The sequence below is a fragment of the Oreochromis aureus genome, linkage group 5 (assembly GCF_013358895.1).
Source record: "Oreochromis aureus strain Israel breed Guangdong linkage group 5, ZZ_aureus, whole genome shotgun sequence".
In the NCBI taxonomy this organism is placed as follows: domain Eukaryota; kingdom Metazoa; phylum Chordata; class Actinopteri; order Cichliformes; family Cichlidae; genus Oreochromis; species Oreochromis aureus.
The window spans coordinates 6,073,312-6,361,669 of NC_052946.1; the positions used below are offsets into that span (position 1 = coordinate 6,073,312).

Sequence of the window (288,358 nt, forward strand, 5' to 3'; positions counted from 1 at the left end):
AATGTATCATATGACATAACGACTTTGATACCTCTACATCGTCAGTGTAAGTTTTTTATTTTGAAAAACCTGACGTGTAGAGTCGCACACAGCTTTGCTGTTGGGAGTAATAAGCTGCGCAAAAATGATGGATGTAGCAAAAATGATACAAATTAGTACTCACATGTGCAAAATGATATTTAATTTCTTTTTTTTTAAATGTGTCAGATTATTCAATAAACACTCCACTTTCAAAAAAGCTGAATTTTCTGGCAATTATTTCATGGTTCAGGCTTTAAATCAAGTGCCATCACATCTCGCAGGTCTCATAATTAACTTTGATCTTTGCTTTCATAGCTTTCAATAGCCATAGATCAGCAGTGGACTTGAACTCAGGCCCCTTCAGCAGTAGATATGATGACCTGCACAACTAGGTGAGCCATAATACAAGTTTAACCTCTTAAGCCCCACGCCCCCGGCATTGGGGGCAAAAAGGAGGAGATCATGTTTAATCGGTTATAACGCCGGTTGAGAAATATAAATCCAGACATGTGTGGTATCCACAGAAACCTCAGAATCTCAGCTAAAATGTCATATAAACCATTTCTACAACCACCAAACACACCGAAAACAAGCCGCGATTAAACGAGCAGTTAGGTAAATGCGCAGAAGTCCGCTAAACACACAAAACCGAACCAGAAATTCTTCAGACTTCATGTAACCAGTTAAAAATAGGCTGGTTAGCTTCCAGGGCTATCACTGACTCCACACACCAAGTTTCACCACGATCAGACCAAAATTCACTGAATTAGCCGCAAAAGAAGACCACAAAAACACACAGCGGTGCAAATGCGCTAAGACAGAAATTGGCTTACCATCCCGATTTCCTCCGTTATTTTCGCCGGTAGCCGGTAGCCATGTGATAGCCGGTAGTTACCATGCCAACCTAGCCGCATCAGAGCCGTTTTCCGTCAACAACCTCCATTTTAGACCCACCTACAGACACGTGACTGGACAGACGCCACATGCAATAAATTTGGACACACATGGGTTTTGGCATTACAACGTCTGATTGGTTGAAGTGACGTGAACGTGGCATCGTTACTTTGAATCTATTGGCTAAAACGATTAAAAAGAGGTGTCAATCATGCAAATTGACCAAAAGAAACCAAAGTTACAGCCCCTCAGAATTTAAAGGGCCAGAGGCCAATGAAGCGCTCTATGCGCACGGCAGAAAAGGGCCATTAGCATGTAAATGTGTGGTTAATTCTTCAAAAATATATTTTTAAAAAAAGCATTTTTAGGCCTGTTAATAAAATTTATTAATTTCTGCTCTTTAATACCTAAAAAAATAAACTGGCATGGTGTCCAATTGTGTGCCAAAATTGGACATTTTTGTACAACGTCTGGATATTCATGTATTGACAGGGCTGTAGTTTTTCACTGTTTTACTTTAGAAACACAAATCTTTGCACAGATTATGCTTATATGTTGGTTACTGGATTTCTGGAACCAAATATGAGCTGAGGCATATTTTTAAAAGGGTTATATGCTAAAAATTACAAAAAAAAAATTAAGCGAGAATAAAATCTACTTACTTTTTCTGTGTTCCAGTCTCAGTAACTTTGACACAGTAATATCTGCTTTAATATTTACACCTCTGATTAAATGTCCCAAGTGTTAGCTTCATTTTGATACCAAGATTGTAAGGACAGAGTTTGTAATTGCAGAGAAATAATCAATTTAATTTAGGCATTGCATTTTCGAGCAGGAAGCTCAGAAACCCCCTTGGGAGAAGCTGTTTCTTTAAAAACTAACTGTTTCTCCATGCCAAAGGACCTTTTCTATGCTTGCCTCATTCAGGCTTCAGCTCTGTGAGGCTGATCCTCTCACTCTCAGATACAGCTCCCTAAAAGTTATTTATGTATTTGATGAAAAGGTGATAGAAAGACCTTTGTGTCATGAAATGTAAGTTTAGATTGATATTATTTGACAGCTCCCATTTTTTTTTCTCTCTTCCTGATTTAAGCTACAACAAGCAATGTGTCGCATGCACACTGTCTCTGACCCTCACGAGCACACACACATAGGAAGGACAGAACAGAAACACACTCACAGTGTCTGACAGGGTCTCAGTGGAGACATCCCCTGTCAGTCTGTCAACTCTCGGGGTTTCCAAACAAGCCAAGACAAGCTTTCTTGAAGACAAGATACAAGACAACTCATCACTTTTGGCTAGTCGACTTTTGGGATGCCAGTCTTATGCAGAAATGTCACGTTCACAAAGAACACAAAGGTGAAAAAAATAAAGACTGGGGGTCATCATGTTGTCTTAGGACTAATTCATGTTTTCATGAAAATTGATTGATAGGAACTGGTGTGTATTGTGAGATTGCACATGAGGCTTACAGGCAGCCGGCTAATTAGGACTAAACTGTATTAACGCAACAAGAACCGTGACCCCTGCTGAGCGTTGTTCTTAAATGCACACACACACAGAGTATGACCTCATTATTGATGCTCTTCTTGGTTAAGATACTCTCACGGTCTCTGCTACTCTGGACTTCACTGAATAAAAAACCCACACAGATATAGTGGCCAATTATTGTTAAAAACTCAACACCCTGTTATTTCTGCTTCAAGGGCTCAGTAATCATGGGCAGTCATGTTGATTTTTTTCCCTGACACTAATCACTGCTGTTTTTAATGGGATGAAATATAGAGATTTTCTAAAGATGGGTATTTGAGAATTGCAACAATGTATCACCAACACAAAGTTCCACATACTGTGGGAGTCAGTTCCTTAAATGATAAAATACTGTCTATGATAATTATTTACCTCAAACATAAAGCTAGCCAATAGAGTCACTTGAAAAAGACACTTTATGTATATTTCAATTAAAATGGGTAAAGGTGGGATTATTTTATCCATCAATCTGCTCTCAGTACACAATAATAATAAGTAAACGTAATATGGGAATATACAGTACATGGAGAAAAATACTGTACCACAACTCAATCTTTCATTTTAGGTGTGTATATTTGCTTTGTCTCAAGAATATAATATCAAGCACCTAGCCATGTAATCTGCCATTACAAACATTTGTGGAGGAACTGGTCATTCTAAAGAGCTCATGGTACTAAAATACAATGCTATATTTACAAAAAGCCAATTTGTGAAATTTATATCCCCCCTATATATTCCATGATCAATTTTAAGTAGTATTATTGCATGCTGGAAGTGGCAGTTCACATAAAGTTACAGAGCAGTGTTGCAGAGTGCTGAGGCGCATAAGATTCAACAACACTGCTGACTCTCTGACATTAACATCAGCACAAATGTGTGCCGGGAGCATCGTAGCATTGGTTTTCATGGCCGAACAGCTCCTGTTGGTGCATTGTGTTGTTTGTCCAATACTTTTGTCCATTTCATGTATGGCAGAAAATAAAGGAAGCAGAAAAGATAACTTTAATGAAAATTACTGAAACTAGTATTAACAATTTGGAGAATACAATAAGCATATATTTTAATAGCAATAATCCACCACTGTCAGGTTTCTTTTTTTTTTTTTTAAACACAATTAGTTTGTAAATATATTTCACTACTTCCTGCAAAGATGTTTCCCATTAAAAGCCTTCTAGGGTTTTTTTTTATTCATAAAGAAGATACATCTCAATCATTTAAACTACATCCAAATGACACCTCTAGTACAGCTAGAGTAATTCAAAGGAAAGAACATGGATCAAATGTAAAAGCGCCTTGAGGCGACTTTTGTTGTGATTTGGCGCTATATAAATAAAATTGAATTGAATTGAATTAAAAGGTTGAGCAAAGATGAAATGGATGAAGTGTTTAGTATTTAATAAGTAGGTTAAAATAAAATGTATCTGTTAAATGCACAACATCAGCAGTAGGTTAGTAGACATGATAATGTGATAGTATTATGATTATTGGATAAAGAACTGAGGAAATGTATAGCATCCTTATGAGGTATGTTTTACAATTATTTGATCACCTTCATGTTTTTTTGTAACCTTGTTGATGCTGAACTAACTGAGCAGGCCACAAACTCAATCTCAGCAACCATTCCAGCAGTTCGACAGATCTCTGTGACAGTAATCTGATTACTGATGACTTACAATTATACTAAGAAGAAAAAAACTTATATTACGATGGTAAACAGGAGAGAACCAACTTACAGTCTTTTGTGTTTCATTCAGTTATATAAGAGACATTAAAAAGGTGAGATGTCATGATTGCTTTGTGTTCTTTGAATAGTTCCTTAAAAAGAAAGCTGGAAAAAGTTTAAATAACTTGCTAGCACCAAATTACAAAATTATCACTCAATATTTTTTTGGGAAGATGATTTCATAAAGAAGGACATGCAGAGGGTTGTTGTGACAAAAGAGGATGCTAGAGATAGGGGAAGTTGGAGGCAGACAAATAAATGCACACTTCTTCATGATAGATGAGACATAAAAGTAAAATTACTTTTAACTAATAACACATCAAATCATGTCTGTAAAGGGAAATGTCTTTGGAGAGCTGCACATGCCAGCTGTGGTTAGTATAATGTAATGAGCCTGTGGCAAAAGGCTCTGAAAGAAATGCCAAAAACTGCATATTAGTGCAAAACACCTATAATTCCATTTGCACTCAATTCTTGTTTTTTAAAATCACTAAAGATGTATGCAGTACAATCATTCCATTCACCCCAAATTACCTTGGCATGCATGTCCAAGATGAGTGCATATGAACTTCTCAAAACTGCTCAAACTCTATTTTTTTTTAGCGAGGTAATCGTAACAAAACATTTTAAACCTCTGATATGATGAAGCCAGCAGCAACAGACTTCTAAGCATTTCATATTGAAAAGGAACAGAACAAAAACATAAACAGTCAAAAGGTTGTTTTTTTTTTCACAATACCTGTAAAACTTATATGAGTTACTCAATAAAGAGGGCCTCTTCACATTTGTCTCATACATAAATAAATAAAGAATATCATGAGACTTACGATGTATATATAAAATAAATATTTCATATGTTTAGATTATGTTTATTTATTTATTTTATCATAGGGGCGCGAGATGCTCCACAAGAAAATACTGACACAAATCTGCAAAGTAGCAATCAGTAAAATATGTTGGTAAATTAGAACGAATAATCAAAGAAGAATTAATCAAAGTATAACATACTAATTAAAATGAGACGTCTGTCTCTGTCTTGTCTGAGCGAACTGATTTCAGAGCAGATTACGTCACCTCAGAGAAATGTAATCTCACTGCACATCAAGCTTGGCTCGACAGACACGTCTGACAGTTGGATTCTGTTTGGCTGCTCAAAGGAGCATCGCAGATTAACAGAAGAAGTCTGCAGAACAGTGCAATGTTAGCTCATTAGGTCCAGCAGACCTGAATGCTTTTATAGGTGTTGCAGGGTTACATGAAGTTACATTAGCTGCCCATAAAAAGATTCAGTCGGAGGAAGCAAATTTGTAGAGACAATTTAAATCCAGCAATGAATTTAGTGATTAGAATTACCTTTAATGAAAGTTGGTGAAAGGCTTTATTGGCCAGCTCAGTATCTCCACATGGACTTCTATAAACCACTTTCTTTTGGATGTAAAATCTGGGTCACTTATAGTCCTGTGTTTCTCTGAGCACAGTAAAGAGGGGGACTAATTAGTGTGAATGCTTGTAAAAGCATTCACAGTATTGTTCTTCTATTCTTTATTAGTGTGAATGCTTGTAAAAGCATTCACAGTATTGTTCTTCTGTTTCTTTATTATTATTTTTCACTATCTATTCCGTACGTTTTTTGGACGCTAACTCCTTCAAAACCGTTCAACTTAGAAAAACCATTCAAACACCGTTAGATTCCTCTTCTTTTGGAATGGTGTGCTTCTATTTTTTCATTTTAACATTTATATTTTTAATTTTATTCAACTTTTTTCAACAAAAATTTCCCATGTATTTCAATGGGGAGACCCTTCAAATTCTCCTTCAACTTACTCCTCTTTACACTGTATCTACTTCCACATACATTGACGTAGAGCCACCATTCAAACGTTAAAACGAAGCCAAGACATTCAACTATTCAACTTGTATTTATCTTTTCAATATCTATTATACTTTTTCTTCAGTTCCAGTTTAAGTTTCATGATGTCTTTTCAGCCGTTTCAGAGTTTATAATGGGTGTGTATGGGACGGAATGTTGGGGCTAGAGTGAGACAGCTGAACTGCTAGAGTGAGAGGAGCAAAAAAATTAATCTTAAAATCTTTTTTAAAACTGCTGCTGTGTCCACGGTGTTTGGTCTACAGGTATGATTTTACCCTCAAAACGTAGCCATCGCTGTCCTCTTTCATCCAATGTGTTTACTATTGTACTAGGTGTTATGGTTCTTTCATAAATGTCACCAATGCACAGCGTCCTCCCTCCAACTCCACCATAGACTCTAATGTTAAAATGGCTCAGAAGGTTCGTTTGAAAATCAGAAGAGCATGGTGTCTTTCCACTGTCACCACGTCCATATAATAAAATCCACAGGCATGAAAACTGAGAATTCAGTAGACTAGACATTGCTGTCGCTCACGGTGAAAGAATTTTGTCAATACGACCTGTACTTTTCATTTGGGAAGGATTTGTTTGGGCCTGACTTTTCTGTTCATTTTAAGCAGCAAAAGTGAGGTGCATGTCTGTGCGTGTGTATGGAGCCATTGGGTGCAGTCACTATAGCAACCAGGCTCACACCTGCCTGCCTAACGAGCTCTGTCTCTCACTGTGCCAAGAATCATCTTAAACACTTCTCTTTCAACTGCTGCTGTGTCCACAGTGTTTGGTCTACAGCAATGATTTTACCCTCAAAACGAAGCCATCGTTGTTCTCTTTCCAACACCGTGTCTTTCAAAGCTCAGAGATTTAAACTTTTTAAACTGTGTGGATCGAAGTGGAGGGATCACATTCTAGTCATTCAGTGATTCAAAGAATATGAACTTTTAATATTCATTCAGATGTTTTCTGACTCTAAATTTTCTTTTCTCATTACTTAGGTTTTTCTAATTTACATTTAAAACATTTTCAGCTATTTTCCAACTTCTTCTTCTTTTAGCAGTCAGCTTTTAGCAGTTCAGCACTTTTGTTTTCAGGTGCAAATTTCTGTATTTTTCATTTCATTCAACATTTTTGACTTAAAATTCAGCAATTAATTCATTTCAGTGCATACATTCAGATTCAAGCATTCACACTGCAGTTTCTTCAGAAAATGCACTTTCTAGTTATTATTTTTTCACATTCCGTACGTTTTTTGGACGCTATCTCCTTCAAAACCGTTCAACTTAGAAAAACCATTCAAACACCGTTATATTCCTCTTCTTTTGGAATGGTGTGCTTCTATTTTTTTCATTTTTAACTTTTATATTTTTAAAATTATTCAACTTTTTCCAACAAAAATTTCCCATGTATTTCAATGGGGAGACCCTTCAAATTCTCCTTCAACTTAATCATTTTCAAACTGTATCTACTTCCATATACATTGACATAGAGCTTCCATTCAAACTTTAAAACGAAGACAAGACATTCAACTATTCAACTTGTATTTATCTTTTCAATATCTATTATACTTTTTCTTCAGTTCCAGTTTCAGTTTCATGATGTTTTTTCACCCGTTTCAGAGTTTATAATGGGTGTGTATGGGACGGAATGTTGGGGCTAGAGTGAGACAGCTGAACTGCTAGAGTGAGAGGAGCAAAAAAATTAATCTGAAAATATTTTTTAAAACTGCTGCTGTGTCCACGGTGTTTGGTCTACAGGTATGATTTTACCCTCAAAACGTAGCCATCGCTGTCCTCTTTCATCCAATTTTTTTACTATTGTACTAGGCGTTATGGTTCTTTCATAAATGTTACCAATGCACAGCCTCCTCCCTCCAACTCCTCCATAGACTCTAATGTTAAAATGGCTCAGAAGGTTCGTTTGAAAACCAGAAGTACAGGCTGTCTTTACACTGTCACCACGTCCATATAATAAACTCCACAAGCATGAAAACTGAGAATTAGGTAGACTGGACATTGCTGTCGCTCACGGTGAAAGAATTTTGTCAATAGGAGCTGTACTTTTCATTTGGGAGCAATTTGTTTCGACCTGACTTTTCTGTTCATTTTAAGCAGCAAAAGTGAGGTGCATGTCTGTGTGCGTGTGTATGGAGCCATTGGGTGCAGTCACTATAGCAACCAGGCTCACACCTGCCTGCCTAACGAGCTCTGTCTCTCACTCTGCCAAGATTCATCTTAAACACTTCTCTTTCAACTGCTGCTGTTTCCACAGTGTTTGCTCTACAGCCATCATTTTACCCTCAAAACGAAGCCATCGTTGTTCTCTTTACAACACAGTGTCTTTCAAAGCTCAGAGATTTAAACTTTTTAAACTGTGTGGATCGAAGTGGAGGGATCACATTCTAGTCATTCAGTGATTCAAAGAATATGAACTTTTAATATTCATTCAGATGTTTTCTGACTAAATTTTCTTTTCTCATTACTTAGGTTTTTCTAATTTACATTTAAAACACTTTCAGCTCTTTTCCAACTTCTTCTGTGTGGATGTTAGCTTTTAGCAGTTCAGCACTTTTGTTTTCAGGTGAAAATTTCTGTATTTTTCATCTCATTCAACATTTTAACTTAAAATTCAGCAATTAATTCATTTCAGTGCATACATTCAGAGTCAAGCATTCACACTGCAGTTTCTTCAGAAAATGCACTTTCTAGTTATTATCTATAACACATTCCGTGACGTTTTTTGGCATCTAACTCCTTCAAAACCGTTCAACTTAGAAAACCATTCAAACACCATTAAATTCCTCTTCTTTTGGACATTAATGCTTCTTTTTTTCATTTATAACATTTATATTTTTAAAATTATTCAAATTTATTTAACAAAAATTTCCCATGTATTTCAATGGGGAGACCCTTCAAATCCTCATTCAACTTACTCCTCTTTAAACTGTATCTACTTCCACATACATTGACATAGAACCACCATTCAAACTTTAAAACGAAGACAAGACATTCAATTATTCAACTTGTATTTATCTTTTCAATATCTGTTATACTTTTCTTCAGTTCCAGTTTAAGTTTCATGATGTTTTTCAGCCATTTCAGAGTTTATAATGGGTGTGTATGGGACGGAATGTTGGGGCTAGAGTGAGACAGCTGAACTGCTAGAGTGAGAGGAGCAAAAAGGAATCTTAAAATCTTTTTAAAACTGCTGCTGTGTCCACGGCGTTTGCTCTACAGGTATGATTTTACCCTCAAAACGTAGCCACCGCTGTCCTCTTTCATCCAATGTGTTTACTATTGTACTAGGTGTTATGGTTCTTTCATAAATGTCACCAATGCACAGCCTCCTCCCTCCAACTCCTCCATAGACTCTAATGTTAAAATGGCTCAGAAGGTTCGTTTGAAAACCAGAAGTACAGGCTGTCTTTACACTGTCACCACGTCCATATAATAAACTCCACAAGCATGAAAACTGAGAATTAGGTAGACTGGACATTGCTGTCGCTCACGGTGAAAGAATTTTGTCAATAGGAGCTGTACTTTTCATTTGGGAGCAATTTGTTTCGACCTGACTTTTCTGTTCATTTTAAGCAGCAAAAGTGAGGTGCATGTCTGTGTGCGTGTGTATGGAGCCATTGGGTGCAGTCACTATAGCAACCAGGCTCACACCTGCCTGCCTAACGAGCTCTGTCTCTCACTCTGCCAAGATTCATCTTAAACACTTCTCTTTCAACTGCTGCTGTTTCCACAGTGTTTGCTCTACAGCCATCATTTTACCCTCAAAACGAAGCCATCGTTGTTCTCTTTACAACACAGTGTCTTTCAAAGCTCAGAGATTTAAACTTTTTAAACTGTGTGGATCAAGTGGAGGGATCACATTCTAGTCATTCAGTGATTCAAAGAATATGAACTTTTAATATTCATTCAGATGTTTTCTGACTAAATTTTCTTTTCTCATTACTTAGGTTTTTCTAATTTACATTTAAAACACTTTCAGCTCTTTTCCAACTTCTTCTGTGTGGATGTTAGCTTTTAGCAGTTCAGCACTTTTGTTTTCAGGTGAAAATTTCTGTATTTTTCATCTCATTCAACATTTTTAACTTAAAATTCAGCAATTAATTCATTTCAGTGCATACATTCAGAGTCAAGCATTCACACTGCAGTTTCTTCAGAAAATGCACTTTCTAGTTGTGTGGATGCTTTATGCATCCACACTATTGAGTTCCTGTTTCTCTTTTCTTTATTTTATTATTCCAGTTGCCACTTTTTCTTTATTATTCGTTGCCACTTTTTGCGTTTTTGGCACTTAACTACTTTCACAATTTTCAGCCGATTTTCACCGCTCAAATTTTAAACTATTCTGCTATTTCTGCTAATGTGTGCTATGACTTTTGGTATTTTTGCTGTTATACTTTTTAAAATATTAAGCTTTTTCCTTTAATTTGTCCCATTGAAATGAATGGGAAACTTCCACAATTCTGCTAAATCTTGCTTGTTTTTGAAACTTATCTACTTTGTCATACTTTCACGTAGAACAACCATTCAAATTTTAAAATGTTCACAAATTATTGGGCTATTCATGAATGATTCAGCTTTTTCATATTTGTTACCGTTTTCATCTTATCCCTCTTTAAGTTTTGAGTTTCATCTTTGTGATTTTTCACAAAATACATGCGTTGTTATGGTTGCTATGCAGTTGGTTCTAAGTGAGCCACTGTACCTTTGGCAATTTTCTCTTCATGTCCGAACAACTTCTTGCTACTTGATTAATTTTCACTCAACTCCCACAAATTATACATCAAAACGTAGGTATTTTTGCTGGCTTTCAGAAAATGTCACTATCATTGTTGTGGGATTTATAGAATTTTGGTAAATCTCCTCAGACCAACACAAAGTCGAAAAACTCTCCATAGAAAGTCAATGGAGAGTTTGATCAAAATCACCGCTTAATTTCTGTAATGAGAGGCATTTTCGAATCATATATCTCCTTAACGAAGCGAAGTTAAGACATGAGGCTTGTCCCGTATATCTTCAGACACTCATGACGCTCACAATTCAAGAATTATTTTCTCACCTATTACTGTTCTGAGATGAGTTAGACTTGTTTGAGGGTAGGAAATTCGTCCCTCGCTCAGATTTCTTCAGATTTCAAACTCTGGAAATGAGGCACTTTTTTCTCTCGTCATATCTTTTTGATGGATTTCCACACAGACCTGAAAATTTCCATGACTCTTCACCAAAGCCTGCTGTCTCTTACGGTGAAAGAATGATATCGATACTCCAAATAGATTTAGAGTTAGAAAGCGTTGTTTGAGGGCAAGCCAAGACAGTTTTCGCTTGCCTCTACTCAGTTATGGTGCATTAGAAGTCAAATATCTTTAATAATTCATATTTTAATGATAAATTGTAAACACTTTAAGATTCCCCCATCTCTTCTGAACAAAACGGTGTAAGAATGACCGTTCTAGCCCCTACGGTTAGGAAATTATGGCCATTTGTTTGAGAGGAATCCTCACTATGAGAAATACACTGCAGAAATCCTGTCTCTCTCTGTGCTGAGTGTGTAAAAACGGCTGCACCTGTTTTGGCGGGAAAAAGTACACAGGCTCTCTGATTGGTGGATTCAAATTTAGCAGCTCCCAGGCTGCTTGACTGACCTAGAAACTTGCTTGTCTCTCCCTATATGTGTGTGTGTGTGTGTGTGTGTGTGTGTGTGTGTGTGTGTGTGTGTGTGTGTGTGTGACATGCTTTATGGGAGCATCTTATTGTATGATTTAAATTCAATATATTTAGACTGGTTGACTGAATTTGATCCTGTGTGTGTCTCTCTGTGCTTGTGTGTTTCCATATGTGTCCATATTTGTGATTGTGTGACTGTTATACTTTTTTTTGCTGATTTTTTTTTTTTTTAATTTAACAATTACATTTGAGGGACCCTTAGCATGTTCAGCATTTTTTCAGCTGTTCATTTTGCTTTTCCAATTTTTCTGTTTAAGTTATTACTATTGTGCTGAATCATACTAATTCTGCTATTTTATAAGATTTGTGCTAAATATAGTATTTCTGCCAAATATAGTATTTCTGATTAATTATAGTTTTTCTACCAAATCATAGTACAGTATTTTTGCTTTTTATAGGATTTGTGCTTAATACAGTATTTCTGCTAAATGTAGTATTTATGCTTAATCATACTATTACTATATATTTCTGCCAGGTCCCCAGGCAGCCAATCCTCTGAGGACTGAGACATTCAAATTTACATATCAGGGCCTGCACGGCTTCCCAGCCAGCCAATCATATCTGAGGTCTGCCCTTTCTTCTCTCGTCATATCTCAGCGACGGATGTACAAAGAGCAATGAAAATCACAGTCAAAGTACACCAAAGTCCGCTGATTCACCCAGTACAAGAATTATGCTTCTAGTCCACCTAGTTTTTGAGTTACATGATGTTTTGTAACTCCAAAAAAGCAGCGCTCTTTGCCTCTCACCGCAATCTAATTCTGACTACTCATCACCCTGTTTTCCAGGCACTCGTTCTCTTTCCCAGTGGCACAGTTTGTAATGACACAGGTCTGCAACCCAAAGGTCGTGGGTTCAATTCCACCTTGGTCAACATGTTTTTTTCCTACAAATTAATACACTGTCACTGACCACTAATTCATATTGATCATTTATTACAATTCTGCAAACTTTTATGATTTTAGCAGCTTTTCTAATATTGACCTCAGATCCTTGTTAACACTCCATGGCACAAATACTGTTCCCTTTAGGCTCTGTGTATGTGTGTGTGTATCAATATTTCTCCCATTTTAAAGTATTACTCCTCTATAATTGTATTTCTGTTAAATCAAAGTACTTTTACTACATCTTAGTACTTCTGCTCAATCATAGTATTTTGCCAAATCATGGTTTTGTGCCAAATCATAATATTTGTGTTATGTTATAGTATTACTACTAAGTGGAGGAATTTCTGTCATGTTACAGTATATGTGCTGATTACAGTATTTCTGTATAATAGAATTTTGGCAAATCTCCTCAGACCAACACAAAGTCTGAATACTGCATAGAAAGTCAATGGAGAGCTTGTTCACAATCACCGCTGGATTTCTCTAATGAGAGGCATTTTCAAATCGTCATATCTCCTTAACGCAGCGAAGTTAAGACATGAGGCTTGTGCCAATATATCTTCAGACACTCCTGACGCTCACAATTCAAGAATTTCTTTCTCACCTATTACCATTTGGCCATGAATTGGGTTTGTTTGAGGGTAGGAAATTAGTCCCTCGCTCAGATTTCTTCAGCTTTCAAACTCTGGAAATGAACCACTTTTTCTCTCTCGTCATATCTTTTGATGGATTTCCACACAGACCTGAAAATTTCCATGACTGTTCACCAAAGCCTGCTGTCTCTTACGGTGAAAGAATGATATCGATACTCCAAATAGATTTAGAGTTAGAAAGCATTACTTGAGGGCAAGTCAAGACAGTTTTCGCTTTGCCTCTACTCAGTTATGGTGCATTAGAAGTCAAATATCTTCAATAATTCATATTTTCAAGATAAATTGTCAACACCTTAAGATTCCCCCATCTCTTCTGAACAAAACGGTGTAAGAATGACTGTTCTAGCCCCTACGGTTAGGAAATTATAGCCATTTGTTTGAGGGGAATCCTCACTATGAAAAATAGACAGCACAAATCCTGTCTCTGTGCTGCATGTGTGTAAAAACAGGTGCACCTGTTTTGGCGGGAAAAAGTACACAGGCTCTCTGATTGGTGGATTTAAATTCAGCAGCTCCCAGGCTGTTTGGCTGACCTAGAAACTTGCTTGTCTCTCCCTGTGTGTGTGTGTGTGTGTGTGTGTGTGTGTGTGTGTGTGTGTGTGTGTGTGACAGAGAGAGAGAAAGGAGGCGAGAGAGAGTTTTTATGGGAGCATCTTATTGTATGATTTAAATTCAATATATTTAGACTGGTTGACTGAATTTGATCCTGTGTGTCTCTCTGTGCTTGTGTGTTTCCATATGTGTCCATATTTGTGATTGTGTGACTGTTATACTTTTTTTTGCTGATTTTTTTTTCATTTAACAATTACATTTGAGGGACCCTAAGCATGTTCAGCATTTTTTCAGCTGTTCATTTTGCTTTTCCAATTTTTCTATTTAAATTATTACTATTGTGCTAAGTCATAGCATTTCTGCTGCTTTTCAGTATTTGTGCTAAATACAGCATTTCTGCTAAATCATACTATTTCTGCTATTTTATAAGATTTGTGCTAAATACAGCATTTCTGCTAAATCATACTATTTCTGCTATTTTATAAGATTTGTGCTAAATACAGCATTTGTGCTAAATCATACTATTTCTGCTATTTTATAGGATTTGTACTTAATATAATATTTCTGCTTAATTATAGTATTTCTGCCATTTTATAGTATTTGTGCTAAAACATAGTATTTCTACTAAATGCAGTATTTCTGGGTAATCACTGTATTTCTATATATTTCTGCCAGGTCCCCAGGGAGTCAGTCCTCTGTAAGGACTGTAATATTCAAATTACATATCAGGACCTGGGCGGCTTCCCAGCCAGCCAATCATAAATGAGGCCTGGCACATTCAAATTTGCATATTGGGACGTTCGTGGCTTCTAAGCCAACCAATCATCTATGTCATATATCTCTAATATTTCATATTTTTATTTTAAATGGTCAACATTTCAAGATTCCCCATCTCTTCTGAACAAAACGGTTGTAAGAATGACCGTTCTAGCCCCTACGGTTAGGAAATTATGGCTGTTTGTTTGAGGGGAGTCCTCACTATGGAAAATAGACAGCACAATTCCTGTCTCTCTCTGTGCTGTGTGTGTGTAAGCAGGTGCACCAGTTTTGGTGGGAAAAAGTACACAGCCTCTCTGATTGGTGGATTTAAATTTAGCAGCTCCCAGGCTGCTTGACTGACCTAGAAACTTGATTTTCTCTCCTCTCTGTGTGTGTTTGTGTGTGTGTGAGTGACAGAGAGAGAGAGAGCGAGAGAGACACATACATACACACACAAAGACCTTTTTAGGGCAGCATCTCATTGGTGGATAAAATATAATATATTCAGACTGGTTGACTGGCATAGACCCTGTGTGTTTGTCTCTCTCTGTACATTTGTGTATCCATATTTGATTTTCTGTGTATTTGGTGATTTGTGTATCCATATTTGATTTTGTGTATCTGTTGGCTGTTCTTATCTTTTTTTTCTAAATGTATTTTTTATTTTATTTTTTCACAGGTGAACAAAAATTAGTTTTGAGCGAACTTAACCATGTTCCTTTTATTCAGCTTATCATTTTACCGTTCAATATTTTCACTTAAGTTATTACTATTCTACTCAATCATATTATCTGTTCTAAATCATTGTTATTAAGCTATATTGTAGGATTTCTGCTAAATCATAGTATTTCTACTATATTATATTTTTCTTTCTAAATATAGCATTTCTGCTATAGAATAGTGTTTCTGCTATATTATAATATTTGTGCTAAACTGGAGTATTTTGCTAAAACATAGTATTTATATAAAATTACAATATTCATAGTATATTACAGTGTCTCTGGTAAATCACAGCATTTCTTCTATGTTGTACTGTTTTTCTAAATCATAGTATTTCTGTAATGTTCAAGAATGTTTGGCTAAATATATTCTTTCTGTTATCTTATACTATTTCTCCTGAATTCTTGTATTTTTGAGAAGTTATCGTGTTTCTGCTAAGTTACAATATTTCTGCTAAGTTCTGCTATGCTATTGTATTTCTGCCAAGTATTATGTTTCCTCTAAGATATTACAGTTCTGCTAAGTTACTACATTTTAGCAAAGTTCCTTTGCTTCTGCAAAGTTTTTACAATTTCTGCAACTTTTCAACTTTTTCAGCTAGTTTCAGCAGACAGCTTCAGCGTTCCAGCATCCACACTGCATTTTCGCAGGAAATGCAAATTTTTCTAGTTATTATCTATAACACATTCCGTACGTTTTTTGGCATCTAACTCCTTCAAAACCATTCAACTTAGAAAAACCATTCAAACACCATTAAATTCCTCTTCTTTTGGACATTAATGCTTCTTTTTTTCTCATTTATAACATTTATATTTTTAAAATTATTCAAATTTATTTAACAAAAATTTCCCATGTATTTCAATGGGGAGACCCTTCAAATCCTCATTCAACTTACTCCTCTTTAAACTGTATCTACTTCCACATACATTGACATAGAACCACCATTCAAACTTTAAAACGAAGACAAGACATTCAATTATTCAACTTGTATTTATCTTTTCAATATCTGTTATACTTTTTCTTCAGTTCCAGTTTAAGTTTCATGATGTTTTTTCAGCCATTTCAGAGTTTATAATGGGTGTGTATGGGACGGAATGTTGGGGCTAGAGTGAGACAGCTGAACTGCTAGAGTGAGAGGAGCAAAAAAAGGAATCTTAAAATCTTTTTTAAAACTGCTGCTGTGTCCACGGCGTTTGCTCTACAGGTATGATTTTACCCTCAAAATGTAGTAGCCACCGCTGTCCTCTTTCATCCAATGTGTTTACTATTGTACTAGGTGTTATGGTTCTTTCATAAATGTCACCAATGCACAGCCTCCTCCCTCCAACTCCTCCATAGACTCTAATGTTAAAATGGCTCAGAAGGTTCGTTTGAAAACCAGAAGTACAGGCTGTCTTTACACTGTCACCACGTCCATATAATAAACTCCACAAGCATGAAAACTGAGAATTAGGTAGACTGGACATTGCTGTCGCTCACGGTGAAAGAATTTTGTCAATAGGAGCTGTACTTTTCATTTGGGAGCAATTTGTTTCGACCTGACTTTTCTGTTCATTTTAAGCAGCAAAAGTGAGGTGCATGTCTGTGTGCGTGTGTATGGAGCCATTGGGTGCAGTCACTATAGCAACCAGGCTCACACCTGCCTGCCTAACGAGCTCTGTCTCTCACTCTGCCAAGATTCATCTTAAACACTTCTCTTTCAACTGCTGCTGTTTCCACAGTGTTTGCTCTACAGCCATCATTTTACCCTCAAAACGAAGCCATCGTTGTTCTCTTTACAACACAGTGTCTTTCAAAGCTCAGAGATTTAAACTTTTTAAACTGTGTGGATCGAAGTGGAGGGATCACATTCTAGTCATTCAGTGATTCAAAGAATATGAACTTTTAATATTCATTCAGATGTTTTCTGACTAAATTTTCTTTTCTCATTACTTAGGTTTTCTAATTTACATTTAAAACACTTTCAGCTCTTTTCCAACTTCTTCTGTGTGGATGTTAGCTTTTAGCAGTTCAGCACTTTTGTTTTCAGGTGAAAATTTCTGTATTTTTCATCTCATTCAACATTTTTAACTTAAAATTCAGCAATTAATTCATTTCAGTGCATACATTCAGAGTCAAGCATTCACACTGCAGTTTCTTCAGAAAATGCACTTTCTAGTTATTATCTATAACACATTCCGTACGTTTTTGGCATCTAACTCCTTCAAAACCATTCAACTTAGAAAAACCATTCAAACACCATTAAATTCCTCTTCTTTTGGACATTAATGCTTCTTTTTTTCTCATTTATAACATTTATATTTTTAAAATTATTCAAATTTATTTAACAAAATTTCCCATGTATTTCAATGGGGAGACCCTTCAAATCCTCATTCAACTTACTCCTCTTTAAACTGTATCTACTTCCACATACATTGACATAGAACCACCATTCAAACTTTAAAACGAAGACAAGACATTCAATTATTCAACTTGTATTTATCTTTTCAATATCTGTTATACTTTTCTTCAGTTCCAGTTTAAGTTTCATGATGTTTTTCAGCCATTTCAGAGTTTATAATGGGTGTGTATGGGACGGAATGTTGGGGCTAGAGTGAGACAGCTGAACTGCTAGAGTGAGAGGAGCAAAAAAGGAATCTTAAAATCTTTTTAAAACTGCTGCTGTGTCCACGGCGTTTGCTCTACAGGTATGATTTTACCCTCAAAACGTAGCCACCGCTGTCCTCTTTCATCCAATGTGTTTACTATTGTACTAGGTGTTATGGTTCTTTCATAAATGTCACCAATGCACAGCCTCCTCCCTCCAACTCCTCCATAGACTCTAATGTTAAAATGGCTCAGAAGGTTCGTTTGAAAACCAGAAGTACAGGCTGTCTTTACACTGTCACCACGTCCATATAATAAACTCCACAAGCATGAAAACTGAGAATTAGGTAGACTGGACATTGCTGTCGCTCACGGTGAAAAGAATTTTGTCAATAGGAGCTGTACTTTTCATTTGGGAGCAATTTGTTTCGACCTGACTTTTCTGTTCATTTTAAGCAGCAAAAGTGAGGTGCATGTCTGTGTGCGTGTGTATGGAGCCATTGGGTGCAGTCACTATAGCAACCAGGCTCACACCTGCCTGCCTAACGAGCTCTGTCTCTCACTCTGCCAAGATTCATCTTAAACACTTCTCTTTCAACTGCTGCTGTTTCCACAGTGTTTGCTCTACAGCCATCATTTTACCCTCAAAACGAAGCCATCGTTGTTCTCTTTACAACACAGTGTCTTTCAAAGCTCAGAGATTTAAACTTTTTAAACTGTGTGGATCGAAGTGGAGGATCACATTCTAGTCATTCAGTGATTCAAAGAATATGAACTTTTAATATTCATTCAGATGTTTTCTGACTAAATTTTCTTTTCTCATTACTTAGGTTTTTCTAATTTACATTTAAAACACTTTCAGCTCTTTTCCAACTTCTTCTGTGTGGATGTTAGCTTTTAGCAGTTCAGCACTTTTGTTTTCAGGTGAAAATTTCTGTATTTTTCATCTCATTCAACATTTTTAACTTAAAATTCAGCAATTAATTCATTTCAGTGCATACATTCAGAGTCAAGCATTCACACTGCAGTTTCTTCAGAAAATGCACTTTCTAGTTATTATCTATAACACATTCCGTCGTTTTTGGCATCTAACTCCTTCAAAACCGTTCAACTTAGAAAAACCATTCAAACACCATTAAATTCCTCTTCTTTTGGACATTAATGCTTCTTTTTTTCTCATTTATAACATTTATATTTTTAAAATTATTCAAATTTATTTAACAAAATTTCCCATGTATTTCAATGGGGAGACCCTTCAAATCCTCATTCAACTTACTCCTCTTTAAACTGTATCTACTTCCACATACATTGACATAGAACCACCATTCAAACTTTAAAACGAAGACAAGACATTCAATTATTCAACTTGTATTTATCTTTTCAATATCTGTTATACTTTTCTTCAGTTCCAGTTTAAGTTTCATGATGTTTTTTCAGCCATTTCAGAGTTTATAATGGGTGTGTATGGGACGGAATGTTGGGGCTAGAGTGAGACAGCTGAACTGCTAGAGTGAGAGGAGCAAAAAAAGGAATCTTAAAATCTTTTTTAAAACTGCTGCTGTGTCCACGGCGTTTGCTCTACAGGTATGATTTTACCCTCAAAACGTAGCCACCGCTGTCCTCTTTCATCCAATGTGTTTACTATTGTACTAGGTGTTATGGTTCTTTCATAAATGTCACCAATGCACAGCCTCCTCCCTCCAACTCCTCCATAGACTCTAATGTTAAAATGGCTCAGAAGGTTCGTTTGAAAACCAGAAGTACAGGCTGTCTTTACACTGTCACCACGTCCATATAATAAACTCCACAAGCATGAAAACTGAGAATTAGGTAGACTGGACATTGCTGTCGCTCACGGTGAAAGAATTTTGTCAATAGGAGCTGTACTTTTCATTTGGGAGCAATTTGTTTCGACCTGACTTTTCTGTTCATTTTAAGCAGCAAAGTGAGGTGCATGTCTGTGTGCGTGTGTATGGAGCCATTGGGTGCAGTCACTATAGCAACCAGGCTCACACCTGCCTGCCTAACGAGCTCTGTCTCTCACTCTGCCAAGATTCATCTTAAACACTTCTCTTTCAACTGCTGCTGTTTCCACAGTGTTTGCTCTACAGCCATCATTTTACCCTCAAAACGAAAGCCATCGTTGTTCTCTTTACAACACAGTGTCTTTCAAAGCTCAGAGATTTAAACTTTTTAAACTGTGTGGATCGAAGTGGAGGGATCACATTCTAGTCATTCAGTGATTCAAAGAATATGAACTTTTAATATTCATTCAGATGTTTTCTGACTAAATTTTCTTTTCTCATTACTTAGGTTTTTCTAATTTACATTTAAAACACTTTCAGCTCTTTTCCAACTTCTTCTGTGTGGATGTTAGCTTTTAGCAGTTCAGCACTTTTGTTTTCAGGTGAAAATTTCTGTATTTTTCATCTCATTCAACATTTTAACTTAAAATTCAGCAATTAATTCATTTCAGTGCATACATTCAGAGTCAAGCATTCACACTGCAGTTTCTTCAGAAAATGCACTTTCTAGTTATTATCTATAACACATTCCGTACGTTTTTTGGCATCTAACTCCTTCAAAACCATTCAACTTAGAAAAACCATTCAAACACCATTAAATTCCTCTTCTTTTGGACATTAATGCTTCTTTTTTTCTCATTTATAACATTTATATTTTTAAAATTATTCAAATTTATTTAACAAAAATTTCCCATGTATTTCAATGGGGAGACCCTTCAAATCCTCATTCAACTTACTCCTCTTTAAACTGTATCTACTTCCACATACATTGACATAGAACCACCATTCAAACTTTAAAACGAAGACAAGACATTCAATTATTCAACTTGTATTTGTCTTTTCAATATCTGTTATACTTTTTCTTCAGTTCCAGTTTAAGTTTCATGATGTTTTTTCAGCCATTTCAGAGTTTATAATGGGTGTGTATGGGACGGAATGTTGGGGCTAGAGTGAGACAGCTGAACTGCTAGAGTGAGAGGAGCAAAAAGGAATCTTAAAATCTTTTTAAAACTGCTGCTGTGTCCACGGCGTTTGCTCTACAGGTATGATTTTACCCTCAAAACGTAGCCACCGCTGTCCTCTTTCATCCAATGTGTTTACTATTGTACTAGGTGTTATGGTTCTTTCATAAATGTCACCAATGCACAGCCTCCTCCTCCAACTCCTCCATAGACTCTAATGTTAAAATGGCTCAGAAGGTTCGTTTGAAAACCAGAAGTACAGGCTGTCTTTACACTGTCACCACGTCCATATAATAAACTCCACAAGCATGAAAACTGAGAATTAGGTAGACTGGACATTGCTGTCGCTCACGGTGAAAGAATTTTGTCAATAGGACCTGTACTTTTCATTTGGGAACGATTTGTTTCGACCTGACTTTTCTGTTCATTTTAAGCAGCAAAAGTGAGGTGCATGTCTGTGCGCGTGTGTATGGAGCCAGTGGGTGCCGTCACTATAGCAACCAGGCTCACACCTGCCTGCCTAATGAGCTCTCTCTCACTCTGCCAAGATTCATCTTAAACACTTCTCTTTAAACTGCTGCTGTGTCCACAGTGTTTGCTCTACAGCCATCTTTTTACCCTCAAAACGTCGCCATCGTTGTTCTCTTTCCAACACCGTGTCTTTCAAAGTTCAGACATTTAAAATTTTTAAACTGTGTGGATCCAAGTGGAGGGATCACATTTTAGTCATTCAGTGATTCAAAGAATATGAACTTTTAATATTCATTCAGATGTTTTCTGACTCTAAATTTTCTTTTCTCATTACTTAGGTTTTTCTAATTTACATTTAAAACATTTTCAGCTATTTTCCAACTTCTTCTCTGTGCTTGTCAGCTTTTAGCAGTTCAGCACTTTTGTTTTCATGTGAAAATTTCTGTATTTTTCATCTCATTCAACATTTTTAACTTAAAATTCAGCAATTAATTCTTTTCAGTGCATATATTCAGATTCAAGCATTCACACTGCAGTTTCTTCAGAAAATGCACTTTCTAGTTATCTATTATTCCATATTCCGTACGTTTTTTGGCATCTAACTCCTTCAAAACTGTTCAACTTAGAAAAACCATTCAAACACCGTTAGATTCCTCTTCTTTAGGACATGACTGCTTCTATTTTTCTCATTTTTAACATTTATATTTTTAATTTTATTCAACTTTTTTCAACAAAAATTTCCCATGTATTTCAATGGGGAGACCCTTCAAATCCTCATTCAACTTCCTCATTTTCAAACTGTATCTACTTCCACATACGTTGACATAGAGCCACCATTCAAACTTTAAAAGGAAGACAAGTCATTCAACTATTCAACTTGTATTTATCTTTTCAATACCTATTATACTTTTTCTTCAGTTCCACTTTAAGTTTCATGATGTTTTTTCACCCGTTTCAGAGTTTATAATGGGTGTGTATGGGACGGAATGTTGGGGCTAGAGTGAGACAGCTGAACTGCTAGAGTGAGAGGAGCAAAAAAATTAATCTGAAAATATTTTTTAAAACTGCTGCTGTGTCCACGGTGTTTGTTCTACAGGTATGATTTTACCCTCAAAACGTAGCCATCGCTGTCCTCTTTCATCCAATGTGTTTACTATTGTACTAGGTGTTATGGTTCTTTCATAAATGTCACCAATGCACAGCCTCCTCCCTCCAACTCTTCCATAGACTCTAATGTTAAAATGGCTCAGAAGGTTCGTTTGAAAATCAGAAGAGCATGGTGTCTTTACACTGTCACCACGTCCATATAATAAACTCCACAGGCATGAAAACTGAGAATTCGGTAGACTGGACATTGCTGCCGCTCACGGTGAAAGAATTTCGTCAATAGGACCTGTACTTTTCATTTGGGAGCGATTTGTTTCGGCCTGACTTTTCTGTTCATTTTAAGCAGCAAAAGTGAGGTGCATGTCTGTGCGTGTGTATGGAGCCATTGGGTGCAGTCACTATAGCAACCAGGCTCACACCTGCCTGCCTAACGAGCTCTCTCTCTCACTCTGCCAAGATTCATCTTAAACACTTCTCTTTAAACTGCTGCTGTGTCCACAGTGTTTGCTCTAGAGCCATCATTTTACCCTCAAAACGACGCCATCGTTCTTCTCTTTCCAACACTGTGTCTTTCAAAGCTCAGAGATGTAAACCTTTAAAACTGTGTGCATCCAAGTGGAGGGATCACATTTTAGTCATTCAGTGATTCAAAGAATATGAACTTTTAATATTCATTCAGATGTTTTCTGACTCTAAATTTTCTTTTCTCATTACTTAGGTTTTTCTAATTTACATTTAAAACATTTTCAGCTATTTTCCAACTTCTTCTCTGTGCTTGTCAGCTTTTAGCAGTTCAGCACTTTTGTTTTCAGGTGAAAATTTCTGTATTTTTCATCTCATTCAACATTTTTAACTTAAAATTCAGCAATTAATTCTTTTCAGTGCATATATTCAGATTCAAGCATTCACACTGCAGTTTCTTCAGAAAATGCACTTTCTAGTTAAATTATATAAATCTGACTTCCTTAGAAGTTGCTTTTACTGTAAAACACAGTGTTTTCTATAATCACATTACATTTTTTTCTTTAACATAGTAACACATTACTGAACTAAATCCTGTTATCACATTGCAGTTACAATTATGGTTTTACTTGTGTCAAAAAATTTCTTCAATTATCTGCATGATGGGTGAATAGAAAAGAAAAAAATCAGCAAATCTGCCATGTTTGTGTGCACTTCGGCAAGAGTCAGCTGACTTCGGTTTGTAGGGAGGAGGAAAGTGGCAGAACTGTGTGCACCTTTTGAAGAGTGGTTATATGTGCGTTCTTTTTATTTCTATTGTATAAAGAGAGAATAATGTGATGGTAAAGTACAACTGTTGTTCAGGCAAGAAACAACTACTGCAAACACAGACACTTTGCAACTATCTGCAAAGAGACATAGAAACACATACTAACACAGAACTGTCAGTGAACAATACAACTACAGAAGTGTAAAGAATTCTCCATGAAATAATTAGGTAACATGAGGTATAACCCTGACAGTATGACACTACCTTAAAGTGGACATGAATCACTACAAATGTAAAGGCTAATTTACACTATGGAGCCCTGCTCTTAAACTCAGTGTAGCTGGATAGTCCGAACTGAGGGGATCGAACTACCACAATGCAACATTGCAGACATAGAGGACAGCTACAAGTAGCTGGGAATCCCAAAGGCAAATAGGAACCACAAAGAAGCTGCTAGGAAAGCTGTAACCACCAAGTACCTCCAGAGGGTCAGGCAAGTCCTGAGAAGTCAGCTGAAAGTTAAGAACAAGATCTGGGCTATCAACACCTAAGTCCTGCCTGTGATCTGGTACCCTGCTGGGATAATAAGGTGGCCAAAGGAGGACATAGACGCCACTGACATCAAGGCTAAGGCAGGTTATTGGTCGGTTGTTGGATGGGACCGGTCCCTTCTGGGGGTCCTTGAGGATTAGGACTGTCCGGCCTTTGGTTAGCCATTCTGGGTTTATCTCATCGAGTACGTTTGTGCTGCCAGGCGCTCGTGGAGTGCAGTCAGCTTCTTCAGTCAGTAGACGTGAACCATATCGGGGCCTGGTGCTGTCCAACTCTTTATACTGGAGATCCTTTCTTGGATATCTGCCACCATGATGGTTACTGGACCCTGTTCAGCGAGGTTGCTATGGTCTGCCCTCAGATCCACTAGCCACTGAGCATTGCCGTTATGGGTTGTGTCCTTCTCCCATATGCTCTTCCAGTATTGTTCCATCTCCAACCTTGGTGGTGCTGTTCTCATATTGTTCCCCTACCACTTAGAGTACACCTTGGCTGGTTCCGTGGAGAACAGCTGGTTTATTCTCCTGCCTTCTATCTCTCCTTCTATCTCTCTGGTGTACCTGTTCAAGTGGCTGGCCAAGGCTGTGAGTCTTTGCTTGGCAGTTTCCATATGCCAAGCAATATATATATGTACATATACATATATATATATATATATATATACATATATATATATATATATATACATAACATAACATAACATAAATGCTACGGCAAGGAGGAGTCAGGACGCCAGGTCAGGGGAGAGATCATCACCCCACCCGAGATTGGGTACACAGCCCCAAGTGCGATAGGAGAAGGATCGTTGAGTGCGAGAGGAACTGACCTGAAAAATAGGATCATGGCCAAGCTTGAAACCTGGATCCCCCATAGCCGGTTACCAAGATTACGTGAAGTACCCTCAGAAGGTCTGCTAGATGATGTTAATGCAGCACTACAGACGATACCTACAACCACGATTACCGACACTAACAAGCTGATCTACAATATGGCAGCAGTGATCAGTGAGATGCTTGGCTACAAGTTGAACAGCCACAAGGGGCAGTACCCTCCATGGAGAAGGAGGTTAGAGGGCAAGATCAAAGTAGCACGGAGGGAGGTTAGCCAACTAACGGAGTTGCAGAAAGGTGCGACAAAGAAGGTGCATAAGAAATACAGCAAGCTGTCCATAACTGAGGCCTTGGAAACTGCCAAGCAAAGACTCACAGCCTTGGCCAGCCGCTTGAGGAGGTACATCAGAGAGATAGAAGGCAGGAGAATAAACCAGCTGTTCTCCACAGAACCAGCAAAGGTGTACTCTCAGTGGCAAGGGAACAATAAGAGAATAGCACCACCAAGGCTGGAGACGGAGCAATACTGGAAGAGCATATGGGAGAAGGACGCAACCCATAACGGCAATGCTCAGTGGCTAGTGGATCTGAGGGCAGACCATAGTGACCTCCCTGAACAGGGTCCAGTAACCATCACAGTGGCAGATATCCAAGAAAGGGTCTCCAGTATGAAGAGTTGGACAGCACCAGGGCCCGACATGGTTAACGGCTACTGGCTGAAGAAGCTGACTGCACTCCACGAGCGTCTGGCAGCACAAATGAACCAGCTGCTAGTTAACGAGAGACACCCGGAATGGCTAACCGAAGGTCGGACGGTCCTGATCTCCAAGGACCCCAAGAAGGGACCGGTCCCATCCAACTACCGACCAATTACCTGCCTCAGTACTACATGGAAGCTCCTGTCAGGCATCATATCGGCTAAGATGAACAGGCACATGGGTCAATACATGAGTGGGGCACAGAAAGGGATTGGCAAGAATTCCAGAAGCGCAAAACACCAGCTACTGGTAGACAGAACAGTCAGCCGAGACTGCAAGACCAGACTGACCAACCTGTGCACTGCCTGGATTGATTACAAGAAGGCCTATGACTCAATGCCCCACAGCTGGATACTGGAATGCCTAGAATTGTACAAGATCAACAGGACCCTAAGAGCCTTCATCAGGAACTCAATGGGGATGTGGCGCACAACACTAGAGGCCAACTCCAAGCCCATAGCACAAGTCACCATCAAGTGCGGGATCTACCAAGGAGATGCTCTGTCCCCACTGCTGTTCTGCATAGGCCTGAACCCCCTCAGTGAGATCATTAACAAGACTGGCTACGGATACCGACTACGGAACGGAGCAGTTGTCAGCCACCTCCTGTACATGGATGACATCAAGCTGTATGCCAAGAGTGAGCGAGACATCGATTCACTGATCCACACTACCAGGCTATACAGCAATGACATTGGAATGTCGTTCGGACTGGAGAAGTGTAGTCGGATGGTAACAAAGAGAGGGAAGGTAGTCAGAACTGAGGGGATTGAACTACCAGAAGGCAACATTGCAGACATAGAGGACAGTTACAAGTACCTGGGGATCCCGCAGGCGAATGGGAATCATGAAGAGGCCGCTAGAAAGGCTGCAACCACCAAATACCTGCAGAGGGTCAGGCAAGTCCTGAGGAGTCAGCTGAGCGGTAAGAACAAGATCCGGGCCATCAACACCTCGCGCCCTGCCCGTGATCAGGTACCCTGCTGGGGTAATAGGCTGGCCAAAGGAGGAGCTAGAAGCCACTGACATAAAGACAAGAAAGCTCCTTACCATGCATGGAGGGTTTCACCCCAATTCCAGCACCCTGAGGCTGTACGCTAAGCGTAAGGAAGGGGGCCGGGGACTGGTGAGTGTCAGCACCACAGTCCAGGATGAGACAACGAACATCCAAGAATACATTGGGAAGATGGCCCCAACTGACCGAGTGCTCAGTGAATACCTCAGGCAGCAGAAACCCAAGAAAGAGGAGGGAGACGAGGAACCATCATGGAAGGACAGGCCCCTTCACGGTATGTACCACCGGCAGATAGAGGAGGTGGCTGATATCCAGAAATCCTACCAGTGGCTGGACAAAGCTGGACTGAAAGACAGCACAGAGGCACTAATCATGGCAGCACAAGAACAAGCTCTGAGTACAAGATCCATAGAGGCTGGGGTCTATCACATCAGGCAAGACCCCAGGTGCAGGCTGTGTAAAGATGCCCCAGAGACAATCCAGCACATAACAGCAGGGTGCAAGATGCTAGCAGGCAAGGCATACATGGAACGCCATAACCAAGTGGCGGCATAGTGTACAGGAATATCTGTGCCGAGTATAACCTGGAAGTCCCGAGGTCAAAATGGGAGATGCCCCCAAGGGTGGTGGAGAATGACCGAGCTAAGATCCTGTGGGACTTCCAGATACAGACGGACAAAATGGTGGTGGTTAACAACCGGACATAGTGGTGGTAGACAAACAGAAGAAGACGGCTGTAGTGATCGATGTAGCGGTTCGAATGACAGCAATATCAGGAAGAAGGAACACGAGAGCTGGAGAAATACCAAGGGCTCAGAGAAGAGCTTGAGAGGATGTGGAGGGTGAAGGTAACGGTGGTCCCCGTGGTAATCGGAGCACTAGGTGCGGTGACTCCCAAGCTAGGCGAGTGGCTCCAGCAGATCCCGGGAACAACATCGAACATCTCTGTCCAGAAGAGCGCAGTCCTGGGAACAGCTAAGATACTGCGCAGGACCCTCAAGCTCCCAGGCCTCTGGTAGAGGACCCGAGCTTGAAGGATAAAACCGCCTGCACGGGCGTGCTGGGTGTTTTTTGTTTTTTTTTATGTATGACCTCTGGAGGTGGAGCAAGGCAGAAAGTTGGTGCCTTAGTCCCTGGCTGCTCCAGTCTGTGTGCCACTTTGTATAAAATGCTTAGGGCTCAAATTGAGTAGAAGAGCGATATATGACAAACAGTCCATTTACCATTTACATAACTCCAGTGTTATTCTAGATTGTACAAAACTGAAAATATTGTCTGGAACAACAGACTACATAAAAGCTGAATTTGAATTTGAACCACATCACTGTTATATTATTGCAGTGCTAACCAAGCAATGTTACTTGTTCAGTTAAGTAGTAGTTTTATGAATTTTCAATCATGGCAGCATGACTGAGGATGTATATGCATATCACCTTTTGGAACAAACTGTCATATTTATTTAGAATGAAAAAAGGTCATTCACTAGCTCGTGAGGCTAATTTTAAGGCAATGACATTCAATCAGGCCAGGCAAGGCAAGCCAGTGCTTGTCTAGTGAAATCTAAAAATAGAGTAAATGGACTGGTTCCTATTAGAGATGGACCGATCCGATATTACGTATCGGTATCGGTCCGATACTGACCTAAATTACTGGATCGGATATCGGTGAGAAATTAAAAATGTAATCCGATCCATTAAATACATTAAAAAAACACCTCACAAAACTTGCGATACGGCGTAACTCGCCTCATAACCGTAGCACGTCGGAGCAGTGCGCTCACATGATAGAGCGGCTGTGTGTATTTGTAGCCTCGCTACCAAACCAGCATTTCATCTCCGAAGAAGTTATCCCAGAGAGAAGTAAAGCAAGTGTGTAAGTTCATCTCTGAATGTTTGTAAAGCATTCCCACGTTAAGCTTAACAACCGATATAGGGAGCGACTGCCTCTCATTCTCTCTCCCTCTCCTGCCGCTACTTCGTGAAACTGCTTAATGATCAGCTGATCGGCTTTTCTGTCGCGAGTCCGTCTCTCTTCTTTGTTTTTGGCCCACTTCGCGCCAGAAAGAGGAAACCAGCGGCTGAACAACAGCAGCACGTTTAAGCTTGATAAGCTGTTGTTAGAATTTATTTAATATTACTTTCTACACCAGGATCCTTTTCTACGCAGCTGACGGCTGGTAACTGTGCAGGGGCGGATCTAGCAAAGTTTAGCCAGGGGGCCGATAGGGGCATGAACAGGGAAAAGGGGCACAAAGACATACTTTTCTTTCTTATTCTCATTTAAAATGTCTCGCTTTTAATAAATAATTATCTGAATCTTACACCCAAAGTTTTAATCTGATGTAAAATGTATAGAAGTCCATTACTGTATATAGTAACTGTTAAGTCTAATATACCCTAGTAAGCTATAGTACTTTTTCCTTTGGGAAGATACCATCTGTGCAGTTTGCAATTCTGTTGAAGAAAGATGTTGAATCTATTTAATTATTCTTGAAAAATAATTTAATTCTGTGCATTTTTTTTCACCCTGCATCAAATTAAAGTTGATTACATCGATTGAGCATCTTGAGGCGGAGGGTGGGGGGTGGTTCCCTATTTTTTTTTGCTGGGAGTTTGCAACCCTATTAGTTAGGTTGCTTAATATTTCTGCTAAGTACTCTTTAAAATACCAGAATAGGAAGGATGGAGTAGGTTTAAGTTTATTAGATTGATCAGTGTTGCTGAACTATAAAATATTTTGGGTGCAGTGTATTTTTTTACATACAGGTATAACAGAATAGCTTTAGTGTTGTTGTTTATTTAAACTTGAGGATGAACTTATACAAAATGCAGCAAGATATTAAAAAACAGTTTTATTGATTAAAAAACACACAATATCGGATTCATATCGGTATCGGCAGATATCCAAATTTATGATATCGGTATCGGTATCGGACATAAAAAAGTGGTATCGTGCCATCTCTAGTTCCTATATAGTGCTTCCCTACTCTACCTGGGCACTCAAATTGCTTTATATGACATGCCTTTTTCACCTATTCAAACAAGATTTTTTTCTAAGCATAAGTGCTTTCTATTTAATTTCACACTTCACACTTTCACACTTTGATAGATGCATTGGAGAGCAACTAGATCGAACCAGCAACATCCATCCTTTAAATCATTGTCATCTTGTGGCTATAGCTGGCTATTGTTTCTGGAAGCAGAATTAATGCCTCTTAATTAATGCCCTTCGATTGAAACTGGTACCAGTACAGATTGGTACTGATAGGTGTTCTCATGGGCATGTCCGTGTCCTAGTAACAATGACTGAAACTCGTCAAACTGATATAGAAAAACTTTAATAACTTGTTTAACATGATAGCAATAAGAAGCTTTAATGATGGACAGGGGAACTCAAACCATGGCCAGTTTAATTAAACACAGGCTCCATCAACGCTTACAGATTAGACTCTTTGAGAAATCACTTGGTTGATCAAATGAATAAAGTTTAAATGTGTTTAAAAGTTGTTTTGGTAATACACCACCTTCGTTTTCATTAATTTTTAATCATTTTGTGTGGGGGGGGGGTACATTGTCTCTATTTGCCTTCTGTACATTCTGTAATTTACTGCATGGTACTGGGCACTGCTTTAAAGAATAACTCCACTAAAAACTGCAAAGGAAATGGGAATTTTTTTTATGATTTATTTTGTTTTGAGGTAATATATATATAGAGAGAGAGAGAGAGGTCCAAAGGTGCATGTGATGGATGTGGAACATGAGATCAGACAAATTTAAATAAGCTACAGTTTTTGATTTACACTAAACTGCTTTAAAAAAAATTATCTTGGGTGTATCTTTAAAAATGATTTATAGCTATCATTAATTATTATTTCCCTTCTCTTTTTTGATAGAACTATTTTTGTATCAAGTTTAGTCATATGCAGAATGTTTTACCCTCGGGTTTTTTCAGCATGTTATGACTAAACTTGTCTTTCTGAGCCTACCTGGTAAGTGCAGCACCTCTGCCCCTCAGCTGTGTAAGCCACAGCACCCTGATAAGAGTTCACTGACCTTTGTGTCAGAGTGGGAAGCAGAGAATTGGGAGATGACAAGCAAAACAGACTATGAGATGCAAAAAAACAGAAGAAGAAAAGAAGTAAGCAGTATCTTTACAGTCAGATGTTTCAGATACCCACTGTTGCCAGAGAGGGGAATTGAAAACGATTATCTTGAAGAAGCTGAATATGTCAGGGCACTGGAGTGGACTGTAGGGTGGGAGATTCTCACTAGTGCTGAGTCTGATCAAACAAGCTATCCAGATGAGAGGAAGATTAGATGAGACGATGGTCTCGGCGGATTCAACTGGCTGACTCTATGATTGCAAACATGTACTGTGGTTACTTTTGTCTAGGGGTATAGTGCAGACTGAATCCATCTCAACTTAATTTAAACACTTTTCTGTAGGGACAGTGTGTGCCGCCTTTAACCCTGTGCCATAAAGTCTTAATAAAAACTGGTGTTCACATAATAGCCAGGAACATCCCCAGCATGAACAAATACAGATCTGGTCTTGGTTGAAAAATTCGGTTGGTTTAGAGGACCTGTGTATACCATAATGGCATGGCAACAAAATATAAATATTGCTCTCACTTATCATGACATTAAAATTTAGCAAGAGGAAGCAGTTTGCAGACATGACAAGCAAAAGTCAGGACTATAGCTAATATTTAACATAGCCAAATGTTCTTCGATTGATTGGTTGTGACCTTTCTGTGGGAAGTGTGCATGTTCCTTCTGTATCTCTGTGGGTTTCCTATCCAAGTCCAAAGACATCCTTGTTAGGTTAATAAGTATGTAGTTGTCTGTTTTTCTATGTTGGCCCTGTTATGGAGCAGCAACCATTTGCCATATGTCAGCTGGAATACGCTTTAATTAAGACACTGAAATGATTATAAAGTATACTTAAAATAACTTAAATAAAATAACTTAAAATAAGTACTGCTTATTGTTCACATAATGGATCACTCTCCTGTTTACCATAAAACTAAATTTAATTTAGTAATGTTTGCTTGTTAAAGGAAAATTAGTTTTCATTCAGGAATATTAAATGGTAAATGACTGGCCATCATTTCCATCAACTTTTTCAAAGGGCATTTCAAAAAAGCCATTTAGAGAAGGAGGAAATTAATGATTGGCTGAACTATGAACATTGTTTGCTTTTTCACTTACTTTAAGTTCAGTCTTTATATAATAAGTCTGCTCCACTGGTGGAATGACTCTTTATATCATAAGGCTGCGTACTCAATGAGTACCTGTTGAAGCACCCTGTTTGCTCTAAGAGTGGTAAGAGTGTTGAGAAGGTTGCAGAGGTGGGACCAAGTCATTGTTTTGCAAGTCTCAAGTAAGTCCCAAGTCTTTATCCTCAAGTCACAAGTCAAGTCTCAAGTAAAGTCAAGCAAGTCAGAGTCAAGTCGCAAGTCAAGACAGACAACTTTCAAGTCAAGTCCCAAGTCCGAAACTTTGAATTTCAAGTCCTTTCAAGTCTTTTTTTTTAACCCTCTGGGGTCCCGGGTATAATTGGCGTTCTTGACTACTTTTGATTTTACTTCTATATTTCACTTTTAAAATATGTTTTTCTTGCCTTGTTTGGTATCATTATTTACAGCACAACCTCAAATATCTGAAATTTGAGTTATTTTTTCATTTTGGTATACTATATTAGCACAGTTGATCTAAATTCAGACAAAAAATTCAGAATCCGAGTAGAAAAAAGTTATATTTTTTTACATGTTTAACGAATCATTTTCATAACTTGAAATGCAAATAGAAATTGTACATTTCTAAAAATTATGCACAAGTTTTGCAAACAACAAAGTTATATGGTACTATTTACCTAAAAATGCAGCCAAGGCCTCAGGCGTTTTTTATATAACCATTTAAATCTATTTACAGAACAATCAGGTGTGCTGCATCAAATAAGAAGGCACACAAATTATTTGTGCCAGTCCAAAAAATGTAGTTTGTGTTCAGTATAAGACAGAGGAGAACACCACAGGCCTAAACCCTGCAGGTCTGACAACTGGAGGTGCAACAGTCCAGTTTTCTATGTGGAGACAGCGTTTACACTGGAATCTGCCTTTGACAGCTTTTTAGATCAAATATGAAATTCAGCAGTCTAACCGACACACAATACAAAACAATAACTACACAACAAACTAACTACAGCCTCCAAACACGCTAAACGTCACTAATGTCTCACATATGAAAACTCTCTCTCTCTCTCTTTCTTTCGCTCGCCCGCTTTCCGTCGCGGGTGTCACTCCTAAAAACTTCCCCTTCTCCCTAAACAACCAAATGTCACATGTTGCCTTATCATTTTTTTGATTGGCTGACATGGTAAACTCTAACACCAATAGGGAAGGGGTGTTTTTCTTTTTTCACTCGCAAGTGGAGAGCGTATGCTAGGCTGTCTGTAGAAAACGCCGTTTTTGTCTAGCATCCCTGTTGAGAATAACCTTTGCAAATAAACAACAGCTAATAACATAAGATCAAAGTATTTTATTTCATGTATTGACATAAATGACAGAAGAAAAGGGCCATGTATAGCAGGACTACTCAATTACACACTAAGGTGGGCCAGATTTTCTAACCAAAAAAAAATTTCCCTGGCTCAGACATGCAAAAGTTAAACACGACCATACACTAATTGCAAATTAAACACAGTGATTTTGAATTGTGATGTGATGGTAAAATAAATATTTGTCAGTCTAAACTGGGTTAAATCTACGGGGTTAATGATGGGGAGGAGACGGAGAGAGACTGAGTACAGCTACAGAACCCACTTTCTGAAACGGACCCTGCTCACCATTCACCGACAATTCTGAGCTAACAAGTTGCATGTTATTCTTGGATGCGCTTGCAGGACCGGATTTAAAATAGCATGACAAACATATCATACCTGTTAAAGCCAAACAGTATCATCAACGTAGCCCGAAGAACATTTGCTAATAAGATGAAGTTAGCTAAGTCAGCTGTCTCATCGTAGCAAAAAAAAAAAAAAAAAAAAAGCACCACCTACCGTTCTTTATGCAACTTCAAATGTCGGACAAAGTTGGAAGTTGTTCCATCTCCGTCTGTGATTCTCTTCTTGCATGTTTTGCATATTGCATTTCGTTTTTTGTTGACTACTTCGTAGTTTATGTACCCGAAAGAAATTACTCTTGGGAGCATTTTTGGCTCGAGCGTTTTTGTTCTTGTTTTTTTAAAATCTGGTTAATTTGATTGGCTGTGCTACAGCCCACGCTCACATACATACGGAGTGTGGTAAGAATGAATGAATGAATAAAGTGAATTAATGGTCCGCACTTTTTATATAATATGTATGTTAAATTTTAGATTTGGGTAAAATATCAAGTCTTTTCAAGTAAACAGGTTCAAGTCCAATTCAAGTCCCAAGTCACTGGTGTAAAAGTCCAAGTCAAGTCCAAGTCTTACAACCTTTTTTCAAGTCAAGTCTAAAGTCATAAAATTAATGACTCGAGTCTGACTCGAGTCCAAGTCATGTGACTCGAGTCCACACCTCTGGAAGGTTGATCGTTTTTACTTTACAGCTGGACCAACAGTCATTAAGTTTAAACTTTTGAACTCACTTTGCACCTAAAATTGTCAAAAGGATGATGAGGAGAGGTTTTGGACTCCTTTAAAGGAGGGTCAGATATGCCCCCACCAGCTTTTTCTGTATGTGTCTTTGTGGGTCTCTGCTGTATGTGCTTAAAGGCTCTACACAATGAGGTTTTGCTTTCTTTTTTTGCTCCATGTTGTCTTGCTGTTCTGTGTATTGTGATGTACTATTTTCCTGTTCATATGACATATAACTATGCTTCAAGAATTTCACTCTTTTCCAGAGGATCTTTTTGAGTGATTTAATTTTAATTGGATCTAAAAAGCTGGATCTCCAAAACATCATTGGCTAGATAAAGTTATCGTGTTGTCTTTAAAATTTGTGACCCAACAAACCATTCAACACAAACCTGTGAATTCAAGCATAAAAAACGGACCTAATTCGTGGAACGAACTGGTGTTATGTCTACATATAACAGACAACTTAGCAATGAACCAGTTTTACAATGGTGTGAAAAAGTGTTTGCCCTCTTCTTTATTTTTGTATGTTTGCCACACTTATGATCTTTCAAATCATCCATCCATCCATCCATCCATCCATCTTCTTCTGCTTATCTGGGGCCAGGTCTCGAGGGCAGCAGCCTAAGCAGAGGAGCCCAGACTTCCCTTTCTCTAGCTGCCTCCTTTAGCTTGTCCGGGTGAACACCAAGCCATTCCCAGGTAAGCCGAGAGATATAATCCCTCCAGCGTGTCCTGGGTTAGCCCTGGGGCCTCCTCCCAGTGGGACATGCCCAGGACACCTGACAGGAGGCGCCCAGGAGGCATCCTTGTCAGATGCCCGAATCACCTCAACTGGCTCCTTTCGATGTGGAGGAACAGCAACTCTACTCTGAGCCCCATTCTGAATGGCCAAACTCCTCATCCTATCTCTAAGGGAGAAGCCAGCCACCCTTTGCAGATACAAGCAGCGGAAATGTGTTTCCTCCAAACTCGTTCTTTCGGTCACTACCCACAGCTCGTGACCATAGGTGATAGATCGACCGGTAAATTGAGAGCTTCACCTTTACACTCAGCTCTCTCTTCACCACAATGGACTGGTACAGTGTCCGCATCACTGCAGCCACTGCACCACGATTACTCTCATCACTTGTGAATAAGACCCCAAGATACTTAAACTCCTCCACTTGGGGCAGAAACTCGTCCCTGACCATGAGTGGGCACTCCACCCTTTTCCTGATTCTCATTCCCACCACTTCACACTCGGCTGCCAACCGCTCCAATGTGAGCTGGAGGCCATCACCCGATGAAACCAACAGAAGTTATGAACAGAATCGATGACAGCTCCATGTTTGCTCCATGCAGCCCTGGCGGAGCCCATCACCCACCAGAAACGAGTGCAACTTATTGCCGGCTATGCAGACCAAGCTTCTGCAACGGTTGTTTTGCTTCAGCCACTGCCCGAGCCGCTTTCCAGCTGGCTTGTTAGTACCTATCAGCTGCTTCCAAACTGGCACAGGCTAACCAAACCCGATAGGACTCCTTCAGCCGATGGCTCCATTCACCAGGGTTACCACCACGACAGTCACGAACCACCTTGCAGCTGCAGCTCAGTGCAGCATCAATGGAGGTGCTGAACATGTCCCCAGTCTCCCTCGGAATAATGGTGAAGCTCTGCTGGAGGTGTGAGTTGAAGTTCTCATGGACCTGGGCCTCTGTCAGGTTTTCCCATCGCACCCTCAGTATACATTTAGGTGCACTTCAGCATTCTTCCACCGCCACCTGATCCAACTCGCCACCAGGTTGTGATCTTCACCCAAGTGCCCAGAACATATGGTCTGGTGATCAACGACCTGCGACCTAGTGCCACGTGCACTTATGGACCTTTTGTTCGAACATGTGGTTTGCACAGAAGTCCGGTAAGCAAACACCGCTCAGGTTCAGTTGCGGTAGGCTGTTCCTCCCAGTCAAGTCCCTCCAGGTCTCACTGTCATTGCCCACATGAGCACTGAAGTCTCACAGTAGGACAACAGAGTCCAGCATCCCACACAGGGACTCTATACAACATAGCACATTCATCCATTCACACAAGTACTGTCTTTGAAGTGCTTTTTAACTACCATTCACACTTTGATGGATGCATGGAGAGGAACTTGGGGTTAATATCTTGCCCAAGGCATGCTAGGGGGAGCCAGGGATCGAATCACCAACCTTCCGATCAGTAGATGACCTGCTCTACCTACTGAGCTATAGCCACATAAATTATCCGTGGTGTATCACATCTTTGGAAACCTAAGTTCAGTTTCTCTAGCCCAGGCCAGTCAGTTTAACTAATTGTGTGTCTGTGTCATCTAAGATAAGATAAGATAAGATAAGTTAAGATAAAACTTTATTAATCCCTCGGGTGGGTTCCTCTGGGAAATTTGGTATAATCGGTATATCTAGCATAATTGATAAATAAAGCTTGGTATCATTGGCATAGCAATAAAAATGTATGCTACAGCTTCAATCAGTGCCTCTCTATTAAAGTGAACTAGAAGAAAAAAAGCTAAAAAAAAAACCTAGAATAAAAAATAGAGACTTTTCTGATATTGCAAAGATGTATTTATTTTTGCTTGGGGACATGCACTCACTGGCTACTTTTGTTACATCTTGTTATTACTTGATTGGACCCTCTTTTGCATTTGGAATGACCTTAATTCTTTGAGACATGGATTAAACAAGGTGCTGGAAATATTTCTCAAAGATTTGGTCCATATTGATGTGATAGCATCACACAGTGGAGATTTGTCTGGTTTCCAGCCATGATGCAAATCTACTATTCCACCACATTCCAAAGGTTTTCTGTTGGATTGAGGTCTGGTGACCAGTTTAAGATAATAAATTGCAGAGTCCCGCTGCTGCACAGATGGACTAGTAAACTGACAACTTTGCCTTTTTGCTGCTAATGCACCAATTGCAGAAAATATATTTGAGGATAATCTAAAAATTAAATTCAGTTATATAAACAAAAAACAGAAAAGAAAAAGTCATATGAGCTCTTCTTTATGCAGGAAATTATGATGCTCATTTACACTACAACAAATCACTTGAGTACAATGTAAGAATAACAATTGAACAAGAAGAATGTTTGTTATGAATAAAACTTTTTTGAGCAGAAATACAATTTGAAACTTTTTTTTGGTGTCATGACACGACAGTTTTGCATTGCACACATTCACGTGTGTAATGTGTTCCTGCAGCTAAAGTAAATAAAGGCTTCTTGTGCTATTTTGGCTCACAGTATAGAATGGTGACATCTATTAAACTAACACAAAATAAAGTAAGACACTGATGTTTTTCTGTTTTTAAACAACATCTGTTCTGCTTTTAGTGTCATTCTCTGACTTGTTAATTTTTGCTCCAGATGAATTTACCTGAACTGACCCGTATTGGTTTAAATCCGTTTGATTACACTGAGATGAAATAAAAGGAGCTGAACTGATCAAAAAATTAAAGTGAGAGTGGCCACAGAGTCAGGGACTGTGCTCTGAGCCGCTCTGTCACTATTGCGCTATATTTAGCCAACACACACCAACAAGCCCCAAAACAGTAAGCGCGCGCTGACCCCCACCATCTGCTCACTCTCTCTCTTTCACACACACACACATGTATACAGACACACACCTTATGGTTTTACCGCCAACTGCTGCCCACAGACCCCCCAGGTAAACCCAGGTGGACTTATTAAGATTCGCGTCATGAGGTGTTGTTACACACACATACACACACACACATACACACACACATACACGGGAGGGGGACTCCAGCAATAGAGTTGTTAGTGAATTTGCTCATTATGGTGGATACATATACTGTATATAACAACAAGGCTTTTCAAAGACTTACTGTGAGAGCAGAGAGCTATGGGAAGCCATTTTAATGAGCTTGGATGTGAAATTCTGTGGGTGTGTGTGTGTGTGTGTGTGTGTGTGTGTGTGTGTGTGTGTGTGTGTGTGTGTGTGTGTGTGTGTGTGTGTGTGTGTGTGTGTGTGTGGGGGGGGGGCATCGAAGTGAGTGTGTATATAACACATCTATCATGCATTTCTCTCCCTCACGCCTTCAATTATGGTAAAAGGACAAAATGACCCGACAACATTTGTATTACTCCTGTTTGGGCTCACATTTATATTCATATTCTGAGTCACACTTTTATACGTGTAATACCTGGCCCCTTAGAGTGCTGTGTTTCACACACTGTGGGACGTTTTTTTGTTGTTGTTGTTGTTTTGGGTTTTTTTTTATCCTACCACCTCCTTTAGCCAGAAGTGATAGAACACTTTACACAGGTGCACAACTGCTTGAAAATTAACTGCCAAAGATGCAAAAGGTGACCGAGACAGCAACTCGTGGGATTTTTCTGGATCTGTTTTCTGCTTACTCATATTCGAACATAGTGTTAGCCCAGGCACCAAGTCAAGCTCAATGCCACAATCCTGGCAGGTCAGCCAATCTAAGTGTCAGCCCACATCAGCTTATGGCTCAGCTGACACCCTCCCACATAATCATCTTGTGAACACTTTATATTAACTATCTGTAACAAATGATAAATTGATAGTTAAATCACCTTTAGTTAGTTACCATTAGCATGAAAAATAAAAATTAATATGTTTTCTTTTTTGCTATACAGACCTGCTCTTGGTTTCTATGAACCTACAAGCTGTTTCTCTCACTAGTTAGTTTCGATCCCACTTTTTAATTTTGATAGCTATTTATTTCTTTTTAGTCAGTAGGGTTGGGTTAAAAAATGACCCAAGAGTGAGACCCATCTCACTCTTGGACACAGAAGTCTGATAGACAATGGTTTTGGGTTCAAATAAAATTGTTTTTGTTTTTTTTACACAAATTAATGACATACATATAAATATAATTTTACTATTGATTAGACACTAAAATAACTAATCATCACTTTATCATTTATTATCAATTGCTATCATAAAGTTATACCAGGTGACCCTTTAGGAAGGACTACTTAATCTGCTTTAGTCTTCCCACAGGTACTGCAAATCTGCAAACCACTCAGCAGTCCACCTTAACCTCAGCTCATGTTATCATGCTGGAGTCAAAGTCACAGCTTTTGTCGATATGACAGTATATGAGTATATGACAGCATATAGGATATGAGTGTTTTTCTGCTGCTCTACCTGTATATATGTAAATTCATGTAGATGCGCTCTACCTGAATTTGCATATGCGCAGATGGTTCCAGAACAGTACCACAGAGCCTTGCATAAATTTCTGCTGTAAATTCAATTCAATTCAATTTAATTCAAGTCAAGTCAATTCTATTCAGTATTATTTATATAGTGCCAAATCACAACAACAGTTGCCTCAAGGTGCTTTATATTGTAAGGTTAAGATCCTATAATACTGTATTTTTTGTACTTTTTAACTGGTAATAAAAAAGTGTGGATTGAAATTTGAACTTATTTGGTCAGTTATCTGGTTACAATGCAGACTTTTATTCTCCAAATCCCTGGAGAATCTGACAGAAATCAGTGATTTGTTTTGGTGTTTTTGGCATGTTGATGGTGTTTAAAGGTTCAGAGAGCACTCTTTGCTCTGCTTTGGAAGATTGGAGCATCCGGGTGAAGATGACAGTGTTGTCATCGCAAGCGTGCAAGCCTATTAGACAGGCAGACTGACAGTGCAGCCTAGTGGTAAAGAAACGAAGCCTCACACATGAACACATACACACACAAACGCTGCAGACGAGGGACAACTCAGCTATAGAGCATAACAGCATCTGAAATATGATGCACATCCATCCGCATCTGTGTGTTTGTGTTTATGTGTGTCTCACTCCAGCCAGACATTGCACGTAGGCACAAAGCTCCCCTATACATGCTGTGGAAGAACCATTATGAACTCACACAGACACCCCTGTGTCTCCAGGCCTGAGGAGGGTGGAGGCAGGCGTTTGGCAGGTGCAGCACTGCCTCAGTTTGGCCTTGACACTCATGTCAACTAACCTCCATCTTCTTTGCTTAGTAGGCCAGCTGTCTGTATGTTCACACTCAACATTCACGGACAGGCCTCACTTAAAGCCTTAAATATTTTGTAGGATGAGTAATAGTTTACTTCTGTATGTGTGTGTGTGTGTGTGTGTGTGTGTGTGCACATGTGTGCATGTGCAAGGCCAATCAAGCAGCAGCAGAAGAAGCAGCCCTGTCGTGATGGCAGCCAAGCTGTGACAGTGTTGTGCTGCCATGTCCCAGGGCTCACGGGGCGTACAGTTCTGTTTGGAAACTCAGCACGCAGCAGGGCTGGCAGACCCCTGAGCAGACCTCTGTGACACACAACACAGCTACAGCAGGAGGATGAGTGGCTGGCCCTGTGCAAAGGGGGACTGTGGAAGGAATGCATTCTTTACTTACATTAATTTATTTCATAATTTAAAAATAATACATATTTGGACTGAGAAGCACTATTATTAACTGAAGTAATGTCTTTAAAAACATTCCAATAATTATTTTTAAGGTTTTTAATGTCACAGTATATTTATTTATTGATGAAAGTCATGTTATTGTTATTATTACTAACAACTGTAAAATAATAATAATGATAATAATTATAATAATCATCACCATAATGTGTGCAAATTATATCTAACAAAAATGTCTATTATAATCTCTTTTGGATTTATCAGTGGAACAATTACCTAATGGTAGTATTAGTTATTAGTAATATTTGTATATTAGTGTTTTTATTAGTACAAATAAATCTGTTAACATTATTTGTATTATCTCCATTAATAGGAATGACAGTTATGATATATCATTATTTTCAGTGATGCAAATAATAGAAATGAGATAATTAGTGACGGCAGTAGTAGTACAGGTAAAAATAACTGTACATTGTTTAAACTGGCATAATACTCTACTACAAGTAATTGAACCTGGAGTAGTAGCTAGAAAACCCAACCAAGTACAAGTAATTTTAACACTGACAATAGTTGACACATAACATGATTTGTTATGATTTATTGCTACTATTATTATTATTAGAAGAAGAAGTAGTACAGATGTAATAGTAACAATAACAGTAGAATGAGTAATCAAGTAAAAATAATAATATAATTTTTATTATTAAAAAATCTGTGTGGAAAAAAAAGAGGATCATCAGTTACTGCTGTAGACTTTCTCTCGTCTTAATTTAAAACATAAATTTTCACTTTTATAATATAATGTAGATTTTGCACTATTTGTATTCCATGTGCTACGAGTGGCATGCTAGTTTGGAGCAAAGGCGTCTGTTATTATGCCCGTCCATTTCATTTTTTTTTTGTCTGTTTTTGTTTTTTTTAATCAGCTGCAATTTTTTATGTGGAAAAAAGTAAAGTAGTAGAGTAAGCAGTATTATTATTATATTATTAGAGGAAATGGAAACTAAGAACAAAACTCTAATTATCCATAATTAATAAAAAGAAAACAGGTTTGATGTCATTTGTCATTACCAGTAGACACACAGCGAATGAAAGTGCACCAAAGACTGTATAGAAAAAAGTTTTCACTACTGATTATTTATTTATTCATTTTTTAGTGGAGTCGGAGCAAACCTTATTTGGACAAAAGTGCACAGTACTAAGCTAGCAGCTAAGATTAGCTATTTTAGTTAGCGAGCTGTTAATAAGTGCTAAGTAGCACACTAATAAAGTACAAGAATTTCACTTTGCATGAACCCCTTGAGTGGGCTGGCAAAGTACAATATTTATGAGGTAAGTCCATTAAAATCCTTCACAAGGCACCGAAAGCCCAGACATGGCAGTGAGGACTAGTTAGCGGAGGTGAGAGCTAACAGACAGCCACTGGCTACAGCCTGGTCTCTAATTTTAAGCCTGAACAAAATACAACTTTTAACACACTTCACCCATTCTAGAGTTGTCCGGAAGGGAGGAAAGTATACGCACCAGGGTGTAAACATGCTCTTTAATGCTGCGAGGTTGGAGGACCTGCAATTTTTGGAACTTCCTGTGTTGGCTTCAATTTTAAGCTCCAGAGGTTGGTGCTTGGTGTTAACATTGAAACAATAGCTGAGCAAACACTCTCACCTCAAGGTCTGTTCAGCAGCTTGTCTCTAGTTTTCAAAACATGCGACATGAGCGGACCCAGAACTGCTAAGGATGTTTTGTCAGCTGTATATTGTTAGTTTTACATCAGTTCACCGCGTTCACACCTCATGAATGCAAATGTAGTTAAAGTGAGATTTGGCAGACTGACTAATAAAATCTATTTTTCTGTCAGCCTTCTAAACCAGTATTTGCATGCACATGTGTCTCTGCATGTGCAGCAATTTTACTTTACTGTGGCTCAGGTCACTGTAACGCAAGCTTATCAAGAGTGCAGGAAGAAAAAAGATCATTGATCTGGACAGGTGCCGTGATCTTGCACATTTCCCACCATTGCATGAATCGATGCTTGATCACAGTGCTAGAATAACAGTGCTTCTCACACACACAGACACACATATGTGAAGTTGCGCTGTGCTGCACCTGATCATAGTGAAGGTAATAGCTTTATGAATGCAATATGGATGATCGATAACCGATCATTGTCCTTGGGCCTCGCAGACATGCTACTGTTTTCAGTTTATCCCATCAGTCAGATATTTGCCACTGGGTAGGTGAGAGTGTGTGTTTGTTGGGGAGGGGCGCGCCAATGACAAATGAGGGTAAATAGAGGTAGAGAGAGAGAGGGAAAAAGAGAGGGAGAGAGGGAGGATTGGGGTGTAGCACTGTGCCAGCTCATGACCCAGAGAGATAAACAGAAAGTGAGAGTTGGCCAGGCAGGTAGGACAGGGAGGGTGTGGCGTTCTGAGAGAGCGTTTACTCCCGATGCCGCGCTCTAATTGGCTGCCACCGTTCTGACAGACGCGGCCGTCCCTCCCTCCCTCCTTCTGCCTGCCGAAACTCTATCTATGTATGTGTGTGTGCATGAGGGAGCTGGCAGATTGAAGAGAGCCACAGAGGCAGCCTCTAACTCCAACCCAATGAGCTCACAGCCTCCACACACACACACACACACACACACAAAATCTCTCCTCAGCGCTCTGCTCTCACTCTCTCTTCAACCCTGGGACACAAGAAGAAGAAGGAGGAGAGAGCACAGAGAGAGAGAGAGGAAGAGGCAGTGAGATCCAGAGAGGGAGAGTGAGGGTGAGGGAGTAAGAGAGGAGAGAGGGAGAGAGAGGCAGAGGGAGACTGGCGGGGTGTGAGGGAGAACACCATGGCTTCAGATCCGGGGCTGGCTGCGATGCTGCTATGGACTATATCACTACAGGCTGTGGGCACCTCGGGAACTAACAGCAATGAAGGTAAGAAAGAGAGAGAGAGTCTTTGTGTGTGTGTGTTAATTTGAACAGACAGAATTAAATAATGCATATAGTCAGACAGCGGGGATTAACTTCATATGTACATGTGGAGAGCCAGTGTGGAGAACACAGCGACAATGAGTCAACGCATGACACGCACGCACACAAACACATTAACAAATGTAAACACACACTTCAGAGAGGATGTCTCAACCCAGGGGCAAGACATCAAAGTTTGCTTCGCGGAGCAACTCAAGGAAATCCGCCTGATGTCTGCATGTGTACGTATGAACTCGTCTTGACATTGCTCATATTTGTCCGGGTTGCGTGTCAGCTGCAGTAACAGCGCATGTGTCTGCTGAGGGCTTAGGTGGTGACGTGAAAGTGTGTGTGTCTGCGCTCTTTTTCTTCGTGTTATCTGAGCCGAACATTTTCATGAATCCTCACTTGTGTGATCTTCTTGAAAAAGTGTGTGTGTGTGTCCCCTATACTCTTGTTCCACACACTTTGCTCCCCAAAGCCCAGCCTGGGTTTGTTTTCTTCCATCCTCTTGTCCTTCATCTTTCCACCATGAGACGGAAAACTGTTGTTATCACTTGTTCAACTAATGCTGCGCGCACACGCCACAGAGTCCCCCGACACCTTCCTTTATATTAGTTTGTGAGTGTGACACGGTCCTTGACATAGGTCTGATCTCAGGAGGCTGAGTGACAGCAGCGGCTCAACTGTTAGGGCCTCTTCTTCACCCCTCGTGACAACACTGAGCTTTATCTGCTGCAGGAAGACAAGAAAAAAGCAGCACACACAGTCGTGTGTGTGTGAGAGTGTGTGGGGTGGAATTGCCTCAGTGGTGAAGAAGTATCCAGTATGAAGTCAAGAAGGGTGAGGTGAGACACGTTCAGTCCTGCGATATCTGCATGTCACATTTTATTTACCTCTCCATCCTTCGGCGGTCCCGTCCTGATTGGTGCTGATTGGACCACAGTGTTCGCTCATATCCACTTCCATGTAAAGCGCTCCCATTCTTCCTATGCCTTTGCTCTTAACATTCAGCCCACGATGACTGGCGCCCATTGCTGAGACATACATGCTAACTGAATTTAAGAACTTGTCGGTCTCACTCCAAATCTAAATGTAAAAGCAAAACAAACAAATAAAAAAAAAACCCAAACCACACTCCCCCCAAATTGGTAGAAATTCACAAAAGTTTCACTGACCATCATTTTAGGTCCAAAAGTGTCTCGATCCACCTTAATAAAAAAAACTGGTGAGAATACTGGTGCAGTGCAAACCCATTTAAATCAACATGGTTTCATATTCTAATATTCTAATACTTTGAGGTAAGAGTTAATATTACAGTTTTATTAGAAGATTTGTCTTAATTTGACAGGAAATGTGGGAAAAATAAAAAATGATACAATTGCATCCCTTTGGTATTTTTTGCCTAACAATGAAGACGATCACGTTTGGAAATCCCCCTTAAAATGCTTTAAAGTAAATGTTATTCCTCTTATTCCCACTGCTTCTAACAAATACAATTTATAGGTCCCATTCAGATGGTGCAGAAGCTTAGAAAACACAGAAACAGATGTTATGATAGACAGTAAGTGTTTTTTTCTGGTTCTCCCTTTAGTACACTTAGTGTCTTTGTTCTGTCACAGCAAAGTTTGAAAAGCTCATAATAAAGCTGCTTTTACTGAGCTATTCAAGAGCTCAGTGAGAGGACAACTGATTCCTGCTCACAGCAGTTCACCTACAAAGAAGTTCTCACTCTATTTAAGAGAACCTCTGAGTGATGATAATATATATATATCTATATATATATATATATATATATATATATATATATATACATATATATATATAAAAACCATCCCTCGAAAACATCCTATGGTCTTATCATCATTTATCGAAATAAAGACATGCAATTAAGCTCAAGTCAGAAGTCGATGCAAAAAAGATAAAAAAAAATTTATTTCGGTAGTTTTGTCTGTATCCCATTGAATTAAAAAAAAAAAAAAAAACGAATTTGAAAGAATTAAAACGATGAAATGTTAATTCTCTCCTTTGCTTTTCTACAGTCTGACCCGAGGGCAATTCAAGATATTACATGTACATGGAACAGATAGCTAGAAATATAGATGCAGATAAAGCGCTAGGAATTACATTGTTGAAAGAGCAGGCACTGCAACCGTGCAGAGCTCTGACTGACTTGAGTACGTATATCAGAGCAGGAGCCAGGGCCAGCCATTTTGTTTTTGTTCATCGTATTCATCCTGTGCAGATCCATACAAATGGCCAGAGGTGTGTATGTTAGGCTGCGTGCGCTTTCACACGCAGTGAGACTTTGAATTGTATATATTCAGCTCATCAAACCTTAAGTGTCCTTCAAACATTGTCATTTAGTTACTTGGAGCAACTCTGTTTGTGTGTGTTCGTGGATCTGTGGTTAGGAGGGGTCAGACCTCGAGGAACAAAGAGACAAAGGGAAAGCAAATGATATTTTGACATCTCATAATGTGTCTGGGTGTTCTTCAGCTGGAGATGTGCAATATTGAATCTTGCACCGAATCTATTGTGTGCCCGACAGCCACAGTAATCATTACAGAATCCGATTGCTGCTGTTTTCTAGGCAGAAAAAAAGAGGAGCTCTAGGCTGTGGCAAACCTGCCACAATGTACGGCTTGTATGCTTAGCAACATATTTCATTTGCAGAGATGGAATTTAGAATATCACGAGTCACATAAAGCAAGGAAGTAAAGTGTGAAAAGGGTGTGCAGCTTGTACAACTTTGTGCCTATGAAAACAACATGGCATTATGGCATTGTGAGAATAGTTTTGGTACACAGGCAACGCTAAACTGAATTGGTTAAAAAGTAATTAACGTAAAAAGAAATCTTCAATATTAAACAACTTTGGAGACGTGATTTTCTTTTGACACAATTTAGATGCAATCTAGCAGGTGAGCGCTGTTTTTGATTTTCCTTTTAATCTTGAATATGACCTATAAAAAAGGAAATTTAAGAAAAAAATTAAGCTAATTATTCAAACTATTGTAATGAAGCAATCATTAAAAATAGCTTAGATATAGAAATAGATATATCTTTATCTGTAATGTTGCGTGCTTTATCCTTAATGCTTGAGATTTTAATATTTCTGTGTAATATACAGAAGCCCGAGTTAAAAAAACAAAACACTTTAAGTAGAACAATTATTTTTAAATTACATTAAATACAGAGAATCTATATGATTTTGAAATGTTCCAGTGAATTATTAAACCCACCAGCTCCTCTCATGATGAAATGTTGTGAAACATAAAGTCGTTTGTTTTCTATTCCATTCTTGTATTTTTTTTTCCATGAAGTGTTTTTTTAATTTCCAGATTCTGATTGTGTTTCGGAATAACACTTCTTCATGCTTATCATGTTCATCACTTTTTTTCTGTTGACCAAGAAAAGCAAGCTAGACACTAGAGTCAGGTATGTGATTGGTCACTGGTCTGTATGAACGAGCAACCAGAAAAACGAGGAAAAATATCCGTCTTTAAAATTCAAATTGAATTCATTTGCAATTGTCTGGTTACACTAAGTTTTTCAGTGCTTACAGGTTCAGTATGTGTTTTTTAAATCATTTTGTTTTTCAAGTCTCTTGAAGCTGTAAGTTGTAAACATCAACACCAGCAGCAGACGCTCCTCTAACTTTGAGCTATTTGCTGCAGAAATAATGCTTTCTAAGAATCCGTTCACAGAGGAAACACTGACCTATTTTTGACAGATTTTTGAGGGATGAAAATGACCGCATTAAAGTTATTGGCACAAAATACTTATCATCTGTATTTATATCTGCCTCCAGAAAAGTCATTATAGGCCAAACAGACACACTCGCACAGGAAGCAACACATTTTGCTGCATCTCCCACATATTATTGCAACTTTTGCCTGTACGGGGGTGGTGGTTTTCCCTTAGCAGCTTATCCTGTCTGTGAGTACTGTCCCCTTCTACTCCAGCACACTGTTTTACACTGTCGCATTCCCATCGAGGACACAGAGCGTTCCTTCAGGTAGTTGTCAGTACTGAGGAACATGAAAAGACCCATGCAGAGAGCAGGACTCACTGCTAATGAGCAAACTGTAGGTAGATGATTATTACAACATACCTCTGCTGCAGGAAGACCAGCTAGGGAAATGAGACCCAGAGGCAGAAAACAATGAGTCGCAGCCAGGATTATTTTTGCTTTACTTTTGAAAAATTTGAGCACATAATTTAAAAAAGAAAATGAAGAAGAAGAAGTTGAAAGCAGCTGAAGTGTTGGGAGTTGCAGTTTTTGCTTCTCTTTGTGCGATAGAAGGCAAAGACAAATTTTTGCTTGTGTGAAAAGAAAAGCCTTTGAATTTGATCACTGCTAGAGTCAGCTCTGCTGTTTATATTGATCTCTCCTCAGTCAATAGAGAATGTAGCGCTTTTTAATTTTTTGCCAACATCACACGGAAATAAAACGTAGCAGGACTTGACATAATTAATAGCTTAGAGAGGAAACCTTTCTATAACACATTACAGAGTTAAGAAAAAGCATTGTTGCTATTATATTAAGCACTGAAGCTACTTCAGCACCAGGTTGCTGGAGAACAGTTTAAAGGCAGGGTTAGGGTTAAGTTCTTTTCTATGCCTTTATTTTCACATAGCCAAATGGATGTTTTCTATCAGAGGCCCAAATATGTTCAAGAGACCCAATTCAAGGTAGCAGCATACAGTTCCTGAAACTATGCTTCTTAGCATGTGGCTAAAATGTACCGCTAACCGTAAGTGGGTTCTGATCTTTTGGATTTAGAGGGAGGAAAAAAGAAACCAATAAAACATTGTTGCATTGTTGCTTTTAAAAGTGCTAGGAATGTTCATATCAATTCATTTATATGTTTATTTACTTTTTATTATTTGGGATGCCCAAAAAATAAATCTCATATTAGAACAACTTTAAGGCCAAAATAAATCCCAGAGACTTGAATTAAATTACTTCTAGTTTTGTATTCCAGTGTTTGCCCCTTCCTGATTTCTAAGTTGTTTTATTTTATTTTATTTATTTATTATTTTATAATTTTTATTTATTTATTTATTTATTTATTTATTTATTTATTTATTATTATATTTATCTCACTTGAATATTTCAGGTCATCAAACAAATTTTGATATTAAGGTAAAATAATAAATAATAAAACACAAACTGCTGTTTTAAATTATGATTAAGGGGGAAAAAACTCTCTGCACCTACCCGGGACTATGTGAAAAAGTAATTCCCCCACTTCTTAAATCATGAACTGTGACTGTGTTTAACAGTTTTGAGAAAATGAGATCAGTTTTACTCCACACACCCTGATACTGCCAGAAGCGTTAAATATAGAAATCACTTAAAGACAGCCTGACAAAGTAAAATTAAAGCTAAAAGAGCTCAAAATTCAACACACCTTGATATAAGGAAACAGACGAGTAACAATGTCACTGAGTCTAGGCTTTAAAAGGTTACAAAGATATGTCGAAGGATTTGTGATTCCGGTGAATCACACTGAGAGTTATCCACAAACTGAGAAATTTTGGAACAGTGGTGAATCTTCACAGGACCCAAAATGATCAAAATTAGACCAAGAGTGCACTGATGACTCATCCAGGAGGTCACAAAGGAATCCTGAACAACACCCCCAAAAAAATGCAGCCACCACTTGCCTCAGCTTAGATTAGTGTTCATTATTCAATAATAAGAAAGAGACTGGGAAAAAATGGATCGAAAATCACTGGCTAGCAAAAATAACACAAATTTGCTAGAAAAAAAAACCCCACTGTGATGGCCAAGACTTTTGGGAAAACAGTCTGTGGACAGACGAGATAAAGGTTGAAATTTCTGGAAGGTTTGAGTGCCGCTACATCTCACGTAAAACTAATTCATCCATTCATCTCGTTCTACTTATTTTGGGTCGACTCGCAGAGGGAGGAGTCTAAGGCTCAGACCTCCCTCCTCCAGTTTATCTGAGGGCCACAGAGGCATTCACAGGCCTGCCAAGAGATGTAATCTCTCCAGCATGTCTTGGGTCTGCATTTCATTAAAAGAACATCATATCAAAAGTCAAACATGGTGGTAGTGTGATGAGCTAAGGCTGTTTTGGTGCTTCAGTACATGGATGACTTTTAATTGTAATTGTTAAACCTGAATTCTACTTTCCACCAGAAAATCCTAAAGGAGCACATCCTGCCTTCAGTTTTTGTACCCTGAAGCTCAAAGGCACTTGGGTTATAGAGCAGGACAATGATCACAAACAAACCAACGAGTCCACCTCTGAATGGGTTAAAAAACAAATCTAAGGCTTAGAGTGTCCCAGTGAAAGTCAACGTTTTAAGAAGACTTTCCACAAGGTTTAGAAATGTGTTTATGGTCATTTTTGACCATTATTGCAAAATCACACTTGTGAGGTCAGACGTCTCGCAGTCTCCACTCTAATTCCTGCCAAAGGTGTTCTGTCGGGGTGAGGTCAGGACTTGTTTGTTGGCCAGTCAAGTTCTTCAACACCAAACTTACTCATCCATGTCTTTATGGACCTTGCTTAGTACAAGTAACAAGTAACCCGTTGCTGTAATCTGATTACTTGTTGCAAGTAATGTAAGGGATTACTATTGCAAAAAAGTAATTAGATTACTATTACTTTCACATAAGCAGGCTGCGTTACTGCGTTACTAAAACATGATTTTGTTTGTGAGAGTGTCTCATGACAATGGCGTACAAGTGTTCGACGTCCGTGGCAGCAACAGACGTGTGCAGATCAACAATGGATAATATGGAGTGATGGAGAGACAACGACCATGCAGCGTTTAAAGCTTGGACGTACTGACATTAATTTAAGCTTTATTCTGTAAAAAGTGACAAAAACATTAGCGTCTGCTGTGCATGGGAAGAAAACGTCTTTCCACAGCGAAATATTAAACTTCATATCTGAGCAAGTACCGAGCACGCTGCCACGGGAATGTCACATTCACAGAGAAACCCCCAGATCCCGGGCACCGGGCAAACCTCCACCGGCCCCACTCCTGCTAAACAGGTGACAATAGATTTAAGAGCGACAGGACTCAGTGCTGCTGAATCTTTGATTTTATTTATTTTTTGCTGTGTTTTACTTGCATCTATTTGAAAGAGTAAGTGTAAACACGCTTATCCGCTTATTATTTTCAGGGTCACGGACTGCTGGTAACCTATTCCCATGTTTATTTCCCTTTACTGTCAGCACAGTTTGTCCAAATAGTGCCCTTTGAGCTACCTCACAGTCCCCTCTAGTGGTGGTCCTTGTGCCAACCGCACAGTCCATTTTTCAATTAATCAATTAATTCCCAGGATATGGTGCAAGTCTATTCAAAACCTCATACATAAAACAGGTAAACTTGAACACAACATGACAGACTGATTGATTGATGAGGCAGACAGTATTTCAGACAATATTTTAGCTTGTAAGCCTTTTTATTGATATTTCCTTCCAGCCCTTTGCCACACAAAGCGGCCAAACTATATCCTGAAGTCTCATGCATCAAAAATACATGCCCGGCCTCACCAATCAATCAGTCTGTCATGTTGTGTTTCTTTCTCGCCAACATTCTTCTTTTGTTTGTTTTGCTCTATCACTTAAAGCTGTCTGGTCCCGATCAATAATGGAGTGGGGAGTATTAAGAGATATATAACACAGCTCTGTTTTAGTTAGTCACGATTTTACCTTGAAAACGAGGAATAAAACAGTGTTTGAAGTCAGAGTTTTATTAATTATGCTTTAACAGCAAATGACTGCACTTTACTTTAATGTATTGCATTAGAAGTGAGCATAAAATGTTCTTCTCCTTTTCTTCTGAGTTTGAGCTCAGTACAAGTTTACAGGGAGTGCAGAATTATTAGACAAATGAGTATTTTGTCCACATCATCCTCTTCATGCATGTTGTCTTACTCCAAGCTGTATAGGCTCGAAAGCCTACTACCAATTAAGCATATTAGGTGATGTGCATCTCTGTAATGAGAAGGGGTGTGGTCTAATGACATCAACACCCTATATCAGGTGTGCATAATTATTAGGCAACTTCCTTTCCTTTGGCAAAATGGGTCAAAAGAAGGACTTGACAGGCTCAGAAAAGTCAAAAATAGTGAGATATCTTGCAGAGGGATGCAGCAGTCTTAAAATTGCAAAGCTTCTGAAGCGTGATCATCGAACAATCAAGCGTTTCATTCAAAATAGTCAACAGGGTCGCAAGAATGGTAAATGGCCTGTATTTATATAGCGCCTTTATGGTCCCTAAGGACCCCAAAGCGCTTTACATACCCAGTCATTCACCCATTCACGCACTGGTGATGGCAAGCTATGTTGTAGCCACAGCCACCCTGGGGCGCACTGACAGAGGCGAGGCTGCCGGACACTGGCGCCACCGGGCCCTCTGACCACCACCAGTAGGCAACGGGTGAAGTGTCTTGCCCAAGGACACAATGACTGAGACTGTCCGAGCCGGGGCTCGAACCGGCAACCTTCCGATTACAAGGCGAACTCCAAACTCTTGAGCCACAATCGCCCCGAAGAAGCGTGTGGAAAAACCAAGGCGCAAAATAACTGCCCATGAACTGAGAAAAGTCAAGCGTGCAGCTGCCAAGATGCCACTTGCCACCAGTTTGGCCATATTTCAGAGCTGCAACATCACTGGGTGCCCAAAAGCACAAGGTGTGCAATACTCAGAGACATGGCCAAGGTAAGAAAGGCTGAAAGACGACCACCACTGAACAAGACACACAAGCTGAAACGTCAAGACTGGGCCAAGAAATATCTCAAGACTGATTTTTCTAAGGTTTTATGGACTGATGAAATGAGAGTGAGTCTTGATGGGCCAGATGGATGGGCCCGTGGCTGGATTGGTAAAGGGCAGAGAGCTCCAGTCCGACTCAGGCGCCAGCAAGGTGGAGGTGGAGTACTGGTTTGGGCTGGTATCATCAAAGATGAGCTTGTGGGGCCTTTTCGGGTTGAGGATGGAGTCAAGCTCAACTCCCAGTCCTACTGCCAGTTTCTGGAAGACACCTTCTTCAAGCAGTGGTACAGGAAGAAGTCTGCATCCTTCAAGAAAAACATGATTTTCATGCAGGACAATGCTCCATCACACGCGTCCAAGTACTCCACAGCGTGGCTGGCAAGAAAGGGTATAAAAGAAGAAAAACTAATGACATGGCCTCCTTGTTCACCTGATCTGAACCCCATTGAGAACCTGTGGTCCATCATCAAATGTGAGATTTACAAGGAGGGAAAACGGTACACCTCTCTGAACAGTGTCTGGGAAGCTGTGGTTGCTGCTGCACGCAATGTTGATGGTGAACAGATGAAAACACTGACAGAATCCATGGATGGCAGGCTTTTGAGTGTCCTTGCAAAGAAAGGTGGCTATATTGGTCGCTGATTTGTTTTTGTTTTTTTTTGAATGTCAGAAATGTATATTTGTGAATGTGGAGATGTTATATTGGTTTCACTGGTAAAAATAAATAATTGAAATGGGTATATATTTGTTTTTGTTAAGTTGCCTAATAATTATGCACAGTAATAGTCACCTGCACACACAGATATCCCCTAAAATAGCTAAAACTAAAAACAAACTAAAACTACTTCCAAAACATTCAGCTTTGATATTAATGAATTTTTGGGTTCATTGAGAACATGGTTGTTGTTCAATAATAAAATTATTCCTCAAAAATACAACTTGCCTAATAATTCTGCACTCCCTGTACAGTGTCATCCTGAGCAGGCGAGTGCTGTCAGAGTGCATTTAAAAACAGAGAGGGCACAAACTGCTCCATTCCTTTGTCTGTTGGTGTGTCTTCAAACAGGTTGCTGTTGGTTGACCCAGCAGCCCCCCCCAAACACACATATCGTTTCTCCCCCAGGCACCAGTCTTTATTGAGACATCAGCCTTGTTAGCCAGCTGTCGGCAGAAATACAGGAGCTTTCAGATCAATACAGCTGGCTCTGGTAGCCCTCCTGGAGCTGAAGCCGACTAGGCCTCACAAAACAGGGGGCTCTCTAGAGCCCTTTCCACCCATTAAAAGGAGCTGATGCTGGGCTGACCAGAGTTCAGCAGCCTCTGCGGGCTCTGCTGCTCTTTCTGATTGGAGGCGTGTTGCTGGGTAATTCACATTTCTGTGCTCTGCTAGCATGTGTGCTCAAAGATTCCTCACTAGGATGGCTGAAGATAAGCAAAAGAGTGAGAGACGGTTGTAGGTGATGCTTGACAGCTCTGTAATGGGCTGCTGTTGTGGCTGTGTTAGCACATCCCTCCTGGAGAGAGACTTCTATGATGTTCCCTTCATGGGGACTGATGAATGACGAAGATCTGGCTCTGCAGCATCAGCTTTGTCTCCTCTGTTATAGACTGGAAGAGGCATACAGGTTGTGTTAGAGACAAAAGAGAGACTGTGTGATAAAGGAATAAGGGGGGAAGAGACAATGTTAAAGGAGAGAAAGGAGGAGGGATGGAAAGAGTCACAGTGAGAGAACAAAGTGAGACGAAGAAGGGAAAAGAGAGGGAGGCTTGCTGTCTAAAATGTGTCTCTTCAAGTTCCACCGGTGAGTGTCTTTATCAACACCAGTGGAGAGCGTCTAGCTGATAATTTGCCGCTCTCAATTCCCTTCAATCCATTAAAGGATTTAAATGTTCATTAAGTTTAATAGAAGCCCAGTGAAGGTCTAATATGCTCTGATAAACGCTGGCAAACCTGCCAACCTGTTCAAATTGCTGCTGCAACAAAGAGCCATCCAACTAATAAGGTCAAACTCAAAGTTTGTGCTAGGCTCACTTTGTGAAGAGAATTTTCTCTGAGTCACAGCAGCTCAAACTGCAACAAGCTGAGAGAGAGTAAATCCATGTCCTCTAAAGTAGAAAGTAAAAATAGATTATTATCAGTGCTGTTCAGAATGACCCATGAAATACACACACTTGTCAATTTTTGGATCTGATGCCACTTCAGGCGGGAAGACATCGTCTGTCACTGCACTCTGAACGTGACGCTTAGAGAAGGAGTAACACTGTCACTGCTTTGCTGCCTTTGTTAAGAAGAAGGAAAGTCAAGAAGAGGAAATTACCACTATAGCCCTCAACACACTGTCACATTGGTCTGAACCATCAATCACAAGGTGATATTTTACTTCTACCAAGGGGGTTTGTCTTGTTATCTGTTCATTAGCAGTACTATTAAAATGTTAAACTAATGTCAAAACTAATTAGGAATCAGCCTAAGACTTTTAAAATAGAGAGGCACTCTTTTGATGATTGTTAAAAGACACATTTTTACTAATTTAAAGCAAAAAAAATGGAAGAAAAAAGTAACAGTGCAAAACTACAGTTTTACTATTAGAGCTTTATTTGGTTCACTGATATCGGTGTGCTCATTTAAATATTATTCTGTTTGCTTGACTGCTGCTCCAAATCAAGGTAAAACACTTTTAAAGCATGACTTTAGTCAAACTGAAATGCAGATTATTCTATGGGAACTTTTTTCTCCTTTTGCCTGTGTGCTCCTGTTCCTCCTGCTGTCTAAAGTGATGCATGCTCAATTATTATTAAATGCTTACCTAGTTGAATAACCAGTTAAGGCAATGCTAACGTGGAAGTACATCTAAATGTTTTCCTGCTTATCATCCCATTCAAACTGTTCTGTTAATTCACCAAGAGATGAATACTTAAAGCAACACTAAAGAAAGGTTAAAGACAAAAACATAAATGACAGTTTCTGTTGCCACTATTTCATCAAAGTGACACTGTCTTACCATGATAAGGGTATTACAAATACCTTCATCTAGCAATGATTATATGAAAGAAACGCCCACATGACTCGTAAATGTGTATTTGCAATTTGAGGCCCAGAGCTCATTGAGCAGTTGCTGTTGTGTGGGTGAGTAAATGAAAGAGTCGGTGACCCAAAACCTACTGACTGTTTACCCTGGTCACTGGCCAGCCACCTAAGTGGAAACAGTTTGCTCAGCCACTGCTGCTATGTCAAAGTAATTTCCTTTGTTGCACCTTCCAGAGACAACTGGCTTTGGATGAGAGTCAAAATAGGTCCCATCTAGACAATCCTAAACCTTTGTTTCCACAGATTGTATAAAGTGTGTAAAGAAGCCTGGAGCTTCACCACACAATCTTGGTGCTTTTTAGCCAGATATGATGAATATTCAACAGAAGTGAATGAGAACCGTATGCACAATAAAACTAGTGACTTATCAGTTGGCACGGTAAAGCACACCTTGCTTTAACCTCCAGTTTGACTCTAGCGGGAACCATAATATACAAAATGACTATCATTGCAGCATGAGAATATGAACTGAAACTGGAGACTGAGACCATAATTTCATCAGAAATCTCTGTACTGGGGTCTCAGATCAGTGGAGCTGGAGATTGTTTGACGATAAACTTCATCTTCAAATTCACACTTACAGTTGTGGTCAGAGGTTCACATTCAGTCATCATGGGCATGAATGTCATAGTAATTTTGGGCTATTAATGGTTTCTTTAAATGTTTTTTTTTTCAGAGTAGGATGATTTTAAAGCTTACACTTTAAAAGTTTTCCAGTTATTTATTTCAATTAAAGTCATTCATGTCCAATGAATTGCTTGAAATGGTACAAAGGTAAGTGGTGAACTGCCAGAGGTGAAACAAAAGATGCAGCAATAGAGGTTGATCAAGCCTTGAAAACTAGTGCTGCTAATTCCTACAAGTGTTCCAACTTTTCTGGATTACTTACAGCCCCCTCTGTCTGCATAAAAGCATTGTTGGAACACACTGTGGTACCATACCCTCGTAAGCATCGGTTGAACAGTATTGTACTGCAGAAGGTAGTGTGTTGCTACAAAAATGGTGAGAAAAAGGCAATTAACAATGAAAGAGAGACAGATCATCATAAAAATGTAGGTCTTTCCTACAGAGAAATTGCAAAGAAAGTCAAGTGTCAGTGAGCACTCAGAAACTGGGGCAAACTGATAGGCGGCTCACAGGACAACAGCTTCAAGCACAGCTTAATAGTGGTCGTAGTAAGCAAGTCTCAGTTTCAACTGTGAAGAGAAGACTTCGAGCTGCAAGAGGCTTGCTGGACCATGGAACACCACCACTGGACTACTAACAACTTGAAGAAGGTGTTATGGACTGATGAATCAAACTCTTAAATCTTTGGTCCATGAGGCAGGATTTCTGTATGCCGTCAAGTAGGCGAAAGGATGATTCCAGTGTGTGGCATCATCACCATCAGGAAGTGTGATGGCCTGGGGCTGTTTTGCTGGATCCAGGGTCGGTGACTTGTACAGAGTGAGAGGTACCCTGAACCAAAACTGCTACCACAGCATTCTGCAGCATCATGCAATACCCTCTGGTATGCGCCTAGTTGGTCAGGCGGTTCATCCTACAGCAAGATAATGAGCCAAAACTGTATACTGTACAATCATTCCATCCTGGAAAAAGAATAGTTCAAAGAAATCATTAAAAGCCCAAACCTCTGACTGCGACTGTAGGTAGAATTTAGAATCACTAACTGACTTAACTAGAAAGATAGAAGACCTGCATTTACTTCTCTTTTTAGACATGAAAGTGACTTCTTTTATAAAGAGTTTGAAAAATGATCCAGTCTTGATTTCATATTGAGTGCGGGAGAGTGCATTCCATCGGTGACTACGGCAGGTAAGCCAAGTGCTCATGTATGATGCAGTAAGCCCCAATGCAACCATGAAACAGGCTGATGGATCTCTCCCAGGGCCTGTTTCCATAAGGAAATAATGCGTTTTACACCCAGTAATCTGTTCATATATCACAGCCCTGATGAAATTAATACCTGGCAAGGAGAATGATGAAAATCCAGACACACATGTACTCTGCACGCGGGGCTACACATATGTACATGTGCATGCTCCCACACACATATCTAACTGAGTTATCTCAGTGGGGATGATATTAATGTCTGGCAAATGTGAAGCGTTAGTCTAAAGGAAACAGTTCAAGATATTTTACTTTTATACACAGATAGGGGAGAAAGATAAAAGGAGGAGGAAGTGAATAAATTAAATGAAGAGTATTTTGGCAAAAGGTTTGTAAAAGTCTATTTCAATGTCTTGCATCAGCATCTAGCCTATGAGTTACCTTCTCCTGAAGTAACCTTAGCATTTAGAGTAAAAAAAAAAAATCTATATATAAAATATATATATATATATATATATATATATGAAAACACCCAGCACGCCCCTGCGGGCGGTTTATCCTTCAAGCTCGGGTCCTCTACCAGAGGCCTGGGAGCTTGAGGGTCCCTTGCAGTATCTTAGCTGTTCCCAGGACTGCGCTCTTCTGGACAGAGATCTCCGATGTTGTTCCCGGGATCTGCTGGAGCCACTCGCCTAGCTTGGGAGTCACCGCACCTAGTGCTCCGATTACCACGGGGACCACCGTTACCTTCACCCTCCACATCCTCTCGAGCTCTTCTCTGAGCCCTTGGTATTTCTCCAGCTTCTCGTGTTCCTTCTTCCTGATATTGCTGTCATTCGAACCGCTACATCGATCACTACAGCCGTCTTCTTCTGTTTGTCTACCACCACTATGTCCGGTTGGTTAGCCACCACCATTTTGTCCGTCTGCACCTGGAAGTCCCACGGGATCTTAGCTCGGTCATTCTCCATCACTCCCATTTTGACCTCGGGACTTCCAGGTTATACTCGGCGCAGATGTTCCTGTACACTATGCCGGCCACTTGGTTATGGCGTTCCATGTATGCCTTGCCTGCTAGCATCTTGCACCCTGCTGTTATGTGCTGGATTGTCTCTGGGGCATCTTTACACAGCCTGCACCTGGGGTCTTGCCTGGTGTGGTAGACCCCAGCCTCTATGGATCTTGTACTCAGAGCTTGTTCTTGTGCTGCCATGATTAGTGCCTCTGTGCTGTCTTTCAGTCCAGCTTTGTCCAGCCACTGGTAGGATTTCTGGATATCAGCCACCTCCTCTATCTGCCGGTGGTACATACCGTGCAGGGGCCTGTCCTTCCATGATGGTTCCTCGCCTTCCTCCTCTTTCTTGGGTTTCTGCTGCCTGAGGTTGTCTTCGTGATGTATTCGTGGATGTTTCTTGTCTCATCCTGGACTGTGGTGCTGACACTCACCAGTCCCCGGCCCCCTTCCTTCCGCTTAGCGTACAGCCTCAGGGTGCTGGACTTGGGGTGAAACCCTCCATGCATGGTAAGGAGCTTTCTTGTCTTTATGTCAGTTCCTCTCGCACTCAACGATCCTTCTCCTATCGCACTTGGGGCTATGTACCCAATCTTGGGTGGGAGTGATGATATCTCCCCCCTGACCTGGTCTAGCCTTAGGACCCTTACTGGATACAGACGCCCCAGGCAGGAATCGAACTTGCGATCTTCTGCTCCAAAGGCGTGTAGTTCAACCACTACGCTACCCAGCTGAGAGAGAGAGATAGATATATATATATATATATATATATATATATATATATATATATATATATATATATATATATATATATATATATGTATATATATATATATATATATATATATATATATATATATATATATATATATATATATATATATATATATATATATATATATATATATATATATATATATATATATATATATATATATATATATATATATATATATATATATATCGCCTGTGTATGACATCGCTCAGATCAGTAGCACAGAAGCAGCATAGATCCTGGGCTCTTACACTGAAAAGTCTAAAAGAAGTTAGTCTGAATCCTCTAACTTGCAAGAGGAAGGGCCAGTAGAGAGCTGTGTTGCTGTGTTGTTTTTTCTCCTCTTGATCCATGTTCTTCCAGTACAACTACCCCTGTGTGATATGAGTGTGTAATCAGTGCAGTGATATCTGGTATAAATGTAGGAAGATCAAAGATTTCTAAGGTGAATGTATGAGGAAAAAAAAAGAAAAGAAAGAAAGTAGAAGAGCCAAAATGCACAGCTGTTTCAGTGATGTGCAGTGGCTAACTCTTTCAAAACAGGGAGTCCAAACACTCTTTTATTCCCCTCTCTGTTCTCTGACATCATCTGTCTTCTGTTCACAAACAGCCCTTTTCAAATGCATAAACTCATTCATCTACTTGTGCTCAAACTAGATTAACAACAAAGCTGGTGTATCCCTGTGAGTCCCTGAGCAGAGGGCGTGCTGCAGACTTTTGCGAGCTCCAGTTAGCTCTCTGCATTGGAACTCTCTGCACTTCGACTCCATGGGGAAAACAAACACATTAACACAGCAGCATGTCATTGTGTTGAGCACTAGAAATTATGGTTTGATACTGATTTGCACACCTTACTTCCTGCTACTGACGTTTCCATGCTCAGGCTGCTTTTTTTTGGTGCTGGCTCATGATGCAGAGAGTCACTGCTCTGTAATGCGTCCATTCAAATCTACAGCTCTCATTGGGCTGCACAGACAGTTAGGTCCACCAGCTCTGGAGCAGTTTTCACTATTCTGCTACAGATTTCCAAAGAAATAATCTTTTTAATGATTGTGCAAATTTATTGCACGTTTTACATGTTGTCTTAACATTTAAGATTTTCAATTGACTTTGCTTAGTAGGTTACTCTTGGCTACTGATAGCTTAGAACATATAAATAATTATTTTGTGATTGTGCTATACTGAAAAGATGGAGCCCATTTTACAGCAAAATATTAATTTTAAATTTGGTTTTGTCATTTTGATTTTATCCTTTTGACAGAGTTTTGAAATTTTCTGCTCACTATTGCCTACAATATATTGAGTTAGTAGAATAGAAAAAGCTACATTTGTAAAAAAAAATACCCTTGAACATCTTACCATTTCACATATATCGTGATACTTTACTTAGGCAGATCCTTTGAAGTGTTATATAAACCTTGCCATATGAGCAGTGTTTGTCTCTTTATTCCATATTTAATGGCGACTTGAACAAAATTCTGTCACAAATACAAATTTTAAATAAATAACTAATAATACATAATAAATAAATAAATAAATAAATAAATCATGGCTCTGCAGGCTGTCAAATACTGACATTGTGATGTTGTGGGGTGGCTGTAGCTCAGGAGGAAGAGCAGGTCATCTGCTAATAAAAAGGTTGGTCATTCGATCCCTGGCTGCTCCAGACTGTGTGCCTAATATCCTCGGGTAAGATACCAACCCCAAATAACTCTCTGATATATTAATAAGAGTCTGAATGTGTGTGTACATTAGAGAGAAAGCACTTAAGCATAGAAAATGTACTTGTGTGAATGAGGCAAGTTGTACAAAGTGCTTTGAGTATTTTAGGTATAGTAGAAAAGATATTTAAGAACCAAATCTTTTAATTGTTTTTAGGCATTTTTTGCAGACTTAATAATAAGGTTTTTTCCCTCCCTGCATTTTCTGTTATGAAATTCTCTCCACATTCTTTGAGTGCCACATATCTCCTTATGTCCCTGGTGTCCGTATTTCATTCCATGTCTTCCCTAAAGCTTTTGGTTCTATTGAAAAAGTGTTTTTTAATTTCCTTTACTAATAGGAACTAACAAGAATGCAGTTCAGCCAGCACTGATGGACAGGTTGCCACAATTACAGATACCTACTGTAAGTCTAGACAAGAAACATAGCCCGCACCCAAAGGGAACACCTGGTCAATGGTTGCATAAGTGTAGCATAAAAAGTCATAGTTGTGTTCTTATTGCCTGGCTCCAAAATGTTCCTAAGGCTCTCAGCCTGGAGGCAGAAAACGAGAGAGAAAACTTTGGGTTATACATAAAGATTTTCATGAAACTAAGTCATGAACACATACGGTACAGTGCATGTGTGCCCCAATTCCTTTCTTCTTCTTTTTTTCAATGTTATCTTGCTCCTGATACTGCAGTCTCTTTTCCCTCTTCAAGCATGGGCCCTCCAGAGCAGACATAGTGAAGTGACCATGGCATGTTAGACACACTGACTGACAGTAATTATCACCATTCATCATTAAGCGTAAGCTAGGGATGATAAGAGCTCTTTATGTAAAATGTCAGCCCGCTGAAATGATGAAAATGATTAAAGGGCATTGGTTTGAAATAGAGACATACATGCTGCACTAGGGCTGAACTGAGCTGACAGCGCAGGGGCTTGTGGATAGAGCAGCCAGCGTGCAGGAAAATAAATAAAGAAGAAGTGTAATTTTACTTATTAACGAGAAAGGCATGGTGAGAACGGAGCTGGTATAGAAACATCACAGGGATCTCTGGGCTGGGCTGCAAGTCGAGTCCGTATTGATAAAATATCACCGTCATCTTGACTTAACTATTCTCTCTGCTCTGTCTCGCTGCTCTTCAGTTCAACACAGCTAACCTCTGCATGAACTCTCTCTGCCATAAATCAATAAGTTGAGCATACTTGGTCAGCTTTTTCAGCAGCATGAGCTACAAGTCAGGAGATCTGTTCTGTTCAGCAGGTGCTGCAGACAACTTCCGCCCAGATCTCTGTGGACACCGTGGGCCACAGATATCATACTCTGTCATCTGCTTTCAGACTTTTCTGTCTCTTCTCTTCTTGTCTTCTGCCCCTCCTCTCATTTTGCCCCACCACTCCTCTTTACCTGCTCTATAAATAGCTTGCCATGTCTCTCCTCTGGATGTTTTCCCTGGGGAAGCCAGGCAGGCCCAGGCAGCAGTATAGCCTGCTATTCACTCCTCTCTCCTCTGGGAATGGATGAGTCTCGCTGGCCCTGAGCATCCTCCACCCTTCATCATGCTTGCTGCATGATGCCTTACAGGGATATATATACAAAGCAGGGTCTCACGCTCAAGCATGGAAGCACCTGGTAAAGTAAGATGTGAGAGATTGTGCTGGGTGGGGTTTGCCAGAGTAAACTGCATCATCTCGTCACGCATCCAGCAGAGGAGCAGGTACTGTAGTGCCTGCTCTTTCTGACCCAATCTTGTGGTTGTGGATAGAGGTAAACTGGGCCGTGTTTACGGTGTATTCTGCTGTTTCCTTGTTGAAAAAGCGCTGTCCCCAGTGCATTTTGTGCTGATATTATGGAAAAAGTTGTGCAGTGCACACTTCTATGCTTCATTTCCATAACAATTTTGAAAGCTCTGGCAGTGGTGACGACGAGAGCATTCTTGTGTCTCCAGTGTTACCAAAAAAAGAATACCCATCATCGTATCACATCACATATAGCATATTTAGTAGTTATTTAAAGTCTCCTCTTCTGTTATATACATACTGTTAAAGCGGCAGATGCTCAAGTTAAACATGGCAGTAATAATTCTTGTGAGCCAAAAGCTCTGACTTGAAAAAGCTCAAAACATTCAGTTTCAGATAGTTTTTTTTACTCTTATATCTTCATATTAATGAGAGGTGATATCTTTAATATGCTAATATAAGACTTACAGCCCTAACAGTGAACACAGAATCCTCAATCACCTTTTTTTTCCACTTAGAAAACAGATGCCTCAAAGGCAACATCCAGGGCTTAAAGTTAGGGTGAGTGTGGAAGCAATATAAACTGCAATTCCTGTAGTGGCCACTAGAGGCTGGCCTTAACTGGAATCCATTCCCATAGATTAAAAATGCCCAACTAAAAAGATGAAAAAGCATTATTAACTGCCTATCAAATGGTTTTTTAATGGTTTTTGTATTTATTTTTTATTTTTGGCCTGTAGGTGGAGTTTTCCCCTTCACAACAACTGTTATGATTTCATCAATCATGTAATAAATATCTGTCTTAAGAGCCTTCTTATTCATTCTTGCCAGTGTTAGGATGATAGTAAGACCTTAGTGAAAAAACACATTTTTGTGCTGTTAAACTTGACACCTATAGCGCTGAGCTGGAAAAATCAACAAATCAAAAATGCATGAACCAGGTAACGATTGCATTAAAAAAGTATAAACCATGCGGGGGAATCCTATTACTCTGGGATAATGCTAAAAATCACTTTAGTACACCTAACAGATTGAGTTTTCAGTCCACACTCTCTGTCTGCTGGAGTCCCGTGGGGTCCCTGCTGCTGTACATGGTGGCAGGGATCCGTTTATTTTCATGGATATTAAATGTTAAAAATGAGCTTTGTTAGGCATATTGACCTTCTGTTTGACTGTAGAATTATTGCACAGCTGCTGGACTCTGTATTGTGCACCAATTTCTGACCAAGTAATGGCTGGCTCAGTTTTAATTAGATTTTTATTTACTTATTCATTTACTTTAAACTTAACAAAGTCAGTCATGTCCTCAATATGGCAGCACTGAACTGATATTTTTAATTTAGCATTTTTTGGTGCTCTATTCAGACCCGTTACCTGCGTATTAACACAGTAAAGTTATAATAGTAGATTCTAAGCAGAAACCCTTCATTCAAACTTCTACGTGCCTTAAAAAGTATTGTCAGGGGCATTTTCTATAGTAAAAACCATCAGTCCACCATCCTGTGACTAACTCGAAATATTAGTAGATCTTAAAAAATAGAACTTCAAAAGGTACATTTTTTATATATTGTATAGTCAATATAGTAAAATATTTAATCTTTTTTGTTTTAATTTTGATGATTTTGCTGGGTATTTTACAAAAGAATCCAGTGTTTTAAATCGTTAAAACATTGACAGTACAGTTTCTTGGTTAGGATTCCTTTAACAAACTGCATCAGTGCAGCATGACATGGAGGCAGTCAACTTCTGGCACTGCTGATGAAGCCTAGGTTAGTTTGATACTGGCCTTCAGTTTGTCTGTTTTTGAGTTCACTACCAATTAGTCAGCATGAGCCACTGTTACAGCCCAGGTAAGATGCTTAGCTGTTGTCTCTGTTTAAGGAGTAGCTTGATATGAGGAAGTTGATAATCAGCCTCAGTCCACTTCTCAATCTTGGATCTACTTTGTTGACTATCCCATGAAGGAAAACAAAAACAACAGAGATGACTGCCACACTTTTCCTTTCCAGTTAACTTTCTGTTAATGTGCTCGTTCCACTTTCATTAGTTCCGCTCTTCATTTCCACAGGGAACTAATAAGAATACGTTTTTTTATTTTTTTCTCACTCACTATGTGTTAATAGACCTCTCTGCATTGAATCATACTTGTTATTAATCTCTACTGATCTCTTCCACATCATATCTTTTATCCTGTCTTCCTTCTCTCACCCCAACCGGTCACAGCAGATGGCCCCGCCCCTCCCTGAGCCTGGTTCTGTTGGAGGTTTCTTCCTGTTAAAAGGGAGTTTTTCCTTCCAACACCAAAGTCACCAAAGTGCTTGCTCAAAGGGGGTCATATGATTGTTGGCTTTTACTCGTAATGTATTATTGTAGGGTCCACCTTACAATATGCAGTGCCTTGAGGTGACTGTTGTTGTAATTTGGTGCTGTATAAATAAAATTGAATTGAATTGAATTGAATAACGATGTCAGAAATAAAGAAAAAAGAGATTACACATTTTTGTGTATACCACACAAAATAAGCAGGTGGGGAAAGGACTAGATTTAAATGCCATTTAAATGTGGTAATTGTTTCTGTAAACTCAGAGCATATGTCCAAAGAAAACTTGCAATGCAAGTAACACAGAAACAATAAACTAAAATCTATCAAAATTCAAGAAAAGTTCACAAGAAATTAAACAGTTGTTTCCTGACTAAACGCTGAACTTCAGACCAAAAAATTAAATAACGATTCAAAAAATTAAAAAGTCGGGTTCAGGATTCAGTTTTTGACAAAATACTCAAAAATAATTTTTTGTATAATTATGTCAATTTAATGTGAATAAAAATATTTATTGTGAATAAAAAAAGCAACTGTATAGAATTTTTTTAATTTTTAATTTATTTATTTTTTAATCCAAAAAGTGTGTGTGTGTGTGTGTGTGTGTGTGTGTGTGTGTGTGTGTGTGTTTGTCCACACTGTTTCATACCATTTCCACTTGTTTGTTCTGTCTACCACTTTAAAACCTATTGGTGGCACTTATCACATGAGTTCAGAAGCAGAGGGTGAAAAGTTGAAACAAAGTCTTTTCTAAAGGGAACATCTGCATCTGCGTGTCATTATAAGTCTCTCAGCATTCTTCTCCCGCCATCGGTTGTACTGCTTTCTTGGTACCAAGGACAAAAGGCTTACACCACAATGGAGACATTCGGAGGAAAGAAGAGCCTCTGGGGAGAAAAACTTCAGGGAGAGTCTGAAGAAAGATGAGACGAGGAAGAAGAGGGAGGAAGGTTAGTGTAGGTGTGGAGGTAACGAGATGAAGCTTTAATGATCCCTGTGGGGAAAATGGGCCACTGCAACAAATGCTAAGAAGACACAGCAAGAAACACAGAAAGAAAATGGAAAAAAGAGTTGAACACCATTGAACAAAGCACCGTTTTTACAGCAAGTTAGACAAATGGAAAACTGCCACAAAGGACAGTGAGTATTTATTCCAACGGGGAGATGTGAGGATATGTAGAAAAACATGCTGAGAGTAAATTTAGAAAAGACAAGGACAATGAAGGCATAAATGTGTAAAATATTCATTTTCTCTTAAAGAAAAATGTAGCCCATATATTTCTGTTACATCATTGTTTCTGTATTGTGGCTCTACTAAGCAGGGCTCCTCTGTAGTACAAGTAGGCTGGCAGTGTTCTCTGCTATTGATGGTTTCTTACTGTTTACAGTTTTAAAAATAGAGGTAAAGCCTATAGTCATGTATCTACAGGTCCAAGTGATTGGACTCTCCACACTGAAGAAAATATTTACACTCGTAAATTATTTAAGTGATTTGATGTAAATTCTTCAAGTAATTTTTTTTGCATAAGTACAAAGGAAAACATTAAATTTAAATGAAATGTACTGGATTGATATGCATTCAATTTATACTAAACATATTTTCCCCAATTTTGCATTTATACATTTCAGTTACATTTTACTCAAAATTATTATAATCAGTTTGTTAGGTGAGGGGGTGATTATTGAAATTATTCATGGCCAAAAAGGTACCAGAAAGTATGTTCACTGGCATCAGCTTTTACAATGCAGTACAAAGTAGCATAAATAAATTAAAATGCGCTTAGATTAATTAAAAAAAAAATGTACCATTATAATAAGGAATTAGCTGATGTACTCAGGTTTGTAATCTAATCCAATCCACATTTTAAAGGCAAACTTCATCAAGAAAAGATGCAGTCACTGCATTGTCATTCCTTCCCTTAATGGCTGCTCCACTCTGTCACAGATCACTACCTTCTTATCAGTGATGAGCATTCAGTGTTGAACTGTGTGTGTGTGTGTGTGTGTGTGTGTGTGTGTGTGTGTGTGTGTGTGTGTGTGTGTGTGTGTGTGTGTGTGTGTGTGTGTGTGTGTGTGTGTGTCTGAGGGAGGGAGAGAGAGAGAGAGAGAGAGAGAGTGAGAGAGAGAGCATCTCTAGTCTTTAGTTTATTACACAGTGGATAAGAGCCAGCATGGAGGTTGTACACATGCAAACATTCTTGGAGCCTGCTTGAAAATTCTTATAGCCTGAAAATAAAAGTTGGTTTTCTCCAACAGTTTTATTTTAAAAAAAGGAAACAAACAAACAACAACAAAAAACTCTATGGGGGTTTTTTAAAATGCATTACACATAATATTTACTAATACTAGTAACTCAGTAATTATAAAAATAGTATTAAGCAAGATGGTAGGAAAAGAAGAAAAATGACCACTAAGAATGCTGGCATAATGTGTAGTGACATATGTTGTGGGTAAGCAGTTGCAGCAACACAAACATGTTATATATTGGGTGTGATCCCAGCCTGGAGTTCTGCTCTCATGTGTTGTGGTTTATTTACAGCTCATTTGTCATCCAGGAAGCCACATGATTTTGTTCCCTTCTCTATAAAATGAACAAACTTTACAGAACTCAGTTTAGAAAGTTTTTTTCTTCTTCTTCTTCTGATGCACTCTTTAAATCTTGTCAAACAAAACTAGACTCTTTAGGGAAATTTAGTGAAGCAGCCCAGATAACTTCAGTTGAGTGACAATGAAGAATCTAATGTTGACACACATTCATCAGACTCATTTTACTTTAAGATAAGTCTAGGGATAGTAACCACGGTGATACGCAAAGAAAAAGCTGCTTTGTTATGAAGAAAATCTTTAAAGAGGGCCATGATTCAAACCAATTCTGATAAGGTTATATTCTGTGAATCTGGGTCTTGACATGACAACTGAAAGTTGAACTGCCCTTTGAAGTTTACCAACATGTGCTAACCCTAACCATTACACTTTACACTCATTTTTCCCTCTGATCTGTTTTCATGGCCTAAAGTCAACTATTATTTTGCACTAGTACCTATTCAGCTACACTTGAGGCGGCTCCACTCAACTTGGTTTTGTTCGTTTTCCATTACAATCAAGTACCACCTGATTTGTGTGGGGTCGTTACAGTAACCTAAAGTCCTGTGATGTCATTTGTATGCAATATGAACGCCACAACAATGGAGGATGTTAAGGCAAATATGGTGTATGGCTTTGTGTCAGACTTGGGAACCGCGGTCGTGTTTTTTTGTGTAGCCATTTCCCTTGTTGCCTGGTTTCAAAAATGGTGGTTTTGATTTTTGTGACGGAGACATTCTCATGAGCAGTGTTGGGACTAACGCGTTATTAAGTAACGCGTTACAGTAACTACGTTATTATTGTGGTAACGAGCACGGTAACTAGTTATTATGCCAAAACCAGGAACGCGTTACTCGTTACTGGGATTTAGATAGGCTCGTTATTCGTTACTTCGTGTGGTGGCTATCGCGGTGCTTCCACAGATTCAGTAACATTAGCAAGTGGTGGAAGCCAGCAGGTGGATGAAAGAAAAGGGAGGCAAGAGGAGAGACCCGAAGCGGCCGCCGGTCCGCGTGTCAGGTGAACTGAACTTCAGGTAAGAAGTTATGACCTGCAGTCTATCTGGGTCAGATATAAACCAAGTTTAGGTGGAGTTTATTTTCGGTATGCTGACATTTTCGTACTGCGTGCTAGCTAGCATGACGGAGTTTCTATACAGCTGGGTGGGTGCTATGTTACTGATGTTGAACTTTATTTTGTTCATACGGTTAATTATTAGAGTTGCCAACCGTCCAGTAAAAAACAGAATCGTCTCATATTCAGAGAAAATATTTCGCGTTTCGTACTGAGGTGAAAAGGAACACAGTTTGTCCCGGACTTCAGCTACAATGAAAAAGACACAAAGCTGGAGCTGCACAGCTGCCTCTTCTTCTCTCATTCTCTCCTGTTTCTACTTCAATCACGAAACTGATCAATGATCAGCTGATCGGCTTTTCTCTCTTGTTTATTTATCGCCCACTTTGCGCCAGAAAGAGGAAACCAGCGGATGTCGCGTTAAACAACAGCAGCACGTTTAAGCTTGATCAGCTGTTGTTAGAATTTATTTAATATTACTTTCTAGTATCAGCTGATGTTTGCTGGAGCCACAGCTGTAAAGCTGCTGGTCATGATATCAGTTTGGTTATCTGGTGAGAGGGAAACATGCAGATGAAACCAGGAGATGTCCTTACTGAATCATCAGAGCTGAACAGGTGATGGAGAAACAGGTTTACCTTTTAGGTGACATGAATGAGTTGAAGGAAGTTATGAACTGTTTCTGAGAGACAAATAACACCAGGATCCTTTTCTAAGTAGCTGACAGCTGGTAACTGTGCAGGGGCGGGTCTAGCAAAGTGTTGCCAGGGGGCAGGTAGGGCATTAACAGGAAAGGGGGACAAGGAAATACTTTTCTTTATTATTCTCATTTAAAATGTCTCGCTTTTAAAAAAAAATAACTATCTGAGTCTTACAACAAACAATTGATAGATTGATACATATATACCATCAGAACAGTGTACATCACTGTCACAACAGTGTTTGTTTTCATTCAAAGGCTTTATGATTTTTCCTATAATGGTGGGCGGTCTCTAGTCAAAATGCCCGGGACGATTTTTTTTTCCCCAGTCCAGCTCTGTATGCAGCTCATCTGCAGTCTGGTGTTACCTACATCTTCCTATTCAGAAGGCAGAATTTCCAAGTTCTGAGTACAATCAAAAGCACCACGACTGCAGTTTTTGTGTTGGATGTAAAAAGCAGGCTAGAATCATGGCGGCGGTCAACGACGGTCCAGGCGTGGGATTTCTCTCGTGGAAATGTGCACATTATTTTTTCCTTTCTATTGGTAGGTGGCACAGTGCACTTGTGGCAAGTAAGCAAGATAGAAGACTGACAATCTTGCTGGGTATCCAGTTACGGAAGCAACACATTAACAAGAGAATTCTGAGTAAAACCAAAGTTACTTTCCCTAGTAACTAGTTACTTTGAAAGTAACGAGTAACTTGAAGTAACTGAGTTACTTTTTTAGAGAAGTAACTAGTAATGTAACTAAGTTACTAATTTAAAGTAACTTACCCAACACTGCTCATGAGTGACCCCACTGTTGACATCGGATCACCTCAGATCGCTTGGAAACCCAAGCAGATACCGAGAGAATACCTGGTACCAGGTACTACCACCTAATGGAAAACTCCAAAACTGAGTTGTAAAGTGCCAAGATGACCCAAGTTGGTCCTGGAGGATATGTTCTCTTTCAGTTGATTCACTCGGTACAACACACACAGTATGGCTGAAGTCTTGGCTGAAGACACCTCTATTCATGCCTTTAAGGTAGTGTTAGTGGATCTGTGTGCTAGGCAGAGTTACGTCCCCAAAATGCAGACTCACAGACAGGACTGTGAGTTTATAGATAAACAACTAAACTGGGAAGGTTAACTGGGAGATACTAAACAGGCAGAATTATACAGGGAATTACTATACAGACAGGAAACACAGCAAGAAGGAGATCACAACACTGGACAGAAGGAGACACAGACATTATATACACAAGAGGGAATCAAGGCAGAAAGGAAACACAGCTGGACATAATCTGACTGACGAAACACGGGAAGCAGAACAGAACATCACGCACACAGGGACTATCACAATAAGACAGGACATACACTGAGACACAGACTATACAAACAATAGCACACACAGGATGTGAGGATACAAACAACACAGTGAATACAGCGGATGAAATACTGAATAACTGGAACAGGTTAATTGATTAATCCAAATTGCCCATAGGTATGAATGTGGGAGTGAATGTGAGCGCGAATGGTTGTCTGTCCCTGTGTGTTAGCCCTGCGAAAGACTGGCGACCTGTCCAGGGTGTACCCTGCCTCTACGCTGCCCTATGACAGCTGGGATAGGCTCCAGAGCCCCCCACGAGCCTGAAAAGGATAAGCGGAAGCGAATGGATGGATGGAACATAAATAACTTCATAAACCAAAACTACACCATGAGCCATACTCAAAACTCAAAACATGATAGGGAGATGAACTGTGATGACTTATGTGCAGCCCTGTAACACAGTTATCCCTCATTTCGATAACCACTGCTCATGGAGCCCAGCTGCACAGGAAGGCAACCTTGTGTTGCACCTTGTTCATTTCCTTCAGGGAACAAATGTTACAGACATAACATTTTTAGTGTATAGCCTGCCAGCACTCCTCCATCCTCGAATGTGGAATTGGTAGATCGCTAAAACGGAAGCCAGTATTTGAATGAAATGTCTTTCAACAGGTAAAAATAAAATGTAAACACATGCACGGTCACGATAAATCTATTTGCACTTCTTCCAGCTCGTAACAGCCTTATTACCCCAAATAAAATCCTATTTTTTTCTTTAGTTTTTGGACTTTTTTTCACTCTGCAGCATAGTTGTCCCTGATAAGCCACGATTGTACGTTTCTTTACTATACAGCAGGGCTGTCAGTTAAAGATTAAAGAGGTCCAGTTCAAGAAAATAACAGTTCCAGAATGTCATAAAGTTCCACGTGCATTAGAATTCAGTGCAAGATATTTCAGTATATTTAATTCTGCTTTCTCATTCTAAGTTAATCAAGGTTTGCGTTCAACAGTTTAAAAGAAGACCTTTAGAAAAATCTATCCTAAAATAAATGCTTAATTTAAAAAAAAGGAAAACTTGTTCTCTGCATTTCCAGTTTTCTTCTTTTTCCTTCACATGTAACCCATCTCAGCTTTAACCCCTCTTTTCTTGCTGCTCCCCTGAGTTACTTCTTCAGGCTTCTCCCAGCTCCTCATGGAGTTTTCTGTTTTCCCACATGCACTCTAAATAAATGATTTGATTGGCTGAGCAGCATCACGTGGAATGAGTCACAAAGCATGTGATTGGGCTGTGTGTTTCCTGTGTACCAGAGCTGTTGAATATATCCATTAACATCTACCTTATTCATGAACCCATTTAGAACAGCTGTGCCAGATTGAAATAACCAGCAAAGAATGGCATCTGGGTCTGGATCTGGACTGCTGTCCAACTTATTGGTGACCGAGGATTCAGAGTTTCAATCTCAAAAATGCCTGAAAACTTTACTTTACTTTAAACACCCACCATCATTGGATACTCAAGTGTCCTGGTGTGGTGCATTAACACGATCTACTAATAATGTGCTTTCTCTTTGCTTGTGAGCACCAAATGAACAATTTGGGAATCAAATCAGTGTCCCTTAATTCATTTCCACCTTTCATTTCTTCATTTCATCTGCCTGACTTAAACCAGCACACCTCCCTGTGACTGTCACCGCTCATCATCAGCATTTATTTAAAAAAAACCAAACAAAACATACACTTGCATCTGTAAAGAGGAGAGGAGGGGAGCGCTGGCGATGAAAAGAATGCTTGTAAATTATTTTATATTGGTTTGAGTTTCTTGAGAGGCAGTAATTTATGTGGACTTGTTCTTATAATTGGAGAGTAGGGAATTGGTGTTGGGACTGCGAAGCAATTCTAAAAACAAAACTAGAAAGGACAGACAATAGCTCTGTGTGTCCCAGTGTGTGTGTTCATGTGAGAGAGAGAGACTAAGAGGAAATAAAAGAGAAAAAGAGAGCGCGAGCGTTCTGTGTTTTGGTGAAGCTCCTCTCATCTCTGTGAAGGCTTTTATCGTCTGTGGTCGCAGCAGCTATGAGGAGCGTTACAGGCGGCTCGAAGAGAGACAAGAGAAGGAGAAGCTTGTTAGAGCAGGGAGGTGTTGATGAGATAATTACACAGCTGTCACAGTGCCTGTCTCACACAAGAGCTGTGCCATCAATGAGTGTGTCTGTACATATGTGTGAGCGTACATATTTGCCTGAAAGGATGTACATTTATGCGTTGGTCTATGCACATTTTTGATTGCCATCAAATGTTGCCTTCTACTTCTCTGCATATATGTGTGTGTGTGCTGATACACTTTGTGTAGAGTGATGGCTGCACTCTCCCTTCTGAAATGTATGACCATGTCTTTTGGGGTGGAAATGAAGTTTTGAGCATCTGCTGTGTTTTGCCATTTCCTATTCCTATACTATCTTTTTGTTTGTGCCTGTGTTTATATATATATATATATGTATATGTATATATATATATATATATATATATATATATATATATATATATATATATATATATATATATATGTATATATATATATATATATATTTTTATAAAGACGACATTGTTGCTATTGGCCATACCCAGCCATCGACAGCGCTGCAGGCAAGCCGTTCTGTGACAGCCCATACTTCTTCCACGTTGACTCCAGCCACACATGCGTCCTCTTTCAGCCGGCCATGACCACTGCTGCCTTTTCAGAGGCATCGGAAGGCCTGGCTGATTTGACACATGCCTGTGACATGAAGTGCCAGGCCGCAGGCGCTCACGCACAAGCCCCGGCGCTAACCTACCGGTCCGATGGAGTTGTGGGTGCGAGAGAGGAGGGAAAAGTAATGGCACCGCGAAAAAGTTGAGCGCCGCCCTGGGAAATATGTGTTGTGTCTCTGAGTGAGTGGGAACAAGCTCCCAAGTTGGGGGACAGCTTTTTCATTTGGCGCTCCCAGAGATGTGGAGGAGAGCAGCACAGAGAGAAAGTGGTGAAGGTGTAGGTGGGGGTGATGGTTTGTGTTCCTGTTATGAAGAGAATGCTGTGAAACAGGAACAAACTCAATTTTAAGCCCGGGGGTCCTCAAGGAGATGCACTCTCGGTCCCTCCGCCCGGCTCCAATGCCAAACAGAGGCTTTTAACCTCTTCACTGCTGCAGAGCTTTTGAGACCGAGCTCTGCTGCTGGAGCTTACTGGAGGTCAGCCTGTTCCCTCAAAAGCCTTGTAAAGCACTGCTTTTAGAACTTTGTGAAAACAGCGCTTGAAGGTGGAGGTGGGAATGCAAAGGAAGAAAGGGAGAAATAAAAAAAGATGATTGAGCTTTTTTCCGCTTTCCTCCATACAAGATGAGACAAAGTGTGTGTGTGTTGGGGGGTGTGTATACAAAGTGCTAATTACTGCCTGTCCTCTCTTTTATTCACACAGTTGCCGTCACATTAAAGCAAAGCAGCAGACAGGCCACTAAACCCTATCACTTGTATACGAGTCGTAATTCAGGCAGCTAGAGCAAATTAGATAAATGACTCCCACCACCTTCAAAGACAGAGGGATTTCTCATTTGAGTGGAAATTAAATTAATACCACTGGGAACGGCTTGTGAATCTTCACACGGTCTGCAGCGGTGATAACATGCCGCCTCACATATTTTCAGATTCAGGGAATGGATTTATTTGTCTTTATTTTTTGTGCTTTAATAATAACAGTATAGTGGAGCAAAATTCCCTCGGTGCACTGAAGAATTATTAAATCCACTTGCGCCGGTACGCTGCTTTCATTATGTCACTTTGGCGGGCCGGCGGAGAGCACTCAGGGGAGTGTAATTGGCGACATCCATTTGTGACCTTGGCTAGAGCGCAAGGGGCTACCGCATCATCGATACGATGCAATGGGATGTCGGCGCCTTGGCGAGGGAGAGGCAGAGAGAAGGCTGGGAGATGGGGGAGGGATGGATGGAGGGATGAGCGAATGGTGGCACTGCCATCTGTCTATGTGTTCTGACCCACTGCCCTCCACAGCGGCCCAATGCCCAAATTAGAAGGAGTGACACACCAGCTAATTGCAACACGTGAGAAAAGCTACAGCCTTTGCTCAGAGAAATTAGAAGATGACGAGCCTCCTCTTGGCAAGATTTTTATGGAAAAATACTCATGTCTTATTACTCTAAATCATGAAGTGGAGCTTCAATAGAGAAGAGTGCTCCATCCCCATTACTTCATTTTGCACTCATCCTAGTTGCCTCTATGAATTGTGGGTGTTCTTGACCCACTGCAAACCACAAATTGACACTTGAGAGCAAAACACACAACTCCCTCTGCAAAACAGCAGTCAGTAAGCACTGTTCAGAGTTGGACTAACCCAGATTAGATCTCTTCATTACTTCTAAGAATGGCTGACTCCTGCTATTTGGAGCCACCAAAGAGCCAGACAGCCCAGAATCATTTTAATAAAGTGAGCTGCAAAATAAGTGATTTTGTGCATGTCCGTGTGTGTGTGTGTATGTGGGTGTATGCACACGCATCATTTGCGTTGAAGGGCTGTCAACCCACACAGGTGTTTTCAATGATTCTGCCTAATTAGAACTTTCTTCAGGCTACACTTAGGAACAACTATGCTAGGAGACTCGATAGTCACTACACTTTGAAAAGCATCTTATTGCTCTTAATTCATTTCGATATTACATAATTAGCGCAAATTACAGTTAATAATAAAAATAAAATAATTGCTTTGCAGTCAGTTGCCATCTTCAGAGTGTTTTTGGTGCATCAAGATGACACTAAAACAGCATTAAAACAGAACAGTCTCCTATTGACAGAGGGGGCAAAGTACAGATATTCTATACTTTTATAGAGTAGTAGAAGTACACATAGTGTTAAAAAATACTTCAGTAAGAGTTGAAGTACTGATTCAAGTTCTATATTCACGTAAAAGTTAAAAAAAAAAAACATAAACAGAGAAAAAGAAGGAATTAAAAAAATATCTCTATTTTCTGTTTCCTACACTGTAGAGAGTGACTTTGCCTCTAACAGGAAAATTAGTAGAGAAGAGGCTAAAATAGGGTCAAGCAGGTGCGAGAACCTTCGAATCATTCATGGTACAGCAAACTAACTTGTTTATCCTGCACTAACCTGCAGAGGATTTTCATACAACCTTTAAAACACAGTTAGTCGACCTCAGCATGTTTCACAATATCAAAAAAACCTAATGTCACATGTACAGACCCAATATCTGATTTAAAAACATGAGGACTTACATGTAAGCTTTACATTTACAGTTTAACTCCACTGAGCAGTCCTTACCTTTAAATCTAAGCTCTCTTCTTCCTCTTCTGTCCTGTCTTTCTTATCTTTCTCCATCTCTGAGTGAAGTTAGCTGTCTTTCTTTTCTCTCCCTGTGAAATACAGCAGCTGGACCTTTAGCAACACACTGTGAGACAAACTTCATACAGTTTGTGCATTTGATGTTTGTTGAGCTGATAGAAACGCTGCACCTGAAATGACCTGCTACTTAAAAAAAGTGCGCTGCTCTTCAGTAGGGCTTGCTAGTTGCTTTAGTACCGCAAGCATAACTTATGGTGACCTGGAGTTGTTAATTAAAAACACCGTCCCACTTTAACCCCTGAATTTGGTAAACGATTTTGCTTCTTTCACCTCTTTTTACTTGGTGATTAATATTGAAACAGGACTGGCTTTCATGTGTCACTGTTCACTCTTAAATTGGTTTGATGTTTGAAGGTTTGCAGTGACATGAAATAATAACTCCCCTCAAAATCCGTTAAAGCAAAAGTAACGAGCCTGTTCTGAAAATATAGGAAGTCGAAAGTACAAATATCTGTTTAAAAATGTAGGGTAAAGTACAGAAACCTGAAAATTCTAGTACGGTAACGAAGTATTTGCACTTTGTTACTTCCCACCTCTGGCGATTGAGTGGAGTCAAGTCAGGAGTTACATGCAATCTGTGATAATACTGTGACTAACTGCCGTAAATATTTAAAAATCAGTTGCTGTCTAACTCAAACCAGAAAAAATCAGTGTAGTCACTGGGCAACCTCTGATAGGACTCTACTGAAAAAAAAGACCACATAAGCTCTTATTGTAATAAATGTGGTGACACCTTTAGATGTGGAGGGAAAAGATTTTCTTTCATGCTAGAAGATGGAGCCTTCTAAGATGTGCAACGCTGTAAAAGTGTGTGGTTTTTTGTTAACCTAACCAAATATTCTTTGTGGCTAAATCAAACTAACTGGTGGGTGAAACAAAAAGGGATATTACTATCTGTGCTTAAGTAAAGGCTAACACAGGCACTTTAATGATTACAGGCACTTCTGCAGACACAATAGATACTTCACTCTTTGTTTTCACCCTTATTTTTGTTCCATGCCACATTTACTATGTGAACCAGTCTCTGCTCTCTCATCAGCCGTGTTTCCAGCAGCGACAAGCAACTGTTTCAGTGAACAAACTCCGATAAACACAAAAAACGCAGCAGGATGCGTCAGATACAGTTTTACTCAGACAGTGTAGACGTTAGTGTTAGAGCTGATACTGGACTAAACAGAGCTAATCTTGGATTTGTTCTTTTGTGTCTGCTGCATTTGAAAGAAAATTCTTTTTTTTACTGTATATTATATATACTGCATATTTATTGCAGTATTATGAAAAGATATGTAGCAGTGTTTGTTGTTAAAGTTATGAAGAAAGTCAGACGTCAGTCAAGCACAAAGTGCTCGCACAGTTCTGAGAGGACATCTAATCAGGCAGAAGAGAAAACACCTGTGTAAGTGTACCGTAGCTGTGCAGACGCTTTAAGTGCTCATTACGCGCATCAGCTTTTTTCCTGTCACTTATCGTCAATCAATGTCTGCGCATCTCTTCCTGTGCATGAAATGTCTCTCTGTGGTGCTTTTCTAGTTTTCAGACATAGTTACTCATGAACTATCGCAGAGGAAGATATGTAAATGTCATCATTTCCTTTTTGCCGGCAGACTGCCATCTACAAAACATGCAAATGCACAAAAGCGCAACTTCTGAACAGTCAGTGTCATCATTTCTGAACTTTCACTTTGCAGCATTTTCCAAGGAAACCACAGAGATCACCTCACGGTTGTTTTCTGAAAAATTATCCGAATGAGTAAAAAGCATGAACTCAGCCAGTTGAGGGGGAGGAGGCCAGGCCTTGGCAGTTCGCTTGCTGCTTTGAGGCAAAACGGTTGCATACGGTAGCAAGAGAGACAGGAAGAGAGCAAGTGTCAAGCAGAGAGGTGAAGATGAGAGACCGAAAGCTAAGAAGTGTGAAGTGTTTTGTTAAACTCATTCTAATATGGGGAACAGCACTTGGCTGCTTGACAAGCAGCCTTGGGGCAGAGATCATATTAGCTGGAAGTGCTGGAGGGGTGAGATACACGCACATACACACACATACCTGCTTGAGCAGACTGTATGGACACTGCTACTGTGTAGAATTAATAGTTCACCAAGATGCATTTTTTCCTCATCTGTCCATCCCATCTTGTAAAGTCCTGTCACTCAGATGTGTTTTGATCGAATGTGGAGTGAATTTTAGATGCAGCTGTGTCGGATAGAGACACAAAACAGACAGAAATTATAGGAAGAAGGACAAGTCTGTGTGAGCTGAAATTACTTTAACTTCCATTTGAAGTGAACATGACTAAAGCGCGTGCAAGGCTCGCAAAATTTCAAAATCTCTGGTAGCCCTTCGGGCAGGCACTCTTCAGTTTTTGGTAGCCCAAAATAAATTTAAGTAGCCCGAATAAAAAGAGAGCAATTTTTAATGTTTTGTTTCCTTTACAATATTATACATTAAAGTATAATATTGTAACGGAAACAAAAATTAATCAGAAAGTTGTTAAAATACAAATCACAACAACTGTATAAAATCACAGTCATCAACTCAAATACTTGTTTCTAATTGAACAGAAATTTCTATGAACTTGTAAGAACTGTGTAGAACATGAATCAGTCTGTGTCAGATCCTGAATCTGAAATTTCCACTGAAGTCAATGGTAAGGGGTGAGTGGAACCAAGATCTAGGCCATTTGCTTTTTGAAGTTTGCAAAGACTGCTAAATTTTGACAATGGTAGTTCACTCTTTGCAACATAGTACGCTTTTGAAAGATTTTTCAGGACTTCTGCTTGTGCTTGGTTTATTTTTAGTATGTTTTTGCAATTGCTGTTTGTTCTGGGAAAGATATTGCAGACTGAGCAATAATGCATTTCTTGCATTTCTCATGGTCTTTCTTAAAATTACTGGTCCCAGTTACAAAGGCGCTTGTCGACTCAAATGAAATGAAACTCACAACACACCTGGCAGAACATCATGTTATTTAGCTTGTCATATTCCAGCCACATAAATTCTTTTGTCCATGAAACCAAAAAGCTGAGCTTTCTTTTTTGCCTCATAGTCTGATTTGTCATAACTTTTCCGTTTTGTGGTAGGCTTTTATTTGGCTGCCCTTCTTCACCCTGACCTGTCTTATTTGGCTCAGCAGAACTAAAATACCGGCGTAAATCCTGCTGCTTTTACACACGTACTTACATAACGGTCAGCGATTCTCTGCGCAATCAACCTCTCACATGTTTAAGCTTGCTGTGGGAGATTTCACTTGTCACGCTTTGAATAGTAGCTAATGAGTGATAAGACGATGTCAGAGGAACTGGTGCGCAATTAATCGTCACTCACCAATCAGTGCCGCCGCTCTCTATACACCGTTCGCGCGATCGCAAAGTGAAAGTGAAAGCAAAAAACAAGCACAAATTCAAACGCGATTTCAATATGTCACATATTGGCAGAGGCTCATCGATGCCAATGACATAATTACTCAGCTACATTTTCGAAAGAATGCAAAAGCACTGACATATATTTTCCCTTCCTATGATAGCCCGACGGGCAGGGCTGAGATAGATTTTGGTAGCCCGACTGGAAAAATCGCTAGCCCCGGGACGTCGGGCTAGCGATTTTGCGAGCCCTGGCGTGGGTCTCCATGAAGATAGGCTGCTACAGGTCATTCACAGTAAATGGAGGTTTTTATTTTCCAATTCTGAAATGTCATAAGTTAGCTGTTTGCACCTTTTAAAAGCTTGATGACCAAATAAGCTCACTGGGTTGGTCCTGGGCTGTATTATATAGTGCTACCAAATTGAATTATTATATAATTATAGTTATTAAATTATGTTTATATTAAATATTTATGAAATATTAATAAAATTATAAAATATTATAAAAAATATTATAAAATATTTATAAAATTGCTGCTATTTCTGTGACATGACTTTCTCTAAAACCTGTTTTTTTTGTAGCTCTGGCTTTCTATTTGAATTTCCTCTCCAGCCCAAAATGGTCGAGGAGTTATGGGAACGTGACGCACACTTGCTAAAAGCAAGGTGGAGCTGATTAAGCTGCCCGTGTTCAGACAGCAGTACTTTGTGAATGCTTTGTGTTACAGTGACACAACGAATATCCCGTACAGCTCGTCTTCTCAACTTTCCAAAACCATGTGAGCATAATGGAGTTACAGTCATTTGAACAACACTTGTAAAATGAGTCTGACTCCAGGCTGATGGTAAAAAAGAGTTAAGCTATGTGTTAGCTATTTCAGGTTGGGCTCATTTAAAAAACAAAAACAATTAAACAAACAAGCAACAGAAAAACAGAAAAAAAACACATGCAGCAAATGCTTAATTACAAGGTAAAAGAAAAAAAACAAAACCTTTTCATTTCTGTTTTTTTGCTGTAACAAAGCTAAAGATACGTTAAGTGTTAGCCAGTCTGACTTACTTGGCTTCAACCAGAACAAATCTGCACTTAAATGCCCAAATAATACTGCAGTACTGGACTGGTATTTCTACTTTTACTGACCCAACAAAGTGGTTTGCACTGTAAGCCAAATTCACGCAGCTTACATCCTTACCTACGGCCAATACTGAAGCACCAGTCAACCTAGCATGTACATGTCTGGACTGTGGGAGGAAACCCACACAGGTGCACAGAAAGGCCCCAGAAAGGTTTGAAACCACAGCCTTGCTATGAGGCATGTTCACACTGCACCACTGTGCTGCCCTTGAAACTTCCAGCCAACAAGCAATAAACAAAAGTACCATGAAAAATAGAGACAGACAAGCAGTGTCTGATTGGTCAGCGTCTGCTTGGAGTGACACTTTGCTGTAATGTCTTGCCAAATTGTTTTGCACCCTTGTTAACCTTCTGTATGTTCGTCCCGTGTGTTACATGCTGGTGTTTGGTACTTTCCTTTTACATGCCACTTCTTTCCTGACTTGAAACGCATATGAAAATGGAGCACTCAGATTGGTGGTTTTCACCCATATAAACAAACAAATTAATGCAGTGTTTCTATTCCACTCTGAAAAGCAGTGTTTCGTGTCCTGTTCTATTCTGAGCTCATACCACTGAGGTTCTGAGGTGCCGTGATGGGTGAAACAGGTCAAGGTGACATCACGGATGTGACACCTGGCTTAGAGTTGCCGTGACGACCGTCCCGGCTCATCAGTCACACCTGTCAGACAGGTGTATGTGTGTATGTGGGGTGCTCTGTCGGGTGCCAGTGCACACAGACGATGGTTATGAAGGACAGGATGGATGGGGCAGGATGACGAAAAACAATCATTTAAAGTTCACCACTTACCTCCTCTGGTGTGTTGTTCTCTTCTCTCTCTTTTGCAGTGAATCTACTGGACACGACTACAATCACAGGAGACTGGGGCTGGCTAACATATCCATCACATGGGGTAAGAATGACTTAACAAAAACATCTGATACCGGCATGTTTGCAGAGCAGTTGCCATTGTGCTGCGTCTCTGCTTAGTCCCAAGTCCACAAATTTAAACCCAAAAAATACCTGTTGGCAAGTTATTTCTATTTTTTTCCCATTTCAAAGCACGTGAGGTGATTTTCCAGGTGGTGGGGAAGCCTGTTCTTATTAAACGCGATCCAGTTGTAACTCTGACACGAAAGGCTAATTACATGTTCGTCATTTGCAGTCAGACAACTACACACAGCACTCACCTAATTCCAACATTGGCTTTGACATCACTCTTAAGCCCCCTGCACATACTGGCAGCAAGGTGCGTATTGCAGAGTGGGATTTGGGGTGGGGGCGGCTCAGCCCCCAGGGAGACAGGGAGGAGAGAAAAAGATGAAAGAGAGAACGAGGTGACAGCGAGGGCACGGCGTCGCGGCATTAGCATATTGTAATGCCACATGATGATGCCTGGGGTGATGAATTAGGACTCCAGCCGCGATCTTTATAGCAGAGAGATGCCACCGTGTCCCTGACTCCCTCGGCTGTCAGCAAAGTGCTAGAAACATTTAACTCACCTCCGGCCCACACAACAGAAGGCGGTGTGATTGAATGGTGGCCAGGAGGAACAGATGGATTGTCTTTCAAGTCCTGAGAAAAGAGCTGGAAGAATTGGATTAGAGCTTTGAGCAAAATCACTCCTCCGGCGTGATACCAGCGTGAGAAGTGAGTCTCCTCCATCCTGACAGGTCCATGTTCTAACATCTAGATTACATAAACTCAGCCTGTAGTGTTTCATTTAATTGGTTCAATATGCAGGAAATATTCACTCATAATTTGATGAGAGAGTTTTTCTTTCCTCAGGGCTCGCAAAATTTCAAAATCTCTGGTAGCCCTTCGGGCAGGGACTCTTCAGTTTTTGGTAGCCCCAAATAAATTTAAGTAGCCCGAATAAAAAATAGAGCAATTTTTGATTGATGTTTTGTTTCCTGTTTTGTTTCCGTTACAATATTATACATTAAAGTATAATATTGTAACGAAACAAAACATTAATCAAAAAATTGTTGAAACACAAATTACAACATTGTATAAAATTACAATCATCAACTCAAATACTTGGTTCTAATTGAACAGAAATTTCTATGAACTTGTAAGAACTGTGTAGAACATGAATCAGTCTGTGTCAGATCCTGAATCTGAAATTTCCACTGAAGTCAAGGGTAAGAGGCAAGTGGTACCAAGATCGAGGCCATTTGCTTTTTGAAGTTTGCAAAGACTGCTAAATTTTGCCAGTGGTAGTTCACTCTGTGCAACATAGTATGCTGTTCTAAACAGATTTTTCAGGTTTATTTTCAGTATGTTATTTGCAATTGGTGTTTGTTCTGGGAAAGATATTGCAGACTGAGCAATAATGCATTTCTTGCATTTCTCATGGGTTCTAATGGGGGTCTTTCTTAAAATTACTGGTCCCAGTAACAAAGGCGCTTGTCGACTCAGAAATCGAGGGAAAAGCAACAACACACCCGGCAGAACATTATGTTATTTACAGGGGTGCACATAAGTGGTCTGCATGTGCACATTCGCTGTCAAAATAAAAGACGCGCACCAGATAAGAAGTTGCAACGCGTGTTTGCGTACATATAAAAGGCACTGTTTTTGTCCGCCAGAGTGGGATTTTCATGGCATATTCTGCACCACATCTCTGTGCGTTCATCATTTGTTTGAAGCCAGCTCACCTCCTGCAACCACTTTTCAGAGAATACGCGCTTCTTTTGCGGTTCGGACTTCTGACATTTCTTTGGAGGTGGAGGAACACCAAAGTAATTGCTTAAAAGAGTTTGCTTCTTCGACATCTTTAAGAGTTCTAAACAAATGTCTGTCCTCCTCCAGAAAATCTTATGTACTCAAACGCGCGTTGCAACTTCTTATCTTGTGCGCGTTTTTTATTTTGACAGCGAATGCGCACCTGTGGACCACTTCTGTGCACCCCTGGTTATTTAGCTTGTCATATTCCAGCCACAGAAATTCTTTTGTCCATGAAACTATAAAGCTGCACTTTCTTTTTGCCTTATAGTCTGATTTGTCATAACTTTTCCGTTTTGTGGTAGGCTTTTCTTTGGCTGTCACTTCTTCACCCTGACTTGTCTTATTTGGCTCAGCAGAACTAAAATATATATCCTGCTGCTTTTACACACGCACTCACATAGCGCTCAGCGATTCTCTGCGCGATCAACCTCTCACATGTTTAAGCTTGCTGCGGGAGATTTCACTTGTCATGTTTGCACAGTAAGCTAACGACTGATAAGACGATGTCAGAGGAATTGGTGCGCAAATGATCGTCACTCACCAATTAGTGCTGCCGCTCTCTACACACCGTTTGCGCGATCGCAAAGTGAAAGCAAAAAACAAGCACAAATTCAAACGCGATTTCAGTATGTCACATATTGGCAGTGGCTCATCGATGCCAATGACATAATTACTCAGCTACATTTCCGAAAGAATGCAAAAGCATTGACATATATTTTTCCTTCCTATGATAGCCCGACGGGCAGGGCTGAGATAGATTTTGGTAGCCCGACTGGAAAAATCGCTAGCCCCGGGACGTCGGGCTAGCGATTTTGCGAGCCCTGTTCCTCGCTGCTCCCGCAGAACAAACACTTGGCAGTGTAGACGTAGAGTAGGAGTTCAGCTTTGTGGTGCTGTAGTCAGGTTACACACACTATGATTATATGATTGTCTATGAAATCACAGATGGTGTGAATTCATTTGAACCTTTTGAGGATTCTTTATTTTAAACAGAAGCTCAGGCCATTTATATCCATTCATGCACAGCAAACCTTGTGTTTAAAAGGTCCTATAGGTTATGAATCGAGATCGATCAACTGCAGACCAGACAACAAACGACGGAGGCACCAGACAAGTGCAATCAAACGATGAGTTTATTAACACCGGAGAGGAAACATCAGCATGTGTCTTCCTCTGACAAAAATACAATGGATGCGGGTTTTATAGCAGTGAGGATCACGCCTCCACGTACGTCAACACAGGTCAAAAATACATTGTGTACAGTCATTGTTTACAGACAAGGGTACATCTTGTACATCTCTAATAACTATAAACAGACATGTAACTTCTTTTTTCTATAACACTTGCCTTTTAAGGTAATAAACTTCAAGCTTCAGGGTCTCTAAGGGCTAATAATTGACCCTCGTCATCAATCACTAAGTAGACAGAATTGGCGCAGGTCTCAAAAAGAAGCAGAAGACACTTGGGCCTTCGCTCAGGCCTGCTGCTAGATTTAATGTGTATTGTAAGCATGCATGCAATTAACCTGCTATGTTCTCATCTTCCCTCAACATGTATCACCTGGACACTCTCACCAGTGAAGCTTAAAACCCTCTTGGATGGAACATCAACTCTAAACAAGCACAGACATGCAATGTGTATAAAATGAACTCTACCTGTGAATAGAATGAATGTGATAACAAACATATTCAATGCAATATGAACCCTGTAAGAAATATTACTGATAAAATAATGCTGTAAAACATGTTCTTAATGCATTTATCATAAGGCAGATTATATGGTAGCAATGAAAGAATCTCTAAATCCCAACAGTTAAGGTTATGAATCATAAATAAAAGAAAACTACTTTGTAAAATCACTGATTACATGCCAGAGAAAGTAATTTGTTACACTGCTAGTTACATTACTTTCTCATTACAAAACACATTGTCTCATAATTACCCTACAGTTCCACACAGTAACACAAATCACATTTTACAAAATGGCGACAGCACAGAGCAAAGCTGAAAACCAGCATAAAGAGACTTTAAAGCGATCACCATGGCGATTCTACTTTAGAAATTAAACAGGTAGAAATGTAGACTGCCGCCTACTGCTTTGTGTTACCTGTTGGTTGTTAGCTTTAACATCTCTCTGGGTTCATGGCTAGCTTTGTATTAACATGCTGTCTGTTCTGTTAACACTATAATGCACATGTAGTCTGGATATACTTTTCACCATCACACTCGTTGCCTTTTGTGCAATAAAAAGTAATGTTCGTATCTCCCCTGCAGACAGATTCTCAAAAAAACAGTGGAAAAACAAAATAATAACAACAATAATAATTATTATTATAATAATAATTGTGGTAACACTTTTTTTTCTTATCTAGACAAATCTTTTTAATAAAAATAGTTTTCTCAGTGGAAATGAAGCAAAAACATAAATACAAACCCTCCCCAAAGATTCACAGACACTAAAATATCACAACATAGTCATTACATGCTGTACTGTTGGCTAGCTGTTATTTTAATATACTGTATTCAGGGATTAAAATGGGATTTGGAAGATGAGGGAATCCGAAGTTATTGGGTAGGTGTGTAGCATAGGGAAAAGACTCATTTAGAAATAGGTCACACAGTACTTTGTATTATGAACTACTTTAATTTGTTTTTTTTCATGGACGGGCTGGATCGGCTGACCTGTGTGGCTGCTGGCTCTGAGGTTCCAGTCTACAATATATAAGCAGATGTTACATCCGTCCTAGCAGCTTCCCAACCTTGCAAGCTAATTTAAAGGTGCAAATGTGCAGCTTTTCTAAAGAGCATCCACAGTTCAAAGTGATGGCTTGTTACTCTCCTACATTTAATCAACTATGATGACTGGACACCACAGCAAACCAGTATCCTTATTATTAATTTTATGTCCTGTCATAACCTTTGAATTGGGTGAAATAGTTGTTGTATTTGTTGTTGTTTCTCCAACTCATCATGAACAGATGTGCCTGACTTTAAAAAAAAATTACAAAGAGTAAGTACATAAGTACATGTAAGCTTTAGATTTCCAGTTTATCAAATATCACTTGCTGAGCAGTCTGTACCTTTAAAAGTTATCTCTCACCTTCCTCTACTGTCTGCAGTTTCTCACATCTTTCTCCATCTCTGAGAGTGAAGTTATCACACATTTTTTTCCCCTTAAATACTGCTACTGCACCTTTAGGCTAGTGAGGCAGTTGGCCAAGTCGCGTAGAAACATCTTGTGTGTTTGATGATATTTGCTGAGCTTTTTTATTGCCACTGAAGAAAAAGTAATTCAGTTTATGCTCGCTGCCCTTCCCCACCTGACGGGGATGAGACGAAGGAAAGGGTGTGTGTGTGTAGAGTGTGCAGTAGGGTGACATCACTTTCAGGCTTGATGAGTAACTTCATGGTATCAGCTGGAAACCGTGCCAGCCTGCAGCTGACGGAGAATGAACTTGCTTGCTATCATTAAGTATTAAACTGCCTATCACATTTAATTACTTGTTAACTGACGGTGTTGGAATTTTGTTCTGGATTGTTCCAGCCCATTTCAGCTGCTCACTCCATTGACTGTACTGACCCATTTGCATGATGATAACAAATTCTTCCGATGTTTTAATTATAATTTAGTGTTTCTGAAAATCATGCTTTCAATCACAAAAAGCCTTATAATACAACAGTAATACTCAACTCAAAAAAATGAAGGAAACACTTGATCAAGTCAGTCAAACCTCTGGGATATTGATGGGGTCAGCTAGGTAGCAGAGGGTGCTCTTTAACAGTTTCAGCTGCTTTGGTGTTAATGACATTAACAACAACAATGAGACAACCCTAAAAACTGGAATGGTTTTACATAACACCGACATTTTTCCCTCTTCAACTTTTCTAGCTGTTTTGCATTTGGCTAGGGTCAGTGTTGCCACTGGTGGTGGGAAGTGATACCTCAAACTTATCGAGGATGCACAGGTTGGAGGATGCAACTTCTCTAGGTTGGCACATGAATACATGTGACTGCAAGAAGGTATGGAAGAGCATAGAGGAGGATCCGGTACATAGGGAGGTACTCTTTGAGAGCTGGACAGGGCTGTAGAAGGTCCAGGACTGGTTGCTATTCTTTTGTGCAAGGAGGAATCCTGTTCCTCCTTTGTGCAAGGAGGAACAGGATTAGCACTGCCAGAGCTACAAAATCACCTCCAGCAGGAGGTGCCCTCATCATTTTCAAAGATGAGGGCAAGTTCATCATATCTGACAGGCTTGAAAGAGTGTGAAGAAGCTGTGGAGAACATTACGCTGACTGGAACATTGTTCATCATAACCGGTTTGGTGGTGGCTCAGTGAGGGAGGCAGGGGAGGCATATCCACAGAAGGACGCACAGACCTTTACAGGCAATGGCACTCGGACTGCCATCAGGATGAAATCCTCAGACCCTGGTGCAGATGGTCCTGGTGGGTCCTGCAGCCCGTCCCGATGTCTGTAGGTTGATATTTCCATCAAACAATTTGGCATCCATTCCTAATGCGTTACCCGGCCCATATCGATACAGATATCCAGCACAAGTTTATTGTTTTCCTACACTTTAAAAACACATCCTACCTGATGTGTTTTTAAAGTACTCAGTTAAATTGTATATATTGCTTAGACTGCAAAGAGGACTCAGTGATTTTGTGTTGCTGTTGTTGTAATTACTACTAAACAAAGTCAAGGTCACAAAGTTATCAAAACTACCTCTGTGCTTCCTGCCACGCCAACAAAAAAAATGACACCTCTTTCCTCATGTTCTGTATCCTCTCAAGAGTAGAGTGTGTATCATGTGCAGTGTTATAAAAAGAGCTGCGCTATATTTAATTTTTAAAATATTTTTACATTTCCTCTTCATTTGTTGACAATGAGAGAAGCACTGCATTTTTCTGATGGCTCATTTTTGTAAGACAAAACTAATGTTTGTAGCTGGATAAATACACATCATGCTGCTGACAAGTTACCTGAGATCAAGAGCGTATCCAGCGCTTGGTATCTCTGACATGCTGACATTAAATATTCAATGCACATATTGCCATACAAATCTCTCAACTATACATTACTGTGCATACATAGAATTAAGGTTGCTTGTATTTTCACCACTGATGGCTCCAACTGTATTTTGTCAGTTGTGTGTTTCTGGGCACAGAAAATGCTAGGCTTGTTTAATGTAAGTAAGGAGCTGCTGTCTTCCGTGTGGGAGGTTTGATATACTCAGAGCAGTAAGTGCTACAGTAGAGTGTGTATGTTTTGAGCTTGATAATGATGCATTCAAAATGATTCCTCAGCAAAGCTATTGAAGCAGCGGCAGTGCTTACTGCTGCTGCGGGTCAGCTTCTGCTTTCAGTTTTTTCAGCCATGGTGAGTGAAAACCAGAAAAGTATCTACGTTTAATGGTTTGAGTCTCCTCGCTAGGACAGCACCCGAATAACTATACAGTATGGCTCAATAAATAATAAAGAATTTAGAGGTCCTGATGCTCAGCTGTTTACAATAGGTGGGCTAGGGTTAACTGTGAGCATGAGTGCAAGTGGTGGTGCGATTTGATCAATTGTACCTCAGCACAGGAATCACATGGTATATGTATTGTATGTTAGGGTTAGGCTAACGCTAACGCTATGGCAGGAGAAGCACCGAAAATGTTAGGTGATTCCTGACACCGGTCGGTGCTCACTGTTGTTCTTCTTGCAAACGGTGGGCTGTGCCACAAGCGATTGCTGGCTCACAGTGCACTTTGATGTCATTCTTGTTAGACAAAATGAGTAGACATGGACACCTGAGTTTTTGTAGGCAATAATGTGAAAGCATGCCACGACTTTATAGGTGTTTCTATGATATATTAATGCAGGAGCATCTCATGCAGTCAGGACACACAGTGGGGGTACTGCTGCAACGGTGAAATAAGAAGACACGTTCTTCAGAAAACTTTGTTCCCTGCTTAAATTTCTTCTTGTCTTGTTCTTGCCAGAAAGCAGTGATTTTATTTCTGATCAGCTACACCTGTGGTGTAGGTGAAGACCTGCCTCAAGTATTAGTATACATCATAATATGGAATACTGTACTCATGTCACAGTTTGGATGAGCAGTGACTTATCGTAATGCTTATCGTGACGATCATAATCCTAGAATAAGGGCTGCTTTGATACAAAACTGTCTTCATTAAATCATCAATACTAACATGTAATTTTTGACTGCATTACTATCATTAGATATAATATCACATTCTTTGATAAACAGTTGAATGCACAAGGCTGCGACATGAGATTTTCAAAGGAAAGCCCACCAAACTTATTTTAGTAAGTGGCAGCCAATCTCAGAGTTCAGTGTTCTTGCATATGAGCTTCCAGTGGTGCCTAGATTGTAAAAATGAGATCAACAGTTTATATCAACTGACTGACTGAGCACTGTAGTGTCATAAACCATAAATGTTTTGCTTAGTGTTGTAGTTTTCTGAACTGATTGTTGCCACCATGAGCTGGTAAATATGGGCTATGTTTGTGGCTAGAAAAAGTTAGCATTTGGCAGGAGTGGGAAGGAAAAACTCTCTTTTAACAGGAAGAAACCTCCGGCAGAACCAGGATCAGGGAGCTGCAGCCAACTGCTGCAGAGGAAGACACAGCAAAAGACATCCTGTGGAAAAGAGCCAGAGATTAATAATAATTAATGATTAAATGCAGAGAGGTGAATAAGCACACAGAGTGAAAAGAGGCGAATGAAGAAGAAATTCTTAGTGCATCATGAGAAGCACAAGACCTTGTGTGTGAGGACAAGGAAGTCTCTGTGAAGTTACTAACATCAGGGTAGAGGTACAGTACTAACTTTTCAAACCTTCAATGACCCTTTAATATATAATATGTTGATAAAATTGCGATGACAACAGATGTGCTTCATTTGTGCATTACTGTGCTTCTTGGCGACGCTGTTGCTGATGTTGTGCAGCACTTCGTTCTTAACATTTGTTTGTAACTGTCACTCCTCTTTGGTGTGGTTGTAGTTATGTGACGACTGCCACAAAGACGTATGGAATTTCGCAAAGGACAACAAACGCTGAGAACAAACTTATGTCTGGTATATTTTCTTCCTCAGTTGTGTTTGGTTGAGGGTTAAATTGACATCAGATGTCATGGCAGCCTTCTCTGTGTAAAGCACTCTTTCAAATGTATTTATTTTTTTGATATTTTACTTTTGGCTTTCTCAGCTTTGTTGTATAGTGCAGTGAGGAGTGACAGGAAAGCAGAGGGAGAGACAGGGGGAAGACATGCGGCAAAGGGCCGGTCGCCAGAACCCGGGCCGGCCGCTCTGCGCCAAGCAGCATGTGGTCGCCTGCTCTTCCCAGTGAGCTAAACCAGAGCCTGCACTCCTTCAAATTTAATACAAACTAAGATATCCAAACCTTCTGCTTTAATATCTGATGATGATAATGTTACGGTAACAGTAATATGTGTATTCATAGTCTGGGTTGACTTTTAACTGAGACACAGTGTAAGAGAGGAAAACATTAGTGAGACCTCGTGGGCTCTTTGATAAGTATATATTGACACTTTCTAACTCTCCCTGTCTCTCTGTCACACTTCCATACACACATTCTCACGCACACACATGCAGCATGCATACAGGATAAGGTCATTTTTTGCCGTCCTGACAGTTTACAGTGTTATGGATGTGCCATGCCAGCAGCATCCGGTTCTGGGCACAGCAGCTTTCTGATGTTCTTAGTTTAGAGAAAATACAAGTGCAGCAGAAGGACTGTGTCACAAAAAGCTGTTGTTACTGCACAGAGCGTGACTCCTACATGAACAGTCGCACTGTGTTTGACTCACAAAGTGGGTGAGAAGTTTGGATTCAGCAGTATTGTGTGAATGTACTGTGACATAACAAATACATTAAGCATGGATCTGCTGATAGTCTGCTGGCTCAATTATGTTATTTTTATCTTGAAGTGTTGTTCAGGAAGGGACACACGTGTCACTAGGAGTGAGTGAAAAAGGCAAAGGTGAGAGGGAGAAATAGAGAGGTTGCCCACAGGGAGCACAGGAGGAATAAGTGTCAAGTCCATGCCAGAGGAAGATGGATTAAAGCTGCCATTGTGCGGTTTTCTGAATGTGGAGTAATTTTTAGGCAGAGAGCTAGAGATCGGATGCTGACATTTGCCATATGCAGTGCCAACAGTCAGATTCATTCCCTTTGATTTGGTGCCTTAAATTATGTACAAATGATGCATGATATCTGCTTAAATGGTATAACTGTTGACATATGAAATATTTTTTCATACTATCTTCACTGAAATTCTTCATCAGCTCAAATTGCCCGTCAACCTCTGTTTCCAGATTTAAAAGGGGGCATCTCAAGCTCTGTCTGAAATGGGCCTTTGGGTCCTCTCTTTCTAACCCTTCCTCCTGGCGCTCTGCTTTAGCCAAGTGCTGGAAAAACTGATCAAACAGTGTTTTACATTACAAATGGATAACGACCCACAGCATGCTCCAAAAGCAACCCAAGAGTTTCTCACTGCAAAAACATGTGCTATTCGTCATTTTCCTTTAAGTCACCTGATGTTAACCTGATAGAGTATGCATCTTTTTATTGGAAGATAAAACTGAATGTAGGAAGACCTCTGCCAGAGGTTTCTTCCTGTTAAAAGGGAGTTTTTCCTCCCCACTTTTGCCAAGTGCTCGCTCACAGGCGGCCGTGTGATTGTTGGAGTTTTCTCTTTATTAATGTAGGGTCTTCAGTTTAAGATGTAAGCTTCAGGCCACTGCTGCTGAATTGGTGCTGTGTGTAAATCAAATTGGATTGAATTTGGTTTAATTAAATCAGATGTTAGGAAGGGAGGTAAAGTTCAAACAGAAACCTACATGTATGTGTACATAACAAGCAGCAGTGGTTGGTGGCTGAAGGTGACCGTTGTAATTCTTTTCTGGTGGTTGCATGGTGGGTGACCTTCAGATAAATAAACCTACAGATAAATACTAATAAAAAATAAACAGTAGTTACTTTAAGGTTTGCCTTGGAATCTGTTTGAACGCGAACATCAAATTGTGTCTCCTGGAACAACTTTAAAAACGAAAATAAAAATAAAATTGTATAAACAAACCATTCAGAAACAAAATTAAAACCACCTGCCAATGATTGTGTTTCTTTTGTGGAGCTAAACAGCCTCTGGGGTATTGACACAGGACCTCTGGGGGTATCCTCCACTGTCTGACAGCAGAGCTCTTGGATCTTGTGAGTTTTATGGCATCTCTGTTCACTGTTTAGCTCAGGTAGAGATCTTGCAAAGGGTTGGTGTATAAGACAGATTGTTCTTACAAATTAGCTTAACTGACACTAAGTTGTTTACAGTCATTTAATGGAGATAGGATTTTTCATAACAAATATTAAATAACCTTATTATATAAGTAAGGCAGTAAATTAGTTAACAAGACTAAAGTTTTTCTTATAGAAGCATGGAGAGATGGAGGGAAATGATGGAGAGAGACTGCAAGAGGTAGATAGAATATTTTAGCACTGTTACAGCCGGATTAAAATGTTCCCAGCAAAATAGCTGGGGAATGTCAGCTCGCACTTACTCTTCAATCGATGTGTCCGTGAGTGTGTGCGTGCATATGTGGTGATGCGTATGCGCACGCACGTGTGTGTTGAGGGGTTACGTCTTTATTAGCACCCTGACCGCTCCCATTGCATGTCTCGTTTAGATGACATCATGACAGATCACGTCTTCAACTCAAGGGGCTTCTTTCCATCCAATTTATTCAGGCAATGTTAGGACGCCCGTGGGCTGTCCCAGGAGCATCTTTCTCTGTTTTGCCTTCTCTCTCCCTCAAACACACACACACACACGCACAGACACACACAAACACACACACGCACGCACACACACACATACAGACATTCGTTCAGTCTCTAACACACTCTCTTGGAGCTTGTCAAATAGGGCAGGAAGACTTCATTATCCTCCAGTCCGGTCTATGTTGGCCATGACAGGTTCATCCGCCGGCCACCCCACAATCGATACAGCTGACAGTACAGTGTCTGTGTGTAGGTGTGTGTGTGTGTGTGTCTGAGAGCGAGGCAGAGAGCGAGTGTGATTAACTTCAGCCAGGAAAGCCATGATGTGTATGAGCAAGTGATGAGCTGAAGTGTCAAAAACCAACACTCTGTTGCCATTACTTATTATTTCTCCTTTTCCTTGTTTTTGTTTTCTTCACGCGCATGCACCACACACGCACACACACACACACACACACGCACACACACACACACACACACACATTGACATTTACATATTTGTTTTTCACAGCAACTTCCACTTGGTGACATGTGGCTGAGTAGAACAGCTGGGCAGTTTACCACCAACTATACATTTCTGTTTCAGAGAAACAGTTTCTGTTTCTAGGACTCAATATTCAAACCCTGGCATAGAGCAGACTCACTGTAGCTGGCTATATAATTGTTGTGGTAGTTGGAAAAAAGTACCCAGTAGGCACTTTTGAACTTTCCATAGTTATAACTTCTGGAGGAAATCCTTCCTACCGTTTACAGTTCAAAAGTCAACACCCTGTGTTTTATGAGGCTGCTCTAGCTCCTACACCAGAGTAGGTGCTCTCCAGCACAAGAAGAAAGCCTGTAGGAACCGATAAACATGCATGCATTGCTGTAGTACATACGAGTGACTTGAAAGACCACTAGAGGTCTTTAAAGGCCCAAATGGGTCAGAGGTGTTATAAAATAAAAAGCTACAAACCCTTAAACAATCTAACAGTGCATTTACAAGAATATTTATATCATATAAAATAAAATGAATATGCACATTATTCTCAGCCTCATGGTTTCCTCTTGCGACCGTGGTGATCCAATGACACGCAATGGTGCAACAGATGAAATGCTTTGTAACATGGCAGATGCAACATGCTACCTCTATTTCACTTAGTGCCATTATTCCAGGGTTGACACCTAACTTTAGTATTTATTATGAAAAATGGATGAGCACAATGAATGGATGGATAATTACCTCTGCCAAAGGGATTATTTTCTTGGTAATGTTTGCATGTCATTAAGTTTTGAATTAATTCTGTTAAAAAAATTTTAACAATCCATTAAAATTTGGGTTACATCTATCAAGTACTTCAAAGTCAGCTAGACAATTTATTGGTCAAAAACTGATAAAAGCCCTACAACTTAGAAAGTATGACTCTTACAAGTGTGGTGTGTATTCTCAACACATAGAAAGCACTGTGTAAAGATTTAAAATATCATTTTGCATTTGACCTCTGATCTCTACTTTGGTAGAAGGTCAAAGTCATAATAATGATGTATAGAAATCATATGGAAAATACAATGCTATTCCCTCAGAAATAAATACTGCCCAGAGACTGAGCTGCCTTGGAGGAGGTTTACTCTTGTTACAAAATACAACCGTCAAAAGAAGATGACCTCACAGAGGTAGATGATGCTCACCCTTCTTTTACAGTAGAAGGAGATGCCCTCTTTTGCTTTCTTAGCCACATGTCTGCAAATCTAGAAGAAAAGGAATGAAGAAACCCTTCTCTGAACCTGCTGAGGAATTTTGATTTAGATGGTCAACATGTGTTTGACACTCAGTAGGGATATTTCTATTTTTTCCGAGGTTTCTTTAAAATCCGACGATCTGTTGCACTGAATCCTTTTAATTTATCTTTTATTTACCTATCAGTGCTTTTCATGTTTAAACGTTGGTACTTGGTGGTACTATAATGTGGTATAATAAAATGTTTTAAACAGAACAGAATCTGGATCATGCCCTCCTCTCCATCCTCATACAGTGTCATCTGTACTGTCACAGAAGTACAAGTGCTAACAATGTCTGTGAAGGTTCTCAGTCATTCAAATCAATTCAGTTTTATTTATAAAGCGCCAAATCACAACAACAGTCACCTCAAAGCTCTTTATATTGTTAGATAGACCCTACAATAATACATTTCGAGAAAAACCCAACAGTCATATGACCCTCTATGAGCAAGCACTCATAGGGGGCGACAGTGGGAAGGAAAAACTCCCTTATAACAGGAAGAAACCTCCAGGCTCAGGGAGGGGCGGCCATCTGCTGCGACCAAATAATTTAGAGGAGCCAGAGACATCCCCTCTGCCAGGTCACACCCTTTACGAATCTTCATGTATACACACCAAATGTACTATAGCATTACCTTTTTCATTGCATTTCTCTGTTTAAGTAGCAGGGAATGCTAGCAGACTCAAAGTGTAGTGTAAACGTGTAATCCAACTATCAGTGCTCTTGCCTTCTCTTGTGAGTTTACAGCTGCTTCATTTGATCAAAAAGTCGACTAAAAGGGAAAACCTTTTCTTAAAATGCTAATTAAACCTTTAATGATTGTAACTCATTTAACCACATTTTAATCATAATAATAAGTAAATCAATTGGTAATTCAAGTTATTAAGCTCCTGCTTATTTATATTGAAACAGGGAAAGGTTTCTCATAAAAAATGTATTTCACTGTACTGTGTTATGACTTAATTGATGATATTACACTTAAATTAGTTTAGAATTGCTTTTCTCAATGAAAAAACTAACCCTCTGGGTGCTTTCTGCTGCTATCAGCAGCACTCCAGGCCTGATTACATACTTCCTTAAGACACCTTTAGCTTGTCTTTGAACTATCTCTGCTACCCTCTCGATGACCATCCGCTACAGTGTAATTGGCTCGACAACCTCCCACGAGACAGTAGCATCCTACAATTCAGCAAAACTGCTGCTGGATGGTGGTGGAGCTAACTCACCTCTGCAGCAGCTCTTTGGAAATATTTCTCTTAATAAAGATGTCAGCTGAAGGCAATGATGTTCCACAGGTGCCGGACCACTGGTGAAGACCCTCTCGTGGTTTGAATGCCCAGGTGTTTGAGTACCTCAGGCTCCCCAGGATGCCAACATTGTGTTGCTGGCTTTAACAGGTGCAGCAGGGATAATTTGTTCAGAGTGAAATGATCTGAGATGCTCTTGAGTCAAAGCATTCTCCCTCTGAAGCTTTTTATTGTCTTAAGATGCCTGTAGACTGTTACACCAGCGGAAGCTTAATTTTTTCTTTCTTTTTGCTTCTACATTTAGTTCGTGTTTTCTAGACAGAAAACACTTTGCTAGCATACCTAAACCCATTTAATGTATTAAAATAACTTAAAAAAAGAAGTTGGGTTTTCTTTCAGCCATAGTTTTTAGAAAGTAGAAGCTGGTACCTTCTTAATGAAGTCTCAAACATTCATTTTTACCTTACCCTAAATGAAAGGTTTTTCCATTTGGGTGTCCTTTTCTATGAAATTAGATGCATGTTAACCTAACCCAAAGCCTGCCCATACCCCTAAGGCTGGCCTTAAATGGAGTGCCAGTGAACCTGGTGGAAGATGAGTTTTGTTGTGCAATGTATTCAGGAAATACCTTTTGGAGTCATATAGACTAACAGTCAATATTTTTATAAGACCCCAATTTTTCCAGTTATTTATTGCAATTCGAGTCTTTCAAGTCCAATGAACAGCATGAAATGGTACAAATGTAAGGGGTGAACTGACAGAGGTTAAAAAAAGGTAAGGTTACTGAAAAATAATGTACATTTCAGAATTATACAAAAATACCTTTTTCAGGAAACACAAACTGGGTTAAAAATTTAAAGCTGTTCTGCAGCAATAGAGGTTGATCAAACCTTGAAAGCTACTAATTCCTACAGGTGTTCCAAATTTTCTGGATTATTTACATCCCCCTCTGTCTGCATAAAAGCAGTGTTGGAACACACTGTGGTACCATACATGAGCATCAGTTGAACAGTACTGTACTGCAGAAGGTAGTGTGTTGTTACAAAAATGGTGAGAAAAAGGCAATTAACAATGAAAGAGACACAGACCATCATAAAAATGTAGGTTTTTCCTACAGAGAAATTGCAAAGAAAGTCAAGGTGTCAGTGAGCACAGTTTCCTTCACCATCAAAAGGCCCTCAGAAACAAACTCTGACAGGAAAAGGTCTGCAGACCCAAAAACCACAGCTGAATCAGAGGACAGGTTTCTGAGAGTTGAGAGGTTGCATGTCAGGCGGCTCACAGGACAACAGCTTCAAGCACAGCTTAATAGTGGTCATAGTAGCAAGTCTCAGTTTCAACTGTGAAGAGAAAACTTTGAGCTGCAGGTTTGACAGGACGAGTTGGAGCAGGAGGGCCATTGCTAAGATGTCAGAATAAGACAAAAAGACTTGCCTGGGCCATGAAACACTGCGATTGGACTACTGAAGACTGGAAGATGGTATTATGGGCTGATGAATCAAAATTTGAAATATTCGGTTCATCACACAGGATCTTTGTAAGGCGTCGAGTAGGCAAAAGGATGGTTCCACAGTGTGTGGCATCAGTGTGATGGTCTGGGGTTGTTTTGCTGGATCCAGGGTCGGTGACTTGTGCGGAGTGAGAGGCACTCTGAACCAAAACGGCTACCACAGCGTTTTGCAGCACCATGCAGTACCCTCTGGTATGTGTGCCTAGTTGGTCAGGGGTCCATCCTACAGCAAGTTAATGACCCAAATATAAGTTCAAGCCAGTCAGATTACCTTTGATGAGTCAAACGTTTAAAATACATTTTGGTCATTAATTTGATTTCATGATTTCTTTTTTAACTCCAATTACTTATTTGTACTCTGCTTTAATTTCAGAGTGCAATCAGGCATTAAACTGCATAATTTTCAGTGAAAAAATGGAAAATTTGGGGTGTTCTAAAGCTTTTGACCGGTCATGTATGTTGCAATGGTTTTTCAAGTCCTTCAGCAGTTTGTGAACATGTATGAGGCATTTTTGATAGCTTTAAAAAATGGTAACTGTTAGAGGAAATCATCTTGACTGCTCTTAGTGAAATTCACTCTCTGACAAGCTACACAAATATGGATTTTCTGTACTGTATTATCTCAGTTTTCGCTTGTGACTTGTGACTGACCAGAACCATAACCCTATCCCTAACCCTGTTTGATTTTCTCTCACATTTTGGCATTAAATAATAATTCTAACTGATACACAACAAAAACTATTCAAATAAAAATATTCTCTTTAGTCTTTCTGTAAAATGTAGGCTTAGACTAAGGCTTAGGGTTAGGGTTACCCTCTGACCTGGAAAACAGAACATATAAAATATTCTTCTCACAAACACATATTGGACTCTTCCCTCATTAGCATAGAAAGAATGAAAATGAGCTAATATAACTGCTCTGTTTTATTTAAGAATTTGTTCATTGTGGTATTCTTTTTCTAAGTTCATTAGCTTTTAAAAAAGGGGTTCTTGAGAAAATGATAATTTTAATACTAACAAAAAATAATAGTTGCTCATTCCAAAATCTAATGTATTTATCCACTTATTGGAGGCCTTTCTAGCCCATAAGTTCCCCTTATTACCCAGGCGCTGTTTGCCAAAACATTATTCTCAGACAGTGTTTTGCTCCTGGTCAGCTGGCTTGAAGATTAATTTTGCTTTATTAACGTTTATTTCTTGTTTGTATGGAACAAACAATAAATGAGTTTGGAAGGATGAGAAACATGAAAATGAATGCTCAGACAAATCCAGATCTCCAGGCATGTCTGGTCTGGCAATCTGGCATTCCCGGCATTTGCCCAGAGGGCTGATGCACTTGTGGGCTGAAGGGTCAACCTAATTACACAGACAGGTTCCATTTAAGAGATTTTTTAATTCAACAGGTCTGGCAGTAACTAGGCCTGGATGTGGCAAATAAAACTGAACTGAATTTTTGACTAATACTAAAATTTGTCTGATCTGAAACATTTAGGTGTGAGAAATATGTAAAAGCACTTTACGAAACAGAAATCATCAAAGATTGAACTGTACTCCTGCTGGCTGCAGTGAACTGAGACTCTGTCATGGACGCTGCCACTGTAGATACTTTTTTTATACATTCTTTGGAAAAACGATTGTGTAAAAAAATTCCAGTTTGTTTGAATGTTTTTGCACACAGCTGCGCAAACAATCCGGTAAAAATTGCATCTCAGAATAGATACCAATTAGACCATTTCCCCTACTGATCCCAGACCAGTGCAATTAACACTCCTATTCCAGAAAGGTTATTGCTGTCAAAGAGCCCACAGACACACACACCCACACACACACACACAGATGCGCACACAGGAGTTATTAAGTCTGTTATGGTTGTGTGGCCGATAGTATGAGAAGCAGAAAGGTGTTGGGCAGAACCTGATATTTCCACTGAGTTAATATTCAGACCTGTTACTTCACATAGAGCCCAGCATTAAGCCTGGAAATGCCACCAATGAGCTTCCACATACACATACACACTCCCGCACACGCAACCAAAAGCACATACACACACAGTATTAGCCAGCCGTCAGACTCCACTTATTCTTAGTCTTCACTGTCTCGTTTTGTTTCCCCTCCCTCTGCCATTCTTTGGCTGCCCACAGCTCCATCAAATATACTAATCCGAAATTAGATCTCTCAAGGAAGACACCATTCATCAGCTGTGTCTCCTTTGACTTTTTTTTTTTTCATCTCTCTTCTGAAAACTTGTGTAGTGTGTCTGCTTTAATGCAGTTTGTGGAGTGGGGTAAAATATTATTAGTATAGTCTGGCCATTAAGTGCAGAAGTCTGACAGATAGTGTGTTAGTATTTTACACAGGGAATGACAATATCCATCCATCCATCCATCCATCCTCATCCGCTTTATCCGAGATCGGGTCGCGGGGGCAGCAGCCTAAGCAGAGAAGCCCAGACCTCCCTCTCCCCAGCCACCTCCTCCAGCTCATCCGGGGGAACACCAAGGCGTTCCCAGGCCAGCCGAGAGATATAATCTCTCCAGCGCGTCCTGGGTCTGCCCAGGGCCTCCTCCCGGTGGGACATGCCCGAACACCTCACCCAGGAGGCGCCCAGGGGCATCCTTGTCAGATGCCCGAACCACCTCAACTGGCTCCTTTCGATGTGGAGGAGCAGCGGCTCTACTCTGAGCCCCTCCCGGATGGCGAACTTCTCACCCTATCTCTAAGGGAGAGGCCAGCCACCCTTCGGGGGAAGCTCATTTCTGCCGCTTGTATCCGCGATCTCGTTCTTTCGGTCACTACCCACAGCTCGTGGCCATAGGTGAGGGTCGGGACGTAGATCGACCGGTAAACTGAGAGCTTCGCTTTTACACTCAGCTCCCTCTTCACCACGACGGACCGGTGCAGCGTCCGCATCACTGCAGCCGCAGCACCAATCCGTCTGTCGATCTCCGGCTCCCTTCTCCCATCACTCGCGAACAAGACCCCGAGATACTTAAACTCCTCCACTTGGGGCAGGAACTCATCCCGACCGGAGTGGGCACTCCACCCTTTTCGGCTGAGAACCATGGCCTCAGATTTGGAGGTGCTGATCCTCATTCCCGCTGCTTCACACTCGGCTGCGAACCGTTCCAGTGCGAGCTGGAGGCCCTCACCGATGAAGCCAACAGAACCACATCATCCGCAAAAAGCAGAGATGAGATTCTGAGGCCACCAAGTGAAAGCCCTCCGCCACTTGGCTGCGCCTAGAAATCCTGTCCATAAAAATTATGAACAGAATCGGTGATAAAGGGCAGCCCTGGCGGAGCCCATCACCCACCGGAAACGAGTCCGACTTATTGCCGGCAATGCGAACCAAACTCTTACAACGGTTGTATAGGGATCGAATGGCCCGTAGCAATGGGCCAGACACCCCATACTCCCATAACACCTCCCACAGGACACCCCGAGGGACACGGTCGAATGCCTTCTCCAAGTCCACAAAACACATGTAGACTGGTTGGGCAAACTCCCATGCACCCTCAAGTATCCTTGAGAGGATAAAGAGCTGGTCCAGTGTTCCGCGACCAGGACGAAAACCGCATTGTTCCTCCTGTATCCGAGGTTCGACTAACGGACGAACTCTCCTTTCCAGCACCCTGGCATAGACTTTCCCAGGGAGGCTGAGGAGTGTGATCCCCTGTGGTTGGAACACACCCTCCGGTCTCCCTTCTTAAAGATGGGGACCACCACCCCGGTCTGCCAGTCCAGGGGTACTGCCCCTGATCTCCACGCAACATTGTAGAGGCGTGTCAACCAGGACAGCCCTACAACGTCCAGAGCCTCATCAACACCAGGGGCTCTGCCACCGAGGAGTTGTTTAACTGCCTCAGTGACCTCGACCCCAGAAATTGGCGGGTCATTCCCCTCATCCCCAGACTCTGCTTCCTCCTCGGAAGACGTGTCAGTGGGATTAAGGAGGTCCTCAAGTATTCCTTCCACCGTCTGACAATTTTCTCAGTCGGCGTCAGCAGCGCACCGCCAGCACTATACACAGTGCAGGTAGAGCACCGCTTTCCCCTCCTGAGACGCCTGACGGTTTGCCAGAATCTCTTGAGGCAGTCCGAAAGTCTTTTTCCATGGCCTCTCGAACTCCTCCCACACCCGAGTTTTTGCTTCAGCCACTGCCCGAGCCGCATTCCGCTTGGCCTGTCGATACCTGTCAGCTGCCTCTGGAGTCCCACAGGCTAACCAAGCCCGATAGGACTCCTTCTTCAGCCTGGTGGCTCCTTCACCTCTGGTGTCCACCATTTGGTTCGGGATTACCACCACGGCAGGCACCAACCACCTTGCGGCGCAGCTCAATGCAGCAGCCCGGCAATGGAGACGCTGAACATGGTCCATTCGGACTCAATGTCCCCAGTCTCCCTCGGAATGTTGTTGAAGCTCTGCCGGAGGTGTGCGTTGAAGATCTCGCGGACTGGGGCCTCTGCTAGACGTTCCCAGCACACCCTCACTTTAGGTGCACCGGGTCTGTCCAGCGTCCTCCCCCGCCACCTGATCCAACTCACCACCAGGTGGTGATCAGTTGACAGCTCAGCCCCTCTCTTTACCCGAGTGTCCAGAACATATGGTCGCAGGTCTGGTGATACGATTACAAAATCGATCATGACAATAATCTGTGAATTTTAGTAGACATGCACATCTTTAGTAAAGATGTGCAATCCAGTTTAGTACAACAAAGCAACATATTGTTCCATTATCCAACTTTTGCAGTAAAAATGGAACAAGCTAAATCAACACCTTGTCTAAATATTGAACACAATTAATAACTGTCACGCAGACATATATATGACACCTCTGAACAGTCATGGCCCACAGGCACAACTGCCAGAGTGCACAGAGCTGCTCACTATTTCCAGCGGTTGCATCACAGGATCTTCATTAGTTACACAGCTCATACTGCTAATTGTACACATTATATTTGTTGCTACTGGCTCCTTTCTTAATGCCCAAATGTTCCCTCATTACTAAACAGATTTATGAATCTATAATTTATGAATCTATACTTTTGACCCTGTGTGGATTAGAGAAAATCCAAAATAAATGAAAACGTGTGCACCCGATTCTTGTTTTCTAAAGTGATTTAAGATGTATGCTGTACAATCAGTCCCCCGGGAGAAAAGAACAGTTTCAAGAAATGATTAAAGCCCCAAATTGAATGTAACCTTCTGACCAAAACTGTATGGTGCTGCCAAAAGAGCTGATTACAGCGGCTGCCAAAAGGTTGGATGTAAAACACCAACTTGCCTGTAAACACTTTCCAACTACTCTCCAAGTCATACTGAAAATGTGAAAAGTCAACTCTTTCTCTTCATCTCGTTACACCTGCTCCCTTTAGGTGTTACCCTAGCGGGTCATCTGCCTTCCAAGCACCCTCCTCTGTCCCACCAGAGGAGGGTGCTTGCATGTCGTCTGTCATGACACCCATGACATTTTTCAGAAAAAATTCCTTTGTCTTTCTCTTTTCCTGCAACATTCAACATCCTTTGTCCAATAATATCCACAATCTCATCTCTGCACATGTCCAAACCATCTTGGCTTTGCTTCTTTAACTTTGTCTCCAAACCTGTGCTGTTCCTCTGATGTACTCATTTCCAAACTTGTCCATGCTGTCACAAATCCCCCCTGAAACTCCTCCCTCTCCACCCCTCTGCACTCTCTTCTTCACTTCTCTTGTGCACATTTGAACTCATCAGCCTTTATTAGCTCTGCTCCTTGCAGCTTCACTGTTACACCTGTCTCTCTCTCTCTCATTCACACACGTTCTGTCTTGCTGCTGCAGACGTTCATTCCTCTCCCTTCCAACTGCAAAAAGTGCAACACAAATTTGAAATGGAGACCAGTGTAAAAGATGAAGCCACAACTTTTACTCTGAAGGCAGATACTCTGTGTTTATGATTCACATTGCACTACAGCTTGGTGAGTGAATTCAAGATTCAGGTTCAAGGTTCAAGGTTCAAGGTTCTTTATTTGTCACATGCATAGTTATACAAGTATAACACACAGTGAAATGTATCCTGACACGCTCCTCAACATGTGCAAAAACAGGGAGAGTGGGAGAGTTTGTAGATATTCATGCAAACTAAGGGGGACTGCAGCAATTTCCTAGTTAATAAAGTTCCATTAGATTTTCTGCTTTTTAACTGATTTGTCTGTTTCATATAATGGGGAAAAATCCAGTTCAGCCACCCACCTACATTAAAAATTCATTCAGTTCATTGTAACAGCTGCCACATTAGTGTCAATCAAGGTGTTCATGATTTGCTATTACTGTTTATTTCGATTATGTTTTTGCAGATTTTACAGGTTTAGTCAAAACTACAAATGGAAATTAAGGGTGAACAGGACATCTGAGCTTATTTCATTGTAACCACATGGATGGAGATCTATGTAAATAAGCATGGGTGCTTGGAGGAAAATACAAATGAGGACAAAAAGAGGGGACATACTGATAGGTTACAGTGAGAAACAGAACTTGTGTCATTTTTGCCTCAGTCTTATTTTTATTTTTCATTAAAAAGTCGATCAGTTCAACAACACTTTTTTTGCTTGTGTGGTCTGAAGCCTGGAGCATACTTGGTTGGAAACTTGTATGAGATGTGGAAACTGAGCAGGACGTATTATTCATCAGCACAGCAGACTCCCTGCGACAGTATGTGTGTTTATGCTACAGCCATGAGCACACAATAACCCCTCCTTTCAACTCCTTTCCTCTCTACATATCTGTGAGTCAGCCTTTGATTCTCTCTGTTATCTTTTTCAGCATCCATTCTCTTTCATATCACACATTATGAATAGACTGATATAGATTTCATGGTACAGGACGTCCAACTTCTGTGAGAATAGACCCCCAAGATGCAGCTTAGAAACGACTGCTTTAACAAACGCTTTTATTCTGCTTAACAACAGCTCTCTGATCTCCGCTGCTTCTTTGGAAACAGTAAATGGATGGAGACAAACAAAAGAAATTGAGATTAAAGAGAGAAAGGGAATGTAAAGAATTAGATAAATCAAAGAATGTGGATCAGAGAAGAAATAATTGCCGCAGAGTTAGCAGAGGCTGAGCTGTTTGACTGCGTGACCCCATGACATCCTGATTGGAAACACAATTAGCAATAAATAAGGAGAAGTTATCACCAGCCTGGATTTTTTTTTTATCACTTTGTCTTTGCTCGTTATTTTTCCTAATGAAGAAGTCATATATCAGTCATGTTATCTGTCCTTTCAGGGCATGTTTTGGAGATGGGTGCACTGAGGTACAGACAGTCGGCGGACTGGTGTGGTTTATCAAGCACTCTGTCTTATCGCTTCTTCTGTTTACTGTTGTACTTGTTTATCAATGTTGGTATAGTTACTCAAGAAAAGTAATGGATTACACATTACTCATTACTTTTTAAAAATAATACAACACATTACTCACCAGAAAAAGTAATTACTTGCACTAGTGGTTACATTCCTTTATTGTTACTCCATTAAATAATATCAAACACATTGTCTCATAATTACCAGTTAACAATATAAACCTGAGGCTACAGTCCAACACGCAGACAACACAGTTCTTTCTGTCCTGGATGCTGTTTGTATTTAATTCTTTTTTTGGCCATAAAAATGAAATTAATGTCCAAATCGCTACTCATGAAAAACTTTAGACCACTCCACCATTTTCCTCCTCCCACACATGTCCTCCCTGCACCTCTGTGGATTCCCCCCATTTGCAGATTCATTCCTCAGTTAACTTACACTTTTTCTGATTTGTTGCAGCGCCAACTTATATTCTCTGGATCAAATCGTCACCACCACCAAGCTAATTTATTGAATTGGCTACTCTTTTGGCAAAGCTTTAACCCATTAGACAAAATTCACAGACCTTAAAGTAATGGGCTGTCAACCCATGAATAAAAACATGTTCTACTGCAGTAGCTCAGTTTCATCTGAAATAACTGTCACTGGGTTTTTTCTTTCTTATCTTAGAATAGAATTAGAATAGAATTCAACTTTATTGTCATTGCACATGTCACAGGTACAGGGCAACGAAATGCAGTTTGCATCCATCCAGAAAGTGCTTTAGTCGTGATATAGATATATTACAATATAAATTAGCAATAATAGAGATGTGTAAGTATATTACAGAAATGGGTCTATTATGGTATGTTATAATGTACACAGTGTGAAGTATGTTATGAATATTCTCTAACTATAAGTATGTACAGGCTGTAGTGAGTACAAGCTATGTACAGGCTATGAACAGGATATAAATATGAAATAAAAACTATACAGAAATCTGAGATATACAGTTATACAGAATGTGAACTATGTAAGTTATAAGCAGTTGTGGGATTAAAATTATCGTATGTACAGAATGATTATCTACACAGAACTATACAGTAGTGGTAAAGTGCTAGTGGTTGTGGGTGTGTGTATGTTCAGTCCATGAGTTTAACGTGGGTCAGATGTCAGGAGGCAGAGTTCAGGAGTCTGACAGCTGTGGGGAAGAAGCTGTTCCGGTACCTGGTGGTCTTAGTCCGGAGGCTCCTGTAGCGCCTCCCAGAGGGCAGGAGGGTGAAGAGTCTATGTGATGGGTGACTGGGGTCTTTGATGATTTTCCCAGCCCTTTTCAGACACCGCTTCCTGTAGATGTCCTTTATGGCAGGAAGTGGTGCTCCGCGATGCGCTGGGCAGTTTTCACGACCCTCTGCAACGCCTTCCGGTCCGAGGCAGAGCAGTTCCGTACCAGACTGTTATACAGTTGGTCAGGATGCTCTCGATGGTGCAGCGATAGAAGTTCACCAGGATGTCTGAGGACAGGTGGTTCTTCCTCAGAGTCCTCAAGAAGAGGAGGCGCTGGTGAGCCTTCTTGACCAGCTTGGAGCAGTTGGTCGTCCAGATGAGATCCTCGGAGATGTGGACTCCTAGGAACTTGAAGCTGCTCACACGCTCCACAGCCATCCCCTTAATGTGGATGGGTGGATGTGGGTCAGCATTCCTCCTGTAGTCCACGATGAGCTCCTTAGTCTTCTCGGTGTTAAGCAGCAGGTTGTTTGTGTCGCACCACTCAGCCAGACGATCCACCTCCTCCCTGTAGGCAGTCTCATCGTTGTCACTGATGAGGCCAATCACCGTGGTGTCATCTGCAAACTTAATGATGGTGTTGGAACCATCAGCAGGTCTGCAGTCGTGGGTGAAGAGGGAGTAGAGGAAAGGGCTCATCACACAGCCTTGTGGTACACCGGTGTTCATTGTGATTGTTGATGAGCAGCGGTTATCCAGTCGGACATGTTGGGGGCGGTTGGTCAGGAAGTCCAGTAACCATTTGCAGATGAGGGAACTGATGCCCAGGTCTGTTAGTTTCCTGATGAGTTGTGAGGGGTGGATTGTGTTGAATGCTGAACTGAAGTCTATAAACAGCATTCTGGCGTAGGTGTTGTTGTTGTCCAGGTGTGAGAGGACAGAGTGCAGTGCGATGGAGACTGCATCCTCTGTGCTCCTGTTCTGGCGGTATGCAAATTGGTGGGGGTCCAGGGTGGGGGGGAGACAGGATTTGAAGTGTGCTAAGACCAGCTGCTCTAAGCACTTAGTGATGATGGGGGTGAGGGCTACTGGGCGGTAGTCATTGAGGCTAGATGGGTTGGAGTTTTTGGGTATCGGGACGATGGAGGTGGATTTGAAGCAGGCCGGTACCACAACGTGGGCCAAGGACAGGTTGAATATGTCTGTGAGCACTCCTGCAAGCATCTTCCTTCCCATCTTCAGCCTTTTACAATTGCAATTATTGATCTTCAGCTGACCCCTGCAGCCAGTGCCAACCTGGCTTTCATGGAATCATTGGCACCAAGTGTGATTACCACTATGCGACTCAAGTGAATAAAACTCAAGGAAAAAAAAAATGTTTTGAATGAGTGAGAATGTGTTTAAAGTTCTATAAAAACATTAAATATTTCAGTGTCTTAACAGGTGGAACTTGTTCAAGGCTTATCTAAAGAGTGACTTATTCAGTAAATGGGTTCAGGACACTGAAAATTTGGTTCAGAAAATGGAAATTTGTCTTCCCGCAGATGAGAGAAATAGTTTTTTTTAATCTTTATCACTTGAACAAACCTGAACAGTTTTGCTTTTTAACCCCAGTTATCGATGCTCATGTTTATTTTGATGTGGTTTTAAAAAAATCCAGTCAAACCATGGCATGACACTTTAAATATTTCCAGCGCACGTTGTCTGGATTTATCAAATAAAGCAAACTATATTGGAGAGGAATTTTGCCACATTTTTCATTTTGATGCATGCTGCAGTCCAGAAGTACTTTGACCTAAAACCTCAGAAAATGCGAGTGGCTTTTTGCTCTCCGTCTGTCACATTTGCTTTCTCCTGATGAGAGATCTGACGATCTGAAAGGCAGGAAACAGATGTGTGATTTACAGCCAATTAATTTTGTTCTCTGCTGCATTTTGTGTCTCTGTTGTACTTCACTCTCATTCTCACTCTGTCTGACACACACAATACCATGCGCACCTACACCACCCTGTCAGCTGGCCGCTCTGTGAAGCACTGCATTTCTGTTGTTGGGGTGATAGAAAACTCCCTTATCGTGCTCTCAGAAAGATAAACATGCCCTGCTGAATCTTTCACTTCTTCTTTTCCCTGTCTGTTTGCTGAGGAAGAGCTGCAAAGATTTCCATTATTCTCAAAACTAAAGTACAAGCAATCTGGTTCAATCTTGTTCCCTCCCTGCTTGCCGAACCGCTCCCAACCTCCTGACAGTCTGCCGTCAGCTGCTGTGATTTTTCACGCTAGAAGAAAATTACCAGGAGCTAAACTCTAAGATTTCCCAAGAAAAGTGTAACCCAAAAAAGGTTGAGAGCACAGTGATGGCAAGACAGGAATAATGAGGGAGATAGAGAGGTATACACCCCGCTAATTAGCTGGGGTCTTTACAAGTTCAAGGAGAGTTTCAATTTAGGCGATAAAGATGAGAGGATGAGGGTGGCAGGGAAGGGTGAGGTTGGTTGAGGTTTTCTACATCTGAATTATCTAGTGGGGTTTTTTTTGGGGGGGGGGGCTGTGTTGAGGAATCTGGGGAAAGGAGGGAGGGCACAGGGTGAGTTCAGGATGAGGAAAGAAGTTGAAGGGCTTCTACGGAAAACCCAGACGTCTTATCCGAGGTTGAGTTCAGCTGGGGGTCGGCCCCAAGCTTCCTGGGGTCAATGATTTCCCTTTCAATTACTTCGCCACTTGCACAAGGATTCTCAGCCCAGGAGGATCATGGATAACCCTGGGGTTAAACTCACGTGCATTACTTAATTCAAACATGCATACAAATTGGCTTCACTCAAGCTTGTGATACTCAGGAATGATCAGTCCTGTATAGTTCTGGGACATCGTGATGACGATTCAAAAGTATCAACTTTACCTCTGATGTATACCCACAACAGCTCATGGGAAGAGTTTCTATTCTCTTGGTGAAGGAGGAAGTCATTACGTTTCAGTACACAGCACCCACCCATCAGTGTTTTGATGCATAGTTGTACATTCATGAGATGCCTTTGGGCATTTGTTTGAGTAGTTATTTAGAAGCATTTTCTAAGTGATTCTAAGTTATCACTATGTAATAAAACACTTTCAAAGTTTGCAACAAAATAATGATTTAAAAAGTTTTCGCTCCTGGAATTATACAAATATTTCTCACATAGTTTAGTTCAGGATTCTTTGATAGTCACATTGTATGCAAAAGGTTTCACAGGTTAGGGTCAGGATAACAAGTGACAAGTAAATACTTCCTGTTGATGCTATTGTGGCACAAAGATTAAAAAGTATATATTTGCAAGCAAAACAAAGAAGCTTGCAATAGCTGCTGAGTTGTCTCAAAGTGTCTTCTGCAATTACAGTGTGAACTGGTATGATTTTTACCCAGGAAGTAGTGCAGGAAATATGGGTGTCAGTTGGGCAACATATAGTCAAGGTAAGCAAATGGACAATCACATTTTGTTGTTGTTTTGTTTTTTTATTGCCTCTGTACAGCTCAAGTGGATTTTAAACTGTATAGTGTTTCATTAACTGCTTTGGAAATACAGATATTTTTACACACATAGTGTCACATTTTCAGAGACACAAAAGTGGAAAAACTGACATCACAACTTAAAGGATTGTTTTGAGTAATGACTGCTTGAAGTGTTGAACCATGGAGATCACCAAATGCTGTGTATCCTCCCTTGAGATGCTTTGCCAGACCTTAACTACACCCACCTTTGGTTGCAGCTTGTTTTTCTCTCCCTTCTCTTTTCTCTTCAGTAAACTAAAAAGTACGCCTCGTTGGGTTTAGATCAGGTGACCGACTTGGCCATTGAAGAATCTCCATTCTCTTTGCCTTGAGAAACTCTTGGGTTGCTTTTGCAGTACGCTTTCGATTATTATCTATTTGTACTGTGAAGTCCTGTCCATTCAGGATTGCATTTTTCAGCATTCGTCTGAATAAGAGCAGTGAGCACAGCCCTGTAACTTCAAAATTTATCATACCATTAGCAGTCACACCATCACCGAACACTAGTGACCTGGTTCTGTTATAATGACAGTGGCTCTGTAATAATGTGTAATTGTGCATTTGGTGGGATAAAGTGGGTCCACTTGTCTCTTCAGAGGGTCTGGTCACTGCAGTCAGCAATGGACAGGAGTTTCCTCCATTCTGCCATCATAGCAAGGGTAGACTGGGGGCCACATCTCAACCTAAAAAACAAAAAAAGACATATGGGAGGTTTTGGACATACATGTTAGAAAGAGCTGCAACATCCATCCATCCATTCTCTGCCGCTTTTCCTTTTCAGGGTCGCGGGGGAGCTGGCGCCTATCCCAGCTGTCTTGGGGCAAGAAAAGCTGCAAAATATCTTTTGCAAATGTGGTGTTCATTCGTTGAGTAATGTTCCAGAGACTTTCATGTTAAAATACAGTTAAAGCAGTATGGCAGCAGTAGACACCAATATGGCACCAATTGTTCCTATAGTTTTGAAGATCGTTTTCTGTCTTTGATATTGTTTGTGTTTTCCAATGGTAGTTATTATGGATATCTATGCCATGGGGAGTTTACATAGTTAATTATCAGTTTGGCTAGTGTTAAATGGCAGATCTCACATAAAAGTTACAATTAAACTGATTTCTCATTTATAAAATGATCCATTTCATTCCATAATGATCCAACAATTCACCCTTTATGAGGACGTCTATTTGCTTTTTGTAACATGCAAAAATATTTTTTTCAACAAAAGCATGAAAGAAAAAGGAAGAAAGGAAGAAAGCTGCTCTGAAAATCACGTTCCCCTACAGTTCTGGTTAAGTTATTTGCATGAAGTTTTGACATCTCACAACTGAGTCTCCATGTTACCATGAATAAACCAGTTGACAGAATATCCCCACTTCCTCAATGAAAGTCCGAGGATGCTTTTACTTCTATTAGAAGAGCAGAGAAGGAGGATATTTACCCTCTCTCATCTTCGTGTACGATGTTTATGAGCAAGTGGATTTGCACATAGAGAAAAATATAAGTAGGAAGAATATATAAAGTCCTTCTATACAGCAGTTTACTCAGTCTAGACTAGATTGTAATCGGTGCCTACATGTAAATTGAACTTCCCATTTCTATAAGCCCATGTGTTTATCTTAAATGACTTTTCCATGATATGATAACATTTATTTCATGCAATTAATACAGTTACACATATAATGCAATAATCTTTGACATGTATAAAGAAACTGGGCCATCAGTGGAACTCACCATCATGTATTCACCATCTTGGAACCATAAATGTCAGTCGGAGGCTATTTTAGATCTGTGAGATAGTCATGTCCAGATCAGTCATTGTGTCACAGAAAGACTGAAACTGCTTTTTCTATCATGATTTGAATTTTTTTGTACCCAAAGAGCAGACTGTAACTACAATTGAGAGTTTTATAATGTTTACTTATAAATGAAGAGAGTTCAGTGACAGGCAGTAGGGAGTACTGGGGCAGTATAGAAAAGGAGAAAGAGAGTATTAGATAAAGTTGGTCTCATTCAGAGAATTGCCAAAATAAAGTGAGTGGACAAGTTGCGGTCTTACTTGATAGAGCAGGAGAACAGTCCTTGGAACAGGGTTCTGGGAAGATCCAAGGTGAGCAGCAGAGTGTCGATGGTGAGTCAGTGGGCAGGTGAGTGCCAGGAATCCACAGAGAGTATTTGGCTGGGAGGGCGACAAAGGCTTGTGACTGGCTGTGAACTCTCGACTCCTTCAGGCTGATTTTCCAATGGAAATGGATCAGACTTCAGGCAAGGAAACAGGAGACAGATAAAGATACTGGGTGGACATAATGAACTGGCAGAGAATGACTGCCACAGTTGGCCCTTAAATACACAGCACAATGAGTTGATGCATTACAGGTGTGAAAGTGGAAGCCTATGTTCCACCCATGGAAACACAAGTTTACACATGGAAATTCAGCTTTTAACATCCAACAGAGTTAGGTTGCATACGTGCTAAAATGCAGAGACTAAATGGTAAAAGGGCTGATTCTTATATAGGGCTTCTCTACTCTCCTGGAGTACTCTATACAACATGCCACATACATCCAATCACTGTCCTTTAAACTTCTTAAGTACCATTCATACACATTTATACTCTTATTTGGGGTTAGTACCTTGCCCAAGGATATTTGGCATGCAGACTGTAGGAGCCAGGGATCAAACCAGCAACCTTCCAGTCAGTAGATAACCTGCTCTACCTCCTGAGCTACAGCCACCTGTAAAATTTAAAAATGTAACTAAATGTTACATTGGTCTTACAGTTCTACTTTTTATAAGAGTTCCCTTTTGGTAAGGCAAAATTTTAAAATTCCATACTGGGGGTAAATGTGAATCTAACCCTTACTATGAACTTGTCGCTAGCTACAGAATCGATGTCCAGAGGTGAATATATGTGTTTTGGGTGTCTCAGTTCTCTTTAGCTGCTTATGAAGTATGCAAAATGTATTTTACCTGTACACTCATCATTATCATAAAATCAGGTGAATTAGACTTTCACTACTTTCACCCTACACTGAAATCTGATTCCAGACCCTCACAATGACTAATTTGGCTAAATATTCGGGATTTGACAGTTAGTGGTGTCAACCAGCTATACAGTTTCAGGAATATCTACATGTGAAATGAAATGCAAATGGATGCTAATTAAAATGCCTCGTTTACATTTGTTGTGTTTGTGAATACAAAAATAGTCTGAGCGGTATGTTTAGTAAGGCTGAGGCCTCTTCTTGGAAAGATGCAGAACAGTGCCCAATGATGCATTTAAATACATGATTCTGAACTTAATATTCCTGTTTATTGTCCTTCATAAAATCTGAACACTTTCTGGGTATCTGTAGATAAACGTTTAGGAGTTCAGCTGACAGGTACTGTATATCTGCCTCCTCCATACAGGAAAGGAGTGAAAGGAGCTTCCTGTGATTGACTTTCTATCTAAGGCTGGATGTAGATGCAAGGAAGTGTAACACACATAAACACTTTTGGAAATACCAAAGCATTGCACTTACTATTCCTCCTGTAATGCTATAATTACCCACCAATGGTATTCAGTAAACAGTGTAAATCAGATCACATACATGTACATGAGGTGCATTACATTAAAGGAAATGCATCCCATCGAAATTCCGTGAAGTGAATTCCAACAATGCTGAAATGTAGATCTTGTGATTGCATATGTGTATCGTGCACCAGCACAATCAGGTGGAATGAATCAGCATGTTTAAGATCTTCTTTAAGTTTAACAGATTAAAAAGGAAAAAAAAAAAAAGCTTTTTGAAGAAAAAGAATGTGAAGGTCAGGTTTTTTCTGACTGGCAAACATTTGTCACTCCAACACGGGCATATGCACTCTAGATAATGAGGTTTGAAATCATCACCAATCATCTGGAAACTGAGACCTTGCTCTTCACATTCTCTGAGATTCATATACAGTACATGACGCATCTGCTGCTTGACTGCCGCCTCTGTGACGGCAGTCGCCTCATGTTTTATTTGATGTCAAAACTAATGATGATCACGAAAGAATGCATGATCATGTGGGAAATAGAAACTATGAATCTGAGAAATGCAGGAACGTCTGACTAACCTGAGAATGTTTGCCTCTCTCTCGTGCTCTCTCTTTCCACAGTGGGATGCCATTAATGAGATGGACGAGTACTTCAGTCCTATCCACACATACCAGGTGTGTAATGTTCTTATTGTACTGTGGGGCTGAGTGCTTTAGGATTAACTGTTATAAGAACTTCACCTTGATCCTGGGGAAACTGGGATTTTTCCATCTAAATTAAGTTAGATTTTAAAACGCAAACTGTGAATTAATTAATCATAAATCAGTTCTTTATTTTATTAGGTTATATAGATGGTGTACTACTAATACTGCAGAAATTACAATTCCTCTTGATGTACCAAAGTTGAAAAATGTTTTCAGTCTGCACCTGAATGACAGATGGAATTTTGACATGTATTTGTCTTAATTCATTGACGAGTCTTTAACTCACAAAAACACCCAATGAAACCCTAGGAAAATATATCAGTAGGACTGATATTCCATGTCCTGACATGTCCTACAAAACAGTTCCCACAGATAAAGCTACTATACTTGAACAATAAGAGAAATCAGCTTATAGAATCATTTATTCAACAAAGATATTGATAAAATTATTTTTTTCTGAGTCGACTTCTTTATATTGGCTAAATCTGAGCAATCTCATCATGACTGCAGGAACAGTCACTTTGAGCCAAACTGTTGCAGCCGTAACTGTAGATGCTGAGATATTTTACATCAAACGGTCTGGTGTTAAGTGACCAGTCCTGGACTTCTAGATGTTGTTAAAAAATATTTTTAAATAATATAGAGACTATTTTTTGTTTTTTGTTTGTTTGTTTTTCTCCATCATTCAACTCACTCGCCCCAAGTGGAGGAGTTCAAGTATCTCGGGGTCTTGTTCGCGAGTGATGGGAGAAGGGAGCCGGAGATCGACAGACGGATTGGTGCTGCGGCTGCAGTGATGCGGACGCTGCACCGGTCCGTCGTGGTGAAGAGGGAGCTGAGTGTAAAAGCGAAGCTCTCAATTTACCGGTCGATCTCGTCCCTACCTCACCTATGGCCACGAGCTGTGGGTAGTGACCGAAAGAACGAGATCGCGGATACAAGCGGCAGAAATGAGCTTCCTCCGAAGGGTGGCTGGCCTCTCCCTTAGAGATAGGGTGAGAAGTTCGGCCATCCGGGAGGGGTTCAGAGTAGAGCCGCTGCTCCTCCACATCGAAAGGAGCCAGTTGAGGTGGTTCGGGCATCTGATAAGGATGCCTCCTGGGTGCCTCCTGGGTGAGGTGTTCCGGGCATGTCCCACCGGGAGGAGGCCCCGGGGCAGACCCAGGACGCGCTGGAGAGATTATATCTCTCGGCTGGCCTGGGAACGCCTTGGTGTTCCCCCGGATAAGCTGGAGGAGGTGGCTGGGGAGAGGGAGGTCTGGGCTTCTCTGCTTAGGCTGCTGCCCCCGCGACCCGGCCGGATAAAGCGGAAGAAGATGGATGGATGGATGGATTCAACTCACATCACAGTCTTTTTTCTGAAAGTCTTACCTGAATGGTATAATGGGGCCAGACGGACGTGGTCCCAGCTAATGAAATTAATTCAAATTGAGAAAAGAATAACAAAATGCAAATATATGTGTCACATTTGTGTAGTTTATAAACACTTTACTTTAGAGTTTACTTATTAAAATGAAAAATTTCAACAATTTGCTTACTTATATACTAATTATGTAAGAATATAAGAAAATCCTGAAAAAATGTGAAAGAAATACTGAGTAGTAGCATCAACCCTGACAATAACCAACTTTAGGAACATGCTTTCTTATTTATTTATTTATTTATTTATTTTTATTTTAAACTAGTGTTAAGGCAAATGACTTCTATGTACGTGTTTATAATAGAAGCCGTGAAATAACAACATATCTTCCTCTGAATTAGGTCTGTAACGTGATGAGCCCGAGCCAGAACAATTGGCTGGTGACGGGCTGGATCCCTCGGGAAGGAGCCAGGAGGATCTACATCGAGGTCAAGTTCACCCTGAGAGACTGTAACAGCATGCCTGGAGTATTGGGCACCTGCAAGGTAACAGACAGACTGGAAGGAAAGGGGGGAAGGGGGTGGGTGGGTGAAGTCCAACATTTGTTGATGAAAGCTGGCAAAGAAAATGCACACAGAGTAACTTCTGTTCACTGTATTGAGTATGCTCATTATTCTGAGTATTATGTCAACTCAGAGTAATGGTATCAAACATTTGCCATCTGGTGGTCTGTCTTATGTGCTAAAATTAAAGCATTTTTCATCACAACACTAATTATGACCATCCAGAACCTGAGAAAATGAGAACCAGCTGCAGCTCTGAGGCTGTGTTGTTACTTCATTGAATGACCTAAATATAGACTTATGAAAGCTTTGCCATAGCTAGGAAACTAACCAAAGGTAACAATGGGATTATTGTGTAGTTTACTCAAAATGATGCTGGTAAATTAAACACTGATAGTCAAATTTTACCAATTAAATCTTAGTTATTTATCAACAATAAATTCTCAACGCTAGCAAGACTTGACAAACTTGTTTATGTACATAAATCCTTAACTTGACTTTTGGACTGGTAATAGAACAAGATAAGAACAACATTTTTGAATCCTGTGGTGGTGATAGCATCTTACATTGGGAGGAAAAATAACTAATTTTGGAGGAACTGAAAAGTCTACATTATTTCTAGAAATTGTTTCCAAATGCCACCTTTGGGAGGGAAAATTACAGACTATGTGAACTTTACATCAGTATTTTGGCTTTTGCAAAGCATGGAGATATGGTTCCAACATACCTCTGATTTTGTAATATGATGAACAAGCGTGCAGTACTTATGACACCGTATTTGTTCTGCAGGAAACTTTCAACCTGTACTACTACGAGTCTGACAGAGCGGTGGGCTCAGCCATACGGGAGAACCAGTTCATTAAGATTGACACCATCGCTGCTGACGAGAGCTTCACAGGGGTGGACCTGGGAGTCAGACGACTTAAACTCAACACAGAGGTACGAGCTTCAACACTGAATAACTCAGTAATACTACAGGTGAATGTCAATCCAGGCTTTCAAAGCAAAATCTCACTTTGGATTGTAAGTTAGCATGCACACCTCTACACAAGTTCAAAACAAGTTGGAAGCATCCACATCCACGGGAGAGCCTCTTCCAGTCACGTCACTCAAACTGTTTTGAGCTCCAGTCTGCACAGCTGTGAGAGAAAACAAATAGCAGCACTTGGCTCAGTGTTTTCAGATGTGATTTGATACTGACAACAGCTTCAAATTTGATATAGGATAGTGGTACTACACTATTATTGATACCTAACAACTCTGTTGCCACTCTTTTTGGAAGCAGAACAATCAGTATTAGGACATTTACTTAGTTATCAGCTAAGGCTAGCAAGCTGGGTTAGCAAGCTTCATGAAACCACTGTATAAATGCAATACAATGTACTAATAGTACTAATACAAACAGAATGTTACTCAGCAATACTGAAGCAAACTCGTGGCTTGTCTGAATTTCATAGAAGGCCATATTAAAACCACATAACACTGAGAGATCCAGTAGTGTGATTTGACTTAGCCTCAAAATTAGCTATCAGAAAGAGCTTTAGCTATAAATTTTGTATGACGGTGAAGCTTATAACAGGCCCAAATGTTTTTTTCTATCTGGCTGTAAACATCTCATTTTCATAACTGAGGTTAGGATTCACAACAGTGGAGTGTGTATCAGGTCTGACTAGTTCCACAACAGGAACTGTAGTCTTTTTATATCTTAGATTTAGAAATTTAAAGCTGAATTTTTGCCTTGTTTTAGGTCATCTCACTATATCACCTTGCAACAGGAAAAAGATTAAAAGAAATATTTAATTAGAGTATTTAAATTCAGTTTCTTTTTTCATGTAGACATTAATTTTTATTTTTACAAATATTGTGGCCAATAATATCATTACTAGATCATTAAAAATAAATTAATTACATTATAATAATTATACTTAATGATATATATTGTAGAGAATCTATGATTTTCACAAATGAATCCAAAGAAATAATGTGCATCTATGTTTAAGTGGGGAGGAGTAGCTCACAGGAAAATGATCATTTTTGCCTCATGACAAATGCTGATTCATGATTGCACAGCATATGTTTAATTCTTACAAGAAAAAGCTACAGAAGCAGCCCCCTGATAACCTGGAAAGAGCAGCAAAACTCATAATTAGCTGACTAATTAGCAAACAGTGTTGATGCATCAGAAGCTTGATGAGTTAGTTTGTTTGATGGTGAAATGCCTATTTAATTCATCAATTAGGTGTGCAAACAAAGCTACTGATTGTGCAGCAGTGATGGTTTTCCAGCATTTAGACATGTCCCTTTTAAAGGTACAATAAGTCAGTTTTGAAGTTGCTTAATAAAAAAATGAAAATTAAGCTGATGCTTTGTCATAAACGTAGAATTAATCCATTAAAAATAATCAAGAGCAAGTGCCGGTTTGTGGAGGCTGCCATGTTTCCCACTGTTAATACAGTGGCTGAGATGGACATCGCCATCGCCAAACATGGCACCATCCACCATGTTTTATGTCTGTAGCTAGAGACCAGCCACATACGTAGTATGGCTTATAATCAATAGCTCTTTCAGTTTATTAGACATGCAACCCTCCTGTCTCTGGACACCTGACAGTGAGCCAGCTAAACAACAACAGCTGGTTATAAGCGAATGCTATGCCAGCCAATTAGGTGGCATAGCTGGGACCTAAAAATCTCACTTTCTCTATGATAAACAATGTGATTGTTCTATCCATTTCCAGCAGTATTCCACTGCAGAACTACTCTCAGCTAACGTCAGCTAACAGTGTTAGCTCGGTGGTGAGTACCCTTCAGTAACAGTAATAAATCACACAGCAATAATACATCGAAGATACTGAAGTGGCACATAACCCAGATAGCTACCAACAACTAAAAACAAGGTAGTTGCAGTAGGCTAATGTTAGCTTTTAAAAAAGAACTTACTTCCTTTCTTTAGGTTGGAGGTGGAGTCTTTTGACGCTGAGAGCAGCTTGGTTGCACGGTCAGATTTCGCCCTTCCCTTTCTTCTTTAAATATGAAGTGGTGTCGGAATTTCCAAGTAAGAAATGCATTCCTGCCCGTACACTGCTGGCTCGGTTGTGCTGGCTCCAGGTCCATTGTGTAACTGACGCTACCATTGCGTGTTTTCTTTGGGTTTCTGGCAATGCGTGGAATTACCAAAATTAGAGAAGTAATACAGAGGGGATAGAGAGGGGATAGTCTAACATATAAAATAGGAAAAGAATGCCATGTAATTAGAGCTGGGCGATATAAGATTTTTTCATATCACGATATGTTTTTTTCATTGCAGGCGATAACGATATATATCACGATATAAGCCAAATAACTATATTTGTAAGATTTAAATGTGCTGTTGCTCACAAGTAAAATGTGAAATAATTAGCAGCTTGTTTTAATTAAAATATTTATTTCCCATAATAAGTTCAACAGGGTAGATGTACTTAAGGAACATGAGACTTCAGTTTCAGATAAATAAAGGCAAATATTGCAAACTACACAAAAGGCAGCCGCTAAAGCGTTTAAGTTTCAAAATAGAACAAACAAAACAGACTACTAAATTGTCAATTCCACTTAGAAACAAAATATTAATTCTAAAAATAAATCTTAGGTCGTTTTACAGAAGAACAGACAAAATTGACTAACTTTTGTCAATATCAAATAAACTGAGAACTAAAAGGAAATTCTCAAGCTCTCCTTGTTGTATAGCTTAGCTTTTCAAACAGTTTTAACAGTTACTTTAGTCTGACAAAAGCCGAATAACGAATTAGCGCTTTCAGTCAGAGATTGAGCATGCACCGCTTTATTGTATTTCCAGACTTGCTTTCGCACAATTTACAGTGCGCCGCTACTCTGTTTTTGTCAGACTTGAAATAGCGAAATATCTTCACACTACGGAACTTCTATGGCCCTTCCGTTCGACAAGCTCTCTGGCATTGGAACCATCATCTGTTTTTTCTTCGGTAACCTTCGCTCACGCTCTCGGTTGATTTTTCTCTAGTCGGCAAACTCATTTCCTTCATTACCCGGGCTGCACGGCTGCAAAAACAAATACACATGTGCGCCTTGGCGCTTGTGCTGTACGTAACAAGTCACGTGACATGACTCTGCGGCTGTGATTGGTTCGGCTCTGCGCTACTTAATTTGGATTGGCTGTTCTTTTTTTTTTTTTAAGAGGACAAGAGAGTTAGTTTAATTTTTCTATCGAGAAAAAGTTATTTCACAATACATGTCGTTATCGTTCTATCGCCCAGCTCTACATGTAATCCATTTATTTCAACAAAGTAACTGTATTCTAATTATCAACTTTTTAAATGCTAACAGAATACAGTTACTCATGTTTTGTATTTTAAATACGTAATGCCGGTAACATGTACTCCGTTACTCCTCAACACTGTCCATTTCAAAGAAAGGTTCACTAACTCCTCCTAACAGCAGCGCTTACTGACAGAGGAGTTCAGGATATCCTCAACAACTTACCTCAGTATCACAGTCACTGGACATAAGTGAGCTTCACTGACTCATACTGGGCTTCATTTGTCCTACAGCAGCAACCGCAGACAGGATTATGTACAAGAATTGGGAGGGATAAGAAAACAGAATTCAGCAGTCTGCAATCTACTGACATCTAAGCATTGAGATTTTTGCTTTCTTTATACCACTGTACTTGTCTCTGTCAGATGAATAATATATAAATAACAAAATATTTCTTATTTATTTTGTCTCCTTTACGAGAAGAAAAAAACCTGTCATCTCAGGCATTAAGCTGTGAGCACAGCCACATGTTGTACAAACCTTATGTTTGTGAGAAGCAACCAATCTAAAAAATAAAAAAAACTCAATGTGGCTTTGAAGGGAAAGGTGCCACCCCAGCTTGTTTCAGAGTATACAAACTGTGGGGGTGGCCAGTCTTCTATCTATCTACTAGTAAGAACAGGTTTTTTGCCTATTTTTAGATGCTTCTCCTGCAAACTTTTAAAATAATGTTGTAAATTAGTTCCTTGGTGTTAACAATAGTCAACTGTGATGTGATATCTTATGAAAAACAAGCATATAAAAATGTAAAATCATCTGTTTCCTCATTGTAGTCGGAAGCGGAGCAGGTGATTAATGACTGCTGCCAAAGCAAAACACCAAACACCGGTCCAGAGATTAAATTACAGCTGCGTTCATACTGTTCCACCAGTTTTGTTAAGAAACCTCTGTATAAACCCCTGTTTATGTTTCACAAAAAAAATAAATAAATAAAACAACTTTCTAAACGCTAGAAAGTTACTACATGCATGCTCATGTGCACTTTGTGCTTTAAATTGTGCACAGGAAAGTTCCTGCAAAATTAAGAGCATTCCTGCCTTTTAAGAAAAATTGCTTTTCCTGTCTTCTTACAGGTGCGCGGTGTGGGCCCTCTCAATAGGCGGGGCTTTTACCTGGCCTTCCAGGACATCGGCGCCTGCATCGCCCTCACCTCGGTGAGGGTGTACTACAAACGCTGTGTGGGTGTGAACCGTAACCTGGCTGTGTTCACTGACGTGGTCACGGGGGCTGACTCATCATCTCTGGTAGAGGTCAGAGGTCAGTGTGTGGATCACGCTGAGGAGAGGGACACACCCAAAATGTACTGCAGTGCAGAGGGGGAATGGCTGGTGCCCATCGGGAGGTGCGTGTGCTCGGCTGGATTTGAGGAGCACAGGGACTCCTGCATAGGTAAGTCTACAATGAGTCCACTAACAATAAGTTTTTATGGTGCATGGTGTGTTTGCACTTTTGGTTTGGTAGTATTTACATTTGGAGCTTTGCAGTGGAGGCAAAGCTGCTGCTCTGAGCAATCATAGTGGGTCATTTTTAAAACATTTTAATCGTTTTTCATGTTTTGAAAATCAGGGAACAAAGAAAATAACCATTCTAAGTGAAATGCATCAGACACTTTTTATATTTTCTTTAAAAAAAAAAAGCCTATTCACCAAATTGATCTGATAGTTTCCAACTCTTAGCCAATTTGGCAAAAGCCCAAAACTCAACCCTAACCTTAGATAAATGGTTAATGGACTGCTGCTTATGTAGAACTCCTTTACTCTATCTGAGGACTCAAAGCACTTTCACAAGTCACAATTCTCATTCACCCATTCACACACACATTCATACATGTACATACAGGCTCACACTCCAGTGAAAGCACTGGGGTACCTTAGGGTTCAGTATTTGGCCTGAGGATAGTTCAACATGTGGAACCCAGGGATCAAACCACCAACTTTCCAATTAGTAGACAGCCTGCCTTATGAGACACAGATAACTGTACCTAGAAGGTTCTGTTAGGCTGCATTTTGCCTCGTGATAAACCGACAAGTTTTCAAACCTGGAAGATATTAGAGTTGAAATATGATTTCTGTATTTTGGCTACACAGTTTCTCTCTGGGTATAAAGGAAGAGATTTGAACCTAACCCTTGATAGGTTTGTAGCTTGAACCTATTCGCTGGAACGTTGAAGACAATGTAATTACACAGCAAGCAAGACACGAGTAGGCAAGTTCTTTATGTTTCACGTGCACAGGAGAGAACTGGACAGGTGCCGTTCCTTCGCTTGACCCCAGTTGCTCTCGTCCGCTCTCCCGTAACACTGCTCTTTTATTGTGGTTACATGAATATGCATAAGTTCATTAACATATGACCTCTTATATAGGTATACATGTGAACAAAGAATACCTTCTGTGTGTGTGTGTGTGTGTGTGTGTGTGTGTGTATGTGTGTATCTGTGTGTGGGGGTCAAACTGTGACCCCAGGAAGACTCCCCAGAGCCGTCTATCTAAACAAAAGGCACTTAGCCTAAAACAGATATAGATACGTTTATCCTACCATAAAACAATAAGACAAGGTACGACCTCTCCCATGCTCCTAAAATGTGGGTGTTAAAGTCAGAGAGCTCTGGAATGCACACAAAGCTTGCAGACTATTGAGGATCAAACCTCTACCAATCTACACCTAATTATAAAACTCTAAGAATATATAAGTAGATATTTCTAAGCATAAATGACAATCACAATACAAATCTAACAACCCTAATCTTAAATAGCGACCTAGGGAGGGTTAACATGCATTCAAGGTTTCAGTTATAGGTCAGCCTTCATGACATGTTCCGACTGTGGAAACCATTAAGGAAGTACTTTACAAAGAGATCTATTTAACTGTGCAGACATAGTATCCATGGTAAGAAATATATTTTTTGTGCTTTCATAAAAAAACAGTCAACTTAAAACCTTTGCTATCGTTCCTGAAGAAAAACTGGACATCCATTTAACAGACCACAGAATGCTCAAATGCTGCAAAAACAGAGAAAGTATTTGAGGGAAAGTGTTGCGTTAGGATGAGATGGTGGACGGCGAGATGAGGGTGACCCACACTGTTAACTCTCCAGAGAGAGCTGGAGGTGAACAAAGTTAATCAGAGAGAGGTGAACTGTTGCTCAGCAGGGGCTGTGCACTTAAGCCTGATGAAGTGGGTTATAAAACATGGCAGTTTGCCATTAGCTCATGGTCTTTACTTTGCTGCTGGTTTCCAGGTGTTTTGCTTTTTATTTGACTTTTATTTCTCGTGCTTGCACATGTGATGTCAACAGGAGAAGAACAGAATCACATCGACTGTTTGGGTGTGTTGAGTAATAATCGATGCTCTGAAAATGCAAAGGCAAACACATTGCATGTTGTGAACGCGCATCACATTTTTTCTTTAAAGTTATGTTTATTTCTGTGCTGAAACCTGTGATAAAATGTCCTATTGCACTGAGTCACAACTGACCAATCTAATCTGTGTATGTCTGAATTTGTGGTAAGTGATTTTAATGGAAAACGACTTTGCTTCAGGTATGAGGGGCCGTACAAGCCAAAATTCATTCTTTCACTCTCACACACATATATTCTTCTTTCACACACATATATTTTCACTCTCACATACATACATTTTAACTCTCACACACATACATTCTTCTTTCACACACATATATATTTTCACTCTCACATACATATATTTTCACTCTCACATACATACATTTTCATTTATGCATTCCTACATTTTGCTCTCATTTACATGCATTCAGTATGCATTTAATTTCACAAATAATATATGTATGTAAGCAGAGAATGCATACATGTCAGAAGAAAATATATGTATGCAAGAGAATAATGTATGTGAATGAAAGAGTATAGTGGAAACGGAAGGAGTTTAATGGAAACGGAAGGCTGGGTGTCTGTACCGCTGTGATTGGCTGAGAAGCACGCGCGGGTCACTTTCAAGTGTCTGACAGCATTGAGGGGGGAGAAGAAACTCGAGTTCTTCAGCAAGCTATCGGGGTTTTAAGAAATATTTTATCATCTCCTGAAACGGTCACATCGTTGTCCTCGTCACTTGATCGAGATGGGACGGGCTCAACTTCTTTTTTTTACGTGCGCTCAGAATAGTGGCACAAAAATAACGCCATAGGTCACAAAATAAACTTTTAAGATATTTTCATGCGAGAATGGTGCTGTGTAAACTTCAAATATCTGCTTGATTCATCAAGACATCACATATTTCCATAAGTGCGCTAACATTTCGGAGATGCCTGTTACCTATGGCCTTATTTTTGTCCCACTATTCTGAGCGCACTAAAAAAATTTGAGCGCACGTAAAAAAAAAAAGTTTGCAGGTGCAAGTGTTGCATTTTGAGGAGAAATTTATTTTGAGCGAAGAAAAGCTGAATTTGAGCGAACAAAATTCATTGCCGCGTGCAAAAAATTTATTTCAGTGTTTGCTATTATCCATACACACACACAATAGCAGCCCCTCTTGCTCAGTTTTTGTATTTGCGCTCACGCTCTCAACATTTCTGCCCGTGCGTCAAACTCTTTAGTATGCGCTGTTATATTGTGCCACAAAACCACAATATAACAGATGGTGATTTTTCATTCTTATGTTTGTTTGTTTTTGTAACGGTATAAACAATGAAAGGTGGTGGATTAGCCAATTGGTCATGATCAACTCTGGGCTGGACCAATTACAATACATCCGTATTGAGAGGAAAAACAACGCGATTAGTCCCATACTTCAGCTAGAATGAAAAAAGACAAAGCTGGAGTTATTCTGTCTTCACGTTGCACAGCTGCCTCTTCTCCCCTCATTCTCTCCCCTCCTCCCTCTCCTGTTGCTACTTCAATCATGAAACCGATCAATGATCAGCTGATCGTCTTTCTTGTTTGTTTATCTCCCACTTTGCGCCAGAAAGAGGAAACCAGCGGATGTCGCGCTAAACAACAGCAGCACGTTCAAGCTTGATAAGCTGTTAGAATTTATTTAAAATTAATTTCTAGTATCAGCTGATGTTTGCTGGAGCCAGAGCTGTAAAACTGCTGCTCATGGTATCGGTTTGGAAACATGAAGGTGATACAAATCATGCATATATACCAACAAGACAGTGTACATCACTGTCACAACAGCGTTGTTTTAGTTCAAAGGCTTTATGGTTTTCCTATAATACCTGGTGGTGTAGTCGGTGATTTTTGTCAGTTGAGCTTTATATATTATGTTTAACCCGAGTGATCACCCGGTCAGCTGGTGGGTAACTATGGCGTTATTTTTGTGCCACTATTCTGAGCGCACGTAAAAAAAAAAAAGTTGAGCCCGTCCCATCTCGATCAAGTGGCGAGGACAACGATGTGACCATTTCAGGAGATGATAAAATATTTCTTAAAACCCGATAGCTTGCTGAAGAACTCGAGTTTCTTCTCCCCCTCAATGCTGTCAGACACTTGAAAGTGACCAGCGTGCTTCTCAGCCAATCACAGCGGTACAGACACCCAGCCTTCCATTTCCATTAAACTCCTTCCGTTTCCACTATACTCTTTCATTCACATACATTATTCTCTTGCATACATATATTTTCTTCTGACATGTATGCATTCTCTGCTTACATACATATATTATTTGTGAGATTAAATGCATATTGAATGCATGTAAATGAGAGCAAAATGTAGGAATGCATAAATGAAAATATATGTATGTGAGTGAAAATATATGTATGTGAGAGTGAAAATATATGTGTGTGAAAGAAGAATGTATGTGTGTGAGAGTGAAAATATATGTATGTGAGAGTGAAAATATATGTGTGTGAGAGTGAAAATATATGTGTGTGAGAGTGAAAATATATGTATGTGAGAGTGAAAATATATGTGTGTGAAAGAAGAATGTATGTGTGTGAGAGTGAAAGAATGAATTTTGGCTTGTACGGCCCCTCATATTCAGGTTTTGCTGTTAAACTAAAGATTAATTAGCATACAGGACATGAGTGCATTACTTTTTATTCAATTTCTGTTCAAGGTTTCATTATCAAAGAATGTAATTTGAACTAAACTTCGCCAGCGTAAAGTTGAAGTGAAAGAAAAATGCCAGTGAGCTACCCAGAACACCACCACTACACTCCACCCTACCTGCCTACTTAGAATGTGCTCTTTAATTGTTGTATATATATTAAAGGTATTATATGTATCCTTTACGATTTTATAAAATTCATTCCAGTTCATTAACTATTTACATAGTTTCATAAACGCTAGTTATACAGCAAGCACAAATATTAATGGTTACCATTAAGAATTATTCTAGTGATTGTGTACAGTAAATGATAGTTAACTGAAATGTAGTAACCTGACAGTTAATTACATATTAATCATTGTTATTATGGGATATGAAGTTTAGAATTATACATTGTAACTATTATCCAATATATCTACTACACATGAGCAAATGAAGAATTGAGTAAAATCTCACTCTACTCGCTACTGTTACTTTCTTTCATGCTCTGACTGCATGTTAACGATAGTCTGACACCTTTTATGCTGAGCTCATTTCAAAACTTTAACCCTTATGGATGAGCTGTTAGAAAACTTTAATCTACAGTTTCTATGAATGTGGAAACTATATCCATAGATAACAAAATATGTTTTGGACCAGGGTGTAAATGTGCTTGTAATGATGTTTAAGCATTTTAACTTGGGCATCTATGGGAACTGACTTTCTTTTGGAATCATCAGAAGCACTGCAGTTTTTGGCTTCATTTGTCAGACTTGGAGCTGGCACTTGGTTCTTTTCTCAGCACCATGTCTGATAAACCAACAACTCATCGTGCACTGCCTCATTTAACTGGAATTGTCACTAGTTTCCCGTCAGCTGGGACAAATCCTACTTCAAGGTCATTAACACTAAACTCCATAAGTGCTGTTTGGGCTCAACGTTGGCAATGCTATGGAGACAAAGTAATTGTGTAAAAAGCAGCTTCAGTTACAAAGTTACTACTAATAGATTTCAGATCGCTTTTTAAATTATCAGTGCCATTCAGTCTTCTGATTAGTAAAATGATTGTGCACGCATTGCAGTTGCACAGTAAATTAGCTATATGAACATTTCCTCGGAGCATCAGCAGCAGCGTGTGTGCAGAATGCAAAAAGCCTTAGAAGCAATGCATGAATTTGGAAAGGTTCTAACCTTTCTAACGAATCAAAAAGTCTCTTTGAAGCTCCGGCTGCAGATCATGTAAAGAAAATTTTAAATGAAATGAAAAAGTTCAAGGTCTGGTCAAAAGCCTTTCAGAGGTCTAACATTTTCCTCAAGGAGGTAAATACTGATGAAAACAGCCGCCTGTCTGCCCGAGCTCGCTTTTCTTCTTTCATTTGCTGATGAAAAAAAAAAAAACAGATGAGAGGTTTGAGATGGAAAGATTTTTGATCTGCTATTGTTTGCCCTCACACTCAGTTTGTTTTGTCCTTTTTGATTTTGTCTTGCCAGGGATTTGATAGGCTGACCTCATTCAGAGACCTGTGCATATTTCAGGTTGCAATTGGGTTACAGTAATTAAAATCTATTAATCATACAGCGCTGGATAATTAAACGCTAAAAGCAGTTTGTCAGCTAAACGAGCCGAACGAGACACGCAACACCGGTTTGCTAGCATCCCCCTCCTTTTAGCCTTCCTCCTCCCATCATCTACGCGCACTCATCCACACACCCACAAATCTCTGTTGTGTCTGAGGCCAGCGGCAAACCCCCTCTCACTTTGACACAGTGAGAGCTACTTGTCAAAATGTGTTTAAAAGCATAGGAAACGGTGTGTGTGTGCGCATGTGTGTGTGAGTGAGTGTGTGTCCGGTTCAGAGGGCCACATACAGACCTTCTATAATTAGTTGCAGGCAATTAGCAGCAGCAGAGAAATGCAAAACAGAGCCCAGTAAAGAAAGCAGAGGAAAGGGGTGGAGGGAAAACCCACCGTGAGTTCATGTTTTGTTTATGGAACAGATTTTATCCACCTTTTAAGGCTGATTTAAATGTAACACACTGCTGTACTTTTTCTGAGGTTGTGGAGATAGGATCTTTTAAAGAGAGGAAATAACATGAAAAGGAAGAGAAATTAGAATTCTTTTACTTTGTGATAATCCTCAGCTGGAGGTGCTCCTTTATACCCTGTATTTTTTTGTGTCAGAGCACAAAGTGAGTTTTTGCAGTGGAAAGGGAGAGTTTGCAGTATATCTTCCCCTGATGTCTTGACTCTTCTGGTACCAAACTGGGTCGCTGTGCTAATTTGCCCTCACCACAGCCAGCCACAGTCACGCACACACGAGACCAGACAAGACCCAGAGAGGAGGGAGGGCACGAGATGGTGAAAGGAAGATGGCTTAAGTTGCTTGTACGTGTGTGTGTGTGTGTGTGTGTGTGTGTGTGTGTGTGTGTGTGCAGAAGGGAAAAGAAATCAGACATGACTGTGTTTGAATATGTGCGTATATGAGCGTGCTTAAGTGGCTCTCCCCAGACAAAGATGCAGAGCTTTGGCAGAGAGCACGACATGGTGTGTGTGTGTGTGTGTGCATGAGCACAGGGTTGCGTGACATGCCGTTAAAAATGTCACAGGGAGGGAGGCAATGAAAGACGAATGGGAAAAGAGAGGAGGGTAGAGGGAGAGACACGGAGGCGGAGCGCTTGACTGGACCCCTCGTCTACTTGCGTTTACATCAAAACACTGAGTGTGTGCGGGTGTAGCTGTACATGCATGTGTGTGTGCAGGTGGGTACTGTGTGTGTCTGCGTGTGTGTGGAGAGGCATGCCTCCCGGTGCCAGCGAAGAATGGGCTAAAGTGCCCCATACAGTGAGAGCGATCAAGGACACACTGATATGAGACACACACACTTAGTCTGGTCACATTTACTCAGCTCAGTCGGGCCATCCAACCCTGACTCACACACAAACACACATATACAAAGGGAGAGTGGGAGAACAAGAGAGATAGAGCAAAGGGGAGGGTTTGTACTCACAGATGTGTATTAGCTCTGCTCAGTCAATGGACCACAACGTGTCCTCCTACTCTGAGAACCCCACTATACCTCTCATACTTTCAGGTGATTTATTGTTCCAGCTGCAACGACGTAAAGTCAAACGTGTAAGACAGGTTTACTCAACATTTCATTAATGTGATGCATATTCATACATTATCACTTTTTTGTGATGTTATGATTATGGCTTTTTCCTTATCTGTCATTCCTCACATATCCCCAACAAATCATTAAAATGTGCAACAACAATAATGTTCTTTATTTGTCATTCCAGATTAAAGAAGTTTTTAAAGATCTTCCTGATATGCTCTCTAAGAATTCACTGACACACATTTGAATAATCGTTGTTTTTATAACTTTAAATATCTTTCATGTTGCTCCAGCCTTCGTTTTCCACCTCCAAATCCCCAGTGGAGCATCTACACCACCAAACTCTACACAGAGATTATTTTTGGAATTTTCCTCCAAATTGTAGCCACATTTTTTTTTCTTTTTTAAAATGCTAAAGCCACTAAAAATAAAACTATTTTTCCTTTACAGACTCAGCAGTGTATAACCTACGTTAATTTCATTTGTGAAAAAAAAAAAGTTTCATTGTCAGAGAGGAAACAGTAAAAACAGACTCACACCTGAAATATCACTTTCCAGACTTTGTCCAACAAAATCGTATTACACTCGATAATCTGTGCAATTTTAATATCCATCAATTGATCTCTCTGTCTGTCTATAGATGTAAAAAAAAAATGTAAACATTTTAGTTTAATAACATTAACAATTCAATTTTTTACACTTTATAAATCCCTTCATGGATTTATTTCATCATTGTGTGTCATTATTAAATGATTATCCAATTTAAACAGAAATGTGGATTTGCAACCTGTTATTTTTGGTTGCATACAGACAAAAGAAATTCAAATATATTTATTAGAAAAATGAAAGATAAAGAAATAACATAAAAAAAGGCTTAAATACTGATGGATTTTATTTTATTTAATTTTTCGCCGCTGTAATGTATGTCTATAATTTTAAAGGGAGCGTTCACAACAACATCAAATGTTGTTTAGATTGTGTTTGATGCCAGTTGCACAGTTTTGCTGATCTGCACTGTGGAAGTGTCTTTTCTACTATTTTTTTTTTTTTTTTACTGAATGACAGCTGCCAGCTGTATCACTCTGCAGAAGAGCTCGTGAATCTCCTCATGACAACAAGGTCACAGTAGTAGCAGTGTGGCAGGATGCAAACATTAGTGGAGCTCTCCTCAGCCGAGCCGGCATGTTAGCTAACAGCCTGGGTGACAGACGTAAACAGGAGAGACAAAACAGCTCATAAATGAAACTAATCACAGCAAGCTTTGTGTTTCTTTCTTTCTTTTGTAAGAAAATACATTACTGCTGTGTCAAATTCTTTATGATTTTTTGTGTAAATCAAAGGAAGTTTTGTTTAATTACGTTGAAGAAAAAGTCTCTAAAGCTGATATCACCTAAACTGTACAGCTGATAGAAGGCCAGAAAAAATAAACAAATACAATAAAATTTTATATATATATGTATATCTTTTGTGGTGAACGGTTCCTTTAAATCATTTTTTGTCCTCCATACTCAGGTCAAATTGATCTCTTTGTAAAGATAAAATCATGACCAGAAGAATAATCAGATTTAGGAAATTGCAATGTCACTCAGAGCCAGCAGAGCAAAAGAAGGGTTATTTCTAGTGTCTGATAACATTTAAATCTGACAGGATTATCTTACACTGCTTTTTACCTCCGTGGTGAGCTGGAGATTAATTAATATCAAGAGATATTAAAAATGTTATCAAGGAATTATGTAAATATATTAATCACAAAAACATGCAGGCATTGGTGCTGAAACTGAGATTGTTTGAAAAACACCAACATTTCTAGTAATGTGACGCATCTTAGTCGTGAGTGATGATGATCAGGAAAATGTGCTGATCTGAAAAAGAAAAGCACCTCCTGACTCAGTTCTCCCGCTTTAGCCTTCAAATGATGTATGTGATTAAACTGTGTGTGTGTTTGACAGTTTGCCACCCTGGCAGCTCTTGAAATTCTTCACCTCTCCCTCTTAAGCAGACAACAATTATTGGCTCCTCCTGTCGCTGAGGGATTGTAGGATTGCTCAGGGCCTTTTTGACTCTTGTGTCAGCAAACCCTTCTCCCTGTGAGTTAAAGGGTGGAGGGCTGGCGGGTGGGGGCTTAAGCAGAGGTTTGACCAGAGAAAGAAAAGAATAAAGGGAAAGGTAAGCAGAATAAAAGGGGGCGAAATAAAATAATCAAACATACAAAGAGTTTGTTCGAGTCACAGAGATTATGAAACAAAGTCGAATGGGAGAAGTAATGTGATCGTTATCTGTCAGTGTGGCACCGTAGAGAAATATCAGAGGATGACAGCAGCGGGCGACGAGGAGGATTTAATATTCTTCTTTATATATTTATTATTTCATCAAACACACACGCAGAGCAGGTGAGGGGCTTTGTCCTTGCTTCTGTCTGTGAGCACCTCCTTCCTCTCTGCTGTCATTCTTCCTCACAGCTTTTATTTTCCACCTCAGAAATACAACATGATGCTCATACACAGAGGTGGACCACACACACACACACACACACACACACACACACACACACACACACACACACACACACGCAAACACACACACGGGGTGAGCACGTTCCAAAGGTTTGTCTGATTACCTGTCATTCAGCATGTGAATAATTGTTGTATAATTGTGTATATCAAATATCAGAGAATATTTCTTATTATAATTAAAACCATTTTTATCTATCAAATAAAAAGCCGGCATAATTTCAGCATGCAATTATTGCTGAAAAATGTTTTTTCCATTGAGATCAGTATATTTGTTCACACAACTTGCAATAAAATTTCACTTTGAATTTTCTCTTTTCGTTTGAATGGTATAATTGGAAACTGAGCAAAAGAAGCAATTTGCAGGAATTTGCACAAATCACTTGGTCTCTGGTGAATATCTTAAAAATGTCTGTCAATTAAGTCAATTCACTGATTTAAAAGCAAATCAGAAAACTACAAAAGTATATTTGGGCTGTTTTTCAGGAAAATGCAAAAAGAAAAAAAACAAATAGTGTTTTTCACACAGGAGTCACAAAACACTTTACAAGGCTTATAATTGTGAAATGAAAAGCAGTGCAAATTAAACGTGGCTACAAGAAAAAGTGCTGGAATTAAAAGGAAAGAGAATAAAAATCATTTTTAAAAAATGCAACAAACTGAAATTAGAAGTAGTGTCAGAATTCTTACATGTAACTTTGCTAATGCTCGCATGTTTCCATGTTAAAAGCTCACAGTGTCTTAAAACAATGTGTTTATGTTTGTAGGATGTGCTGATGGGCTGTGGAAACACTCACAGCTGTTGAAGTTCTGTTAACATTCATGTTAAGTGTTGATTTGACTTTTGATATGAAAAAGACGCGATGTGTCAACTGAGGTGAGGGAGCTCAAAGTACTACTTACACATGGATAAACCATCAAAACCAAGTTTTATTTATTCGATCACTGAGGGAATTTGGTTAAAACTGCTTACACAGCAGTTCTATTCACATTATACACACTCCACTCATTCTTATATCCCGAGCATCCCTCTATGTCCCTGTGTTGTTGCTGGGAATCTTCAGTTGCTGTCTTGTTCTTTTCGTGATAATCAAAAAACAGGAAAATAATAAAGTTTGATTATTTGTCCAAAAAGCCCCACACAGAATCCAACCTTTCAAGTACGGTATGACTCCCACCTTCCCTCAGGCAAGTTTACACACACACTGGTTACATGTGTGCACACATATGAAACAAACAAGAAAAAAAATCACACAAATGACAAAACCTAACACTGTTTAGCAAAACTGATCTCTGTCTGCTTAGGTTCACTAATACTCCAACTCCCTCTCTCTCTCTCTATTCTAGCCTTGACACAGACACACACAGTATGCATCGTGCCTTGTTAAACCCCAGCAGTGCAGCGTGTAACAAGTTTTCTGGTGAAAAGCCAGCTTTGCATTCTGTGCCCCTCAGGAGCCCAAAAGCTGCTGCTAGGACGGCTACGTCGTTAATCTGATGATCTGATGATTTCTTCTACACTGCAGTGTTCTTAATGAAGATGCAGTTAAGTGATTTGGGGAACAGATGATTTGGTGAGAACTTCATTACTCTCCCGCTCACGACCACTTGAGTGGAACACGATATTCATAATTGCTGTCAGAATCAACTTGTGGCAGCCCGCTATCGAGAACATATAAGGAGCTCAAATTGAAATGGTCTCCAGAGCGGGAGAGACGGGGGAATACACAGTGAACAAATTAGTTCCATCCTCCTGGCGGTTTGTAAACAACTGCTGATCAACAACATTGTTACTGTTTGGAGGCAAATGACACCGAGGCTCCAGAAAAACACCCACACTCGTTGCCTGGGGGTGGGAAAGCTGCCCAGTGCGAGCGCACAACTCACTCACTCACAAATATGGCTTTAACGCACGCACAGTCCTGTAATGCCGTTCCACCGGGGATCTGTATCTGTGCAGCTGAAAAACATTTCTTTTTCATCTCCAGAAAGATTGTACACACAAGGCAAACTGCTGAAAGGATGAAATATCAGCTGGCTATGAAACTTGGACTTTGCACATATTTGCGTGGAAGGGATAAAAAAACAAAATATGACCATCATTTTAGTTTGGTTTTAATGTCTGTGGTGATTTAGAGTAATAAAGAGACACAGAACTTTTGCTCCTGAGTTAGGAGCACTTTTTTCTGGAATTACCTTGAACTTGCTGTCTTTCCGTGCTGCTGTCTGTCTTTCATTTGGGATGGAATAAAGAATAATGATTCTGAATCCTCAAGTCGAGCTTTTCAACCAGTCTTTTTTTTAAATATATCAATAATATGGCCAAACTGAAATTAAACACATGCTGAATTAATGGCACTGCTTTCTTCTTTAGTATTATTCTTGCATTTATTAGATGATGGAAAGGGAGGAGGGGAAGACATGCAGCAAAGGGCCTCAGGTCAAACTGGAGCCCAGGCTGGTCCTTTGCAGCCTTGTGGCATATGGTCACCTGCTCACCCCGTGAGCTAAAGTGGCACCGGGTGGTGCACCTTTCTAACCTCCTAACATCCACCAGGTCACTTTTACTTCAGCCGCATGCTAAAGAGGCACATTTTCAGGAGCTAGATGATGCTACCTTCATATGTTAAAGTTTTACACTAATATCTGTTATCTCAAACCCCTCGAAAAAATCAAACCTTTAGCTGATGAAAGTATTTTTTTCATGCTGTAGCTCCACGAAATCTAGTTTCCTGTGAACTGTCATTTCATTTATTTTCATTTATTTTAATTTCTGTCTGATCATAAACAAGTAAAATTAGGAATCCAACAAACAAGAGCGTATATGCACCTCCCCTCATACATACAAGATTTAACTAACCACAAAGTGACAATGTAACAAAGAACAGTATTTCATAATAATAACATTCATTGCAAGTAAATAAAATATCTGTGTATTTCTTAATTGACATGTTTTGGGTTTTTTTACCATAGATTTGAATCATTGTATTCCATATTCTGTAAACTTTTGAAAACCAAATATTCCTCCTAATTCATAATTGGTTGTTCTCAGCTGAGAGAAATCCTGAACACCTGGTGATGATGTCACCAGCGTCCCTTTGAAAAGCAGAGCCCAGAAAGTGGAATATCTTGACTAACATTGCAGCGATGTCTTGGGAATTGTAGTTGTATCCATTGTTTTGCTGATATTCCTCAGTAAATCAGACAAGCACAGAGCTGTGATTGGTGGGGCACGGCAAGAGGCAAAACTGAAACATTTCAATCAGCCAAATTAGGATATTCAACTTCATAATAATGCTGCTACATTTAAATACTCATCATATTCCACACACAATATTATTGTCACAGAGCGACGTCAGCCACACTGATGTTGCCAAACAAAAACCACTTCACAAAAGCACCGAACAACAGCCGTCACAGCTGCAGCGGCCGCATGCTGCGCTTTGGGAAACAAGGCACTGGGACCCTGTGTGTTATTGCACAAATGTGTGTGTGTGTCCAAATGTGTGAGTCTCATTAATGTGTCCAAATGTGTGAGTCCAAACGTGTGAGCAGCCTACATCTGTTTGTTAAGGGGCGGGAGCGTCAGTGGAGAGGGATTTGCTGTTGCTGTGCCAAGACTAATTAGTGTTTTTGTGTTGGTCCGGTTGGTCCTCGCCCGTGGATGTCCAACAAAGTAAGGAAGGATGGGAAGGAGAGGTGCAAAGAGGGGGAAAGTAGATGAAAGGCAGGGAGAAGGAGAAGGAGAGACAAAGGAGAAGAGAAAAGGAGAGGATCTGGAAAAACTGAAAGGGGAAAAAGGAGAGGAGGAGGAGGACAGCAGGGGAAAGACAGAAGAGTAATGAACAGATGGAAATGAGATAAAGGAAAATTGAGTTGGAGGATCGAGGACTTAAGAAAGGAAGACACGAGAATTTAAAAGACGGGCGTAAAGGAAAGAGAGCAGATGGGGAGAAGGAAAGAAATGTGGGAGACGTGAGGAGCAAGCAATTAAAGGAAAGTGGGGCGAAGAAAAATGAAAAAAGGGAAGAGAGCACAGGTGAAAAGAGCAGAGAAGAAGTATAGAAAAATATAGGGAAGAAAAGGAGGTAATGAAGGAGATGGAGTAGAAGAAGTGAGGAGAGATGAGAAAAGAAGATTGAAGAAGGAAAGGGTGAACAGAAAAGATGGGTGAGATGAGAGGAAGGAAAGAAGGGAAAGAGGAGAATCAGTGGAAGAGAATAGCTGGCATTATTAAACATCTAATTCTGTTAAGCCACCATGACTCTTTGTGTGTGTGCATGTGAGAGAGAGAGAGAGAGAGAGAGAGAGAGAGAGAGAACAGAATGAATCGTATCTCAGCCAGCCACAGCACAGTTGTGTCACTCAAACTTCCCTCCAATCTTTGTTGTGATTGGCCGAAGCCCTATCTCCACAGCAGGTGCAGAGGGCTGCACGTCAGCACACAAAGCAACTTTGCAGACACACACACACACACACACACTTGCATACCCATGTTACCGGCAACACAAAGACGCACACTGGCACGAACAAATCCTCTTATGTGCAGCCCATATGAATGCTTAATTCAGGGCTGAAAACATGCACACAAAAGGCCGGGAAGCTGCTGGCTACGTTATTGATTGTGTGTGCCACCCTTGGCCTGCAGTAGCCACCCATGTCCCGGTCCAGTGTCTAAGAGCTATTAGTGGTGACAGTAAAGAGACAGGCAACATGATAGCAGATCACTGAGAAGCTGGCAGCCTCCATCTGAAGGGACTGCGGGACTTCTTCAAATGATTTTCTGCCCTGACTTCTTGTTGAGTTAAACTGATGTGCACACGGGGCGCTGTCATTTACTTCTCGCTCTTTCACGGCCTCCGCTGGAGGGATGAGAGTTTGTATGGATGTGCGTGCTCCAATGTATGTGTATGTGTGTGTGTGTGTGCTGTGAATTGCAATGATGTTGGCATTTCAAGTAGAGGAACCAGCTGCGACATAATTTCACTCTTCCATCAATGTTAGTTGATTGCTTGGATAAATAAAAGTGAGACTATAGAAATACAGAAAGTTTATGTTGTGTAATCTGTCGTTTCTTATTCAAAGTCAAAGAGGCTCTAATGCCGTTGCTTCACCACGTAATTGGCTCTCGTTCCCGAGCCGAACCAAACTTTTTGCTTTTTGTCTGTTTTTGCTCAAATGTGTGGAGATTGAAGTTGGGTCAAAGCTTTATTTGATTTATTTATTTATTTTGGTGCAATAAATAGGTGAAAATCTGAACTTTATTTATGTGTTCATCCTTTTATATTCTTCATTTCTTTTCCCACAAAGTTTCTGAAGCTTTGTTGGTTTTGTTTTCTTTTGTTGGTTTGTTTTTTAATGAGCTGCTTTTTCTCTCATAGTGACAATGATTTTTCAAAGAAAAGCCTGCATTTCAGTGCCAACAGTAAGAGAAATAAAGAAATAGCCACATGTTAAAGTAAAGAAAAAAACAGAATCATCGTCATCATCACTTTTATATTAACTAAACTATAAGATTGTGATGTGTGTTCAAATACGCTCCTTCACAACAGCAACCCGGTTCACTGAACGATGATGACTTGGGAGTGACAGACCTGTCACCTTAATGCTGTAACCTGGTGTGTCAAGTTCCACCATCAAAGGCCACCATGTGCCAAAATGAGCCACATCAGCGGCTTTGAAAAAACGACATTAATTAAAGTCCGGAAACAAGCTCAGCCTGGATATTTCCAGGACGTTGATTGCGCTTGTTAATGTAATAAAATAACCCTGTAATGCTGCTATTAATACTAGGGTAATGTTTTATCCAAAAATCTTAAGAATAATGCCCACGGGGAGCCTTTTAATGATGGAGCAATCCTCTGCAAATGCAAGAACATGAAACTCACTTGTCCTTTTGACGAGCGAACGAAACACCTGGAGCTGCGAAAAACTTCTAATTTAGCAAACATGCTCGTAACAATTGCATTTATTAAAGGGTGACAGTGTTGTTGAATGGTTCCGACCAGCTTAGCACTTAGTGACCTGCATCCTTCATTCCTGACAGGAATTCTGTTTATCCTGTGAGGATTTTTTTTACGATACTTGTGTTCAAACACGCGCATGTTCATCCTGAAACAGCAGTTTGGGAGTTGTTCAGTACATACTTGCTAATCCAAATCCAGATTCTCCTCTTGTTACATGAGCTTCTTGATGAATCACAGAGGGGTCGTACCTTGTTTTGAATGTTAAGTGTGTGAACTTTCGTCTCTTTTTCTTCTTTTTTTCCACCCTTCTGTGACGGATTTGTTTTGACTGGAGCTGCCTGGTAGACCGGCTGTGACCACATTAGCGCAGTGTGACTCCTGCCTCCTCTCAGCTCTCCTCCTCCCGCAAGCTTTGTCCTTTTCAAATATATAAATAATCAAAAACAGTTGATTAATTTCCCCTCTGATGCGTCGCAGCGATCGCTAATGTCGGAAAAAGAGGAAAGTTTAGGCTCCCCGCCCCTCCTCCTCCTCCTCCTCCTCCCTCCCCCCTCCCCACGCCTTTCCCCTCCCCACGCCTTTCCCCTCTCGCTTGCGTTTCCGATACACGCGCTTCACACTGCGTGATCTTCTCAATCTGCTGCTAATATGCCTTTCAGAATGCCTGTCTTTTTTTTCCTTTTTTTAAAGCTACCCTTCTTCTCGACCCCTCCCACCTCTCCTCCTCCCACTCCCTCCATTAGACACAGTTTAATGGTGACAGCCATTCAATCGGATAATTAACATCCGTTTAACGCTCATTAACCGGGATGTATTTGTCTCGTTTGATTTGTAATTACCAGGCCTGTTCCACAGGAAAACACTGTGGTAATGTTCCCTTTGTGATGGCTTCATTGATGAAATTGATTTGAACCCAGCGTGGAGGCCAAAGGGGAGGTGAGGGGAGGCAGGAACGTATAGGGACTGAAGACATCGACGCCATACTTGTTATTTGTCTTAGTTTTTCTAATATCAGTTCTTCTTACAGAAATGTTGAAAACAGAAGAGGAATCAGTTGTATCATTTATCATAATGATACAAAAGTGTAGGGGTCATTACTCACAGAAAGCAATGTATCACACATGATACTTAGTTTTTTAAAAAGCAATCCATCCCTTTACTCATTTGTTGTTTCTAGAAAGGAAAGTTCGTGACGTTACTGCAGTTTCCAGTTGATAATAGGAATTTTTTTTTTATTATTTCCAAAAAGCAAATTGTATAAAAGAACTGACAAGCTTATTTACTACTGTGTTGATGGTGAAAGACAGCCCACAGAGCTGATGGCAGTGGATTTATCAAAGTAAAAATCTTGTAGATCTCTATTTCTTAACATTGTAAAATCAAGCTCGGTTCATCAGGCTCAGGGATCTCCTGCTGCTAGCTTTGTGTTAACATCGTAGAACTGAAGTAAGTGTAACGCCTCAAAAGCTATAGGTTACTCTGACATCTTCATCTTAACAGGTAAAACGTGGGGGGATGCTAACCCCACCAGATCTCTGCTGCTGCCTCCACCCTAAAAGCTAACCACAGATGGGCCACAGAGACCTGGTGATGTTACAAGGTTAGAAACAGAAAGGCTGTTTTCAGTGTCATAAAAGCTTGAGGTCTGAATCATCTTCAGTTTTACAGCCTTCTTACTCAAGATCATTAGTGGAGTTTGATATGGGTGACACTGGGCGGTTGCCCAGGGCAGCATTGTGGTGGGGGCGGCATCGGCAAAAAAAAGTTGCTTGTATCCATGCTGCCCCAACATCATGGCAGTGCATTTTGGGGATTGCATGGGCACCGATTTTCTATTGCCCATTTTCAGGGAGTAAACCTGCACCCTCCATTTGCGAGGTGTGCCTGCTGCTTGCCACACAGGGAGGAGAGGGCGGGGCGGGGCAGCGGGGGATTCTCTGGCTGGCTGGAGCAGCATCAAATAACCAGCTCGCAAAATAGAACAAAATAAAAACAAACCAACAAACTAGGGCGGTCAACGTTAACGCCGTCATCACGATTAATGCGATTAAAAGTTTTAACGCAATTAATCCATTTGGAGCGCAGAATGACTTAAAATCCCTGAAATGTCTCTGTTAACGCATTTCGGGCAGTTTGTCCAAAGTTTGTTCATTCTGCGTGCCAGATGTGTTGAATGCATTAAAAATTTTCATCGCGTTAACGTTGACAGACCTACAAAAACTGAAGACATTATGATACAGACCTATAATTTGTGTTTTTTAAATTATATCACACACATATATAGATATAGTGATCGCAAGGGTCCCCGGTGTGCCTGCTTGCTGCTGATGCTGTGCTGAAGTCTCACACACAACCTGCCGGAAGGGGAGGGGGCGGACTGCTTCCAAATAGTGCACATTTCATTCATAATGTTGTCGATCCAAGCTCATTAGGTATTAATTATTTTTCCTGGGTTGTGTGAAATCACAGAAAAAAACCCTATACAAACCAAATCTGTGCACTAAGGTTTAGGTCTGTTAGTCTATTAGTTTATGTTGTGGGTGTTGATACTGGAGTGCAAAATTACTGATGGAAGATGGACAAGAAAGGGTCAAAGCCATCAGGTCCTCAGTTTAGAAAAAACAGAAAAGAAGAAGAGAAACGAGCAAAAGATACAGGAAAGCAGATGTGTCTTTGTGCATGGGTTTTTATCTAGTTTTTGTTCTCATCGGGAAAAACAAAGGTTGTTGATGAAGACTATGACGAAAAGGATTGGCCAATGAAATTAGCACTGATGTCTGGATAAAGTTCATAACTTCGACATCAGAGATCTAATTTAGTAGCTAAAAGCTGAGAGATTAGCAAACTGGTCCGGTCCCGTACCAGCAGACTGAGAGACAGCTTTTTCCACCAGGCCATCAGACTGCTGAACACGTCATAGACACCTCACCCTCACTACTGGAACTTCAACATTATGCACTCCATACTGTACATTAATGCCACTGTTTTGCACATGTCCAACTACCAACCTCTGTATATTTTATATATCTTATTTTATTGTTTACTCTATTTCATTTGTAAAATATGTATATACACACTCACACACACACACACACACACGTAGAAAAACATATTTAGTATACACATCCAGTAATGCATATACTCTTATATATTGTACATATATTTATTACTTTCAGATTTAGCCATTCTTATATTTTTGCTTGTTTTACGTTATTGTATTTTGCACAACTCTGTTGCTTGAGAAGCTCGCACACAAGAATTTCACTCGCATGTACTGTACCAGTGTACCTGCACATGTGACGTGACAATAAAAGTGATTTGATTTGATTTGATTTGAAACTGTGCAGTTAACAAAGTCCTGGCAAACTTTATTACTCAGTAAAAATGCTGGTAACTCATTTGTGCAGTTACAGCCGATAATCTAAACCAATATCATGAAACTAGTTTGCTTTGATGAGTCCTTTTTTCCCTCTAGCAACAGTTTCTCTCTCAGTAAGGTCAGATAATTACTAGAGATGGACCGATCCGATATTACGTATCGGTATCGGTCCGATACTGACCTAAATTACTGGATCGGATATCGGCGAAAAATAAAAAATGTAATCCGATCCATTAAATATCAAAAAAGCACCTCACAAAACTTGCAACACGGCGTAACTCGGCTCATAACCGTAGCACGTAGGAGCAGTATGCGTCAGGTGATAGAGCGGCTGTGTGTATTTGTAGCCTCGCTACCAAACCAGCATTTCATCTCCGAGGAAGTTATCCCAGAGAGAAGCAAAGCAAGTGTGTAAGTTCATCTCTGAATGTTTGTAAAGCGTTCCCATGTTAAGCTTAACAACCGATATATGGAGCGACTGCCTCTCTCTCCCCCTCACCTTCCTGTTGCTACTTCAATCGTGAAACTGCTTAACGACCATTGATCGGCTTTTCTGTCGTGAGACGTTTTTGGCCCACTTCATGCCAGAAAGAGGAAACCAGCGGCTGAACAACAGCAGCACGTTTAAGCTTGATAAGCTGTTGTTAGAATTTATTTAATATTACTTTCTACACCAGGATCCTTTTCTCGTGTAGCTGACGGCTGGTAACTGTGCAGGGGCGGATCTAGCAAAGTTTAGCCAGGGGGCGATAGGGGCATGAACAGGGAAAAGGGGCACAAAGACATACTTTTCTTTCTTATTCTCATTTAAAATGTCTCGCTTTTAATAAATAATCCTCTGAATCTTACACCCAAAGTTTTAATCTGATGTAAAATGTATAGAAGTCCATTACTATATATAGTAACTCTTAAGTCTATTTACCCTAGTAAGCTATAGTACTTTTTCCTTTGGGAAGGTACCATCTGTGAATTCTGCAATTCTGTTGAAGAAAGATGTTGAATCCATTTAATTATTCTTGAAAAATAATTTATTTCTGTGCATTTTTTTTCACCCTGCATCAAATTAAAGTTGATTACATCGATTAAGCATCATGAGGTGGAGGGTGGGTGGTTCCTTTTTTTTTTTTTTTGGGGGTTTGCAACCCTATTAGTTAGTTTGCTTAATATTTCTGCTAAGTACTCTTTAAAATACCAGAATAGGGAGGATGGAGTAGGTTTAAGTTTATTAGATTGATCAGTGTTGCTGAACTATGAAATATTTTGGGTGCAGTGTATTTTTTACACACAGGTATAACAGAATAGCTTTAGTGTTGTTGTTTATTTAAACTTGAGTATGAACTTATACAAAATGCAGCAAGATATTAAAAAAACAGTTTTATTGATGAAAAAACACACAATATCGGATTCATATCGGTATCGGCAGATATCCAAATTTATGATATCGGTATCGGTATCGGACATAAAAAAGTGGTATCGTGCCATCTCTAATAATTACCAGACAGATGACTTTAAATGTGTGTTTTGATCATATTGCCAGTGGAAGCCAAAGCACTCATTCAGAGAAACAAATGCTCTTAACTTGGAAGCTGTAAAGCTGGCCATTTTTCTCCAGTGGATGTTTTTCCTTTTATTTTGGGCTGTGGTGTTAAATGGCCAGCAGTACTTCAAAACCAGTCCGCAGGTTTAACAGCGTTTGGTCTCATTTGTTCAAGCTCTAATAAATGTTTCCTCACATTTACTGTGACCCTGCTTACTATCTTTTCTCTATCAGATATACTAATGCACCTGTTAATGCAGGGGTTGGTCACAAATCTGTTGTTTTACTAAAAAACGTGCTGTCCTTTGACCTCAACACAGCTCAGCTGAACCCATTCATAACTTAAACGTCCTTAAATGATCCCTAACCAGCCCTATCCATTTTCTGCTCAGGGTTAGAAGTATATCGAGCTTACCTCAAATTGGAAGGTGACGTCCCCGTTTAAAGTGTGCAGTGAGATGTAGTAGTGCAGCTATTCAGCTGTTGGTATCTGGACTATTGATGTAGCAGGAGGGACAGTGTGGATGGTGAGTGTCCCATTTCCACAGCTGATCTTACCAACACATTCATCCATCACTCAGACAACTTCAGGAGCTTGTTAGTGCATTCATTTGCTCCCTAGGGAAGCAGCTTAGAAGCCTTTGGCAAAGTTTATCACTAGATTTTGGAGAATGCGTGCTTTATTATAAGGTCAGTGCTTTGCAAGGTTTAAGAGATCAGCGCTGGATATGTAAGTGTATAAGGAAACACTTACAGAAACTGTAACCCTAAGTTTTTTAAAGCTGTCATCTTTGGGTTTCAGTGGGGGTGCTATGACAGGGATGACACCTGTTTTTGAACAACATGTTTCTTTTGAGATGGGATTTGACCTTTGTAAACTGGAGCCTATAAAATGTGGGGCAACATCTTTAATATGTGGGAAAGGAGGATAAGAGATAAAAAATGCCGTGCAGTCCCACATAAAATGGGACATCTGGTCACCCTGCATCCACACCAATTAATCTAACAAACAGATTTTACGACGCGAGCAAACTGAAGCACCCACAGGCAAAAGGAGAACGATTCAAACAGCAACAAAAGCAAAACAGACAAAAATGACTGTAGCAATAAGCTTAAAATTAGCGCCAATATTTTACAATGGGCACTGCAAGAAAACTTGACGTTTGTACAACACAGCAGTCAGTTAAGTAGGAGAAAAAGCGACCAAACAAAAAGCTCTACTAGAAAACCATTAAGAAATAACAAATGGAGTCAGCATAGCTGAGAATTAATTGAGGGGCATAGTGTGTGACCATCAGTGTACTAATGCATTTCAACTTCAACTGCTTGCTGTGCACATCTCAGTGCTGTAAGGATACTTTAATGTGATTCATCAAGTTTTGACTGTTTTTTCCTGCCTTTAATCATTTTATGGACTTTTAACACAATACCACAATGTTTCTATTTTGCTCCTCCTTCAGAATTGATTTATTGATTTTATTTATTGATTGATTAGATATTTTCCCCAGCATTACAAAATTACATTATTGGAGCAGAGAGGGCTCAGAGCCAGTGCTGCACAAACACTGTGAGCTTTCACCGGCCCGTCCAGGCTGTACTTGAGACTCCCACTCATCCGTGCTCCTCCCTCACAGTCTCCTCACGCATGGGACAGTGATGTGCTTTCTCCAGCTCCCTCTTTTTTCCCCAATGTATTTATTTACCCACTTATACAGGGAATAAATCAAGGTCAGCACACAATGCTGCACATGGCTATTAAGATTCATTGTGATGCAAATTCTGCTGTAGCGTTTGCACTACACTGACAGGTACTGACATGGTGGACAATACGCAAACAGCCACACATGCATACACTCACTGTTATCAAAGTACATGCTCTGTAAACAGTTTGCCTAAAGGATCTGAGCCGCTTCACACCACACCTCTGCCAGCTTCCAGTTCACCAGGAAACTGCATAAAAGCAGATATCCACACAGCTGTTTAATTATGACTGGCTTTCCTTATTGATAAAGGTATAGCTCATTTGAAATTCAGCTCTAAGTTTTGACTGCATTTCTAAGAACTCCTTGTTTCACTGGAACAACTTTCAAAGAAGTGGTTTGGTTAATTGCTCAGTAGTACCTGAGTGCAGAAAATTATACTACATGTATATTTTTAGACTGTTGAACGATATAAACATCAGCTTAAGCAAGATTTAAAAAGTGGGCTCCTTTCATCACGCTTTGTATTTTAGAGCTCCATCGTCCCTCAGGGTTGGCTGACTGACCAACAACAACACAAGCAAGAGTGGCCCACACACAGGTTGTACCACATACTTTCTACATACTTTGACTGACAACAGAGCTCCCTGGAGGCAGATGGGCAGACCCTGGAGTAGAGCACTACCTCTACTCCACCTTAAAATTAGCTTTAGACCTCAGAGGGTTAAAATTGTTCTCTAGATTCTTGGCAATGAGGAGACAATAAATGAACAAAAATGAACTTTTTGTTTTTGGTGGGACTGTAAATAGTTTTTTATGTGTGTCTTACCAAAAACGTTTTATGTACACATACTTTTTTTCCATGTTGCTTTTCTCCAATACATAAGGTTAGGGCAGGGGTCGGCAACCTGCGGCTCCGGAACCGCATGCGGCTCTTTAGTCCGTATAGTGCGGCTCCGCGTGGTTTGGGAAAATAAATTAGAAGTATTTAGCTGAAGTGTATTTTATTTATGTTAGTTCTTTTTTACCTTGTAGTTCTAAATTGGAAGATTATTGTGATATTGAAATATAAAAATAAAATTGTATTCTATTATTTTTTCATCGCTCAAAATAAGAGTCACACTCGGGGAAGCCGGTAACGCCATGCATTTATCGAGACTTTCAACCCCAGGTAGGTCAATTATGGATCTTCGAATCCACATTATGTCAGCAGCTACTCTCCACCGTGAACTATGTTAAAAACACTGCTCACACCTCACAGATGACACCTTACAGTCCTGCGTAAAGATAAAAATGACTTCGTACAGCCCCAATTTGCAGACCCTGTGCGCAGAGGTTCAGGAGCAGAAGTCCCATTGTAAACATACCACAGCAGACCCGACGATGTTTCCATGAACATGCTTTTCAGCATCCCTTTATTGACCACTTTTCACACATGGTTGCTGTACGCATACAGCCGGCTGTAGCTTTTCAGCTCACAGCCCGACATATACCAACAACACAACAGCATAGATAGCACAGACGTTAAGGCGGCGAGGCGTGATTGCGGGTGTCGCTCAGGTGCGTCCGCCTCCCCTGCAGCGGCGCTGCAGACCACGTCCCGCCACACACATTAACCAGATAAAATACATACTTAGGCAGAATTTGCAAATATCTATTTTTCATTTTTCAGCAGCATAGAGCTTTTCTCCAATTATTTTTTAAAAGTCAGGTCAAGGCTCCAAAAGCCCAAAGGCAATATAAGGGTGGCGGCTCACAACAGTTTTTGTTTGCTGGATTATTTTAGTTCAGCTGGGTGTCTTTCCCTTTGTTATATTTCTTTAAGAGTTTAAAATGTGTTAATTACATAAATAAAATGTAATTTTCTCTGTAGCACTTCATGGATTTCATAAGAAACAGACCTTAGTTGTTCACACAAAGCATAAAGGTAAAAAAAACAATATATACAGTGTTATCTTCATTTTAGATGTCAAAAAGTATTTGCGGCTCCCAGTGTTTTCTTTTGTGTGGAAACCGGGTCCAAGTGGCTCTTTGGGTGTTAAAGGTTGCTGACCCCTGGGTTAGGGTTAGGCTTGGGGCTAGGGCTGAGGTGGGGTCAGCTTAGACCTTGTAGTGTTTAAAGGTAAAGCATTGGAATAAAGCTGAAATGAGGTGACAAATCACAGAAGATGGCAGTTTAGGGTCAGTTATGAGGCTTGGGTAAGATTTTAATAATAAAACAACAACTACAGACAAGGAAAATGTCTAAAAACACAAGTTTAATGTACAGGAAAAACAGAGTCACCAGATTTTATCCTTATTAACTAATACTAAAAATTTATTTTTTTTAAAAACTAGACAGTGAGGAGTGATTTATGAGAACAGTGCTTGTTGTGTGTCATGTGGACCAAAAAACGTTGCTTGAACTGATTCTGTCTGAATCTTCTGGCTCCCAGGATGAGCATACATGTTGTTAAACATCAAAACAAGTGTTTGTTATAAAATCAACAAAATTAGCATTTCATGCAGCTACAGCTTGAGTTTTTTTCTTTTCTTGCTATGAAGATGTCTGCCAATCCCTGACGTGACGGGCAAGTCGTCACACAAACACAGTATATAGATTTAGAACTTTCTAGCAAAGCAAACCTAAATATTTCTCATCTTGACATGTTTGGGGAATCGGCCTTTTAATTAATGTTGTTGATGTTAATTAATGTTCTGGAGGCTAAAATCATCTCTGTGTTGGAGGAACAGAAGCAGACGCAGGTGCAGGCGAGGAGGAGCTCCTGAGTGGGCTAATAATTCACATCCACGCTTTATTGAAACAAGAAAACAAACAGACAAATGTCACTTTGAAGAGAAACAACTTTAAGAACACAGTGCTACATAAAATGTTAATAATTCATCTTTATTCAGTCTTTATTTTTAGTAAGCAGTACTGCATGATAGTTGTGGCTGCCATTCTTCTTAATGAGTAATGTTTGACTCCTGGTTCATTCATTCATGGAAACATCCTATGATGCTGTCATTTATTCTCTTTACTGACAGATTTTGTGCATAAGTGCATCAACCACCTCCATCCAGGAGTTCCTTATAGACGAACCAGCCTGGATCGTATATAAAACATAATTGGCACCATTTCTGACGACTGCTGAGCATTGCACGTTCACTAAAGCGCCTGCCTTGTGCTTGACTAAAATAGCACCAGAAGGAGATAAGTATCACATGCAGCTGATCTTTTTAATGAAGATCAACTCCACATTATACTTTTTTGTAAAGGGGTAGCCCTGAAATGTAATATTATAGAAGTATTGGATTTCACACTTAGAGGGATCTTTGATTTTCTTTTCTTAGTCTTTGCAAATCCCCATATTTTTAAACCTTCAGCCTTCACTGTGGGCCTGTGGTACTTTTAACAACTGCAGATTATACCGTTCTTATTCTTTATCACACTGCTGTAATACAGTCATTTCCCCTGTGGGATCAATAAAGTGCCTATCAAACATCTTTCTAGCTAAGAGCCCAGTAAAACAAGCTTCATATTGAAATTTGAAGCTGGAATCATAATGTGACATAAGTGTTGAAATTTGCACATAAAATCAAGAGTTTGAGTTTCTTTAACACAACATATGGAGTTTAATGTCCTATATCTTTGGAGAGAAAAGTTCTTACAGCTGCAAAATGCACTGAAACAATGCCTGAAACTCATTGTGAGAGCAGACAGTATCAGCTACTGGTTGCTATTGTTTAGCTAAAGTAGAAATTGGCAATGCACATTCAGAGATTTAAATAGCTGGAAATGAGAGTGAACAAAAGTGACAATCTCTGGCCGTCAATCAAAACTTTGGGACTGCGAAAGAAACGCTCCAAAACAGTTTCTGTTTTGTGCTGTGAAGTAATCCATCAGACCTTGTGACACAGACAAAAAGCCAAGCAGGCCCTGCAATAGGCTGCTGGTTCTGCTCGTCTTTGCTTGGCACTGATGGGATTTTAACTAGACGGCTTGAGACATTAACATCAGGAAAAAAGAAACATCTTGCTATTCAAAGTTCCTGACGGCAGCCAAGAATTCACTAGTTATTTCCCCCCCAGTTGATCATGTTACTCGTGTTTTGATGACGGCATTAGTTTTTGTAATTCCCAGTTATATCTTAATTTTTCCTCCATCCAGAGCATCAAATGAGCAGCATGTCAGATGTGAAATGAAAGGTTATCACAGCTGGTCCTGCTACAAAGCACCTTCTCTCTGCCTTTGCATATTCACCTGTGGGTTGATAAATTCACGCTGCGTGTGGTTACTGTGGCAGCATCAGACATCACCCTAATGTGTATGTTTGTGTGTTTTTTGCATTACCATAACCTTTCTGTGTGTGTGCGCGAGTGTGTGTGTGCGTGAAACTCCTGGTGAATCTGTCAGAGACTTCAAAGCTCTCGCCGCCTCTCCCATTGATGAACGAGCTGTTCCGATGTTTATCGTGACCTGCTTTTCAACTCAGGGGCTTCACAAAAAAACATCAAGGGATGGAGGGATTAACGGGATAAAAAAGGAGGAAGAGAAAACAGTCTGAGATAAATATTGTAAATACAAATAGTTTCTGGCTCCTGTTAGGGAGTGAAAGAGCAGAACACTTTCACCCCCGGTCTGTTTATCTATAGTGATACGCGTGAGCGTGTGTGTGTCTGTGTGTGTGTATACATATCCAAAAAGTTCCTTTTTTTTGTAGGTAAGTGTGGGTGTGTTTATGTGGTGTGTTGCTATTTCAGTGAAGCTAATGCAATTTTTATTTAGAAGTTTTGTTCTAAGTAGCTTAATACTATATAATATACTGAAGATAAGATTTTCATATTAAGATTTTCATATTTTTGAGTCTAAATTATTATCCCTCTATGCATTTTCTATAACTGATAACAGGGTCCAGGTCACAGAGGCAGCAGTCTACGCAGAGATGCCTGGACCCTGCCTCTCCCTGGCCACTTCCTTTATCTTTTCAGGGGACATTCCTTATGCCAGCCAAGAAACACAATATCTCCAGTGTTTCCAGGGCCTGCTCTGAGGTGCCAAAAACACCTCACCTAAGAGACATTCAGGAGAAATCCTAGTTAGATTGCCGATTTACCTCAACGTGCGCTTCTTGATATGATATGGAGCCTCTTGAACAACCAAGCTCCTTATCTGATCTCTAAGGCTGAGCCCAGAAACCCTTTGAAGAAAGCTATTCCCACCAGTCTGAGGCATGGTTCCCAGCTGGAAAAAGGGTCGAGTGCCCTCTGCAGGTTGGGGATGAGCTTCTGGAAGAGAATTATTGATAAATGCAGAATTTTGCTGTTTTTTGAGGGTTTTCTTATATATCTGAGTGTGTTGATGCCAAGGTAACAAACTAACCTTAACCAGCAACTTGAGCTCCACTGTCTCTGTGGCAGGTCTCTGCGCTATTGGGCAGCTTTTTCTTCAGGAAATTGTACTTAAATGCAGGATTTTTTTTTTTGTCCTGTCTGACAGGCCATGTTTATGGCAGTCACAGAGGTCACTACAAACATAGTATTCTGAAAGGGAAAGCACATGAACAGATGTGTTTTTATCCATTTATAGTGCATTCAGCCCTGTAGCCAAATTGCATGTCCCTGAAGACTGAACAGAAGGCTGTGAAACTTGTGTAGCACAAGATTTTGTTTCCACCATCACTTTTAAGACCTCTCAACCACATATTGATCTGTTGTACCTCCCTAAAATCTCAGGTTTGAGTTTTACCCAACTCTTACATTTGGCAGTGGGTTAATTTACATGATTCTTCTTCTCTAAAATGTTCCCTCTGGGGGTCATATCTGCCTCCATCTCACCCGATCCCTGGTATTCTTCTCACACCAACCCTCTGCATGTCGTGTTTCACTACATCCAGGAACCCTCGGGTCTTTCTCATTTCCTTTTGCCTAAAAGCTAAACATTACACATCCTTTGTCCAGTACATTCACTTTCCATCATCCGCACATGTGAAAACTATATCAGTTTCAGCTCTCTAACTTTCTCTCTAAAATGCTCAACTTGTCTCTCTGATATACTTCTTTCCACTCTTGTCCATCCTGGTCACTCCCAGTGAAAATCTTACCATCTTGTAAACCTTTCCTTTCACTCTTGCTGCCAACTTTCTATCACAAATCACCCCGACACTCATCTCTGCACACACCACCCTGCCTGCACTCTCTTCTTAAGCGCTCTGTCACTTTGGATGGTTGAACCCAAGTATTTAAACTCAGCCACCTTCATTATCTCTGTTCCTCAAATCTTCACTTTTTCACCTGTCTTTCTGACAGGAAAGACAGGTGAAAAGGACTTTCAGTCCTCTTCTCTCCAGTGCTTCCCTCCACCTGTCCAAGCTCTCAAAGCTTTAACAACTTTGTCAGTCTTACAAAACTCTCCATATCTTCACGGTGTGGCTCATCAGTTTTATCCCTCTGTAGTTACTAAAGTTACACACACGCTCACACGTATCACTATAGATAAACAGACTTTGTTTCTTATCTGTTCTTATCAAGGACAGATAAGAAACAAAGTAATTCACATCTGTCAGTCTGTAAAAGGGTACAAAATAACCTTCAGTCTTTGGGACTCCAACAAACCACAGTGAGAGACATTATCAATAAATGGAGAAAACTTGGAACAGTGGTGAACCTTGCCGGGAGTGGCTGGCTTTCCAAAATTATTGAATTAAATTACTCATTACTCTGCATCATCGACTCATCCAGAAGGCCACAAAAGACTGACAAGACAAAATCTGAACTGAACAAAATCTGAAACGGAAGGTTTCAGTCCCATTACATCTGGCGTAAAAATAACACATCGTTTCATAAAAAGAACATCATACCAGCAGTCAAACATGGTGGTGACAGTGTGATGGTCTGGGCCTACTTAGGTACCATCAATTACCTACCGTAACTGATGGAATCATGAATACCTGAATCTCTATTAGAATCTCAGAATCTCCAAAAATCATAAAGGGGAATTTCCAGCCATGAAGCTCAAGTCAAGTGCACTTTTCCAGCAGGACAACGATCTGAAACACTCAAAGTCCACCATTTTGGAGTGACTTAATCAGACTTAAAGTCCAGACTTAAATCTGATCGTTCATACAACTAATGCAGAAGAATGTAATATGCAATTAAAAAATTAAATACCAGCTTCATGAGTTGGTGGAGACCAAAACTGAGTTTAAAGAACACTTTAATTCTTTAAATTTAAAAACTCAGCTTGATAGAAATACTGACATTGTTCTGTACAGCGCTGATGCACTTAAAGTGTGACATGTTCCCTGTAAACAACTTTATGATGCAATCGTGTATGAATTATGTATTTACAGATTGTTTTGCTGCCCCCAAGTGGCAAAATAAAATATATTCCTCTCACTTGGGACAATACTGCTTACATACTGACTCGCTCACTGCTGACAACCAAGGATAAATTCCCAGAATGAGCTTTGTGGTGGAATCCATGGTCTTCGAAGTAAAATTCCTCGAACCGTCTTAGCTGAAGTATGTGCTGCAAACACTGCAGATCCCTCTCGGTTTTGCAGGCATGTCAGCCTGATGTCTGTAAATAAAAGCCAGTCATTTTTGTCTCAGCACAGGATTTGTTCGTAAACAGCAGAATAAATGTGAGCTGGTAAAGCAAGCTGCTTCTGCCTCCTCTCCACCTTACACTTACCAGCTGACCGACCTCACTCTGGTTTGTGTTCCCTAATGTGTCAGCCCCTGAAAAAGTGTTTTCTTATGGCTTTTTTATGTTCTCTCGGCATGCTATGCAAGATATTTAAGATTTTCAACATGTGACAATATTGCTGAAGATTAATGTATATTTAGTTAGGCAATTTAAGATAACTCTGAATAGCATTAAAACAATATGTATGAAAAATTATGCTTTCTCATTTTGACAGTAACACCACAAGTAATATGTGGTTTTTAAATGTAGTGTTTAAAAAGCTAACAAATGTAATCATAGGTTGCTGCCAGCTTTGCATCTCTGTTATTTACTCTTTGGAGTCTCTGGAGAAAACAAAATGTGTGCACGATAGAGAATATTCAGCTGAACTTTTCATTTTTTTCAGCTTTCAATTGTTATGCGTTTCTCATAGAAGTCTTCTGTTGCTCTTTTATAACATTGATTGTCCAGGTCTTTTGGTGTGATCAGCCCTGACAGTTTTTATATGACAAACACACATCTAGAAGCACAGCAGCCCCTCTCTCGATCTCTTTCTCATTGTTAATGGACGCCTATATCTTTGTCTGAAAGGACAGGCAGACAGGAACAGGTCATGGTACATTAAATGGTGAATTATAAATGATAGAGATTGAATTATGGGCAAGACTAACAAAACACTGTGCGTGCACCATTGTCTAAAATCCTAGTCATCAAGCCTGATGAAAGGTAATTAATTAAAATCCTCGTTGTGTATTGCAACCAATAACAGTTCCAGCTGTTTGTGATGTCATATTTTGCTTAATAGCTTTGTTATTAGACTTGTTAGTCAGTCCCATATACAGTACTGTAAGTTACCCACAGATGATGAACACGGTGTCAATCTGCCATTTTGCTGTGTGCAGACACTCTTGGTGCTTCGATCCAGAACAGACTGCTCGCAGAATTTATCAGTCTTAGAGAACTGTTAAGTCAACTTTATGGTTATTTTGGAAGATAAACCTTCTGTTTGTGGTGCTATTAAATTACAGGGTATTATACAGAGGGGTGCCTATTATGTATACACCACTCAGTAATAATAGAAACACCTGAAAAAACAACTAGCTCTACAGTCCCAAAGCATCCAAAAATTTAAATTAGTAATTGTTAGATACTAAAACTTCCTGAAAGCCAGAATGTATTGTAACTGGCTGTATTACTATTATGTAAATGTTCCTTACAAATTAAGTGCCTTTAGAATAGTCCTGTTTTACATTGAAATTTGTAGAGTTAAAAGACTGTAAATGACCAGTTTGGAACAGAATAGTACAAAACTCAACAGACGGCAAAAGAGATGTTTGATCACACAAAGTCAGGAGAGGCTAAAAACTACAAATTTAGAATGCTTTTTTCCCCCAGAGTCTTAGAAAATGTAGGTTAATGATCTCTAGACAGCTCCTCTGTGTAGAGTTTATAAATTTAAAATCAGCGGTTCGAACTTTTGCTTCATGGAAAATATCAGTCATGATATCGTTTGAATTGTATTATTTACAAAGGTCGACGAAGCTACCACACCAGTAATGTAGCTTTTTATACAGAGTGCAATGAAACATTCTCAAAAAATAACTGAATAAATAAAGTTAAAAAACCAAAACTGATGTACAATATTTTCAAGCTATTGCTGATTTCTGTAAATATTATGTGAATGTAAAATGCTGCTGACATCATTTGGAACCAGTCTGATTTTTTGTAGCCGGAAACGAGTGGAATGCCCACTGTGCATCTGGAACAAGTTACGAGTGTGAGGTATGGTAAATTTGCTCACAGATGAGGGTAGAGTAGACCACATTGTCTGATTGGTGCAGCATCTGCTTTACTGCATTACAGTCTGTTGTGGTGAGGAAGCTGCTGAGTGTGAATGTAAAACTGTCCAATTACCAGTCGGTCTACTTTCCTTCCCTTATCTATGGTTATAATCAGTGGGCAGTGAAGAAATGAAAGAAATTAAACTCTTCTGAAGGGTGTCAGGGCTCTGTTGTACGGGTGAGTAGAGCTGTTGCTCCTCCACACTGGATAAGAGCCATATGATGTGGCTCAGGTATCTGACTGCTGCATCCTAGATGCATGAAGGAGTGTTTCCGCAGGTCCTTCCTCCCTGCAGCTGTCAGACTGTACAATCAAAACTGCTCCCAACAAACATAGATGGTTACATCAGCGCTGTAATTTGCACTAATCAACCGAACAACTACTACTGTTATAACTTGCACATTACTTTTCTCAGTTTATATATACTAACTTATTGTAAGTTACATGTCTGCTTTTTAATGCACAGGTACAACACACAATCTTTACTTTTCTAATTATTCTAAATAATCTTAACTATTTAAACATCTTTCAGTATCCTGCTCTGTTTGCACACTACAACCTGGGTTTGCCACTTATCTGTACTTTAATTTTAATAACTGTACAGTACTGTTTTGGTAACTATTGTCCATGATATGTAAAAATTTTGTGTGTTTCTGTTCTATGTTCTGTGTCCTGTTCTGTTTGTATATGTGTTTTTTTTGCTGCTGTTACAACCAAATTTACCCCTATGGGACAATTAAAAGATTATTCTATTCTATTCTATTCTATCTGGCAGGTATCTGATTTCTGTGTGCCTCTTAGGGAAGGTGTTTTAGGCCGGGACAAGGCTCTTGGGGCTAGAACATGCTTCTGGGCTGGCTTCGGAATGTCTTGGCGAACCCACTAATGGCAGAAGGAGGTGGTCAGAAGTCTGAGCATCTCTGCTTAGATTCCATATCCAGGATAAGCAGAACATAGATGAACTAGCATGGATGGCTTTATCATTGAAACACTGCTGACATCTTGTAGGACAGACACTGTTGCTACTTTCAGTTTCTTAGAAGGTTTTGTTACTAACTTGACAGGTTTTAAATTGATTTTTTCCTCAAATAATTGATTATAATTGATACCCAGTTTTGCATATATTAATCTTCAAGTTTTCGCTGCACTTCAAAATAGAATTTTGGTGCCAGATTTTGAAGCTACGATATAAAGTCCCCTTTTTGACCGAATGTTTACCAGCCTCACTGATATGGTTTTCATGTTGTGAATTTTTCTGCCTGTCACAGTAGGTCATCATGGCAAAATGTACTTCTGCAGGTTTTAAGCTTTTTGGCACAAGTTGGATGGATGTGTCTGTCTGGGCAGATTTAGTCAGTGACCTAATGTAATAACAGTGCAATATGGAGTGAAATCTAGTATGTGTGTACTTGGAGTGTACAGACATCCAAGTAAAGGTTCAATGAAGGATATGATACAACCAAATGGAAAGCTTTCAAGGCTGAAAAATAACCATTAAAAAAACACAGTGGAAGTTAATGTGTTGGTTTCTTTTCTTTGACTTATGACTCATATTTGGTTTTCTGCTTGATTCCCATTAACTGAAGTAACTATTTAATTATTTTGGGGGGAGGGGGTTGTCAGTTGTCCCTTGTGTGTTATACTAGTCTGATGAGCTAATATTTAAATCCACTTTGTCTTGTCTGGTAAGTCAGTTTTTTTTAATGCAATTAGTTTGATGGTATTTTGTTAAGTTGCTTTTATTACTTTTTTGTTTTTTTATTTGTTTACTTATATATAATATATTTTTGCTTTTTTTTTTGTTAAATAAAACCCACTTTCTCCATAATTACTCCTGTGTCCTCATGTCCAGGCAGCTCATTCACTCACAAGCTTAATTAGCAAGTATGTGTTGCAGCCATGAATGCAGCTCGCTAACCTTGCTTGCTAGCTGTAGCTTATAATTTAGCACTGTTTTTGCTCTAATTGTAGCATCCTTAGCTTACAATATAAAGTGAGGCTTTATATTGTTCTTGTTATATAAGTAAACCCAAATAAAACTGATCACATTTCAGTGTAAATATGGCCACTTGTGGCTCTGAAATACAAACATGGCAGTGTCCTGAACACTTATTTATGAGGCTCCATGGCCTCTTCCTCCTTTACCCCCCTGAAAGACATTTACATGTTACCTGTGTAAGTATCTCCCAAAATGACTATATCTTGTATATAAATACTGTATATTTTCCACAGTGGGTGTGGTGTAAGACATAATTGGTGTTGCAATTGCTAATTGGTCCCTGGTGTTCGTTTTGAATCTGTTTTGACTTCCATTTGGGTAAAAGATCAGAGGTTTTCTTTCTTTTCTTTGTGCTTTAGGGTTACTAAAGCATCTAATGAAGAGGTCTACTGACACATGGAGGGAACTTCATGATTGTTTTGTTTGGTTTAATTTTGGAGGCAAGTCCTCCACGTTGTTTGTATTTCTTCCCAATTTCCATTTCATATTCATATATCAGTCAAAGCTTACCTGTGCATAACTACTGAATAGTGGACGGATGACTTCCCACTGCCACCAGAAATCAGTGTCAGGCACATAAAAGCTGTAATTTTAGCTGTGGGGAAGCCAGTGGGATTACATTATTGTGGTAGCAACTTCCCATTCACTGTAGATGGGTAGATTTTAGATAGGGACGGATTCTTATATTGTCAGCTGTCACTGTTTTAAATAACTAAAAGCTGCTTTATGAGGGATTCTCAAAATATAATATCATAAAAATAACTCAATCATATGCCTGACCCTACATTGAATGAATTTGCTGAACATTTGCATGGGGAGTGTACAGTTACAGGTATAGGGAGGTTTTAATTGTTTACAAACATATTTAAAAATGTCTTCAATAATCAGGAATACATTTCAGCTGTATATTTTCTTATAAATTTGCTCTTCTTGGTTTCCCATTTTATGTTTCTTTCAGTGTCTTTGACGTCTAAAGCCCTGAAATGGTCTTCTATTTGCTTTAGAAGGAAAGGTTAGGCAAAGACTGAAACACAGCATTTTGGGGAAGAGCAAATTACCATGTGCGAAGAAGAGCAAACAGGGATGCATCGTTTTCATGTATGCTGCTTTGCTGTGTGTACGCAAGGTTTACCCCTGCCCCATTTACCAAAGCAGAAGCCTATTAACCGCCTGGAAAGAGAATATATTTATCAGAGCCCCTCTATTATTAATCAGTGCAGAGTTAAAAGTGAATATGTATCAGAGCAGCTGAATAAGGTTGAAACACGGTCTGGATTCTGATGGTCTCACTGGGAGTATCAACAGTGCAGCGCCTTTTCAGCCCAAATCTGAACAGAAAGAAGTATGACTTTCATCTCCCCTGCTCTGCAGTCTCTGCGGTTACAAGGTCTGTAATTATACATAGATTAAGGGGGAGTTGGGGTGGGTCTATGTCCTAAATTGAATGCTTTAGAGGAGATGACACAGTTTTGAAAAAGTTGAAGCTTCACGTTGATATGCACAGCTTGCTATAAGAGTGTGATTCATGCCTCTCTGAATGCACTCTCTCTGAATTTTATCATGGTCTGACTGATTATGGCAATGCAGCTTCCCTGCAAGGTCTCTATTTACTCTATTTATTCTCCCTGCCCCTCTCTCACTCTTTCTCTGTCTCTATCGCCCTGTTTCTGCAGCCTGTGAGGTGGGTTTCTATAAGCCGGTGGCAGGCAATGGTCTGTGTGGCAAATGTCCTCAACACAGCCACTCAGAGACCAGAGCCGCCCTCTCCTGCCCCTGTGACACCAACTACTATCGGGCAGCAGATGACACACCGGCAGCTCCATGCTCCCGTAAGTACAAAAACACAGTGTACCAGAAAGTCCAATCCCACAGGCAAGGTGTGGGATTGCCTTGAAAAAGTGAAAAGACATGCACATAAACACACTCGAACAGCACACGGTAACCATGAAATGATGTGCTGAACTTATCTTTGCCTCAGAAATCGAATTTACTTTTTTTTCAGACATGATCAAACCTCCGAATGAACTCAAATCTCTCTTTTCTCCAGGCCCTCCATCTGCTCCAGTAAACGTCATCTCCTCAGTCAATGGGACCTCTGTGAATTTAGAGTGGGACCGTCCTCTGGATACAGGGGGTCGCAGCGACCTGCAGTACAGCGTGTTGTGTATGAAGTGCTTAGGCGAAGGAGGGCCCTGTGAGGACTGTTCATCCTCCCCTGGGGGCATCACTGGTGGAGGGAAGGCAGGTGGAGGGGCAAGTGCTGGGGCAGGGGGAGGAGGGATGGTGGAGCGTTCGGGCACAGCTGCGGTCCGATTCGTTCCTCGCCAGACCGGGCTGAAGGAGTCTTGGGTGACAGTGCTCAACCTGGTGGCCCACACCAACTACTCCTTCCGCATCCTGGCCATGAATGCAGTGTCACACCTAACCAATGAGCCAACACCTTACGCCGTGGTCAACATCACAACGAACCAGGCAGGTAGGGTTCAGAACAATGACGTACTGGAAATCATTACGAGTAGTTTAATAGGCAGCCCTTACTTCAGTTAATCACATCCTTATGTATATCCAGTGTATTTGGCTTGTACTTTTCCTCAAAATAAACTTCTCTGTCTGAATTGTGATTAGAGGAAATGATCATGGTGAAGAGTCAGCATTAGGGTAGGTGTGTATTCGTGACTTCGTTACTTCCTTGTCCCCAAATATATAATAGATTGCAACTTTTTTCTCCAGAAGAGCTGGAGCACAAGCCACACCCTCCACACAAGGATCTGTAAAGTGTAGAAATTCAAAAACAGGCAATAGTAATACAAAGAACTCACAAGAAACACAAACAAGAAACAAAGAAAAAAATAGGAAATATAAAGCTGAAAAAAATAATACAAGGAATGTAAACTAATATGGAGTACAAGAAAGTAAAGTCCAATTTGAAGCCTCTAGGTCAGTGATCGTTATGCTAATGGCTACTTTCTCACAGACTTTAAGGTAGAAATAATTGAAGTGTATGACAGAGATTTAGAAATAAAAGAGAAAGTGTCTTAACAGAAACTAAAAAAATAATGACAGCAGAAAACGAACTGTGAATTCAAGAGAATTCGCAAGTAGAAATCTTTGTAAGTCTTTTGGTAAAGATTTAAAGAGTCTGTAAATCTCTCACAAATACATTAAGGAGACTTTCTTCATTTTCTGTCATTTATATTCTGTTACAGTGGTGTAGTTTCTAATTAAAGTAAAGCCAGTGAATATTAAAGTGAGCCCCGTGAGCCAAAAGCACAGGCGTCAGACAATTATGTCTACTCTTGGATCTATGACATCGCAGATGTGGTCATCTCAGGCCCATAGCTTTAGTAGGCACAGAATCTCCACCCTCCTTACAAACCTCCTGCTTGTCAGTGAGAGCCAATCACAAATAAGCTGGCTTAAAGGGAGTGTGGTCTTAAATAATAAAATAAATAATAATAAATACAAAATCTGTACGTGTAACAAATAAAGTAAATGGATCACAACGGAGTTATGGATCTATAAAGGTGCACTGAAAGCAGGATTGTGACTGGTTTATATTGGTGGTAAGAAGCATAAGATATGATTGCATCAGTGGTGCATGTTCATACATGTAACTGCAATGCCCTGTGCACAAATCTAACATTAAATAAGTCAGTGTGAAAACTATATAATAATTAGAAACCAAAAGAAGAGAAATGTCATGAAAATTAAATGAAATAAAATGTTTAAAACTCAAGTTTAAAAGTCACCTGTGAGTTATTGGTGACTCACTTGCAGTCACATCATTCGGAGTTTGAATCCAGCCTTGGCCCTTTATCAGACATACTTTTCTCTCTTTGTGGTTCTTTCACTGTCAAATGTGCAGAAGTGCCAAAATAACAATATTTAAAAGGAATGTGCTGTCTCAGTGACATTTTGTGCTGATAATGAAAAACAGGTTGTGCAATGTGCACTTTGTTTCTGTAAGGATTATTTGGAATAGCTGCTACTGTCAGCAAACAGAACTCATGGCTAACTTTCTTCTATGCTCTACGCTGACGTCATAAACAGAACTCGGCCCATTTCTGTTGTGATGAATGTGACAGCAACGACTTGTATTAAATCTCTGGTTGGCTAGTTGGAAGTAACTCTTAATGTCACTTAAGTTCACCAGTTTCCAAAAATTAATTGTGACTGACTCACTGACTAACCCGAGTTTCCAAAAGGACGTCTAGTACAAATGACAGGAGGTGAAAAGCAGTGTTTGTGGATGTACAATTAGGTTTTGTTCTTTTTAAGACATCTGTAATACAACTTTGAATTAATTTTAAGACCAAATGTGAGTACAGCACACAAGTAAAAAGCCAAGTTAATACACTGATAACATTAAAATATTTTTGTGCAGCAGAATTACATTTAATCTAGGTTTAAAGTAAGACTTCATCAAGAAATCTTTTAATCTTTGTTAATTACACCTTGCCTTGGGCAACAATTAGAACCTCTATCTTATTAGCAGTTAAAATTCTAGAAACTCTAGAAATAAAGTTGGATGCCATCAGTGAGTAAGTTGCAGCTTATGTTAAAGCTAACAGCAGGTGAAAAAACAAACAAAACAAAAAGCCTGTCAGAGTAGGCCTTTACTTACTTCACAGTAACCTCATCTCCTTACGCTCTGTAACCATGGAAAAACATCTAGAGTTGACAAAACCATGTCTTCCCTGTTTCTTGTGCAGCCCCCTCTGAAGTGTTAGCGATCCGGCAGGAGAACACCAGTCAGAACAGTGTGACTCTGCTGTGGCACGAACCCGATCAGCCCAACGGAGTTATCCTGGAGTACGACATCAAATATTATGAGAAGGTACACTAGTTGCTACATCTGTACCACTCAAGCCTTAAAAACAGTTCTGTAGTCACTTGTTTGAGTCTGATGCCAACCTATTGTGGTTATTTTCCAAAAAGACTTACGTGAAACTCTTCAGGCATCTCATGAGAGGAAAAACTGTACCTATAAACGCATTGTCTTCAAAGGGCCGCCACTAAGCTGAGGCACAATATTGTGAAAACAGAGGAGTGACGGTTGGACAGACTCAGGATAACTTCATCCAAGAAAAAGACCCTGCTGGCAGCCGAGCTACTTGAAAGGAAAGGTTGAAAGAGGAAAGAGAATGAGAGCAAGAAGGAGATTGAGGCGGTGTAGATTCCAACTTAGCGAAAGGGACAGTGACAGCGAGCGGCTTGGCGGGCGTGACCTGTCGATAAGCTAATTGCCACAAGTGTGTGCCTGAATGTGCATGTATGTGCGTTTGGGTGAGTATGTGTGGTTTTCTGTGTGTGTGTGTGTGTGTGTGTGTGGTTTGATAGAAATCAGCTAATTGCAGAGGGAGCAGCCTGGGAGCCGGCGGTCTCATAGCCAAACAAGCAGGATGGTGTGGGGAGTTCTGAAGGATTAGCTCATCTCTTGCGCTGCTGTCTTAATCTGGCCTCGCTCAGGGGTGAGACGCCTGTGGGGGATTTTCAAGTGGACAAGTCAGCAATGTGCTTTCTTAAGGTTTTTTAGTACTGTACTGAACAACAGTGAGTCACAGCGAGGATGGCGGCTGCTGCAGCTGAGGATGATGAAAACAAAAAAGAGCCAACACTTTATAATTTGGCTGTTATCCTTCCCTGGGACACCCAAATGATTCAGCTGCTCTACTGTTTCCATGCACCTTGTAACTCTTTATATTGTTTTGTTGTGTGTTTTTCCACCACACATTTAAAGTATGTCTAAATTATTGATAATGATATGATAATGATGAACATGATCAAGACTTCAAAAAAGGAATATGATAAACTGCACATCCCCTTTTTGATGAATATGTACATGTAAGCAGCTGAATTTTGTAACACAGATAGTTATGCATAATAATCTTGACAATTCACTTTTAACTAAAGATGCATCACAAATGAATCTAATATCAAAAAAGAAACAAGAAAATAGGACAAACACTATTCAGGGTACATGTCATTTTTCTGGCTGACAGAAGCAGATGAAAAGATTTTCTGAGGTATTTACATGGCAATAAAGTCTAACTGACAGAGCAGGTTATATTCATTTCCCATGTTCAGCATTGGCTCTAATGAGTCTACTAGTTAAAGCAGTGGTTCCCAAAGTTTTTATGCCAGGCCCCCCTTTTTTACAAGAAAAATGTTCGCGGCCCCCCACCACCTAACCCCCTAACACCCCCCCCCCCCCAAACGCATCCTCCAAACACACACACCCATATTTTGTTTACAAACTCCATTGCGGTTTATTTCACACCTCAAACATTTAGTAAACAATTAAGCAAATACAAGTAAACGGCAATAAATTAGAGGTAGTAATAAAATATACTACTAACTCTTTTACGCTACGTCCACACCTACACCGGTATTTTTTGAAAACGCAGCTGTTTCTATGCGTTTGGGCTTTTCGTCAACACGTAAACGGTGTTGCGATTCACCGAAAACGGAGATTATTTAAAACTCCTTTTTTGCGTTTACGTGTGGATGAGGATTACAGAGTTCGTCACGCAACGTCAAAGGTATGTGCCTCTTTTCACGTCACGCTGTGCGCCACGTTATTGTTTACATGAGATGAATTGCAGAATGGCAGATAGAGACAAAATACTGTTACTGTTAATCTGACTATCTTCAGGTTTTACACGCTTACATATACACACGCAGTTACTGTCCCTCCATTTAGAAAGGCAGAGGCGTCACGGTGTAATTATTTTACGTGTAGTTGTTTTTTTTTCCCCCTGTGTAATAATATTCAACATTGCTATCAATACATTTTTCAAAAAATGCCTCTCTGTGCAAAATGGGTTCAAAAACAAAAACAGCTGTGGGATACTGTTTGTCCGTGATTTGAACCGGGGGGAACAAATTACGGCAGGATCAGCCTGATATTATTTGTATCCCACTGTAACTTTACTGCATAAAGAGCTAACATGTCCAAAATGTCAGGAGTAGTGAGTTATTACAAGAAGTGTTTGTGAACTAAAAATCAAGAATGTGGGATCCTGTTTGTCCGTGATTTGGAGAGCCCAGCGCGTGCTCCCGACGCAGGGAAACTAATTCTGCAGGGGAGACCTACCTTGGCACTTGTGCAGGTGAAGCCAAAGGGAAGATATGCTTCACCATATTTTCCTGTCTTTGGCTTGGAAGGAAGTTGGTTTGGAAACATATTTGGCGATGCTTCATCTCCTGCTTTGCGTTTGTGTGGGAGCCCCGTCAAAAACCTGTCCACAGTGTCCAAGCGCTCCTTTTTTTTTTTCTTTTCATACCGCCCCCCCCCCGCAATGGTTCTGCGGAACCTCTGAGTTAATGGAAGACTGTAAGAAATAAAGTGAGTGTTGTGATAGCTATATGTGGATGGTAGATTCAGTGTGATCTTCCATTTTTTTCAATCATCTTTAAAGGCACTTACAGGATATACTTCCTTATTGTCACCAAATCCTATAATTCTGCCTCATAATTCATTACATCTTTTCTACAGTGTCTGCAAACCTCAGATCCAGGTCCTCTGCTTCATACCGAAGAGATTCATCTTAAGAAATGGGCCTCAATAATAAAGTGTCATTTCCAAAAAAAGCTCAGTTATTTTTTAAAACAATGGTGGCACTGTAGCTTTGATTAAATATTACTCAAACAGGTGGGAATGCTGCATTTTGTTGAGGTCTGTTGTCAGCCATGGATCAATACACATTTGGCGCTCCAGTGGGTTTTCATGGAAGAATAATAGTGCATTTGGAAAGGAGTCCAAATAAACTATAGTGTTCATGCATTCATGTGATAAATGTAGTTTAAATTGTTGGTTTGAAGAATATCATCTGCCTCTTGTTTAAGTTTGTTTTTGTTAAAAAATGGAATACACAATAAAAAGATGTTTAATTGCCTACAAAACACAGATGAGGATGCAATATAAAAAGAAAGAGAATGAGAAAAAGTTGGGTTGCTTAGCAGCTTGCAGATGTGTAGCACCTGTGGGCATGATAAAGCATCTTAAATAATGTGTGCTGTATGAGATTTACCAATTGTATGTGTACAGCAAGGTAAGTTTACTTGTATGGCACTATTCACACTGAACTAAGTGTTTTATAGAGGCATAGAAAGAATAAATAGCATTTCTGTTAGAGAGCTATTAGGATTACAACTGATTTCGGTTATTTATCTGTCAGAGATGATGATGAACATTGATGATGGATCAGCCCACCAATTTGGCTGAATCAGTGGTTAGCATTTCCTTCATTTTTTTGTGTCCATTATTCTTGGCTTGTTTGCATCCAGTGTGTGCATGAAGTGTGTGAGCAGAACAGACTGCAAGACTGTATGTTTGACTGTGTGTTTTTATATTGGGACATACAGTATATATTTGTCTTTAATGTGTGGTTTTATCCAAACTGAAAATCTGTGTGCTTTTAAAAGTGCTTTATTATTTGTAGACAGGTTGTATATAAAATGTAAATAAGAACAGAATTCAATGACTTGCAACTCTCGTGGCATATCATGAAATGAAAACTATGACTAAGAAAACCTGGGACCCAGGATTGTTGTCTAGATCAGACAAGAATGGGACAGCATCCTTTCCCAAAAATCCAGCAACTGGATGCAGCACAGTAAAGTACAGACTGTTATTAAAAGAAGAGACACTGGTAAACATGGCCTCATCCCAGCTTAATTGTGTTGCCTTCATCTAATTTAAACAAGCTTAAAATTGCAATTTGTCTAACTTAGAATTTGGGATGTTTTCTGTGTTCTATTATAAACAAAATACGGGTTTATGTAAATCATTACATTGTGCTTTTGTTTATTTTAGACAGTCTCTCAGCTTTTGGGGGTTATGTCATTATTATAAAAAAAAACACATTTTGAATGAAATGTGGGATTTTGTACCACTGCTTTAAAATTCACTATTGCTGTAAAGCAGTCTTGTTCATTAGTAAGAAATAACGCCACTCATGTCATTGTGTGTTAAGGTAAATATTTTAGTCTTATGTCAGTACACTTGTTGTATTTAGTCAACCCAGAGTGTCATATATTGCAATTTTTGTGTCTCATTGTTATGTTTTTTGCAGGTGGTCCTGGATGCAGTAATATTTGCATTGAGGACCAGGGTTTGTCAAGAAAGAGACTTTTGATTTGCAGCTTTGTGTTTTCCACTTGATTTTTTCCCCCCAGTCTGCTAATATTTTAATTTTTATTCACTTTTCATTTTGGTATTCGGTCACAGGCTTAGTCACAAAAACAGCCTAGCTCAGTGTAGACCCTAAAGCAGGGGTCGGCAACCCGCGGCTCCGGAGCCGCATGCGGCTCTTTAGTCCTTATAGTGCGGCTCCGCGTGGTTTGGGAAAATAAATTAGAAGTATTTAGCTGAAGTGTATTTTATTTATGTTAGTTCTTTTAAACTTGTAGTTGTAAATTGGAAGATTATTGTGATATTGAAATATAAATATAAAATTATATTCTATTATTTTTTCCTCGCTCAATACAAGCGTCACACTCGCGGAAGCCGGTATTCCCGCCGAAACACCATGCATTTATCGAGACTTTCAACCCCGGGTAGGCCAATTATGGATCTTCGGATCCACATTATGTCAGCAGCTCCACCGTGAACTATGTTAAAGACAAACACTGCTCACGCCTCACAGACGACAGATGACAGCTTACAGTCCTGCGTAAACTGACTTCGCACAGCACCGATTAGCAGACGCTGTGCGCAGAGGTTCAGGAGCAGAAGTCCCATTGTAAACATACCACGGCAGACCCGACGATGTTTGCATGAACGCTTTTTTCACGCGGTTGCTGTACGTATACAGCCGGCTGTAGCCGCAGCTCACAGCCCGACACACACCACCAACACAACAGCACAGATAGCGCAGACTTTAAGGCGGCGAGGTGTGATTGCGGTGTCGCTCAGGTGCGTCCGCCTTCCTGCAGCGGCGCTGCTGCAGACCACGCCCCGCCGCGCGCATTAACCAGGTAAAATACATATTTAGGCAGAATTTTGCAAATATCTATTTTCAATTTTTCAGCAGCATAGAGCTTTTTTACCAATTATTTTTTAAAAGTCAGGTCAAGGCTCCAAAAGCCCAAAGGCGATATAAGGGAGGCGGCTGACAACAGTTTTTGTTTGCTACATGGATCATTTTAGTTCAGCTGGGTGTCTTTGCTTTTGTTATATTTCTTTAAGAGTTCAAAATGTGTTGATTACATAAATAAAATGTAATTTTCTCTGTAGCACTTCATGGATTTCATAAGCAGCACACCTTAGTTGTTCACACAAAGCATAAAGATAAAAAACAATATATACAGTGTTATCTTCATTTTAGATGTCAAAAAGTATTTGCGGCTCCCAGTGATTTCTTTTGCGTGGAAACCGGGTCCAAGTGGCTCTTTGGGTGTAAAAGGTTGCAGACCCCTGCCCTAAAGGTTTCTTGCTTAGATTTGGTCTTGCTGTTGTTACAGTTTAATGCATCGCGCACTGATGCCAAATAATAACTTGAATGTAACTCGTTTAGCAAAGCAACATTACTCCACACCTTGAGAATAACAGCCGACTGATTTAATTCATTTCTGAAACTATTGTTCACAGTTTGGAAGTCACACCAATCTTCACAACCCTAATCTTTAGATGTATTTGTCATTCTTGCAGGATAATGAAGAGCACAGTTACTCCACTCTGAAGTCCAAAAACACCAGCGCCCGAGTGTCAGGGCTGAAGCCAGGTACCAAGTATATCTTCCAGGTCCGAGCCAGAACCTCAGCAGGCTGCGGACGCTTCAGCCAGAACATAGAGATCCAGACTGGGAAAGCAGGTGTGTGTATGTGCGTGTACACTGGTCTGCGAGGAGAAAAGAAAAGAGAAAACGCTGTATTGCTAAATTGTTTGGTAAAATCTCCTGCCCTCCATAAGTGACTAGAAACCTTTGATACACTGGAAAAAAGTCCAGTAACAACAGTTAAAAGACTATCACCTCAAAGTTAAGCCAAACAGCACAGCATGGTCCTAGGCTGAAGAGGTTTGGGTGTCAGCGAGGGTGATAACTGCCCCAGTCCACCCCTCTGTTCCATTGATCTGTGCTTTGTTAGAGGGTCACCCCTGTCAGCAAAGCTGCAGCCTACCCAGGCTTCAAACAGCTATACACAGTGCTGCTGTGGGGTAGAAGTTTCATGTCTTTCACCTGAAGTAAGAACAACACAGACTGTTACAGAAAACTTCTATTCGAATATTTTTCTTTCCTAATAAGGGATTTGGCAGATAATGTCCTGAGCAGGCGCTAGGTCTGCAAAGCTCAACCACCTACCTAGTTGGAGTCCCAGTGCTGTTTCACTGACTAATAGCCTCCTTTCGGAGGCTGTTCACCGGACCAAACTCTCGCTGACTGAACAAGAGGGCTATACACATTCCATGAGCCTTCATGCTGAGTAATCAATAAGTCCTAAGTTTTATGATAAACAGACAACAGTTGCCTTTTTCCAGAGCTGTGTGTTTTGCCAACTGCAAACTATGCAAATTCTAAGAACTGAGTTGTGCGCAAGCCTGTGATCCTTAACATGAAGACTAGATGGCTTAGTCAGTGCACCACTTTAGTCCACGCTGAAATATCTTAACACTACTGGGTGGATTCTAATGAACAATGGACATGTGTACGGTTCCCAGAGGACAAACATAGAATAACTTTTATTTTGCTGATACCTAACTTTCATGCCCAAAGGTCTTTAGTTGTTTTTATACATGCACTGCAGCCCTGGGCTCTCCTTTTGCGTGCTTGCAACAGTCGAGTTCATGTGTGACAACTGTTTTTGACAGTTATAAAATGGATTGGTTAAATTTGGTCACTTAAAATAAAGTATTAAGGCTCTGATGATCCAACCTGTATTTAGTTCCAACATCAGGTCAAAATTTTAACCTGTCTAGTAAATTATCTTTTGGCAGAATTCGGTATTGTTCTCTATATATTGTGAAGGTTTACAGTGGGACCAGTTTGAGGACCATTTGGCACCATCCTGTCTTTTCAGGATTCAGCTTTTTTTAACATTCAGTTCATGTCAGTGTTTGGTAGTGGAGGTTATTTTGCCCTAATCAGTTGGCAGTGGCTGGGTAGTCATACGGGCTGTGACATTGGCTCAGACTGTTAAATCTAACATCTATGTGTCAATCCAAGAAATATGTTTTTTTAAGGTTTGCCATTTCAGTTAACTGACTTTCAACAGCCCAGTGCATCCATTTCATCCACGTCTTGCCATTTCATTTGCAATCAATTCTGACTCTGGCGCAAGATGATGACATCTCTATTCTTAATCCTGACAAGTACAAGACTCTGATTTCATCAGCTGTTTCTGAAACAGAGAAAACAACTACCACTAGCCACGCAAAGATGTGGGTGAACGTTCGGTCAGCTGTCAATATCACATAATTACAGAAAATTGCCAATAATTTTCTCACGCAAAGCTGTAATTAATTCTCCCATCCTCGACATTTTCAAGTAGACCTTTTGGAGAAAAGGCTAAATTAGTTTCGAACTCATACTGGAAACCTTCCACTGTCACTTTGAATTTATATGATATATACATACTTACTCTAAAGATATACATAATGGACAGAGTGAGCATGTTTTGCTATTACTTTGTACACACTAAAAATTAATAATGTGAAAACATGTACATGATGCAATAACATCTTTCATGGTAAGTCATAGTAATGGTAAAAAGAAAGTACACCATTTCTGCTTCCATAGGCATGCCAATAGAAAGTAGAACCCAAGTGCTGCTAATAAAATGCACTTGCTGAACTTGATTATCTGCAAGCGTGAGGACCGCTATAGAAGCAGAATTTTAGCAGTTTATTGTTTTGGAGCATTAACTTAGTGTCAAGGAGAAAAGACATCATCAGCAATTATTGCTGCGCAGTTGTCTTGGAAGGGTTATAAGACCAAACTAGCAAACAATACACACACACACATACACACACATATACATAAAAAAAAAATCCCCTCTCGCCCCTGCTGGCAGTCTATCCTTCAAGCTCGGGTCCTCTACCAGAGGCCTGGGAGCTTGAAGGTCCTGTGCTGTATCTTAGCTGTTCCTAGGACTGTGCTCTTCTGGACAGAGATCTCTGATGTTGTTCCTGGGATCTGCTGGAGCAACTCCCCTAGCTTGGGGGTCACTGCACCTAGTGCTCCGATTACTACAGGGACTACTGTTAACGTCACCCTCCACATCTTCTAGAGTTCTTCTCTAAGCCCTTGGTATTTCTCGAGCTTCTTGTGTTCCTTTTCATGATTTGCTATCACTCATTATAGGTCGGCTGTCACTACAGCCATCTTCCTCTGCTTGTCCACTACCACTCTGTCCTGTTGGTTAGCCATCATCAGTTTGTCTATCTGTATCTGAAAGTCCCACAGGATCATAGCTCATTCATTCTCAAACACCCTAGAGGATGTGTCCCATTTTACATCAGGGGCATTCTGAAACATCTGCACCTGGGATCTTCCTGGTGTGGTAAATCCCAGACTCTATCGATCTTGTGCTGAGAGGCTGTTCCTGTGCTGCCATTATTAATGCCTCTCTGCTTTCTTTCAGTCCAGCTTTGGTAGGATTTCTGTATGTCAGTCACTTCATCTATCTGCCAGTGCTACATACCATGCAGGGGCCTGTCCTTCCATGATGGTTCTTCTGCTTGATCTTTTTCTTTCTTGGGTTTCTGCTGCCTAAGGCATTCACTATGCGCGCAGTCAGTTGTGGCCATCTTCCCAATGCACTCATGTTTCTTTGTTGTCTCATCCTGTATAGTGGTTCTGATACTCACTAGTCCTCGGCCTCCCTCCTTTCGCTTAGCATGCAGTCTCAGGGTGCTGGATTTCGGTTATAACCTTCCATGCATGGTCAGGAGCTTCCTTGTCTTGATGTCAGTGGCTTTGTGTCTCCCTTCTATATTTTATATTCCCATTGCTATAAGATTGATTGCCTGGATCTTGTTGCCCATACCTGAGGACTCCCAAGCAAAGACTCACAGCTTTGGAAAGCTTCTTGAAGAGGCATACCAGAGAAATAGAAGGCGGGAGAATAAACCAGCTGTTCTCCACAGAATTATCCAAGGTGTACTCTCCAAGCATATGGGAGAAGGATGCAACGCATAACGGCAGTTCTCAGTGACTAAGAGCAGACCACAGCAACCTCCCTGAACAGGGTCCAGGAACCATCATAGTGGCAGACATTCAAGAAAGGGTCTCCAGTATGAAGAGTTGGACAGCACCAGGCTCCCAGGTTCACGCCTACTGGCTGAAGAAGCTGACTGCACTCCATGAACAGCTGGCACTACAAATGAACCAGCTGCTAGTCAGTGAGAGACACCCAGAATGGCTAACCGAAGGCTGGATAGTCCTGATCCCCAAGGACCCCCAGAAGGGACTGGCCTCATCCAAATACTGGCCAATAACCTGCCTCAGTACCACATGGAAGCTCCTGTCATGCATCATAGCGGTTAAGATGAACGGGCACATGGCTCAAAACATGAGTGTTTTGAGCCATGTGCCCGTTCATCTTAGTACAAACAGAATTGGCAGGAATATCAGGACTATCAAAGGAGTAAAACACCAGCTACTGGTAGACAGAGCAGTCGCCTAAGACTGTAAGACCTGCCTGTGATCAGGTACCCTGCTGGGATAATAAGTTGGCCAGAAAAGGAGACAGAAGCCACTAACATCAAGACAAGTAAGCGCCTAACCATGCATGCAGGGTTTCGGCCCAAATCCACCACCCTGAGATTGTACGCTAAGCAGAAGGAAGGAGGCTGGGAACTAATGAGTGTCAGAACCACTGTCCAGTATAAGACATAGAACATCCATGAGTACATCAGGAAGATGGCCCCAAACGACCGCATGCTCAGTGAATACTTCAGGCAGCAGAAGCGTGAGAAAGCGGAGCAAGAGGAGAAACCATAATGAAAGGACAGGCCCTTGCATGGTATGTGCCACCGGCAGATAGAGGAAATGATCGACTTTCAGAAATCTTACCAGTGGCTGGACAAAACTGGACTGAAAGGCAGCACAGACGCACTAATCATGACAGCACAGGAACAAGCTCTGAGCACAAGATCCTTAGAGTCTGGGGTCTATCACACCAGGCAAGACCCCAGGTGCAGGCTATGTAAAGATGCCCCTGAGACAATCCAGCACATAACAGTAGGGTGCAAGACGCTAGCAGGCAGGGCATATATGGAGCGCCATAAGCAAGTGGCCGGCATAGTATACAGAAAATAGCCGAGAAGGGGCTTGGAAGGTCAAAATGGGAGACGCCCCCTAGGGTGGTTGAGAATGACTGTTCCTGTTTGATTTCCAGATACAGACTGACAAACTGGTGATGGTTAACCAACCGGATATAGTAGTGGTGGACAAGTAGGGTGATAGACGTAGCGATACCAAACAACAGCAGCATCACGAAGAAGGAACATGGGAAGCTGGAGAAGTACCAAGGGCTCAGAGAAGAGCTCAAGAAGATGTGGAGGGTGAAGGTAAAAGTGGTCCCAGTGGTAATCGGAGCACTTGGTGCAGTGACTCTGAAGCTAGGCGAGTGGCTCCAGCAGATCCCAGGAACAACATCCGAGATCTCTGTCCAGAAGAGATCAGTCCTAGGGACAGCGAAGATACTATGCAAGACCCACAAGCTCAATTATTTATATTATGAGAGATCACAAAAACCATATTGTTACAGGGATCTTCACACCTTGGATATTTGCATTTGTTGGCTTGGAGACTATATTGTTCACTAGACTCAAATTGTGATCCAATTGGTTTGAATATTTCTTTTCACTCTATGAAACCTCTGTCGTTCTAGTTCCCACATTCACTGCTACTGAGCTCATCTGATAGTTGGTGCACACCTCTAACACTTACTGTGTACTTCAGCGTTCACTGAACCAAAACGTTTAGTTTTATTATGCAGATCAACTCAGACATCTATGTATCTATGTATTACAGTGTACTTAAAGATATAGATGTAATCTTTTATGACAGCATTTGGTCTTTCTGGGTATTTGACCACATTAGCTGGATATTTCCTACCTAATGTGACGGACAAACAGGAGGTGATTATAAAATGGTGAGGCTATTTAACAAAGCTCCAAATTTCTGTTTATCTTGTTTAACCAATGACACTCTACCTGCCGCCTGTGTTTGCCAGTGTCTGTGTTTGTGTAAACTGTGAGCATTGGTGACAGCGTTCCCTCAGCTAACACACGCTGTTTGTGTGTCTCTGCAGTTCCTTTGCGTTACAACACCATGACCATCATCTGGATCTGCATGGCCCTGGTGTCTGGTCTGGTCACCTTTCTGGCCATCATCATCTGCAGGAAACGGCAAGGCTACACTTTACCACACTACCCATCTCTGCTGTGTGTGGAACACTTTCTTACACTACTCTTACGATCATGCCTCTTTGTGTAGTTTCTTTTGATCAAATCTCCCATGTGCACTGTATTTCTCTAAGCTGTTGCCACCTAAAAATGTGGGAAAGGATCTTGTTTAAGCCTGTGTTTGAGAAGTACCATTAGTACCTCTTAGTACCCCTTATGACGTTGAAATGTTTGTAATGTTAGATGCACAAGTAGTCTGCATGCTATATTTTCAAGCTTAAGTATAATGTATAAATGAGAGTTTTGAAAGCTAATATTCCTTAGCCCTTGCGGTCTTATTTAGCTAATTTCCTAACTTGTAATTTCCACCTCATAGTGGTTTTAATTATGTTGATTCATGTCCAGTAGCTTGCAAGCCAAATATTCATACTTATCCCACCCCCCAACCCTCCCTTTTGATGTCTTGTAGTTACATCTCTGTAGAACTGCACTAAATAATTAATTTCATTGCCCTTAATTAATTTACACTTCAGTGCATATTAGGTTTTTCATTGCCAATAGAAAAAGTAGGAAAAAAATAATGAGTTAGAGGACTCCAGACAAGATCCTGCTGTCGTGACTGGAGAGTTTTTAGCATATGCCACTGAGACAAAAGAAAAAGAAAAAAGAAGAGTTGGTATTTGAGTTCAAGGAGATGGCCACTTTACTCATGTAAATATTTAACTACAAGGCAATAAACCACAAGGGGAAAGTTTAGTTTTTACAAAGAAAGTAAACTGCATTAAACAGCTTTGCAAAATGAGCACTCTGTTATACTGATTATATTTTTTAATGCAATATATATGTAAGAAAATAAAACAAAGTAGCCTAGCTAATGCTAGCAGTCATGCTAATGCTAGCATGCATCTCATTTGTCACTCATCTCACTTTTTTAGCTGATGGTCAGTATTTAGTGGACATAACAGGGTCTAGATCTCTAGACCTACATATTTACCACCTGCTTTTTTTTTTTTTCTAATGACCTGGGACTCACCCCCTTTTAGAGAAATCTGAGGTGAAATTCCCTCTTGTTCTGTGATACTTTCCTGATGACTTTATGGGTTCAGTCACTAATTTGAGGGCATATTGAATACAACATCTTGTAAATTATGGTCCAAATTAGAGTCAGAAATGAGAATAAACCAAGATTTACTTATAATATGGGTGCAGTGCCCCTCAGTTTTACAGTCTGATCGATCATCCTGTTTTAAAACACCAAGATGATGACAGGGAAACCTCTCAGCTCAAGGCTCTAAAACTGGACTTCACTAACATTGTGTACATGGTATACATATACCAAAGTATACATGTAGGTTGGTAAATGGGTACCAATGGTAAAATCAATCTTATATATACAGTCTATGCTAATAAGCACCGTAATCACTTTGTTGCACTCTAGGTAGGTTGTCAGTCACTGATTTATTATACATCTTTATCAAAATAGTAAACTAGGATATTTTTACATGTAAGCTAAAAAACAGCAGGAAATGAAATACCCTGCAGTGCATCAGTGTAGACGTAACATCAAAAAACACATGCCCTAAAGCTACAAGTGGCAACATTTGAATCTGTATGAGTGAAGAAGTCATTTTCCTTTTCACTCTTAAATGTACTCCTGAGATGTCTCTGCTTTGCCTTCTCAATATGAATATTGATGCTAATAATATTGAGTTTTAATTATGTGGACATGCCCATAGAAAAAGGTTTGCTATTATAAAAATGATACCTCACCTCGCCAAACTAACTCAAAGGACTCAAAGGAATTTTGCTCTTTAGGACATACCCTTTAACCTTTTATCATCCTCCAGTTCATCAACAACCAGTCTAGAGTTAGGGGTACAGTAATTGGAATTCCTGTGTAGAAAAGCTTTTAACAGAAAACATGCCAAAATGATGTATATATAATGTATGAGACTATAAGAAAAGTCCTCTTCTTTCTACATTACATTTTATTCTGCAGCTATAACAAAAAACACCTAGACCACCTCAACCAGTCAAGGGGTAGCCCTTGACTGGTTGCCAGTAACACCGTAAAGTCTCACTGTTTGTTGTTAATAAATGACTAAGTATCACTGAGTGATGAATGGCTTTGTTAAACTTAATAATTAATTATGAGCAAATATTGATTTATTAATTTTCAACTATACTTAGAGTTTGAAAGTGTTTTCCACTATTGTCCTGTATTCATCCCTCTGTATGTTTATATGTATGGGCATGTGTGTGTGTTTTTGTGGCCGTGTGTGTGTGTGTGTGTGTGTGTGTGTGTGTGTGTGTGTGTGTGTGTGTGCTTTGTATAGACACTGTGGCTATAGCAAAGCCTTCCAGGACTCCGACGAGGAGAAGATGCATTACCAGAATGGTCACGGTATGTTTGGCCCATTTCTCAATTATTACTAATAATAGATTAGATGGCATTCTTTGACAAAGTCACATTTTCATCCCTGTTTAATAAAGTTTATCCTCAGAGCAAACAATTTTCATCAGGCTCTGAGTGATTACAGGAGAATACACTCCTTGGCCCCTGCATGCTGTGTATTCTTCCACTCCCTCTGTCTGCTCTTTTTTCCGTGTCATTTCTCTCCTCTTTCATCAGGTTTTCCCTGCACACACCGGTAACGGGGCTCAGATGCGATGTTGCTCTCATTCTCCAATATGTGACCAAATGCTAATGTTGTTTATCTTAGTGTCATTCCCCGATGCGAGGTTCTATATCGACCCACACACGTACGAGGACCCCTGCCAGGCGGTCCACGAGTTTGCCAGAGAAATTGAAGCTTCCAGGATCAAAATAGAGAAAATCATTGGTTCAGGTAAAACCATGAACTTGTGTGTGCTCACACACACAGAAAACACACACACACACATACACACACATAGTGAGAATCATTGGCTATGCTAACTTAAAATCATTGGCCGGTGTAAAGGCTGTGGTGTGCAGCAGAGAGGAGGATAGCAAAGTGGAATCAGAGCGTTGCGTGGGGCTGTCAATCAAAGCTCCTCAGACAGGAAGAGAATACTAACACTGTGTCAGCCTCACAATTCACTGTGCTACATATGACTGCTGCAGCCAGAGAGACAAATAGAAATGTATGACAAAGACGCATTCAGACAGTGCAATCACCAGTTTAAAGTTCTGTTGAGCTAAAGATAAGAATGGATGGCTAATTAGCTAATGGCAGCTTTTGCACATATATGTGAACAGATAGTTTGTAAGTGGGTTGTTTTCTCTTATCTACCCTGGCAAATTAAATGACACGTTCTCATTCACACAAATGGCTTAGGAGTGGGTGGAGGGTGCAAGGAAGCACAACGAATATTTACTATTGTGGAACAGATTTAAAGGCTAAAAATGTTTGATCTGCTGAATTACTGTGTTCCTCTGCCATGTTTTCAGGGGAGTTTGGGGAGGTTTGCTACGGACGTATGAGGCTCCCAGGAAAACGAGACATCCCAGTGGCTCTAAAGACCCTGAAGGCAGGATACACAGAAAAGCAGAAGAGAGACTTCCTGGCCGAGGCTTCAATAATGGCCCAGTTCGACCACCCCAATGTCATCCGTTTAGAGGGGGTAGTAACCCACAGTACGCTCCATCGACTACAATATATCATTGTGAAAAAAATAGATCATTTTCAAAACTATTTGCTTTCAGAAACAGGTATAGCAAGACCTGTATTAATATTGATCTGCTTATTCCACTATAGTTGCATTTGTGGCACAGAAACTCTAGAGAGGGAGGTCTGCCTGAAATGCTTTGGCAGCACACGTGTCATCCACATTATCAGCTACAGCATGCTAGCTGGGCTGGGGTACCCTTCCAGATGGGCAGACACTATTACAAAAGATGTTTACTCACTATAATGCTTGATTTACAGTACTTAATTAAATCCCGATGCCCTATGCAGTTTCCTAGCTTGATGTACTCTTTAAAAAAAAAAAACAACTAACTCCCCATTGTAGCTATGCAGACCACAACATCTATATTACTACTAAATGATGATAGTGTATAATTAAGCAAAGTTCAGTATTTTTGTTTTTCCCATTTTCATAGCTCACATTCCAAGTCCAACATTAACAGCTCCGTTTAAATCTTAATAGCAGAGCAGTCCTGGTACATCAGCGCACAAGTGTAAAAGCAAACAACACAACTCTTTGGGGATTCAATAATTTTATTTATTTTTTACTTTTTTGGCCAACTGTAAACAGAGGCAGAGCCAAACTTTTATCTGCTGAGGCTCTGGCCACTCATCAGCCCAATCCAAATAACCAACGAAGAAAGCCTGGGAGTTACATATACTCACACAACCAGGCTTGCAGCTAGCAACTAATATTTTGTCTAGCAAAACTTTTATGCAGACTTACTTCACAGTTGTAGTTATGACAGGGACATTCAAACAGTGCAAGCACCAGTTTGAAATCTAATTATCCAGTTAGCTTTATCAAAAAACGAAACGAAAATAACGGCACCAATTGGCTGCATTGTTTTTAGTCAATTGATGGCTACATGAAAGGGATTTATATATGAGTCTTTATGGTATACTTCCACATGGTAGTCATGCCTGTTAAAGCAAATGATGAGGAAGTGAGTGTTCGTGGTCTTCCAAATTAAGTATTAATATCAGCCTGCCCACACTTCTAAAAACTGTTTGACAAGGCACTGCAGCTTCTCTGATCACACACGTACATAAAGTAAATTTTGTCTCATGGTAGTATTAATAAAGTTTCCAATGAGAAGCCAGTATTACTACAGTACATCCAAACAGTATTCACTGTGCTTATTATAATTATTCCACATTTTGTTAAGTTACATCTCCACGATCTCCTCCATAATGTGGAGAGGCATACACCTGCTTATTTATAATGTCCCGTAGTTTACATTGCATGTCAGAGCATAAACCAAGCCGTGAAGTCCAAGGAATTGTCTGTAGACCTCCAAGACAGGATTGTATTGAGGTACAGATCTGGGGAAGGCACAGAAATAATTCTGCAGCATTGAAGTTCTCAATGAGCACACTGGCCTCCATCATTCATTAAAGGAAGAACCATCAGGACTCTTCCTAGGCTGGTTGCTTGGCCAATCTGAGCTTTCAGAGTAGAAGGGCCTTAGTCAGGGAGGTTACCAAGAACCTGGTGGTCATTCTGACAACCATTTCTGCAAACAGGTCTGTATGGTTGAGTGGGTGGACAGAAGCTACTCCTCAGTTAAAAGCACGTGACAGTCCTCCTGGAGTTTACCAAAAAAACACCAGAAGGACACTCAGACCATGAGAAACAAAATTCTCTGGTCTGATGAAACAATGATTGAACTCTTTGGCCTGAATGCCAAGCATCATGTCTGGAGGAAAACAAATATTCATCACTTGGTCAATACCATCCCTACAGTTAAGCATGGTGGTGGCAGTATCATGATGTGAGGATGTTTTGGGGCAGCAGGAACTGTGGGACTACTAGGTTGAAGGAAAGATGAATGGAGCAATGTACATCCTTGATGATAACTTATTCCAGAGTGCTCTGGACCTGTGACTGGGGAGAAGGTTCATCTCCAACAGGACAATGACCCTGACCACACTGCCAACATAACAAAGGAGTGGCTTTGAAACCACTCTAAGTATGATGTTACAAGCTTGGCACACTTATTTTTGCCAGTTTCTCCCATTATTCTTTATAGAATTGCTTAAGCTTCATCAGGTTGGATGGAGTGTGTAGGTGCAAAGATGTTCAATTGGGTCCAAGTCTGGACTCTGGGTGGGACACTCAAGAATATCCACAAAAAGTTGTGGCTGTAATTGCTGCCAAAGGTGCTTCAACAAGGTATTGGGCAAAGGCTGTGGATACACTGTAGGTATAGTTTAAAGGCTAAAATTGTACTTCTAGTTTCCATTTCATTGTATATCCTTAAATCTCATACTACCATCATATTTAAATATTTTAATCAATTCAAACATCAAAATAAACAGACAAACATACTGTAAGAAAAAAAATGTGAAGCTGTTCAGAAAGCCTGGAGAACTATTGATCAAGACTACTAAGAAAGTCTAACTCCCTAAAGAAAATAAAGAAATGAGGGGCATTTAAAGACTTTTGCACACAATTTATGATGTAGGCATCCCACTGCCAAGCCAAGTGAAAAGTCTGTTTCACTGGATCACCTTTATTTTAAAATGACAGGACACATTTATTGTAGCTTAAGCTTATGCAGTCTCACAACATTTATTTCCATCCAGAGTTGCTTTACCTGTGTGTCAAGATTTGCTATTGAGGATGGTAAATTCTTCTCCAGCAAATCTCAAGTTTTCTAAATGGGGTTAAGGTCTAGAGTCTGTGATGGCCAATTCATGTGTGATCATGATGTCTCAGTGGGCTCAGAGTCCACTGAACCTTGGCAGAAGAAAAAGATCAGTTATCTGGTAATACTGCCTGAACAGCCTAAAACTGGACTTATCAGAGACCACATGACCTTTTCTCAGTCCAATCTTTATGCTCCCTAGCAAATTGAAGCCTTTTTTTAGTAACTTTACTTGTTAAGTGTTTTTGTTTAAGCTAAATAGTTACTTAGTCCCAGTTCCTGGAGTTCTCTTCATAATGTGCATGTGGACGTGCTCTTACTGAAACATAGCTTAGATTTATCTTTTTACAATTTGATTTCATCAAATGTTTCACTGATTTCCAATCAGGACCATTTGATATTTTTCTTGATTTCTTACTCATACATGATGTTTCACCACTATCCTTCCATCACCTTAGTTGTTTTCCTTGCTTGGTGCAGGCCAATAATCGTACCCTTCTGAAAAAGAGTAGTATCTTTCCCACAACCATGGGGCATGTTTTCTACCATGGTTATTTAAGAAATAAGACAGTAATCACTGCATTAAAAAAACAACCTGTTGCCATGTGAATCATACTAATCAAAGCAGTAATGATTCAATATAAGGCTCTTATCTTTTTTGGTGACTTTTAGCGACTCTTTAATGGAAATGGTATGAGTTGGAAATCTATGGATTAGAGAAATAAAAATCTAATTATGAAAAAGTTTACATGGTTTTGTTGAGAGTTAGATGTATAATTTAGTTGTCATGTAATGTTTTGGTTGAAGAAGATTCACATTGTGCTAGAATTCCATACAGCATGTAATTTAATAAATGATATTATTGGATAGTGAATGTTGTTGAAAATGTAGAGGAGACAGCCAGTTTGGGGGTGGGGGTTGTACAATGTGCAGCTTTGAAATTCTAAAGTAACATTCCTAGATGGTCACTGACTCAACATCTATCTCTGGCGTATTTTCCAAGCTGTATATATAACTGTCAGCAACTTTTCACAATTTATTTGAACAAATTGCTACAGTAAGCAGCTACCAGCGAAGTGTCGCATTCAGACCTTCCTTGAGTCTAATTAAATTGTTGTCTAGTGTGGAAGCACTACAGACTCACAACTTAATTAGAATTAGTATGCAGTGTCATTAAAGACAAGAAACTCTTCCAAGAAACCACCTGCATAGTTAAACACTGTGACAGGTAAGAGAGAAGGACAAAACATTATAGGTTTTTGAGTGATCAAATCCCTTTAAGAAAATAGAGATAAACACATTAAATAATAGAATTAAGACATTGCATTTGTTTTTATTCAGCACATGCATCACTTACTGTACAGTGTGTACAAACAAATAAATAGTTGATATCCAAATAAGCTCCTAAAGGTTTTGGTTTGTGTTTCCAGGCAAACCAGTGATGATCATCACAGAGTACATGGAGAATGGTTCTCTGGACTCCTTCCTCCGGGTTGGTATTTAAACTCTCAGTTAAAGAGCTCTATATCCCTTTTTCCTTTAATGTCGTCTCATTTCAACTGTTTTAGTGCAACGGTAGTAACCAGACCGAAAAGCAGCGCACATTTCGGTGCTTTATTTCGGTGCTTTTTTTTTCCTGAGCCAATTCTAGCCAATCATTTTACGTTTCCGAGAATAGTAGGCGGGGCCAGGTACGTACGTTCTTTTAGAGCAGAGCTACAGATTAAAAATGCCCAAGGCAAAGAGATCAAAAGTCTGGCTGTACTTCACAGCAAAAGACGCAAACTCAGCAGCCTGCAACAAGTGCTTTAAGGTGATACTGTGATACTGTCAAAGGAGGTAACACCTCAAATCTGATGAAACACCTGGGACGCATAGCGTTTTTTTTTTTAAAGCCGAGAAATGCGCCGTGTTTGATAGCTTGCTGCGAGACCTCACACCGTGCATATCTACTGCGGGTGTGGTGCCTGTTATCGGACCGGAGTTAGCAACATCCCCCAAAAACCCGAAGAGTAGAGTCCTGGCCCTTAGCCCTGTCAGCATAGCAGAAATGATGACGGATGATGATGGCAGCAGCAGCCGTTCTCCTCTGCGTGAGTAGCTTCATGTTGTTCGTGTGTAATTAACGTTGAGTACGCTAACCACATTATGGTTAGCGTACTCAACGCATACTCAACGCATACTCACCTTACATTAATGCATGTAAGGTGAACTAGCAAACACCGTTGTAGTTACATGCGGCTGTCTTCTTGTTTGATGGCAGATACTCCCTTCACCCTGGCCAAAAAGGCTAAAATGACCAAAGAAAAAGTGGAAAACAGTTAAACATGAGAGGTTTTTGGACAAAGTTTGTGTTTTTTCCATTGTTTAAGCAGTGTTTCCAGCCAAGAGTGATACCATATATGCCCTATAGCTGCAGAAAAGGCTAACATTGTTATCTTTTTACAAAAAAAACAGCTGAACATGAGAGGTTTTTGGACCAATTTTGTGTTCTCCATTCTTTAAGCACCGGCACCGTTTCAAAAGTACCGGTTTGGCACCGGTATTGGATAAAACCTGACTGTCAATGAGTTGTTCAGCTAACAGTTTGTGTAATGTCTTCCTTCCTTTGATTTCCTCTAATGCGTTAGTGGAGAGGTTTGTGCTACTCATTTTCAAATGCTAGCTGCATGTCCAAGAACTCAACCCACTGTACCATCAGGAATAATATGGTAATAGACCAAACCAAAACTGCAATCATGTTCAGCAACTATTGAAATGTTCATGAAACTTTAAAGAAAAGTGTTGCCATTTGCAGCCATCTTGGTAATGCCTGGGACAGTTTTTGTGAAGCTCCTATCTTGGATGGGGAAAGACCCATAACTGTCCTTTCAATGATCACTGGCACATAAAAAGTGAGATCTGTTTTTTAAAATGCTACTGTTCATGCTAAGATGAATGTGTCTGGCTCAGTCTACATGAAACAAATTCCATCTTCAGCTTTTCTGTGCTGTAAACCAAGAAAATAAATCTTTATCACGAACTGTAACTATGTGCATACATCAATGCAGCATTACAGTTGTCTCATATTTTACCCAGTTTCTGTTATTGGCGTGGTCTTTTTTGGACAAAAACTGGTCAACTACCATCTCCTCTGCTGTGAAATTTCACTATATATTTATGTTCAGGACTCACCGAGTGCCAAAACTCTGTTTTATAATGTCTCCAATAACACATAATGTGGTTGTGCAAATGGGTTTGTGCCTGGCTGTAAACTGCCCCTGGCACACACACACAGAAATGGAAAATTAAAATAAGGCTTTGTTTTTCATTTATACTCAAATCTAATTTTGAAGCAACCTATTCATGAAGCTTTCATTCACAACTTTCATTAGTTTTCTGGTGTTTTGTCAATTTCACTTGTTTCCCTTATTAACATTCGTGAGATGGCTAGTGAACCACCACAGGTAGGTTAGGAATAGATTTGTGTTTAGACACGTTGGATAAGCAGTTTCAAAAACTGCTCGTATGGCCTTTCAGATCATCTCTCTCACACATTTTGGCCTCACACCTCTGTGATAAGATTTCCATTAGAGTATGCCATATAGGGAAACACTACATACAGTGGGTTGGTATGAACCTAGCACTAACTTAACCAGTCATAACCAGTAACTGCTGAACTTTTAGCACTTTAATCTCACCTTAATTCTCACTAAAAACACTGAATCTTGTGCCCTTGTTAGCATCTTTGAAAAATTGCACTGACACCACAACAGAGTTTGAGATCAATTTGGTTGTTAAAATGAAAAAAAAAAGTCCTTGTAGACGTTAGGCATTTTTTCTGTTGTTGTTTGGTGTTTGCATGTTTCAGAGTACAGTGACATTACTTACAGTGTGATGGAGAGCTGTTGCAAGGAGTTGAGAATAGTGTAGAGGAGCAAGTATGAAAGTTTTCTTAAACATCATGTATAGGTTGGTTTAACATTGTATTACATTGACAATGTCAAACAGCTCCTGTATTTGCTCATATGATAATACAGCAGATTATTACTTAAAAGCAAATCCCTGTCATGTTTTATTCTCTTATCTTTACTCTTTGGTCTATCTTGATTAAAATCTCTTCTATTATCACTGCTTATCTTCTCAGCTGCTATGCCATCGCATTATTTTATTTTTTTGATCTAGCCTTAATACTCTACCTCCCTGCCACTCTCTTCCTGATCTTTCATTTTTTTTGTTCCTTCTTGCAGAGACACGACGGCCAGTTTACCATTATCCAGCTGGTTGGGTTGCTGCGTGGCATTGCAGCCGGCATGACCTACCTGTCTGACCTGGGCTACATCCACCGTGACCTGGCCGCGCGCAACATCCTGGTCAACAGCAACCTGGTGTGTAAGGTGTCTGACTTTGGGCTATCCAGAGTACTCGAGGATGACCCAGACGCTGCATACACCACCAGTGTGAGTTTTCACATTGAGGCAAGCATTAATGCAGCGACACACTCACACACACACACACACACACACACACACACGCATGCGCGTGCGATATTGTCTCCTATTAACTTTGCTATAACACACAAAATGACATATGATTTTAGATGAATGAATGACATAATAATTAAAATATTTGTATATTAACACACATATGTAACATAATATTACTAATCACTAGGAATTATCTTTTTTTTAAGAATAGAATATGTATTTAACTTAATAATGTTTATTTTACTTTAAGTGACAGTTATTCTAAAGTGAAAACTGGAGCAGTGGAGCATAGGCTAATGGAGATCATAGATCACGGTTCACTTTTCCTTTTTAACTCAGTTGTATTTGTCTCATTCTAAATGTAAAGGTTTAACAACATAAAGCTATTTATATCCGCAGCTTATCTATACATTTTGTCCCGCTGTTATTTAAAAATGCTTCTGTTTTGCCTTATGGGAGAGTAGATCTTGCAGCTTTTAAAGAATGGGCCACACTAGCACCACACCAAAAGTTGGTATATCTTGATTCCCGCTGATTCCTTTGAGGCCCCAGTTTTGTGTAAGTGCCCAAATAAATTGATGGAGCGCCTTTAATTGTGTTGCTCAAGGCATCAACTTCAGTAAAATATCATCACATTCTGACCTTTAACTATCTAATGATAAATATCTATGCTACACTTTTATGAACACATCGAGCTTCTGAGATTATTATCACAGCATGTCTGTTCTCTCAACACAACTGTAGCAAAATACATTATCCAACACATCTTAAACTATAATTGTTGTTTAAAACCACCACACATATATATATATATATATATATATATATATATATATATATATATATATATATATATATATACATACATATATGCCACTACTGGTTTTCTCATCACTCTTCTAAATGAACCATTGCTAAAAATATGATCATGTTAATATTGCTTTGTTCTGAGCAATAAAGTAATCCCTTTATGTATGGATCCTCTGATCGCTGTGTGCTTGACAAAGTACTCTTCATAGCAAGCAATTTAAATTTTATTGTTTAACATGATGCTTTAAATTTGTACTCAGTCAGCACAAACCACTGAATTTTGTTCTTTAAAAACATATCTTGATTATATAAACATATCAGATAATTACAAGAACGAAAATAGAACCAGGACAAACAAAGGCTGGAGAATTAAAACACTTTAATTAGGCGGTACAAATGGAATTTGAGTCAACTGAAAGACCTACTTTAAAGAACACTCTCATTTTAAACCAGTTTGAAAGAAATATATTGAGTGTTAAGTAAAAAAAGTAAAAGATTCCAATGCTTTCAAATCCAAATCTGCTTCAACCCATTTGTCCATTAGTCTGTAAAAGCACAGCAATCAGATTATAGACACCAAGGTGATTATGTACAGCATCATCCAGTGTGAAGGAGAAACTGATTATGGATCGTGATATACGGACATTATGGCATCATTACAGCATCCATCAAAATAACGCTTGATTGTACCTGAAGATTAAAACATTACTGCTTGGAAATTGTGGAGGTTCGTCTATGGAGTCAAAGGTGGCAACAAAGTAACTTTGAAGGAATTGAAAGTACAGAAACTTTGGCCTGTTTTAAATGTTTAGCAGAACATCATGTGTCTGTAATTGGCTATATTTGGTGAGTAACCTTCAGAGGCTTAAAATTACCCACAGGGAGTGCTTTGTTTGTTTAGGAAGTGATGTATCCATTTGTCAACTTAATTAAGTGCTAGTTTCATATCAAGTACAATGCAAGTAGTTCACTTACTTGCTAACACTTGCAAGTCTATTCTTGTCCTGAGAACATACACATACACATCGTTGCCCTTTAGTGTGTGCTGTTATTTTCTGCTTTCATTAACATTTGCTGTTAAACAGTGAGCAGGTATGTAGCACATTTATGAATCTATTGTACTTAAGTAGCTTTTTTATTTAACTTTTTTATTTAACTTTTTTATTTAACTTCCATGGTTAAAATGTTGTGCTCTTTTTATGTTGCTAAATCTCTTTTATTGATGTCATTACTTTTCACTTTTGATATCTGACTAAGATCCTACAATACAATCGAAAATTTTAAAATATCATGTATCATTTCAAATCAAGCTTTAACTAGCTTTAATATTTAAGTGCTGTCCTCCCATTAAAGTTTTAGCTATAGATAGATAGACACTTTTACTTAAAGGAAGTGTGTGTGTGTGCCTGTATCTGTGTTTTCTTCCTATATTATACTAAAACCCTTAGCACAACAAAATCCCTAATCACATCATCACTACTTTTTCTGTCAAAATGGTCACAAAAGCCGTTACTCATGACATGACAGCTAACTTTCATGTGTGTTTTAATATATGTTATTGATGCTCTAGGGCAGCAGTTCTCAGTCCGTTTCTCAGACAAAGCCCCCAAAGCCTTGTCGGATAAAAACCACCAGCTTATATAACCCTATAAGTCTAGTCTATTTTAACCACTTCCATCTGTTTCATTTTTTTCTGTTAACTGTTTTCAAATGATCATTATGTAGGACTGTTAATAATTTACCGCAAGTTATTTAAATAAATCTGCTAAATAACTATTTTCAAAAATGTACCAATTACTACTGCAAGCCATTAAAACTATTTATCTATTGTTTTAGCTATCCATGATACTGATTTATCCTTTAATGACATATTTACCAATTTATCTATTAAACTGACTATATTTAAACAATTTATCCATTACTGGGAACCAGAGATGGGCAGTAACGCATTACAAGTAACGTGTTACTGTAATCCGATTACTTTTTTCAAGTAACGAGTAGGGTAAGGGATTACTATTGCAAAAAAGGTAATTAGATTACCGTTACTTTCCCGTAAGAACGCTGCGTTACTAAAACCATGATTTTTTTGCGAGAGTGTCTCATGACAATGAAGTAAGCGAGTGCGACGTTTTGTCTTTTGTTTTTTTGGGTTTTTTTTAACATGACAATGATGCAAAATGTGCTGCCAATACAGTAAAAGTATACCTGAATAGAAAAATACACAGTGTAACACTATCAGTCATGGATTGGCCTCCCCAGAGCCTCAACCTCAACATGACTGAAGCAGTAAGAGATCATCTTGATAGAGTTCAGATCTCAGGTCCAAAAAAGAGCCTTTGGAAGCACCTTCAAGAATCCCAAAAACTATTCCTGAAGAGTATTTAAAGAAATTGCTAGAAAGGGTACCTAAACAAATTCAGGCTGTGAGGACGAGGAAAAGTGCATCATACCAAATATCAAATTTCAAGTTTGTTAGAAATGTAGAAACTCTGGCTGTGCCTTTATGTTTGCATATTTTTAAAATGGATTGCTGCAACTATTTTCCATTTTCATAGCAAAATAAAATGTGATGAAGGGTGGCACAAGACTTTTGCCCAATACTTGATTTAGTATTTATTTTTTATCCATTACTGCGACTCATTAAATACTTTAAGCTACTTTTTACTGCCACTATAACAATTTAATATATAAGCTTTTTATGTATTTTATCTTCTACTTTTAGACAACCAATTGAAATTAGTACTTAGCAATTTAGTATTATTAGACCATTTTAACTATTTACCCAACACTTTAAGCAGGATGTGTTAGGGTTGGGACAACACAGGCTCTGTGGACACAATGGCTGTGAAACATTTAGCTCTGGATGTGGCTTTCTTGCAATTTTTTCTCCAAATCTCCTCTGTATCCTTGCTTGAATTTTTCTTTCTTCCTGGCAGGGTGGAAAAATCCCAATCCGGTGGACAGCTCCAGAGGCCATCGCATACAGGAAATTCTCCTCCTCCAGTGATGTGTGGAGTTATGGCGTGGTCATGTGGGAGGTGATGTCCTATGGAGAGCGACCATACTGGAATCTCACTAACAGAGATGTGAGTGGTGTTTGCTGATTTAAATACCATTTAGCAACCAGGGGTAATGTGATGTTTATTTTTATGCTACATATTGTGGCCTTATGCATATTCTGCTGGACATATACAGGTGATCAAATCTGTTGAGGAGGGCTACAGGCTGCCTGCTCCTATGGGCTGTCCTGCTGCTCTACACACACTCATGCTGGATTGCTGGCAGAAGGATCGCAACGAGAGGCCCCGTTTTTGCCAGATAGTCACCGTTCTTGACAAGCTAATCCGCAACCCCGAGAACCTGAAGTCTATGGACACACTCTGCAGGTAGGTGGCCAACGGAATAAATCCATATTTGCAGCGGCGCAACATGAGTGCATTATGTCACATGCCGAGAAGTCTTTTTGATTTAATTTGGCAAGACAGCTCGCCAAAATTTGATCAAATATTGGTTCATGTGATTAGTGGATTAAACTGCAAATCAAAGCAAGACACCACCTGCGAGGGCCTGAGAAGATGATCTCCGGGACAATATATGGTGACTGACTGTTAAGCTACTAAGTAACCATCCTGGTGTGGGAAGCAGAGTAAATCCAATCTCATCCCGCTGCTATCAAGCATGGGCGCGGTGGGATAAAGTTGCAGCCTAAAGTTTCCCTCAAAGTTGTCTGGCAGATGAAGCGAGCGGTCATGTTCGTTTTCCAATAAGCTCATCTCTGATAGACGCGCTGTGCATTAAGTAAAAGCCTCGCTGTGATATTGACATTGATCCATAGTGAATCTGGGAGCAGGTTTGAAAGGACACCCAGGCTAAAGCTAGACCTGTGTAAATTGCTCAGTTCAGATCTCAGGTCCTATGGAGTCAATGGTGCATGACACTGTGAGGTGAGGGAAACAGTAGGAATAGTAAGAGGCAGAGAAGCAGGAGGAGTGTTAAGCATTTCTCCCTGTGTTAATCTACCATCCTGCAACCACGGTCACCACTTCTTCTCAATCATTTTAACTGCTATCGATTTCCTGTCTCACATACTCGTGCATTTCAAAAGCCCCTTTTCCCTCAGAATTCTCCCTCTTGCTCACTTTTTGACTCCTCTCCTTTTCAAGCTGCCTTCAACTAATCTTTTTGTCTTTCGATACATCTTCCTGTCTCTTTCGCTTCTGATCCACTGCCATCTGTCTCTATTTGCTGCAGTTTAAACAGTCCTACACTGATGGAGAGAGCTATCCCTGACTTCAGCAGCTGTAACTCAGTAGACGAGTGGCTGGACACCATAAAGATGAGCCGCTACAAGGAACACTTTGCAGCTGGGGGGTACCACACTCTGGGTCACGTCATAAGCATGAACCAAGGGTAAGCGCTTACTGAGAAAGTCTCAGCAGCTCAGAGGCAGCAGTGAGCTGTTAGATGTAGTACTGTAGGTGCCAAGCTCTACCAGCTAATTTGAGAGAAATCACCTCACACAGACCTTAAACTGCTTGACAGGATATAGAATGGCATAGCTTGTGCACAGAAAAGAGGCAATATATTATATTATAACACTTATTGATTATCATCTCCATTCTTCTGTCCCATGAGCCTCTGAGCTCAGTCGAACACATATTAAAACCTCCCACAATGCCTTTCAAATCTGACCCAGGGGTCAGGAACTTATGCCACCCAGCCTTCAAGTCTGTCCTTCAGCTAGCATCAAACTATATCAGCACAGCCTTCCTATAATATGAAACTAAATCACTCAGGCTCTCTCATACCAATTTCTTGAGTGTCCGTTAGCGTATGTCCAAAAAAAGGCTATCTCAAGTATGAGGTGTTATAATATTAGCAGCTGATGGAATTAGTCCTTTATATAGTAACACTAGGGTAATGTCAGGCTCACTGAGCTCTGCCATCCATTACCTGCTCTGAGTGAATTATTTACATTAATACATTCATTTAATACATTGACTTACTGTATGCTTATATCCACACACACACACACTGAGGGGATTGAACTACCAGAAGGCAACATTGCAGACATAGAGGACAGCTACAAGTACCTGGGAATCCCACAGGCAAATGAGACCCATGAAGAGGCAGCTAGGAAAGCTGCAACCACCAAGTACCTGGAGCGGGTCAGGCAAGTCCTGAGGAGTCAGCTGAACGGTAAGAACAAGATCCAGGCTATCAACACCTACGTCCTGCCTGTGATCTGGTACCCTGCTGGGATAATAAGATGGCCAAAGGAGGAGATAGAAGCCACTGACATCAAGACAAGGAAGCTCCTTACCATGCATGGAGGGTTTCACCCCAAGTCCAGCACCCTGAGGCTGTACGCTAAGCGAAAGGAAGGAGGCCGGGGACTGGTGAGTGTCAGTACCACAGTCCAGGATGAGACAACCAACATCCATGAGTACATCAGGAAGATGGCCTCAACCGAGCACGTGCTCAGTGAATACCAAAGGCAGCATAAACCCAAGAATGAGGAGGAAGAGGAGGAACCATTATGGAAGGACAGGCCCCTGCACAGTATGTACCACCGGCAGACAGAGGAAAGGGCTGACATCCAGAAATCCTACCAGTAGCTGGACAAAGCCGGACTGAAAAACAGCACGGAGGCACTAATCATGGCAGCACAAGAACAAGCTCTAAGCACAAGATCCATAGAGGCTGGTAGAGGACCCAAGTTTGAAGGATAAAGACTGCAAGATGGGAGTTTTTTTTAGATAGACAGATAGACAGATAGATAGATAGATAGATAGATAGATAGATAGATAGATAGATAGATAGATAGATAGACTCTATATGAACTACTTTTTTTAATATCCAGATTTTGTTAAGTGGGATTCTGTTGAAAGGAAAATGCTGGTATAAATCCACAAACCGTTACCTTGGTCTGTAGGAAGTAAGAAGGTGTGCAGTTTTCAGAAATCATCTAAAGCCTTTGTCCTTTACTGACAAGCACCAATACAATCATTAAAGTCCTAGGAGAAACTTGGTTGTGTTCCTTATACAAGGAAATAAATGCTATTATTTTTAAATCCATAACATAGAAATATATTTCTAAAACAGAACACATGGGCATTGTACTTTTTGACCATATATAAAATGTACAAGTCAGCCTCCTTACCATTTTAATTACTCTTACACTGTTTCACTTCAGCAGGCAGCAACTGAACAATCAGGGGAAAATTTTTCAAACACTGATATCTGCATTAAAGCAGCCTATTAAATTAATGGAATAAACAGTTACAATTATACTCAGATCCTCCCATGTCCTAACAGCGGCACAGTGATGCTAGTGAGATATTTAATGACACATGTTTCTTGCATTTTTTCCTCTAGGTAAATACACTCATTTATACAGCTGCTTTCCAGACGCACAGTCTTGACACTTAACACTCTATGTTACCTGTTACATGGTACATGTTATTATACTAAATTCAGTAATTAATTACCTGCAAGATGCCCAGGTCCTGTGGATACAAAATAAGCCAAAATCATATGCCCTCCATCACAGTATGTGACAGTTGCTATGAGACGTTTGTGATAATATGCTTTGTTTTACCAAATATGGCACTACGTATTATGATTAAACAGGTTGTTGGTGGTTTGTCAGCTTTTCAAAACCAAGCTGTGCTGCCATGTTCATTTTAGAGAGAAGAGGCTTCGTCTTGGAAAACCTTCTAAACAAGCTATAGTTGTTCAGTTGTTTTCCTGATCACATGTCATAAACTTTAACACACTAACTGGCACCTGTAGAGTCAAACTTTCATAAATCTTCAAACCTGATTTGTTTTTGTGTGTGTGCCATATAGGGATATCCAGAGGCTCGGGGTGACATTAATGGGCCACCAGAAGAAGATCATGACCAGCGTCCAGCTGATGAGGGCGCAAGTCCTCAACAAGAGTGTGCCGTCGGTGCACGTATAATTCTAATGCCGTGGTTTCTCTGCTGAAATCTGGAAACCCAGGCTTCTAAAAGGTCACGAGGGACTCCACTGGAAATAAAAGGATCAGAAAACTGGGAGATGTGTGGGAACTTTCCAAGACTTTTCTTCAAGAGATTAAAGAACAAAATGTGAAAGGTTTTACTGACAGAACAAGTAAACGTGACTTCTTTGGGACAAATCCAACCTTTTATTTTGGTTTTTCCCCTACCCAATTAAATTTTCTCAGTTTAAATGTCTTGTTTGTAAATGAAAAGACTGCCTTAATTAGCACAAATGATTTTATTGTATTCTACAAAGAGAAAATAATTTATCAATCATGAATTTATCAGAGAAATATGATTTGCTGAACCAGGCAATAGCAAGAGTAGATGGAGTGATGTAGTAAGTGGGGGTGGGGGGTTTAAATGTTCTGATGACACTTGAGAAGCTTGAGAAGAATGAGGTCCATAATGAGGCTTGAGCCGGAACAAAAAAAAAGTTGAAGAAAGTGAAATAGGGCTCACCCGAGTTGCCAGATCGCCTCCGCAGTGGAGAGGACCTATTTCACCCCGGGCTATTAATACCAACAACAGGCACATTTCTCCACTGTCCAACCTTGATGAATGACCCCAGGAGAGCCCAAGAGCCCTCTGCCCAGTCTGAAGCTGCACGGCGCACAACTATTGTACTCGGAAGATGTGTGTGATTCAGTTACAGTGCACTTTATTCTACAATCTCTCTGTGTTGTAGAGGTCTTGCAGTTGTGTCACAGATCTCCTTGCAGCTACAACTACAACTGCAACTAGATCTCCCTCCAGTCCCTTAAAGAGTTAGCTGTTTTAAAGAATAATAAAGAAATAAGGAAGTAAACCATTAATAAACCCAAGAAGTAGAAGAGATATCTAACATTTATTGGGGTTATAGTAAATACATTGCTTATGAGATTTATTTCAATCTTTTCTTCACTGCATCAGAAAGCTTATAAGAAAATATACTGAAATATTATGCACTATGTCATTCCATATGCATAATATTAAACAATGCTGGCCATTTTTATGTTGTGGTAAATGCTATAAATCGGATGTATTTTAAGTATATTTGGGAACATTTATTCCAAGTGCACTGTCATCTGAAATTCATTTCAAATCAGGTGTAAATGTGATGCAAGATGAATCAGTTTAGTTTTTTCTGACCTTGAGAACAGCAGGTTGATGAATTGATCTTACTTCTTAAGTTCACTTGTGAAGAATGTGAGATCAAGCTAGTAAGCAAACTGTTTTCATGCTATTGGTTTTAAAGTCTGTTTTCATCTTATTGTACTTTTCCCACAACATATCAAAGGATATACTTTAAATATTTCCTGAAACAAAACTTTGTTTTATTGTTGCTTGAATGGATCAGTGTGTCAAATTTACTGGAGTCTATAGGCGGAAGTGAAATAGAGGTTTTAAACCTATCATTAGTGGCCTGTAAGCACATGTTGTATATAAATGATACATGACACTCATTGGTTTCTGAACATTTTGATGCCTCAAAGTTAGCATTTTGCTGTGTTGCTTTTGGAGCCAGAAATTAGAACATCTTCATAAAAGGGTTGAGTGCTGTTGGTTAAGGGTATTAAGCTTGGTTAGCGAGTTGCATTCAGAGACTCTATGCTTGCAACCCACTGTATCTGCTAATTAGTAGCAGATTAATAAAATACTAGAAGTTCCCTCAACAAAACTGGAGTACAAATTTCTTAGACAGGATGTAAACCACAGCAGGCCATATTATTTACCAAATAAAATAAAATGCTACAAAGGGCATCGACAGCACAAACATGGCCAAGAAGTCCAGTTCAATAAAAAATTAGAGGAGGTGAGGATTTACGAGTGTACTGACAGGACACCTGTAAATCAAAGGGACTATGCCTCTAACATCAGTATCCAGATTAACACATTATGACAGGAGAAGCCGTCATGAAAGCAAAATTTTTTGTACCAGGCTGTAAATTTACTTTTAACTGTCCTAAAGCTGGGAATTTAAACACGGGATTCTTTTGGGTTTGACGTTCTTCATGAGATATTAGAGAGACGCAATTTTTTCCGACTTCACAGTGACTTCAAATTTAATTTCCCAGAGGTTGCAACTTTATAATACAGCAGGTTTTTAAAAAATGTTTTGTCAGTTTTAGACCACTTCTTCTTATTTATATAGGTGGAAGGGTTATCTTCCACATGGCCTGCCAAATTACAAGGCCATGAATGGATAAATCTAACTCTGGCTTTTTGCATTGAAGTGCGGCTTTAACCTGTAGGACAGCCAAGGAGCAGGCTGCAATGTGCTACCTCACCATTAAATCTTACACAGTAAAACTATTTTAGGCTGCTTCCTTATTCACGAGTGATTACCATAGTGGATAGTTCCATGTTTGATTTGGCAGAGGTTTTATACCAGATACACTTTCTGAAAAAAACCCAAAGAGCGTCCTCCGGGGACCAGTGATTTTTTGCTTTTTAGGCAAATATTTAAACCACTACACTATAGAGACATTGTTCCTTTTCATTTTAAAAAAATAAATTTGTGTTTTATGGCCAGTTAGGTAGCTGGCCACAAGCCAATTCAAAGAGCTGTTAAGCTATGTTTAATGAAGGAGAGTGCTAAGCAGATATTTATCTGTTTGCGAGAAAAAAAAATCTACAAAATACAAAATAAGTTACATGCGTTTGTGAAATAAATATCAATGTAGCACAAATTTATATATTTGCTGATTTCTGTTTTCACATAAGAACACCTGTTTCCAGTGACCACCAAGGTTTACAATATGGGTGTCAGTGTCCCACATACTGTATCACCCAATGTTAGCTAAATCTATTCCATGTTGTTACCACCATTAAACACAACAAATGTTTGTAGTCCTGATCAGGTCGATCTCAAAGTTACCCATAAATGACAATGAAAATTACTAAGCATACTGTAGATTTTTATATTTTGTACTTAAATAATCCCTTAAATAGTATTCCAGTAATAAGTTACTATAGCTTGCAACTGAAATGAAATATTAAGGTGGAAATCTGTATCTTTTGAATAATATTTTACTGGGTGTGTTACAACTGAAAGCCCTCATACTATCTTGGCAGTTTATAAACAAAATGCTACAAAGCGTGTTTAGTTCAGTGAAACTTACTCCTGGGATTGACATCAGCACTAACACTATTCAGTGTGATAAATCTGTATCCCAGAGTTTTGTCTTTAAATAATGGGATATAATACACATAAGCTACGCAGACTGTAAAATAAAGTGTTATTTCTGATCAAATGTGATCACACTGTTTACCTCAGTGTTTGAGGGAAAGGTTAAGAAGAACATGTAACTAGAATGTTTATTTCTAGACACTATGAAAAAGTACATAATCAGTCCTAATTTATACCCCCCTCCCCCCGAGCCATCAAGAGAATGTCTTTTCTTGTGCACCTTGGTAGGTTTTTCCTCTAGATGGTTGATGTCAGTTTTTATTAGAAGAACCTCATGATATTTCATGAATATGTATTATAGTGGCATTTCACTACTGGTTTATTTTTTCTTTGGGATGCTTTTGAAGATACTGGACTGAAAACCCATATTTTATAAAGTTAGGATATGTTTTTGCTAGATGACTTGATTTATAATGTATACAGCAAGTTCAGTCACTGGAACGAAGAAAAGAATGATAACAACCGGATTTATTCACCTTTCATTATTTATTCATGCTTATTTGTTTTCCAAATAATACAAATCAGAGAGGTTTTATTACAGTCGATGAATCATCCTTGTTGCTAATGATAAATCATTAATGTGCAAACTGTCCATAAATACACAATAAAGGAACGTTTGTCTGTGTGTGACTGCAACAATGATGTTGCGACTGTTTTTAACACAATGGTTTTTCCTGTTTATAATTGTCGCGGCACTAGCTTGAGTCCTGAATGTCTGTGCAACTTAAACTTCATCAGAGCTGGAGCTGTTGGGTTTTTTTCACATTTGTTGTTTTATGTGAGTCAAATGAGTCCAGAACATGAAGTGTGATGAGCAGTTATCACGTTCTAGTTATTATATGCTTGACTGCATGAGCTGAGGGACTTTCCTGCTGGGACTGATTGTTTTGTTATGCAACTGTGATTGATTACATCACTGTCAGGCAGCTGATCTGGGATCTTTTAGATTAGCAAAGCTGCTAGTTGAATTTCTACCTGCCTTGCTAGTATTAAAGAGCTCTGAAAATTATTATTTTTTAACTGCAGTTGAAAACATGACTGGTTTTAGTAGATTTCTATAGAGACCTAAAAGAAATTCTTGATAAAAATATCAAAGTGACAGCATCCCATCCAACAGATGGCTAAAGAGCAAGCAGCCAATTTGCACCATGAAAAAGAAAACCATTACATGTTATTTTTAAATGTATCTGTCACTAAGTTAAACACAACATCTCTTTATCTCTTCATTTTTATATGTAAGATTTGTGTGAAATATACTAAATGTAAAAGAAATGAGTATATGTATTTGAAAAATGCTTATTGCTATAATGCCAATTCACAATAACAGTCACATCAAGGCACTTTATAACTGCAAAGACATTACCGTACAATAACAGTGAGAAAACCCAAATAATCAGACGACTGAATATAAGCAGTGACAGTGGGAAGAAAAAAAACCTCCCCTTTGACAGGAAGAAAACTCTGGCAGAACCAGGCGAAGGGAGAGCCAGTCATCTACTATGAACGCTTAGGGGTAAGCGGAAAGAGAAGAGAGCGGAGGGAGACAGGACCAGAGGAACACTGTGGGTGACAGAGAGCTTGGGTTTAATAATTACCAATGATTAAATGCAATAGTGGTGTATAAATAGAGATATACACAGAGACTGAAAAGAGGTGGGTGAAGACGAAATGCTCAGTGTATCATGAGATGGACTGAGCATCAATAGCCCACAATGACACCAGAAATTCAATATCAGCAAATTCCATGTCAAATCATAATCTCATGGGGTGGTTATAGCTCAGGAGGTAGAGTAGGTCATCTATGAATCAGAAGGTTGGTGTTTCTATCCCTGTCTACTCCAGTCTGCATGTCTGATATCCTTGGGTAAGATGCTAACCCCAAGTTGCTCTTCGATGCAGCCATCGGATTATGACTGTGTAAATGTTAGATATAAAGCACTTCAATAGAAAAAGCATAGAAAAAGTGCTTGTATGAATAAATGAATGAGGTAAGCTGTATAGAGTGCTTTGAGTGCTCAGGCAGAGTAAAAAAGCGCTGTATAAGAACCAGTCCATTTACCATGGCTTTAAAGACGGGGAGAGAATAGATAGAGAGCAGACAGAATCGAATTATAATATTCAAAAGGTTTAATATGTTTATATGATATGTTTTGATTTGAGCATTTACAAGAATACCATTTATGTTAGCTGTAAGGGATGGGCATCGACTAAAACTACATAACTGAAAATATAATAGTATTATTATTATTTTTACAATACTATTTATATGTGTTTTGAAATTTGTGGTGCCACAAACATGTGAACTGTTAACTTGGATGAAAGAGTTGGAGAATTCTCAATACATAGAGAGGTTTTAATGCATTTATCCAAAACAGCTCTAGTTCCTACCAGAAGAACATGTTTTGTTACTGTTTAATGTGAGAAAATTAGCACACAACCATGACTTAATTTCACGTAAACAATCAATGAGACAAGAAAGTTGGAGAGTAGAATTTAGCATAGTGGACAGATATAGCTGGGTGTCATCAGTATAAGAATAATAACGTAATTTCAAATTTCCTAAAAATGGAGCCTAGAGGTAGAAGTTAAATAATAAACAAAAGGAAGCCCAGGACAGAATCCTAGGGGAACACTGATAACTGGGCAAGCTTGTGATATATTTTAACTATACATACTGATTGTGATCTGAGAGGTACGATTTAAACCAGGCATGTAAAGTACCAATGGAACAATAGATTCTAGTCCCTTCAAGAAAATATCATCAGCGATTATGTCAAAGGAAGTACAGTTAGGAGTGCAGAGTCTGCTTACATCAGTAAATCGTGTGATTTTGACCAGGGCTGTCTCTGAAAACCATACTGAAATTAAGTATTGTTAAGGTAACATTATAGCGCTTTTCTACTCTGTTTGAGCACTCAAAGTGCTTTATACAACTAATTCATTCACCCACTCACACAAGCACTTCATCTAAGCTCTTAAGTGCTCTATCTAACATTCATACACATTCACACTCTGATGGATGCATCGGAGAGCAACTTGAGGTTAGTATCTTGCCCAAGGATATTTGGCATGCAGACTGGAGCAGCCTGGGATCGAAACACCGACCTTCTGGTTAGCAGCTGACCTGCTACAGCCACCCTGTGAGTAAGGTAAGTGAGGTAAATCTGCATAGCAACACTTTTTCATACATTTTTTAAACCAAAAGTAAACTAGCAGTAGGACTATAATTATTTTCACTGAAAGCGTCTGCACTCGGTTTCTAAAGAACTGGAATTATCACAGCTGTTTTGAGGGGTAAAGGAACAAAGCCAGTGATTAGGTTTTCCCTAATCAGTGTTTAATGCCAGTAAAAGGCAAGAAACTGAGAGGACAAACTGGATTTAACCACACGAGTGGGAATTGGGTCAAAATGACAAATGAAAAGTTTAGATTTCTTAATAAATTCTGATATTTCCTCAACAATCAGGAGTTTAAGCTAGAAAGAAAAGAAGAAGGGGGATCATTCACCTAGAAGACTCAGCTGCTGATGAATATTACTATTAAAAATTCTATTAAAAATTTGTCAAGTTGTCAAACAATGTTGTTTATAGTAGAAAAAAGAGTCCAAGTATTCCTTTCACCAGACCTTATTAGCGTTGCATAATATTCATGTTTATCTGTAGACACAGCATCCTTGCAGTGGTGCATGTGTTGATAATACATATCCTAATGAAAAAACAAGACAAGCCTTTGTACAAAGGTGTTCTAAGCAGCAGCCCTTAGCTTTAAGTTGGTGTAATTCCAGGGTGAAACAGGGGGCAGAGTGAAAGAGAGTTGTGTTTTCAGGGAGCAAAAGTCTCCAGAATGCTGTCCAGTCCATCATTATAGAAGGATACCAGTTCATCAGAAACAGATAAATTGTCTCTACAGGCTGTCAACTCCACTGGAGAAGGCAATGTCAGTGTTCTTAATGTTGTGATATACAATAGCGTGAAAATGATTTGATTTATATAATATTAAATTTACATCAAAAGATAAGTGCTCATGGTTGAGATAATAGGAAGGTCAGATGCTAAGGAGTAACATCAAAAATATGGCCTTTAGAGTGAGAAGGAAAATCAATAAATTGCTGTAGACCCTTGTAAACCCCTCGTAAAAGTTTAAGAGTCTGAATCCTCGGCCCAGACGGTGTGTCTCCTGCCACCCTCAGACACTGTGCAAACGAGCTGGCCCCAGTGTTTTCTGGCATTTTCAACTCCTCACTGCAGGTATGTCATGTGCCTGCCTGCTTCAAGTCCTCCACCATAATCCCTGTCCCCAAGAAACCAAGGATCACTGGACTAAATTACTACAGACCTGTGGCTCTGACATCTGTGGTCATAAAGTCATTTGAGCGCCTGGTTCTCTCCTACCTCAAGACCCTCACGGCCCCCCTCCTGGACCCCCTGCAGTTCACATACAGAGCCAACAGGTCTGTAGACGATGCTATCAACTTGGCTCTACACTTCATCCTGCAGCATCTGGACTCCCCAGGAACCTACGCCAGGATCCTGTTTGTGGACTTCAGCTCTGCCTTCAACACCATCCTTCCAGACCATCTCCAAGGCAAGCTTTCCCAGATGAATGTGCCTGATCCCATCTGCCGGTGGATCACTGACTTCCTGACGGACAGTAAGCAGCATGTGAGGCTGGGAAAGAATGTCTCAGACTCCCGGACCATCAGCACCGGCTCCCCTCAGGGCTGTGTTCTTTCTCCTCTGCTCTTCTCCCTGTACACTAACTGCTGCACCTCCAACCACCAGTCTGTCAAGCTAATCAAGTTTGCAGATGACACCACCGTTATTGGACTCATCTCGGACGGGGACGAGTCTGCCTACAGGAGGGAGGTTGAACGTCTGGTGTCCTGGTGCAGCCACAACGACCTGGTGCTGAATGCCCAGAAGACAGTGGAGATTATTGTGGACTTCAGGAAGCACACAGCCCCACTCGCCCCCATCATCCTGACTGACACCCTCATCACCACTGTAGACTCATTCCGCTTCCTGGGTACCACCATCACCCAGGACCTGAAGTGGGAGCCCACCATCACCTCCGTCATAAAGAAAGCCCAGCAGAGGATGTACTTCCTGAGGCAGCTGAAGAAATTCAACCTGCCAACACGGACGATGATGCAATTCTACACTGCAATCATCGAGTCCATCCTCACCTCCTCCATCACCGTGTGGTATGCTGGAGCCACCATCAGGGACAAACAGAGACTGCAGCGTGTTGTGCGCTCTGCTGAGAAGGTGATTGGCTGCAGACTCCCATCTCTGCAGGACCTGTACACCTCCAGGACACTGGGGTGTGCAGCTCGGATCACAGCTGACCCTTCTCACCCTGGACACAGTCTGTTTGACCTGCTCCCCTCAGGCAGGAGGCTCCGGTCCATTCGCACCAGAACCTCTCGCCATAAGAACAGTGTCTTCCCCTCTGCTATTGGACTCATGAACAATAACCATATGACTGTTCGCACCACTAACACATGACCCTACACTGTGTTCTCTGCATCCGGGTTACTCCCAGGTCTGATGAAAAACAAACCTTATTGGTGAATGAATGATGTTAAATACGCTGAGGGAGAAATTCAGACTGAAGGCTGTGGTAAGCTCACGGCTGACACACCCCTTAATTTTGGGAAAAGATTGACCAAGGTTTAGTAGATTAATGGGGCAGTGTGTTGGTGTGCGTTCACGACAGGTAGGGAGTCTGTGCTGGACTGTGCTCAACGCTGACTCTGGGTGGTCCGATGTTGACTATGGGGAAGAGGTGGAAAAAAAACAAAATTAAAATGTCTTTTTTACAATAGCGTCCAAAAAGGGTTAACAGGAGCTGAAGCAGTTTTTATTGCTTCCCAGTTATTAGCCATTTCAAGCTTTAGAGTCCCAGAAATCATTACATTTGTAATTTGGAAAGATCAGTTTGGTGCTTAAATCAAACCTCTGTCATTCTCTCCATCTTCACAAACACTTCTGGCATTGTAAGCTCTCAGAGAATGATTTTGTGGAGAAGTGCTGCATCATTTAAGCAAGACCCTCACACTGTCCAAAAATTATTTTTAATGGATGACTTTCCTGTTTTCAGTGAGGGGAGTGTTCAGGAAAATTCATTTAGAACTCACCTCCATTAAAGCAAACCATCATTATGTGCTCTGCTTGGTCATATACAAGGAGCATATTTCTAATCACCACGAGGTTTTTGAGAACTTGCAACTTGAGAGAGCCCTGAAGATCACCCTGCAATCCTCAAGCTAAAAACTACTGTCTTCTCTATTATACTGATTGGAGGAGCTTTTGACTAAGTAGCTTTTTTGTCTGTGGGAATGAGCCCTGACCCAGCTTTGAAACATTATTTTGTCTACAGCCAGAAAGGGAATGGTCTGGTGAATCTGTTTCAGAGTAATTGTCCTTTCCTTCACCTTAGGAGGGCTGCTTGGAGATAATCCTCTCCTTAGTGAAACGAGACCTAACACAACATCATTAATCTCATTACTAAGGCCATGTTGCTTTGTTGCCATTGAGTCCCACGCCCAATTATCAGCTGCTACCCTGTCTTCGTGATGATGCTTATTCCCACATATCACTGACAACAATCTCCACTGTCCCCTGATTGACTTTTCTTGAGTGGCAGTTATAGCACTCTGTATCTGTAGTCACAAACCCTCAGAGCACTTGTGTCCATGTGTCCCCCTGTCATGTTGGTTGCGATCACAGCGCAAAGCCGATCATGACAGCAAGTGGTTTTGCCATTTCTTATCGCCTCACAGCAGGTCCACGTCGCCAGCAGTAAACAATACGCACGGATTTAAGTGTTTATTGTCAAGTTTGCTTCTGTCGTTAAAGAAGTACAACAATAAAAATTCATTAACACACTCAAATCTATGTAAATCTCTGCACAGTTGTAATGAAGTCTTTGTGAATAACCTTGGAACAATGCATGTGCATAACTCACTGCTGTAATTCCCTCTATATATTTCATCAGGAAAACACTGAAAGAAGCTTTCATTGGAGACTGCCTCAACAGTTCACTTCATAGCTGGTTTAGTTTTTATACCCCGCTGTGAGCTCTAAACAGAACATCACCTCCACTATTGCACAATAGTTTATTTGACTGGGAGAAAGGTTTCATCACCAGCTGGATTAATCTGTCACTTTTCTACTTGAAATACAGTTAATAAAGATAAGAAGAATGAGACGCTCTTAGTTCAGTTTTAAAAAGCCTAAAACATGTCTTTCCAAACATTGCACCACATGGAAATATTACGTTTCTGTGCTGACAATCCTCTAGCTTGTTTTTAAAGATCATATTCAGTGGTTCAGGGTTCTACGAAAAAATGCTAGTAAGTTTGTTTACATGTATTTAGATGAGCTTTCTTTAGATTTTACTAATAAGCAGTTGAACTGGTGTAAGTTGAGTGCAGAGGTCTCAGAGAAGGAAGATTACCCTTGTTCTCTGACCTTAGCAAACACTTTGTCTGATGATGTTAATGATGATGTTCATTTTGTAAATGTTGTTCCCATTAGAGTCAAAAAGGGCAATGGAGCAGGATACGCTTCAGGGACAAACATCCTTAGCCAGTTTAAAAGGTAGATATAGCCCCCATAATATTACCCATTGGTTTTGGGACATACATACATGGGTATTTTTCAGTGACCCGGGTCTGAGCGACCCAGGGTCCATGAGCAGTTGTGGAGTCATATTATATTGTCTTTTCTGCATTGTGCTGCTGTCCGGTTTCCATGCTTGTGTGTGTAAAGGCAGGTGTGTGTGTGTGTGCGCATGTGTGGGTGCAGTTGTGACGGGCACCTTCAGGCCTGGTGGGTGTGGCCCTGCCAGCTGGCTGGCCACACCTAAGGACCTCACACACCTGCAGCTGATCAGGATTGTCGGGGGAGCTACATAGGAGTGTAGCTGAGAGCTCCTCGACACTGGATCATTGAGTTACACTCCAAGTTAGTGTGTGTCAAAGTGTAGTGTCGTGCTGGTCGTGTATGCCCACGGGAGTTAGTGTATGATGGCTGCCTCTGTTGTTTTCCTGCAGGAGGAGCGTGGAGCAGAAAAGGGCAGCACGCACGGGGAGTGCGGAGACATGGGAGCCGAGAGCACAAGCACGCATGTTTGGGTGAAGACACGACACGGGAGTTGAGGGAGCTCACAGGGATTTATTGTGTTCTTGTTATTTACTCCACTGTAAATAAAGCGCACTGTTCATCACAAGAGTCCTGCGTTTGGGTCCTCCACCCCCACGGCTTGCCCTGGCAAACCGTGACAGTATTAGCATTTTGGCCATAATGTTGTATTTTTGAAACTAGAAAGTATATGGATCTGTTATGGCTGCCAGTATCTTCAATTTGGTTAACAATAGGATTTTTTAGTTTAAGTATTAATTTTGTTTAGTTGAAAAAGTGATGTTGCCAAAAAGTGGTGTAATAATGCTGTACAAATTTAGGGGTCTACCACACTCAGACTGATGGGTTGGTGGACGGCTGAATAAGACTTTAAAGCCCATGATTCGTCAGTTCATTCACAAGGATGAACGCAATTCGGATCACTCAGGAGGTGCTTGAAGTGAATTACTGAAAATCATGGGGGGTGTTGCAATTGATTAAAAAAAACTAAGGGGAAGGTCCAACCCCAGCTAAAAGTGAGATTCAATATGTCCTGGATCTGAGAGCAAAGCTGCACACGTTGGGGAGGTTGTCACGGGAAAATTTGCTCCAGTCCCGGGAACAGCAACAGCGGCTGTACAACAGACGGGCTAGACTCAGGCAATTTTCACCAGGAAACAAAGTGCTTTTATTACTTTTATTACTCCTTCTTCCAACTTAGTGTTACTCGCCAAGTGGCAAGGACCCTTCCTGGTCACAGGGCGGATGGGTGAAATTGACTATGCGGTGGTACATTCGGACAGGGCTGGAGCCACACAGATATATCACCTCAACATCCTTAAAGGATGGAGAGAAACTGAAAATGCTTCTCTGGTGAGCCTGGTTAGGGAGAGAGATGAGTTGCCAAATTCCACCATTCCCACCTCCTTCCATTGTGATAACCATCTCACACAGGCCCAGAGGGTAGATGTTGTTGCGTTAAAAACAGCTGTTTGCAGATGTGTTCACCAAAAAGGAGGTGAGGCAGTTCCTGAAGCTGGCTGGGTACTACCGCTGGTTTGTTCCTGGCTTTGCGGAGCTGACCAGCTGCTTGACTGATCTCACCCAAAAAGGGTCCCCCAGATTTGGTCCAGTGGATGGAGCAGTGCCCGGCAGCATTTGTGCAAGTGGGACCTGTTGCTCCACACACCTAACTTCTCTCTCCCATTTACTCTGCAGACAGATGCCAGATGCTGGGGGGCATTTTGTCCCAGCAGGTAAGGGGGTCCACCACCCGATCCTCTACATCAGCTAACAGACCGAGAAGGAAAATACAGCATGATCGAAAAGGAATGCCTGGCTATCCAGTGGGCAGTCAGCTCCGTTCTGTATTACCTCCTGGGACACTCATTCACCCTCTGCTCAGACCATGCGCCGGTGCATGAAGGGTACTGTCAAGAGTTTATTTTTAATAAGACATTCTTCAGGTTGAATAAAGACACTCAGACAGTTAGAATATAATAACAGCAACGTGCATGCGTGAGGCCTCTGGCGAGACCCCGCGCACGGGTGAGGACTCTGGCGAGACCCACACCCTGAGTGCAGGCACAGTTCTTTATTTATAGGTTACATCGCGTATGCAAGTACATCACATTTCCTCTTTTAGAAGTTCCTCTAATCCAATGGTTGTGTGTGTGGGAGTGTGTGAGTCACATGTGTGTCTGGCTACTTCTTTTTAGGAAACGTGGTGCACTTTTGAACTCTTGTGGTTTGGGTGCTGCATCTGTTTCCGGTTTAACTTATTTATGTTGTAGAGTTAACTGTCAGCTTGCACAACAGTGGAAAAGTTCAGCAAATCTTATGAAATATATGAACACTTCATGATATGCTTGTTAATGAAAGATAATAAAACAACGAATAAAAACATATAAAACATAAAATCTTTCAACATTCCCTCCTGTTGTTAATATATTTCACACATACTCTATAGACTTCAGTAGACAATCACTTGCTCGCGCATTTTCAATTGCTACATCATGTGAAGTACAGGAAAATTTTTAAACACAGTCTTCTTCTTCCTCAGTTGCTATCGGGCTATAAGCTTGTGCCAGGAAGATTCCGGTTGCAGTGTCTTATTTGGATAAACAAAAGATACACCCTGCTTTTCTGGGACTCTAAGTCTCCATAGGCAGACCATGGTCATGTTATGGGCTATTTCGGGCGGTGTGACCGGAAGTGTTATTAAGCTCTTTATTGGTTCTTTTGGAGCACATGCACGCAGACTTGTATTTATTACTGTTTCTAGAGTTTGTATTAGGTTTACAAAGAATGCCATTTCAATTTTGTTATGGGGTACATAATTATGCATTAGTTGGCATTCCTCTGACCAGCATCGTCGTCGAGTCCTGTTGGGGACTGGGTCCTCTCCATCTGAAATGTCTGAATGTTCATTTTGCACGTCTATGTCAGGCATTGTTTGTGAGTGTCTGAGTAGTTACTTGGGTGATGGGTTGCTCTTCTGGTTTTGCAGGTTGGACTGATCTTCCTTTACTCTACCGGGCAGGTGGGGCTAGGTCGGTGCTCGGGCTACAATGGGGTTTCTTCAGGTCGACCAAGTTCACCAGATCACCTAGTGTGTCGACTGAAAGCGAGAAGTCAAGAGGGCGGGGTATACCCAATCTGCCCTCTCCTCCACTTACAGATCACTAGATGATAGGTGGACTGGTGTCTGGGCTTGTGTCCCCTTGTACTTTTTTGGCGTGGCTCTGGTGGATCCAGGAAGGTCTTTCAGCGATTTTGCACGCTGTCGGTGTTGTGAGCAGGACCTGATAAGGGCCCTCCCACCTCGGAGAGCTCCAGTTTTTCCTCTGGAGTACCTTGATCAGGATCCAGTCGCCTGGTTTCAACCTGGAAGAGACTGGAGAAGAATCATTCGGCAGTTGGTTGCTCAGAACTATTTCTTTGTTCTCTAGCAGTTTTGTCATCCATTCTGCTAGGGTTGTTTCTCTAACTTATTTGTCTATTGGTTCACTGGTGATGGGCAGAGGAAAAGGTCTACCATGTACAATTTCAAATGGTGTCAGTTTCTGCGAACATTGGGTTAATCTCATCCACATTTTTACTAGGCCTATATACTCTGGCCAGCATTTTGCTGAAGTTTCGAAATTTAGAGTGTATTTTGGAGATTATATCTCTTATCCCTCCTGTTGACGCATGGAGAGTAACTCCATGTGTCACTAAGGCTGCTGTTTTGTGTAGAGATTTTGGAAGTATTGGTTTTCCTTCACAAATCATCAAGTCATCTCTTAGTTTCGCTCCGCATTTCAGCCATTTCTTTTGCTCAGCTGTGGGAGCTGCTTTTTGTTCATCCTTTGTCAGTAAAATTGTTTCCCTTTGTAATGTCATAGTCATTCTTCTGATGTGCTGCACACTTGCAAATTGCTAAATGTCGCATCACATGAGGAGTTTCCTCCCATGTAAACAGATGTGTGCCATGATAAAACCTTCTCCACACACTAGAAACAAAAACTATATTTCAACCGTTGTTACATCTTATTCACTTATTTTATAATACAGTTATTTTTCAAATCTAATATCAATCAACTAATTTGCATATCAGCTTATAATGCGCTAAATTGACAGGTCAACAGAAATACACGTTCAAAAGATTATCACAAAAGAGAATTTCCTCCATACAGTAAATTACTTGTGTTGCATCAATCAAGGAGAAAGCATCTCACAATTTATTGTATTACCAACTAAATTTATTGTCTGATCACTGCTTGGTCATACCAGACTCTCTCTGTGTCTTTATTTTTCCTTCTCTGTTTTCACAAACGTTTCACCTATTGTCCTGCAAGCTGGAGAGTTAAATGTCAGTAGTGGGTAAATTCAGCAGTTGATAACAAAACTATTAAGTTTTTCCTGTTTTAACACCAATGTGAGATATAGAGGCGCACATATAGTGTGTGCTCTAGTGTAAGCTGCTCTTCATTGCATGTATGTGTGTTAGTGCGCTTGCATGCAGGGCCTCTGGGCCTGTCTCACCCAGAAGGGCATTTTCTTAACAGTTGCCTTTCACTCGCGTGTGTTAAGAAAGGCAAATGTGCTTGTAGCAGTTGTGAGATTATTATGCTGTCATATATTACATTATACCTGTAATCAAAATGAGTGAATCATAATACTGCTGGAGGCCACATCATACTTCTTGTGTAATCAGTATGTAGTTTTAGTTTGCATCACACTTCTTAGTTAAAAGAATGTGAAAATCATTAGATTTATTAGATAGGTTTGTATTATCCTATACTGCTGATTTACTGCTGATTCACTGTGAGTTACGCTGTTTCATGACATTTCATACTGCCGAGTTATGAAGAGAATATTGTATTCAGAGAGTAGGGGCCTCTCTCTTTTTTTTTTTTCTTTGTGATAGTAAAGAGAACAGAGCACATGCCACGGGAGCGTCACCCCCACCCTTGGTGGAAGCAGAAAAACAGGGAGCCAAGGTCTTAACTCAGGCTCACAAAGAGTCAGAAAGAATATGAATGCTTAGTTTGTGGCTGTGGCGCATTCTGTATAGCTTCTTTTCTTTGTTTAGTAGCTTTCTGCCTTCACCTGAGGGTGTGCCCTAAGCATGTGACTTCAGGTTTCCATAATTGGAGTTTATTTAAAGATAAATAAGATGATTTCATATATTGCTCGCAGATCATGCACTAGACGGTATGTTGCAGTATTAGCCTGGTTCAACACTTAAACAAAACATCACTCTTTGTTTTATTATTATTATTATTATTATTATTCTGTCTCAAAACAGAAAATGAAATTGTAGTTGTTCTTGGCTGAGAAACACAAAACCTCTCTTTTCCTTTTTTTTTCAAAACAAGAAACTAAGTTTTAATCTCTCAGCCTTGTCACATAAAACAAAACAGATAACCCAGCTCTCAGCTGGCTCTGGACTTATCATCATCAAGGACACAAAAGAAAAAGAAAAAGCTGCTGCCAGAAACAGAGCAGAAGTGTGAGGAAAAAAACTGAGCTCACAGACAGCTGCATGTGTGACCTTTAATATGCAGCTTCTGCTCTAAAAAACAAAATAAAAATTAAAAAAATGTGTAACTTGCTCATCAGCTTGGTAGTGTCCACATATTTAATTCATTTTATTCAGCTTCTCAAACCTGTAGCTTTAGCTGTTGTATACAGGGTGTGGCTCATTAGTTGTTAGTATAGGTTTGCTCTTCATCTTAACAAAGTCTCATCTAAGATGACAGGTTTACAAGCAGGTCAAGTGTCTCTATGCACCTGATTAGTGTAGTTATTTCCTTATTTTCTTTATCTCATATATCACTGTACTGAGTTTGAGCAAACCTTAAGCTTGAATCAGACTACTTTTAACAATCTTCCACCTCACATCATAACTGACTGAGGTGCCTCTTCCTATTAATAGTATGTCATTATTAATGTTATCATTGTATTGTTTTTCCTTTTTTATAACAGCAATAGTATATCACAATACACTACTTTACTACTAATATACAATAGTATATTAGTTTATATTTTATTATGTATCCATCAAAGGCCGATGTGACCTGCAGCTTCACACCTTCCCAAGCTGGAGACATTTTCCTTGGCTGAACAATGACGCAGCCTTAATATGCCTTATGCATCTCTCTTTTTTATTTGATATATTTTGTGTGGATTATCTGGTTTCACGCATTCTATTCATTCAGCTTGGCTGTCTTCCCAATTTTGTTTCATTGCTTTAATTTAAGTTAACCTTAATTTAACCTTTTGTTTATTCCACTTCATTCCTCTTTCCATGCTTTAAAATATTACAACTCTTGTGTATGTTCTGATTTCTTTTTAGCTTCCTTTTCAGTATTTATTTCTGCTTGGAGGGTTTCTTATAATTTAGTTAATGCATTTTCCCTCCCACGTGGGACATTTAGTTTTCTTTGGATTTCTCCATCTATATGCACTAATTTGTCCGGCGCCTGGACATTTCTTTTCTAGCCACTGCTCGTCAGCAGTGAGTTTTGTTGTTTTATTTCCCATTTTGATTTTGTGTTATTAATACTACAAACAGAACTGTGTGACCTTCTCTGGTATTAGAGTTAGGGGAGGTTATTAAGGCAGCCTTCTACCCTTGTCCTAATGTCAAGGGCGGCCTTAATTTTATGCGATGAAGCGCAACCTTTTCCCTTCCTCACCAGTATTTCAGTCGACACAGGAAAACAATAGAAGTGGTGTAGGGTCCTACTGTCCCTCTTCAAATGACACTCACTTCCTCTTTTTAAATACAAACAATTCACATACGCGGCAGTGTAATCCTATTTTAATTGACACTTTCCTTTTCCCATTTACTCCCGGAGTAAATTTGTCGACTACCAGCTTTTTTTATTGCGAAACGAGTCACCTCTGGACTGCCAGTTTCGTCTTACAAGCGAGTCTCTTAGACTACCAGCTTTTTTTATTGCGAAACGAGTCACCTCTGGACTGCCAGTTTCGTCTTACAAGCGAGTCTCTTAGACTACCAGCTTTTTTTTGCTGCGAAACGAGTCACCTCTGGACTGCCAGTTTCGTCTTACAAGCGAGTCTTTTAGACTACCAGCTTTTTTTTATTGCGAAACGAGTCTCTTCTGGACTGCCAGTTTCGTCTTACTAAGCGAGTCTTTTTTTAAACTGCCAGTCCCTACAGGACGAGTTTTTCCCTTAGAAAAGTGTCAATCTAAAAGACGATTATTCGCGATGTGTCTTTGAGTGTTAATATTCACCTGGTTATGATGATATAAGTGCCGGTCAGAGATTCCTCCTCGTTCCCCAGGATCGTGGACCTCTTACTAAGAACGCTGGCCAACCCCGAATTCACGCAGTTGGTCTTTTTCTCCTTCATAGGAAAGAGGCTGTCGACAGACTTCAGCGCGGGCTCTCCACGATGTCAGGAAACGACGAGGTCACTCCGTTGGAGCATAAAATTAGTTATAATTCGATGTCCTACATCCGGACTCGAAGGACCAATTAAATGTCAAGAGTTTATTTTTAATAAGACATTCTTCAGGTTGAATAAAGACACTCAGACAGTTAGAATATAATAACAGCAACGTGCATGCGTGAGGCCTCTGGCGAGACCCCGCGCACGGGTGAGGACTCTGGCGAGACCCACACCCTGAGTGCAGGCACAGTTCTTTATTTATAGGTTACATCGCGTATGCAAGTACATCACATTTCCTCTTTTAGAAGTTCCTCTAATCCAATGGTTGTGTGTGTGGGAGTGTGTGAGTCACATGTGTGTCTGGCTACTTCTTTTTAGGAAACGTGGTGCACTTTTGAACTCTTGTGGTTTGGGTGCTGCATCTGTTTCCGGTTTAACTTATTTATGTTGTAGAGTTAACTGTCAGCTTGCACAACAGTGGAAAAGTTCAGCAAATCTTATGAAATATATGAACACTTCATGATATGCTTGTTAATGAAAGATAATAAAACAACGAATAAAAACATATAAAACATAAAATCTTTCAACAGGTACCAACGCCCTTTAACTTCAAGGTGGTTCATAGGCTGGGGACGCTACTCTCAAAAACTGTGGATGCAACACAAAGACAGACTAATCAACATATTTGTTCTAGTTCTGCCTTGAGGCAGCTGTTGTTGTAATTTGGTGTAATATAAATAAAACTGAACTGAAATGAATTCTGGGATGTCGGTATCACACCACGAGCCATAGTGTTAGTAAGATGTTCCATGAAAAATGCTCTAGAATGCTCCAGCAGTACACACAGTGAACAGGTCCAGATTAATGACTAGGAGCAGTGGATGAGACAGCAGATGCCAGCTACCTCTATTGGGACACCGGTCAAACAACAAAGCAACATCTCTTGTTCAATTACTATCCAAGTGTATGAATTAAAAAAAAATACACCCCATTCAGAGTTTTTATGAGTTGGGGGGGAAACTACCCAAAACCATTCTATATATGATTACTGTGTATATGGCTATTTGGTCTATAGGGCAATGAGATTAGCTGCAGTTTTGTCCATTTCAATGTTCGTCTAATTTTTCAGCTCCAAATACAAAGATCGCACTGGAAAAAGTTCAGCTTAAAGCTACACAATGAGATTTCACTAACCATCAGAATTTCACCATTTATAGGAATTTTTGACCATTCTTCCAGAAGCTCATTTGTGAGGTCAGACAACAACATTGGAAAAGAAGACCTGGCTCGCAGTATCTGCTCTTCTTCAATCCAAAGGTGTTTTATCTAGGTCTTGAAGTCAGGACTCTGTACAGACCAGTCAAGTTCTTCCACACCAAACTAACTCATCCGTGTCTTCATGGACCTTATTTTGTGCACTAGTATGCACTTATATTGGAACAGAAATTGACCAAAAATGTTTTGGTATGCAGGGACAACTAAGAGGCTGAGCTGCTCTACCCGGCATAGCAGATAATAGCAGTTAGGTGGAAAGAATGGAAAGTTGATTCCATATTTTCTTGGTCATATAATTTCAAGTACATTCAGATTAATAAGTGACACCAAGTAATTTCTGTAATAATAATAAGAGGAGAAAGGTGTATAAATTATGCATTACAATTTAAAAAGCACTGAATAAACACAGAAGATAGATGTGTTAATGATAACTTAACACATCTAAGCAAAAATTACTGTGTCAAAATGGAGTTAATAATAATATTGTCTACTCAATGGTAAATATGAATGTAATTCGTCTGGTGTCACGACTGTTGAGTAACATGAAAAGCTGAGTTTCCAGTGATTGTCAGTACAATAATGATGAATAACATGATATATGTGTTTTGTAAGCCTGTTCTTTCTATAGCTCAAGATCCTTAGCACAATAGATTGTTCAGTCCTCGCGCTGAACAAAGTTTCCGACCCTCCACTAGTTGACCGAGCCCCCCTCATTGGCAAGCACAAAAATACAATGCATGTGTATACAAAAGGATTATCACTGCACCTGTAATAGAAAATGTTAACCTGGAATCATGACAATACCTGTAATACAAGTTGCAGCATAAGGCCGACAGCCTAAAGAAGTTCTCTAATGAAGTAACAATTAATGATGATACATAAATGAACTAATGAGTAATTATTGCCAATACACACTACTTTAAAGGTTAACAAAAAAATATATCTAAATAAAGGATCATAAAATAACATGATGTAAGTGTCTTGTAAGCATGTGCGGCCTTCTACGCTCTACGTCACTTCCCTCAATAGATCAGCCAGACATCCCGCTGACTGTAGCTTTTAACCCTTACTGACATGAGCACAACTCCATAATAAGCACCAAGCGGCAATATGTATAAGGATGATCATAGTTACACCTGCAATGAAAGATTATATGATTATACCAACCCCTGTAAATAGAAGATTAACATGAGGTTATAACAATCACTGTAATACAAACGTTAATGTAATGTCAATAGCTTCAATAAATGCTTTTAATGCAATGCTTATTATATGATTCTGATGTAATGATAAAATAACAGTAAAATATCTCTTCTCAAGATCCACAGCCTACGGCTCTTCAATGGGGTGTCACGGGGTCCCCAGGAAAAGAAACTGTAAATGTAAAACAATAAAATAAATATTCTTCTGTAGCAATAACAAAGTATAACATAAATTATTCTGTAGCAATTACACAAGAATATCCAGTAATGTCCCTGCCTACAATTAAACACATTCACTTAACGAAAATCGGGGCAAATGGGTGCAAGCCTTTGACCACAAACTTAGTCACTGCTCGGTGACATTCGTCTATCCTGGCCTGAAAGGAGACGCTAACGGTAGACTGCAGCGAGAACTGCCAGCATGTGAGCCAGCCAGACTCTGTCTGTCTCTCTCATCATGGTCACCTAAATGCAGCGCACAGTAATGGCAGGTTTTGTAATAAGGCAGATCGCGCTAACATAATATTCACTGTTAGCTGATTATTTACCTGCCGCATTAACGGGAGAGGACGTGCAAACGTTACCGCTGCTGCTGGGTTGAGAGTCCAGAGCGGAATTAAAAACACGACATTCATTTAAGGTTATCGCGTGTTTTGTGAGCAAATGCTTTTGCATATTCGTAGTTCTTCCTCCTTTAAATGAAATATCTACTTTGCAAGTATTGCAAGTTGCCCTGTTGTCATCCGTTCTCGTACAGTATAACCAAACTTTTTAGCGTTTGAGCTGCCATGTTTCCTGCCAGGTAAATGACGCTCCGCAACGTGGTGACGTCATTCGGGGCGACTGGAATCGATAAGGGAATCGTTTGCAAAAATGGCAAACAATTCCGAAGAATTGAAACAGTGGGAACCGGTTCTCAACAAGAACCGGTTTTCAATACTCATCCCTAACAGTGGATGGACTGGAACTACTGCAGGACTACATGAAGGGAAGGAGCACTGATGAGCAAGCAGATTTCTGCACATCAACATTCATGATGTGCTTTGCATTGACTGTGTGTGGTTAACACTGTCAGTGTCAGTGATGAATCTTGGAAATCAGAAGACAAAGTAAACTAGAAAAATTTGCATTTCCTGCGAAAATGCAGTGTGGATGCTTTAAAGCTGAAGCAGTCTGCTGAAACTAGCTGAAAAAGCTGAAAAGTTGCAGAAATTGTAAAAACTTTGCAGAAGCAAAGGAACTTTGCTAAAATGTAGTAACTTAGCAGAACTGCAATATTTTAGAGGAAACATAATACTTGGCAGAAATACAATAGCATAGCAGAACTTAGCAGAAATATTGTAACTTACCAGAAACACGATAACTCCTCAAAAATACAAGGATTTAGGAGAAATAGTATAAGATAACAGAAAGAATTTATTTAGCCAAAAATACTTAAACATTACGGAAACACTATGATTTAGAAAAATAGCACAACATAGCAGAAATACTGTGATTTACCAGAGACACTGTGATGAACTATGAATATTGTAATTTTAAATTAATTCTATGTTTTACCACAAATACTATAATTTGACAGAAATACTATCATTTGGCAGAAATACTATGTTTCAGCACAAATACACTGGTTTAGCACAAATATTATAACATAGCAGAAATACAATTATATTGCAGAAATGATATATTTAGAAAGAAAAATATAATATAGTAGAAATACTATGATTTAGCAGAAATACTGTAATCAGCACATATACTGTAACATGACAGAAATTCCTCCACTTAGTAGTAATACTATAACATAACACAAATGTTATGATTTGGCACAAAAACCATGATTTGGCAAAAATACTATGATTTAGCAGAAATACTATGATTGAGCAGAAGTACTAAGATGTAGTAAAAGTACTTTGATTTAACAGAAATACAATTATGGAGGAGTAATACTTTAAAATGGGAGAAATATTGATACACACACACACATACACAGAGCCTAAAGGGAACAGTATTTGTGCCATGGAGTGTTAACAAGAAACTGAGGTCCATATTAGAAATAAATGATCAATATGAATTACTGGTCTGTGATAGTGTATTCATTTGTAGTGAAAAAAAAAAACGTGGACCAAGGTGGGATTGAACCCACGACCTTTGAGCTGAAGACCCGTGTCATTACTGATTACGCCACCTGGAAAGGGGTGGCAGTCTGAAAGACAGATACTTGGGCAGTCAGAAAATAGATCGCGGTGAGAGGCGAAAAACGCCGTTTTTTGGAGTTACAAAACGTTGTGTAACTCAAAAACTAGGGCTGGCAGCATAATTCTTGTACTGGGTGAATCAGCGGACTTTGGTGTATTTTGACTGCGATTTTCATAGCTCTTTCTACCTCCGTCGCGGAGATATGACGAGAGAAAAACGGCTTCATTTTTCGGCGTTTGAAAACTGAGAGGAGGACAGATTTCCACCCTCAAACAAACGTAATTAATTGCTCAACGGTAAGATAATTGTAAAACTGCTTCCACTGTGAGTGTCAGCAGTGTCTGAAGAGGAATTGGCACAAGCCTCATGTCCTAACTTTGCTTTGTTAAAGAGATATGGCGATTTGAAAATGCCTCCCGTTACAGAATTTCAGCTCTGAATTTGAAAACCTCCCATAGATTTTGAATGGGGACTTGTCAGACCTTGTGTCACTCCGAGGCAAATTGCGAAAAAACGGTAAACCTCACAATAAAGATAGTGACATTGTCTGAAAGCCAGCAAAAATACCTACGTTTTGATGTATAATTTGTGGGGATTGAGTGGAAATTGAGTGAGTAGCAAGAAGTTGTTTAGACATGAAGAGAAAATTCAGAACGGACCAGCACTCACTCTGACTTAATTGCATAGCAACCATAGCAACGCATGTATTTTCTGAAAAATCACAATTTTGCAACTGAAAACTTAAAGAGATAAGATTAAAACGGTAGAAGATCTGAAAAAGCTGAATCAGACAGGAATAGCCCAATAATCTGAGAACATTTTAAAGTTTGAATGGAGTTTCTAGGTGAAAGTATGACAAAGTAGTTAAGTTTCAAAGACAAGCAAGTTTTAGCAGAATTGTGGAAGTTTCCCATTCATTTCAATGGGACAAATTAAAGGAAAAAAGTGTAATATTTTAAAAAGTATAACAGTAATAAACACCAAAAGTCATAGCCATCATTAGCAGAAAGAGCAGAACAGTATAGAGTTTGAACTGAGAAAATCGGCTGAAAACTGAGAAAGTAGTTAAGTGCCAAAAAGTGTACGGAAGCAACTAGAGGAATAATAAAGAACTAGAAAATTTGCATTTCCTGCGAAAATGCTGTGTGGATGCCTATAACGCTGAAGCTGTCTGCTGAAAAGCTGAAAAAGATGAAAAGTTGCAAAAGTTGCATGGTGGTGAAAAAAAAAAAAACATGTCGCCCTGAGCAGGATTCGAACCTGGCCCTGCTGGTCTCAAGGCAGCTGCTCATGTCACTGAGCTAAACTCTCTCCCTCAAAAAGAGGAGGAGAGACAGACAATTCTGCTCAAATGAGCAGAAGCTGCTGAGAATTGTGCTGATAAGAGGTGAAAAGGCTGAAAATTTTGCAGAAAAGAGGTGAATCAGCAGAATTTCAGCTGAAAAGAGGTAAAGAAGCAGAACGTTGCGCTGAAAAGAGATGAATCAGCAGAATTTCTGCTCAAAAGAGGCAGAACAACCTGGTTCTGCTCAAATTCACCAATCAGAGGTACTGCTTCTGTCTGCTTCATCAGGCTGTTTACTTGTATGTATTTCTGCCATGTGGCGTTGACAAGAATCTGAGGTCCATATTAGAAAAGCTGCTAAAATCATAAAACTTTGCAGAATTGTAATAAATTAGCAATATAAATTACAGGTCAGTGATAGTGTATAAATTTGTAGTGAAAAAAAAAAAACGTGGACCAAGGTGGGATTGAACCCACGACCTTTGAGCTGCAGAGCCGTGTCATTACTGATTGCGCCACCTGGAAAGGCGGCGGCGGTCTGAAAGACAGATACTTGGGCAGTCAGAAATAGATCGCGGTGAGAGGCGAAAAACGCCGTTTTTGGAGTTACAAAACGTCGTGTAACTCAAAACTAGGAGGGCTAGCAGCATAATTCTTGTACTGGGTGAATCAGCGGACTTTGGTGTATTTTGACTGCGATTTTCATAGCTCGTTCTACCTCCGCCGCGGAGATATGACGAGAGAAGAAACGGCTTCATTTCCAGAGTTTGAAGACTGAGAGAAGGACAGATTTCCACCCTCAAACAAACGTAATTCATTGCTCAACGGTAAGATAATTGTAAAAACTGCTTCCACTGTGAGTGTCAGCAGTGTCTGAAGATATATTGGCACAAGCCTCATGTCCTAACTTTGCTTTGTTAAAGAGATATGGTGATTTTAAAATGCCTCCCGTTACAGAATTTCAGCTCTGAATTTCAAAACCTCCCATAGACTTTGAATGGGGAGTATTGAGACCTTGTGTCACTCCGAGGCAAATTGCAAAAAAAAGCGGTAAATCTCACAATAAAGATAGTGACATTGTCTGAAAGCCAGCAAAAATACCTACGTTTTGATGTATAATTTGTGGGGGTTGAGTGGAAATTGAGTCAGTAGCAAGAAGTTGTTTAGACATGAAGAGAAAATTCAGAACGGACCAGCACTCACTCTGACTTAATTGCATAGCAACCATAGCAACGCATGTATTTTCTGAAAAATCACAATTTTGCAACTGAAAACTTAAAGAGGTATAAAATTAAAACGGTAGAAGATCTGAAAAAGCTGAATCATTCAGGAATAGCCCAATAGTCTGAGAACATTTTAAAGTTTGAATGGAGTTTCTAGGTGAAAGTATGACAAAGTAGTTAAGTTTCAAAAACAAGCAAGTTTTAGCAGAATTGTGGAAGTTTCCCATTCATTTCAATGGGACAAATTAAAGGAAAAAAGTGTAATATTTTAAAAAGTATAACAGTAATAAACACCAAAAGTCATAGCCGGCATTAGCAGAAAGAGCAGAACAGTTTAGAGTTTGAGCGGAGAAAATCGGCTGAAAACTGAGGGAGTAGATAAGTGCCAAAAGTGTACGGAAGCAACTAGGGAATAATAATAAAGAAGAAAGAGAAACAGGAAAACAATAGTGTGGAAGCCCTTTAGGGCATCCACACAATAAAGAGAAACAGGAACTCAATAGTGTGGAAGCCCTTTTAGGGCATCCACACAATAAAGAGAAACAGGAAAACAATTGTGTGGAAGCCCTTTAGGGCATCCACACAACTAGAAAAATTTGCATTTCCTGCGAAAATGCTGTGTGGATGCCTTAACGCTGAAGCTGTCTGCTGAAAAGCTGAAAAAGATGAAAAGTTGCAAGAAGTTGCATGGTGGTGAAAAAAAACATGTCGCCCTGAGCAGGATTCGAAGCTGGCCCTGCTGGTGGCTATTCATTTCCCTGAGCCAAAGTCATTCTTACAAAGAAGAGGTGGAGAGACGGACAATTCTGCTGAAATTAGCAGAAGCTGCTGAGAATTGTGCTGATAAGAGGTGAAAAGGCTGAAAATTTTGCAGAAAAGAGGTGAATCAGCAGAATTTCTGCAGAAAAGAGGTAAAGAAGCAGAAAGTTGCGCTGAAAAGAGATGAATCAGCAGAATTTCTGCTCAAAAGAGTTTTTCCTGAAAACTGCTGAGATTTGTGCTAATAAGAGGTGAAAAAGCTGAAAATTTTGCAGAAGAAGTGAATACGCAGAATTTGGGCTGAAAAGAGGTGAAAATTCTGCTGAAAAGAGTTCAATCAGCAGAATTTCTTTTGAAAAGAGTTCTGCAGAACTCTTTTCAGAATTCTGCTGAAAAGATGTTTTTGCTGAAAATAGCTGAAAAAGCTGGGATTTGTGCTGAAAAGTGGTGAAAAAACTGAAAATTTTGCTGAAAAGGGGTGAAAAAGCTGAAATTGAGTTAAAAAAGTTTAACTGTTAACTGAAAGAAATGTTGCCATAAGCGGGATTTGAACCCGGGCCTCCCAGTCTGAGAACGGATGCTCATCTCACTGAGCTAAAACACAGGTCAACCCGGCAAGGAAAATCAGTGAGGCCACTGATGATATGGCAGAAATGGGCAAAAATATTTCAAAAAATTCAATATCTCAAAAGTATAGCAGTTATGAGCACCAAAAGTCATAGCTGGAAAGAGCAGAAAGAGCAGAATTTTTTAAGATTTGAACGGTGAAAATAGCACAAAAACTGAGGCAGTAGTTAAGTGCCGAAAAATGTACGGAAGCAACTTGCAGATGAAGAATAACTAGAAAGCGAAAATTTCAGAAGAAATTTTATGTGTGCCTATGCCGCTGCTAATCACTGTAGTTTGCCATTCATACGGCTACAGAGAGCAAAACTCAGAAGAGCAGCCATTCTCCACCATGAACTATGGTAAAAACAAACACCGCTCACGCTTCACAGATGACAGCTTACAGTTTTGTGTAAAGATGAAGTTACTTTGTACAGCGCCGATTTGCAGACGCTGTGCACACAGGTTCATGAGCAGAAGTCCCATTGTACCACGGCAGACCCGACAATGTTTGCATGAACACGCTTTGAAGCATTACATTATAGACCACTTTTCACACATGCATTCACTTTTTGTTTTTGTTATTTTTACACAGTGTTCTGAATTATGAACAATGGTCTACAGCCAATCCTGTGTATTATTATACAAACTTTGGTTGTGAGATTCAGATAACTATTTAATAAAAGCTAAATATTTTATATGAGAGTAAGAAAGAAAAGTATATCTTTGTGTCCACCTTTCTCTGTTAATGCCCTAGCCCCCCCAAAAGCTTTGCTAGATCCGCCCCTGCACAGTTACACAAAAAGGAGCTTGGTCTTTGTCTCTCAGAAACAACTCATAACTTCCTTCAACTCATTCATGTCACCTAAAGTGTAAACCTGTTTCTCCATCACCAGTTCAGCTCTGATGATTCAGTAAGGACATCTCCTGATTTCATCTTCATGCTCCAGCAAACATCAGCTGATACTAGAAATTAAAATCAAAAGAATTCTAACAACAGCTGATCAAGCTTAAACGTGCTGCTGTTGTTTAGCGCGATAAATAAGAGCAAACAGCCGATCATTGATCAGTTTCATGATTGACGTTTCAACACGCGAGAGAATGACAGGGAGGCTTCATATAACGACAGAATAAATCATAATGTTTTCTCTGAATGTGGGATGATTCCGTTTATGCGGCACGGCAACTCTATGAACTAACCCTAATGAATAAAATAAAGTCCAACGTCAGTAACTTAGTGCGCACAGCTGTATATAAACTCCCGTGGCATTACGATTGTAAAGGTCAACGAAAATAAATTACACCTAAACTCGGTTTATATCTGACCCAAATAGAGTGCAGTTCATAACTTCTTACCTGAAATTCAGTTCACCTCACGCTCCTGCCTTGGTTTCCCTGATCCACGATTGACCTCCGCGTTAGCAAACACGGTCGATCGGCGGTAGCCTCACCGCCTCATATGTCTCCTTCGCGGCATGTCCTTTCTGTCACACACCGGTGGATAGCTGCCCTCTGTTGTAGCTCCACCACCAAACAACTCAGTTATTTTTTCCACATCGACATCAGCTGATACTAGAAATTAAAAGCAAATGAATTCTAACAACAGCTGATCAAGCTTAAACGTGCTGCTGTTGTTTAGCGCGATAAATAAGAGCGAACAGCCGATCATTGATCAGTTTCATGACTGACGTTTCAACACGCGAGAGAATGACAGGGGAGGCTTCGTAACGACAGAATAAATCATAATGTTTTCTCTGAATGTGGGACGATTCCGTTTGTGCGGCACGGCAACTCTATGAACTAACCCTAATGAATAAAATAAAGTCCAACGTCAGTAACTTAGTGCGCACACAGCTGTATATAAACTCCCGTGGCAGTACGATTGTAAAAGGTCAACGAAAATAAATTACACCTAAACTCGGTTTATATCTGACCCAAATAGAGAGCGACGGTGCTGACACGAGTTTCACCCGCCTCAATATAAGCCAAGCCTGGGTGCTTTTTCACGAAGGGTTGCTAGTCATGAGCTAACTATGCTAGCGGCGCTAGCTAGCTAAGCCGACTATCAGCAACACATAAGAGAACTGCTGCTAAATAAACTACACCTAAACTCGGTTTATATCTGACCCAAATAGAGTGCAGGTCATAACTTCTTACCTGAAATTCAGTTCACCTCATGCTCCTGCCTTCGCTTTCCCTGATCCACGATTGACCTCCGCGTTAGCAAACACCGGTCGATCGGCGGTCGCGGCATGTCCTTTCTGTCATACACGGTGGATAGCTGCCCACTGTTGTAGCTCCGCATTATAGCACCACCAAACAACTCAGTTATTTTTCCACATCCAGCTGTAACTCCGATTCTGTGCGAGCATTTGCGAGAGACCGGGAGGTGAAAGGAGAGAGAGTCCCTTGCTGTCCATTTGCAGCCAAGTGCGGCAGCAGCTAGCTAGGTAGCCGGCTAGCTGTCATGCAGGACCGAGGTCGTCAGAGCATTGTCGCTAATATGGGATGTCTTGATAAAACAAGCAGATATTTGAAGTTTACACACCTACATTCTCGCCTGAAAATATCTTAAAAGTTTATTTTGTGACCTAGAAACACTAATAAAAGACATATAAAACGAAGTGGAGGCCGCCATTGTTTAACTCGGCAGAGGTGTGCTATGAATTGTGGGATATGGAGTTTTCCACCAAGCATAGACGCCATTGTGTTTACCGTAACTATTCAATGGTTCGCGCAACCTTAAAACCTCCAATGGTTCCTGAAAGCAGCGAGGCTGTGCGCGCCATTGATATTGTCATCATTACGGTATCCAAATAAGGGTAGACAGGCTGTACCACTCCCGGCATACCACTAGAGAGAGCCAACACACCACAAATGAAGTTTGAAATTTGTTTCAATGGGACCAAAAGATGGCGCCAACACACCACAAATGAAGTCTGTTTATTTGGCGCCAAAAGATGAATTGGCCTAAATTTGCACTAAAATATTAATATTTAAAAAACTATAAAAGTCATAAACACCAAAAGTCATGACATAATAGTCCAGCTCCAGCCGCACAAAATGATCTAACATATGTAACCCTAATGTCAAAACTGTTCGGCAGAGGAGGAGCGGGAAAATTTTCACTAAAATATTAATATTTAAAAAACTATAAAATTCATAAACACCAAAAGTCATAGCACACCATTCCAGATCCGGCCGCACAAATTGAGGTAACATATATGAAGCTTGTCTCAAAACTGCGGGGCGAGATTCGCTGCAAAATTTCAGGCGGAAACTGGAGAATAATAATAATAACTAGAAAGCGAAAATTTCAGAAGAAATTTTATATGTGCCTATGCCGCTGCTAATCACTGTAGTTTGCCATTCATACGGCTACAGAGAGCAAAACTCAGAAGAGCAGCCATTCTCCACCATGAACTATGGTAAAAACAAACACCGCTCACGCTTCACAGATGACAGCTTACAGTTTTGTGTAAAGATGAAGTTACTTCGTACAGCGCCGATTTGCAGACGCTGTGCACACAGGTTCATGAGCAGAAGTCCCATTGTACCACGGCAGACCCGACAATGTTTGCATGAACACGCTTTGAAGCATTACATTATGGACCACTTTTCACACATGCATTCACTTTTTGTTTTTTGTTATTTTTACACAGTGTTCTGAATTATGAACAATGGTCTACAGCCAATCTTGTGTATTATTATACAAACTTTGGTTGTGAGATTCAGATAACTATTTAATAAAAGCTAAATATTTTATATGAGAGTAAGAAAGAAAAGTATATCTTTGTGTCCACCTTTCTCTGTTAATGCCCTAGCTGCCCCTGCACAGTTACCAGCTGTCAGCTACACAAAAAAGGAGCTTGGTCTTTGTCTCTCAGAAACAACTCATAACTTCCTTCAACTCATTCATGTCACCTAAAGTGTAAACCTGTTTCTCCATCACCAGTTCAGCTCTGATGATTCAGTAAGGACATCTCCTGATTTCATCTTCATGCTCCAGCAAACATCAGCTGATACTAGAAATTAAAATCAAAAGAATTCTAACAACAGCTGATCAAGCTTAAACGTGCTGCTGTTGTTTAGCGCGATAAATAAGAGCGAACAGCCGATCATTGATCAGTTTCATGATTGACGTTTCAACACGCGAGAGAATGACAGGGGAGGCTTCGTAACGACAGAATAAATCATAATGTTTTCTCTGAATGTGGGACGATTCCGTTTTTACGGCACGGCAACTCTATGAACTAACCCTAATGAATAAAATAAAGTCCAACGTCAGTAACTTAGTGCGCACACAGCTGTATATAAACTCCCGTGGCAGTACGATTGTAAAGGTCAACGAAAATAAATTACACCTAAACTCGGTTTATATCTGACCCAAATAGAGTGCAGTTCATAACTTCTTACCTGAAATTCAGTTCACCTCACGCTCCTGCCTTGGTTTCCCTGATCCACGATTGACCTCGCGTTAGCAAACACCGGTCGATCGGGCGGTAGCCTCACCGCCTCATATGTCTCCTTCGCGGCATGTCCTTTCTGTCACACACCGGTGGATAGCTGCCCTCTGTTGTAGCTCCACCACCAAACAACTCAGTTATTTTTTTTCACATCGACATTCAGCTGATACTAGAAATTAAAAGCAAATGAATTCTAACAACAGCTGATCAAGCTTAAACGTGCTGCTGTTGTTTAGCGCGATAAATAAGAGCGAACAGCCGATCATTGATCAGTTTCATGACTGACGTTTCAACACGCGAGAGAATGACAGGGGAGGCTTCAGTAACGACAGAATAAATCATAATGTTTTCTCTGAATGTGGGGCGATTCCGTTTATGCGGCACGGCAACTCTATGAACTAACCCTAATGAATAAAATAAAGTCCAACGTCAGTAACTTAGTGCGCACACAGCTGTATATAAACTCCCGTGGCAGTACGATTGTAAAAGGTCAACGAAAATAAATTACACCTAAACTCGGTTTATATCTGACCCAAATAGAGAGCGACCGGTGCTGACACGAGTTTCACCCGCCTCAATATAAGCCAAGCCTGGGTGCTTTTTCACGAAGGGTTGCTAGCAGCAGCGAGCTAACTATGCTAGCGGCGCTAGCTAGCTAGCCGACTATCAGCAACACATAAGAGAACTGCTGCTAAATAAACTACACCTAAACTCGGTTTATATCTGACCCAAATAGAGTGCAGGTCATAACTTCTTACCTGAAATTCAGTTCACCTCATGCTCCTGCCTTCGCTTTCCCTGATCCACGATTGACCTCCGCGTTAGCAAACACCGGTCGATCGGCGGTCGCGACATGTCCTTTCTGTCATACACCGGTGGATAGCTGCCCACTGTTGTAGCTCCGCATTATAGCACCACCAAACAACTCAGTTATTTTTCCACATCCAGCTGTAACTCCGATTCTGTGCGAGCATTTGCGAGAGACCGGGAGGTGAAAGGAGAGAGAGAGTCCCTTGCTGTCCATTTGCAGCCAAGTCGCGGCAGCTAGCTAGGTAGCCGGCTAGCTGTCAGGCAGGACCGAGGTCGTCAGAGCATTGTCGCTAATATGGGATGTCTTGATAAAACAAGCAGATATTTGAAGTTTACACACCTACATTCTCGCCTGAAAATATCTTAAAAGTTTATTTTGTGACCTAGAAACACTAATAAAAGACATATAAAAAACGAAGTGGAGGCCGCCATTGTTTAACTCGGCAGAGGTGTGCTATGAATTGTGGGATATGGAGTTTTCCACCAAGCATAGACGCCATTGTGTTTACCGTAACTATTCAATGGTTCGCGCAACCTTAAAACCTCAATGGTTCCTGAAAGCAGCGAGGCTGTGCGCGCCATTGATATTGTCATCATTACGGTATCCAAATAAGGGTAGACAGGCTGTACCACTCCCGCATACCACTAGAGAGAGCCAACACACCACAAATGAAGTTTGAAATTTGTTTCAATGGGACCAAAAGATGGCGCCAACACACCACAAATGAAGTCTGTTTATTTGGCGCCAAAAGATGAATTGGCCTAAATTTGCACTAAAATATTAATATTTAAAAACTATAAAAGTCATAAACACCAAAAGTCATGACATAATAGTCCAGCTCCAGCCGCACAAAATGATCTAACATATGTAACCCTAATGTCAAAACTGTTCGGCAGAGGAGCGCGGGAAAATTTTCACTAAAATATTAATATTTAAAAACTATAAAATTCATAAACACCAAAAGTCATAGCACACCATTCCAGATCCGGCCACACAAATTGAGGTAACATATATGAAGCTTGTCTCAAAACTGCGGGCGAGATTCGCTGCAAAATTTCAGGCGGAAACTGGAGAATAATAATAATAACTAGAAAGCGAAAATTTCAGAAGAAATTTTATATGTGCCTATGCCGCTGCTAATCACTGTAGTTTGCCATTCATACGGCTACAGAGAGCAAAACTCAGAAGAGCAGCCATTCTCCACCATGAACTATGGTAAAACAAACACCGCTCACGCTTCACAGATGACAGCTTACAGTTTTGTGTAAAGATGAAGTTACTTCGTACAGCGCCGATTTGCAGACGCTGTGCACACAGGTTCATGAGCAGAAGTCCCATTGTACCACGGCAGACCCGACAATGTTTGCATGAACACGCTTTGAAGCATTACATTATGGACCACTTTTCACACATGCATTCACTTTTTGTTTTTGTTATTTTTACACAGTGTTCTGAATTATGAACAATGGTCTACAGCCAATCTTGTGTATTATTATACAAACTTTGGTTGTGAGATTCAGATAACTATTTAATAAAAGCTAAATATTTTATATGAGAGTAAGAAAGAAAAGTATATCTTTGTGTCCACCTTTCTCTGTTAATGCCCTAGCTGCCCCTGCACAGTTACCAGCTGTCAGCTACACAAAAAAGGAGCTTGGTCTTTGTCTCTCAGAAACAACTCATAACTTCCTTCAACTCATTCATGTCACCTAAAGTGTAAACCTGTTTCTCCATCACCAGTTCAGCTCTGATGATTCAGTAAGGACATCTCCTGATTTCATCTTCATGCTCCAGCAAACATCAGCTGATACTAGAAATTAAAATCAAAAGAATTCTAACAACAGCTGATCAAGCTTAAACGTGCTGCTGTTGTTTAGCGCGATAAATAAGAGCGAACAGCCGATCATTGATCAGTTTCATGATTGACGTTTCAACACGCGAGAGAATGACAGGGGAGGCTTCGTAACGACAGAATAAATCATAATGTTTTCTCTGAATGTGGGACGATTCCGTTTTCACGGCACGGCAACTCTATGAACTAACCCTAATGAATAAAATAAAGTCCAACGTCAGTAACTTAGTGCGCACACAGCTGTATATAAACTCCCGTGGCAGTACGATTGTAAAAGGTCAACGAAAATAAATTACACCTAAACTCGGTTTATATCTGACCCAAATAGAGTGCAGTTCATAACTTCTTACCTGAAATTCAGTTCACCTCACGCTCCTGCCTTGGTTTCCCTGATCCACGATTGACCTCCGCGTTAGCAAACACCGGTCGATCGGCGGTAGCCTCACCGCCTCATATGTCTCCTTCAGCGGCATGTCCTTTCTGTCACACACCGGTGGATGAGCTGCCCTCTGTTGTAGCTCCACCACCAAACAACTCAGTTATTTTTTCCACATCGACATCAGCTGATACTAGAAATTAAAAGCAAATGAATTCTAACAACAGCTGATCAAGCTTAAACGTGCTGCTGTTGTTTAGCGCGATAAATAAGAGCGAACAGCCGATCATTGATCAGTTTCATGACTGACGTTTCAACACGCGAGAGAATGACAGGGAGGCTTCGTAACGACAGAATAAATCATAATGTTTTCTCTGAATGTGGGACGATTCCGTTTGTGCGGCACGGCAACTCTATGAACTAACCCTAATGAATAAAATAAAGTCCAACGTCAGTAACTTAGTGCGCACACAGCTGTATATAAACTCCCGTGGCAGTACGATTGTAAAGGTCAACGAAAATAAATTACACCTAAACTCGGTTTATATCTGACCCAAATAGAGAGCGACCGGGTGCTGACACGAGTTTCACCCGCCTCAATATAAGCCAAGCCTGGGTGCTTTTCACGAAGGGTTGCTAGCGCGCGAGAGCTAACTATGCTAGCGGCGCTAGCTAGCTAACCGACTATCAGCAACACATAAGAGAACTGCTGCTAAATAAACTACACCTAAACTCGGTTTATATCTGACCCAAATAGAGTGCAGGTCATAACTTCTTACCTGAAATTCAGTTCACCTCATGCTCCTGCCTTCGCTTTCCCTGATCCACGATTGACCTCCGCGTTAGCAAACACCGGTCGATCGGGCGGTCGCGCATGTCCTTTCTGTCATACACCGGTGGATAGCTGCCCACTGTTGTAGCTCCGCATTATAGCACCACCAAACAACTCAGTTATTTTTTCCACATCCAGCTGTAACTCCGATTCTGTGCGAGCATTTGCGAGAGACCGGGAGGTGAAAGGAGAGAGAGTCCCTCGCTGTCCATTTGCAGCCAAGTCGCGGCAGCTAGCTAGGTAGCCGGCTAGCTGTCAGGCAGGACCGAGGTCGTCAGAGCATTGTCGCTAATATGGGATGTCTTGATAAAACAAGCAGATATTTGAAGTTTACACACCTACATTCTCGCCTGAAAATATTTTAAAAGTTTATTTTGTGACCTAGAAACACTAATAAAAGACATATAAACGAAGTGGTGGCCGCCATTGTTTAACTCGGCAGAGGTGTGCTATGAATTGTGGGATATTGAGTTTTCCACCAAGCATTACCGTAACTTTTGAATGATTTGCGCAACCTTAAAAATTCCAATGGCTCCTGAAAGCAGCGACGCTGTGCGCACCGTTGAAATTGTCATCATTACGGTAATCCAAATAAGGGTAGACAGGCTGTACCACTCCCATACATACCACTAGAGAGAGCCAACACACCACAAATGAAGTCTGTTTATTTGGCGCCAAAAGATGAATTGGCCTAAATTTGCACTAAAATATTAATATTTAAAAAACTATAAAAGTCATAAACACCAAAAGTGTATACCATAGTAGTCCAGCTCCAGCCGCACAAAATGATCTAACATATGTAACCCTATTGTGAAAACTGTTTGGCAGAGGAGCGCGGGAAAATTTTCACTAAAATATTAATATTTAAAAAACTATAAGAGTCATAAACACCAAAAGTCATAGCACACCATTCCAGATCCAGCCGCACAAAATGAGGTAACATATATGAAGTTTGTCTCAAAACTGCGGGGCGAGTTTCGCTGCAAAATTAATTTCAGGCGGAAACTGGAGAATAATAATAACTAGAAAGCACATAAAATTTCAGAAGAAATTTTATGTGTGCCTATGCGCTGCTATTCAGTGTAGTTTGCCATTCATATAGCTACAGAGAGCAAAACTCAGAAGAGCACCCATTCTCCACCATGAACTATGGTAAAAACAAACACCGCTCACGCTTCACAGATGACAGCTTACAGTTTTGGGTAAAGATGAAGTGACTTCGTACAGCGCCGATTTGCAGGCGCTGTGCACACAGGTTCATGAGCAGAAGTCCCATTGTACCACGGCAGATCCGACAATGTTTGCATGAACACGCTTTGAAGCATTACGTTATGGACCACTTTTCACACATGGTTGGTGTACCCAAACAGCCGGCTGTAGCTTTTCAACTCACAGCCCGACACACACCCAAAAACAGCCGAGAGAGCACAGACTACGCCCGAGGCGTGATTGCAGGTGCCGCTCAGGTGGGTCCACCTCCCCTGCAGCGGCACTGCAGACCACGCCCGCCACACACATCAAACACGTAAAATAAATATTTATGCACTTTTGCATTCACTTTTTGTTTTTGTTATTTTTACAGTGTTCTGAATGATGAACAATGGTCTACAGCCAATCTTGTGTATTATTATACAAACTTTGGTTGTAAGATTCAGATAACTATTTAATTAAAGCTAAATATTTTATATGAGAGTAAGAAAGAAAAGTATATCTTTGTGTCCACCTTTCTCTGTTAATGCCCTACCTGGCCCCTGGCAAAAGCTTTGCTAGATCCGCCCCTGCACAGTTACCAGCTGTCAGCTACACAAAAAAGGAGTTTGGTGTATATTTGTCTGTCAGAAACAACTCATAACTTCCTTCAACTCATTCATGTCACCTAAGGGTAAACCTGTTTCTCCATCACCAGTTCAGCTCTGATGATTCAGTAAGGACATCTCCTGATTTCATCTTCATGCTCCAGCAAACATCAGCTGATACTAGAAATTAAAATCAAAAGAATTCTAACAACAGCTGATCAAGCTTAAACGTGCTGCTGTTGTTTAGCGCGATAAACAAACAAGAGAGAAAAGCCGATCATTGATCAGTTTCATGACTGAAGTTTCAACAGGCGAGAGAATGACAGGGAGGCTGTCATAAAGTTCAACATCGGTAACATCGGTAACTTAGCGCGCACACAGCTGTATACAAACTCCGTAGTGCTAGCTAGCACGCAGAGTACGAGTTATTGTAAGTGATTGAAAAAGTCAGCACAACGAAAATAAACTACACCTAAACTCGGTTTATATCTGACCCACATAGAGTGCAGGTCATAACTTCTTACCTGAAATTCAGTTCACCTCACGCTCCTGCCTTCGCTTTCCCTGATCCATGATTGACCTCCGCGTTAGCAAACACCGGTCGATCGGCGGTAGCCTCACCGCCTTGTATGTCTCGTTCGCGGCATGTCCTTTCTGTCACACACCGGTGGATAGCTGCCCTCTGTTGTAGCTCCACCACCAAACAACTCAGTTATTTTTTCCACATCGACATCAGCTGATACTAGAAATTAAAAGCAAATGAATTCTAACAACAGCTGATCAAGCTTAAACGTGCTGCTGTTGTTTAGCGCGATAAATAAGAGCGAACAGCCGATCATTGATCAGTTTCATGATTGACGTTTCAACACGTGAGAAAATGACAGGGGAGGCTTCGTAACGACAGAATAAATCATAATGTTTTCTCTGAATGTGGGGACGATTCCGTTTATGCGGCACGGCAACTCTATGAACTAACCCTAATGAATAAAATAAAGTCCAACGTCAGTAACTTAGTGCGCACACAGCTGTATATAAACTCCCGTGGCATTACGATTGTAAAGGTCAACGAAAATAAATTACACCTAAACTCGGTTTATACTCGGTTTTAACGAAAAATAAGTCCAGGTAAAACACATACTGTCGGCGACGACCGGGTGCTGACACGAGTTTCACCCGCCTCAATATAAGCCAAGCCTGGGTGCTTTTTCACGAAGGGTCGCTAGCGGCGCGAGCTAACTATGCTAGCGGCGCTAGCTAGCTAGCCAGCTATCAGCAACACATAAGAGAACTGCTGCTAAATAAACTACACCTAAACTCGGTTTATATCTGACCCAAATAGAGTGCAGGTCATAACTTCTTACCTGAAATTCAGTTCACCTCACGCTCCTGCCTTCGCTTTCCTGATCCACGATTGACCTCCGCGTTAGCAAACACCGGTCGATCGGCGGTCGCGGCATGTCCTTTCTGTCATACACCGGTGGATAGCTGCCCACTGTTGTAGCTCCGCATTATAGCACCACCAAACAACTCAGTTATTTTTTCCACATCCAGCTGTAACTCCGATTCTGTGCGAGCATTTGCGAGAGACCGGGAGGTGAAAGGAGAGAGAGTCCCTCGCTGTCCATTTGCAGCCAAGTCGCGGCAGCTAGCTAGGTAGCCGGCTAGCTGTCAGGCAGGACCGAGGTCGTCAGAGCATTGTCGCTAATATGGGATGTCTTGATAAAACAAGCAGATATTTGAAGTTTACACACCTACATTCTCGCCTGAAAATATCTTAAAAGTTTATTTTGTGACCTAGAAACACTAATAAAAGACATATAAAAGCGAAGTGGTGGCCGCCATTGTTTAACTCGGCAGAGGTGTGCTATGAATTGTGGGATATTGAGTTTTCCACCAAGCATTACCGTAACTTTTGAATGATTTGCGCAACCTTAAAAATTCAAATGGCTCCTGAAAGCAGCGACGCTGTGCGCACCGTTGAAATTGTCATCATTACGGTAATCCAAATAAGGGTAGACAGGCTGTACCACTCCCGGCATACCACTAGAGAGAGCCAACACACCACAAATGAAGTCTGTTTATTTGGCGCCAAAAGATGAATTGGCCTAAATTTGCACTAAAATATTAATATTTAAAAAACTATAAAAGTCATAAACACCAAAAGTGTACCACCATAGTAGTCCAGCTCCAGCCGCACAAAATGATCTAACATATGTAACCCTATTGTGAAAACTGTTTGGCAGAGGAGCGGGGAAAATTTTCACTAAAATATTAATATTTAAAAACTATAAGAGTCATAAACACCAAAAGTCATAGCACACCATTCCAGATCCAGCCGCACAAAATGAGGTAACATATATGAAGTTTGTCTCAAAACTGCGGGCGAGTTTCACTGCAAAATTTCAGGCGGAAACTGGAGAATAATAATAATAATAACTAGAAAAATTTGCATTTCCTGCGAAAATGCTGTGTGGATGCTATAACGCTGAAGCTGTCTGCTGAAAAGCTGAAAAAGATGAAAAGTTGCAAAAGTTGTATGGTGGTGAAGAAACTGAAAATTCCGCTGAAAACAAGTGAAGAAGGAGAGATTTTGCTTAAAAGTGGTGAAAAGCAAAAATTCTACTGCAAAGTGGTAAAGACAGGCGAAATTTTGCTAAAAAAAAGTGGTGAAAAGAAACCCGTCCTATGTTGCCATGAGCAGGATTCAAACCCGGCCCTCCTGGTCTCAAGGCAGCTACTCATCTCACTGAGCCAAACTCATTCTCCCAATGAAGAGGTGGAGAGACTGACACTTTTGCTGAAATGAGCAGAAGCTGCTGAGAATTGTGCTGATAAGAGGAGAAAAGGCTGAAAATTTTGCAGAAAAGAGGTGAATCAGCAGAATTTCTGCAGAAAAGAGGTAAAAAGCAGAAAGTTGCACTGAAAAGAGATGAATCAGCAGAATTTCTGCTCAAAAGTGTTTTTCTGAAAACAGCTGAGATTTGTGCTAATAAGAGGTGAAAAGGCTGAAAATTTTGCAGAAGAGGTGAATAAGCAGAATTTTCAGCAGAATTCTGCCGAAAAGATGTTTTGCTGAAAATACCTGAAAAAGCAGGGACTTGTGCTGAAAAGTGGTGAAAAAAAAATACTGCCGTGAGCAGGATTTGAAACTGGCCCTCCTGGTCTCAAGGAAGCCACTCATCTCACTGAGCCAAACTCACTCTTGCAAAGAAGAGGTGGAGAGACTCATAATTCTGCTGAAATGAGCAGAAGCTGCTCAAACTTCTGCAGAAAAGAGGTGAATCAGCAGAATTTCTGCTGAAAAGAGGTAAAACAACCTGTTTCTGCTCAAATTCACAAATCAGAGGTACTGCCTCTGTCTGCTTCATCAGGTGGGTACTTGTATGTATTTCTGCCATGGAGCATTAACAAGAATCTGAGGTCCATATTAGAAAAGCTGCTAAAATCATAAAGCGTGCGCTGAAAAGAGATGAATCAGCAGAGTTTCTGCTGAAAAGAGTTGGGTTTTTTTTTCTGAATACAGCCAAAAGGCTGGAATTTGTGCTGAAAAGGGGTGAAAAAATGAAAATTTTGCTGAAAAGGGGTGAAGAAGCTAAAGTATACAAAATCAAAGTATTTGTGCCAAAACATAGTGTTTCTGCCATATGGTGGTACTACTACATTACAACATGAATACGGATTAAAGATGAAAGAAACTGGCAACAAATTCCTCCACTACAAACCAGTCTGATACCACTTCTTTGCAGTGTTCACATTTACTAAGGCACTATCCAAAAGGCGCCACAAGAGGGCACTCCAACACAACAGATGACCTATGTACACTGATGCACTTAGTAACAGTCAGCCTCCTTGAATTGGCAGAAATACTGTGATTTAGTAGTAATACTATAACATAACAGATATACTGTGATGTTGCAGACAGACATAGTATGTTTTGCACTACTCATTTGTAGTGAAAAGAAATTAGCAATATAAATTAGAGGTCTGTGATAGTGTATAAATTTGTAGGGAAAAAAAATGTTGACCAAGGTGGGATTGAGCATACGACCTTTGAACTGCAGAGGCGTGTCATTACTTACTCTGCTGAAATTAGCAGAAGCTGCTGAGAATTGTGCTGATAAGAGGTGAAAAGGCTGAAAATTTTGCAGAAAAAGGTGAATCAGCAGAATTTCTGCAGAAAAGAGGCAAAGGAGCAAAAACTTGCGCTGAAAAGAGATGAATCAGCAGAGTTTCTCCTTAAAAGAGTTTTTTTTTTCTGAAAACAGCCCCAAAAATGGAATTTGTGCTGAAAAGGGGTGAAAAAATGAAAATTTTGCTGAAAAGGGGTGAAGAAGCTAAAGTATACCAAATCAAAGTATTTGTGCCAAAACATAGTGTTTCTGCCATATTGTGGTATTTGTGCCACAAAAGTTACTACATTACAACATGAATACGGATTAAAGATGAAAGAAACTGGCAACAAATTCCTCCACTACAAACCAGTCTGATACCACTTCTTTGCAGTGTTCACGTTTACTAAGGCACTACCCAAAAGGCGCCACAAGAGGGCACTCCAACACAAGAGATGAGGTGAATGAGCAGAACTTCTGCAGAAAAGAGGCAGAACAAAGAAAACTGAAAACAGCTTTTGCCATGACCGGGATTTGAACCTGGCCCTTCTGGTCTCAAGGTAGCTGCTCATCTCACTGAACCAAACTCATTCTCACAAAAGCAAGAGATGGAGCAACTGACAATTTTGCTAAATGAGCAGAAGCTGCTGAGAACTGTGCTGAGAAGAAGTGAAAAGGCTGAAAATTTTGCAGAAAAGAGGTGAATCAGCAGAATTTCTGCTCAAAAGTTGCGCTGAAAAGAGATTCAGCAGAATTTCTGCTCAAAAGAAAAACAGCTGAGATTTGTGCTGATAAGAGGTGAAAAGGCTGAACATTTTGCAGAAAAGAGGTGAATCAGCAGAATTTCTGCAGAAAAGAGCTAAAGAAGCAATAAGTTGCGCTGAAAAGAGATGAATCAGCAGAGTTTCTGCTCAAAAGAGTTTTGTTTTCTGAAAACAGCCAAAAAGCTGGAATCTGTGCTGAAAAGGGGTGAAAAAATGAAAATTTTGCCTACAGGGGTGAAGAAGCTAAAGTATACCAAATCAAAGTATTTGTGCCAAAACATAGTGTTTCTGCCATATTGTGGTACTACTACATTACAACATGAATCTGGATTAAAGATGAAAGAAACTGGCAACAAATTCCTCCACTACAAACCAGTCTGATACCACTTCTTTGCAGTGTTCACGTTTACTAAGGCACACTACCCAAAAGGCGCCACAAGAGGGCACTCCAACACAAGAGATGACCTATGTACACTGATGCACTTAGTAACAGTCAGCCTCCTACTTAGCCATTACGTAATACAGCGATATTACAGTGTACAAATTCACATAAATTTGCAGGGGAAAAAAACAAAGCAGGAACAAGCCCAAAACAATAAAATAACTGGGCTGCCATAGCTATTGCTAACTAGCGCATCACGCTAAAGGTAACTAAAACCAATACCAACCAATGTTTTGCAGAAACACTGTAATTTCACTCAAATATTGTGAAATAGCAGTAATACTATGATTTGGCAGAAATACTATGTCTTTGCAGAAACACTGTAATTTCACTCAAATAATATGAAATAGCAGTAATACTATGATTTGGCAGAAATACTATGTTTCAGTACAAATACTATGACAAAGCAGAAATACTATGACTTAGAAGTAATACTATAACAAAAGGGATTCCTCAAAATACTATGAAATTGCAGTGATTCTATGATTTGGCAGAAATACTGTACTTCATTACAAATACAATGCTTTGGTACAAATACTATATTTTGATTTCAATACTATGATTTGGCACGAGTAGTATGATTTAGTACAAATACTACAATTGGCAGAAATACTGTGACTTAGTAGTAATACTATAACATAACAGATATACTATGATTTTGCAGACAGTCTATGTTTTTGCACAACTAGCACAATATGGCAGAAATACTATGATTTGGCACAAGTACTATGATTTAGTACAAATACTCTTATTGGCACAAATACTATGTTTCAGTACAAATACTACGATTTGGCAATAATACTGGGTTTTAGCACAACTACTGAGATTTGGGTGAAATACCATGATTTAGAAGAAATACTATGACTTCGTTACAAATACAATGTTTTGGTTCAAATAATATGATTTGCAAAAAATACTATGATTTGGCACAAGTACCATGATTTAGTACAAATACTACAGTTTCGCTCAAATACTATGAAATTGCAGTGATACTATGATTTTGAAGGAATACTATGATTTGGTAGAAATACTATGCCTTAGTAGTAATACTATAACATAGCAGATATAATGTGATTTTGCAGACATAGTATGTTTTGCACAAATACTACGATTTCGCTCAAATACTATGGAATTGCAGTAATACTATGATTTGGAATACTATGATTTGATAGGAATACTATGCCTTAGTAGTAATACTATAACATAACAGATATACTATGATTTTGCAGAAATTCTATGTTTTGCACAAATACTACAATTTGGCAGAAATACTATGTTTGGGCAGTAATACTATGATTTGCTATAAATACTATGATTTGGCACATATACTATAATCAGCAGATATACTATAACATAACAGAAATTCTACGACTTAGTAGTAACACTATAATATAACAGAAATTTTAACTGGACACAAATAACATGATTTGCCCCAAAACCATGATTTGGCAAAAAAAAAATACCATGATTTGGCACAAATACGATGATATGGCAGAAATACTATAATTGGGTACAAATACTATGATTTGGCACAAGTACTATGAATAAGTACAAATACTATGATTTGGCAGAAATACTATGACTTAGCAGAAATACTATGTTTTAACATAAATAATATCTTTTGACAGAAATTTCTGCTAAAGGTACTATTTCTGCTTTTTAGCAGAAATACTGTAATTTTGCATAAACACTATGATTTGGGATAAATACTATGATTTGGCAGATATACTATATTCAGCAAATATACTATAACATAACAGACATTCCTCCACTTAGTAGTAATCTCATAACATTAAATAAATATTATGGTTCTGCCCCAAAACCATGATTTGGCACAAATACCATGATTTGTCAAAAATACTTCGATTTAGCAGAAATACTATGATTGAGCAGAAGTACTAACATGTAGTAGAAGTACTTTGATTTAGCACAAATACTATTATGGAGGAGTAATACTTTAACATGGGAGAAATATTGATACTCACACACACATACACAGAGAGCAAAGTGTACAGTGGCTGTTAAGAGTCTGTGCTTGGTATATCTAGGTCAGCTAAATTGGCTGCACCTGCTGTAATCAACACTTACACACACAGACACAGAGAGAGCTATGGGTTTTCTTCAGTGTATTTCTCACATTCAGGTTTCCCCTCGAACAAATGGCCATAATTTCCTAACCGTAGGAGCTTAGAACGGTCATTCTGACACCGTTTTGTTCAGAAGAGATGGGGAATCTGCAGGTCTTCATAATTCAGAGATAAAATATAAATTATTGAAGATATATGACTTGTAACACACTGTAACTGAGTAGAGGCAAAGCAAAACTGCCTTGACTTGCCCTCAAACAACGTTTTGTAACTCTAAATCTATATGGAGCATCAAAATCATTCTTTCACCGTAAGAAACAGCAGGCTTTGGTGAACAGTCATGGAAATTTTCAGGTCTCTGTTGAAATCCATCAAAAAGATATGACGAGAGAAAAAAGTGCCTCATTTCCAGAGTTTGAAATCTGAAGAGATCTGAGCAAGGCACGAATTTCCTACCCTCAAACAAGTGTAACTCATCTCAAAACGGTAATAGGTGGGAAAAAAATTCTTGAATTGTGAGCATCAGGGATGTCTGAAGATATATGGGCACAAGCCTCATGTCTCAACTTTGTTTCGTTAAGGAGATATGACGATTTGAAAATGCCTCTCATTAGAAATTCCAGTGCTGATTTTGAAGAAACTCTCCATTGAGTTTCTATGGAGAGTTTTGAGACTTTATGTTACTCTGAGGAGATTTGCAAAAAAATCTATAAGTCCCACAACAATGATGGTGACATTTTCTGAAAGCCAGCAAAAATACCTACGTTTTGATGTATAATTTGTGGGGTTGAGTGGAAATTGAGCGAGTAGCAAAAGTCGTTCAGACATGAAGAAAAATTCAGAAAGGACGAGTGCACACTCTGAGTTAATTGCATAGCAACCATAACAACGCATGTATTTTCTGAAAAATCCCAATTTTGCAACTGAAAACTTAAAGAGGTATAAAATTAAAACGGTAGAAGATCTGAAAAAGCTGAATCACACAGCAATAGCCCAATAGTCTGAGAACATTTTAAAGTTTGAATGGAGTTTCTAGGTGAAAGTATGACAAAGTAGTTAAGTTTCAAAAACAAGCAAGTTTTAGCAGAATTTCTGAAGATTTCCATTCATTTCAATGGGACAAATTAAAGGAAAAAAGTGTAATATTTTAAAAAGTATAACAGTAATAAACACCAAAAGTCATAGCAAACATTAGCAGAAAGAGCAGAACAGTATAGAGTTTGAGCGGAGAAAATCGGCTGAAAACTGAGGCAGTAGTTAATAAGCAAAAAAAAGGATCTCAATAGTGTGGAAGCAACTTGAAGAATAACTAGAAAAATTTGCATTTCCTGCGAAAATGCTGTGTGGATGCCTATAACGCTGAAGCTGTCTGCTGAAAAGCTGAAAAAGCTGAAAAGTTGCAAAAAGTTGTATGGTGGTGAAAAAAAACATGTAAGCCCTGAGCAGGATTCGAACCTGATCCTCCTGGTGTCAAGGCAGCTACTCATCTCACTGAGCTAAACTCATTTTCTCAAGAAGAGGAGGAGAGACCGACAATTCTGCTGAAATGAGCAGAAGCTGCTGAGAATTGTGCTGAGAAGAGGTGAAAAGGCTGAAAATTTTGCAGAAAAGAGGTAAATCAGCAGAATTTCTGCAGAAAAGAGGCAGAACAAAGAAAACTGAAAACAGGTTTTGCCATGAGCGGGTTTGAACCTGACCGTTCTCATCTCAAGGCAGCTGCTCATCTCACTGAACCAAACTCTTTCTCTCAAAAAAGAGATGGAGAAACTGACAATTTTGCTAAATGAGCAGGAGCTGCTGAGAATTGTGCTGAGAAGAAGTGAAAAGGCTGGAAATTTTGCAGAAAAGAGGTGAATCAGCAGAATTTCTGCAGAAAAGAGCCAAAGAAGCAGAAACTTGCGCTGAAAAGAGATGAATCAGCAGAATTTCTGCTCAAAGGCGACTATTCATTTCCCTGAGCCAAAGTCATTCTTACAAAGAAGAGGTGGAGAGACGGACAATTCTGCTGAAATGAGCAGAAGCTGCTGACAATTGTGCTGATAAGAGGTGAAAAGGCTGAAAATTTTGCAGAAAAGAGGTGAATCAGCAGAATTTCTGCAGAAAAGAGCAAAAAAGCAGAAACTTGCGCTGAAAAGAGATGAATCAGCAGAGTTTCTGCTCAAAAGAGTTGTCTTTTTTCTGAATACAGCCAAAAAAGCTGGAATTTGTGCTGAAAAGGGGTGAAAAAAATGAAAATTTTGCTGAAAAGGGGTGAAGAAGCTGAAGAAGCTAAAGTATACTAAATCAAAGTATTTGTGCCAAAACATAGTGTTTCTGCCATATTGTGGTACTACTACATTACAACATGAATCTGGATTAAAGAAACTGGCAACAAATTCCTCCACTACAAACCAGTCTGATACCACTTCTTTGCAGTGTTCACGTTTACTAAGGCACTACCAAAAAGGCGCCACAAGAGGGCACTCCAACACAAGAGATGAGGTGAATGAGCAGAATTTCTGCTGAAAAGAGGCAGAAGGTTCTGTATGTAGAAAAAAAACACTGTTGAACCATGTGTGAAATAAATAAAGAAAATGAAATGAAAGAACAACCTGGTTCTGCTCTAATTCACCAATCAGAGGTACTGCCTCAGTCTGCTTCATCAGGCTGTGTACTTGTTTCTGCCATGGGCGTTAACAAGAATCTGAGGTCCATATTAGAAAAGCTGCTAAAATCATAAAACTTTGCAGAATTGTAATAAATTAGCAATATAAATTACAGGTCTGTGATAGTGTATAAATTTGTAGTGAAAAAAAAAAACCATGTGGACCAAGGTGGAATTGAACCCACGACCTTTGGGCTGCAGACCCGTGTCATTACCAAATGCGCCACCGGCAAAGAGAGCCAGTGCCTGGAAAACAGGGAGATGAGCAGTCAGAATTAGATCGCGGCGAGGCGTAAAGCGCCGTTTTCTGGAGTTACAAAACGTCGTGTAACTCAAAAACTAGGTGGGATAGAAGCACAATTCCTTTACTGGGTGAATCAGCAGAATTTCATGAACTTTGACTGCGATAGCTCTTTGTACCTCCGTCGCGGAGATATGGCGAGAGAAAAAGCGGCTTCATTTTAAGAGTTTGAAAACAAAGCGTAATTTATGGCTCAAGAGTTTGAAAACAAACATAATTTATGGCTCAACAGTAAGATGACAGTAAAAACTGCTCCAACCGTGAGTGTCAGCAGTGTCTGAAGATGAATTAGCACAAGCCTCTCGTCTTAACTTTGCTTTATTAAATTATTGTGGCATGCAGATGAATCTTGCAAAAGAAGCTCACAGGGACAGATTGAGCCTGTATTTCCACCCCAAGCTGGTAGGGGAGTTTTTATTGAACATACTTGCTTGTGTCACAATGTGCTTCAAGGGTCAATAACAGCATAACAGAACTCACTTATGGTACTGCATTCTTCCTATAAAACAATAACTGTCAGTGACTTTGTACCATAGTATAAACACAACATTCAAGACAACAGTTAAAAGTAAGGTAACCATAAACAATGAAACAAGAACATCTCAAATGCAGCACATGTCCCAAGGCATGATGGAGAGAACTAGCTGTTCCCCAACACGCCACATTATTTATGATTTATGATTTGGCAGAAACACTGGGACTTGGTATAAATACTATGACTTACATGAAATACTTTGACTTAGCAGAAATTCTGTAATCTAGCAAAAAGCACTTCAGCATAGCAGAAATTCTATGATTGAGCAGAATTACTAGGATTTAGCACAAACACTATGATTTGTCTAAAAAAAAAAAACCTTTATTTTGCAGTTATATTGTGATTTGGCAGAAATACTATGCTTTGGAACAAATACCAAGATTTGGCAGAAATACTATGAGCAGTAATAATATAACATAGCAGAAATACTGTTATTTTGTGGAAATACTATGCTTTGGCACAAATACCATGATTTGGCCAAAATACTATGATTTAGCAGAAATACTAAGATGTAGTAGAAGTACTTTGATTTAACAGAAATACTATTATGGAGGAGTAATACTTTAACATGGGAGAAATATTGATACAGACACACAAACATACACATACACAGAGCCTAAAGGGAACAGTGGCTGTTAAGAGTCTGGGCTTGGTATATCTAGGTCAGTTAAATTAGCTGCACCTGCTGTAATCAGCCCTTACACACACAGACACAGAGAGAGGTATAAGTTTTCTGCAGTGTATTTCTTACATTCACATTCAGGATTCCCCTCGAACCTCCTGGTCTCAAGGCAGCTACTCATCTCACTGAGCCAAACTCATTCTCACAAAAAGAGGTAGATAGACTGACAATTGTGCTGAAATTATCAGAAGCTGCTGAGAACTGTGCTGATAAGAGGCAAAAGGATGAAAATTTTGCAGAAAAGAGGTGAATCAGCAGAATTTCTGCAGAAAAGAGGCAAAGAAGCAGAACCTTGCGCTGAAAAGAGGTGAATCAGCAGAGTTTCTGCTGAAAAGAGGTTTTTTTCTGAAAACTGCCAAAAAGCTGGAATTTGTGCTGAAAAGGGGTGAAAAAAATGAAAATTTTGCTGAAAAGGGGTGAAGAAGCTAAAGTATACCAAATCAAAGTATTTGTGCCAAAACATGGTATTTCTGCCATATTGTGGTATTTGTGCCACAAAAGTTACTACATTACAACATGAATACGGATTAAAGATGAAAGAAACTGGCAACAAATTCCTCCACTACAAACCAGTCTGATACCACTTCTTTGCAGTGTTTACTAAGGCACTACCCAAAAGGCGCCACAAGAGGGCACTCCAACACAACAGATGACCTATGTACACTGATGCACTTAGTAACAGTCAGCCTCCTACTTAGCCACTCGTAATACAGCGATATTACAGTGTACAAATTCACATAAATTTGCAGGGGACCAAACAAAGCAGGAACAAGCCCAAAACAATCAAATAACTGTGCTGCCATAGCTATAAGCTAACTAGCACATACGCTAAAAGGTAACTAAAACCAATACACACAAGTAGCAGGGTAAACATCTTAAGCATGGAACATTAACTCACGTTTATGTGACACACACCATCTAACAAATACAGGATGGGCTATTTGCTCCCCTTCCCATCAGCTCTCTCCTCAATCGTTAGCACAGGAGCGAAGGAAGACCATCTAGCTCAGAAGTCCCATGAATTCCCTCACTGCTCAGAGGCTGCTGGGTAATGTAGCTCACACTAACACAGGTTTTTCTACAAGCACAAATACTATAACATAGCAGAAATACTGTGATTTTGTTGAAATACTATGCTTTAGGACAAATACTATGATTTGGCAGAAATACTATGTTTTAGGACATATACTATGATTTGGCTCAAATACTATGATATAGCAGCAATACTATGTTTTGGTACAAATGCTGCGCTTAGGCACAAATATTATGATTTGGTGGACACTATGATTTAGCAGAGATAATATGATTTGGCAGAAATAGTAAACTTTGGCACAAATACTATAATTGAGTGCAAGTACTTTAAGATAACAGAAATACTATGATTTAGCAGAAATACAATGTCTTTGCAGAAACACTGTAATTTCACTCAAATACTTTGAAATAGCCGTAATACTATGATTTGGCAGAACATAACAGAAATTCTACGACTTAGTAGTAATACTATAACATAACAGAAATATTAATTGGGCACAAATACTATAATTTGGCACAAGTACCATGTTTTAGCAAAATCCCATAATTTGGCACAAATACTATGATTTGGCAGACACTATGATTTAGCAGAGATAATATCATTTGGCAGAAATACAAAACTTTGGCACAAATACAATAATTGAGTACTTTAAGATGAGAGAAATACTATGATTTTGCAGAAATACAATGTTTTGCAGAAACACTGTAATTTCACTCAAATACTATGAAATAGCAGTAATACTATGATTTGGCAGAAATACTATGTTTCAGTACAAATACTATGACAAAGCAGAAATACTATGACTTAGAAGTAATACTATAACAAAGGGATTCCTCAAAATACTATGAAATTGCAGTAATTCTATGATTTGGCAGAAATACTGTGCTTCGTTACAAATACAATGCTTTGGTACAAATACTATATTTTGATTTCAATACTATGATTTGTACGAGTAGTATGATTTAGTACAAATACTACGAATTGGCAGAAATACTGTGACTTAGTAGTAATACTATAACATAACAGATATACTATGATTTTGCAGACAGTCTATGTTTTTGCACAACTAGCACAATATGGCAGAAATACTATGATTTGGCACAAGTACTATGATTTAGTACAAATACTCTTATTAGCACAAATACTATGTTTCAGTACAAATACTACGATTTGGCAATAATACTGGGTTTTAGCACAACTACTGAGATTTGGGTGAAATACTATGATTTAGAAGAAATACTATGACTTCGTACAAATACAATGTTTTGGTTCAAATAATATGATTTGCAAAAATACTATGATTTGGTACAAGTACCATGATTTAGTACAAATACTACGATTTGGCAATAATACTGGGTTTTAGCACAACTACTGAGATTTGGGTGAAATACTATGATTTAGAAGAAATACTATGACTTCGTTACAAATACAATGTTTTGGTTCAAATAATATGATTTGCAAAAAATACTATGATTTGGTACAAGTACCATGATTTAGTACAAATACTACAATTTCGCTCAAATACTATGAAATTGCAGTGATACTATGATTTTGAAGGAATACTATGATTTGGTAGAAATACTATGCCTTAGTAGTAATACTATAACATAGCAGATATAATGTGATTTTGCAGACATAGTATGGTTTTGCACAAATACTACGATTTAAACTCAAATACTATGGAATTGCAGTAATACTATGATTTGGAATACTATGATTTGGTAGGAATACTATGCCTTAGTAGTAATACTATAACATAACAGATATACTATGATTTTGCAGAAATTCTATGTTTTGCACAAATACTACAACAACTACTACTACAAATACTACAAGAAATATTTGGGCAGTAATACTATGATTTGCTATAAATACTATTATTTGGCACATATACTATAATCAGCAGATATACTATAACATAACAGAAATTCTACGACTTAGTAGTAACACTATAATATAACAGAAATTTTAACTGGGCACAAATAACATGATTTGGCACAAATACCATGATTTGGCAAAAAAAGATACCATGATTTGGCACAAATACGATCATATTGCAGAAATACTATGATTGGGTACAAATACTATGATTTGGCACAAGTACTATGAATAAGTACAAATACTATGATTTGGCAGAAATACTATGATTTAGCAGAAATACTATGTTTTAACATAAATAATATCTTTTGACACAAATTTCTGCTAAAAGGTACTATTTCTGCTTTTTAGCAGAAATACTGTAATTTTGCATAAACACTATGATTTGGGATAAATACTATGATTTGGCAGATATACTATATTCAGCAAATATACTATAACATAACACACATTCCTCCACTTAGTAGTAATACTATAACATAAAATAAATATTATGGTTTTGCCCCAAAACCATGATTTGCACAAACACCATGATTTTTCAAAAATACTATGATTTAGCAGAAATACTATGATTGAGCAGAAGTACTAAGATGTAGTAGAAGTACTTTGATTTAGCACAAATACTATTATGGAGGTAATACTTTAACATGGGAGAAATATTGATACTCACACACGCATACACAGAGAGCAAAGTGTACAGGGGCTGTTGAGAGTCTGGGCTTGGTATATCTAGGTCAGCTAAATTAGCTGCACCTGCTGTAATCAACACTTACACACACACACACAGAGAGAGCTATGGGTTTTCTTCAGTGTATTTCTCACATTAAGGATTCCCCTCGAACAAATAGCCATAATTTCCTAACCGTAGGAGCTAGAACGGTCATTCTGACACCGTTTTGTTCAGAAGAGATGGGGAATCTGCAGGTCTTCATAATTCAGAGATAAAATATAAATTATTGAAGATATATGACTTGTAACACACTGTAACTGAGTAGAGGCAAAGCAAAACTGCCTTGACTTGCCCTCAAACAACGTTTTGTAACTCTAAATCTATATGGAGCATCAAAATCATTCTTTCACCGTGAAAACAGCAGGCTTTGGTGAACAGTCATGGAAATTTTCAGGTCTCTGTTGAAATCCATCAAAAGATATGACGAGAGAAAAAAGTGCCTCATTTCCAGAGTTTGAAATCTGAAGAGATCTGAGCAAGGCACGAATTTCCTACCCTCAAACAAGTGTAACTCATCTCAAAACGGTAATAGGTGGGAAAAAAATTCTTGAATTGTGAGCATCAGGGATGTCTGAAGATATATGGGCACAAGCCTCATGTCTCAACTTTGTTTCGTTAAGGAGATATGACGATTTGAAAATGCCTCTCATTAGAAATTCCAGTGCTGATTTTGAAGAAACTCTCCATTGAGTTTCTATGGAGAGTTTTGAGACTTTATGTTACTCTGAGGAGATTTGCAAAAAATCTATAAGTCCCACAACAATGATGGTGACATTTTCTGAAAGCCAGCAAAAATACCTACGTTTTGATGTATAATTTGTGGGGTTCGAGTGGAAATTGAGCGAGTAGCAAGAAGTCGTTCAGACATGAAGAAAAAATTCAGAAAGGACGAGTGCACACTCTGAGTTAATTGCATAGCAACCATAACAACGCATGTATTTTCTGAAAAATCCCAATTTTGCAACTGAAAACTTAAAGAGGTATAAAATTAAAACGGTAGAAGATCTGAAAAAGCTGAATCACACAGCAATAGCCCAATAGTCTGAGAACATTTTAAAGTTTGAATGGAGTTTCTAGGTGAAAGTATGACAAAGTAGTTAAGTTTCAAAAACAAGCAAGTTTTAGCAGAATTTCTGAAGATTTCCATTCATTTCAATGGGACAAATTAAAGGAAAAAAGTGTAATATTTTAAAAAGTATAACAGTAATAAACACCAAAAGTCATAGCAAACATTAGCAGAAAGAGCAGAACAGTATAGAGTTTGAGCGGAGAAAATCGGCTGAAAACTGAGGCAGTAGTTAAGCGGCAAAAAAGCGTCACGGAAGCAACGAAGAAGAATAATAATAGAAGAAAGAGAAACAGGATCTCAATAGTGTGGAAGCCCTTTTAGGGCATCCACACAACTAAAAAAATTTGCATTTCCTGCGAAAATGCTGTGTGGATGCCTTGGCGCTGAAGCTGTCTGCTGAAAAGCTGAAAAAGATGAAAAGTTGCAAAAAGTTGTTGTGGAGAGATGGACAATTCTGCTGAAATGAGCAGAAGCTGCTGAAATTCTGCTGATAAGAGGTCAAAATGCTGAAAGTTTTGCAGAAAAGAGGTGAATCAGCAGAATTTCTGCAGAAAAGAGGCAAAGAAGCAGAAACTTGCGCTGAAAGAGATGAATCAGCAGAGTTTCTGCTGAAAAGAGTTTTTTTTCTGAAAACAGCCAAAAAGCTGGAATTTGTGCTGAAAAGGGTGAAAAAATGAAAATTTTGCTGAAAAGGGGTGAAGAAGCTAAAGTATACCAAATCAAAGTATTTGTGCCAAAACATAGTGTTTCTGCCATATTGTGGTACTACTACATTACAACATGAATACGGATTAAAGATGAAAGAAACTGGCAACAAATTCCTCCACTACAAACCAGTCTGATACCACTTCTTTGCAGTGTTCACGTTTACTAAGGCACTACCCAAAAGGCGCCACAAGAGGGCACTCCAACACAGATGACCTATGTACACTGATGCACTTAGTAACAGTCAGCCTCCTTGAATTGGCAGAATACTGTGATTTAGTAGTAATACTATAACATAACAGATATACTGTGATGTTGCAGACATAGTATGTTTTTGCACTACTCATTTGTAGTGAAAAAAAAATAGCAATATAAATTACAGGTCTGTGAAAGTGTATAAATTTGTAGTGAAAAAAATTTTTTGACCAAGGTGGGATTGAACCCACGACCTTTGAGCTGCAGAGCCATGTCATTACTGATTGTGCCACCTGGCAAGAGGGCAGGCGGCTGAAAAACAAAGAGATCAGCAATCAGAAATAGATCGCGGTGAGAGGCGAAAAGTGCCATTTTTTGGAGTTACAAAACGTCATGTAACTCAAAAACTAGGAGGGCTATCAGCATCAGCAGTTGCTGAAAACAAGCGAAAAAGCAGAATTATCTGCTAAAAAAGAGGTGTAGACGCGTTTGATGGAGATGGCTCTATGTGGAAGGGTACACTGAAGAGTGTCAAGAAAGCAGAGTGCATGCAAGTGGGGATGATGTGTAGCAACTGTCACAGGTAGGACTCGAACCTCTGCCACCGGGTCTCACAGTAGCTTCTCAACCCTCTGAGCCAAATGAGGTCTGGTCACAAAGGGGGCGGGTGCCTAAAACACAGAGACTTGAGCAGTCAGAATTAGATCGCGGTGAGAGGCATAAAACGCCGATTTTTCGGAGTTACAAAACGTCGTGTAACTCAAAAACTAGGTGGGATAGAAGCACAATTCTTGTACTGGGTAAATCAGCAGACTTTGCTGAACTTTGACTGCGATTTTCATAGCTCTTTGTACCTCCGTTGCGGAGATATGACGAGAGAAAAACGGCTTCATTTTAAGAGTTGGAAAACAAAGCGTAATTTATGGCTCAACAGTAAGATGACAGTAAAAACTGCTCCAACCGTGACTGGCAGCACTGTCTGAAGATGAATTGGAACAAGCTTCTCATCTTAACTTTGCTTTATTAAAATTATTATGGCACATACAAGTCTTGCAAATAAGCACACAGGAAAGCTTGAGCTTGTAATTCCACCCCAAGCTGGTAGGAGAAGCTTTTATTAAACACTTGCTTGTTCTACAATGTGCTTCAAGGGTCAATAACAGCATAACAGAACTCACTTATGGTACTGCATTCTTCCTTCCTATAAAACAATAACTGTCAGTGACTTTGTACCATAGTATAAACACAACATTCAAGACAACAGTTAAAAAGTAACGTAACCATAAACAATGAAACAAGAACATCTAAACAGCAGCACATGTCCCACGGCATGATGGGAGAGGACTAGCTGTTCCCCAACACGCCACATTATTTATGATTTATGATTTGGCAGAAACACTGGGACTTGGTATGATTTACATGAAATACTTTGATTTAGCAGAAAAACTATAATCTAGCAGAAAGCACCTCAGCATAGCAGAAATTCTATGAGCAGAATTACTAGGATTTAGCACAAACGCTATGATTTGTCTCAAAACCTTTATTTTGCAGTTATATTGTGATTTGGCAGAAATACTGTGCTTTGGAGCAAATACCAAAATTTGGCAGAAATACTATGAGCAGTAATAATATAACGTGGCAAAATACAAATATTTTGTGGAAATACTATGATACTATGAAAAGCTAAAACGATGAAAAGTTGCAAAAGTTGTATGGTGGTGAAAAAAAAATGCCCCACTGAGCAGGATTCGAACCTGGCCCTCCTGGTCTCAAGGTGGCTATTCATTTCCCTGAGCCAAAGTCATTCTTACAAAGAAGAGGTGGAGAGACGGACAATTCTGCTGAAATGAGCAGAAGCTGCTGAGAATTGTGCTGATAAGAGGTCAAAAGGCTGAAAGTTTTGCAGAAAAGAGGTGAATCAGCAGAATTTTTGCAGAAAAGAGGCAAAGAAGCAGAAACTTGCGCTGAAAAGAGATGAATCAGCAGAGTTTCTGCTGAAAAGAGTTTTTTCTGAAAACAGCCAAAAAGCTGGAATTTGTGCTGAAAAGGAGTGAAAAAAATGAAAATTTTGCTGAAAAGGGGTGAAGAAGCTAAAGTATACCAAATCAAAGTATTTGTGCCAAAACATAGTGTTTCTGCCATATTGTGGTACTACTACATTACAACATGAATACGGATTAAAGGCGAAAGAAACTGGCAACAAATTCCTCCACTACAAACCAGTCTGATACCACTTCTTTGCAGTGTTCACGTTTACTAAGGCACTACCCAAAAGGCGCCACAAGAGGGCACTCCAACACAAGAGATGACCTATGTACACTGATGCACTTAGTAACAGTCAGCCTCCTTGAACTGGCAGAAATACTGTGATTTAGTAGTAATACTATAACATAACAGATATACTGTGATGTTGCAGACATAGTATGTTTTGCACTACTCATTTGTAGTGAAAAAATTAGCAATATAAATTACAGGTCTGTGAAAGTGTATAAATTTGTAGTGAAAAAAAAATGTTGACCAAGGTGGAATTGAACCCACGACCTTTGAGCTGCAGAGCCGTGTCATTACTGATTGCGCCACCTGGAAAGAGGGCGGGTGGCTGAAAAACAAAGACATCAGCAATCAGAAATAAAAGAGATTTCTGTTGAAAACACCTGAAAAAGCTGGGATTTGTGCTGAAAAGTGGTGAAAAAAATGAAAATTTTGCTGAAAAGGGGTGAAGAAGCTAAAGTATACCAAATCAAAGTATTTGTGCCAAAACATAGTATTTCTGCCATATTGTGGTATTTGTGCCACAAAAGTTACTACATTACAACATGAATACGGATTAAAGATGAAAGAAACTGGCAACAAATTCCTCCACTACAAACCAGTCTGATACCACTTCTTTGCAGTGTTCACGTTTACTAAGGCACTACCCAAAAGGCGCCACAAGAGGGCACTCCAACACAAGAGATGACCTATGTACACTGATGCACTTAGTAACAGTCAGCCTCCTACTTAGCCATTACGTATTACAGCGATATTACAGTGTACAAATTCACATAAATTTGCAGGGGAAAAAAACAAAGCAGGAACAAGCCCAAAACAATAAAATAACTGGGCTGCCATAGCTATTGCTAACTAGCTTTTACGCTAAAAGGTAACTAAAACCAATACCAACCAATGTTTTTGCAGAAACACTGTAATTTCACTCAAATACTATGAAATAGCAGTAATACTATGATTTGGCAGAAATACTATGTCTTTGCAGAAACACTGTAATTTCACTCAAATAATATGAAATAGCAGTAATACTATGATTTGGCAGAAATACTATGTTTCAGTACAAATACTATGACAAAGCAGAAATACTATGACTTAGAAGTAATACTATAACAAAAGGGATTCCTCAAAATACTATGAAATTGCAGTAATTCTATGATTTGGCAGAAATACTGTACTTCGTACAAATACAATGCTTTGGTACAAATACTATATTTTGATTTGAATACTATGATTTGGCACGAGTAGTATGATTTAGTACAAATACTACAAATTGGCAGAAATACTGTGACTTGGTAGTAATACTATAACATAACAGATATACTATGATTTTGCAGACAGTCTATGTTTTTGCACAACTAGCACAATATGGCAGAAATACTATGATTTGGCACAAGTACTATGATTTAGTACAAATACTCTTATTGGCACAAATACTATGTTTCAGTACAAATACTACGATTTGGCAATAATACTGGGTTTTAGCACAACTACTGAGATTTGGGTGAAATACTATGATTTAGAAGAAATACTATGACTTCGTTACAAATACAGTGTTTTGGTTCAAATAATATGATTTGCAAAAAACTATGATTTGGTACAAGTACCATGATTTAGTACAAATACTACAATTTCGCTCAAATACTATGAAATTGCAGTGATACTATGATTTTGAAGGAATACTATGATTTGGTAGAAATACTATGCCTTAGTAATAATACTATAACATAGCAGATATAATGTGATTTTGCAGACATAGTATGTTTTGCACAAATACTACGATTTAAGCTCAAATACTATGGAATTGCAGTAATACTATGATTTGGAATGCTATGATTTGGTAGGAATACTATGCCTTAGTAGTAATACTATAACATAACAGATATACTATGATTTTGCAGAAATTCTATGTTTTTGCACAAATACTACAATTTGGCAGAAATACTATGTTTTAGCACAAATACTATGGTTTGCTATAAATACTATGATTTGGCACATATACTGTATTCAGCAGATATAATTTAACAAAATAGAGAGTCTCGACTTAGTAGTAATACTATAACATAATAGATATACTATGATTTTGCAGACAGTCTATGTTTTTGCACAACTAGCACAATGTGGCAGAAATACTATGAATTGGCACAAGTACTATGATTTAGTAGAAATACTCTTATTGGCAGAAATACTATGTTTCAGTACAACTACTATGATTTGGCAATAATACTGCGTTTAAGCACAACTACTGAGATTTGAGTGAAATACTATGACTTCATACAAATACTACTATGTTTTGGTTCGAATACTATGATTTGCAAAAATACTATGATTTGGCACAAGTACCATGATTTAGTACAAATACTACGAATTGGCAGAAATACTGTGACTTAGTACTAATACTTTAACATAACAGATATACTGTGATTTAGCAGACATAGTATGTTTTGCACAGATACTACGATTTCACTCAAATACTATGAAATTGCAGTAATACTATGATATTGAAGGAATACTTTGATTTGGTAGAAATACTATGCCTTAGTAGTAATACTATAACATAACAGATATACTGAGATTTTGCAGACATAGTATGGTTTTGCACAAATACTACGATTTCACTCAAATACTATGAAATTGCAGTAATACTATGATTTTGAAGGAATACTTTGATTTGGTAGAAATACTATGCCTCAGTAGTAATACTATAACATAATAGATATACTATGATTTTGCAGACAGTCTATGTTTTTGCACAACTAGCACAATGTGGCAGAAATACTATGAATTGGCACAAGTACTATGATTTAGTAGAAATACTCTTATTGGCACAAATACTATGTTTCAGTACAAATACTATGATTTGGCAATAATACTGCGTTTCAACACAACTACTGAGATTTGGTGTGAAATACTATGATTTAGAAGAAATACTATTACTTATTACAAATACTACTATGTTTTGGTTCGAATACTATGATTTGCAAAAATACTATGATTTGGCACAAGTACCATGATTTAGTACAAATACTACGAATTGGCAGAAATACTGTGACTTAGTACTAATACTTTAACATAACAGATATACTGTGATTTAGCAGACATAGTATGTTTTGCACAGATACTACGATTTCACTCAAATACTATGAAATTGCAGTAATACTATGATTTTGAAGGAATACTTTGATTTGGTAGAAATACTATGCCTTAGTAGTAATAGTATAACATAACAAATATACTGAGATTTTGCAGACATAGTATGGTTTTGCACAAATACTACGATTTCACTCAAATACTATGAAATTGCAGTAATACTATGATTTTGAAGGAATACTTTGATTTGGTAGAAATACTATGCCTCAGTAGTAATACTATAACATAATAGATATACTATGATTTTGCAGACAGTCTATGTTTTTGCACAACTAGCACAATGTGGCAGAAATACTATGAATTGGCACAAGTACTATGATTTAGTAGAAATACTCTTATTGGCACAAATACTATGTTTCAGTACAAATACTATGATTTGGCAATAATACTGCGTTTCAGCACAACTACTGAGATTTGGTGAAATACTATGATTTAGAAGAAATACTATTACTTAGGTACAAATACTACTATGTTTTGGTTCGAATACTATGATTTGCAAAAAATACTATGATTTGGCACAAGTACCATGATTTAGTACAAATACTACGAATTGGCAGAAATACTGTGACTTAGTACTAATACTTTAACATAACAGATATACTGTGATTTAGCAGACATAGTATGTTTTTGCACAGATACTACGATTTCACTCAAATACTATGAAATTGCAGTAATACTATGATTTTGAAGGAATACTTTGATTTGGTAGAAATACTATGCCTTAGTAGTAATACTATAACATAACAGATATACTATGATTTTGCAGACATAGTATGTTTTTGCACAAATACTACAATTTGGCAAGAAATACTATGTTTGGGCACAAATACTATGATTTGCTATAAATACTATGATTTGGCACATATACTATAATCAGCAGATATACTATAACAGAACAGAAATTCTACGACTTAGTAGTAATACTATAACATAACAGAAATTTTAATTGGGCAGAAATAACATGATTTGGCACAAATACCATGATTTGGCAAAAAAATACCATGATTTGGCGCAAATACAATGACATGGCAGAAATATTATGATTGGGTACAAATACTATGATTTGGCACAAATACTATGATTTAGCAGAAATAGTATGTTTTAACATAAATAATATCTTTTGACAGAAATTTCTGCTAAAAGGTACTATTTCTGCTTTTAGCAGAAATACTGTAATTTTGCATAAATACTATGATTTGGGATAAATACTATGATTTCCCAGAATTACTATGATTGAGCAGAAGTACTAAGATGTAGTAGAAGTACTTTGATTTAGCAGAAATACTATTATGGAGGAGTAATACTTTAACATGGGAGAAATACTGATACACACACACATACACAGGCGCCAAGGGAACAGTGGCTGTTAAGAGTCTGGGCTTGGTATATCTAGGTCAGCTAAATTAGCTGCACCTGCTGTAATCAACACTTACACACACAGACACAGAGAGAGCTCTGAGTTTTCTTTAGTGTATTTCTCACATTCAGGATTCCCCCTCGAACAAATGGCCATAATTTCCTAACCGTAGGGGCTAGAATGCTCATTCTGACACCGTTTTGTTCAGAAGAGATGGGAAATCTCCAGGTCTTCATAATTCAGAGATAAAATATAAATTATTAAAGATATATGACTTGTAACACACTGCAACTGAGAAGAGGCGAAGCAAAACTGCCTTGACTTGCCCTCAAACAACGTTGTGTAACTCTAGATCTCTATGGACCCTCAAAATCATTCTTTCACCGTAAGAAACAGCAGGCTTTGGTGAACAGTCATGGAAATCTTCAGGGCTCTGTTGAAATCCATCAAAAAGATATGACGAGAGAAAAAAGTGCCTCATTTCCACAGTTTGAAATCTGAAGAGATCTGAGTGAGAGACAAATTTCCTATCCTCAAACAAATGTAATTCATGGCCAAACGGTAATAGGTGAGGAAAATACTCTTGAATTGTGAGCATCAGGAGAGTCTGAAGATATATTGGCACAAGCGTCATGTCTCAACTTTGTTTCGTTAAGGAGATATGACGATTTGAAAATGCCTCTCATTAGAAAAATTCAACGGTGATTTTGAACAAGCTCTCTATTGACTTTCTATGGAGAGTTTTCAGACCTTGTGTTGCTCTGAGGAGATCTGCAAAAAATCTGTAAATCCCACAAGAACGATAGTGACATTTTCTGAAAGCCAGCAAAAATACCTACGTTTTGATGTATAATTTGTGGGGTTGAGTGGAAATTGAGCGAGTAGCAAGAAGTTGTTCAAACATGAAGAAAAATTCCGAACAGACCAGCCCTCACTCTGAGTTAATTGCATAGCAACCATAGCAACGCATGTATTTTCTGAAAAATCACAATTTTGCAACTGAAAACTTAAAGAGGCATAAAATTAAAACGGTAGAAGATCTGAAACAGCTGAATCACACAGGAATAGCCCAATAATCTGAGAACATTTTAAAGTTTGAATGGAGTTTCTAGGTGAAAGTATGACAAAGTAGTTAAGTTTCAAAAACAAGCAAGTTTTAGCAGAATTGTGGAAGTTTCCCATTCATTTCAATGGGACAAATTAAAGGAAAAAAAGTGTAATATTTTAAAAGTATAACAGTAATAAACACCAAAAGTCATAGCACCCATCTCCAGATAGAGCAGAACAGTATAGAGTTTGAGCGGAGAAAATCGGCTGAAAACTGAGGGAGTAGATAAAGTCCAAAAAAAGCGTCTGGAAGCAACTTGAAAAGAAAAATAAAGAATAAAGAGAAACAGGAACTCAATAGTGTGGAAGCCCTTTTAGGGCATCCACACAATAATAAAGAAGAAAGAGAAACAGGATCTCAATAGTGTGGAAGCCCTTTTAGGGCATCCACACAATAAATCCGAGGAATAGTAATATGTGTGCCTCTTGTCATAGGCACACATAACTAGAAAGCGAAAATTTCAGAAGAAATTTTATGTGTGCCTATGCGCTGCTATTCAGTGTGGTTTGCCATTCATACAGCTACAGAGAGCAAAACTCAGAAGAGCACCCATTCTCCACCATGAACTATGGTAAAAACAAACACCGCTCACGCTTCACAGATAACAGCTTACAGTTTTGTGTAAAGATGAAGTTACTTATTACAGCGCCGATTTGCAGGCGCTGTGCACACAGGTTCATGAGCAGAAGTCCCATTGTACCACGGCAGATCCGACAATGTTTGCATGAACACGCTTTGAAGCATTACGTTATGGACCACTTTTCACACATGGTTGGTGTACCCAAACAGCCGGCTGTAGCTTTTCAACTCACAGCCCGACACACACCAAAACAGCCGAGAGAGCACAGACTACGCCCGAGGCGTGATTGCAGAGTGCCGCTCAGGTGGGTCCACCTCCCTGCAGCGGCACTGCAGACCACGCCCGCCACACACATCAAACACGTAAAATAAATATTTATGCACTTTTGCATTCACTTTTCCATCCATCCATCCTCATCCGCTTTATCCGAAGTCGGGTCGCGGGGCAGCAGCCTAAGCAGAAAGCCCAGACCTCCCTCTCCCCAGCCACCTCCTCCAGCTCATCCGGGGAACACCAAAGGCGTTCCCAGGCCAGCCGAGAGATATAATCTCTCCAGCGCGTCCTGGGTCTGCCCAGGGCCTCCTCCCGGTGGGACATGCCCGAACACCTCACCCAGGAGGCGCCCAGGGGCATCCTTGTCAGATGCCCGAACCACCTCAACTGGCTCCTTTCGATGTGGAGGAGCAGCGGCTCTACTCTGAGCCCCTCCCGGATGGCGAACTTCTCACCCTATCTCTAAGGAGAGGCCAGCCACCCTTCGGAGGAAGCTCATTTCTGCCGCTTGTACCCAGCGATCTCGTTCTTTCGGTCACTACCCACAGCTCGTGGCCATAGGTGAGGTCGGGACGTAGATCGACCGGTAAATTGAGAGCTTCGCTTTTACACTCAGCTCCCTCTTCACCACGACGGACCGGTGCAGCGTCCGCATCACTGCAACCGCAGCACCAATCCGTCTGTCGATCTCCGGCTCCCTTCTCCCATCACTCGCGAACAAGACCCGAGATACTTGAACTCCTCCACTTGGGGCAGGAACTCATCCCGACCGGAGTGGGCACTCCACCCTTTTCCGGCTGAGAACCATGGCCTCAGATTTGGAGGTGCTGATCCTCATTCCGCTGCTTCACACTCGGCTGCGAACCGTTCCAGTGCGAGCTGGAGGCCCCACCGATGAAGCCATCAGAACCACATCATCCGCAAAAAGCAGAGATGAGATTCTGAGGCCACCGAGTGAAAGCCCTCCGCCACTTGGCTGCGCCTAGAAATCCTGTCCATAAAAATTATGAACAGAATCGGTGACAAAGGGCAGCCCTGGCGGAGCCCATCACCCACGGAAACAAGTCCGACTTATTGCCGCAATGCGAACCAAACTCTTGCAGCGGTTGTATAGGGATCGAATGGCCCGTAACAGTGGGCCAGACACCCCATACTCCCGCAACACCTCCCACAGGACACCCGAGGGACACGGTCGAATGCCTTCTCCAAGTCCACAAAACACATGTAGACTGGTTGGGCAAACTCCCATGCACCCTCAAGTATCCTTGAGAGGATAAAGAGCTGGTCCAGTGTTCCGCGACCAGGGCGAAAAACCGCATTGTTCCTCCTGTATCCGAGGTTCGACTAACGGACGAACTCTCCTTTCCAACACCCTGGCATAGACTTTCCCAGGGAGGCTGAGGTGTGATCCCCTATAGTTGGAACACACCCTCCGGTCTCCCTTCTTAAAGATGGGGACCACCACCCGGTCTGCCAGTCCAGGGGTACTGCCCCTGATCTCCACGCAACATTGTAGAGGCGTGTCAACCAGGACAGCCCTACAACGTCCAGAGCCTTCAGGAACTCGGGCGGACCTCATCAACACCAGGGGCTCTGCCACCGAGGAGTTGTTTAACTGCCTCAGTGACCTCGACCCCAGAAATTGGCGGGTCATTCCCTCATCCCAGACTCTGCTTCCTCCTCGGAAGGCGTGTCAGTGGGATTAAGGAGGTCTCAGTATTCCTTCCACCGTCTGACAATTTTCTCAGTCGGCGTCAGCAGCGCACCGCCAGCACTATACACAGTGCAGGTAGAGCACCGCTTTCCCCTCCTGAGGCGCCTGACGGTTTGCCAGAATCTCTTGAGGCAGTCCGAAAGTCTTTTCCATGGCCTCTCCGAACTCCTCCCACACCCGAGTTTTTGCTTCAGCCACTGCCTGAGCCGCATTCCGCTTGGCCTGTCGATACCTGTCAGCTGCCTCTGGAGTCCCACAGGCTAACCAAGCCCGATAGGACTCCTTCTTCAGCCTGGTGGCTCCCTTCACCTCTGGTGTCCACCATTTGGTTCGGGGATTACCACCACGGCAGGCACCAACCACCTTGCGGCCGCAGCTCAATGCAGCAGCCCGGCAATGGAGCGCTGAACATGGTCCATTCGGACTCAATGTCCCCAGTCTCCCTCGGAATGTTGTTGAAGCTCTGCGGAGGTGTGCGTTGAAGATCTCGCGGACTGGGGCCTCTGCTAGACGTTCCCAGCACACCCTCACTACGCGTTTAGGTGCACGGGTCTGTCCAGCGTCCTCCCCGCCACCTGATCCAACTCACCACCAGGTGGTGATCAGTTGACAGCTCAGCCCCTCTCTTTACCCGAGTGTCCAGAACATATGGTCGCAGGTCTGGTGATACGATTACAAAATCGATCATCGACCTGCGGCCTAGAGCATCCTGGTGCCACGTGCACTTATGGACACTCTTATGTTTGAACAAGGTGTTCGTTATGGCCAAACTGTGATTTGCACAGAAGTCCAATAACAAAACACCACTCGGGTTCAGATCAGGAGGCCGTTCCTCCCAATCACGCCCCTCAGGTCTCGCTGTCGTTACCCACGTGAGCATTGAAGTCTCCCAGTAGGACAACAGAGTCTCCAGGTGGGGCACCTTCCAGCACCCCCCAGGGACTCTAAGAAGGCTGGGTACTCTGAACTGCCACTCGGCGCATAAGCGCAGATGACAGTCAGGACCCGTTCCTGACCCTGAGGCGCGGGAACAAACCCTCTCATCCACCGGGAAAAACCCCAGCGTGCCGGCAGCAAGCCGGGGATAGAATACCCACCCCAGCCCGCCGCCTCTCACCAGGGGCAACTCCAGACTGAGACAGAGTCCAGCCCCTCTCCAGGAGACTAGTTCCAGAGCCCAAGCCATGCGTGAGGGTGAGCCCGACTATATCTAGCCGGTGCTTCTCAACCTCACGCACTAACTCAGGCTCCTTCCCCACCAGAGGTGACATTCCATGTCCCTATTGCCAGTCTTGGCAGCCGGGGATCGGTCCGCCAGGGCCTCCGCTCCTGGCCGCCGCCCGACACACATTGCACCCGACCCCTATGGCGCCTCCTGCTGCGGTGGTGGGCCTGCGGGAGGATGGGCCCATGTCTCCTCTTGGGCTGTGCCCGGCCGGGCCCCATGGACTAAGGCCCGGCCACCAGACGCTCGCCCTCGGGCACCCTCCCCGGGCCTGGCTCCAGGGCGGGGCCCCGGTAACCCTATCCCGGGCAGGGTAAACTGTTCCCTCGATGTTCTTTTCATACGGGTCTTCACTTTTTGTTTTTTGTTATTTTTACACAGTGTTCTGAATGATGAACAATGGTCTACAGCCAATCTTGTGTATTATTATACAAACTTTGGTTGTAAGATTCAGATAACTATTTAATAAAAGCTAAATATTTTATATGAGAGTAAGAAAGAAAAGTATATCTTTGTGTCCACCTTTCTCTGTTAATGCCCTACCTGGCCCCCTGGCAAAAGCTTTGCTAGATCCGCCCCTGCACAGTTACCAGCTGTCAGCTACACAAAAAAAGGAGCTTGGTGTATATTTGTCTGTCAGAAACAGTTCATAACTTCCTTCAACTCATTCATGTCACCTAAGGGTAAACCTGTTTCTCCATCACCAGTTCAGCTCTGATGATTCAGTAAGGACATCTCCTGATTTCATCTTCATGCTCCAGCAAACATCAGCTGATACTAGAAATTAAAATCAAAAGAATTCTAACAACAGCTGATCAAGCTTAAACGTGCTGCTGTTGTTTAGCGCGATAAACAAACAAGAGAGAAAAGCCGATCATTGATCAGTTTCATGACTGAAGTTTCAACAGGCGAGAGAATGACAGGGGAGGCTGTCATAAAGTTCAACATCAGTAACATCGGTAACTTAGCGCGCACACAGCTGTATACAAACTCCGTAGTGCTAGCTAGCACGCAGTGCGAGTTATTGTAAGTGATTGAAAAAGTCAGCTGCGAAAATAAACTACACCTAAACTCGGTTTATATCTGACCCAAATAGAGTGCAGGTCATAACTTCTTACCTGAAATTCAGTTCACCTCACGCTCCTGCCTTCGCTTTCCCTGATCCACGATTGACCTCCGCGTTAGCAAACACCTGACGATCGGCGGTAGCCTCACCGCCTTGTATGTCTCGTTCGCGGCATGTCCTTTCTGTCACACACGGTGGATAGCTGCCCTCTGTTGTAGCTCCACCACCAAACAACTCAGTTATTTTTTCCACATCGACCAGCATCATCGGCCCATATAAGCGAAAAATAAGTCCAGCTAAGACACAGACCCTTGCCGGCGATCGGGCGATTAAACAAATTTTAGCCACCTCACTATCAGCCAAGCCTGGGTGGTTTTCACGAAGGTCGCTAGCTTAGCGCTAGCTAGCTAAGCTAGCGGCGCTAGCTAGCTAACCAGCCGACTATCGGCAACACGTAAGAGAACTGTTGCTAAATAAACTACACCTAAACTCGGGTTTATATCTGACCCAAATAGAGTGCAGGTCATAACTTCTTACCTGAAATTCAGTTCACCTCACGCTCCTGCCTTCGCTTTCCCTGATCCACGATTGACCTCCGCGTTAGCAAACACGGACGATCGGCGGTAGCCTCACCGCCTTGTATGTCTCGTTCGCGGCATGTCCTTTCTGTCACACACGGTGGATAGCTGCCCTCTGTTGTAGCTCCACCACCAAACAACTCAGTTATTTTTTCCACATCGACCAGCATCATCGGCCCATATAAGCGAAAAATAAGTCCAGCTAAGACACAGACCCTTGCCGGCGATCGGGCGATTAAACAAATTTTAGCCACCTCACTATCAGCCAAGCCTGGGTGGTTTTTCACGAAGGCGCTAGCTAGCTAAGCTAGCGGCGCTAGCTAACCGACTATCAGCAACACTTAAGAGAATTGTCGCTAATATGGGATGTCTTGATAAAGCGAGCAGATATTTGAAGTTCACACACCTACATTCTCGCCTGAAAATATCTTAAAAGTGTATTTTGTGACCTAGAAACACGAATAAAAGACATATAAAACGCGAAGTGGTGTCCGCCATTGTTTGACTCGGTAGAGGCATGCTATGAATTGTGGGATATGTAGTTTTCACCAAGCATGGCACCCTTTAGGCCGTACTACTCCCGGTATACCACTAGAGAGAGCCAACACACCACAAATGAAGTCTGTTTCTATGGTGCCAAAAGCAGAATCTTTCTCAGGAGCCTAGAAATTGGCCTAAATTTGCACTAAAATCTAAATATTTCAAAAACTATAAAAGTTATAAACACCAAAAGTCACACCATACTAGCCCAGCTCCAGCCGCACAAAATGATGTAACATATGTACCCCTATTGTCAAAACTGTTTGGCAGAGGAGCGCGGGAAAATTTTCACTAAAATATTAATATTTAAAAACTATAATAGTCATAAACACCAAAAGTCATAGCACACCATTCCAGATCCAGCCGCACAAAATGAGGTAACATATATGAAGCTTTTCTCAAAACTGCGGGCGTGATACGTGCGAAATTTAGGCGGAAGATGGAGAATAATAATAACTAGAAAAATTTGCATTTCCTGCGAAAATGCTGTGTGGATGCCTAGCAACGCTGAAGTTGCCTGCTGAAAATGACTGAAAAAGATGAAAAGCTGCAAAAATTGTATGGCGGTAAAGAAACTGAAAAATTATGCTGAAAACAAGTGAAAAAACAGAAACTTTTGCTGAAAAGAGGTGAAAAGGCAAAGATTCTGCTTCAAAGGGGTACAAGTTCAAATTTGTACTGAAAAGAGGAGGCGAAAAGGTTTCCTCTGAAATGAGCAGAAGATACTGAGATTTGTATTGATAAGAGGTGAAAGGCTGAAAATTCTGCTCAAAATAGGTGAATCAGCAGAATTTCTACTGAAAAGAGGTAAAGAAGTAGAACGTTGCACTGAAACAGGTGAATCAGCAGAATGTCTGCTAAAAAGAGATTTCTGTTGAAAACACCTGAAAAAGCTGGGATTTGTGCTGAAAAGGGGTGAAAACACTCACAATTCTGCTGAAACAGGGGTGAAGAAGAGGTGTTGGGCTGTTGAGAAGAGTTAAATAAGTTGAACTGATATGTTTGAGTACAAATACTATGATTTGGCAATAATACTGCATTTAGCACAACTACTGAGATTTGACTGAAATACTATGATTTAGAAGAAATATTATGACTTTGTACAAATACAATGTTTTGGCACAAATACTATGATTTGGTTCGAATGCTATGATTTGAAACAAATAATATGATCAGGCAGAAATACTATTTAGTAGAAATACTATGATTTACCAGAGTACTATGTTTCTGCAAAAATACTATGATTTTGCAGAAATACTATGTATTAGTAGTAAAACCATAACATCACAGATATATGATGATTTTGCAGACATTCTGGTTTTACAGAAATACTATAATTTGGCAGAAATACTATGTTTTAGCACAAATACAATGATTTGCTATAAATACTATGATTTGGCACATATCGATATTCAGCAGATATACTATAACAAAACAGAAAGTCTACGACTTAGTAGTAATACTATAACATAATAGATATACTATGATTTTGCGGACAGTCTATGTTTTTGCACAACTAGCACAATATGGCAGAAATACTATGATTTGGCACAAGTACTATGATTTAGTACAAATACTCTTATTGGCAGAAATACTATGCCTTAGTAGTAGTACAATAACATAACACATGTACTGTGATTTAGCAGACATAGTATGTTTTTGCACAAATACTACGATTTTGCTCAAATACTCCGAAATTACAGTGATACTCTGATTTTGAAGGAATACTACAATTTGGCAGAAATACTATGTTTGGGCACAAATACTATGATTTGCTATAAATACTATGATTTGGCACAAATACTATGATTTAGCAGAAATACTATGTTTTAACATAAATAATATATTTTGACAGAAATTTCTGCTAAAAGGTACTATTTCTGCTTTTAGCAGAAATACTGTAATTTTGCATAAATACTATGATTTGGGATAAATACTATGATTTGGCAGCAAATATACTATAACATAACAGACATTCCTCCACTTAGTAGTAATACTATAACATGAAATAAATATTATGGTTTTGCCCCAAAACCATGATTTGCTTTAAAACACCATGATTTTCAAAAATACTATGATTTAGCAGAAATACTATGATTGAGCAGAAGTACTAAGATGTAGTAGAAGTACTTTGATTTAGCACAAATACTATTATGGAGGAGTAATACTTTAACATGGCAGAGATATTGATACACACACACACATACACAGAGAGCAAAGTGTACAGTGGCTGTTAAGAGTCTGGGCTTGGTATATCTAGGTCAGCTAAATTGGCTGCACCTGCTGTAATCAGCCCTTACACACGCAGACACAGAGAGAGGTATGGGTTTCCTTCAGTGTATTTCTCACATTCAGGATTCCCCTCGCACAAATGGCCATAATTTTCTAACCATAGGGGCTAGAACAGTCATTCTGACACCGTTTTGTTCAGAAGAGATGGGGGAATCTTCAGGTCTTCATAATTCAAAGATAAAATATAGATTATTGAAGGTATATGACTTGTAACACACTGTAACTGAGTAGAGGCGAAGCAAAACTGCCCTGACTTGGCCTCAAACAACGTTTTGTAACTCTAAATCTATATGGAGCATCAAAATCATTCTTTCACTGTAAGAAACAGCAGGCTTTGGTGAACAGTCATGGAAATTTTCAGGGCTCTGTTGCAATCCATCAAAAAGATATGACGAGAGAAAAAAAGTGTCTCATTTCCAGAGTTTGAAATCTGAAGAGATCTGAGCGAGGGACAAATTTCCTACTCTCAAACATATGCAATTCATGGCCAAACGGTAATAGGTGAGAAAAAAATTCTTGAATTGTGAGCATCAGGACTGTCTGAAGATATATTGGCACAAGCCTCATGTCTCAACTCTGTTTTGTTAAGGAGATATGACGATTTGAAAATGCCTCTCATTAGAAATTCCAGCGGTGATTTTGAACAAGCTCTCCATTGACTTTCTATGGAGAGTTTTGAGACTTTGTGTTGGTCTGAGGAGATTTGCCAAAATTCTATAAATCCCACAACAATGATAGTGACATTTTCTGAAAGCCAGCAAAAATACCTACATTTTGATGTATAATTTGTGGGAGTTGAGTGGAAATTGAGCGAGTAGCAAGAAGTTGTTCGGACATGAAGAAAAATTCAGAATGGACGAGTGTACACTCTGAGTTAATTGCATAGCAACCATAACAACGCATGTATTTTCTGAAAAATCACAATTTTGCAACTCAAAATTTAAAGAGGATAAGATTAAAATGGTAGAAGATCTGAAAAAGCTGACTCACTCAGGAATAGTCCAATAATTTGAGAACATTTTAAAGTTTGAATGGAGTTCCTAGGTGAAAGTATAAGAAAGTAGTTAAGTTTCAAAAACAGGCAAGTTTTAGCAGAATTGTGGAAGTTTTCTATTCATTTCAATGGGACAAATTAAAGGAAAAAAGTGTAATATTTTAAAAAGTATAACAGTAATAAACACCAAAAGTCATAGCTGCAATAAGCAGAAAGAGCAGAACAGTGTAGAGTTTGAGCGGAGAAAATCGGACAAAAACTGCGGAAGTAGTTCAGTGCCGAAAAACGCGTCTGGAAGCAACGAAGATGAAGAAAAGATAAAGAATAAAGAGAAACAGGAACTCAATAGTGTGGAAGCCCTTGAGGGCATCCACACAACTAGAAAAATTTGCATTTCCTGCGAAAATGCAGTGTGGATGCTGGAACGCTGAAGCTGTCTGCTGAAACTAGCTGAAAAAGCTGAAAAGTTGCAGAAATTGTAAAAACTTTGCAGAAGCAAAGGAACTTTGCTAAAATGTAGTAACTTAGCAGAACTGTAATATCTTAGAGGAAACATAATACTTGGCAGAAATAAAATAGCATAGCAGAACTTAGCAGAAATATTGTAACTTACCAGAAACATGATAAGTTCTCAAAAATACAGGAATTTAGGAGAAATAGTATAAGATAACAGAAAGAATATATTTAGCCAAACATTCTTAAACATTACAGAAATACTATGATTTAGAAAAACAGTACAACATAGCAGAAATGCTGTGATTTACCAGAGACACTGTAATATACTATGAATATTGTAATTTTATATAAATACTATCATTTAGCAAAAATACTCCAGTTTAGCACAAATATTATAATATAGCAGAAACACTATTCTATAGCAGAAATGCTATATTTAGAAAGAAAAATATAATATAGTAGAAATACTATGATTTAGCAGAAATCCTACAATATAGCTTAATAACAATGATTTAGAACAGATAATATGATTGAGTAGAATAGTAATAACTTAAGTGAAAATATTGGAACGGTAAAATGATAAGCTGAATAAAAAGGAACATGGTTAAGTTCGCTCAAAACTAATTTGTGTTCACCTGTGAAAAAATAAAATAAAAATACATTTAGAAAAAAACAAAACAAATAAGAACAGCCAACAGATACACAAAATCAAATATGGATACACAAATCACCAAATACACAGAAAATCAAATATGGATACACAAATGTACAGAGAGAGACAAACACACAGGGTCTATGCAAGTCAACCAGTCTGAATATATTATATTTTATCCACCAATGAGATGCTGCCCTAAAAGGTCTTTGTGTGTGTATGTATGTGTCTCTCTCTCTCTCTCTCACACACACACACACACACACACACACACACACACACACACACACACACACACACACACACACACACACACAGAGGAGAAAAAATCAAGTTTCTAGGTCAGTCAAGCAGCCTGGGAGCTGCTAAATTTAAATCCACCAATCAGAGAGGCTGTGTACTTTTTCCCGCCAAAACTGGTGCACCTGCTTACACACACACACAGAGAGAGACAGGAATTGTGCTGTCTATTTTCCATAGTGAGGACTCCCCTCAAACAAACAGCCATAATTTCCTAACCGTAGGGGCTAGAACAGTCATTCTTACACCGTTTTGTTCAGAAGACATGGGGAATCTTGAAATGTTGACCATTTAAAATAAAAATATGAAATATTAGAGATATATGACATAGATGATTGGTTGGCTTAGAAGCCACGAAGGTCCCAATATGCAAATTTGAATGTGCCAGGCCTCATATATGATTGGCTGGCTGGGAAGCCGTCCAGGTCCTGATATGTAAATTTTAATATTACAGTCCTTACAGAGGACTGACTCCCTGGGGACCTGGCAGAAATATATAGAAATACAATGATTACCCAGAAATACTGCATTTAGTAGAAATACTATGTTTTAGCACAAATACTATAAAATGGCAGAAATACTATAATTAAGCAGAAATATTATATTAAGTACAAATCCTATAAAATAGCAGAAATAGTATGATTTAGCACAAATGCTGTATTTAGCACAACTACTGAAAAGCAGCAGAAATGCTATGATTTAGCACAATAGTAATAACTTAAATAGAAAAATTGGAAAAGCAAAATGAACAGCTGAAAAAAGTCCCACAATCACAAATATGGACACATATGGAAACACACAAGCACAGAGAGACACACAGGATCAAATTCAGTCAACCAGTCTAAATATATTGAATTTAAATCATACAATAAGATGCTCCCATAAAAACTCTCTCTTGCCCTCTCTTTCTCTCTCTCTCTGTCACTCACACACACACACACACACACACACGGAGAGAAAATCAAGTTTCTAGGTCAGTCAAGCAGCCTGGGAGCTGCTAAATTTGAATCCACCAATCAGAGAGGCTGTGTACTTTTTCCCGCCAAAACAGGTGCACCTGTTTTTACACACACGCAGCACAGAGAAAGGATTTGTGCTGTCTATTTTTCATAGTCAGGATTCCCCTCAAACAAATGGCTATAATTTCCTAACCGTAGGGGCTAGAACAGTCATTCTTACACCGTTTTGTTCAGAAGAGATGGGGAATCTTACAGTGTGGACAATTTATCATTAAAATATGAATTATTGAAGATATTTGACTTCTAATGCACCATAACTGAGTAGAGGCAAAGCGAAAACTGTCTTGACTTGCCCTCAAACAACGCTTTCTAACTCTAAATCTATTTGGAGTATAGATATCATTCTTTCACCGTAAGAGACAGCAGGCTTTGGTGAACAGTCATGGAAATTTTCAGGTCTCTGTGGAAATCTATCAAAAGATATGACGAGAGAAAAAAAGTGCCTCATTTCTAGAGTTTGAAATCTGAAGAAATCTGAGCGAGGGACAAATTTCCTACCCTCAAACAAACCCAATTCATGGCGAAATGGTAATAGATGAAAAAAAAAAATTCTTGAATTGTGAGCGTCAGGGTGTCTGAAGATATATTGGCACAAGCCTCATGTCTTAACTTCGCTTCGTTTGGGAGATATGATGATTCAAAATGCCTCTCATTACAGAAATCAGCGGTGATTTTAAACGAACTCTCCATTGACTTTCTATGGGGATTTTGGGACTTTGTGTTGCTCTGAGGAGATTTGCCAAAATTCTATAAATCCCACAACAATGATGGTGACATTTTCTGAAAGCCAGCAAAAATACCTACGTTTTGATGTATAATTTGTGTGGGTTGAGTGAAAATTGAGCGAGTAGCAAGAAGTTGTTCGGACATGAAGAGAAGATTGAAAAAGGAAGAGTGGCTCACTTAGAACCAACTGCATAGCAACCATAACAACGCATGTATTTTCTGAAAAATCAGAAAAATGAATCTCAGAACTTAAAGAGGATAAGATGAAAATGGTAACAGATATGAAAAAGCTGAATCAGACAGGAATAGCCCAATAATTTGTGAACATTTTAAAGTTTAAATGGTTGTTCTAGGTGAAAGTATGAGGAAGTAGTTAAGTTTCAAAAACAAGCAAGTTTTAGCAGAATTTTGGAAGTTTTCCATTCATTTCAATGGGACAAAAAATTGCATAAAAAGCTTAATATTTTAAAAAGTATAAGAGCAAAAAATACCAAAAGTCATAGCACACTTTAGCAGAAATAGCAGAATAGTTTAAAATTTGAACGGTGAAAATAGCACAAAAATTGTTGAAGTAGTTAAACAGCAAAAAACGTACGGAAGCAACTTGAAGAATAACTAGAAAAATTTGCATTTCCTGCGAAAATGCAGTGTGGATGCTGTAATGCTGAAGCTGTCTGCTGAAACTAGCAGAAAAAGCTGAAAAGTTACAGAATTTGTAAAAACTTTGCAGAAGCAAAGGAACTTTGCTAAAATGTAGTAACTTAGCAGAACTGCAATATCTTAGAGGAAACATAATACTTGGCAGAAATACAATAGCATAGCAGAACTTAGCAGAAATATTGTAACTTACCAGAAACACGATAACTTCTCAAAAATACAAGAATTTAGGAGAAATTGTATAAGATAACAGAAAGAATATATTTAGCCAAACATTCTTAAACATTACAGAAATACTATGATTTAGAAAAACAGTACAACATAGCAGAAATGCTGCGATTTACCAGAGACACTGTAATTTACTATTAATATTGAAATTTTTTAAAAAAATACTATGTTTTAGCACAAATACTGTAATTTGACAGAAATACTATCATTTGGCAGAAATACTATGTTTCAGCAGAAATACTCTGGTTTAGCACAAATATTATAACATAGCAGTAATACAATTATATAGCAGAAATGCTATATTTAGAAAGAAAAAATATAATATAGTAGAAATACTATGATTTAGCAGAAATTCTATGATTGAGCAGAAGTACTAAGATGTAGTAAAAGTACTTTGATTTAACAGAAATACAATTATAGAGGAGTAATACTTTAAAATGGGAGAAATATTGATACACACACACATACACAGAGCCTAAAGGGAACAGTATTTGTGCCATGGAGTGTTAACAAGAATCTGAGGTCCATATTACAAAAGCTGCTAAAATCATAAAAGTTTGCAGAATTGTAATAAATGATGAATATGAATTAGTGGTCTGTGATAGTGTATTAATTTGTAGGGAAAAAAAAACATGTTGCCCAAGGTGTAATTGAACCCACGACCTTTGGGTTGCAGACCTGTGTCATTACCAACTGCGCCACTGGGAAAGAGAGTGAGCGCCTGGAAAACAGGGTGATGAGCAGTCAGAATTAGATTGCTGTGAGAGGCGAAAAACGCTGTTTTTTGGAGTTACAAAACGTCGTGTAACTCAAAAACTAGGTGGACTAGAAGCATAATTCTTGTACTGGGTGAATCAGCGTACTTTCGTGTACTTTGACTGTGATTTGCATTCCTCTTTGTACATCTGTCGCTGAGATATGACGAGAGAAGATAGGGCAGACCTCAGATATGATTGGCTGGCTGGGAAGCCGTGCAGGCCCTGATATGTAAATTTTATATGTATCAGTCCTCACAGAGGATTAGCTGCCTGGGGACCTGGCAGAAATATTTACAAATAGTATGATTAAGCATAAATACTACATTTAGTAGAAATACTATGTTTTAGCACAAATACTATAAAATGGCAGAAATACTATAATTAAGCACAAATACTATATTTGGCAGAAACACTATATTTAGTACAAATCTTATGAAATAGCAGAAATAATATGATTTAGCAGAAATGCTGTATTTGGCACAAATCTCATAAAATAGCAGAAATAGTATGATTTAGCAGAAATGCTGTATTTAGCACAAATACTGAAAAGCAGCAGAAATGCTATGACTTAGCACAACAGTAATAACTTATAGAAAAATTGGAAAAGCAAAATGGACAGCTGGAAAAATCCTGAACATGCTAAGGGTCCCTCAAATGTAATTGTTAATTGAAAAAAAAAAAATCAGCAAAAAAAGTATAACAGTCACACAATCACAAATATGGGCACATATGGAAACACACATGCACAGAGAGACACACACAGGACCAAATTCAGTCAACCAGTCTAAATATATTGAATTTAAGTCATATAATAAGATGCTCCCATCAAAAGGCTCTCTCTCGCTCTCCCTCTCTCTCTCTCTCTCACACACACACACACACACACACACACACACACACACACACACACACACACACACACACACACACACAGAGCCTAAAGGCAACAGTATTTGTGCCATGGAGTGTTAACAAGAATCTGAGGTCCATATTACAAAAGCTGCTAAAATCATAAAAGGTTGCAGAATTGTAATAAATGATGAATATGAATTAGTGGTCTGTGATAGTGTATTAATTTGTAGGGAAAAAACACATGTTGCCCAAGGTGTAATTGAACCCACGACCTTTGGGTTGCAGACCTGTGTCATTACAAACTGTGCCACTGGGAAAGAGAGTGAGTGCCTGGAAAACAGGGTGATGAGCAGTCAGAATCAGATTGCGGTGAGGCGGCGAAAACGCCGTTTTGCAGTTACAAAACGTCGTGTAACTCAAAAACTAGGTGGACTAGAAGCATAATTCTTGTACTGGGTGAATCAGCGTACTTTCGTGTACTTTGACTGTGATTTGCATTCCTCTTTGTACATCTGTCGCTGAGATATGACGAGAGAAGAAAGGGCAGACCCCAGATATGATTGGCTGGCTGGGAAGCCGTGCAGGCCCTGATATGTATTTGTGTGTATCAGTCCTCACAGAGGATTAGCTGCCTGGGGACCTGGCAGAAATATATAGAAATAGTATGATTAAGCATAAATACTACATTTTTAGAAAAACTATATTAAGCACAAATCCTATAAAAAGCAGAAATACTATATTAAGCAATATAAATATCCTCTAAAATCCTATAAAAAGCAGTAAAACTGTACTATGATTTGGTAGAAAAACCTAATTAATCAAAAATACCAAATTTGGCAGAAATAGCAGAAACACTATATTTAGCACAAATCTTATGAAATAGCAGAAAGAGTATGATTTAGCAGAAATGCTGTATTTAGCACAAATCTCATAAAATAGCAGACATAGTATGATTTTGCAGAAATGCTGTATTTAGCACAAATTCTGAAAAGCAGCAGAAATGCTATGACTCAACACAATAGTAATAACTTAAATAGAAAAATTGGAAAAGCAAAGTGGACAGCTGAAAGAATTCTGAACATGCTAAGGGTCCCTCAAATGTAATTGTTAAATGAAAAAAATCAGCAAAAAAAGTATAACAGTGACACAATCACAAATATGGACACATATGGAAACACACATGCACAGAGTGACACACACAGGATCAAATTCAGTCAACCAGTCTAAATATATTGAATTTAAATCATATAATAAGATGCTCCCATAAAAACTCTCTCGCCCTCCTTTCTCTCTCTCTCTCACACACACACACACACACACACACACACACACACACACACACACACACACAGGGAGAGACAAGCAAGTTTCTAGGTCAGTCAAGCAGCCTGGGAGCTGCTAAATTTGAATCCACCAATCAGAGAGGCTGTGTACTTTTTCCTTAAAAACAGGTGCAGCCGTTTTTACACACAGAGCACAGAGACAGGATTTCTGCAGTGTATTTCTCATAGTGAGGATTCCTCTCAAACAAATGGCCATAATTTCCTAACCGTAGGGGCTAGAACAGTCATTCTTACACCGTTTTGTTCAGAAGAGATGGGGAATCTTCAAGTGTTAACAATTTATCATTAAAATATGAATTATTAAAGATATTTGACTTGTAATGCACCATAACTGAGTAGAGGCGAAGCAAAAACTGCCTTGACCTGCCCTCAAACAACGCTTTCTAACTCAAAATCTATTTGGAGTATCGATATAATTCTTTCACCGTAAGAGACAGCAGGCTTTGGTGAACAGTCATGGAAATTTTCAGGTCTTTGTGGAAATCTATCAAAAAGATACGAGAGAGAAAAAAGTGGTTCATTTCAGAGTTTGAAATCTGAAGAAATCTGAGTGAAGGACGAATTTCCTACCCTCAAACAAGTCTAACTCATTTCAGAACGGTAATAGGTGAGAAAAAAATTCTTGAATTGTGAGCGTCAGGAGTGTCTGAAGATATACGGGGACAAGCCTCATGTTTTAACTTCGCTTCGTTAAGGAGATATGACGATTCGAATATGCCTCTCATTAGAGAAATCAGCGATGATTTTGAACAAGCTCTCCATTGACTTTCTATGGAGAGTTTTGCGACTTTGTGTTGGTCTGAGGAGATTTGCCAAAATTCTATAAATCTCACAACAATGATGGTGACATTTTCTGAAAGCCAGCAAAAAAAATACCTACGTTTTGATGTATAATTTGTGTGGGTTGAGTGAAAATTGAGCGAGTAGCAAGAAGTTGTTCGGACATGAAGAGAAAATTGCCAAAGGTACAGTGGCTCACTTAGAACCAACTGCATAGCAACCATAACAACGCATGTATTTTGTGAAAAATCACAAAGATGAAACTCAAAACTTAAAGAGGATAAGATGAAAACGGTAACAGATATGAAAAAGCTGAATCATTCATGAATAGCCCAATAATTTGTGAACATTTTAAAATTTGAATGGTTGTTCTAGGCGAAAGTATGAGAAAGTAGTTAAGTTTCAAAAAGAGTAAGTTTTAGCAGAATTTTGGAAGTTTTCCATTCATTTCAATGGGACAAAAAATTGCATAAAAAGCTTAATATTTTAAAAAGTATAACAGCAAAAAATACCAAAAGTCATAGCACACTTTAGCAGAAATAGCAGAATAGTTTAAAATTTGAACGGTGAAAATAGCACAAAAATTGTTGAAGTAGTTAAACAGCAAAAAGAATAAAGAGTCGGAAGCAACTTGAAGAATAATAATAATAACTAGAAAAATTTGCATTTCCTGCGAAAATGCAGTGTGGATGCTGTAAAGCTGAAGCTGTCTGCTGAAACTAGCTGAAAAAGCTGAAAAGTTGCAGAAATTGTAAAAACTTTGCAGAAGCAAAGGAACTTTGCTAAAATGTAGTAACTTAGCAGAACTGTAATATCTTAGAGGAAACATAATACTTGGCAGAAATACAATAGCATAGCAGAACTTAGCAGAAATATTGTAACTTAGCAGAAACACGATAACTTCTCAAAAATACAAGAATTTAGGAGAAATAGTATAAGATAACAGAAAGAATATATTTAGCCAAACATTCTTGAACATTACAGAAATACTATGATTTAGAAAAACAGTACAACATAGAAGAAATGCTGTGATTTACCAGAGACACTGTAATATACTATGAATATTGTAATTTTATATAAATACTATGTTTTAGCAAAAATACTCCAGTTTAGCACAAATATTATAACATAGCAGAAATACTATTCTATAGCAGAAATGCTATATTTAGAAAGAAAAATATAATATAGTAGAAATACTATGATTTAGCAGAAATCCTACAATATAGCTTAATAACAATGATTTAGAACAGATACTATGATTGAGCAGAATAGTAATAACTTAAGTGAAAATATTGGGAAGGTAAAATGACAAGCTGAATAAAACGGAACATGGTTAAGTTTGCTCAAAACTCATTTTGTTTACCTCTGAAAAATAAAATAAAAATACATTTAGGAAAAAAACAAATAAGAACAGCCAACAGATACACACAAAATCAAATATGGATACAAAAATGTACAGAGACAGACACACAGAATGGGTCTATGCCAGTCAACCAGTCTGAATATATGATATTTTTATCCAACAATGAGATGCTGCCCTAAAAAGGGTCTTTGTGTGTGTGTGTGTGTGTGTGTGTCTCTCTCTCTCACTCACACACACACACACACACACACACACACACACACACACACACACACACACACACAGCAGCAGCAGCAGAAAGTGAATAGGGGCTGTTAACAGCATGTTTCTAGGTCAGTCAAACAGCTGTGAGCTTCTCAATTTGAATCCACCAATCAGAGAGGCTGTGTGCTTTTTACCACCAAAACAGGTGCACCTGTTTTACACACACGCAGCACAGAGACAGGATTTTGCAGTCTATTTCTCATAGTCAGGATTCCCCTCAAACAAACAGCCATAAATTCCTAACCGTCATTCTTACACCGTTTTGTTCAGAAGAGATGGGGGAATCTTAAGGTGTTGACAATTTATCTTGAAAATATGAATTATTAAAGATATTTGACTTCTAATGCACCATAACTGAGTAGAGGCAAAGCGAAAACTGTCTTGACTTGCCCTCAAATAATGCTTTCTAACTCTAAATCTATTTGGAGTATCGATATCATTCTTTCACCATAAGAGACAGCAGGCTTTGGTGAACAGTCATGGAAATTTTCAGGTCTGTGTGGAAATCCATCAAAAAGATATGACGAGAGAAAAAAGTGGTTCATTTCCAGAGTTTGAAAGCTGAAGAAATCTGAGCGAAGGACGAATTTCCTACCCTCAAACAAGTCTAACTCATTTCAGAACGGTAATAGGTGAGAAAAAAATTCTTGAATTGTGAGCGTCAGGAGTGTCTGAAGATATATTGGCACAAGCCTCATGTCTTAACTTCGCTGCGTTAAGGAGATATGACGATTTGAAAATGCCTCTCATTAGAGAAATCCAGCGGTGATTGTGAACAAGCTCTCCATTGACTTTCTATGGAGAGTTTCCAGACTTTGTGTTGGTGTGAGGAGATTTGCCAAAATTCTATTATACAGAAATACTGTAATCAGCACATATACTGTAACATGACAGAAATTCCTCCACTTAGTAGTAATACTATAACATAACACAAATGTTATGATCTGGCACAAAAACCATGATTTGGCAAAATACTATGATTGAGCAGAAGTACTAAGATGTAGTAAAAGTACTTTGATTTAACAGAAATACAATTATAGAGGAGTAATACTTTAAAATGGGAGAAATATTGATACACACACACATACACAGAGTCTAAAGGGAACAGTATTTGTGCCATGGAGTGTTAACAAGAATCTGAGGTCAATATTAGAAAAGCTGCTAAAATCATAAAAGTTTGCAGAATTGTAATAAATGATCAATATGAATTAGTGGTCTGTGACAGTGTATTAATTTGTAGGTAGGGAAAAAAACATGTTGACCACTCTCTCACTCACACACACACACACACACACACACACACACACACACACACAGCATCAGCATCGGCAAGTGAACAGGCGCTGTTAACAGCATGTTTCTAGGTCAGTCAAACAGCTGTAAGCTTCTCAATTTGAATCCACCAATCAGAGAGGCTGTGTGCTTTTTCCCGCCAAAACTGGTGCACTAAGTGCAGGCTTTTACAGCACAGAGAGAGACAGGATTTTGCAGTCTATTTCGCATAGTGAGGACTCCCCTCAAACAAACAGCCATAAATTCCTAACCGTAGGGGCTAAAACGGTCATTCTTAGACTGTTTTGTTCATAAGACATGGGAGAATCTTAAAATGTTGACCATTTAAAATAAAAATATGAAATATTACAGATATATGACATAGATGATTGGTTATCTAAGAAGCCATGAAGACAACAATATGCAAATTTGAATGTGCAAGCGCTCAGATATGATTGGTTGTCTTTGAAGCCATATAAAAAGCAGTAAAACTGTACTATGATTTGGTAGAAAACTATAATTAATCAAAAATACTATATTTGGCAGAAATACTATTTTTGAGCAGAAACACTGTATTTAGTACAAATCTTATGAAAGAGCAGAAATAGTATGATTTAGCAGAAATGCTGTATTTGGCACAAATCTCATAAAATAGCAGAAATAGTATGATTTAGCAGAAATGCTGTATTTAGCACAAATACTGAAAAGCAGCAGAAATGCTATGACTTAGCACAACAGTAATAACTTATAGAAAATTGGAAAAGCAAAATGGACAGCTGGAAAAATCCTGAACATGCTAAGGGTCCCTCAAATCTAATTGTTAATTGAAAAAAAAAAAGATCAGCAAAAAAAAAGTATAACAGTCACACAATCACAAATATGGACACATATGGAAACACACATGCACAGAGAGACACACACAGGACCAAATTCAGTCAACCAGTCTAAATATATTGAATTTAAATGATATAATAAGATGCTCCCATCAAAAGGCTCTCTATCGCTCTCTCTCTCTCTCTCACACACACACACACACACACACACACACACACACACACACACACAGAGCCTAAAGGGAATAGTATTTGTGCCATGGAGTGTTAACAAGAATCTGAGGTCCATATTAGAAAAGCTGCTAAAATCATAAAAGGTTGCAGAATTGTAATAAATGATCAATATGAATTAGTGGTCTGTGATAGTGTATTAATTTGTAGGGAAAAAAAAACATGTTGCCCAAGGTGTAATTGAACCCATGACCTCTGGGTTGCAGACCTGTGTCATTACAAACTGCGCCACTGGGAAAGAGAGGAAGCGCCTGGAAAACAGGGTGATGAGCAGTCAGAATCAGATTGCGGTGAGAGGCGAAAAATGCTGTTTTTTGGAGTTACAAAACGTTGTGTAACTCAAAAACTAGGTGGACTAGAAGCATAATTCTTGTACTGGGTGAATCAGCGGACTTTCGTGTACTTTGACTGTGATTTGCATTGCTCTTTGTACATCTGTCGCTGAGATATGACGAGAGAAGAAAGGGCAGACCCCAGATATGATTGGCTGGCTGGGAAGCCGTGCAGGCCCTGATATGTATTTGTATGTATCAGTCCTCACAGAGGATTAGCTGCCTGGGGACCTGGCAGAAATATATACAAATAGTATGATTAAGCATAAATACTACATTTTTTAGAAAAACTATATTAAGCACAAATCCTATAAAAAGCAGAAATACTATATTAAGCAATATAAATATCCTCTAAAAATCCTATAAAAAGCAGTAAAACTGTACTATGATTTGGTAGAAAAACCCTAATTAATCAAAAATACTAAATTTGGCAGAAATAGCAGAAACACTATATTTAGCACAAATCTTATGAAATAGCAGAAAGAGTATGATTTAGCAGAAATGCTGTATTTAGCACAAATCTCATAAAATAGCAGACATAGTATGATTTTGCAGAAATGCTGTATTTAGCACAAATTCTGAAAAGCAGCAGAAATGCTATAACTCAACACAATAGTAATAACTTAAATAGAAAAATTGGAAAAGCAAAATGGACAGCTGAAAGAATCCTGAACATGCTAAGGGTCCCTCAAATGTAATTGTTAAATGAAAAAAATCAGTAAAAAAAAGTATTGCAGTGACACAATCACAAATATGGACACATATGGAAACACACATGCACAGAGAGACACACACAGGATCAAATTCAGTCAACCAGTCTAAATATATTGAATTTAAATCATATAATAAGATGCTCCCATAAAACTCTCTCTCTCGCCTCCCTCTTCTCTCTCTCTGTCACACACACACACACACACACACACACACACACATAGGGAGAGACAAGCAAGTTTCTAGGTCAGTCAAGCAGCCTGGGAGCTGCTAAATTTGAATCCACCAATCAGAGAGGCTGTGTACTTTATCCCGCCAAAACAGGTGCAGCCGTTTTTACACACACAGAGCACAGAGACAGGATTTCTGCAGTGTATTTCTCATAGTGAGGATTCCTCTCAAACAAATGGCCATAATTTCCTAACCGTAGGGGCTAGAACGGTCATTCTTACACCGTTTTGTTCAGAAGAGATGGGGAATCTTCAGGTGTTAACAATTTATCATTAAAATATGAATTATTAAAGATATTTCACTTGTAATGCACCATAACTGAGTAGAGGTGAAGCAAAACTGCCTTGACCTGCCCTCAAACAACGCTTTCTAACTCTAAATCTATTTGGAGTATCGATATAATTCTTTCACCGTAAGAGACAGCAGGCTTTGGTGAACAGTCATGGAAATTTTCAGGTCTTTGTGGAAATCTATTAAAACGATATGACGAGAGAAAAAAGTGGTTCATTTCCAGAGTTTGAAATCTGAAGAAATCTGAGCGAGGGATGAATTTCCTGCCCTCAAACAAACCCAATTCATGGCCAAATGGTAATAGGTGAGAAAGAAATTTTGAATTGTGAGCGTCAGGAGTGTCTGAAGATATATTGGCACAAGCCTCATGTCTTAACTTTGCTGCGTTAAGGAGATATGACGATTTGAAAATGCCTCTCATTAGAGAAATCCAGCGGTGATTTTGAACAAGCTCTCCATTGACTTTCTATGCAGTTTTCAGACTTTGTGTTGGTGTGAGGAGATTTGCCAAAATTCTATTATACAGAAATACTGTAATCAGCACATATACTGTAACATGACAGAAATTCCTCCACTTAGTAGTAATACTATAACATAACACAAATGTTATGATGAGTTGAGCGGCTGGTACTCTGGTGCAGTCAGCACAATCTGGAGCTGAACACTCTTAAAACTGTAGAGATGACAGTGGACTTCAGGAGACATCCCTCAACTCTGCCCCCTCATCATATCAGACAGCCCTGTGTCGACTGTGGAGATCTTCAAGTTGCTGGGTACCACCATCTCCCAGGACCTGAAGTGGGAGACCAACATCAACTCCATCCTCAAAAAGACCCAGCAGAGGATGTACTTCCTGAGACAACTGGGGAAGTACAGTCTTCCACAGGAGCTGCTGATCCAGTTCTACACTGCAGTCATTGAGTCTGTCCTGTGCTCCTCCATCACAGTCTGGTATGGTGCAGCCACTAAACAGGACAGGTGCAGACTGCAGCGGACTGTACGGGCAGCAGAAAGGATCATCGGCGCCCCCTGCCCTCCATCCAGGATCTGTACCTCTCAAGAACCAGGAAACGGGCAGGGAAAATCATCACAGACCCCTCACACCCTGGACACAGACTTTTTGATCTGCTGCCCTCTGGCAGACGGTACAGAAGCCTGCAGACCAGGACCACCCGACACAGGAACAGTTTCTTTCCCCTCGCCATCTCCCTTCTAAACAGTTGAACTGTCACACTGCTCCCACTGCCAGACTGCAACTGCACCTTATGTACATTCTGTAGTATTCATTCCACCTCATTTCATTTCTGTATTTTATGTATATACGTTTAGATTAGTTATTTATAGTTGGTTTACACAGCTTTGTGTATGTATGTGTATGCATGTGTAATGTATATATAGATACGTGTGTGTGTGGGTGCGTGTGTGTGTGTGTGTGAGATTTACATTGCTGTGCTCGAGAGCCACCATCTACCGGAACCAAATTCCTTGTATTTGTCTGCACTTATACTTGGCCAATAAACACGATTCTGATGATTTGGCACAAAAACCATGATTTGGCAAAATACTATGATTTAGCAGAAATACTATGATTGAGCAGAAGTACTAAGATGTAGTAAAAGTACTTTGATTTAACAGAAATACAATTATGGAGGAGTAATACTTTAAAATGGGAGAAATATTGATACACACACACACACAGAGCCTAAAGGGAACAGTATTTGTGCCATGGAGTGTTAACAAGAATCTGAGGTCCATATTAGAAAAGCTGCTAAAATCATAAAATTTTGCAGAATTGTAATAAATGATGAATATGAATTAGTGGTCTGTGATAGTGTAATAATTTGTAGGAAAAAACACATGTTGCCCAAGGTGTAATCGAACCCATGACCTTTGGGTTGCAGACCTGTGTCATTACCAACTGCGCCACTGGGAAAGAGAGCGGCGCCTGGAAAACAGGGTGATGAGCAGTCAGAATTAGATTGCGGTGAGAGGCACAGAGCGCCGTTTTTTGGAGTTACAAAACGTCGTGTAACTCAAAAACTAGGTGGACTAGAAGCATAATTCTTGTACTGGGTGAATCAGCGTACTTTCGTGTACTTTGACTGTGATTTGCATTGCTCTTTGTATCTGTCGCTGAGATATGACGAGAGAAAGAAAGGGCAGACCTCAGATATGATTGGCTGGCTGGGAAGCCGTGCAGGCCCTGATATGTATTTGTATGTATCAGTCCTCACAGAGGATTAGCTGCCTGGGGACCTGGCAGAAATATATACAAATAGTATGATTAAGCATAAATACTACATTTAGTAGAAATACTATGTTTTAGCACAAATACTATAAAATAGCAGAAATACTATAATTAAGCAGAAATACTATATTTGGCAGAAACACTATATTTAGTACAAATCTTATGAAATAGCAGAAATAGTATGATTTAGCAGAAATGCTGTATTTGGCACAAATCTCATAAAATAGCAGAAATAGTATGATTTAGCAGAAATGCTGTATTTAGCACAAATACTGAAAAGCAGCAGAAATGCTATGACTTAGCACAACAGTAATAACTTATAGAAAAATTGGAAAAGCAAAATGGACATCTGGAAAAATCCTGAACATGCTAAGGGTCCCTCAAATCTAATTGTTAATTGAAAAAAAAAATCAGCAAAAAAAGTATAACAGTCACACAATCACAAATATGGGCACATACGGAAACACACATGCACAGAGAGACACACACAGGACCAAATTCAGTCAACCAGTCTAAATATATTGAATTTAAGTGATATAATAAGATGCTCCCATCAAAAGGCTCTCTCTCGCTCTCTCTCTCTCTCACACACACACACACACACACACACACACACACACACACACACACACACACACACACACACAGAGCCTAAAGGGAACAGTATTTGTGCCATGGAGTGTTAACAAGAATCTGAGGTCCATATTACAAAAGCTGCTAAAATCATAAAAGGTTGCAGAATTGTAATAAATGATGAATATGAATTAGTGGTCTGTGATAGTGTATTAATTTGTAGGGAAAAAAAACATGTTGCCCAAGGTGTAATTGAACCCACGACCTTTGGGTTGCAGACCTGTGTCATTACCAACTGCACCACTGGGAAAGAGAGCGAGCGCCTGGAAAACAGGGTGATGAGCAGTCAGAATCAGATTGCGGTGAGAGGCGAAAAACGCCGCTTTTTGCAGTTACAAAACGTCGTGTAACTCAAAAACTAGGTGGACTAGAAGCATAATTCTTGTACTGGGTGAATCAGCGTACTTTCGTGTACTTTGACTGTGATTTGCATTCCTCTTTGTACATCTGTTGCTGAGATATGACGAGAGAAGAAAGGGCAGACCCCAGATATGATTGACTGGCTGGGAAGCCGTGCAGGCCCTGATATGTATTTGTATGTATCAGTCCTCACAGAGGATTAGCTGCCTGGGGACCTGGCAGAAATATATAGAAATAGTATGATTAAGCATAAATACTACATTTTTTAGAAAAACTATTAAGCACAAATCCTATAAAAAGCAGAAATACTATATTAAGCAATATAAATATCCTCTAAAAATCCTATAAAAAGCAGTAAAACTGTACTATGATTTGGTAGAAAAACCCTAATTAATCAAAAATACTAAATTTGGCAGAAATAGCAGAAACACTATATTTAGCACAAATCTTATGAAATAGCAGAAAGAGTATGATTTAGCAGAAATGCTGTATTTAGCACAAATCTCATAAAATAGCAGACATAGTATGATTTTGCAGAAATGCTGTATTTAGCACAAATTCTGAAAAGCAGCAGAAATTCTATAACTCAACACAATAGTAATAACTTAAATAGAAAAATTGGAAAAGCAAAATGGACAGCTGAAAGAATCCTGAACATGCTAAGGGTCCCTCAAATGTAATTGTTAAATGAATGAAAAATCAGCAAAAAAAAGTATAACAGTGACACAATCACAAATATGGACACATATGGAAACATACATGTACAGAGAGACACACACAGGATCAAATTCAGTCAACCAGTCTAAATATATTGAATTTAAATCATATAATAAGATGCTCCCATAAAAACTCTCTCTCGCCCTCCCTTTCTCTCTCTCTCTCACACACACACACACACAGGGAGAGACAAGCAAGTTTCTAGGTCAGTCAAGCAGCCTGGGAGCTGCTAAATTTGAATCCACCAATCAGAGAGGCTGTGTACTTTTTCCCGCCAAAACAGGTGCAGCCGTTTTACACACACAGAGCACAGAGACAGGATTTCTGCAGTGTATTTCTCATAGTGAGGATTCCTCTCAAACAAATGGCCATAATTTCCTAACCGTAGGGGCTAGAACGGTCATTCTTACACCGTTTTGTTCAGAAGAGATGGGGGAATCTTCAAGTGTTAACAATTTATCATTAAAATATGAATTATTAAAGATATTTGACTTGTAATGCACCATAACTGAGTAGAGGCGAAGCAAAAACTGCCTTGACCTGCCCTCAAACAACGCTTTCTAACTCTAAATCTATTTGGAGTATCGATATAATTCTTTCACCGTAAGAGACAGCAGGCTTTGGTGAACAGTCATGGAAATTTTAAGGTCTTTGTGGAAATCTATCAAAAAGATATGACGAGAGAAAAAAGTGGTTCATTTCCAGAGTTTGAAATCTGAAGAAATCTGAGCGAGGGATGAATTTCCTGCCCTCAAACAAACCCAATTCATGGCCAAATGGTAATAGGTGAGAAAGAAATTCTTGAATTGTGAGCGTCAGGAGTGTCTGAAGATATATTGGCACAAGCCTCATGTCTTAACTTTGCTGCGTTAAGGAGATATCACGATTTGAAAATGCCTCTCATTAGAGAAATCCAGCGGTGATTTTGAACAAGCTCTCCATTGACTTTCTATGCAGTTTTCAGACTTTGTGTTGGTGTGAGGAGATTTGCCAAAATTCTATTATACAGAAATACTGTAATCAGCACATATACTGTAACATGACAGAAATTCCTCCACTTAGTAGTAATACTATAACATAACACAAATGTTATGATGAGTTGAGCGGCTGTTACTCTGGTGCAGTCAGCACAATCTGGAGCTGAACACTCTTAAAACTGTAGAGATGACAGTGGACTTCAGGAGACATCCTCAACTCTGCCCCCCATCATATCAGACAGCCCTGTGTCGACTGTGGAGATCTTCAAGTTGCTGGGTACCACCATCTCCCAGGACCTGAAGTGGGAGACCAACATCAACTCCATCCTCAAAAAGACCCAGCAGAGGATGTACTTCCTGAGACAACTGGGGAAGTACAGTCTTCCACAGGAGCTGCTGATCCAGTTCTACACTGCAGTCATTGAGTCTGTCCTGTGCTCCTCCATCGCAGTCTGGTATGGTGCAGCCACTAAACAGGACAGGTGCAGACTGCAGCGGACTGTACGGGCAGCAGAAAAGATCATCGGCGCCCCCCTGCCCTCCATCCAGGATCTGTACCTGTCAAGAACCAGGAAACGGGCAGGGAAAATCATCACAGACCCCTCACACCCTGGACGCAGACTTTTTGATCTGCTGCCCTCTGGCAGACGGTACAGAAGCCTGCAGACCAGGACCACCCGACACAGGAACAGTTTCTTTCCCCTCGCCATCTCCCTTCTAAACAGTTGAACTGTCACACTGCTCCCACTGCCAGACTGCAACTGCACCTTATGTACATTCTGTAGTATTCATTCCACCTCATTTCATTTCTGTATTTTATGTATATACGTTTAGATTAGTTATTTATAGTTGGTTTACACAGCTTTGTGTATGTATGTGTATGCATGTGTAATGTATATATAGATACGTGTGTGTGTGTGCGTGTGTGTGTGTGTGTGTGTGAGATTTACATTGCTGTGCTCGAGAGCCACCATCTACCGGAACCAAATTCCTTGTATTTGTCTGCACTTATACTTGGCCAATAAACACGATTCTGATGATTTGGCACAAAAACCATGATTTGGCAAAAATACTATGATTTAGCAGAAATACTATGATTGAGCAGAAGTACTAAGATGTAGTAAAAGTACTTTGATTTAACAGAAATACAATTATGGAGGAGTAATACTTTAAAATGGGAGAAATACTGATACACACACACACACACAGAGCCTAAAGGGAACAGTATTTGTGCCATGGAGTGTTAACAAGAATCTGAGGTCCATATTAGAAAAGCTGCTAAAATCATAAAATTTTGCAGAATTGTAATAAATGATGAATATGAATTAGTGGTCTGTGATAGTGTAATAATTTGTAGGGAAAAAACACATGTTGCCCAAGGTGTAATCGAACCCATGACCTTTGGGTTGCAGACCTGTGTCATTACCAACTGCGCCACTGGGAAAGAGAGCGGCGCCTGGAAAACAGGGTGATGAGCAGTCAGAATCAGATCGCGGTGAGAGGCGAAAAACGCTGTTTTTGCAGTTACAAACCGTCGTGTAACTAAAAACTAGGTGGACTAGAAGCATAATTTTTGTACTGGGTGAATCAGCAGACTTTGGTGTACTTTGACTGCGATTTTCATTGCTCTTTGTACATCCGTCGCTGAGATATGACGAGAGAAGAAAGGGCAGACCTCAGATATGATTGGCTGTCTGGGAAGCCGTGCAGGCCCTGATATGTATTTGTATGTATCAGTCCTCACAGAGGATTAGCTGCCTGGGGACCTGGCAGAAATATATACAAATAGTATGATTAAGCATAAATACTACATTTAGTAGAAATACTATGTTTTAGCACAAATACTATAAAAGGGCAGAAATATTATAATTAAGCAGAAATACTATATTTGGCAAAAACACTATATTTAGTACAAATCTCATAAAATAGCAGAAATAGTATGATTTAGCAGAAATGCTGTATTTGGCACAAATCTGATAAAATAGCAGACATAGTATGATTTTGCAGAAATGCTGTATTTAGCACAAATACTGAAAAGCAGCAGAAATGCTATGACTCAACACAATAGTAATAACTTAAATAGAAAAATTGGAAAAGCAAAATGGACAGCTGAAAGAATCCTGAACATGCTAAGGGTCCCTCAAATCTAATTGTTAAATGAAAAAAATCAGCAAAAAAAAAAAGTATAACAGTGACACAATCACAAATATGGACACATATGGAAACACACATGCACAGAGAGACACACACAGGATCAAATTCAGTCAACCAGTCTAAATATATTGAATTTAAATCATATAATAAGATGCTCCCATAAAAACTCTCTCTCGCCCTCCTTTCTCTCTCTCTCTCACACACACACACACACACACACACACACACACACACACACACACACACACACACACACACAAAGGGAGAGACAAGCAAGTTTCTAGGTCAGTCAAGCAGCCTGGGAGCTGCTAAATTTGAATCCACCAATCAGAGAGGCTGTGTGTTTTTCCCGCCAAAACAGGTGCAGCCGTTTTACACACACAGAGCACAGAGACAGGATTTCTGCAGTGTATTTCTCATAGTGAGGATTCCTCTCAAACAAATGGCCATAATTTCCTAACCGTAGGGGGCTAGAACGATCATTCTTACACCGTTTGTTCAGAATAGATGGGGAATCTTCAGGTGTTAACAATTTATCATTAAAATATGAATTATTAAAGATATTTGACTTGTAATGCACCATAACTGAGTAGAGGCGAAGCAAAACTGCCTTGACTTGCCCTCAAACAACGCTTTCTAACTCTAAATCTATTTGGAGTATCAATATAATTCTTTCACCGTAAGAGACAGCAGGCTTTGGTGAACAGTCATGGAAATTTTCAGGTCTCTGTGGAAATCCAAAAAAAGATATGACGAGAGAAAAAATTGCCTCATTTCCAGAGTTTGAAATCTGAAGAAATCTGAGCGAGGGATGAATTTCCTACCCTCAAACAAGTGTAACTCATCTCAGAACGGTAATAGGTGAGAAAGAAATTCTTGAATTGTGAGCGTCAGGAGTGTCTGAAGATATACTCGGACAAGCCTCATGTTTTAACTTCGCTTCGTTGAGGAGATATGACGATTCGAATATGCCTCTCATTACAGAAATCAAGCGGTGATTTTCAACAAACTCTCCATTGACTTTCTATGGAGAGTTTTAAGACTTTGTGTTGGTCTGAGGAGATTTGCCAAAATTCTATAAATCCCACAACCACGATAGTGATATTTACTGAAAGCCAGCAAAAATACCTACGTTTTGATGTATAATTTGTGGAAGTTGAGTGAAAATTGATCAAGTAGCAAGAAGTTGTTCGGACATGAAGAGAAAATTGCCAAAGGTACAGTGGCTCACTTAGAACCAACTGCATAGCAACCATAACAACGCATGTATTTTGTGAAAAATCACAAAGATGAAACTCAAAACTTAAAGAGGGATAAGATAAAAACGGTAACAGATATGAAAAAGCTGAATCATTCATGAATAGCCCAATAATTTGTGAACATTTTAAAGTTTGAATGGTTGTTCTAGGTGAAAGTAGGAAAAAGTAGTCAAGTTTCAAAAACAAGCAAGTTTTAGCAGAATTGTGGAAGTTTCCCATTCATTTCAATGGGACAAATTAAAGGAAAAAAATGTAATATTTTAAAAAGTATAACAGTATAAAATACCAAAAGATATAGCTGGAATTAGCAGAAATAGCAGAATATTGTGAAATTTGAACGGTGAAAATAGCACAAAAATTGTGGAAGTAGTTAAACGCCGAAAAACGTACGGAAGCAACTTGAAAAAGAATAAAGTTTAAAGAGAAACAGGAAAACAATAGTGTGGATGCCTAAAGCATCCACACAATAATAATAATAATAATAACTAGAAAAATTTGCATTTCCTGCGAAAATGCAGTGTGGATGCTTTAAAGCTGAAGCTGTCTGCTGAAAGTAGCTGAAAAAGCTGAAAAGTTGCAGAAATTGTAAAAACTTTGCAGAAGCAAAGGAACTTTGCTAAAATGTAGTGACTTAGCAGAACTGCAATATCTTAGAGGAAACATAATACTTGGCAGAAATACAATAGCATAGCAGAACTTAGCAGAAATATTGTAACTTACCAGAAACACGATAACTTCTCAAAATACAAGAATTTAGGAGAAATTGTATAAGATAACAGAAAGAATATATTTAGCCAAACATTCTTAAACATTACAGAAATACTATGACTTAGAAAAACAGTACAACATAGCAGAAATGCTGTGATTTACCAGAGACACTGTAATATACTATGAATATTTTAATTTTATATGAATACTATGTTTTAACAAAAATACTCCAGTTTAGCACAAATATTATAACATAGCAGAAATACTATTCTATAGCAGAAATGCTATATTTAGAAAGAAAAATATAATATAGTAGAAATACTATGATTTAGCAGAAATCCTACAATATAGCTTAATAACAATGATTTAGAACAGATACTATGATTGAGCAGAATAGTAATAACTTAAGTGAAAATATTGGAAAGGTAAAATGACAAGCTGAATAAAAGGAACATGGTTAAGTTCGCTGAAAACTATTTGTTATTCACCTGTGAAAAAATAAAACAAAAATACATTTAGAAGAAAAACAAAGAAGAACAGTCAACAGATACATAAGAAATCAAATATAGATACACAAATGTACAGAGAGAGACACACAGGCAGGGTCTATGCCAGTCAACCAGTCTGAATATATTACATTTTATCCAACAATGAGATGCTACCCTAAAAGGGTCTTTCTGTGTATCTCTCTCTCTCTCTCTCTCTCTCTCTCACTCACACACACACACACACACACACACACACACACACACACACACACACACACACACACACACAGCAGCAGCAGCAGAAAGTGAACAGGGGCTGTTAACAGCATGTTTCTAGGTCAGTCTTGCAAGCCTGGGAGCTGCTAAATTTGAATCCACCAATCAGAGAGGCTGTGTGCTTTTTCCCGCCAAAACTGGTGCACCAAGTGCAGGCTTTTACACATGCAGCACAGAGAGAGACAGGATTTTTGCAGTCTATTTCTCATAGTGAGAATTCCCCTCAAACAAACAGCCATGAATTTCTAACCGTAGGGGCTAAAACAGTCATTCTTAGACCATTTTATTCAGAAGACATAGGGGAATCTTGAAATGCTGACCACTGAAAATAAAAATATGAAATATTAGAGATATATGACATAGAGAATTGGTTGGCTTAGAAGCCATGAAGGTCCCAATATGCAAATCTGAATGTGCCAGGCCTCAGATATGATTGGCTGGCTAGGAAGCCATATAAAAAGCAGTAAAACTGTACTATGATTTGGTAGAAAAACTATAATTAATCGAAAATACTATATTTGGCAGAAATACTATTTTTTAGCAGAAACACTATATTTAGCACAAATCTTATGAAATAGCAGAAATAGTATGATTTAGCAGAAATGCTGTATTTAGCACAAATACTGAAAAGCAGCAGAAATGCTATGACTTAGCACAATAGTAATAACTTAAATAGAAAAATTGGAAAAGCAAAATGGACAGCTGCAAAATCCTGAACATGCTAAGGGTCCCTCAAATGTAATTGTGAAATGAAAAAAAATCAGCAAAAAAAAAAAAGTATAACAGTCACACAATCACAAATATGGAAACATATGGAAACACACATGCACAGAGAGACACACACAGGATCAAATTCAGTCAACCAGTCTAAATATATTGAATTTAAATGACAGACAGACAGACAGACAGACAGCAGCATCAGCAAGTGAACAGGGGCTGTTAACAGCATGTTTCTAGGTCAGTCAAACAGCTGTGAGCTTCTCAATTTGAATCCACCAATCAGAGAGGCTGTGTGCTTTTTCCCGCCAAAACTGGTGCACTAAGTGTAGGCTTTTACACATGCAGCACAGAGAGAGACAGGATTTTTGCAGTCTATTTCTCATAGTGAGAATTCCCCTCAAACAAACAGCCATACATTTCTAACCGTAGGGGCTAAAACAGTCATTCTTAGACCATTTTATTCAGAAGACATAGGGGAATCTTGAAATGCTGACCATTTAAAATAAAAATATGAAATATTAGAGATATATGACATAGATGATTGGTGGGCTTAGAAGCCACGAAGGTCCCAGTATGCAAATTTAAATGTGCCAGGACTCAGATATGATTGGCTGGCTGGGAAGCCATGAAGGTCCCAATATGCAAATTTGAATGTGCCAGGACTCAGATATGATTGGCTGGCTGGGAAGCCATGAAGGTCCCAATATGCAAATTTGAATGTGCCAGGACTCAGATATGATTGGCTGGCTGAGAAGCCATGAAGGTCCCAATATGCAAATTTGAATGTGCCAGGACTCAGATATGATTGGCTGGCTGGGAAGCCATGAAGGCAACAATATGCAAATTTGAATGTGCCAGGACTCAGATATGATTGGCTGGCTGAGAAGCCGTCCAGGTCCTGATATGTAAATTTGAATATTAGGACTGACTCCCTGGGGACCTGGCAGAAATATATAGAAATACAATGATTACCCAGAAATACTGCATTTAGTAGAAATACTATGTTTTAGCACAAATACTATAAAATGGCAGAAATACTATAATTAAGCAGAAATATTATATTAAGTACAAATCCTATAAAATAGCAGAAATAGTATGATTTAGCACAAATGCTGTATTTAGCACAAATCTTATAAAATAGCAGAAATAGTATGATTTAGCACAAATGCTGTATTTAGCACAAATCTTATAAAATAGCAGAAATAGTATGATTTAGCAGAAATGCTGTATTTAGCACAAATACTGAAAAGCAGCACAAATGCTATGACTTAGCACAATAGTAATAACTTAAATAGAAAAATTGGAAAAGCAAAATGGACAGCTGCAAAAGTCCCACAAGCACAGAGAGATACACACAGGATCAAATTCAGTCAACCAGTCTAAATATATTGAATTTAAATCATACAATAAGATGCTCCTATAAAACTCTCTCTCTCTCTCTCTCACACACACACACACACACACACACACACACACACACACACACACACACACACACACACACACACACACAGGAGAGAAAATCAAGTTTCTAGGTCAGTCAAGCAGCCTGGGAGCTGCTAAATTTGAATCCACCAATCAGAGAGGCTGTGTACTTTTTCCCGCCAAAACAGGTGCAGCCGTTTTACACACACAGAGCACAGAGACAGGATTTCTGCAGTGAATTTCTCATAGTGAGGATTCCTCTCAAATAAATGGCCATAATTTCTTAACCGTAGGGGCTAGAACAGTCATTCTTACACCGTTTTGTTCAGAAGAGATGGGGAATCTTACAGTGTTGACAATTTATCATTAAAATATGAATTATTAAAGATATTTGACTTGTAATGCACCATAACTGAGTAGAGGCAAGCGAAAACTGCCTTGACTTGCCCTCAAACAACGCTTTCTAACTCTAAATCTATTTGGAGTATCGATATCATTCTTTCACCGTAAGAGACAGCAGGCTTTGGTGAACAGTCATGGAAATTTTCAGGTCTCTGTGGAAATCCATCAAAAGATATGACGAGAGAAAAAAATTGCCTCATTTCCAGAGGTTGAAATCTGAAGAAATCTGAGCGAAGGGACGAATTTCCTACCCTCAAACAAGTCTAACTCATTTCAGAACGGTAATAGGTGAGAAAAAATTCTTGAATTGTGAGCGTCAGGAGTGTCTGAAGATATACTGGGACAAGCCTCATGTCTTAACTTCGCTTCGTTAAGGAGATATGACGATTCGAATATGCCTCTCATTACAGAAATCAAGCGATGATTTTGAACAAGCTCTCCATTGACTTTCTATGGAGAGTTTTGCACTTTGTGTTGGTCTGAGGAGATTTGCCAAAATTCTATAAATCTCACAACAATGATGGTGACATTTTCTGAAAGCCAGCAAAAATACCTACGTTTTGATGT

General features: G+C 39.7%; 1 protein-coding gene and 1 long non-coding RNA gene across 3 annotated transcripts; one reads left to right on the forward strand and one right to left on the reverse strand.

Moving 5' to 3' along the window:
- The first annotated feature begins 43,501 nt into the window (after positions 1-43,501).
- On the forward strand, positions 43,502-194,727 carry epha8 (eph receptor A8). Of its 2 annotated transcripts, none has more exons than XM_039612758.1 (20): positions 43,502-43,827; positions 81,497-81,561; positions 113,900-113,953; positions 115,745-115,888; positions 116,696-116,845; positions 121,308-121,623; positions 157,623-157,778; positions 157,997-158,425; positions 160,662-160,786; positions 166,604-166,766; positions 172,210-172,342; positions 174,640-174,707; positions 175,027-175,152; positions 175,737-175,922; positions 180,056-180,117; positions 182,855-183,082; positions 186,838-186,987; positions 187,097-187,287; positions 188,153-188,311; positions 190,753-194,727. In XM_039612758.1, exons 1-20 carry the CDS (start codon positions 43,740-43,742, stop codon positions 190,865-190,867), a joined length of 3,108 nt encoding a protein of 1,035 aa, XP_039468692.1. In that variant the 5' UTR covers positions 43,502-43,739; the 3' UTR covers positions 190,868-194,727. The 2 variants fall into 2 exon arrangements, with proteins under 2 accessions (XP_039468692.1, XP_039468693.1); XM_039612759.1 differs by having other exon boundaries at positions 182,855-183,064.
- Positions 194,728-203,715: 8,988 nt separating this feature from the next.
- On the reverse strand, positions 203,716-209,739 carry LOC120440117. Its single transcript, XR_005612978.1, has 2 exons — positions 208,976-209,739; positions 203,716-205,122 (listed from the first exon to the last, which is right to left on the reverse strand). It is a non-coding gene; the product is annotated as an uncharacterized LOC120440117 (long non-coding RNA).
- Positions 209,740-288,358: the final 78,619 nt, after the last annotated feature.

Coding starts and splice junctions, on each gene's coding strand:
- epha8 (XM_039612758.1), top strand. CDS start 43,740: ATGGCTTCAGATCCGGGGCTGGCTGCGATGCTGCTATGGACTATATCA. Junction 81,562..113,899: donor TAACATATCCATCACATGGG/GTAAGAATGACT, acceptor CTCTTTCCACAG/TGGGATGCCATTAATGAGAT. Junction 188,312..190,752: donor GTCATAAGCATGAACCAAGG/GTAAGCGCTTAC, acceptor TGTGCCATATAG/GGATATCCAGAGGCTCGGGG.